Source organism: Balearica regulorum, chromosome 7, assembly GCF_011004875.1.
Source record: "Balearica regulorum gibbericeps isolate bBalReg1 chromosome 7, bBalReg1.pri, whole genome shotgun sequence".
Taxonomy (NCBI): Eukaryota; Metazoa; Chordata; class Aves; order Gruiformes; family Gruidae; genus Balearica; species Balearica regulorum.
Genome location: NC_046190.1, coordinates 27,908,683 through 28,152,475, shown reverse-complemented (window position 1 = coordinate 28,152,475; position 243,793 = coordinate 27,908,683). Strand labels below are relative to the sequence as shown.

Sequence of the window (243,793 nt, the reverse complement as noted above, 5' to 3'; positions counted from 1 at the left end):
TTCAGCCATATCCTGATGTTCCTCATCTTCACAGCTGAGTAACATTCGAATGACTAATCTCTTTAAGATGAAGTTGGGGTTCATACACACAGCAAGTGTGCCTCAGGCAAATGAAAGCTAAAACCACCTTTGCTACATGAAAAACTTTTACCGTTCCACCAATGTGGCAGTCAATGAGTTACCGCATTTATGCTGAACCATCATTTTAAAGGTTATGTGAAGTTCTTCTCCTTTCATTCACTCATCTGATAAAGCAAAAAGCTGCTTAATTTTATTCTAAGTTTATATTCCAGCGTGCACTAAAAACTGCAATTTAAATTACGTCTACGTTCAGACACAAGTAGTTAGGGCCTACCCACCACTTCTCCTTCCCTCCTTATGCAATTCTCCAGTCTTAAATACTGAGAGGTGCTGAACATTCATCAGCACAATCTAACCAATTCACAAAGAAGTTTTAATAAGTGTTTCATAGATGTGTGTAACTCAAAGTACAAAGGGTCACAGGCTTTTATGAAATTTAAAAAAGCAACACTAAGTATTTTCTTCTGGATGCAGCAGACACCTAACTAAGTATTTCCCTGTATTTTTCTTCCACTTTTTCATCTGTATTTTCTGATTCTCCAAAACAGTATGTAGCACTCCCATTAAATGGCATATTTTTAAACAAATTAAAGTTTGCAAATTCAAAAAGCACAACCTGAATTCATTCCTGTAAAGGGTCTAAGGTAAAAGTGTGCTCTCAGCTAATCTCCTTGTGACTTCCCTTAATCAAGAACACTTCCCCTTCCCTCCACAGGTTGCAAGTTCCTTGGAAAAGGTTACAATTAATGCATATAGCATACAACAGCTAAAAATAAAAAGCAACTAACCACTTCTCAATTCAGTGGAGCATGTTCCTATTTAAACAGATGTTACTATATTTACTGCTTTAACATGAAAATGCAGTGACTCCTCCAAGAAAACACAGCTGGCTTTTTACACTGGGACCACAGCTTAAAAAAGGGAAACAGTACATTATAAAAACAGCATCTGTCAAAACACAGCGGCACTGGCCCAACACCCGGCCACGTAACCTAAGCGCGGACCGTGGGCAGACAGTTGATTCTGACTCCAAAGCATAATATTTTCATTTATCTTTGCAATGCCCCAGTGGTGGGCAGCCCAAGCCACACAGCGTAGGTTTTATTCTCCCTCTCCAGGCAGAAGACACCTTGGGAAAGCCAAGAGCAGGTCTCCACTGAGCCAGCAATGGTCTGTGCACGGCCAACCCCCGTTTCTGACTCCCCCGGAGCTGTGCAGGTTGCAGCTGCGACTGACAATGACCCAAATGCACCACTCAAAACCTTACTGTTCCCCTTTTCTTCAGAAATTGCCTGTGACTCCAACCAAATGGCACTGACCCTTTGAGCTGACGGGGTTTTGCTTTTGTGCCAGCTGAGGCTGGAGGGGACCGGCAATAATGTCAGCTCAGTATCAACACAGAAGCCTTAAATAATTAAGTTACTGAACTTGTTCTGTGGATGAAGACAATGCTGGGGCTTCACTTCTCCCTCAAGTAACTCAATTCCACGCATGTTGCTAAAGTAGAGAGCAAACCCAGACCAAGGGTCCCAAGGAGAAGGCCAGGCAGCTGGCAGCTCCTGTGGCACGCACTGGCCGCCGGGAGCTTCTCACCAGCAGCGAGGACGGCGATGTTGAATTTCCAGCCTTCAGCTGCCCCGTTCTCACTGCCTGACCCTGCAGCTGGGCTCTTTGCACGGGCTGCACCCCGAGCTGCAGCACCCCGAGATGCAGCACGTGGCTGTGGATCTGCACAGTGATGGCATCTCTGCAGTTTCCCCGCCCCGAGTTACAAATTTGAGACTAGACACATAGCTAACATTTTCCAGCCATTTAGCCAGATTTATGCCTACAGCAATATGCAGAATAGATTTTATTATTCAAGTAAGAGATTCTCATATTTGAAACATGACTAATTTCCTCCCTTTCTTGGATGAGGTTGGGAAACACCTTCAAGGAAGAGTTACACGTTTTACTGGGAAAGAGCAAACAGCACCCAGCAGTAATGGAAAACAGCAACAGAGCTGTATACAAACAGATGCACTTGTATCACAGGGTGGCTATGCCAAAATGCAATCAGAAGTTCAATACACTCAGGTAAGTGAAATCACTTGTAATCTCACTTTATAATAAAGGCATATCCTACTATTTCTGTTTTAGTTCCATTACAGAGCAGAAGCAATGGTGTGCAATCAAACATTGGGCACGGGTGATGGTCTGAGGTATGCTAAAGACTTGGGCAAAACAAACCACTCCCCAGATTCACACATTTTTCTGACCAATGCTGGGCAGTGACTGAGCTGTGTTAATTGCTCAGGAGCATAATTAAAGTGTCTCTGTCATCCACAGCTGCATGGAAGAGAAGACACTTGATCTGTTAGCTCAGGGTAATGCAGCAGTGATTGATAACAACTGCAAAATTTGAGTCCTGAAATGGGCTCTACCCGTGCCTTTCCTGAAACTGTGGCAGAGGAGCAAGAAAAAGTGAACCACTTCCAGAGGACTTTTTGCCAGAAAAACTCCCTGAGAAGGATGAAAAACAAAATGGGACCAGGAAAGCAGTCACCATGTGGTGATCTTATGAGGTATGTGTATAAATCTGAGTAACTTTTGGAGCAGTAGACTGAACAGAATCATTCTCTCTACAATTCGTAAGTGTCAACAATTTCGCCATCTATTTTGGGATTACTCGGGATATATAAAGCATCTTGTCCTCTTCTGGGGAATCCCTGTTAAAATAGACAAATAGTCCATCCGTGTAATATTTATCAGTTAACTCGGTTCAGGGAGGGCCTCGCTTACAGGAAAACATTGCATCTTATTTTGAAAAAATACCTATTAATTCATTGAGGGACAATAATTATCCAAAGCAAGAATTTTAGATATCTTTTTTTAACTAAATAATCAAAGCCTGTAGCCTAGCGTGAAAGCAAATGTTAAAATACTTGAGAATTATAACAGCACCTCCCTTCCCCACTTTAAAGGCTGAAAGTTTAAGGTAGTTATTTATAATTTTTAATCTAATTATATAATAATTTAGAGACAAATGAATAGGTAACATGATAAATCATTAGGGAATAAGAACTGTACATGATTAGTAGTAACTCCCTGGAAGTGTAAATTTTAAATCACAAATAACAGCTTTTAATTAAAGTAACTGATTTAATTTCCAATAACATTGCTAATAAGCTACCCCACTACCTGTAAAGCAATATCAGAGCCAAGTATTTTCCTGTTGTAAATGTTCTACGGATTGATTGTTAGCAGTAAAATCATCTTCCCTGCAGATACATGCGGCGAGGCGTGTGTACTGAATCCAGCACCACGCAGCAGCAAAATGCATCAGAGGAGATTCCATGCATACAATTACTCTTGTCCTTGTCACTACCATTGGGCAGCGAGTACCTCGCATTAACCTAACACAGCACGCAGCCTGTGCCAGTGTCTCTGGCTTTTGTAACCAACACATATAGGTGATGGTTGCCTACGTTCCTATTGAGCTGCCCAGCTGACGTGCACTGTAGCAAGATGTTCTTACGCAGGCAGTTATTGCAGGGAGCTGAATTAAGACAAGTGAAAGACCAGGCCTGCAAGGTGCCCTAGAAAGTTCAGGAGTCCTCAAATAATCAGTCATTTAGACTGCTTGTGTCAATACCCAACCCTGACATTAACTATTTCTAGGAGTTCTGACTCCCTTTTCACTCCAATGCATTCATTTCCACATTTTGGAACGGTGAACGGAAAAAAAAGTTTTCAAAAGTGGTTCCTGTTGATTGCATTCAGCTCCAGACCTCCTCAATTGCCTTCCAGTATTGACACTGTAGACTGCTTTTGTTCGCACAGATGCGGACAGTTGACACTGTTCTCCTTCCTCGCCATTGCTGATAAGCACAACCACCCAGTGGAAAATAGCAGATCTGGCTATCAGCAGTCTGCTGTGTTTCCAAAACATGGAAACTAGGACAACCGGATCCTTCTGCGGTAGTGGTAACAGCGGAGCTGCAGCAATACTTAACCCTTCTGCACTATCTCAGTACCCATTCCAGCGCGTGCCCAGCAGCGGTGGCGTCAGCGAGAGGCATTTCTGATGCTTATTCTTGTGCAGCAGAGCCAGGACAGCAGTAGCAGCTCAAGTTTTAAGGGCTGGAGTCTCAAGAGAAGGTCCCACTTATAGCTTTACCCCAAATCATCATGCCTATGTATTTAATCTTTTCCTCACTGGTACCTTATCATTTTTATTAGGAACCACCAAGACATCTTAAAGTAAAATAAGATCAGGTATAAGTTTAAGTTGTCTGCGGAATTAACTCTGCACTTTCGTACCTGGTCAAGGTAGATATTAACTTGAGATGCAAAAATGAGCTGGCTGAACTTGCTGCAAATACTATTACTTGCATCCAGAGTGTCATCTGCCTTGTAAAATATCATTGTAAAAACTTATTTCAAAGAAACAGCTTAAAACAATTTCCAAAAATGCAGAAATTCCATTTATTATATTGAGAATATAAATTGCAAGAAGTCTCGCAATGCATTCTCTTCACTCTAAGTACAATACAGTACACTGTTCTCCACAATAAGTTACATAAAGGCAAATTTTATGTACATATAAAAAGGATCAGTGCCCAGAACTATTTGCACAGCATATCTGCTATTCAGAAATCAACCATTTAAATCTTTAGTTGCCTTCAGAATTCTTGATGCAAACTGAATTCATAAACAGATCTTAATTACCTGATTTGAGAAGGGTTTTCAACTAATTTCTAAATTCAGTGAAGACCATGCAAATGGTTTAACCACTGAATTAGCATTCTCAGCATTCATTCTATAAACAAATGTATTAAAAATGAGGCATGCCATATGGTAGCATATAAGACAACATGGAGAAAAATGACCTAGCTGCATTTAAACTGTTTATACATCCCAAAATATCCAAAAGGGAAGTAGCGAAGTAATAGTGCCACTGTACAAGGCACTAAGGAGACCACAGCATAATTCTGCTTATGCATGCTCAAAAAAACCCAAAACAACCCACCCCAAAAAACCAACCCTCCCAAAAAAAAACAAACAAAAAAAACCCAGAGGGGAAAAAAAAAAAACCACCAACCACCCTAAAACCCCCTCAAACTGAAAAAGTGAAGAATAAGACTACTGTGATAATCAGTGGAATGGAGAGCATTGTATGAAGAATGACTGTAATAGCACTTGGTTTTTTGTCACTGAAACAGCTAAGAGTATATGACTGCCTTCTGAAAAACATCAGGAAAATGCCAGAAAAAGAAAGCAAAAGGACAATATTGGCATAATAGTAAATCGGCCTCTAATAAATTTATATGGGAATGAAAAGATGGTTCCTCAACTCAAAGGATGAGATGTACAGGCAGGGCCTTTGAATAAGGAGTGGGGCCAAAAAAATCTTTAAACAAATGAGTTTAAGAGCACAGCTCAGTTCATAGAAGGGATTCCATGATGTGATGTCTACTGTGAGAAAAGGCCAGACCCAGAAATGCCCAACTGGAATGTTCCCAACTTGTCTGATCCAGAATGGAGATAAGAAGGTGGTGTCTCTTTTGCAGTGTGAAATTACGTTATATGCTCTAAAATTCCACTTCAAAAGATCTTCATTCACTCCCCCCCTTCACATGAATTATTCTACATTCAGCCATGTGAATGTCTGTTAATACGGCAAATGCGGCACCAAGCCCTGGCTGTGAAATCAGCAACCTGAACAGTTGGCATACCAGTCAGCACGCCCCGTATGCCTTTCTCAGCAAGATTCTTTTTCACACCTTTCTCTTGTTTCTACAATGGACTGTAAGTATAGTATCTTTCTAAAGTCACAGTACAGTGAGCCACACAGACTGAAGATACTCATGACAACACAAAAGATGATTTAATTTAATTCTTTAAATAATGCAAATATAAGAATTTAAATGTACCACGTGGAAAAGGGTTGAGTTGTACATTCCACTGATTTTTCCAATTGATACCAAAGACGCTTTTCTTGAACTACATATGCTTTCCAACTTATTTGAGGTGCTTGATCTTGGAAGATATGTAGATAATAGCATATCAGTCAAAGAATTACTCACAAAACAAATACAAGAACCAAAAAATCCCTAAACTCTTCTTCACTGAAAAAGAGAGGCACTGCATTTTTAAGCTGAATTAAGGCTGTAAAACGATGCTGGTTCATTGTGAATTTGAAGTCATCAAATGTCACAGGGGTGACATTTAACCCGCTGCTTCACTGTTAGTCCTGTAAGCCTGCTTACGGAGGTGAGTCTCGATCTCCTCCCTGAAGACCAGCATCCCAAGGTGCGAGTGAGAGGCCTCGTTCATGGCTTTGGACTGGATACACATGCGATACTGCTCTGGAGTGAGTTCGTCTGCGCAATGTTTCTCGTGCCAGAGGTGAAAGAGACCAGGGACCGGTGTCCTGATCACAATAAGGTCACCGTGCAAGTACTTTCTGTAAAGGTGAACATCTTCACCGCCCCAGCCTTTCACTTCCAAGTCAAAACCCCCTATAAAAAATAATAAAATCATAAAATGTTATTTTGGCACCCAGGCTAGACGTAAGGCAAAAAGAGCAACACTCCTTGTGTAACTATCACCAAATCTGGTACAACATACCAGAAATTCTGGAGCAATTAACTTTAACTTCTCCATGCCAAAGCATGCCAAATTGAGGGACAGGATCTTCAAGCCTACCACGTCCTTTGCAGTGGAAACTGCCAAGGACACAGATCATGCACTGTTGACTTCAGAAAGTCTTGCAGAATAGCGTCTCCAAATCACATTATGCATGACATCCCATGTGACAGCTGCAGAAAACTGTAGGCAAACCTCACTGGCTATGCTTTTGGGTTATTTTTAGCCATCATAATGGATTTTAGCAGCTGGAAAATGAAGCAGTCATGCACCATATGAAAAGCCCTCTCTAAAAATGCTAGCAGTAACTCCATAGGTCACAACTCACAAAGCTGGATTCAGAAAAGGAACCTGTTCCCCCATTTTAAGTTCTCTTGCCTTTCCAGAACCACAGTGACCATCAGCCCAGACTCACACACATTTCAAAACTCTAGAATTATGAAGTCTTCATTTAGAAATATGACTGCTAGTAGAAATCAGCCTGCATTCGGGCCATTATATGGCATGTCGGGCTGCATCATTGCACCTTCTGGCAGACTATCTTCAAGATGATCTTCCAAATTTAAGCACACCAAGCTGTTCTCAGTTTTTAATGGCATGCCACACGGGGGTGCCAAAGCGTATTTCTAAAGCCTTGAACGAATACATTCAACTACTTAAGGTTATTCAAAAGAAAGAATTTGAATGCTTGTCTACATTGGTGGTTTACTTGAGGGGTGTGTTTCTTAAACTTGATTAATTTGTTTCAGACAGTCACAAAAGACAAGATTTTTGGAAGTTCTAGAGTGAAATGTTGTTACTAAAATATATTGTGACTTTTAACAAACACTCATCAGATGGGACATCAAAATCTAGAAACACTATCTCACTGGTCAAACTTGTCAAGCAAGTCTGACTGCTGGGCTTGGGAAAAGAAAAAACAGAAAAAAATTACTTTCCTGTCCTTATATAAAGAATAGAGAATCAATTTTTAAACACAGAAAATATTTTTTTTAAAATATTTTTTAATCTTACCAACAGTCAGAAAGTCTGTCCGGTATTGACAAGTCATCCCAAAGCCAAAATCCCTCCAGAAACCAGAATCCTTCTTGTGTACCTGCAATTTTGAAATGCAAAATACATCAAAGGAGGTACATCACACTTGGTTTTGTAGAAAGCTAAACTCTTCCGATCATTTGCTCTGTGCAGGATACGGCATATAACGCTTTCAGTATTTCTGTGTCATACACAGATGTGGGCTTCCTAATTACCTGCTATTCACTTCACCCTGTGCCATCCAATTCCAAATACTTACTCTCATTGCAGTTTCCACATTTACCTTTCTGCCACACCACCTCTATTTTCTATATATCTGCTCGGACGAAGCAGTAAATATTTGGTAGTCTATTGCCAAATCATATGTTGCCAATACTCCGATTCCTACCCTATTTCTAAGGTCATATTTGTCTCTTCTTGTTCTGAGAGACAAGAAAAGTAAGTTTTGTGATTGAAGTCAGCAACCATAAAGGTGTGGATTCAAAAAAGTAAACGGCAGAGTTGTCAGGCAGGAGCTCGCTCCCCTCTCAGCTGTGACTACCTGAGGCCATATGCAAAAGCTTCCCTCCTACTTTCAGTAAGATCCTTGCAAACAAAGTAGGAGGTGAGAGTTATTATGGTGGGGTTTTTTTAATTTTTAGTAAGGCTGTGTTGCTCCATCCTTTCCCTCCTCCAAACCTGGCTACCTCAGAAGTCCCAGCTGCAAAACCCAATTTCATTTATAAAGTCTCTTGAAATAAAGTCAGGACATTGACTGTGGCCATTCCATCTTTAGTCAACAAAGACCCAGAAATACAGTACTTCCTTCTTTCTGCTGAGCCCAAATTATCCCTAAACCTATTCTCTTGAATGTTTGCAGGGTTTATTGGTTTATTATTTTGACTACAAGCTTCTCTAGAAGCAGTGTTTCTCATTCCAAAAGCAAGATGAAATTAGCAGTGTAACAGCCAATGGTTCTGACAGATGTTGGATGGCAAAGGTAAAGAAACAATCTGCACAGAGTACAGCTGTCCACAGCATAAAAAAATGCAAGTGACTAAGCGTCTTAGCCCACCTCGAGTTACACAGCACACTTCCTGCAACTACCATGTGGTAGTTAGCAAAGACAGTCAATACTGAGGGAAGCTTATACTGGCTTTCCAAGCCAGAATTAAGCAATAGATCAGAACTACCAACTTCATTTGATTAATAGCACCTTTTTCCCTTTTTTTTTTTTTTTTAAATCTAGGTAGAACTCCAAGTTTATTTAAGAATGAGTTTTGTACTGTTTGATAAGCTTTTCTTCCAAGTGATTTGCCCATAGAGAAAAGTGTTTAGATACACACTGCCAAAGGTCATAAGATATCCCAAACAGACTATTAAGTTACACTTAATTTTGTTTTAATACAAAGCACAACTAATTCTAGCCAGAATAAATCACACCGCTTACCAATTGTTGCTCCACAGGGGGTGGTATATCTTGGTTGGCATAGACAATAGCGGGATTATAAAGGCTGAATACCACAGGATAAAAAACCTTTTTCCCTGGAAGTCAAAAGGTAATTGTTACTCCCTGTGGGCATAATATCTGAAGGCAAGAGGAAACTATAAATATTTTCTTTATGTAAAATACTAGGTTTAGCCATCTAGTCAAAACAAATAAATATAAGGTCTAACTGCTAGGATTTCCCATTTAAGGAGCCCATAGCTTCTAATCTAAAAATTAAAAAAAAAAAAAGCATTTATATACACTCTACAGATATAAATTTATATATAGTTATACATACTTATAATATTTTATATGTATATATATCACAATATCACATTAGATGACAGTGAAAAATCCCTGCAATAATGGTATGCAGTAAAGCTAAAAAAATAACCAAGTCCAAGTAACACCTTGCATAGCTTGAGTGTTATGAGCTTGCCTCTTCTCACAAGCATTTAAAAACATGTACATCCAGGATGCCCTGCAAGGGCATTAAGCATCATGAGCATCCCAATTATGCTGTGACACCAGTTCTATTGCCTATTACAGAAGGCAGATAAATATTTTTCCAAGGATCTCTTGCATTGCCAGTGCTGCAACAGTATTGTCAACAGCCCACAAGAATACTCAGTACCCTGATTTGGGGATGAACTCTGAACGTGTGAGAAGCATTTTCAGAGCTCGCTTGAAGCAAAGGTGACAAAGTGTCAGTATGAATTGTCAAGCAGTCTCTCAAACTCCCTTCTTTATGAAAGCTCACAGGACACTCCACTCCAAAGTTTTTCCAATTGTTTGTACAACTCATTTCATGAAGTGCAGAGACAGAAATGAAAGAAAAAACAAGAGATAGAATCCAAATATCAGGTTTATAGCAGATTTTCTTGCCCATTTATTATGTGAAGAAAAAGTATCTATTCATTCCAAATTGACATTTGGAGAAAATAGTTCCTGGCTGCAACAAATCTGGAATAAGAGTAAGCATTAAAAAAAACCCCAAACAAATGTTTGACAGGAGACGGTCTTAACTAGCACGTTTGTTAACTCAAGAAAGCTTTATCCCTCTTGGCAGAAGCTGTTAAAACAAGCAAGCTTCATACAAACTTGAGAAAAAGGGTCAGAAAATTTGAGAGCTTAGGATGTAAGTGTGGAACATCAGCTCAGTCTCTAAGGAGCACATTGTGGAGCTCTACTGAAAAGCATTATATGTGATACATACAAGTGTGAGAAGACGTTAGCCACACTTGTTAGAGATTTCAGTGTAACAAAAATAATCTTCTATCACTGCATTTTGTTATACAAATTTAGATGCAGTCTAATTGTTAAAGCAATTAAACTGTCCAGCTTTCTTTTAGACAGCCAAATCTTAAGAAAATGTGAAAATTGTACTTATTGTAAAAAAAAGACAATGTGTTCTTAAAACAAGCTACGCTAAAGCAAAAGTTATTTCTCATGCTAAATACTATTGTCTTTTGTGCACGGAGTATTTTTCATTTTCCTAGGTGCATGGTATTGAGTAAGCTCCACCATTTAAGGTAGTTTTCTATATGCTCAGCACAGGTCAGTTGAAGCCAAGCAAGATGACAAGACTCTGTTAGAGCAACTGTAAAGGAACATACCAGGCTCAGCGTTTAAGCGACAACTGTTGAGGAATTCGGCTGTGAAATAAACATCAACATCACAGAAGAACATCAGGACCTCGCCCTTTTCCCAGGCTCTGGCGCCCATGTCAAGTCCCCGGCCTCGGTTAAATTCCTCATTCAGAGAGACGAGTGTGTAATTGTGGAAGTTAGTTTCTCTACAAGAAAAACAGAGCCAAACCCAGAATAAATCAGGGAGTGGGGGGCGGAAGTGACCATTTATACTTTTTCAGCATTTTACAGTAATTTCATTCCAGAAAATTTTTAAAAAACAGTTATATCATCAGCATGAGAAAAAAAAAAAATCTGTTCCACTTAGCTGACTATTTTAAGCATCAGAGTTTAGACACTGTAAAAAGATGGACCTCTGTCTTACAGTCCATAACTTCACTTTGCATTTAACGAGACAGATTAAAAAGGCCTTTTTGGCAACTGACATGAATTAAAGCGTTCTCTGAAATTACAATGCCATCTGAAATTTGTCCCCACAAACTAAGAAGTCCTGACTAATAGAGCAATATCTCTGTCTTCACTACGGCAGAGAGGAGGGCAAACAGAAAGCCAAAGTCCTGGCACCACCAAACTCATGAGGCAAAAACCCATCTACCTGGTGATGCCACCATAACCCAGTCAGTTCGCTTCTCCTCGTTACTTCACGCCAGTAGCAGACGTGCCTGCACTCATCGCAGGAGAGGGAAGGAGCAGCAAAGGGAGACTGGAAATACACCTGGGGAATATCTTCAAAGTTAAGTGTCTACTTCAGGGAGATGTCAGAGAGCAATGCTTGCAGAGAACAGAGTGAAGATACTCAACCGGAGCACCACTAAGAAGATAATAAACCAGATAAATGCCCAGTGAGTTCGCAGCACTGACTCTGACTCAATGCTGCGAAAGGAGGAGGACCTCTCATAGCAGCACAGCAGAGGCGCCTCAGAAGCAGAGGCGGCCAGCACTCACCGCGCTCGGTGCCAGGGAGGTTCTGCAGGAGGGAGGCAGAAGCACTCCTCCCTTCCTAGAAGATGTCTGCACATGCCAGGCCAACTCACCGTCACATTTTAAGCCAGCAACACAATAACCTGTGCCTAATACATCGCATCGAGCAGAGCCTTGGCCTGTGTTGTGCGATGGGGAGACTCGGGAGCCAAGCTCTTGGCTAACAAGAGTAACAGGCTCCCTGCTCAGGGACAAGCACAAGAGCTAAAGGCAGAGAAGATGCCCCTTAGCTACATGCTTACAGATGCCATTGCCTGTCCCATCCTTCTGGAAGGAAAAAAAAAAAAAAAAAAGCAACATTTGGGAATTTTACATCCATACTACTGTGTTTAAAGTTGTTTTACAGCAGAGGGTAAATATGGGCCCAGTTACCTAGTACCTAGAGGACAGAGGGCAAAGCTTAACTTCGCAGACTCAGCAGCCCACCAGCCTACTTGGACTATGCTTCTCTTCCTTCTTGTTAAATAAATTTGATTATCCAGTGAAAGAACTATCGAAACGTACATCCCAGTTCCAAAGAACTTTAATTCTGATCAATCTGTTAGCATGACTAAATATTTACTGCAAAACTCATCCCTGTTGTTGTTTTTCTGGACTGTCAGATAGAAACCTCCAAGCCACCACTGTTAGTCTTTTCTGGCCTATAACTGGGTTTTTAGTACTCTTCAGGAGACTTTTGCAACTTGCTGTAAAATGCTAACCAAAAAATAGTGTACTGTAAATAAAGCTTACTTCTCCTATTAACCTGTAATGGACTACAAAATTATTCTTTTTCTTATTTCATTCTTTTTAAAAAACATTTTAAATACCAGCCAATACGTTTGCATTGACTGGCACTGGATCAACACACTTACCTAGCTACAGATTCTAGGATGCTTTTTACTTCTGATAGCCCATCTTGTCCAAAATACACCACTGTGAGGTGAACACGCTTATCCTGATGAATACACACATCCCTATAAGTGCAAAGATAAGCTGGTATTAATAATTACTTGCAACACAAAAGAAACTTTGGGTACTTAAGGGCTATTGCATTTAAAAGTATTAGCAGATCTAAGTATTCTGGTCAGACTTCAACTAGCTTCTAAAGCAAATAAAGAAAAAAGGTTTGCCCCTCTTCTTTCCCATTTGAATCAGAAGGTTCCAATGTGTGTTTCATTCTAGGACCTTATTTTATAAACAGGAGCTCAAAAGCTAATGTAAATATAGAAATTATGTGTCCAGGTTCACAGCAGCCCTGGCATTTTGTCTAAAGGGTTTTCGTGCAGTTTGAGAATCTCTTAAATCCTTTTAGAGGGAACATTTTTCTCGATACAGTAGGTTCAGTTACAAACATCCCAAGGCAGTTGCACACAAGGTTGGAATCATTATTTCTGTTGCAAATCCACCAGAACAGAAATTCATTTCAAAAAGGAAACAAGATACTGAAAATCAGCAATATAGCTCACTATATAATCTCATGCACCTACCTAAAGTTTTGCATAAATTGTGCAAATGCCTCAGTTCTTCCAGCAAGAGGGACAATAATGTTAATGATTGATCTAGAAATATCGACCGTTTCACTCTTCACTTTCATGAGGGGTCCAAAAGGTCGGAACAAGGTGACATGCCTGTATTCCATGCCATCCATCTTCTTATAAAACAGCTCATACTGTGTCCCTTTATCTCTTTCTGTACGATAGTAACCTGAAGAATAAGTCACACAAGTAATTTGTAAAGTCAAAGATCCCAGCAATTGTATTTCAGAAACACTGTTTTTCCTGAGAACTATGAAGACGTGAAAAATAAAACTTTGGGGGGAAAGCTTCTGGGTTTTTCCTAGGAACAAACAAAAAAACCCCACAAACCACCACCACCAATCACAATCACCCTCCTACCCTCTTAGACCAGATCTGAAAAACAAATCTCAAACAAACTCCAGCTTCCCCCTGCTTCTTAGATAGGTTTTACAGTCCTACATCAACTTCCTAGGCAGAATTAAGAGTTGGGTCTTCCAAACAAAAAGGGAATTCAACTATTTGCTATGGCTGAAATCTAATATTGCCTGTTCTTAAAACCTTCAGTAAGGATCTTGCCCTGAGCTAGTCCACAGTAAAAGCTGAGATCATCTGGCCGATCAACACAGCACAAGCTGTGGGCAGAACAAATGACATAACTCACTTGACAAAGCCCGTAAAACCTGAAATGTGATATGTGGGGAAAAAAAAAAAATCCATGTGATAAATGCTGGAATGCTGATAAACTGTTTTCATAGCTGAGCACTAGCTACACTGCTTTCTATCCCATAAATAAGGCTAGTGGTGTTTTACTATAGCTATGGCCGCTAAGGAGGTAAGCACAAGTTTTCTACATAGCTGTAACACTGTGAAAACAATACCAGTTCTCTATAAATAGGATTACCTATTTAGAAACTTTTACTCCCAACAGGTAGGGAAACCCATCCGGTTCAGAACAAATGACCGTTCAGTTCATTTAAGGACCATCAAGGAAGCAAGTCAAGTCAACAGCCTCTCTAATTTTACACCACAAAGGAAAACACTAAGACTCATCTGTGGCTTTGACTGAACTGAGCTCTGTGTTGCCAGTTCCATATCTATACTAACCTGAGGGTATGGGCCAATTCTCCAACAGAACTGCCTTATGTTCATCCCATCTCAGCTCTCCTCTCTCCCCCACAAGGAAAAGGTGTATTATAGTGAAGAAACACAAGCTACACTATAAACCAAACACCAGTCAGTTGAGCTGGCCACACAGACCATTGAGAAAATTATGAACAGCTGCATAGCCCAAAGCAGGATGAACACACCTTCCTTTACACCACCCCCCCAGTGTACTTCCCTTCACTCGGTCGGCCTGAACTGCCTCTTCTCCTGCAAGCCAGCCTCCGGAGCAGTTACTGTAGCCCCGCTTCTGAAATCCTCTCCCAGCCGCCCGCCCAGAAAGAAAGTGGCAGGGATTGAGAGAGATGAACTGTTCCCAGCGACAGAGGGCTATCTTGGGCTTAGTATTGGTACTGTCCTTTTTGTTATTGTCTTTTTTGCAATGGAAATCGGGAAGACTCAAGGCACGTGAAGGGGACAACCCGCAAAGAACAGCTTGGTCCTGTTTGTCTCTCTCAGGAACCAGAAAGAAGTGATCTTACAGCTTACAAGTGTGTACACCACCTTGCTCCAACTTCTTTCCTCTATATCCAGGCTCCCTTTACAAAGAGTCCTTTCCCTAAAGCTACCTAACTCCCTCCACGTTCCTCCGCTCCACCTCCCTCCCCAACCCAAATCCAGTTTCCTTCACTGATGTCCCCTCCCTCTGCCCCGTCCTGAATCTGCCCAACAGCCTCTCTTTTGCAGCAGGCTCCCTATTCCCCTCCAATATCCAGCTCTTTCCTGTGGGCAAGCACGTGCACTGGCAGACCTGACAGCAAAGAGGGATGACCACTACATTGGGTCTCTGGGACACACAGTGTAGCAGAACGAGCTGGTGCCATCACACTGTTAGCTAATGGTAACTGAATCTCACCTTTCAGCTTAAATGCTTTTCACCCTTTGAACAAGGTTTTGCAATGCACTCCTTTAAGAGACAGAAATCCACATTTATTCCTTTTTGAACACAGAGCTGCATAAAATATGCACTACATTTTAATGCCTGGGAAAAGCATGACAGTTTCAAATTAGTATTAATTACAAGTACTGAAAAGGGTGTTTCAGTCAAACAACGAAAGTCCACAACATCGACTGTTAGAAGCAGAAAAAAGATCTTCAATCCCTCTCAGTCATTTTCTACTCCAGCCCTTTGCGCTGCGCAGTCCAGTGCTGTAGCTTCACCACAGCTTCCTGATTGTGGGAGCAGCTGATGCACCACAGTGTTTGCATACCGTGCTCTCATGTAATATGCAGCAAATACTTTGTACCAGTACTCCTACATAAATTAACATTCAGTATTGTATATTACATTCCTTTCTCTAGTATCCAATACCTGTTTACAGATGAACACACCATTTACCATACGAGTGAAGTTTTTAAAAAGCATGGCACAGTTGCCAATAGCCTGTCTTTAATCAAAGGATGACCTTAGATGTCAGTCTGCAACAGAAGGCTGTAGTACAGAATAAAAAATTCTAGATTAAAGTAACTTCAAAAAGACCGCTGCTGTAACTTCATAAAGACCTTAATATGCAAGCCTGAATTTGAGGAGTGCCTTGCCAACATTCAGTTGCTGGAACATAAGATTCCAGCCTTTTGAATGTGAACAACCTAGCAGCACCACACTTCTTTTAAATAGTAAGTATGTGTTCCTTGAGTTATTCTTGCTGTGAGCTAACCTCCATAGGTAATCTACTAATCTGAATACTTCTATGGGATTAAAGCTTCTATACACAGAAGCCAGAGTTGAGAACAGCCAGAAAATAACCCACATCTGTTTTACTACTTAGTGTATTCAGGTTGGGACTGACTCACATAATAAAAACTGCAATCTCACCTTCCAACTAACATACACTGGCTGCCACCCAAAATAGAGCTCTATAAGCAAAGAGGAAAAAAGCAGCAGAAATAATTTAACAGCTGTTATTCCTGGTCCATGAATCTTTACTCCCTTGGCAGAAGTTCTGTTTCTCACCACACAAATTAAATCTAGGAATACTGGGGATCAATTACTATCAAAGCCAAAAAGCTGTTGTTCTATTGCCATGAATACTATTATTTGCTTTACAACTACCAAGAAAGTGTTTGGTCTACGGAATTTAAGACTTATGTCCTTTTTTTTTGTGTGTATTAAAATTCTCCATTGAAGTTCCCAGGACACTGGCCAGTTTCTGGTCTTATGCAGGACATACTAAACGGGTGTTTGCATGAAAAACAGTCCACACTGTTCTATGGATGGCAAGGACTCTGGAAGAGTTTTGACTCTGAGCTTGCGGCATTGGGATAAACGATTTTTACATGTCAAGGATGGGTGGGGAGTCTTCCCTTGAGATTCAGACCTACAGATAGTTTCTGGCCTTTGCCCAGTTCCAAGTGGAAACACAGAAGCAAGAAATGGACCCACACAGCACAACTAGAATTCTGGTAGACAACAAGACATTTATTAAAGATTAGCTAATTGATAATTAACTTCTGAAAATATGCCCATGCTTCTATTTTCCAAAGGTTAATTTTAAATGTCTATCCAATGGAAGAGCTTTTATACTCTTGATAAAATAAACCCATTACACTGATAAATGTAACCCAAATAAATCAGCTACTGATAGTAAAGTACAGTTTACTGATAGTAAAGTACAGATGTCCATAAACTCTCCTCAATGAGTTCAGCATCACTATTCGAGACTTAATGTCACAGGCTTCTGAAGAAAGGGGACAGAGGTAATACTATTATGCTTTTCCCATCTTACTTATCCTCTGTTTCTCAGTATTATCAAACACTGATCTCAAATCTATTTTTATCCAGGACTATCTTAGAATGCCCATCTCAGCAATTATGTTCATCGTTTGTAGTCCTAGACCTCTTCATTTGTGAAAATATGTAATATTGCAACTTTTGTCCTCTCTAGGGATACTCTTCATCCAAGGGGATTAGCGTGCTCGTGTTTCCTCATATGCTTAGATCTAACGAAAATATTAAGAAAAAACCTTCAAAGCATTTCTCAAACAGCAACTACAGAACAAGACTTGTTTTAAGGTCAGATTTTTGTTCTGTTAATATTAGAATTCTGGAAGTTTCATTCTGGGTTGCAGCAAAGTAAAAAAGGTAACAATGCAGCAAACAGCCCTACAGAGCTGAGAAACTTGCTGGTTTTCTCTTCATCTGCAGAGCAAGCCAATTGAGCCTTGTGAAAAATACTTTGGAGCTTTCAGAAAGTATCTTTGTAGGTGCAATGCATACTTGCCAATCTTTCTGTTACTTTGTGTTATTGCTCGAAGCCATGATGTGGCTGTGGCAGCTCTGCCTAATCACAACTCCAAAACACATTTCGATCATTACTTTATCTTGCAACACTAAAAAAACCCAACATTATTTTGGATAATACTTGAACAGGTTGCTCCCTATCGTGGATACAGCTTCCTTGCACCACTGGTACTACTACTTCATGCAGAGACCACAGAGGCTGAGCATGCAGCAAAGGAGCTGCAGGAACAGTTAAATTGAGGGCACAGAGCAAAAAAAACCCAGAGCCGCAACAAGAAAGTTAGTATCCCTCAGCATGTACTTTGATTTTTTTTTTTGGCCTATGCAGGGCTGGAGTAATAAAAATCAGTAGATTCAGACAACCACGTATTATTGAGTAAAGAAGTGTATTTTTTCAGAAAAGTTTATTTAGGAAATGTCTATTTATAAAATATACCAATTAAAATAGGCAGAAGGAAGATTAATTTTAAATTCATGTCATTAGTCTTTGTTGTCACAAGTGACTCCAATACAGGTAAATCCTAAAATACAATAAGAAAAAAATTCTTGATGCTTTTACCAATCAAGACACTGATATTTCACTGACTGGGCATCAGAGGCAATGTAAATGCAGGGAAGAACTCCCGACATATTTAGTGAGGATGAAGAGATGCCATAAGGTAAAATTGTCTACAAGAAAAAAATATTCTAAACTTATCTAAACAGCCACCAAATTCTCCAAGGATTTACTAATACACCTGAAAGTACATACCACAAAAGATTACATAGCTCAAGGTTTAGTCTAGTATTTCACAAGCCTAGGAAAAACGCTGAAATAATTCCCAGAACCAAACATTTACCTACATGAAAATTTAGCCTGTTGAGGTAGGAAGCCAGAACACTTCTAGAATAAAAATGCCTGTTTCTAGTTTAGCTTGTACTTGTGGCACAGTTTTGTGGGTAAGTTTTTGTAGACAGATATGCTTTCGTTTTGAGAAAAAATTCCTGCAAGTCAGAACAAAAATAAAATCTGTTTATATAGATTAAGCATTAAATATGTTGGTTATGTATTAACTGATGTAGTGTCATGTTTTCTCTCTTTCCCCAGAACCATAAAAAAGGAATCCACACACCAAGTTTCTCAGCCTCCTGTTTCAAATTGCATAAAACTCTAATTTTAGTCCTAAATCATTTATTACAAAATAATCTATTAGCAATTGAAGAGGATACAGAATTTAAGCTATTTGTTTTAACTCAAGCTGACTTAAACTGTTTCTTTAAACAGAGACACCAGAGGTAGCGCACTAGAGCCCAGTCACAGGGCTGCAAGGCGCAGGACCTGCAGGTACCACTGCTCGCTGGTTCCATTTCTCACCTCTACGTTTTGAAACAATAGGGGGGAAAAAAGCGTTAATATTCAGAAGTAGCCTTTTTGCTGGCCCAGTGTCTAAATTAGCCAGTAGTATTTGCACAAAAACACAGAATACCCACAAAACCCACAGCTTCCATCTGAAAAAAAGACACTGATACAGATCCCTAGGGCTAGTACTAACACACCCATATGAGCTACCACATAAAAATACATTTCTATTTCTGTATTTCCTGTAGCCCAATGCTTAAAGGGACTGCCTTTACAGCAAAAGGAAATTAGTTTGATTTCCAAAAACAATTATAAATATACTGGTGCAAAGTACAGTTCTATGGTCCTAACTCTGCTTGCTTTCTTGGAGCTCTGCAGTCATTAAAGGCAGTACACTAAAAAAAATAAACAGCTATTTCAGTAATGGTAAAAAAAAATAAAAAAATCACTAGAATATAAGCAGTATTTAAAACAGCAAAAGAAAAGCAGCTGCACGCTTAATATACAAAGAAAACAACTAGAAGACTGCAAGAACAACTACCTCCAGACAAAATAATATGATTTTAGGTGAAAACTGCACTAAAAGCCTAACACTGCGCTGGCTGTGTCATACGGACACGGTTGAGTGGATTCTATGCCCTGCTCTGCCTTCTGGAATGAAGAGGAGTACTTGCATTAAACTTTAAACACAGTAGCTGTTGAAAGCAGAGACTTTTTGCACTACAGACCAATTACATCATCTTAGACTGAAAGAACTGATTATTTCAAGGCCAACGGTACCTTTCTCCAGCATGTTTGCTTAATAGTGCAGACATCAGTACTGCTGAGATCCAGAATCCCTTTTACAGTAATGCTCTTATAACATGGTCCAACTTTGGGGTTTTTTTATGGCAGCATGAACTGTTTTAAATACTGTAAATACAAAAAAGAGGTACTAGGGCAGTTTCTGATAATACTTATCTCCATCAGCATCACACTGTACCTTGAAAGCCAATTTCAATAGGAATTATCACTAATGCATCTTTTAAGGGTGTCACTAAGTATTGAAAGCGTAACAGCTATATTTGCTTTTATAATAATATGTGTTCTGTAATTAAACTTAAGAACACTGAGAGAGAACAAGAGAACAGTTCAGGGTTGGACAGCTTAGTGGATCTCATAATTAGTATACCATGAAGGGTCTATTCAGGACACCAAGTTCCTCAGCTGACACGACCAGAACACATTAGCCTACCAATGCTCTGCCTCCAATACAAGTATGCCAGCTCTAAGACAGTCAAAAGTCTGAATATTAAATACAAGTGGCATGGAGATGAGTGAAGGAAACCCCTGTCGCTTCATACTGAATTGCTTAACTACAATGAACAAGTGAGATGAATCAATTCCTCCCTCCCACTGCCACCAGTGTCACTGAAAGTCTTTCAGTTACCTAGTACCACAAGCAGTTGTATCAACTGACTTCAGCTACAATCAATTATGAATGTCTCGGTATTTTAAGTGGATACAGCTCCCCCTGTACACTTCTTGTGGCGAGCCCTTCTTCTCAAATGGATTTCTTGCTCCCTACTCAAAACACAACATAATGAAGCAGTAATATTCTCATCACTAGAAATAAAGGTTCTTACTGTGTAATTACTGTTCAAGACTATATTCAAGTAGGTAAACCCCCTAAAAATACAAACACGATTAAATGCCTGTTGTGACATTCTGTTAATGGCTGGAAAGCATGTAATAAACATACCTTCTATGAAATCATTTTCACTATACAGCTGCCTCTCTCCTACTCCATCATCTTCATCTTGTCCATCTTCTTCATCTGGATTATTGATAACTTCTAGGCCAGCCTCAATAACTTCGACCAATTCATCTCGTTTATCCTTTCTAACGGGTTTCTCTTCCGGATGCCGAGTGAGCCCCATCTCCAACTGGAATACTTTCATGGACGTAAAACTTTCAAAAGGAATGACGCCATATTCACTAGGCAGTTTGGCCCCCACGCTCACCTCAGCTTTGTCAATTTGGGAATGAAGAAACTCTAGGAGATCGTTGGATGCTTGTTCTTTGGTGCCCTGGTAGTTCACACCATTGACCTTGGGGCTCTTTTTTTCCTGCAGGGATTTCAATTTATCACTCATTTCCTGAAGTTCTTGCTTTAACTGGGCAATCTGTCGTTTCAGACTGGTAGCTCGGTTTTGATAATGCTCCTCTTGTTCCTGCAAGAGAGCTTGATAGTATTCTTTACCCATGTTTTCACCTACGACACCAGGTAGAGATCCATTACCATCTGTTTGTGGAGCACACTCGAGCAAATACATGAGCAAGACTAAACTGAATAGTAAAGCAAGGCCCACTAATAGCCAACGAGTCCTGGCTTGAATTACTAAGCCTCTTCTGGGCATTCTCATATTAATTCCCTTTCCAATCCAAAAAGATGACTTATCTGCTCATGCCTTCCAGGGAACATCACCCCAGAGTTCAAATCTTAGAAAACAAAAGTATGACCGTAATAGTTACTGCAAGTTTTAATAAAGTAGCCGATGAGCAGTTTTCAACCTTTGCCTTAATCAGGTGTCATTGCAGAGATGTAAATCTGAAATTCCCATGTCATCCATAACCATCAACTGCAAGTTTGGTTGACGCCATACACTTTGTTCAGGATTTCCTACCCCAAACAAAAAATCCTGCAGAGGGGCAGGAAGACGGAAGACACCAGCAAGGAGTCATATTTCCATTTCCTAATTCAACCTTAGTTGAAGGGTTTTAGCCTATCTGAAGTTCAGGAAAGTCTGCAAAAGTAATTTTATAAGCTTTGAATCGACAGCAATTTTTCCCTGCCTCGCTATGTGTAAGTGAGAGCAGTCTACAGTTTAGTAACAGTAATTTTCATTAGCTAGTCTGGCTTTTCCTGTGGCACTTGGGTATTTTATTCCATTTCCCCTCCTTTCCTTGGAATCTGCGGTTTGAGTCAGCAAAATGAAGACAGAACCTAAAATTAAAAGAAAGGTGCATATTAGAACTACAAAGCAGTTGGTCATTTGGAAAACTCATGAACAAAGTTGTAACACATGGATACAGAGGATTGCTGGGGGAAGGGTTGGGAAAAGGAGAAAGAGAAAACATTATTTCTTTCCATTGCATTACCATAAGTGATTCCCTTTGACAGAGTGTCGGGAAAATAGCAATATGGACAGTCTAATGAAATACATTTTTCACATAGCTAAAGTAGTAAGGGTTCTTCTACTCTCATCTAGTTTTATTTAACTCCCCCATTCCTTCCTGGGTTTTTTTGTTTTGTTTTCCTCTGTGGCAGGAAAAAAAACCACCACCAAAACTCATGCCCTTCCTACTCCTTAAACTAAAAAAAAAATTTCCAAGAACTATTTTGAAGCAGCAGCTTGCATTTCCATTTGCCTTTAGTTCAAGTAAATACCTTGTAGGGAATAATTATTCACTCATGAATAAAGTATTGCAGATTTAAATATCAAACTTCACAGAAACAGCATAGGTCAAATTCAACAGAAATTCAAATTCAAGCCTCAATTCTTGACTGATGAAAGGGAGCCTCAGACTATCCGTCCACTGAAATTTCCACCTTTTGATCTGATGAGGCTAGCATCAAGAGGCATTGACCATTTGCATGGGTCACCCTCTTACACCGCTGACCAAACCAGCTCAGAGGAAAAGACCAGGCAAAGACCACAGCTACGCAAGAGTGGGATACCAAAATCCTACTTGGCAACAATAGTCAGCAAAATGCTTTATGGGTTTCTTCAACAACAGCATAAAGACCTAAGAAGTAAGCTCAGTGTATGTTAGTCTACTTTCTAACACTAACAAAATACTTTTGTTTAAAACTTGGTTGTAGAAAGTAAGTGAAGCTCATTAAAATTCATCTGGGGATCTATTACGCCTACATCCATTTTGACTGTGTTGTGTAATTATTGTTTGGGGGAAGTTCTGGGACTTAAGTTTTAGTTTCAGTATGCTTATGAGATTAGAAAAGAAAAAAATGCCCACTCCAGTAGTCCTTATATGTGTGTTGGACAGATTGTTATCTGATGCCACCAGCAGCCACAAACCCCCTCTTCCTCGGTCCTTGCAAAAAAGTGACAGTGCGACAAAGCACTCCACATGTTCGCAACAAACACCTTGCAACATTTCTCCCGGATTACATCCTTGCAACATTTCTCCCTTCCCATTCAGCTTCCAGGATCGGGATACTGCTTTCATGAGAACTGGGTACCACATATCAGTGGTATCACGATATTCAGCATCCTCATTTGCAAGAAAGCTCGATGGACAAGGCCTGAAAGATTGAGTAATTTATTGATACCACCACCACTTGTGATAACTGATGCTAAGTTTGCATGCATGTCATGCACACTAAGTTTTACAAGAGCTGCGCGCCTTGGAGTTGTCCAGCTGAAGTCTACAGGACTGCTTGAAGCAGTTATTAGTATTTCTAGTGCTAAAGTCCCTGCCTATAACCCTGTTCACAAATAAATGAGATCCATTATGTAAAAGTTCTTAATACAGCAGCTTAAAGGCAACAGTTATCTGAAACTGAAGCTTTTTGAACTCAAATAAAGCTACTGGACACTTTAGTAGTGTCAGTACAAAGCCATTAGGCTTAATCATCTGAATTCTAGATGACATCTTTCTAAGTCCAAATAAGACAGAAGTTAGTCACTCCTCACTGCACAAACACAACACTATATAAATGCAAGTTAAATGCCTATAAAGAGTGATCAACACCAGACGTATCCTCAGACTACTGACCAGGGGCCAGATGTGGTGAAGCAAGGGACACAGAAGAAAAAACAGTCTACAGGATAAAAAGAGTTCACAGAAATGATGTAATATCATCCGAAGCTTGCCTTAGTACAAAGTTGCCTAAATAATTTTTTTTCACATTTCCTCCTGAATTCTTGTTCTGTTATACCGCAAGAGGTGAAGCCACGATTAATAACAAAGAACCATATGTTTCTTTAAACTTAGAAAAATGCTAGACTGTACTAAAGCCACTCCATACAGAAGCTGGCACATCTTAGATCAGTCAAGGCATATTGAAAAATGATCAGACTACCTGACTTGCATAGAATACTCACAAATCCCATCCGACTGCACAGCTTTATTACTGCTGTCAAGAACAATAGCATTTTTGTGTCGCTGTATACAGAGACACAGCTACCGTATCAGTACAGCAAATGGCTTTTCAAGTTAAGAAGAGATGCTTTTGGCACTGGGGACAGGGCAGGAACAAGGCTGAATTTTACAGCTCAGCAGGACATGAAGAGAGCTTCGTGTTTTTCCTTCACCTTTCTCCTCACTTTTACAGGATAATTAAAGAAAATGAAAGCATGTACTAGAAAGCAGGACCTAATATTTCTAGTTAACACTGTCTTAAGAGATTATTTGGGCTACCATGGCACAGTTTGATAACGGGCAGTGCAGGCAGCTGCAAACCGTGGCCAGATTTGGTTCATCACTGAACCTCTAACTTAAAGCAACCTAAGTCATGCAACCGCCTACCACCACGGGCTTTAAACAATCACTAACTGTTGTTAAGCGATAAATAGACACCCCTGGAGCTGGGACATTGGCCTAGTAGGCCTTTATTCAGTCCTTGCTCTACCAATGAATTGCCCTGTGTTCAACTTCGATGAGTCACTAAGTTACTTTAGGTCTCATTCATGTCTTAGAAGCAAGCGACAACAGATTTCCTGACGTGGTGTCAAGAGGACACAATGTACCGGGAGATTAAGATTCCCTCAGACAAAGCTGGGGGCAATGAAAGAACAACTCTGTTCTTAATAACTTTCTTAACTGTGGCCAAGTGTGCATCATTACGGTAAGCACGGATTAACTAAGTCAGCACACCTCCACAGGAACTCGCCGCTTGCATTGTATCACCAACGCAAGAACAAAAGATTATGAATAACTGCAGATTTCTGAGCCTTCCTACTGGCACTTTACCTATTGACACTTAGAGGGCTGTTTCATGGAGCGCTGCCTTACGGGGGGCTTAGGGAAGAGAAACAATAAGCCCTTTCTGAAGCAATGGAAACTACACGTTGTGGGCTGTGGAGAGCTCCTGGATCTTTTCCTTCTAGGCTCTAATTATTCCCTCATTAGTTGAAAACCTTTTCTAGTGAGCTAGCGACAATCTTCTTAACAAGACAGCCTTTTTGCACAGAGATAGGCCTTGCCTATTTATCTTTGACAGTTTCTGCGCGGCACCATAAAGAACAGGCATTTCTCTCGCTACAGCGTCCCTGTGGCCTTTAAAGGCAAGGAATGTTTGTGCAACCAGTTATGTTAAACAACATTAAAATCTTGAATCGCACACGGAGAGCTGAAGGGGTAAGTTAGTTTGCTAAAGCAGTGGGGACTGAGCCAATCTGGCATCTCTTCTTTTCCCAGTATTACTTCTGCTGGGAGAGTCATCGTAAGAGTCAGACACAGATTTCATCTTGCATCCTTCAAGGAGTAAGGGAAGCCAGTAAGAATCTTAATTCTCATCCCATCAGAAAAGGAGGGTTTACAAGCCCTCTCTTTCACTAGCCTCTCTTTTCAGAAAAGCACTAGTTTCACGTATTTAAAACCCAAATTTGACATGAATTAGGTCTGGCACAGCACTATTTTAGGAATTCCAGTAACTACTCCCAGGCTGTAGAAGACGGTTACAAGACGAAGCAGGCTGGGAAGCCCCAGAATTAGCAAAAACACACAGGATCCCAAGAATCACAATAGGAAAATAAATTCAGTGTCACATGGTACATTCTGAAGTTTATAAAAAAAGAACAGTAAGATTACTTGGAAATAAGTAATCACACAGAAGTCCCTGGGAGCAGCATTTAGTATTTAAAATCAAGTTCCAAATCTCTAAATTGCACATGCTGATATTTCACTTTATTTCAATTCCTCGAAACAAGTCTATGTGCAATACTCACTACAATCTACAAAGAATGAGACATCTGAGGCTGATACAATGCTTATAAAGATCTGCAAGTTTTCCAGAAGCAACTGGTTGTTATTCCTTCTGCATTTCCAGGGCCTTATGTATATTCAACTATGGAAATGTTTCTGCTCCTTACAAAAGAGCTCATTGATTCTCTAAGCACAAGGGAATAGACCAGCATGCTAATTGAAAATGCTTTAAAATCTGTTTTTATTATATTAGCATTCTGTTTTGGTTCCTTGTTGCAAAGGATGAGTACGTCTTTCTAAAAAGGGGAAACATTCACACTTATAGCAGTGACCTAATTCAGTATGCACTTGCTTCATGCCAGACTACACGGACATTCCTCATTTTAGCATGTTCTACTTTAGACATGTCCTTTTCATTCACCATGCCCTAGATGGTCATAGTTTAGCTGCTTATGGAATTCCAGCTGATTTTCATAGTTATTTTATTGTTTTTAATTTCACCCAGATGCCACAGATATTCACTGTCTCAAACCCCTTCCACACACACATACTTCTCTCCTTGACAAGTTATACAATGCAAACATAAGGTCCAATATCATCTCCTGAATATTCCATCTTATTCTGAAGAAGAGGGTCACTCAAAACAGAATTGCTTGTTAGAGAAACATTGTGCGCACAGTTATTTTCTCACTTGCTAAAACCAACACAAAAGCAAGTTGGTTGTCTTTGCTGTCACGGACAATCTTTGCATAAACCCTAGAGTGAGAAACCTCAAACCATACCTTAAGTATGCAGAAACACATCATCCTGCTTAGCCAGTCTGCTGAGGTACAGCCTCAGAAAAGACACAAAGAAATTTGTTCAGGGCTTTATTACACAGTTCTAATCAAACAAGTACCAAAGTCAGATTCTTCTGCTGTTGGGAAGGTGAATAGAAAGGGGAAAGCAAAGAGGAAAAAATATCCAAGAGAAGAGTTAGGGGCCATAGTTGTCACTTTCCATAGAAAACTAATCTTTAGTCTAGTATCTCACCCTCACTGGACTGACTGTAAATAACCTGTTTCTATCACAATTCCACCATCTGATTTGCTCTCAGCTACAGCTCTGCCTCCCAAGCACACACACACACACACTGCTGGATAGGAAAGAATTTGAAAGCTACTATCAATTTATGGAAAGCTCTACATTCAAGAAAACCAGCAGGAAAGTGAAAATAGTCACAAAATATTTTAGACCTTACCAATTCAAGAATAAAGACTGAAGAATTTGGAAGTTCTGCTTAAACACATCCCAAACATTGCCCACAGAAAATCAATCAATCACATCAGGCACAAATAGCAGCTTATTTTCAACTTTTTAAAAAGTTTAGAGCATAATACAACATTCCAATTCATCACAACATGCAAGTTTAGTTTGTAAGCACAGAACTTCAGCTTTGCTACTCACATTATCTGACTGACACTAAAGTGAATTTTTCTTCCAGCTACCTCTTATGATCTTCATCAAAATCTCCCTTTACCTTCCCAGCATTCCCATTATATGGCATACTGCCTTGGCATGCTCACCTGGACAAGCCTGTATAGGGTAAAACCTGTCAGAGCACACACCAGCACTCCTCAACAAGACAGAGCAGTTTCTTCAGAAATTTATTTTTCCAGACATCGCAGATCTAAACCAGAAGTCCAAGAGTTCAAAAACCTAAAACAATGAGACATGCACCTTGGGAGATGAAGTGACAGAATCAGCGCTCCCATCAGATCTAACTCAACCTCAAAAATCAGTGATCCTCAATTCTTCAAGCTTATCAGCTCCACTCTGTTGATAAATACAAAAAACGGTTGCATTCGGCTCGTGTCCATCAGTGACGCAGCATCAGATATGCATTTGTCTGTGTTACCACAGCCAGCCTCACCTGGCTGCTCATCAGCTAACAACCTGGGATAATGCTGAGCTATCAGCTTAGCACCACTCCTATTCACTCACGGGTTTGGCCCCTCTGCTTTCTTTGTTATAAACTCGCACTGGTAAACCCTGCCAAAGCCAGAGTCCCACGGAGGGGGCAGAGGGACAACAACTGCACAGTGATCACTGAGCATCTTATTTCATTTTTAATTAAGGACATGGAACAAAAAAACACCACCATAGTCAACACAAGAAGTACTGTATACATTATGAACAGCCTGTGATGAATTATAAAGTGCATGAGCATATCTGCAGTAGGTAACTTCAGACGTTTGTTTAGTTCCTAAGTGGGAAGGAAAAAAATTCATGCCTTTGGCACAAGGATCATAGTAGTAGTTGCAGTACACCAGGAACAAGTAGTTCAGGCACGGGAACCTGTAGGAAAAAGTTACTTCAGTGATGGGTGACATCACAGGATTTATTACTCAAAACATAATATTCCCTATGCGAATGGTTTATTTTACAAAAGCAACATTGTTGTTTTGCCAGCAGAAGTGCTGTGCTCCAAAATAAAATTAAGACTGAACCTCCCCAAGGAGCAATGTGACAATCAACTGTCACATTCGAGACTCCAGTACAGGAGGAAGACATACGGGGTTTCTTATCGCCCCTGTTTCATGCAATAGATCAACTCACTCTCAACACTAGAGAGAGACTTCATCAATATGAAATTTTGCCTTTTTCCAGGCTCTGATGTTGCTTATTAATTGCATCTTTTCAGGAGATGCAACTGAAGCAGCCCACTTTATACTAGCCTTCTTTAAGACGAAAACATAGAAAAGAGTAGGGTTTCATTTTAATAGTAGAGTTCAATTATTGTAAGATCAAGCCTACCTAGGATTAGCCTATGAAGGACAACCAAGCAGGTCTTGCTCTTTATAGCCTTCCCAAGCCCTCTCTTGAAATTTCCACCTCAGTTTCAACAAGTCCACTGGCATTTGTTTTTACAATAGCAACAAGAACCATCAGGGCTGCAAGAAGGACCTGTCCTGCCCCTGTCCCCACCCCACGAACACGACCAAAAGATAAATCAGCATGCCAAGCCAACAGAGTAGGAAATAATACAGGTTTTATTGTCTCCGTTCTCAGTGCTGCAGCTAACATAGCAGGGAAAGCAAGCAGAAGGTGATATCCAACAACCCACAAATGGGTGATATTTTTTCCACAACAGTCCCTGGAAAAAGCAGTGATGCTGTCATCCTCAAATGAAGGAAACTAACTGTACTGAAATGGTTTAAATGCAATTTGTACATAATCTACTGTGAAATAACAAGGAAAAAAACGGCCTTTCGCTGGAGCAGTTTTATCTCCCGTAAGTTAGAGAAGCAAGTTATCTTATGTCCTGGCATTGTTGTTCCCACACAAAACCAAATCCATTACATAGTTAAGTGGATAAATGAAAGAACAATGTTATTCACATTATTTACTTTATACCTAATCCAAAGTAAGCAATGAGCTTATGAATAGGAGCCCTGCTTTGGCTTCAGTGAAGCCAGAGCAAGCCCATTTGTCTGGAAACTGCTGAATTGAAAATGGAATTTGAAACCCAGCCAGCTACACCTTAACTACGCTGGTCAGTATTATCCTATTTCAGATAAGGCCAGGAAATGAAAGTCAACTCACAGTCACTTTACTGTTTTTATGAAGAGACACATCTGCTTGGCAAGAAAGAAGCTAGGCAAAGCGTCCTACGTAAGACTAGCTGAAGGAGTTTTGTTTGATTGCTTGTTCTAAAATTCTTATTAACAATAGCTATCCTGAAAGACTCACTACCTTCAGCTTCGAGAAGATAAATAACTTTACTATTTTGCACATCTTTGCCAATCATTTATACTATTTAGCTTGCGGGTTTTTGCATTGCTGTAGACACTATTCCTCTTTTCAAATTTGGCAAAACCCCAACAAACTCCAAAATCAGTGAAGCAAGTCTTCTCCCTCTTACTGTAAAAGAATTAAAGGAACAGTAGTATTATATGACTACACTTATTTTGCCTGCCCTACAGGTTGTTAAAGTTCAACCTAGAAATGGGAACAAAAGTACAAGTAGCTACCTTAGTGCTATTATCAGGCAAGTACTTTCTACTGCCATTCCTAACATTTCATAAACAATAAGCCATTTTTTTATACAAGCATTAGGCAAGAATCTGACCTACTTTTACCATGTGCTTTGCAATAACCTTATTACCAACAGCATAAATTATACAGGCAACTGTACCACGGCAGCGAGGTGGGCTCCTCGTCCAGGGCACACCACCCGAGCAACCTCACCAAGTCAATGGTAGTAGTCAGGTCTGTTCACTGAAGGCCGGCAGAACCTCCCAACAGTGCACGTAACACTGCACGGTCCATCAAGGGCAAAACGACACTTGCACTACTGTGGAGGACAGCCTAAGCAAAACTGAATCGCAGTTCTTACAGCAACGTTAGGTTATCTTCAAGGATGCATAGTAGTCTCTATCAGAGTACATGCAGCGAAATCTTTGTACTCCTTTCAGTATGATATGGCAACAGCTGCAGCAAGAAGCAGAAATAAAATATGATGCCCAGTGGTCTTTCAAAAGGCAATGCTGTAGGAGGGATTTTTTGTACAGGAAAACAGTCTGGTTTAGGACAGAAAAAACAGTTACACTTAAAGTGCACCACCTTACAGTGAACGAGGAACGGTAAAATACTCTTTAGACACCCAAAGTGTCTAAACATCTTAAAAGGCCCCAGCTAAATATTTCCCCCATACAAGACGAACATGCTCCAGCAAACGCGATAGAACAGTAAAAGGTAACTAGCGATCCTAGCTTGGGTGCACAGCACTTGCACAGCACACCTACATTTTCACTAAAAATAAAAAAAAAACCCACTGAGAATGACTGAAATTGTCCATTATGGTAGCAGGCAAAAACAAAGAGCCAAGAATCATGTAGTTTTCTTGGAATCACTTCACACAAGTGTACCATATCTAACTATGTTCTCGGAATCAAGTCTTCTTCCGTTTTCTCACATCTCTTAATTATCTATTTCTCTATGTATAGAGATCGAGACAGTGTAGTTACTGTACCATAAGCACAGTGAAAATATATATTCCAATATATGTAAGCTCTTGTGCTATTTTTAAAGGATAGTTGTTGTCCAAGTTCACACGCAAAGCCAGTGGAACATTTCCCACTGTGGGAGGTAAGGAGAGAGGCCATGAATTGAGTTTCCTTACACTTGGAAAGCAAATCTAAAATGCAGTAGAACCAACCAGATTCCCTTTGAAGCTCTCAAAGGTACCTAACAGGTGGTTAGCACATACAGATATCTTTTTTTAACCCATCAAAAGAAGAGATGGAAAAGGACAGTCCTTAGCCAGAGTGTATTTTCTAACAGTTGCAGAGCTAATTAGCCAGCATTTTAAAAAGCAGTTAGAGACTTGATCCTGTGGAAGAGTTGGATTTTTTCATTTTGTATAATTTTTCTATGGTAAGAGCTATACTCATTTCAAGAAGGTACAAATTTAGGTTATGAGCAAGCCGTAGCAGTTGAAGTGAAAACAGTGAGAAGTTAAATTCTGAAGTGCACCTGAATCTTTCTTAAAAAGACTTTCAGACTTCTATTAATATCAGTCTTAAAAGCAGAAACATATAAAGGCAGTTGATTTAAATTTCATAAAAAAGTTTCATTGCATAGCTGTGCACCAAGTAGCACCAGAGCACCGTTCTCATTAAAGTTACGATTTATTGCCAAATTTTGTGGGGGGTACCCTGGATCAAGTAATATTTGCAAAGAAATCCCTTTATTGCAAGTTTGAAGAGCAGTAATACTCCTCGAGACCACTGGAAGACATTTTTGTGCATTTTGTCCAACTGGTAGTTTGGCTTGAGAGTTTTAAGGTATCTAAAATCAGTTTAAAATACAATTTGATACAGAAATCTTGAGAAAAATGCTGCCTTGAAAGTCAGTCGCCCTGAAGTTTTTCTTAACAAACTGAATCAGTTAGCTTAAGTTGACATATGGTATTCAAAACTGGGCTCATGTTGCTATTTCTCAGTCCATGAATCAAAGATTGAAGGAGAAACACAACCTACAAATATTTTTAGAATGGCTAAAAATCAGCGTAGTAGTTTAGGTTCTGCTTTCAGCACAACAGATCAGCCATGAATATGTCATCAGAACTGAAAGCATGATGCCAAACGATTGAGAAACATCTGGTGCATTCCAGAAGCACAGCTAGATACACTTATGTCATCTGTAATTTTTCAATTTGACATTATAACTAAGCATTAATTTACTCTTAAAGGACTAGCAATACCAGGCTTCACTGACAGCAGAGAAGCTAGCAGCTTGTCAGAACTATCTATCTTGATATTTGTTTGTCTGGTTTTTTTTAAAGTTGCCTTGCATTGAAAAAGACACCAGTATGAAAAATAGAAACACCAAACACTCAACACTTCACATTACCTTGCTCCGCCCTCTCTTTGTTTTTCAAGTCCCTGAAGTTCGTCTTTGGACCACTTGGACCATCTTTCTTCCTCTTCTCTTCAGGAAGCGATGAAGGAAGTTTCTGTAAACCTCTGTTGAGTTTTTGCAGGTTCCTTACACCATTCTTCTGTTGTGCTCATATTCCACTTTTTTTGTTGTTGTTAGTTTTGCTTCAGAGCAGGGACATAGAGGTTGTTACCACAGGCACTTGTCACAAACTATTCAAAGTGCCACATTTGACACACAGTCCCACTGGCAGCAACTTCTATTACACTATTTGAACATTGGGTTAAAGTTTTGTTACTTTCTCCTCTTGTTCCTTCAGACATTTGACTTAAATCCCTATCACACTTCCTCCTCTCTAGGCAAACCTCACCTCATTAGCTACGTAAAATTCTAACAAAAGCTCAGGACCTTACGCAACTAAGGAGCAACTCTGAAGGATTAAATACAAAAAATTCAAAGTCACTGGATTATGTCTGAAAGCTGAAAAAACCCCCCAACAAACCAACTTAAAGAAACATGCTTAGTAGCACTTAATAGCAGAATCCAATACAGCATTTTGGATGTTAAAACTCAGTCCCGTTCCAAAGACTGGGAGCAGTGGGGCAGAGTTTGCCCTGTACAGACATCCTCCTGGGGCACCGCTTCCAGACCGTGCTGGGAAGAGGCAGGCACACCAGTCACGCCGCTACTCATCCTCCTACTTCGCAAATTGTACATCTCTTCTTCAGAGAGCTTCTATCCATATCAGAAGCTCCCAGATCACATGAACGATGGACTAAGCTAGTATCACTCAGCAGTCTTAATTTCCACTCTACCAGAGTGCTAGGAAGACATGCAAACCATCTGCTGCCCCCGGGGCTGTGAGTAATATCAACAGTGCTGACAAGTGTCTTATCATTTTTGACACCATTGCTTGGGGAAACCTTTAAGAGACAGCAGAAGTGCTACCACAAGTCATCGGAAAGCTATCACCCAAAACACTTTTTCAGGACAGATTTTATTTCTTAGAAATTAACGACTTAGCCCTCCAAATAATTCCAGAGACTCTAAACTGTGCTCAACACTAGCATTTTGTATTTTCAGAGTATGCCTCAAAATATAAGCTCATTTACCTCATTTCTACTGCTTTAATGCTGCAGTGTTCCCAATGAGCTTTAGTTGTTTCCTGGGCATTGCTGCTCAACACCTGCCCTTGCAGCAAGAAGACAAACTCAACCCTGAAGAATTGTTTAAGTATTATTTCTACTGTTTCTACAAAGATACACATATGCAAACATCAGACAAGGACACTGGAGTAGCAAAAAAATCTGCCTAGTTAGCCACCTTGCTACAATTAACTATCATTTGTTAAATGTCGTAAGATATAGCCACAAAGTCTACAAACGGAATTATCTGCAGCACCTCAGCCATCAGCTTTAAACTCTCACGGCTTCCTACAACTACACACCTGCAAGCTAGAAACTGGCCTTGCATGTCTTTCTCTTGCAACTGGCATCTGAAAAGTTATTAGGGCCCTTTTTCCTTACAAAATTATCTGGGACTAGTCACCCCGCTTTCCAAATCCTAATATGTTAGTACAAAACTAGCCTAGCTTTGTATACAACTTTTTTGGAGAACTCGGGTGTCCTACAACTTAGATCTTTTATCAAAGTGCTGATCTACTGTCTTGAAAAAAAGCACAAATATCAGTGCAGACACATTAACCTCCCTTTGTGGTTGATGTTCATTTGTTGAAGTTAAATATGAGAAGCAGATATCCATATAGGGATTAAAAAAAAATCTAAGCTGTCTAGCAATTTTACTTGGCAATATTAAATATGTGCAACTATTGTATTTCTAAGTCTACCTTTAACTCCTAGCTGTTCTGCATTATATTATTTTAGCTCTGAACACACGAGAACCAGTCTTGAGTTCTGTTCTGCTCAGTAAGAGGACTCTTGCCTGTGATCACCGCTAACTATGCGGCAGGACCCATCTCCAGAGGATTCATTAGCCATGAAAGAATTTTACTTCTGTTCTACAACTGAAATATCAGTTTCCTTTCACAGAATCACGGAACGGTTTGGGTTGCAAGGGATCTTAAAGACTCTCTAGTTCCAACCCCCTGCCACGGGCAGGGACACCCTCCACTAGACCAGGTTGCTCACAGTACACCAGAGAAGCGCAAATTTAGTTCCCTTAGTTTTTGGGAGAACGGGTGTCAAAAGTGTCTGCCCGCCCAACCCTATCCCAGCATCAGTCCAGCCATCTCCAGGCTGCCGAGACAACCGCGCTACTTCAGTTCTGCACATTTTTTCTTTAGTTGCCTATCAGGTACTTGCACCCAAACTCCCACGGGTAAATGTTCTTACTCCTCCATCTATTGAAGTAATGCATTCAATGACAACTTAGAGAATTTCTGGCCATAGCAGAGAAGCTGCTGGGAAGGACACGTGTGCTGGCTGTTGGATACTGATGCGGGCCTTCCAGACAGCTGCCCGAAGTGGTATGCCCACCAGAAAGCTCAGTACCATAGAGGAGAAGGAGCCTCTTCCAGAAACTGTTTCACCAGTGAAACAGCACTGCTTAGTTCAGAGGAGGAAGAAAGCGGGGGGAAAAAACCAGCGGGACAGACTTGCCCTTTATCACCCACCCATGAAAGACTTCATACGAAGGAGGAAGGTGAAAGAAAAACACAGGCAGACCTGCCCTTTCTGTCACCCATCAAGATCCTCCAACGCACCTATTGAGGAGACATGCCCATCTGGCACCGTGGGCCGGGAAGGCAGATGGGGTCCACAGCCAGAACTCCCCAGGACCACGGTGGGGGCTAAAGGAAGTGATTAGACCCAAGCAGAGCACGGTGCTGGCAGGCACCTTGTACTGCAGGCAGATGCTAATGAGTAAACAGGCCAATCACTATAGGTATTTTTGATTACAGTTGGAGATGATTAAGAGTGGCAGGAAATGGTTAGATTAAAAAAAAAAAGTACATGCAAGATTTCCTCACATGACAGCTTCCTCACCTCAGGTTATATTTGGATTCTCTGTACTTTGAACCATTGATGCTCTTTCCAACGCTCACATTTGCACTCACAGCACCGACTTGACAGTTTTATCAACTCGCTAACAGGAGTTGTACAGCATTTCGCTTGTGAATGGGAAAAGCCTCTAAAAACAAGTAAGGTAAAGCAGAGATCATTGCAAGATGTTCTTCCCACCATACTCGACTCTGAAATAATTGCGGAGCAAGTAACCCCTGCTGTCCTTACCATACACAAGAGAGAAGTGGTGTGGACAGCCTAGTGCCAGCGTAGAAAGAGTACGAGCTTCTCACACGTATTTTAGTGTGCCATATTTTCACGTGCAGCAAAATCTTCCAGGATTAGGAAAAAAAGCACATTTTTCCTTTCCCCTTGAACCTCTAATGTCGAGTTATTACATATAGTTTGCAATGATTACCTAGTTACTTTAAAAAAAAGTTTCTCAGCTAGCAGCAACTATCAGAATCACCAATTCAAATTAGACACACAACAAAGTATAAGATACCCAAGAACTATTAAGCTGTCCAACATTTTTCGGTAAAAGCAGAATACCTGCAGCCTTACTAGAAAATTTTTTTAAACAGGCTTAGAAGGAAGCAGCAGCCAGATGCACCTAAAAAAGGCCTCAGACCATATCCTGTCCCACTCCTTTTGCACCAGCAGACACCCATGACAAGGAGGGCTGCAACTTGCAGTACTGCTCCTGCCTTCAGAAATGTTTTTGTTTGTTTTTTCCAAAAGAGCTTCATCAAAAAGAAGAGTCTTAAAGTCATTGTACACTTTCAGATTTTTCTAATAAACAATAATAGTAACGGAAGAGCTGGGCTTTTCTAATCATCATTCAAAATGAAACTGTTCTGGCAGACAGTGAGAAGTGCTCTTCCATAAATTCTTCTTACAAGCTGTGGCTATAACTCAGAAGTAAAACTATATTGCCATTCTCTTAAAAAAACCATTATATTTCTCTATGAATATCTTGTGAGTTATGATCTCTTTTTCCCATTTCCAACACCACACTTGCAAGAACATTATTATTTGCCTAAAGCACAATATTTTCTCTCCTTTTTTTTACAAAAGCTATTATGCTCCTGAAATATTTTATTTCCATTGTGCCTTTTGAGAACTCTTTTTTAAAGTGGTTTGTTTTTTGTTTTTTTTTTTTTTTTTAAAGAAAGTCTTGTCCTTGAAATCCCTGTTTCTTACTTTATTTTTCCAGAAGCAAAATTATTATGGACTCTTCCCATACTTTTAGTCTGGAGGGCTGATCCTCTAAGACGGTAGAAGACAGATGAGCTAACTGAAAGCCAAGTGCATTATCAATTCCACTACCACCCAAATCCTTATCCAAAGCCTGAGTTTCATCCCACCTCCATGATTCTGCTTCAGCATTATTTAAAGAGAAAATACTGCAAGTCATGAAGCATGTTTCATAATGACAGGCTGTTTCAGAGCTAAGAAAAATATTGTGCAATTTTTTTTCAGCAATAAAAAAAACCCGGCCTCATATTTCTCATACCCTCCCTCCCCCAACTTCAGTTTTCTCTGTTTTAAAAGTTCAGGTCATTCTGGCGATCCTTTTTACAAAAGGGTCCACAAAACACTTCTGGCATGCGTGAAAGTAGCAGACTGTGGTGCAGGGGTAGAAATCGTTGTGCCAGATATGCTTGTGGGTTTTCTTGGCAACAGACCACATGACTTATCATTTAACTATGCCCTCAGATGATGCTTCCCACTGACTTGGGAAGACCCATATCCTGGGGCTGGAACTTAAGAGCAAAGAATTTAAATTCAAGAATAACTTGGTGCAACTTCTACATGATGCAGCAGCTTTAATGATAGGTTTACGGCTTTCTGGTTTGGGTTTGTTTTTTTTTTTTTTCCCTTTTCTTCCCCCTTTAAGCCTGAGGAAGACACTAAAACAGTCATGGGATCAAGAAGGGAAAGAACTGTTCACAATGAACTGATCTTAATCACACCAAAGTCTTCACGGGTTTCTGCCAGGAACAGACAAGCTAAACAATTTCTATTTGTACAGTACAGTCTTGTACTTCAAAAATCATTCTTCTTCCTTCCATTCTCAGCTTACCGATGGTTTAGGACAGTGTAGGTCTCTTGATCCTTACGATAAGGACTTACTGGCAAGAGTCTCCCATAAAAGCCTCAGGGTGTAACTGAGGCCCATAGCTAATACCCCTCTGCAAAACACATCTGCCTCCACTGACAGCTACTGGGAATATTTCCAAGCCGCTGTCTTTGACAGTGTTTGGGGACTCACTATCTAGCTAATAAAGGGAAGCCAAAAGTTTCCTTCTAATGCGCTGAGGCAGGATAGGAACTTTCAGCTAGTGCAAGCTGCAGAAGTAGTCACCATCTTATTCACAAGCCCTGGCACTTACAGTCCCCAAGACCAAAAAAAAAAAAAAAAAAATTTTACTGTATGACCTTAGCTTGAGGGATATTCAGTCTGCATTAAGACAACCTCATCTTTTTTGCAGCTCTTCCGAGTTACCCGTCAGAGCAACAGAATACACTTAGTCCTTATCCATCATCTACAAGCTTAGCAGGAGAGATCAGTGTCTCAATTTCCACCTGATAGAGGGATTTGAAGGAAAAAAAAAAAACAAACTTCAAACCCACAGAATACAGTAAATGTTAATTAAGCAAATCTGGATTATACTTCACTGAAAACATGCAGTATCAAGTTTATGTTCAGCTTTAAAAACAGTCTTGCAAATTGCAACCTTCCTGTTTCTGCTTTAGTATTCCTCCTATAAATGAGTTAGTTTCAAGATTAATAGACTGATAACAATGACACGATTTTATTTTTTATGTTCAATATGAAAATGTTCCAACTTCCACAGTTTACAAGAGCACAGAATTTACTGCGCAAGAATCCGGATGACAAAAAGCAGGAGATGTAAGCCACAGTTAAAGAAGTCTAAACATCCCACTGAAAATAATTAAGTGCCCTCTTATCATCATTTCCTCTATTTTGGGGGGTTGGGGTGGGAGTCAGTGGAAAGAATTGGGGTTTCTAGCAGTTCGAGCAAGTTAAAACCCGATCCCCACCCAGCCCATCCACTCAAACAGGGAGATGACATTCTCACCACCCAGCTTTGCCCTATCGCCAGTTACACCCGGTCACAACGAGACAGGGGAGATGAGCAACGATGCTTTCTCCAGAGACGTTAAACCTCGCTGCATTTCCAACGCTGCCTCCAGATAGGCGCATCTCCAAAAGCGCACTCTCCAGCACATTTAAGGCTAGTCAATAGAATGGAAACGTAACCGTGAGGAGCAAGAGATTAATTTTATTGTTGAGACAGCGCTAAGATAGAAGCCGAATGTGGTTTGTAAGGCCCCCGCCACGAGGACGATTAGGCGCAGCCCAGATCAGCGATCCCATCTGCTCAGCCCCAGGCACCGCTGCCCCCGCCGCAACGAGCGGACACGGCCGGCCCGCGCCCCCCTGCCCTGCCCTGCCCTCCCTCCGCGGGCCGTTAGCTCGGGCTGGCCTCCGCACCGCCCAGCGCGGCCCGACCCGCTCCCGGCCGGGAGACGGGGACGGACCCGCCGCGATGCCGCTACCCGCCGCCGGGCGGGCGGTTCCCGGGGCGCTGCCCGGCACCTTCCACCCGGCGGCAGGGAGGCGGCCGCGGGCCAGCCCTCTCGGCGGGCCGAGGCCGGCGGGCAGGTGAGGGAACGAGGAGCCGGGTGAGGAGCGCGGCGAGCCGGGGAGGGGAGCGGGGCGAGGGAGGTGCCGAGCGAGGGGAGCGGGAGGGCCGGAGGCGGCGGAGGGGCGCGGGGCGGCCGTACTCACCGCGCGGGCCCCGCTGCGGAGCCGCGGCCCCACTTCCTGTGCGCTAGGAAACGAGCGGGCGGGGCGCCTCCGCCGCAGCCCTTAAAGGGGACGGCACCGGCCGCCCCCGACCGCCTCCGGGGCGGGACCGGGCACCGGCGGCGGTCGCGCTGTGGGAGAGGCCCCCCCCCCCCCCCCCCGCTCCATCCCCACCCCCGCACGTGGCGGCGGCCCCTGGGCTGCCCGCGGGGGGGAAGCGGCGGGGCCGTTGCCCGGCGGCCGTTAGAGCGTCGGGAGCGGCGGCTGGGGCTGTCCTCGCCTCGCACCCCGTCCTCCACACGTCGTCAGGCTGAAGGCACCTTGGGCGCTGGTGCACCTCGGAAAGGCGGGAAGTACGTGTCTGAGAGCTAACGTCAGGAGTGCAATAAATACACCTATACATAGCTGGCCATAAGCAACATGCAGATCTACCGGGGAGCGCTCGCCTGGGCAGGTTTGTGCCTCGCTGCAGTGCCCGAGGCCGCACGCAACGCGCACTGACTGACCGGGGCAGATCAACTTGGACGGGGGGGAGGCAGGGCGCGTCTGGCCCCCGGCCGCGCTGCCGGCCTTGCGAGGGGCCGCTCTGCGCAGCGTGCGCCGCGTCCCAGCCACGGCAACTGCCACCGCACGTACCGCGCCGGGAAGCAGCCGCGCTGCCGCTGGCCGTGCTTGCTCTGTGCCGCTTCGGACCTGCCGCCCTCGGTCTTGTACAACCACTCAGTCCGGATACGTATTTCCTACCCTGTGGCACTGCGTGCTTGTGCTCTTCCGTGGGTACAACCACAGCGCTACGTAAGTAAGGACGGCAGACGCCACCGTGCCAGCTGTGGAGCTCAACAGCTAGCAGAAGTCTGCACAGCGATGCTGATATTTCAAATGTTAACAAAACTGTAGAATTGTGATGTAGCCTTTATGCCGGAGACACAGGGTCTACAACAAGCACAATCTACTGATAACTCTTTTCTTCTTACCCAAATATTTATTCACAGTTCTGTGTTTCCAGAAGAACATTTCATTATATTTTTTTTTTATTTTTATTTTGCTGCAGGGCTTGACTTGAAAAGAAGCCAGGCAGAGGATCTTGTGCACTTTTCAGCTGTCTGCATGAAGGGTGGCCTGTAACAGCTTAAAAAAGTAAGGCCAAGAACAGCTCAGGAAGCGGGTGAGGTAGTAATGTTCTTTCATAACTATATATCAAATGTTTCTGGCCCCACTCATCAAACCCAGTCATACGCACTCAAAAGCAAGTAAAGGCTTACTCTGTAAAGACCCCCCACTTGACATCGCTCTGGTGGTTTGCCTGTGACTGCTCACCGAACTGAGAGGTTGGCTTGGCACCCAGCGCTTTCCAGAGCGGAGCCCCCGATGGTTGCGGCAGCAGCCCCTGTCACGCTATTGCTCTGTGGAGGTCCGCACCCCATTTAGCACAGAGCAGCCCTTTGTCTTCAGGCAGACAGAAACCTGTTCGTTCATAAATAGCTACACCGCGTGGCCTGGGAGGGGGCCAGGTGTCCGAGGACCTGGTCTGTTCAGTCTAGGTTTCAAGGCGTCAGACAGCAAAGGTCTTTCCAGGGAAAACTTTAAATAAACGGCAATTTTAAATAGATAGGGTTTTCCATATGGACTGGGAACGCTCTTACTACTCTTTGCTGTCAGCCTCCACTTCCCTGCTCTGGCCCCTTAGCAGGGAAAGCACACTTGGCTGGTGTGACCAGCCGTCCACGCGGGCACTTCCCTGTCCCTTGAAGCTTGTCATGAGGTTGGATCAGCAAAGTTAGGTAGCCATCAAAAATATATTTGAAGAGGCTCATGGAGAAGAGTGTTATCAGAAGGTTTTAGATTTTCACATAGGCGCTCCTGAAACTAGGTAAACGTGGGTTCATTGGGTTTTTTTAAACAGTATGTAAATATACTACTATTTTAAACCTGACCTCATGTGAAGTTTCAGTGTTGCATGTGACTGTTGAGTACCTCTCAGCTCCTGCTTGTCTTCTGTGTTGCGATAAATGGGTAGGAGTTTACTATGCACCCGTGTTGTTTTACTGATACCGGAGACTGCAGTGTTCTGTAGGCATAATATTATTTGGAAGTACCAACAGGATAACAGAACGGGAATAACTGAAATTACTGATTTTCTTAACTAACACTAAAACGCCCATCTCAAACAAACTCTTGACAACCCTGCATCACCCACTAGTTAGTCTACAGAGAGCAACGAGACTGAATATTGTCCTTCAGGTACCGCTTTTCTGCACAAGAGCTAGTTGCCCCTATATGAGATGATCTCTGCAGTGCCTTACAGGAGATTGTACACAGAATGCTTCTTCTTTAAGTGCCAGTTTCCTCTGTTTACCAGAAGTCCTTCACTTCCAGAGAGATTATATTATTTTTTTCAGATTGAGAGAAGGAAAGAAGAATAGGTTTCTTGAACTCTAGAAGTAACAATTTGGGTATTGAAAGTCATCTCTGTATAAGAGGTCTACTACAACAGGAAAAACAATCTTTCTGTAGTGGTGATGTGTGTAACTTCCTGACTCTTCTATCAGCATGAGCTATTCCAAGATTAGACATTCCTTCATAACTCAGACCTATATTTATGCTGACAGATGCTGTAGTTCCTATTTGGTGTTAGTCTTACTGGCCTACAGAGGAATTCCCAGGTTGTTTGTGAATAAAGCAAGCGATAAAACATTTAGCAAATATCTGTGTTTTAAGACTCAATTCATTTCAGCCTTGGGATTCTCCTTAGAGAGGTATTTGCAGACCTCCTAGCACCTAAAAGCAATAGGCGTATATGGGTGACACAGCTTTGAATTTTATTAAAATATTATGACAGGATGATTATTTTAGAGACATAGACACAGACATTAAAAATGTTTTGCTAAACTTGGGTAGATGGTGTTCTTAAATTGGTACAGTTAGGGGAAAGAAAGCAGCTGGCAATAGCGGATTGACAAAAATAAGAGTTTTCTAGAACGACATTAGCTCCAGCCTCTAGTGGTTTTTGATTTTTTCTTTTCTTTTTATTTCTTGCCTTTTTTTTTTTTTTTTTCCTAAGCATATGTGTGGGCTGGAGGGGAAGAAACAATAGAAAAAAAGAGAGAGGAGCTGATCTGAGAACATGATGCTGTGAAGAAGTAATGTAAATGAGACCAAAGAAGAAAAGAAAAAAAAGCAATCCTTCAACAGTGAATATTTTTGTTCCCTTATCCTCTCGAGCTGAAATGAAATCTGTACGTGGAATAAGAAAAATGGTCTGTTATTTTGCCTGAAAATTCAGAGCTTTAATTGCCAAACAATAGTCATTAGTTTGCCTTGACACAAGGCTTTTTGTCAAATACTACAGCTCAGCCTTACTGATGGCACCATTCCAACATGATCCCATGTGAAGCCGATTTCTTTATCCTTGTTTGAATTGTTGCAAATTATTTACAACAGATATTGAAGAACGCGACTAATAGTATAAAGAAATTTTAATAGCCTGAAATAAACCATCCTGCAGCATTTTAATCATCTTGTTTTATATTTTTTTGCCTTAAAAATCTTCATTTTGAGTTTTTGTTCCAAATGATATTCCATAACCTTTTGTCACTGGTCCTATCCAAACGCATCTTGTTGCTGTGGGCTATGAAATAAGGGGTCATAGGAGAGGTGCTGCACTGCAGTACAATTAACTTACGCCTGGCTTGGGGAATGCTAACCTTGGCCTCGGGCTCTGCTGGCAACGCTGTAGCGTGAGCATCACCCAGGTCACTGAGAGGCTGACCTAGGGCTTGCTTTGTGCGTGCCTCCCAAAGTAAAAATGACACCCTTGCTGTCTTACTGTTATCATGGGGCATCTACGATGTACTAAAGGTGCTTGGAAGGTCTGGATATTTTACTTCACTGCTTTAGGGGCTGACTTCATCTCTTGATTTACAGTAGGTTTAGGAGGGACAGCACACACGTAAACTTACTTTGGACCAACACACGAGCAACCCTACCATGCATTAATCTTCCTATATTTATTGTTATCGTTCTCTTTATTTTGCATTGTTGCAATATTTTGATTTTGGCAGTGCTTCTACTTTTGGCCTCTACGTCTTTGAATGTTGAAGAACTGCATTTATTTATGTAGTGGTTTGGTATCAAATAAATACTAATTCTTTGGTATTATAATGTATTAAATTTTGGACCCAGAAACATATAATTTCATAGAATCATAGAATCATAGACTGGCTTGGGCTGGAAGGGACTTCAAAGATCATCTAGTTCCAACCCCCCTGCTGCAGGCAGGGACACCCTCCACTAGGCCACATTGCCCAAAGCCCCATCCAACCTGGTCTTAAACACTTCCAGGGATGGGGCATCCACAGCCTCTCTGGGCAACCTGTTCCAATGCCTCACCACTCTCACAGTGAAGAATTTCTTTCTAACATCTAATCTAAATCGACCCTCCTTCAGCTTAAACCCATTACCCCTTGTCCTGTCACTGCACTCCCTGATAAACAGTCCCTCCCCATCTTTCCTGTAGGCCCCTTCAGGTACTGGAAGGCCGCAATTAGATCTCCCTGGAGCCTTCTTTTCTGCAGACTGAACAACCCCAACTCTCTCAGCCTGTCCTCACAGGAGAGGTGCTCCAGCCCTCTGATCAGCTTTGTGGCCCTCCTCTGGACTCGCTCCAACAGCTCCCTGTCTCTCCTGTACTGGGGCCCCCAGAACTGGACACAGTACTCCAGGTGGGGTCTCACAAGAGCCGAGTAGAGGGGCAGGATCACCTCCCTTGACCTGCTGGTCACACTTCTTTTGATGCAGCCCAGGACACGGTTGGCTTTCTGGGCTGCAAGCGCACACTGCCGGCTCATGTTGAGCTTCTCATCAATCGATACCCCCAAGTCCTTCTCCTCAGGGCTGCTTTTCAATTTATATAATGTTTAGGAAATGAACTGCTATAGATTGGTTTTCCCTGCTGTTTTGGGATCACAGTTGCTAAATTACTTCCTTTCAGAAATTCCTGTCAGAAAACAGTCTGTACAGACTGTATCAACCGACTTTAAGATCATATAGAGTCCTCTCATGTATTAAAGCAGACTCAGTAATTTTTCTACTCATTCATGAAAATAGAAGGCATTCCTTGTCAGAAAAGATAATTGATACAATCACTGCTATAAGTTAATGAAAATAAGATTTAATGACTGTACTATGTGAAAAAGCTTTCTTCTGGTGACAAAAATGCTTATTATAGTCCACGTTTTTTTTCTTGAGTAGTGATATTTTAGTTTATCAATGGTACTGGCATCTAGAAAAGTGTACGGAAGGATATATGAGAATTGTTAGGATAGAATCTCTTAAAATAACTTTTTCTTTTTCAAATCAATATATAGTTGCTGTTAGCAACAAGTGTTTGCTGAGCTCTTTGATGGTACCAAATGGATCCCAGAAACATTACTGTGGAAATACGGGCATCACTTTGGTTTGTGCCGCAGAGGAATGGAAATGCAGGAGGGGAGTTGCAGGGAGCTGTAATGAGTGCCAGGCTCCGCTGCCTGCTCCAGCTGAGCGCAGCGGGCAATATTCTGCAGCAGTAGCTGGTCATTTTTCCTGGCCACGTGGCCTTATTTTTTCTGGCAGACACAGTCGGTCGTATGCCCAGGGCTCCACCGCTCACTTGCAGCTGCGCTAGATCACACCAAACTAACCAGTAACATGTATGGAAAGTAATCCATATACGTGGTGCTGGAATTCTATATTGGTTTATTTCTGACGATTCCAAGAAACCTTTACTATATAGCTTCTGTGTAATGACACCAAGAAGTGCTTTAGGCATTTTTCTAAAAAGAGAAGACAATTTTGTCACACCTATATTGACTATAAAGCAGCTCTGAAAAAGTACAAGCAGCCGTATTCTGTACCTAGAATGGAAAACAAATTAAGAGGACTTTGACTAGAGAACTCAATATTATGCAAAACATACCAAAAATGACACATTCCTTTTTTTTTTTTCTTTCTCCAGTACTGCAGAACAGTAACCTGTTAAAACTATAAAGTAATATATTTCAAATCAATCTTATTAAATTACTTCTTACACTGTAGATTTCACTGTCTAGGATGCAGAAAGAGAAATAAGTTAGATCATTCTATATATGAGATTTAAGGCAGACAATCTTTCATAAGCACTCCTTGTCTGAGAAGACAGCAATATAAATTATCAAGGTCTTTTGGTTGGTTATCTGGTTGGGTTCCTTTTTGTATTTGAAAACCTCATGCACCAAAGCTCAAGTTATTCAGATAAATATCTACATTAAACACAGTATCTTTATAGAAGGAAATAGTTGGGCTTCCTTAATCTGCGATACTTCATGTTTTATAGAAAATATTCAGTATATCAGTATTTAATATGCCTTACTGCACAATCTGTTGTACCCACTGGGCCTGTCCAGCAGTGAAAAACTCCACCACCACCTTCCACATAAAATAAAGACAAAGCTGTAGGGACATACAGTACACAGATCATCATCCACGCTGACAAGAGTAGTAAACAGCTAGTACAAAACTGGTGCTCATTTCTTCGTACAACAGACAGGGCCAGAGACAAAGAAACTTCTCATCTTCATTGTCTGTATTGTGCTGGCCCATTTTTGACAACATCTATCTACTCCACTCCAGTGTTTTTGGGGTTTTTTTTCTTTGCCAGTGTTAGCTACAGGCTTTTGTCTGGCACTGCCCAAAAAACGTCTCCCCTCCCCATTTAAGTCCAAACACCAGCCAATTAGTTCATAAAATAAGTTATGTTTGTTTCTCTTGTTTCTGGCACCACTCACTGTTGCGTATATATCATTAAAATGTTTTTACATTCAACATTTTCTGTATTTGTAAACTATTCTTCACATAAAATGACAGGGAAATAATAATGAAATCACATTACAACTTTGATTTTATTAGTAGTACTTTACTATCAAGGACTGAAAAATTCTTGCAGCATTGAAACGGTGTAAGGCAGGACGTACACTGTTCCCTTGTCAAAAGTACCACAGATGATCAGCAGACAACCAGAAAAAATACCACATCTCAACTGAGCAGTTGAAAGTGCTGCGTTTAGTTTTTCATGGAAATCAGCATCTCATCTTGCAGTGCATAAAAACAGCAGCTGATTTTGAGAGGCATGTTAAAGCATGCTGTTGAGACCTCACTATTATCTTTATAAAACCAACTGGGAAAGATGAATTGATTTGCAAAGTCAGGATCAAATGTCACTGCACTACCTTCCTAATGGTCTCACAAGCTCCTATTTAATTTTTGACTTGTAACAATTGTTTTATCTTATCTTTGTTAAGAAAAAGCTTTGCTAATAATCTTGCAATGGCTCACATATGTCAGTAAAGCAGAGCTCCAAATCAAATTAATTTAAAGCAAGATTTTACATTAGGCATGCAATCATAGAGCCGCTGAATAGCAAGACACCTTGAAATTCACTTGAATGTGTTCCCACTTTTCCTCAAGAGCAAGGAAAATTTGGTCCTGCTTCTCCTTTCCTGCTCCTATTTTTAGAACTAGAATGAGAAAGACCTGATCTGGCAGCCCGCGCCCCATTTAAATTAAGAAATATCAGGTTCAGACGTATTTACTAGAAGGAACTGAATGGTTATACGTATATATTCAATTTTTTTTCTCTTTAATTTGAATTTCAAGAATGTCAGTTACTGTTTCTTTGTGCTAGACAAGCAACGATTTGTACTATTTTAAAATACAAATCATATCTATGACAGGATAAGGACAGAGATTAAAATTTTCTTAAATTGAGTGTTTCTGCAACACAAGCATCTTAGAAACTGTGCAGGCCATGTTACAGTTACTGAAGCATACTCCATACATAAGGAACTTCATTACCAATGCAGACTGGTTTATAAAATTTGACCACATATAGCCGGTGAAAAAAAAATAGTTTAACCTGTGAATGTTAACAGACTGCTGATTATTTTGTGTATCTTTGTGTGGGGCAAATGTCTGCCGTTTTTCTCTCTCAGTCGCAAGCCTGCCGCTTCGTAGCCACAACTGGTGCGGGCTGGCCGTAAGGTTTGGTAAGACCTGGGCTAAACACAGGCAGCACGTCCTGAATCCTCCAGCTAACAACGAGACGCAAGGCAGAGCTGGCAATAAGGATGGCGCTCCTGTGTGCTTCTGCACATAGGCTGTTTACGTGGGGAAAACCCAAAGGGGCTGGGGTTCCGGAAAGGCAAGATTTTGGCCACCCCTCGCCTGCGGAGCAAGGTTGGGGCACAGCGAACATAGCGCTGGGGACGGGGAGCCACCGAGGGACTTTGCAGAATAAGCAAGCAGGCTGAAAGCTCTCATCTCAGCTTTTAACTTAACTCCGGTATCCAAATTAACTAGGGATTCTAACTGTGACACATAAGGAGGTGCTGCTTAATTGCTGAGAGGGATGTGATATTTTTGTGCACACTCTGCTGTAGTGTGGATTATAGGATCAATATGCAAGGCACAGTACTGTACCTTTTCCTCTCCTGAGCTACGTTCAGATCTTGTATGACAAGGTCTTTACTGTATGTTTGATGCCTTTTATAGCAAGAAAGGTAATATGTACTACTCGTATTACTGCATTTCAAGGTCTAGTACCACAAATAGTGTTCTGTGTTGCCTAATAAATATATGATTATCATTTGAAATGGTAACTATTATAAGTAATCTCTAGTTTAAGGCCTAGCATTTCAAACATACATTTCATAACATTAGTAAACCATAATGGAGACTTAGTTAAGCAAGTAAAAATTATTCAGTAAACATTATTTCTGTTTGATTAAAAGTTGTCTCTGGTATCTTTACAGTGCTCTTCCAAACTTGTCAGTCATCTTAAGAGGAGGAACCCATTACCAGCTTTCTCAAGGAACAGGAGCAGCCCTCTCGAGCAGCCTCGTCTGTCCTATCAGCCACCTCGTACTTGGGAAGGAAAATGTCAAAAGGATGGAATCCCAACAGATGTAAGGTTGTAATGAAGGTACTCCAAACCTCTTCCTTTTTTGTGAAATACTCTTGAATAAATGGGTACTATTTTTGTTATTGGTAGCAATTTGGTAAATGAGTAGGATCAGCGTCTCCTACTGTTTTATTCATTTGCATTGGGCTCTAGCTTACTTCTTCACAAAATCTGAAAGAGGAAGTGGAATTGTTTTGGTTTTTTTTCCCTAAAATAACTTTAAAATTTCCCTAAATGTAGGCAAGCAAGATTCATAACAAACCAAATGCATTTAATACAGGTTCCTTTGATTTAGTTTTATTAAAAGATTTAAAATACTTCCATCCTCAAGAATAGTAAATTCAGACAGGAAATTGCATTGGCAACTAGCTATGAAAATGGCACATGTTGCAAATGAAAATCAGTGCTCACATCAAACTCTTTCAACTATGATCATGTCAGGAGGGAAAGCCCTGAACAGCTGAAAAATTATATAAGGGCTTTAACGAGTACTTATGTGACCTGGGGCATGCAGGAAATTCAGATGGGAAATAGCGATGCTTGATTGATATCCAACTGTATGCTGAGTTTCTACAGGAATTCAAATCTGTGGCTATATCATGGCCTAAAAAATTCCAATTTGGCAGTCCAAAGTTTCTTGAGTTGTTCTAAATGAGACGTCTACCAGCACAAGGCAAAAACTTAGGGGAATGCATTTGTGCTCCAACCAAACTTGCTTCGTTTGCAACTGAACACAGACTGGATATGTTTCACATCTCCAAAGCCCATAAAGATGCAGAAAGTTTATTTTGTCATTTCTAAATGTTCCTTTTGTGGCTGGGATTTTGTTGAAATTAAAAATCCAAATTTTTTGGCAGGTGATAATTGCATGTTTAGAGAGAATCATATAAACAGATTGGTTAATGGTGAGAACCCGCATTAGAAGTGCTAAGGGGTTTTAACAGCTACAGCTTTCTGGGGGAGCAGATGTGTTAGCTACAGCCCCATGGATGTAAGGATAATTTTCTCTTTTCAGAACAACCTCACAGCTCTGGGCATATACAATCATAAACCACACTATGTTTATTAGGTACCATCTTTCTTAATATTAGAGCGTACACGTACATTAACTTCTCAGTTCAGATCAGGACTATACTTTTGAAGTGAACCTCTGTTCTTTGACTTCAGATTGTTTTTGTTACATTGCAGGGTTTATGAACGTGAGTGTTAGACCTGCACTTCCTGGTGAGCCTCCCTGCAAGCCCTCACATGATACCTTCTGCATGGCCTGTGCCTGGGATACAAGGCATTTGTCTTCTGCCAATTCTGTCTGGTCAACAGCTTGTCCCTTCAAAAGCTTCAAGAGTGAGAAGGTAAGGAACCCCATCCTGCACAATATGAATAGAAGAAGGGGTCCCCATCTCCTTACCATCTCAAGTCCTTCTGTCCCTGCAGACTTCAGCATACAGAAAAGTCTCCTGTGGGCAAATCCGTGTTCCTACCGAGGTCAGACTAAACGGGGAGTAAGGGAATAGGGGGGTGATGGCAGAGAAGAAAGGGACCACATGTATCTGCTCTTTGCAGTCATCCCTTGACTCCTTGTCCAACAGATGTAGCAATAGTCTGGTATGTAGTAACTGAACAACTACTGTTGGCACCAATGTTGTGAAAGACTAAAATCGAATGTCCCTGCAGTATTCAATAATAAATTATTTGCAAACATAATTCAAAAACTAAGGCCCTAGATGTGTTGGCTTGTATTCTCTTCTGTCCTCCACTGAGAGGAGGTTACAAAATACATAAAAACCTACTCCCACTACAATGGACCATGCTTTCTAGCAGGGGACTTCTATTTCTCTTTTGAGATATGCCAACACATTTCTGAAGTTCAGAAATAGTCATAATAGCTGGTTCTGTTAATAACAATCTCTTGCAGAGAGGGTGAGAAAATGCTGCTGATATATCAGGTATTCATCTAACTTTATGTTTTATTTGTGTGTTATCTTGTAAACACGAGGAAATTTACACAAAATGCAGGGCTAACCTAACTTCCCATGGGGACTTCTGCAGGTATAGAGCTGATTAGACCTGCCTCGTAACTACAGAGTAGGCAGGAACAGAGACTGCTTTTACCTTCATGCCCTACTCACATTTTAAAACACTATCTACACTATTCAATAATTCTGACCATGCAACTAGTTGTTCTTTCCACTAACTACATAAATATTGTGATAAGCATCTTTTTATATTGATAGTTTGGGTCAAGATTTGCTTATTAGCTATACTTTCTCGCCATCAAGATCAGCCAAGGTTTATCAGGAAGGTGACCTAGGTCAAAGCGGAGTACTTTGTGAAAACCCAATCCATTTTATATTTGAGACCCAATAAAAAAACCCAAACCAAACAGAAACACCTACTGTAAACATCACTATTTATTCAAAATATGCACATTACTTGCTATCAGTGTAATAGTTTGAACCTCTACAAACTTCTGTGCTTAGCTGATTAAATAAAAGCTTTTTCTCGTGGCATGGTAAAAATGCATTTAAACCAGTTATCTTATACGTTAATACACATCAGCAAGAATAGAATCAAACTCTTAGTCTGACACCTAATGACAACAATCATTACCTTGTCATTGACTTCAAAAGTTACTAATTTTTTTAACTACCTTGGAGATGAACACGCTTTTCTTCCATTTTCTTATCTAATAGAGAAACTTGAAAAGTTATTTCTTGACACGTAAAGTACAGCTGCAATGCTCTTAAATTGTTTATACCATTGTGGATTGGCCTGTAATCCATATGAAATGGCTTCCAGATAAGATGAAATTGGATTATTATGAAATGTACATTATTAGCCCAAAGTAAGGAGCTAATTATTTCAGATGAGCTTAAGGGGAAGTGTGCTTGTCTGTACTTAGGTAGCCAAAACCTTTATACTTCATTTCAGAACGTTATCGGCAACATGAATTTTCATAACAGCTCAAAAAAATATGCTTTTAGCAAGTAATTTGTTGTGTTGAGATACCACGCAACCTTTTATAAAACTGGGTACAACTGAAAAACACATCATTGAAAAGAGAGGAACTATTCATCTTCTCAAAATGCATTACAAATATCTGTCTGTCTCTCTCTCTCTCTCGTAACCGGAAGATGCAGGTTGCTCTCCCATGGAATTAGAAATGAGAAACAAAGCATTTCAAATTTATAAGTAATTTTTAAAATTTTTTTAAAAGTTACCATAGAAGTAGCCTTTTTAGATATATTTTGATGCTTGTACTATTCATATAAGATTGATTACAAAACATCAAGGAATAGAAATTTGCTTTTACTGTATGTCTTTAAGAATTCAAACAAGGTCCAGTTGAGCGTACCATAGAGAATTATCCACATTTTGCATGACAAACTGTAGATAAAACCACATGATCTAATTATTATGTACCCCATATTCACGGGACAGGATTTTTAAAAATTTCTTTTATATGAAACAGGCTAATGCCCGCAGATTAAAATCTGCAACTTCACAAGTAGATTTTCTGGTATCATACCTCTGGAAAAGTTCTGAAATGAATATGACAGTAACTTCCTTGTGCTTCTGTAATGACTAGAAGGACACGTGAGATTCACTCTCTCCCCCATCTGCCCCAACTCAAAGCACAGACCAGGTAAACTGTGTCATATCTGCTGATATTTAGAAAAGGCTGGCAGAAATTTTTAGAAATATTCTCTCCAGCCTGTACATTGAGGTGAGTCATTTGTTCCCTTCAAATTCACTTTCCTCAGGGCAGCCATGTGCGTAAGTATTTCTGGCACTGATGGAAACAATCATCTGCAGTATCGCTTTTTTCCCCACATGGGAAGTACATTTACTCTTTAATGGGGAACTGAAACAAGATTGTCACCATTCTGACTAATGGCAACACAGAACAAATAGGAAACACTTCAAGGGAAATATTTACAAAAATAGCGTACACAGAAGACATAAGAAGCTTTCATATCATGAGTGAATACTTGAAAGTAATAATCTATTCATGAGCAGGAAGGGAGCAAAAATTAGTTGGATTAGGAAACACTTGTTAAGGATTATCCAGTAAGCTGCACTTAATGCAGGTAATTGCGTACAGCAACTATAATTATGAACTGTGTATGTTTTTAGATGAAGAATCTATGTCCGGTAACATAGGTGATAATAACTATTATTGAAACTTTTTACAGGAATTAATGGTTGAAACAACATTGACTCACGCTGGAAGTCTAAAATACACAATACTTTCTGCATCCACCGGTTATTTCAGCATTACTTACTATCCCACTCACCTACCATACAGCAATGTTGTCACAGGGCTTTTCAGGTTAGAAACTGGGCGCTTCACATATCCCAGTTGAATACTGTTGCAGAAGATAGCTGATAAAAAGAAATTCTCAATTTAAGGAAAAATAAAAAAACCCCAACCCAAAATCTTTATGCCTTGATTGCTCATGGCAAATAAAGAATTCCCATTTACAGACAGAAAATAGAGAAAAAGGACTGGACAAAGCAAAAAGTTGCCACAAGTGCCATTTTTCTCTCCTTTTGTCATAGATCTCTTGATTAAAAAAAAAAAAAGCCCATATAATGGGCTTCATTTTCAGTGCCATTTATTTTAAAAGTATGCATTCTGACAGTTGTGTCATGCCAGTGAAGATCACCATTATATCACAACTGAACTCCTTCTGTATATAAAGCTATATCTGTTTACTGTACATAAGCATTACACAACACAGCAAATGTTTGTACCAAAAAAAAAAAAAGTCACTCTGCTTTGTGCTTGTCCAAAACCAGGACAGGATCAAGTACGATACCCAACAGTGAAGGTGTTTAAATTCCAACACAACACTTCAGATCCCGCTTTTTGTAAAAAGAAAATCTGTGTTTGGGTTTTGGCAGTCTGACTCTATTAATTGTTTCTGAAATCACAGACTTTAATGGAAACATAAAGTTGCTACACAAAACAACATCTGAAAACAGCTAAATTGGATTGTAAGTGACAGGAGCAAGCTTTGGTAGAATTGGATTATTTAGAATGACCGTCACAATGCTAACAACGAGTCACTTGGGATTTACGTCCCAACATTTGTAGCAAATAAAAAGTTATCTTTAACCATATTAGATTACAAATAAAGACAAAAGTAGTGCTGATCATTTACTCTTCCACATAGAACACACGGCCCATAGTCAGATCATTCTCCCAAATACCAAGTCAGTGTTGTAAGCACAACATTTTTATATTTCACCTTAACAAATTGCGATGACATTTTCCTTGTGCAGTTTCATTAACAGAGTTTTAGACCAATTTTGCTGTGCAAGTGTTGTTTACTCATGACTTTCAAGGTAATAGGTTTATTTGGATCTATGTCATGGCAGTGTCCTGTGCACGGCAGTGTATCCAATCTGGAGCCGAGAGGAGGACTCCAACTCACTGAATGTGACTGCAAACAAAAGCTCTTTACTTGAATTCAGTCTAAAAATCCTGTACAGTCTATCTTGAACTCATAAGAGGAATTATGATTGTACAAGATTGTACATTTTAACATTAGTAAGATGTAGGTGATGGAAAGTAAATTGTGTCAGATGAACACTCTTGATTGCCATCAGTCTATACAGCTTATCTTGTATCAAATTTATCTCTATTGTGCTAAAGGTAAGAGAAGTTAAGACTAATAAAACGAACTCTGTTCTCATTAAGACAAGACAATACATTTTACAAGACTTCAAATGTTGAATCTCAAGTCCTCTATTGAGTTACTTAATGTTTGCTTCCAAACCAAGATACAGGCTTCGTTAGTGCCAACATCATCATAACACTGCTCATTTGATAGCAAGCTCAGTAAATTTGAGAGCGTATTTCCCCCCTCCCTTCCACATATTTTTTGTGCTTCCTGCTTAGGTGAAGTGGTTGTATGCTAACAGCCACTATAAAAGTAGCAGTTCAAGTACATTTAGCCATCCAAGAAAGCTGTAACACAGGATGGTTAGTTTAAAAGACAGCAAGAATGAAGTGCAGGGCCATTTGCAGTAGGAAGTTGCCAAAGGGAACCATATGCGAAATGGCAATCTAGAAAGAAGTACTGGAACTACAACTCTTATCCAGCTTGATATGTTTTCTGAAAGGGGAAATCACTGATTATAGTCTTCAGCATGGACAACACACTTTAGAAACTATCAATAAAAGGGTTTGCCAATTTAAAAGTTAGTTGTCGATTGTACAAAGAACGAGCCAATGGACTTTCCATTCTTTGCATATTTGTTCCCCTCAGGAGTCCGTTACCTTTCACAAAGAAAATTTTAGCTATCAAACTTGTCCATAAATTTTGCCGCTGAGTGTGAAACCATCCAGTTAGCATATACACTATCATTTGCATATCTTGAAAACACAGAGTTAGTGCCATCGAATCTTGTGAGTGGAACGGGGCTCTCCTCAGGCCAGTTCGGGTATGACATGCCTAAAAATGAAAACAGATAATTTTTTCTGCACTGAAGAACCATAACTTCATGTGCAGACAGTAAGGCCCTTGGCAAAACTCCCTTCAATATTTTAAGCCAGTCCACTGGATTTTGTCCCAAATCAATTCATATAAATGATGTTTCAAAAGCCCTGAAGCACAAATTCAGATGTAGACAAAAACCCTGAAAAAATAAAGTGCTTACTTGATAAAAAATCGTGTGCATGCACACACATGTGCATAATAAAAAGCTAATAATTTTTCTTCTGATGAGCCTCCAACTTTCCATAATTTTCTTTTTTAACAATCATGTAGCAATATATTGCTTTGCAAGAGGAAGTTCTTGCTGTACAGGAAGTGCTCCAAGAATTAATAAACCCATTTGGGACAGGATCCAAAGTCCACTCCAATGACTGAGAGTATTTCCATTTACTTAAATGGGCACCTTTCCTTTGGCTTCAGTGAGGTTTTGGGGACACTCTCACACCTTCACCAGGGATCCCCTGCTTAATTTTAAGAAATCCTAGGAGCACAACTGAGTAAAGTCCAACAAAGTCCTGAGCACTCTTGTCTTGATTCAGCATTTAAACATGTGTTTCAGGCATGTAATTGTTTGCATTGAGTCCCGTAATTGCTTCTCAGTTTAGGCACAAGTGATCACCAAAATGGAGGCAGAGTGCTTAGCACCATGTTGATCCAGCTGTACAAGCAGAGAACCATACCAGGGTCAAGATTTTCAAAAGCAGAAATCTGATTTTGTTGCTTATTAAGCATTCAGCATCTGCCATCAGCCTCGGTGGCAACTATTTCTGTTACTGCATTCTTTTAACAATCTGGCCACTAAAGTGCCCCAAAGTGCACATGAGTTGGGGGAACCTATTAAAGAAAATTATAGCTAGGGTATAGATCAAAAATAGACCCAAAGCCATGTATTAATGGCAACTTTTAAGCTAAAAGATCCAACTTTTGAAAAGTCCTACTGCTTGAAGAATGAAAAAATTATCTGTGGTGTTAGTAAATATCTAAAAACATGTAGAGTATTTAATCAGGAGACAAAATGTAGGAGTTTTGGCAAGAACCATTTTTACTGTCCATCTCACCATCACAATATGAAAGCATATGTTCTTTTTAAAAACACTTGCTACATCATTCAATCAAGGTTTAGTACTGGCATTTTCATAATAAATCAAAGGACGTGAAAACAGCTGAGTATTTTCAAAATGCCCATTGTTGATTCAATTACCAAGGACTTTACATGTTGACTAGGTCTGTATATAATACTTATATACAGTATTTCTACCTTCTGTATAGAATACTCTGGTTTCATTCTATGATACATTAAATAGACATTTCAGCTTATAGATCCAGAATGCATTAACAGCAGCTGAAATTTAGAAATCCATCTTGATAAACAAAAACTGTTGCGGATGGGTCCTATCATTGAACTATGGCAAAAAACAGTATTTAAAAAAAAAAGTCTATTGCTTAAATTAGAGGTGCAGAATCTAACATACTTTAAATGTTCCTAGCCCCCCCCAACAGGATAGTTGAATTAAGTACTCATTAGCATTTTATATTTCCCCTGAGAATACTTCCCTGATCTTCTTTTTTTTTCTTTTACTGTATGATATCTAGTCATTTTAGTTATTTTCACATCCTTTTAAAAACATTTAAACACAGCTGCAAAATGACTAAAGGATGATCCTGATGCAAACTTTGACATTTACCAAAAGAAAAAACAAACAAAAAAACCCAAAAGAACCTTCCAAGCAAATTTTGATTGGCTTCATTCAGACAAGAAACACTGTAATGGGGTTACAGAGTCTGAGAACAGTGCAGAAGAAAAATCATTTTTTTTGCGTTGCTAGAATCTAGTAAATGCATGTGAAATTCTACCATAGAGTTTGTTTTCAATCCATGTGGAAGGGAGGGTTCGAGGGAGGGGAGCATTATTACAGTCCACGAGTGGTGTCTCCTCTTCTGAGAGCCCATCATCATAAAGTAAGGAATCCGAAGGTGTGGAAGCCGCAAGATCTAAGTAGTCCTGAGAAGTGAACACAGAGAAAGCTGGGTTAACGAATGTGGCAGCGTTGTGGGTGGGGTATAAAGGCTGAATGTGCATCTGGTTTCTTTAAAACAAGTAACCACAGACCTCACTGCATTTGTCTTCTGATAGTACCTCTAGCACCTGAGTAGGCTCTCCCTTTCTGCAACCACAGCATCTTTGGAAGTATCTGATTTGCCAGAACGCTAAACATGCTAGAGACGAGTTAATACTTCTAGTACTTAATTCTGCACATTAGTAAGGTAACCAAGAAGTTATAGGGCTGTGGCTGATTTGTTTGACCTTCAGTTTCTGCTACGCCTGATACATACATATAGATAAATATGCACGCTTAAAGGTGCTCAGATCTCAACATTTTTACAAAAGCTATTACATAATCATGTATAAAATTAGCAGTTGAAATATTGCCAAATAAAGCTTTTGCTGCTCTTGTTGTAAAACTAAATATTTAGGTCAACCGTAAGGGTTCATAGGTTTTCATCTATGCTGCTGAATTGCTATGATGCAAAAAACAATTATGAAGCTTTTTCAACTAGTCTAAAATACGTTTTTTCCTTTCAAAATGGCTTTTCCTTTGGAAATTTACTGAAATTAAACTTCAAAAAGGTAAAGTTAGCCAATTTTATAAGTTGAAAAAAATCTTCAGAAATTTTCATTCAGAAAAGCAAGAATAAAAATGACTAATTTGTCAAGCTCTATTTTGGATTGGCTTTGGGTTTAATGATGATGAAAAATTCAGAAAACTTGCCAGCCTCTGTATTACAAGTCTGTCACTGGACATGCAGATTGCTTACATACTGATTCTCAGAAGCTACAAATCAGTGGTTGACAAGTCAGAGTAATTTAATGTTCAGCCTAGACTTTTCACTTTGCATTTTTTAATTTAGAACTTATTTTTACTTTCAGATTCTGAACAAAATTGTTCACATTTATTTAGTCCTTTTTACACCCAATGTAAGTGTCATCACGTTCTCTAATCTGATAATGGTCGCTGTATTTCCTCTGTTTTTCATTGGTAACTGCCTCCCCTTCCCACAACTAGTAGATTAAAAAAAAAAATAAATCAAAAATTGTGTTTATGTCCAATTAGGTATGTATATATTTTATAAATATACGCAACTTGGACTTTCTTTTAGACCTCAGCATCCACTCAAAGAAAGTCTATATAGGATTATGATAGTTTTAGAGTAACTCAGAATGGTAGCATCATACAGCTTTCATATCTCTGTTGCTATCATCACATAACTAGATCAGATTCAAGGAAATACTGTGTTCTTCTAATTCTAGGCTTCCTAGGGTTATTTATTCAGGAGTGCAATTTAGGAGTAACTTTTCACAGTAATTTTTCTTTTTTTTTTCATATTTAAGGAAGCTAGACACGTTAAGGATAACTTATCTGCATTTAGAGTTGAAGTCAGCAAAGCCACTCTATGAAGTAGTACTGCTTTCAAAAAGCTGGATGCATTTGGAAGAAACTAGGTATTCAAGTTCTTCAAAATGTGATAAAAATTACTTTTAAAAAAAATCATTATTTCTACATATTCAAACTCAAAACCTTTTAAAAACTCATGCTTTCCCACACTTACCCTACTCTTCACCATCATTTTCTCTAGTTCCTTGCTGATCTCAGCAAATGTTGGTCTTTTATCGGGTTCTTGCTTCCAACAGCGCAACATCAGGTTGTACCTGTGACCCGCCACAAGGTGGAAAAAAAAATAAAATTGTTAGAAATGGGTCATGCTTCTGCTCAAATAATTCACAGCACTGAAGTTGAACTGTGGCATGAAGGCCATCCACAAGCATATCAATCTTTGTGGTGCATTTGGTTAAACATTCTCTTGAATCAACAACTGACATTCACAAGAATGGGCTTTTATTTTCATGAGTCTTTAGGAGTTTAAATGATGATACACTTAACTGTCCTTAAAGGACTGCAGTCTTAGGTTTCTTTCATTATTTTCACTTTTTCAAAGGATCACCTCATGTGAGGACCTTGATTTCTAATTGATTTTGTTTGCATATGACTTTGAAGAAGTTTGTATATCAACACTGACGTGCATCTCTCAACCTGGAAAACTCTGCTGTTATATCAGAAAGTAGAATTTTGTTCTTCATTTGTTTAAATTCTGAAAAGTTTCTTTAAACTTTTCTTAAAAGTGAAGCCTAACCTGAGATTTTTGCACAAACTAAAACTTTTTTGATTACTTCTATTATTGTTATTTTGATTATATCTATTCTTATTCTGTCTTTAACTGCCTTCTATAGCATACAGCATGGAAACAAAAGGGAGCAGAATTAAAAATTTTATACTTGAGTGACTATGAGACAGACATTGGCCAAGTTCTGGATGTGTAACTCTCCAACCTGTGCCATTCATGTTATTTTTCTAGCTCAAGGGTTTTCAGGACTAAGTGGACTAGTCACAAAAATGCTCTAATTGTGGAAATAGTTGGCTACAGAAACTACAGCAAGCTATTGAAAAGCACTGCATTTTTTGCCCTCATCCATGATGTCTCTCTTACGTGACTGCATAAAGCAGAAAATGCATTTTAAGAAAAATGATCCTTAAAGTGGGGTCTCAAAGGCTGACAGAAAAATTTCTTAGTAAAAGAGAAAAAATCTAAACCAGTCAGAAAACCATAATGTGGCTTGAACTAAAAAAAAACACAAACCAAAAAAAACACAAACTTGGACCTGGTCAGTTTGCCTAACCTAATAATTATCAATGATATAACACGTTTGAGGAATGAAGTCTTATTACCTGTTGATTGAGATGAAACAAAAAACAACAACAACAACAAAATATTAAGTATATGCTAAAGGATATTTGCCAGCGACACTTGTAAACTTCTACCCTGCCCTAAATTCAGAAACCCTTAATGTTTTTTCTCTGTATGTGGTATTAAAGAAAAATAAAATAATACTATTTATACTGTATTTTCTCAGTCCAGATGTGGCCACAGCAACCTTCATATTGAAAATCAGTCAAAAGAGTTGTCATAGGTATTAGCCTGGTAACTTTCTAAAAAAAACTGGCCACAACCAGATGTGCAGGCTGAACATAAAATCATGCCTCATCTCCAAATGCTGTAGAAGAATCAAAGAAAGAAGACATTTCAGATAGAGAGTGTTTTAATAAGTCAGCCAATAAAACATGAACTGTCTCCAAACAGAAAAGAAATTGCCATGAGCTTACCAAGTCAAGGAAAATTTGTGTCTTCTAGGCTACAGATTTCTGGGTCAAGGTATCCTTTCTCCTGTGTAATGCCAGGACAACTAATAGACAATGACTGTGGATGGAACATCTGTTTCATTTGCAGAAAAGTATCAAAACATCTTCTTGATTATTTCAGCTACCACTGTATTTTATGAAATTCTCCTCCTCACCCCACTCTCAAAAGTTTTGACTCTTGAAACTCTTCATTGTTTGGCAAGTGTGTTAGTCGATATCCTACAAATATTTTGAATGAAGCTGCAAGCATTCAGTTGGCAATTCTTTTCCTGCATTTTACTGTTCATTGATTTCATTACATTCTTTTGAGCACTCCATAGTTTGATTATATGTCTGTGATATACAGAATAATATTTACGTGGTATTTAAACTTTTTTTTTTTTTCTTTTTGGAATGTATATATTCAAGAGATGTTTATGAATCTAATCAGATCAAGAGCTACTTACATTTCTTCACTGCAGTTTTCTGGCCTCTCCATTCTGTAGCCTGTTTTTAGGAGGTTAAAGAGTCTTTCAGGAGCAATACCTGGGTAGGGATTGCCTCCTAAAGTTACAATCTCCCATAGCAGAACTCCAAATGACCATCTGAAAAAGAGAAAATGAGCTTTTATTGAGTGGTAGGTTTCAAGAGCTTAGCGTGGCTTTCACCCAACAGATCTCTTTCTAGTGTTTTGAGAACCCAACCAAATTCAAGACATTGCTGAGCCAGAGGGGCCGTACAGATGCATATAGGGCCATCCTTGTTCCCAAATACTGTTCATTAAAAAGATTAGCAACTAAGACAGTAGAGATAAGGGATACCCGTCTTTCATCCATTGACAAAAGCTAACTGTATCCTAGGAAGGATACAGTTCTCTAGACAGCAGAAAGTCCTTCCCATGGTGGCCCAGCCCAAAGGCTTGTTGCTGTTCTGTACAGTGCTCCTGGAGGTGCCTCTCTTTTCCCTTTGGCTGCAGAGGGAGTCTAACCTCCCTAATTAGCCCCTATAGTGCTATTCAGAAATAATTGTCTAAATTTACACAGGCTGACTCAACCATTTATCAAGGGACTGGTTTGCTGTCTTGACGATGAGGTTCTTTATATGCACAATGTGTTTATTTCAGTCATAAGCAACACCTTTGATTTCAGCTGGTCTGTTGGGCCTTTTCAGTGATTCAGAACTTAATTTTCTTCTTAGAGTTAATGAAAGAGGAGGAAAGAATTTATTCTGGAAATACCAAATGCCTAAAATAAAGTTTAACATAGAACAGAAGACAGAACAGCTTTCTGAAGTGAATGGAAGAAATGGTGGCTTTTTTAACCTACTTTATTGAGAAGCTCAAACAAAAAGACCTTGCTCAATGAGTTGGAAATACTTAAATAGATTAAATTAGTCCATTTTTGGAGGGCAGGCTAAGAGAAGAAAGGCAAAAATGTTTTTCTTTCCTTAGTGGAAGGTTTTTTTGAAACACAAATAAGCTACAAATTACTCTGAATCTGCTCAACTGACAGAACTGCCAAAATTTGGATGGTCAAAATGAAGGAAACCAGCCAACAGTGTTTCACTCAAAGGGGATACTCAATGGGATGCATCTGGAAGCAAAATGACATACAATTTAGGGCAAATGTTAGCTTTTGGTGCTCTCGTCATTGGGTAATTTCTGTGAAAACTCCACTTTTAAGAGTTTAGGAAGTGTTACACACCTAATGCCAAACCAAACAGCAGTGTCTAATTCCCTTTGAAAATTCCATCTCAAAAATGTTAGCCACAAACCTCACCTCCTGTCTGACTACATTCCACCTGTGCTTCTGACATTTTAAAAGAACAATGGTAACCCCAAAAGGACAGCAATAACTTTCAAAATGGGCAGAGAAGCCAAACTGAGCCTCACACAGTCTTAAGTAGTACGCTGCACTTTTTCTCCCTGATGCCATTCATTGAATTAATTTTTAATCACTCTGCACATTCTTGAAAGCTAATGAATATTTATAGCATTTTCATATGCTTTATTAATATACCTCCTCATACCCTTTTTGAAGCCAATTATGTTCTGCCATCAGGTTATAATTCTGTCTGTGATTAATTCCAATAAACTTGGTAACATGGCAGGTTTTATTTTTAAAATCCACCTCTTCGGCTTAAGAGGAATTTCACAGAATATGGAAGGAGGGATCGGATGAGTAATTTCTTCATTAAAGTTCTTTAGTAAATCAGCATATTAGAATAGAATGCTGTAGAACGCTGCAATGCTTTCAAATCATTATACAAATTAAGTAGTATGGGAGGAGAAATGGGAGATGAAAATTTTCCTATTGTGCTATGTTTATTGCTGAATAAAAATGTGATCAGAAAAAGCCAGGAAAGAAAAATATAATGTGAAGAGGAAGACAGTAGGCTAGCTTTCCACTGATGTCATCGACCTCTGAAGCAAAAAGAGATTTTGTAAATGCTGGCAAGTGATACTGCTATTAAGGGCTGCTAACCACTAACTATACAGAAAGGCTTTAGAAGGAAGACGCTGGAAAATAGAAACACGGAGTATCAGGCAAAAAGAGCATATTGGAATGGTTGTTGAGTATATTAATATATATGTTCACCTAAAATATAATTGCATCACCACAAACAAAAAAGAATATTCATTAAAAATATTTTCAGTGAGTGTAATTATCTAAAATATCAATCAGTGCTGCAAAAAAAGCATTTCATTTATCAGTTTGCTGCTGTTGTAATGGCATTTGTGGAACCTAGTGCTGGAGACGATTTGCTTTGCAACTCTCTGTGTGTGTCTCAGTACTGTTCTGTAGGGACTTGGTAACTTCAGAGCTGCGACGTAACACTCGTAGATTACTTTACGTATAAGGACACAAATAGTGAAGGTGACCTCACCAGCGAGTCAAAGGCACTGTGTAAGCTCGGCAGATACGTAGACCTTTTATGCCATCATATTGAAGCAGACCTACAAAGCACAGTGCAGTGCTCTGGTAAGAATACCTGATGCATCTCCAAGAAAGCTGGTAAATCAGCATGGCTTTACACGGAGATATTAATCCAGATCTGGGAAGCAGTAAAGCTACACCAGCTACCAGCGTGCTGCCCAGGGCTCTGAGCTAGCTTGTTTGATGCCAGCTGGGCAATCTCTGCGTGGCATTGTATCCCATGTACAAGAGATGGGCTCCTGGGATTAATAACAGCCCAGCAGGAAAGCAAACAGGGAGCAATGGTATTGGATCCAGAAGATCAATCAACAATCAAAGAGGCGGCAGTTCCATGACAACACAATCTGTTCTGGCCCCAAACCATAGTGACAAATCTGTTTTGCATAAAATAAAGAAATTAAAAATATGCTAAGAAGTTTTTTAAAGATTTTTAACAATTCTCTGGGAAAAGTCATTGTAGAGAAGCAGGTCAACACAATGGATACTCTGAGGAGGATAAAAATAGACCCAGAAAAACCTGTAAGCAGACTTAAGTAAAAGTTACATTCTCCCAAGAATTACCCCAATCTTTTTTCTTTTCTTACTCCAAGTGAAGCAAAGTAAATGAAAATATTTTTTGGAATTCGTTTTGTAAGGAATTTCCAGGGCAAGCAAAATATTTTATTTCACTAAAACTGCTCTGACCTGCAGAGAGAAGAGTAAAGTGAATGCATATAGTTTCAGAAGTACAAATCGAAGGCTTCCTATTTGCATGTACTGCTATTATCAAAGTGTTTTCCCCCAAAGTCAAATGTCATTGAGATTGGTAAGTTTTACTCCATTTGAGTTTAATGAAAACATTAATTTAGTCAGATTTTCTTTCAAGAGAAACTTGGAAGGTATCAAAATGCTACCCAAAATTATACCTAGCAGAAAATCAGGCGTAAGAACTGCTGCTTTTGCAGTCCCTTAGAGGTTTTTCTCCTAAATAAATAATACTTAATTTTACAGTGTCTGCCTGGTGACTAGTCACAAGCATCATTCATCCCAGACAGAAAGAAATGAAAGTCTGAGTTAAATATATACAAACACTCCTCTGCCTGTCTCCTTGCTTATCAGACATGAAAACAGCTTAGCTGTGGTTGCTTTGCCACTGGATCATCACAGGTGGGGAAGAAGCAGATCCATCTTCAGGATCTCTGTTTCCCTAATCATGCAGATGAACTTGCATCTTGGCACTGGAACCGGACTGTTGCCCTAAGGTCTGAGCTGGCTGTCATTAAAATTAATTGGAGTTTTGTCATTCATTTCAATAGAAGTGAGGCCAGGTGTTAAATTCTTCTTCCCACCCCATCCCTCACCTGCCAGCAAGTGTTACAGACAAGTGATGAACAGGAACTGGGAAGTTTGGGTATGAACATTATTTTTAGCAAAGATTAATAATATGTGTCTTTGTATTCAAAGGCAACCATGTCACACAAACAGATCCAACCCTTGTTGATTTCAACAGGAATTATGTACCTAAATACCTCTGATAATCTTTTCTTCAGATTTAATTCAACAGCAAATGTCTTGTGTATCGTTGCCAGCTGATGGTGCCATCCAGGCTGCGTTCTTTATGTCTCTTGTAAGAGTAACAGCTTTGGCTACTACGTACCTTCTTGTGCTTCCTCCCTCATCTGCTTAAACAAATACATAAACCATAAAGAATGCAAGAATTTACACTTACACATCACTTTGTGTTGTATAGATATGATCAAATAGGGACTCTATGGCCATCCATTTAACAGGTATCCGACCCTAGGAGGAAAAAAAGCAACAATGCAATTACTGGTCAGAAAATTTAAGTTTCCAAGTGGAAACCCGAGGTATTTGTCTTCAAAACTGTAACGGGTACTCTAGCCATACTCTAATATTTTCCAGCATAAGAAAAACAGTGAGGAGAACAATTGTAAGAGGTTTTAAAATCACTCATTCATTTCATTCCACACACTTCAGTAATCTTATTATGTACAATAAGGTGTCAAATGTGAATGTCTGTCTTCTAACAGATTCACTCCATTGCTTTTGGGAAATGTGCAAATGCAAAAATGATGGGGAACGATGATTAAAGAGGAAGAGCTCTCATTTATCATTCAGAGATGATGCATAAATGGAAGCACATAGATGTTAAGATACCTTTGGTTTCAGAACTATTCCTGGCCAGGCACGTTCAGTTACTGGTTACTAAATTGAATCTACTTTGAATTGCTACTTTCCACTAGTAGAAATTCACTGATAAAATCTGAGAAATCTGTCCCAGATATTCATGAAAATCTAGCTTTGCAAAATTGCCAAGATGTTTCATAACCTTCACAATATCACTAGCATTCAAATGCCTTACTACTGCTTCTCCTGAAATTCATATATATATGCAACAACTGTTTCAGTAGGATTTGAAACATAGCTTCTTCCTTCCTCTCAATTTTTTTCTTTTTCTCTGTTTCCCTATGCACGCAGACAGATGCTTGTTGGGCTCTGAATACTACTACGGTGACGAGTCTCTCAGAAGTGAAGAGAAAATATCCATTCAATACATCAACACCCCACCAAATAAAATGAAGCTGCCTTTGTGTAAATGCATCACTCTTAAAATACAGAGCAACTGGTGTAGATGAATGTAAACACATACACCAGAAGATACCTAAATGAATGTGGCAAAGCCCTTTTACACATCATGTCTTCCAAAAGTTTTTTTTTTTCCTCACAACTTAAGAAACATTCACACAATCTGGCCTGGAAAAACATGGAAAGCTAAATTGAAAATTCACAGTATTTATGGAAATCTTTTCATAAAATTCTGAAATTTTCACATGCAAAAAATTCTGTTGGCAGCTCTTTCATATTAAGTCATAGAACTGAACCAACACTACTCATCTCAGAAAGAATCAAGAGAAAGTAGTGTTAGTGAACGTCACAGTCTGGCCTGGGATTGACTTGTTCTGCTAATGTCAGTGACAGGTGGAAGCAAACAGGCAGAAAGCAGGATTTGACTTGCTGTATTTGGCAGTATTTTTTACAAGACTAAATAAATGACAAGCTCTAACTTATCTTCTTAGTCTCAAAGTTATTATGCTCAAGTGTTTCTTTTCAGGGAAGTAGTGATGTGACTCAATAACTCGTCTTCTATCAAATTTCCTTTGCACAGTCCTACAGGTGAAACAGTACCATATGCTGAATCCTGCCATGAGCACCGCGAGCAGACAGAACGGTATTTAGGCTCCTGACAATAATTTACTGTGGCAGGCAAAATACAATTGCTTTAAATAACCTCTGGCAGATAGCATTAGCTCCTAATCTACCCCAACTGGTGATGGACCATTTGGATTAAGATTTGGTATCTTTCATAGATTTGGAAGTATTTGTAGGAGGCCTTTGCTTCAAGTCTTCTGCATAGATGTGGTAATTCCCAAAATTAACACCTTTATAGAAACTGTCTGCATTTTTTTCAACTCCTTGGGATTTTTTAGTTTATATATTAATTCTAAATAGGAAAAGAGACAGAGAAAAATGATGGGGTTTTTTGTGTTTTCAAGCAGTGTGATGAGGAACTGGATAAATAAGAGGGCCCACCTCATTTAAAAATGGGCTACCTTCTACCTGTAAAAAGGTTAATAGTTAAAAGCTCCTGCAATGAAAAAGGTGTCATTCTTCTATATTTACATTAACAAAACACATGCTATTTTTAAGCATCCTGTGTGAACTCTCTAGCCTTAAGAAAAAGAAATAATTTATTACAGACTATTTGGTACATGCTTTTAAAAACCAGCAGATCTTATCCTACTCTTGACACATTGTCTTGCAACTTTTCACAGGATCACGGAACCTCACCCCTCTGCTCAGAGCAGGGTCAGCCACAGCAAGTTTCTTGAGGCTGTTTCCAGCCAGGTTTTGAGTATCTCCAGGGATGGAGATTCTCTGGGCAGCCTGTTCCAGTGTTTGACCACTGTTGTAGTAAAAAAAGTTTTTCTTCTTTTCCTTTAATGGAATTTCTCTATTTAAAATAGTGCCTGTTGCCTCTTACCCTTTCACTGGGCCACTTTGAGAAGAGCCTGGCTCCGTTGGCTTTATTGCCTCCCACCAGGTATTTATACACATCAATAAGATGTTCCTGAGCCCTCTTTTCTCCAAGCTAAACAAACCCAGCTATCAGCTTCTCCTTGCACGTCACATGCTCCAAGGCTTTAATCACCATAGTGACCCTTCTTATACTTTCATTAACTTCTACATATTAGAAATAAATTGGTTTTGTTGACAAGTCAACAAAAAGAGATTGAGGAGGTAACGGTGACTTAAACATGATACTTTTTTTTTTTTTTAACACACATATATATTACTGTTCCACTGATTAAGCTCATAATTTTGCTTCATCTTCATTTTTATTTCTTTAATACAGAGAATTATTCTAAGTTAATAAAAAATAACTATTATCTTTTTCTTCTGTGCTCAAGTCCTGCAGTATCAATTCATTCTCTTGATTAGGTAATAATTCCCACTACTGTTTTTAATATGCACTGTACCTTGCTCCTCTTGACATATGAATCTTCTTCATATACATCACGGGAGAGGCCAAAATCAGAAATCTTCATTTTGCGCCCTTCTGCCACCAGTACATTTCTGGCTGCTAAATCACGATGGACAAGCTGTTGGAAGAAATCAACAATACTGTTAATGCTTCTTGTGGAGGAAGCGACTGCTGACATGTCCGTCTAATCCAAGGACATGCTGATATCACTATTACATGGCCTTACCTTCATTTCTGCAAGGTACTGCATTCCTCGTGATATCTGCCATGCAAACGATATCAGATCTCCCATTGTTAAGGCTCTCTCATCAGGGTTATCCAAATAACTTGAATTTCTGTTACCATCACTACCCACATAGCTTGGTCCTACTTTTCGACTTTCCCTGAGAAAACTGCGCAAGGAGCCATATTTAGCGTATTCCACAATTAAATACAGCGGGCCTGAAATAAACACACACGCTGATAAGTAAACAATAGGTATTTTTTTCTTTTCCTTTCAGAAAAGTCTTTTCTAATCAACACATTGTTTTGAACACTCAGAGGCTCCAGACACCTCTGGCCTTTACATAAAAGGCACTGAATCAGCCATGGAATCACAGAATATTTTTAGCTTACATCCTCTGTGCAAAGTGAGTGAGTTTCAAAGCAGAATTCAGGCTCTTGCCTATATTCCCTCATCTAGATAATTTGAGACTAAAAAGAGACAACTGTCTTACCAATCAGATCTGTGAAACAGTCTAACTTAGAGAAACTTTAAAAAAAATCAGAATACTTTTCTGGAGCATGTGATACCAACCTCACAAATCATCTGCTAATTCCAGTGTTGTATTTAAGGTGCCTTTTCAGAGCACTTAGAAACATTCTGACATTTCAATCTATTATTTTCTCCTCCCCATTACCCACATGAATAATATCCACTCAGTGCTGTAATGCTAAATGCATTTGTCTGCCATATCAAAGCCCTCCCACCCCATACGCTAATGAATTAACTTGATATTTATTAAAAGCCTGTGACTCAGAAACAATTCACTTCCTTTGGGATGAAAAAATACATTGTACTGAAAAGGAAAAAAAAAAAACAACCATCCCGCCCTGCTGGTTCATTACCTTACTACGACTCAGAGATGACTCAGTCCTGAATTACATTCTCTGTCTACAAGTAGAAGCGCCACTTGCAACAGAACTGGGAGGGCAAAGGCGGCAGGCCTTCGCCCAAGGTCGCAACATGCATACTGTGATTTTAGGCTGCATAATCACAGCTGCAAAAGGAAGAGGATGTTGCCATGCAACTTCATTTAACATGAACAGGAATTGATCTGAATAATTTCTATGCACAACAATGAAAATTTTCTTCATTGGTAGTTTATAATATGTGTCTGAAAATTTCCCCCCTTGAAATATACCTTTCAATTACTGTGGCTTTTGGCAAATATTTCACAACAAGAGGGAGACAATAGTTTTGTGACAGACAAGAAGAACTGAGTATCAAACTATCCAGCTATATTTTAACAAAAGGATCTGTAGTTGTCTTTGTTATTTTGGGGGGTTTTTTGTTTGGTTGTTGGTGGGTTTTTTCAAAGGGACACCTCACTCCCTGGCTTACGCCTCAAAGCATTGTTTTAGTATGAACAACAACAACAACAATGCAAAAGCCATTAAACTTTAAATATAACCCATATTTGAAAACACTGAGCATCAACATAATATAAAATATATTGATTGGAAGAGAATTGGTAGTAGATTGGTCAAATTTAAAAAGGCTTCAGAATCAAAATGCCTATTGAAGAAAACCACAGGAAGAACGCTTAGTTACACTGAATTAGCATTTCCCCTTCCCTTCAAACATTGTTTTTCTTATACGTCCCTCATTTTTTTCAGCCAGCAGCAAATTTAAAAGATGCTCAGCAATTCTTAAGCAGTCGTCCAGACCCATCAATGAACTGCTCTTTGTTTCCTTGCTTGACATTTTCATCTTAATAATGAGCTACTAATATTTACCATCTTGACTGCAGGCTCCGTAAAGCTTGATGACATGAGGATGGTTCACCTGTTTCAAAAGGTTGAACTCTGAAAGTAGATCTCGCAGCTCGCTCTGGGAAGCATTTTCTGCAGAAAGTGTCCAAACACACACTTGTGGTTAGGAAAATATTACTAAAGAGTTCTCTATGTACCGTCTGAGATCAACCATTTCCCCTGGAATTCACAAGACATTGGAAAACTCCATACTTCTTCGCAGGAGAGAAATTTCCCCATCTCCACTGTCTTGCAGTCATTCATATCAGAACCAAGTGAACGGGACTGCAGCTGCTCTGGCTTGGTAACCTGCTCTAATCATCACTCTGCCCTGATACCAATGACTACAGAAAGAGTAGGTCAGCCAAGAAGCAGGACCACAGGCTGTAATGTCTTGAAAATGCCATGAAATTATTACAGACCTTTTCTAGTGTTCTAAAGCAACTTTTTAGGGTGAATCAGCGCAGTCATAGCTTCAGAAGCAGATGAAAGCCAAGACTTTAGGTTGATCAAACAAAAAAAGAGTCGCTTAGTTAACTCCCACAGTATAGCCCTCCTCCTCCTAAATACATTTTCTGACAGAGTAAAAATCCACTAATGTACTGGCTTACACTTGTAGCACATGTTCAGATTTAAACTTCAGAAACTAAACGTACAGTTCAGATTGATTTTACTGGGAGACATGTATGCAGATTTCGCTGATGTCAGTGGGAATCATATGACAATATATAGCCCCTAGAGGCTTTCTTAGCCTTTCAAGCATCTTGTTTTTGCAGAATTCTTGCGGCTAACAAACTTCCTCTTTGAACGTACTGGGGCTTGAAGGAGATCTTCAGTCATAATGACACCGTAGGTCAGAGATAACCCTTCTCCTACCTCATCCTTAATCTCTCTGACACACGGAACCACCCCGGATGCTTCCTACAGAGTGTTATTACTGGGTAGTTGACAAGTATGTGGTCACCTTTACTTAAGGCTATAAAAACCAAGCTCAGCTTCTGATCTTTGGTACCATACTGTGTGTTTTTCCATAAAGGCTGTAGGCACCAAAGGATTTATTTACATATCCATTTCAAATATGTGTGTTAATAGTTTGCCTCAGTCATGATAATTTTTTATTCTGTTCTATTATATGTTTGTATCGGTCCTATACGTTTGTATCTGCCATATATTATCTTATAGTCTGAACCTCCACTCAGGCTTCAGAGTCTTCTACCCCAGGGAGTGCAAGATCAGATGGTGTCTCACTACTGATAGGGACTACAAAAAACGTGCATTTATGTAAAACAAAAATGAACAACATCAACTTAATGCCTGCAAGAAAGTGCTAGTTTTCTAGCTCTGTAACTGCGTAGCACATGCAAGAACTGAACAAAGTTCCCCATGTACCATGCCTGTTTGCCTGCTGGAAAAGCTACCTTTGATAGTGCACAAATGGAGACAATTAGCTCTGAAGCTTTATGCCTCTTGTTTTTACAACTTGCGAATAGTGTCTATTTATTTATTGGCTGGTGTTTTCCCTTTTAATTTTATTGTAACGAGGGCATTCGTATAGTACAGGAGGTCAGATTTAATTTGTATGAGAAAAGTGGCAATAATGGGCTGTAAAAATTATCCCTCTGTTCCTTTAAACCTCCATCCATAGCTCCAAGACTATTTTGCCTCAGCTAATTACTTACTACTGCGTATTCCGTCCCCAGTATGTAATGCCAAGTTGACAAAGCAGGGAGAGTCCTACCTACCCTGATCTGTCCTTACCCACAGACAGTGCCTATCTACATAGCTCAGGCAGGAGATGGCTTTTATGCAATAAGCGGGAGGCTTTCTTCATTAACGTGCTGGTATACATACCATTCCCTTTTAAAGCTCAGGCAGTGTAGAGTCCCTAATGCTTGGACAAATTACCCCTTTGCAGCTGTTACAGGGAAAGAACAGGGAATGTTGGCCTCATCCGAAATAACTGTATATTTCCTGACAGCATTATAAAGACCACTGTGGACTAATGCAATGTTTCTTGTATTTGAGTTGTCATGTGTTAACAGTAAAGTTAAACCAGTGACAACAGATAAATATTTGCAGAATAACAAATGTTCTTCACAGTCAAGTCGGAAAATGGAATTTCAGGTGACTATCTGCAACATAATTTACATTACAAAGGGATTCATTAGAGCCTGAAGTATTACTGTAAATGTCAGATCAATTTGTTAAAATAAGGTGCTTAAAATAAAGTCTTACTCCTTCACATTACCAATTCTGTCAATTCTTTCCTTCGTAATAGCTAGGGAAAGCTGAATGATAAATTATCTCTAAGTAAAAGCAACATTTTTACCACTATGTCTTGGGATCTTAACTCGGTTGTATGTTGATGAAAACGTGCCAGAAAATTCAGTGGCATTAAGTACACAAATAAATACAAAATGAAATGATTACTAAGACTATTCTATTGGTAATGATATACAGGTTGTTACCTGAGTATTACAAGTAATGGTTAAATAGTCTTCGCTTCTGAAAAGACTTGGTTCCTAGGTTTCCTCCATATGACCTATTCTCCACTGAACCTCCTGCAATGGAGGCATGCACTTGTAATTCATTTATTTCTTCGGTAAAACAATGGGATATGCACCATCTTCGCTCTCAAGTGGCGGATGTGGGGTTTTTTAAAAGAAACAACCTTGTGTGTAATAGAAATGTTAATAAGTAGTATAACATTTTCCTATAACTTCATGTTTTTACTTATAAGCAGCAGTGAATGGCTGAGGTCATTCAGCTAAAGCCAGAGGCCCAGCTAAAGGAATCTCCTTGCATCCGTAAGGCTTTCTGAAGGGTGTTTCCCCTCTGCATCTCATATCTTCCTAGGTACCTGATATGTAGGGACTACATGCACATATGAATTGGTACACAAGATGGTAGAGAAGGACGCAATTTTCTTTTCATATCTATTTCATCTTTCAGGCCTCCTGAAAGAACCGGTTTAAGCATTTCCACTGACCTCCTTCACTATCATTGCATGTCTAGTGAAGTCCTTATTAGGAACCAGGCTCAGACATGAGATATGTAAAATCTATGCTCATATATGTAACTGTAAAGGTTACTGGCAGAGCTCCTAGTAATTGAAAAGCACATCAGAAAATATAGAAGTAGACGGAATTCTCAATCAGAAAAGTAACTTAATAGGTCTATTATGTCTCTTGACATGATTATAACATGTTTTATTTAAAAAGCTTTGTCAAAGAAAACTGGGTAGAGGAAAAAAAAAATCAGAAAGCTTTAACAACCCCTTGCAGTGTTTCCATCAACGCCAGACAAAATTAAATACATTTGCTATGTTAAGTCAGAGGCTCCTTGCACATCATGAATTAGAATTTGTGGAAATAACTTATTTGGATCAACATGATGCTAGCTTCTAAAGTAAGAAATCTTGCAGAATATAACAGCCTTGGAAAAAATGGAGGCTGTGACCATGGTTGGTTTTAACTGACTTTTTACTTTCATGCTAGCCCCTCTTAAAATCCAATCAAAGGTTATAAAAAATAGTTTTCAAATAATTTCAGACCCAGATGCAAATGTACCTTTTAGCATTTTCACTGCCACGGTGGTATAGCCAGCTCTCCCCTTGAGTCGGAAAGCTGTTGCCTTGACAACCTTTCCAAATTCTCCTTCTCCAAGAGTCTTGCCCAGAACCAGGTTCTTCCGAGGGAATTCCCACTTTGGATCTTCCTGCAGGAGAGAAAAGGAACCCTATAAGACTAAGCAAGAAAAGGAGTAGCTAGCTGCACCCAAAGCATTAGTGTTCAACAGGAGATTTCTCAGGGATAGGTATGCTTTGGTGTACAATGCTGGTTGCTCTCTTGTCAATATCAGTATATTCCTATGAAAGCTTCTGAATCTCTAGGTATTTTGAAAGTATTTTTCCATTACCTTGAAATCACCTACTTCAAAACAGGCTGTACATGTAGTCTATGGATAATGGGTTATATTTACAGGTCTATGGATAATGGATTATATTTACAGGTCTGGGAAATTGGATACAAATGAAACATGAAGTGATAATGGGAGTAAATGCTCCCTTTCAGAGTAACTATGAATATATGAACTTGGACTTCACAGAGAAGTAAATCAGTGTTACTCACAAAATAAGGCTTTCTCTTAAGAGTTCATCAGAGACAACAATCCTCCTCTTATGAAATTACTGTTATTAAGCCTTACAGTGGCAAAATGATGACAGATGTACAAACCAGACAAGAAATTAAAGCAAATAAAACACAAGGTCTGTGAAGACCTCAATATCTAACATCCAAACAGATTTGACATTGCCACGTGTCATGTAAAGTGGCACTGTTTTCTCTACCGTGTCGGTCCATGAAAATACACCAGCTGGCAGGCATCCTGCATAGTATGTGATTCAACACAAAAAAACCCTCTAGATTAAGGATATGATGGGGTGACTGGGCAAAAATCCTTAAAACATGGGTAAAACTCACACTCCAACTGATGCCTACAGTCTGTTTTGTTCTAAACTTACCCTTGTTGTGATACTATGGCTCATCACAGAGACTATGCACCTACTGATTATTAGTATTTAATTGGACAAAGTAAAACCACACTACTGTCAAATGTAGAGTTACGTTTAGGAAAAAACATTGGTTCAAATTAGGTCTAAGATGTTACTATATTAAACATAACAAAAATAGAAGACTATATGGTTTATCCAGTTACTCATTAAGTATCTGCAGTTCTCTGCCCATACACATGATTTCCATTTTAGTTATTTGAGTTGGATATTTCTATAAATAGATTGCATTTCTGTAACATTCTCTGCATGCACAAACAACATTCTTTAAGAACAAGAAAGAAACAGAAAAAGAGCATGCAAAATGACATCAGGCTTACTGGTATTTTAAAGGTGTCTACAGACACCTGGTTCTCCATGGAATCTAAAGAAGGCCGGCGGACATTAGTGGAAGAATAACTGATGGGGTAGGACTGGGCTGGGCGCCGGAACGTCATTTCTGCAGAGGCAATGGGTGGCTTTGGAGAATTCTTGTGGTAACGATGGATGAAATAGGAAGAAAGCAGCACAGAGATGATGAAGGACAGCAGCACGGCGCCTGCTATCACAGTCTTGCACACGTAATCACATAGTTGCTCTGTGGACCAAGAAGAGCTTCTTAGAACTTTGCTTGCTGTTTCCTACTTCCAGTTTGGTGGTGCACAGAACACACGCAGGTGTGACAGAAACAGAACTCAAAAAATATTTAAAATTCTAGAGGAAAACCTAATAGCTAATTCTCCATGAAATTCAAGAATTTGCACATATGCCCACTGCACCTATCAATTTTTTTTTATTTTGGACACCGTAGGTAATTGTTGGCCTAACTGCCCATGTACATGTAAGACCAGGTAGCTTGACCCCATATTCCTTATCTTTATAGATGTAGACTACTTCTGACACTGATCTTTAAGACCCAACCTACCATATATTGATCTTCTCATACCTCTTATCTCTCTGGAAACATGATCGAATTTTGCTTGTGGACAACAGTTTATGGCAGAGCCATTCAGCCCATCAAATAAAATCTTCTTCAAACATGAATTGAAATCATTATGTCAATTGTTACACATTAAAGACTATTTCTCCAACTTTTTAGATTATAAGGACACTTAGAATATTTCTGCTTTGTATTTATCAAAATAATTATTTCTGAAAATTATTTATTATTATAAATTATAAAAAATTATTATAATTTATTATTATTATTATTATCAAAATAATTATTGCCGAAAGCTGCAACTACTTCTAAAGTAATACGCGTTTTTTTTCCTCCCCATTTAATACTTCCCCTTTTGCAGAAGCACTTTTAGTGTCTTACTTTGGAAACAACATTTCTTTAAGCCTACGTGCCCCTGGGCAGCATTCCTAGGGAGCCGCTTCCGGAAGGAACAGAGATCCAAAATACAGTCCTTGTGCTGTTCATCAGATAATCCTCACTTCAGATAAATAGTTAACTTAGTTATATCTGCAACCTGAAACCCAGAAATAAGTGGAAACAGCACAATATCTTCCTAGGCTTAAAAAAAAAAAAAAAAAAAGCAGCAGCTTTATGCTTCCTCTTTTTCTTCTTATGCCTATAGAAAATTTACTCAAAAGAGTAAATTAAGATATATTCCAAACAAGTCAGTTTTAAAGATGCAAAGTATTTTGTGTTATATTTATTATTAGTAATAATGTTTTTTTTAAACACAGAATTTAATCCTCATCAATCTTTTCCAAACAACTGTGTAGAGCTTTTCTGTTTAAACAAAGGTCAATGAAAAAGGTAATCCACTCCTCCTAACACAATGGGTGCTGGCTATCTCTGACATTCTGAAGCCGAGGTTTTCAGAAATGATTAGGAGGCTGGAATTACTTGAAAGTAATAGAAGTTGTTATTCTAATTCTCCTAGCTGTCTTTGCAAATAGCAGGTGAGTCTCACCAAAATGCAAATGCTGCTGGAAATCAAAGGATGACCGACCTGTATGTCATATAGTAATGAATAAAAAAGAATCTTTAGCCGAGGATAGAAATAACCCCCCTCTGGAGATTTTCAGCCTCCACAGCAGAAGTCAAGGTGTCAGTTCTTAATTAATTTTATATTAGCAGTCTCTGGCCAAAGATATTGCTTATTAACATTCCCAGAAGTTTGGATCATTATATATATACAGATGGTAGATACAAACAGAGGAAAAGATGAATATGAGATCAGGAGATAATGTTTAGACTTACCCTTGATATCATCTTTCTCACAAAAACAGTTCTGTCTTGGGAAGCAGTAACAAATCCCATGTCCTGACTTAATTCCAAGATTTCCAGTGCCTTTCCCATGACCACCAATAATGTTTCCACCTAATCAAATACAGACACAAGCTAAGATTCTCACATGTACTTAAAGGAAAAACAAACAAAAAAAAAAAGGCTCAAAGTTTTCCATGGGTTTATCCTAGCATGCATCTGAAATTTGACAGGGCAGCACAGTGCAGCGATAAAGACAGGGATTCCTGCAAATTAGGAGAGAGTCTAAATTCTGACATTTCTGAGATCCTGAAATGAAAGGACCTTGGACTGCTTGAATATTAGCCTGATTAGCAGTTATTCCCATTATGGAAGACTCCGGATTAAAATTTATCTATAATAAAAATATAATAGTTCTCTTTGCATTGCATAGTTGGGATAATTTCCTAATTTCATAATTACGCCTTAAAACCTTATATGGAATCCCATTATTTAATGCCAAGCATCACCTCAAAGGATCATCTCAAGGCTGTCCTGACTCAAGTTTCCTCATAAAGCTTTACAGTTCTGTATCAGAGAGCTCATCTTACATTTTAAAATTCTCCCTAAAATATCTTCTCTAGTCTACTTATTTTAGTTTTTCTCCACCATTGTCTTAAGGTTGGGTTCTTTTTACACTTAAGATGATGTACAGTCCAGTGGTATAGACCAGCCTCAAGTCTACAGACTTGAGTTCCGTTCCTGGTTCTGATGCCAGTTTCCTCTTACCTTGGAAAAGTCAGCATACTGTTCTAGGTATTGTTTGTTCCATTGTCAAATGGAGATAACGATACTTAATCGCATCCGTAAAATGCCACGGAATAGTCTAGTGAAAGCACTAAGAGTAAGTGCCAAGCGTAAGTAATAGAAAATGAATCTTTCATTATCTAAAAAACCATTGTTTAATATTAGGAAAAAAGTGCAGCAACTCAAATAGAACTACACTTGATTTCAAGCAGGAGTTCTTCATGCAGAGTAATTGCAACTGTATTTCCAAGTAAATTACTTTTTTATACATATATTATAAAAATGACTATTAGTTGTGACATTTTTCATCTATAAACTGTCTTTAGTCACAAACAGCATTGTATAGATAGAAACCAATCAAGTTGTGCAAGTTTAGCTGCCTTTCAGAAAAATGGCCTAAACCATAAAGGGATTCCAAAGATGAACAAGGTGTTTTCAATATAGTCGTCTTTTTATTTCAACTCATTTTCCTCCATCTCATCTAAGTCGATAGTAGAGTGAATTACTGTTTCTTTTACCTTTCTTTGGATGTATAACTCAAATTGAGGAAGAGGATATTTGTTGGCAACATAAAGGCAAACATCCTTTTTTAGAAGAAGTGAAACAGAGACTTGAGTATTTAAGCAAAGTAGACAGATTTTGACCATCTTTCTAGAGAGGCCACACCTACTAAATTATATGCAGCTCAGCTGGTTAATTTTGGAAGAGACTGTGCTGAGTCACTGCTCTGAGCTGACACTTGTTTGAAGAAGCATGGGTGTTCCCAAAAATTTTTGATTATCCCTCTACCAGCTCACTTTATTGTGAAGACATGATAAAATGTTTCCATTAGCCTCAGAAAAATCATATGTATTTATCCATATCTGCCTATGTTTGAGGACCTGGTAGAAGGGGGAAGCAGGGGATGAGCAGGTCCCAGCTAAACTGTTCTTGAGCAAGGGATTTGAAGACCAAGGGTTTTTACACAGCAGGGAAAGGAGGAGTACATTTTCACTACAGGTGTCCACTGGAAACATGGAGTTTCCTATATGCATTCCAGAGACCCAAAAATATATTTTTCACCAATGCAATGCTGGTACGGAAATTCCAAGAATTATCAATGTTGTTTTGAATTGTGCGGTGTTTCACATGCTGCTGTTCTAAATCATCAGCTGTTTCCATTGTCCTGTGGTGGGAAAGAGCTTTCCCTGCTTCAAGATCATTTGGAAAAAGGAAAAAACATGGCCCTATCCCACACACCACGTAGAAACTTCAGAAATTCAGAAAGTAAAACCGCTGGCTGTTGGACAAAACCAAAGATGACGTCCAACTACCACTGAAAACAAAGACAGGTGAAGCAAGGTAGAAACCTAAGCACTTTGGGGTTTTTTTCCCATTATCAGAAAGCCAAAATTCAGAGGAATCTAACAAAGATCAATCATTTACAAATGTTTAGCCAGATTCACACACTACAACCAGCCCTGAAGCAGTTAGGTACTACAAGAGCTTCTTGCTTAGAATGCAGTTAGCTTGCCTCTATTTGATAGGCACAGCCACAGCACCAGTAGTTTCAGCTGAATGCCCTTGAAAGCAATATTCATACTGTTAGCGTGAGAAAGCAATTTTGGGACTCAAGTACATCGCCATCATAATGACAGATGAATTATAAAAGTAGAGTATTTTGTCTGTACTTAAAGAATATCCTTGATCTTAACACATCTTGGACTTTCTATTTATTGCTTGCCATTTCCAAAGAAATGTCCTCTGCCCGTAAAAGCTGATATAATGGTACTCCTGCACCTCTGAGCTCCCCAAACACACTCATTTCTTTGTCTGTAAATGTACTGCTTTTAGGCACCAACCCAGGTTCTGAATTGCATCAAATCATGTGTAAAATTATCCAATTCAGGCATTAAAAAGGCATACATAACATCTTGAGAGCTTGTCTTACTTGCCTGCTTCTGTTATCTAATACGACAGTATTTCTTTCAGGCTTCTGTTGAGCAAAACATCTGATGCTGCGTATGTTGCACATTGCATGTTTTAGCATTGCAGCCGCTGGCACAAATATTTCCACTTTTAGAATGACAACTGATTGCAATGATTACCAATAAAGAATTCTTTTTCAGATGATTAGAGAAATGACTTGCATTCACTTCAAGCTTTTCTGCCACTTTAAGGATTGTTTTTACACGCTCTAATGAAATAATTATTTTTGTGATAAAACTCATTTACAATACACAATCACATTCTTGCATGTAAGCAATACAAAGATGTCTCTTCATTCATTCATTTTATAGAAGAACATAAGTCCTAGTCTGTAAGAAAATGCCAGTTCCTCTAAGACTCCATTTTAAAATGTAAACTCGAGAGTATACAATGTCAGAGCCAGAAGCATTATTCAAGAAACATCTATGTCTTTATTCCTGAATTAGATACTGATAGATAAAAAGATCCACTTAAAAATTATCATCTCATAGAAGACTGAAATTGCTCAAGTGCAATACACTTTTTTCCTAACCTTTGTATCTTCAGAGTGATTGTGAACTTGCAGGTATATGAGTGGAACGTAGAAAATTGTGTTCAAGAAAAAACACAAATGAATTTCCATTCTTCCTTCATAAATGCTGTTCATATGAATCTCTGCCTGTATCTTCAAATAGATAAGGCATTGGATCATTTTGATGGTCAGCTGTCAAATAAGGCCAGATACATTTCCCCAAATGATCCTCTGTAAGCACATTTATTTTAAATTGAAATTTGTTTCTTCTTATTTATTTAAACTGGAGTTCAAATAGGCATGGTTTCTATCATAGCGTGCTACAGTTTGGAAATAGGGCATTAACTTGCCTGAAACCTATAAATGTTTCAGCAAATACCTCCACTGAAAAACACTACTTGCGAATTAACAGGGGGAGCAGAATGAGAATTACTGAGAAAACCTTATCTTTCCATCACTGTCAGCCAATAGGTGTTGGCTGACTGGCTTAAAAAAGAACAAGACTAGTCCCCATAACCTTAACTCTCTTGTATGATTCCGATGCGGGTATGACGATGCAGAGATGCTAGATATGTTGAGTTTGTAAAGGTACATGGGATCAAGAAAATGGAACTTGAACAGTGATCAGCGGTGACACAGAAAAGCCCATCCTAAAACATTTCCGTACTTGTGCAGTCTTGGGGGCACACAGCCAGATCTTTGCTCTCGATCACATCACAGGTGCCGTCCGGACAAGTCTTGATACTCGGGGTGCACGTGGAATAGTTTGTGGTGATGCCTGTTAATACAGAAACAGACAGCTGCACGAATACCACGAGGCTTTGAAGGAAAGCTTATTGCATCTTCTCAGTGCACACTGACACACCAAAGCATAGGTTACTTTTCTTTTTAAAATAAACATCTCTGAATATAAATACCATCTGCTAAAGTAACAGGCAAGACAACAGCTAAAAGCAACAGGAGGAAATATATTTTTCACTATGTTTTCTGCTTTTGACAGCCCTTTGGGCATGTCACTTACAGTTACTGTATTGCTTGAAAAGGAGCTAGTTGGCCATTTTGAGACCAAAGAGCAGCTTTCACAACTAAGGATGTCTGTACCCAATTTCACACATACTTGAACACGAAGGTTACAAGCAAAGAGAAGGAGCAATAGTCATGCAGTTTGAAGGGACAAAGCATTGGCACGGAAGCACTGTCAGGAGTACTGTCACCCGTCAGGTCTGCGCTACAGACCACAGCAAACAGAGACAACAGAGACACGGCTTCTGTGCTCACTGACTGTCTGCTGGGGCATACCTGCGGCTCATGGGCATGTTCCAAACTCAATTCATGGTCGCAGAGTGTATGTTGCAAGCTGTAATTCACCCATTCCAGTTACACTGCTGCAAATCCAATTCACTACCTGGTGGTTTACATATCGTGTTCAGCATGACCAGGGACAAGATCAAGAATGATCATTCCAACTTAACCTCATTTTCCTTTCTGGTGCACATTTCATTTGGGTATTATGATTAATTTTTCTAGCCTCAGCTTCCGTGTAGTTTACTATACCATGTTGTCCGGCCAGAATACATCACTTTATATCTACGGAAGTCAAATGCACAATTATGACGAAACAGAAGCTTGATTTCACACAACAGAAATGTACCTTTTCCACTCCCCTGTCTCCACTGGCACCTTCCTGCTAGCACACCCAAGCCACCACATTCTTCACATTCAGCACGGTGCTTACTCTCTGCGCAGGAGTCAGGGCAGTCCTCCTCTTTTTTTAAAACTGTTGGGAAGAGTGTTTGCTGTCAGTGTGGGACAAGGGAGATGAATACACGAGCAAGTCAGCTCAAATCAGAAGGAAAACTCTGTTGTCAGGGGTAGAAAGGAAGGAAAGATGGAGAAAGGAGAGAAAGACTGAACACTGACTGACCCAACTATCAGTAGCTAACAATTTAAGTCCAGGTGTTTCTCTTCTGTGAAATAAAAGACAAACATGATGGCATAGTTATCTTTGCTTGATAGCACACTGCCAATGCCTAGAACTGTAGAAACGCGCTAACATACTAATAATAAAAAAATGGGGACCAAAAGTACTTATAGCTTCATAAAAAACTTTTATTTAAGGGAAAACACTTAGTACATGGGCTAATGCAGTAGTAGCCCAAAGAGCAACAGCTAGGAACGTGTGGTTTCAGACAGCACAAGGCTCTTGCAGAAACAAAAGTCCACTGCAGGCTTTTGTTTCTTCTTCCTCAACCCATTCGCTCTTGGCACAGGAGTTGTGATATGATACAAGGGAATGGAGGCAATTGTCAGGTAGAATTGTAAGGTTCTGCACAAAGTGTGATATGGTTTGGAGAGAAATGATTATGTTTCCAATGTAATCTTCCTCTGCTGTGGCTGTTGTAGAATATTTCTAACATTCTGCCCTTATGAACTTTTCAGTAAAATGAAGTCATTGCAATTGCTACATGAGTGTTAAGCAAAAAAAAAAAAATTAAAAAAGGAAAAATTGGAGTGAAAAGTAAGGAGAAAGACAATTGAATAAATATACTTAGACCAGAGATTTGTAGTTTCATATATATACACACTGGGTTTTTTTTTCTTCTATAGGAATATGTGAAATACAAAATAAAGGTCGCACAGACACACAAAAAAAGATTCATCAAATCAAATGTGATCATGAACATTAGGAATTGCATATGATACACCATCTTTCTGTGCATTAGTTCTTCAAAGAAATATCTGCTACAGGCAGGTCTGATTCAGAACTCAAAGTGCAAACTTCACGATCTGTATCTTGTAACTCAGACTCATTTTCATTGTTAACGCCATCAGTTTATAGATCACCCTACCAAAGCATCACCTAATACTTATAACTCTTGTAAATTGTTCTAGTTGACTCAGGTACTTACGAGTTCCTTCCAGGACAATAGTGAGGAGGGTTTTGGTATGTTTCCTGCTCTGCTTGTCTGTAGCTTGAATAGTGTATTGTATTTCCTTGCATTCAGGTCTGCGTAGCACAGAGGAATCATTCACATAAAGGCTTCCCCATTTGTCTTCTCGGCCTTGAAGTATACTGACGGGATAGCAGCTTACGTTGGGGGACAGTAACTTGTAGGTGATGTTCACACCACGGAATTTCATACAGTTTTCGATGCAGATTTTTCCAATCTAGGCTCAAAGAAATCACAGACACAGAAACAAAACAATGCATCAAAAATATTCTCTGCTTCCTAAAAATATCTGAAAGAAAACTAAGCGTATTACACTTTGCAGAGTTCAGCATTTATCTTGGGTTTACAGATTTGGTATTTTATACCAATGCAGTACGTGACTGCTTCAAATGTGATTTATCCTCAGTAAAAATGAGATGTAAAGCATTACACCATTGTCTTCAGGCTAACAGTGGTAATACAAAAAGCTTTGACCCAAAGACTCAGTAATATTTGGTCCCTACTGCTGATGGTCAGCAGTGTTCAATGAGAACAAGATCCTGTAATTTGGGGAAGTATGAGTTCAGTCCCTGCTCTGTCCCAGGCTGTTCAGTGAGAAAAACTTTGGTTTTGCTTGAAAAAGCAAACAGATCAGTATGAACAAAGCTGAGACTCAAGTAAGACAGAAATAGAAATTGCTAATACATAATTTTCACAATATTACAGTCGAAAAGTTTCTGGCCAACGGAGCTGTCTGAAAGCCTTAAAAGGAATAAGAACTTCATTGTTTCCCATTTGCAATTTTTTAAGCATTTTTATGTAAAAATGAAAATATGTTGGTTTGCCATATTTGAACTTCTGCCTGCCAGAATATCTATGCTAGAGCACTCTTCAGTCTGAAACAATTTATCTAAGAAACCCAGGAATGTAAAGCCCCGTCTCCTATAGGAACTGATCCAAAGCTCACTTTGGTTTTTCCATTTACAAGAGTGGGATTCAGATCAGGTCCAGAGGCATTGGCTTTCCTTGCAGGAAAAACCACAATGTGAAGGGTGGGGTGTTATTCAAGTGGGGGGTGGGGTGATGGATTCTTTTCAAATGCTGCAGTTAAGATGTGTTTTCAAGTAACACCACTTCTGGTAAAAGCATATCTGTACATCTTAGGTTTAGCATTCTCGTTAAAGAATGTTAAAAAAAAACAAAATGGTTTTTTGGACTGAGACCTCTTCCTATGAACCTGGACTATTTCAAGTCAGAGAAGAAGCTTTTGCAGTCCTAGAACCATACTTTGTCATAGAATAGTCCCACTTCATCTAATTTATTCCCGTTCACATCACTGACTGGGCACTTGGCACCACTGGTTGGGTTTGTTGGTGGCAGAATAACATACTAAGACTATTGAAGCAATCAGAAGCGAGGCTATTTCTTCCACGCTGTCTCCTCTCCACAGCATGCTGGGACTGGCAGGAAGAAAAAGAAGACAAGACTTCAACTATTCATAAACTCTGTCTAGACATATGGTCTAGACAGGTCCCTTCCAGAACCACATCATCTTAGCTTTGGTGCCACGTTACAACTGGCAGTGTTTTGCAACGGCTTAGATGGTGTTACTTTGAGGTAGTAGGAGAACATAATGATGCTTCATGGCATTAACTCCCCACCTGGAGTACTGTGTCCAGCCCTGGGGGCCCCAGTACAGGAGAGACATGGAGCTGTTGGAGCGAGTCCAGAGGAGGGCCACGAAGCTGATCGGAGGGCTGGAGCACCTCTCCTGTGAGGACAGGCTGAGAGAGTTGGGGTTGTTCAGCCTGGAGAAAAGAAGGCTCCAGGGAGATCTAATTGCGGCCTTCCAGTACCTGAAGGGGCCTACAGGAAAGATGGGGAGGGACTGTTTATCAGGGAGTGCAGTGACAGGACAAGGGGTAATGGGTTTAAGCTGAAGGAGGGTGGATTTAGATTAGATGTTAGAAAGAAATTCTTCACTGTGAGGGTGATGAGGCACTGGAACAGGTTGCCCAGCGAGGCTGTGGAGGCCCCATCCCTGGAAGTGTTTAAGACCAGGTTGGATGAGGCTTTGGGCAATGTGGCCTAGTGGAGGGTGTCCCTGCCTGCAGCAGGGGGGTTGGAACTAGATGATCTTTGAGGTCCCTTCCAGCCCAAACCATTCTATGATTAACCTTTATATAGACTAGATTAAACTGTCCTTTCTGTCTACTCTGTCATAACTGATTTTTCCAGGCACCTTTTTGATCAACAGAAATTTCCTGCAAAGGGGATGGAGAAGACCCCATAAATTCAGGGTCCTCAAAGAACAGATTATCCTTAGAGTAACACATGCGCCAATTTTGCATTCTCTGTTTAATTTGAAGTGAAGCTAAAAATGCCCCCTCAAGAAGTTTCTACAAGAAAGATGGGCTTTCTCTTTTTGCCCAATTCCACTAGGTAAAGCCCAAGCTTGTAACTTTGCCCCGAACTGCAGGTTCTGGAGTCAGCACAGCTCTCCGATGCAGCAGAGCACAGCACCAGCAGAAGGAGCTGCTAGTTTCTCTTTCTCATGAGGAGGGTGAAATAGAGCCTGGCAATCAGGACATCAACATACAGGGGACGAACCTACAAAGGTGCATTTTGCAAGACACACAATAGTTAACACAGGAATACCATTATCAGAAATAGGAACGGAAAAATCAATCTTTTGAGCTCCAGCGTTTAATAAAGTCTGGATAATGATAATGTTCCTCTTCACTGAATTCCAGGGACATTTGGACGTATAAGCTCTCTAAAAATCTCAGCCGATGTTATTCATCACTTGTCTCAGTAAATGTCAATAGAGCTTTAAGCCCTTTGATAAGTTAAATGCCACTGGGCAGGCCTGTACTGTCAGGCCATGCTTCTGTTATTCAATTCATTTAGCTGCTCAAATAGACAAATGGCATCAGCCCAGCAGTTAATAATTTCTTCACGCTCTTGTGTTTTCCTTAGGGCAAGAGACAGTTCAGCCTTCATATTGATTTGGCCCAGTACTTTTCCTCACTGCTCTGGCACATCACAGCTAATTATGCAGACGACTTTAATCATGTGAAGTGCTGAGGACTAAGCTGCTTCCATTGACTTGTGCTCCAACCTGAGCACACTAAATTCAAACCCAGCCTCAGAAGTGGATGACAGTAACTGATCGAGACCATCTCCAGCACCAGGATGAGTTTTGCATTTTGCTGGTGAAGAATCAGAACAAAATCTCTTTGTGCATTTGTGTTTAGGCAGCACAAAGAGAGATCTCTTCCCACAGGCTTGGAGTTCCTTCTTGCCAGAAACAATTTGCCCTGCTACTGCTGCCACCCAGTGAAACTGCACAGTCAGTGGGAAGCACCATTGTTTCCAGAAACCCTAAAATTCCCTTTCAGATGTCTGACTGTCCGGACAACATACAAAACCAGCAGCCTTAAAAGTTAGCTGGTTTTTTTTGTTTGTTTGTTTTTGCATTCTGGAACTAGAAAACTATATACTCCCAGACTTCAAACAAATGCGTTAAGGCAATCCAGGGTACACGCTGATAAACATTGTTTAACCAAATTTAATGTGGAATTAATTCATTCATAATATTATTGTATGCATACACCTATATGTAAAATCTGTGTGCATATATATATGCACACACATAAAAATAAATTAATTCATATATATTCATACACACCTAACAGTTAAGTTTCCACACTTTTTAAATTACAGTCATATTGTGACATACACACAGTTGGGGCCATCTTCTAAGAGCTAGACTATGAGTATCTTACACACCTATGCTGTTATTTCTTTTAGGGGGAAACCCACTGATTTTACCCTACATGTCCAGGCAAGGACTATTTACACCACCGAGAATACAGCTTTCACAATCTGGCACTACAAAAACCCCAAACCTAACATCAAAAATATTGTGATCTGCACAAAAAGCACAGAATATGCTCTGAAGTTTCTAATGGACTGCGAATTTAAAAGTTGCAGCGACAAGGTATCACAAAATGTCATAAAGTAGCAACTTTTTGTAGGCAGCCTGTTGCGTGAGCACGCTTGGTATGGTTGTCTTCTTTAGGATATTCAGTGCAGACTACGGGTAAAATGTCCCTTGATTAAGCAGTAGCATTTTTATTGGTCGTGTAAAGCCTGTTCCCGTACTCTGAAGAGCTATCAGGCCATAGTGCATTTCATCAGATTAAATATAAGAACATGCAATATATCTTTCATTTTTCTTTCTTTTTACAATTAGCCAGAGGCTTAGATTAATAAAACCGAATTCTTCCTTAGAAGTCTTCTAATAAATTGGTTTTCTCTGCAATTGGGATGATCATATTTTAGTCTCAATCCTCCTCTCTGCTACAAATACAGGGGCAGTTTCATAGCTTTATTTAGTTATGAGGTATACTTTCCTGCAGCTCCCCCAAAACGGCTCATCACTTATGTTTTTAATATTGACTTCCATAATATTAATTATATTGAACTAGTTCCTTATTAATGTACATGTTCCATAGGAACTACATTGTAATTTTCAGCTGATTAATGTCAACCTGTTAGAAAGTGTTTCTGGAAGGCATTATTAATGGCAATGGTAGTGATTAAGCTAAAATGAGGGTTAAACTAGGAAACACGTTAATTTCTAACTAGCCATTATCACGAGAAAAGCCATTAACACACTGGAATATATAGAGCTGGGACTCCAATAGCTGGGACAAACTTCTTTTTTTGCCCTTCGTATTTTTCCAGTTATTTATGCCTAAATCACTCATGGTAAGTCCTTCTGTCTCTATTTCCCTCTATTAATACTTCCATGTGTAACCCTTCTTCTGTTATTATGTGATGGGAGAGCTAGTGTCCAGTCTACCTGCTATCCACTACATCTAGCAATGGTCACTATGTGCTATTGATAGCACGTTTTTCATTGAATTCTACTTAATACAGCTACAATCAACACTTTAATGCATCCTGCCCCAGTGATCTATCTACTAAGCCCCGTCTCGAACAGAGAGTGAAAGTATAATTAACACAGTTCTTACTTGTGCAAAACGTTCAGCATTTCTGTTCACTGTGAACTGGTAAGTCACGTTTGGAAACTGAATGCTGACAGGGAGGATGGAGACATTGAAATGAAGCATCACCGATCTTTCTGGGCCATGAAATTCTGTGTCATTCACCAAAACATCCAACTGGAAGGAACGATGCTCTGTGACTGAAATACTTTTATTCAGTACCAGTTCTGCAAAAGAAAAGATTAGTCTATTACCAACCTAGATTATCTGCAAATGTATATTTTGATACCGCAATCCCAACAAAATTATATCAAAAGTATATGTATCAAAGTTAATCCTAACAGGAAACACAAGATGAGTTAAATATGAAAATACGCTCCTATGGAGTTACGCTCTTTGCCATTCAACATGTTAGGAGAGGTTCTCTCACTGCCATGCTGAGAATCCTACAATCAGAATCTCTTGCTTATCAATATACACAACATGATCTCATACACTGCCTATCCCAGAGATGCACAAACTCCATGTTTTCGGTACATGTTTAAAACTCAGCATTTGCGTAACTTGAAATTGCTCAGCTTTCTTCAGCTCAATATTTACAAAATGCTTGGAAAAGTTCAAGAGCTTATTGGTGAATTACGAACAAGCAACTTCTCCTTTACTTGAAGAAAGAGATCTTACTGTACTCATGTTGAGTTCCCCTCACTTGGCTGCCATTTGGGCTGAAGTGGATTTCATCAAAGATGTGCTCTACCCGAAACGTTTCACTTATCCAGGGATCATCGGTAATGATGGTTCCTGTGTATTTCTTTCTGCTGTTTTCAAGGGGATAAATAGGTGTGGTGTCCGCATCGTACACAGTTAGCGTTGCAAGGACAGTTCCCTAGAAGGAAATAATAAATGACATTGCTGAATGATCTTGAAGCTTTTTCCCCCCCGACACATGTTAGATTGAAATACTGGTCAAATAAAGCCTTACAACTTTCACTTAAGCCCACTTTCATTCAAATTCATTTTAAGCTTCAGGTCACCACTATTTCACACCTATTTGGATCTGAGTTAGAAGCTCAAAAGAAGATGGCAGTGAAAAAGAACTTGTCATAATCATTTGAGTCTATGTTTAAATACAGTGCTAAACTTTTGAGGTAGGAACTGAGTGCACATGCACAGCTCTTGATTTATTTTTATTTTTTTCAAAACAATAACCAATGTTATTCTACAATACTACTAAAAAAACCAGGTAATATGTGCGCTTAAAAGACAAGAAAGTACATTCAGACAGGTCAAACTCATTACCTGAAATGGCAGAAGTGGCCTGGGTTGGCTGTCTTCTGCTTAGTCTACTAGATTGCTGTTCTCTACCTGGACACAAGCCATAAGGCCTTTAAAATTTTCATTAGCACTTCAGTTGTTTCAAGTTCACTTAGTTACTAGAAAAGATTGAAAGTTTCCAAATATAATGCTTTTTTTTCCACTGCAAAATACCAGTGAAATTCACTGTCATCTGAACGCTTTGTAGACATGTAATTTTGAAGAGAATATTTTACTTTACAAAGAAGTTTTATGAGGCCCTTCATTTTCTGTCATCCAGAGTTAAATCAAACTCCCAAATCTCAACATTTTCAAAAGTTAAAAGGAATTACTTTATGCCCAGGCAAATATGATGTTTATAGGTATCTTGTCAACACTTGTTCTAGTCGGGAGGTGGCAGCAAACCCCCAAAATCATTCTTTTCCCTTCCAGATACAAACATGAGCAAAATATACTTTATAGAAAAATCTGACTGAAAAAAAAAAACCTGCCGCTGTTGTGAAACAGAAGTCCTCTCATGAAAAATGCATCATTTACACCCCAAAATAAGTGCCTTCTCTATACCATTGACTTATGAAGGGTTGTTGCTCCAGTGGGAAGAGCCAAAGAGCCCACTTCCATATTTCTCTACCGAAGCAAGGGGTGTACGTGTGCAGGGGACAGACACAAAGACATCCAGGGGTTTAGACCTCTCAGAAGATCACCTTGGGGTGGTAAGGGAAAAGTGGGAGGGCACCGTTAAAACCAGATCCTTAACAGCCTGACACTGGAAACTTTAACACCTTCACAGGTGCAATGTTTGTCTACAGCAGACAATCGCTCCTCCTAACTTTCTGTTAACTGGTACAGCACCCTAGTGTTCTGAAGGGAGTTCTGATGTCTCATCTAGATTTGCACGTATGGGAAGGGTACACACATATGCCTGTTGTAACAACTCTCAGTTTTAGCCACCTGGGGGAAGCCACCCTGTAACAAATACAGAGCAGAGCTCATAGTGGGGAGATACAGCAATCCTGACCACAGTCCTAGCAATGGCCCATCCTGGCCTCAGGAACTGCTGATGCTTCTTTACACTGTTTAAATCCTGACCCAAACTCTTCTTACAGACTTTCAGGGTCTGAATAAAATGTGACTCCGGGGAGAGGAATTCTACAGACAGCATTTTACAATCGCAGCTCTGAAAAGCGCGGTCACGTGCTTGATGCTTGAGATCCATTACCCAGAGCATGGCGCTTCCCAGCCGTCATGCCTCCCACCACTGTGCTCCTACTTCAGGGACTAGATAAAAGGGGAACATTACCTCCTTCCTGTTGAACTCCACGACAGCATCTGCAGTATCAGTGCCATTGGGAAGGAAGGGAGGAGAGTCATCTTCATCTAACACGTTCACCAGGAAGGGCACCTCAACCTGCGTTTCCCTGAAGCCCTCTCTCGCGGTACATTTGGCAATCAGCTCATATCTCTCTCTCTCTTCTCGATCTAGGCGCTGTGTCACACTCACACCAGTGGTGTTCTCATTGTATCGAAAGGGCATACCTTCAGCTGAAAAACATAGCCACAGTATAAATAGGGACAATCACTTCCCATTATAGCAGTCTGATAGTTTTCTTCTTTAACACTTTTTTGCAATCCAGTAATTCCACTTGGACACCCTGACTGCACGATAAAAGGCAGACTCAGAAGTGAAACAGAAGAAAGTTGTAGGGTTTTATTAGGTTAGACAGAAAACAGGGGATAGATGGGAAGATCCTACAGTCTAGAAGAAGCACAATTTAAAGCTCAGGATATTCTCAATCTGCTCTTAGCAGGTGCAAATTTCTAAAACCAATCTTTTTTCCTTCAGGAAGGAGACAATCCTCCTTCCCATCCTCTCTGTTTATCTCAAAGGCAGAATCTTCAAGGCTCAGTTCACGTTTGCAATAGAATTTCCTTTATAGAATCAATCTAGAGGATCTACTACAAAACGTATCGTAACAGTGCAGCTGTTTACATCTGTTGCTGGTGCCTGAGTGGCTCAGTTCCTGTTTTACCTGCCAGCAGTTTGTAGGAAATGCTGAGATTCTGACACAGATGATGAACCGAGGGTAACTGGAGCTGATGAAATATGCCAGGTGGTTTATTCTCTTTGATGTGAAAGGAGAGATCCATTTCTGTGAAGCAAAGCTGCCTCGCTGTCAGGGAACTGCAAGCTGGTGCAGTAGCATTGATCAAGGAGAGGAAAACCGTGGCACGCGTAGCAGAGTCACATTCCTTCTCTTGGAAAGGGTGGGAGGAAAGGAAGACATACAGCATCACCTTTGATAATGGCATCCAGTTTCCTACAGCTTCAGAAAAAAAAAAAAAACACCAGAAGAAATACTTTATAGAAGACAAGCCAACATTTCTTTTACCTGTTTTGTGCTCTAGTCCATTATTCCACAAACAACCATGTAGTCCTATTACATAATAAACCAATTCTTGAATACATCATCTGCTGGTTGAAAGACTTTAAATCTTAATAACCCCAGTAAGCCAAAAAACCATGGGTGTTACCACCAATTTACATTGCAGAACCTCACAGAAGGATATCAATACTCTGTAAGACACTGACATAAAACAGATCACTATCAGTAATCAGCTTTTTGACAGGACTGTTTTTTGGAGGGACTAGAGCAGAGTCGGGGGGCATCAGGGAAAAAGAGTGTGCAAAATGGTAACAAATATTTAGGACAGACCCACAACAACTACTAATGGTCATTTAAGTAACAGTGTTCTGATAGTTTATACCAGTTGAGGATATGCCCAAATTGTTTATGCTTAGAGAACAAAGTGCTTTATCATTCTGAAGCATAAAGAGCTGATTAAAAGATAACATAGAAGTTAAAGTCAACCTGTGGCATCTACTAATACAGCCTCTAGGCTTAATTACTTTGATTACCTTGCTTTGACTACAGACAGAATGATAGTATCTCTGTAACAGACCTAATTCACTTGAAAAGATGATCTAGGTCACTTTGATGCATAGGAGTAAAACACGACTCTCGAGTTCTAGATAGCTATTCTTCCTTAGTTCAGTTACAAATAGCTATCTGACATTCATCAACACCGAGTACCAAAACTGCAGCAAAAATGGGTGAGATATCCAGCACTCAGAAATTGAAAAATAAAGCAGAAGGTGTCTGAAGTTGAACACTTAAACATCAAGGCACCCAAGTCAATGCGTAGTGTTGATATATGGCTCTTACAAACTCAAGACAGTTACTACAGACTCTCTCCAAAGCAGAATTTCTGCAACTGATCACAGTGGTATGCCATTAACTCCTCACCCATTTCCTCCTCCACCGTCTAATGACACCTGATTTCCTCATAGATCAAAATCACCAAAACCAATTTACTGCTACAGCATAAAAGAAGGGGAAAAAACAGAGATAATTCGTGTCTGTAGTTCAATAGTAAACTTCTCTAACAAAGCCAAATCTCAAGAGAGGGAGAGAGGTACACTTAACCATTTCTTCCAAGAGCTGTTTGGCGTTACCTGCCAATATGCTTTGTGAATCCACATTACCAGAGTTGAAGGACCGTATATATATGAGTTGGAACTAATGTAACTGCATCGGTCACTAAGCGCCCAGCATTAACACAGTGGAACTGGCTTAATTTGCATCACTGGATGAACAAACTGCAAATCTCAATGTAAAGCTGTGACTTACACAGCTGTGAAACACAGAAAAAAGAAATATTTCAAGTAACGCAACTTTCCCATCGCACTGGAGTCCACAGTGTGAGCAACCGGATCTGCCTCAGGTCAGCGTTTACTTTGGCATATGGTTCGCTCCATTTGCTGTGGGTTTTGTTGGGTCCGATTCCTCACTGTAAAAGGGCGGGTATGTTTTTTCCAAATGTGATGCTCATGTACTGATGGATAAGTCTCATGATGTGAATGTACTTTGCTTTAACCACAGATACTTCAACAAGAAAAGCTAGTCTTCTCATACTTACACAGCATGTTAAAGTCTTCTCTATCCAGGTTTTTGCTGAGGTAGAGAAGTCCTGTTTTTTCTCTGATTTGAAACCAATGATTTTCATGGGATCTTGCTCGAGAAATGATGAGATTCTGGCACAGATGAAAGTGGGCGGTTTCCCCATGTGAATCCCTCAAGGCATGGATGCGCAGGAGCGGCGTACCCGCTGGCTGATCAATGTAGACATTCTCCGAGTACTCTTTCCTGGGGAAGTAGAGACCAAAGGCGACTGCAAAGGAAGGCAGACGACAGGAGAGGTGCTTCCAGTTAAATGATTTTTGCACTGCCATTTTCTTAAGAGATGCATTTCTAAAGAACCAAAGGCTTCATTCTCTAAGGATTAAAGAAGCATTAAAAAAGATGTGGAAAAAGGCAGATCCTCATCTGGTGTAAATAAATATAGTTTTACTACACTCAAGCCAGGGACATAGCCACCAAAAATTTGGCCTATGGTTTATGTTCAAGTTACAAAATCATCTGCTTTTTGGAAGCAAAACCACTTTGCTGTAAACACGGCCCAGTTTAAGCAGAACACTTAATGAACCTCTGCTTGCCAAATGTTTCTTAAGTTCATATCTGGAGCCCTCAACTGTAATTCCATTAGCTCACAGATGCCATTCAAGAAAAGAAAAACTCTCTGATGAAATCACGTACTTTAAAAGCCTGAACACACTCTCTGCTGAGAGAAAACACAGAAATTTATCAATGGCTCGCACACTTTTCCTGGGATTACATAAAATCTCTCTTACACAGGAGTCCTTTTGTGGATCACTCCCTTTGTAAATAGGCCAGCATGATACTTTTGGTACAGAAAACGAGAGTTGTTTAAATAAAATTGATATGAAAGTCTTATAAGTATTTTAAATATGACAGATGGGAAAGCTGAGAACTGACTTGCCCGAAGTGGGGAGGGAAACATACGTTTATTTTTAATACAGTGCCTGTGACTGACCCAGTGCTCTCCAATTTTTCCCCCTCTGACATTGCAGACATGTACATTTAGTAGGTCTCAACTGCCCCTTGATGCCTGTTTCTTCAGCTGATCTCATCTTACCAGGTCACTTTGCAGCGGCCTCTCCACCCCGTTGTTCCAGTGCTTCCCTTCCAATTCTACCGCTTGCAAGTATGATCACAGAGGAGTGCTTGACAAGCAAGGAGGGTACAAAGGGATGCTCACTGCACTCATGCCACTGACACACTGGAACTGTCACTCTCGCACTTCACCTGCACTGACCGCCCGCACTTGCTCCCATACAAAAGAATACTTGCATATTACAGAATTTTGCATCATTTTATCTGATTTGATAAGGAGTAAGGAATATAAAAGGCTCATGCATCTGCTGAACAAATGAAGACAATAACCATTTCCATATGTTACTAATACAAGACTATCTGAGCTTAAATCAAGCCAGATACAACTGGAAACGACGCTAATACAGCAGTAAAATTAGGGATATAATGCCAAAACATCTTCAAAATAGCATCAGGCTATAGCACATATCTATTTTTTTATTATTATTGGATCCATACACTGTTCTACTGAATGGAGAGGACCGCAAACAAACTGTAAACAAGAAACCTCTAATTTCATTTGGAAATACCACAGAAATCACTGTACCTTGCAATGATTCATGACATCATCAGTATCCCTGGATGCAATTACATCCATGAGATTTACAGAGGCCCATTATTTTTTCTACATATACTTTGTAATATATGAATAAAGTGGTAAAGTAATACTGTAGGTGAATTTGCTCCAAAGTAATTAATTCAAAGGGAAGCCAACAAAATTTTTTTTTGAGAGTTTTAGAAAAGCATTAAATGCTGACGTCTCCTGTCTGGAAGAAAACTATTACTTCTGATTCTGGCTCTATCACCATCTTTTTTCTAAGTTAGTTTCCTGAGCATTCATAATAAATTTCAAATATTTTTTCAGTCCCTCTGTCTTTTTTTAAAGTGCAGGAAAACCTGGTGAATATGCATTGCTAGAAGTCCTAACAAACTGGTTCGTTAACAAGAGGGATAAGGTGATACCCAAATAGCAAGCCTAGCCCCAGTGCAAGCAAATAGATTTCCTTGAGGTATTTTCTATAGTTTTGATTCTAGAATTATCAAAACTTCCTCATGAGAACTTCAACACTGAAAATTCACTACTCAAAACTAAAAAATGACTTTTAATCCACTGATGCATACAAATGAGGCTTATACAACATTAGCAACAGGACAAAGGAATATTTACTTATTTTGTCATTTCCAAGACTGGGGTAAACAGTTCTAATGTGAGTGGTGATGCGTGCTCAGCATCACAAACACATCACGCAGCGCAAGAACCTGCACCGTAGCAGACACATGAAATCACCTCCAGTAAATGAACATATAGAAAGTAGAGTATATCGATAATATAGAACCATTGAATGGTTTGGGTTGGAAGGGACCTCAAAGATCATCTAGTTCCAACCCCCCTGCCATGGGCAGGGACACCCTCCACTAGACCACATTGCCCAAAGCCTCATCCAAGCTGGCCTTGAACACTTCCAGGGATGGGGCATCCACAACCTCTCTGGGCAACCTGTTCCAGTGCCTTACCACTCTCACAGTAAATAGTATGAATGTGTAAAGTGTGAAATTAGAAAAGAAAAGGAAAAAATGGGGTATTTTGAGTTGTAATTAATTATTTCCTTGTCTTAAACAAGTATGTTAATCTTTCTATGCTTTGTTCTACAAATCTGGGCCCACACGACATGCTAGCATGTGCACAGTCACGTTTAACAAAGCACATGAATAATTATGACAGACATTACAACTTAAATGTCTGAAACTCTGCATGCAACTACACCTCAGCAAAGGTCAGCATCCTGACTGCTCTGCATTTGAAAGAAAAAGGTAGTATTTATGCTGCAGACTCTCTGAAATTCTTTGGCATGAGTTCACAGGAGCAGTCTTCTCCATTCTCAGAAAAAAAGGAGAAAAAATCCTGTAATACAAACATTTGATTTCTCTGTAGATAACAGAAATACAAAACAATACTTTGTATTTTGAAAAGAGAGGAGAATTCCTTCATAAAATAGTTCAGAATTTGCATCACTAATTAACCAGAAATATTTATCACAAATATAAAAACCACTTTAAGAAATTAGGAAAAGTCTCTGTAAGAAATTTAAGTAGGAGCAACATCTTTTCTCCCCGATTCAAACGTAAAAGCTGAAGAAACTAAATTCTGTCCATCAAAAGTATTAGTTTTCAGTACAGAACATATTTCTAAATTAAGGACAACATCTAAGGATAGTTTTAAGTGACATCAAGGGATCTGACATACTTTTATGTTTTACTTAGAAAACAAGTATTTCAAGTGAAGAGACTTTACAACACTGTAGAACCTTAGATGGTAAAATAGATTTAAAAAAAAAAATTATAAATTTGATTTAGCCATGTAACAAGATTCACCCAATGCTGCTGATCTTGAAATTACTGGGATTTCATAAAACAGTTTGCGTCACACTCTAACTCCATTTCAAGCACTGAGCAAGATGAGAGGTATGCAACAGACTACCCAGGTCACAACCACACTCTGAATATAAATCTCTGGAAGCTGATTTTGAAGGAGACCTTTGAAGTAGAAACACAGCACCCACTTCTCTTAAGCTGTGTTCATTCCTTTAAGCCCTAGTAAGTTAAAACCAGATTCAATAAACTTGCCATCTGGCAAGTACGCTGCAGGAGGAAGAAGTTCTAATCCTGGCCACAGTTCCTTGTGTCCTGAAAAAAAACCCAACAACCCAACTCAATTTCCAAGGACTTGTGCAAACTTCCTATGGAAGCCAGATGGAGTTTTTATTGAATCTGCCATTTAAATAAAGAGGAATTGAGATGGTTACCCTCAGACCTGATGGTTAAAGTGCTTTTGCTTAGGAATTAAAAGCAGAGCAACATTTCACATTACAACCTTGAAACACACCACAAAAAGGTTGTGCTCTGTTACATACACGAGTAATGTAATATATGTAGAGACAGAGAGCATTACTGAAATATTTTGTAATCTCAACTTTTTTTTGAGTGTGCTTCAGCTCTCCTCTCTTCTACAATCGGCACAGAAAACATGGCAACCTCTGATGGATGAGCAATATTACATGATAATAGCCTATCAGTAACATACAGAAGAGAAAAGTGATCACGTTTAAGCGGATGTAATGCTACTGACTAATAGCTCCTACAGGAAATAGATACAGTTATGACAGCAGTTCTCCAGTTCAGGGAGAGAAAGCAGATAAAATGGGAGTGGAGAAATGAGATTAAATATATTTTGAAGCCTTGATGATTGCCTTCTGAAATAAAGCAATTTTTCATGTAGCTTTTTTCAGTCATGAATGATTAGGTAAATAATGCCTTTTTTGATACAAATTGATTTTTTTAACAAAATTTGTTGTAGAAAACTTAACATGTTTCTAGTGCTTTTTATGCTTGCCACCATAGACTTGAGTAGCATAGGTGGACTACTCTTGATGAAAATTGTTAAAACTGACTACAGCAACATTATACTCTTACCATCAACCATGATGAGGAAAAACATAATTTAACTTTTTAGTCATAAAATCATAGAATCATTTAGGTTGGAAAAGACTTTTAAGATCATCAAGTCCAACCAAAGTGGTATGAAATTTTTTATGAGTAAAGATGACAACTTCACCGTGAAAGACAGTCTCTCAAACAATGTTTGCAACCATCTTTCAAGGTAAAATTGCAGACTTCAGAGAACATTTTTTGAAGCAAGTTATCCCAGTCACAAGATTTGCTCTGGGAAAGGACACGCTTAGATGACTGGGAAACCATCTCAGCTCTACGTGGATCACTTGCAGAGTCTCAAAGCACATTGGAGATGGTGAGAAGAGAGGACAGCCAGCACACGGGGGGCCACTGCTCAGGAGCATCCTGCCAGCCTGGTCCCCAAGGCAAAGGGCCCATCTACAATATCCTCTTCTAAAGAGAAGCCGGCGCAGGCGGTAGCAGCCAACAAAGTGCTGGTCAGTGAAATGCAGCAGCTAGCTCGCTCTTGAACCTGGGATTGAGAACCTAAGAGCTAAACCCACCAAAACAGCGAAAGCAGTGCACTGTTCAAATTCAAGGCCCACCACCTAGCCAAACCATTTGCCCCAAGCTAAGCAAGTAGGTGTCCTACCTAGCTCACAGTGAAAATTCAGAGCTTAAAAGACCACTGCTTGGTTTAAGTTACACCATGTATTTGAACTAAGGACCCAGACTGATTTAAAGTCTTCAAATGACTGAAATCTAACCTCTCTCTTTAAAGTTATTTTTGGTTTCATTACTCATGTCATCTGAAAAATGTCTCTCTAGCCTAAATGTTTGCTACCATCCAGCTTCTTTGCACCAGATCATGCTTTAAGTTACCCTTTTTTCCACTAGCTGAAAGCCTTTGCAAATTTCATGGTGTCTGCTGGATAAACACGCATTTAAAAACACAAGCATTGGGTTGTGTATTTAAGAAAACATTTAAAAAAAAAAAAAATCAGCAAAATGGAAATGAAACAAGGGTTGTTTTTCATTCAGCGAGTAATAGACACCCATATAACCCACATCTTGCAAAAGTTACTCAGAGCTCCCCAGCATTTTGGAGGACAACATGGCAATTTATTAAGAACAGAACAGACTTCATACAATCAAAATCCTTAATCAAGAATTGACGCGCATCTCCAAGAAAAGGGGTATGCTTTTAATGCAATGATAGCCCTATCATTGTAAACATACAGGATTTAATGATATAACAGATGAACATGGGAGTCTGCTGTTAATAATCCCCCATTTGTTGCACAGCATCAGATTTCAACAAGCAACTATCTGGCAAGGTTAGTTTTGTGTTCCTGAAATAATTATCTTTACTTTTGATGAGTAGCCATTATGTTCCATTACTAGTACTAATATACCAATGTTTGATTCATCAGAGAACAAGAGCAGCAATGCACCTGTATATTTTAAATTAAAGGACTTGCCCACTTAATGCCCTTCTAGCCCCTACAGAATTAATAAATGAACTTGCCCTCGTAAACCAAAAAGTCAGTAATTTACAAAAAACACATTCACTTAGTGGAAAGGTAGCATGAAACAGCATAGCTGGAACCAGTGCTATGTGGATGGAACGCTCCGCAAGGTATTCGAGACAACATCCACAATTTAACACAGGCTGATCCATCCCATAGGAATAAAAATTTTTGCCAGCATTTAGAGGAACGTCTCTTCAGTCAAAGATGGTTTAACAGAGAGAACAATCTCCCCATTACGCAGGGAATCGCTCCAACCTTTCCTTTGGTTCAGCAGCAGGATTTTAAATGAAGCACTCCTCAATGCACTATCCATCATTGCACTGGGACTCATTTAAAAGGTAATCACAGAAGAAGAACTATTTCCAATAGACTAGAGATAACCACTCAGAGAACTAATGTTCACCAGGGCAAAAGATAACTGTGGTTTAAACAAAGCACCCTGAAAAGCTACTTGAACATCACTGAAAGGGACCTGTCAACCAGGAAGGGCTCTGGAGCTCAGCTTGTACCTGCAGTTCACGGCAGGGCACAAGCTGACCGTTTCCTTTTTAAAGCCAGGGCGATAAACCTGTGACTGATATTTCTCACAATGACAAATAGAAGAACTGGCATACACTCAATTAACTAGCAAGCCATTAATGCGGCTCAGCAGCATGATGTTATTTATTTTTAGGTGTGTTATTTTTAAGCTGATCATTACACAAATTGTAACAGATGTGATATGAACCAGAGAACATAAGAAACTGTACTAAAGTAAAAAATGAAATTAATTCCTTTTTTATAAAGCTGCTCCTCTGGACCCAAAGTTAGAGTGGATTGAGGAAAGATCACTGCAGAGCTTCAACCAGAACTTTCTGAAAGTATCCTCAAATCTTATGGAGCTGGATAATGGCTAAGTTTCACCTGTTGCATACATTTAAATGAAGCACAATTGTTAGAGAATGGTAGAATGAATTTCAATATTAGCAATATTAGTGGAATACATGTGTTTTACAGAATATGATACTTCCAGAGGGAGCAGGTCCTTAACAAAGTGATGGTAAGCAGAAACGATATTTAACTAGAATATATTCCAGGCCTGTTAAACTGGTCTGCTTCACGTTAATTGCCTCTCTTGTGATTTTTCTCACCAGATTCCCATACTCATGTGGAAAACAACCCTGAATTTTAGTCTGAAAACATAGAAATTAAGTAGATGCAAATATTAGATTTAAAAAAGCCCAGTCAACCACCTGTATTAACCCGCTTGTAAGGAAAATAAGAATGAATACCAGAAGACATTAATAAGATAGACCTGGTAAAGCCAAAAAGTGGATCAGACAAACAGAAAGTTTGCTTCCTGTATCAGGCATTTGGAACATAAATTTTTAAAAACTCAAGATCAAAGACAGACCCTAAATTTGTCAAAAAGAAAATATTTCAGTTGGATTTGTGAGAACTGTCAAGATTTTAGTTTTTGTCTCGGTTCAAGAATGGAAAATCTGTGCAGCACGGTATCTTCCACAGAATGGGACAACGCTTCTACTAAAGCTCTACTGCTAGTTCGCTAAAGCCCAGCTCAGACCGAGGTCAAACCTGTTCCCACTCTTCCCTTTCAGAGCCTGTACTTCCAGGTAAGTTTTACAAACTCGCTTTTGAACTTCTCTAAGTGCAAAAAAGGCTAGAAGCTTCCTTCTCTTGCTTTCTTATGGTTTGGTGGGGTTTTGGTTTTTTTTACTTTAGCAAGGCAGCAAGTTTTTGATGCTTCATTGTTCTAAATATCAAGTTACTAAAACTTAAAGCATCCCTCACAGGAATTAACATGCACGGAAAGCTTCTGTAAGAGATTGCAGGGGGTTCTGAAAATTCTTCAAATCCCGACTCTGTCACTCCTCCTTATTTGTGTGATTAAATACTCCTTCATTTTTAAAGTATGGCTTAATTGCTTGAGAATAACTGCATATCATTTTGGTCTGTATGAGTACAGAGCTGTAATGTAAGACAAGGAAACTGACTGACTACTGTATTGCAGCACAAATTACATTAATAAATGTTTAATAGAATTTATTTACATCTGGGTCAAATTTAGGGTGTTTACAAGGCAGCATAAAAAATGAAGATGACTTAATGTTTCATTTTTATACCATTCCAATTCAGCTCTGGACAGACACGATGTATCACGTTCCATACTTCCGTATTTCCAATGACCTCTCTGTATTTTGCTTTGACAACTAATCCTGAGTTTGCAAGCATCAGAGAAATGATCTTACAAAGACAGCCCGTGCTAAAAGCTTCAAACTTGAGGGTTTGTTTGGCTTGCTTATAGTAGGTGACAGGTAAAAATCTTCACTTAAAACCTGTTAAGGTAGAGAGAAAGAGAGAGTATGTGTGCACGCACACACATACTTACTTATGTATCAAGATTAAAACAAGATCTAAAAATATATATATATATAAATTGCATTATGAATTTGTGAAAATATACACGCATACACACACAGAGTTGTATTTCCAGCTGTTTCTTTTCTCTAAATAGCTCAGCCAGAACAACCATCAGGAAACAGACTGCAATGTCCGTACAGAAGAGGCTTTCCATACAGCTCAGCTCAACAGTCATCTGCAGGATCGTAAAGCCCATGGTAGTAAACAGAAAAGAAATATCAATCCACAAATCCATAATGTCAAGACATTATTTCTTTTATTATTTGATCCTGAAGTAGCATCTATATAAATGTCTAACAATTATACAAACAATAAAAGAAACAGGATTATCGATAGGTTCAAAGTGTGTCCCCATGCATAAACTATGTAGCCTTTTCCATCCTTAATATGGAAGGGTAAATGGAAATATTTTAAACAATGAGTTTTCATTTTTGCATGAGAATGCAAATCACATTTTTGTCACTAAATAATACCTTTTCCCAGTGTGAATCCATCTAAAGCAAAAGGGACATTAAGAATAAAAGAAATTTATTTTAAAAAACAGTTGTTCAATCTTTGGAGCTAGACAAAGGTTTCAGTAGTTTTAGCATCAGAAACCAAGAAGCATCTCTAAAGAGATTGCTGTAAGCACTTCCTTATCACTGGAAACATCTTGTACAATCCTATGTACCATTTTTGTTATTCTTTTACAGGTAAATGGGAATAATAATGGTTCATAAAATGTATTCTCTCAACATATTCTCCCCTCCAGCAGGAACTGGATAGGGCTAGGGGCTATCCTAGCACTGCTGAAGATATACAAATAAGAGATTCAAGTAATGACAGTTTCATTTTACATTTTAAATGGTCCTCTCTCTCCTGCATTATATAGGCTTGGAGAAAGGGGATGAGTTTATCAAAGAAGAAAGGCAAAACTGAGAGTAAGTGCTGCAATACCATCTTTGTAAAACTCCCAGCTCTGTGGTAGACAGCCTCTGCAACCACTGTGTCACCCTAATCTACCATTTCTTTTTAGTCATTTTCTTTTGCTTTCACTAATTTCAAAGAACCCAAACAACCCAACATGTTTGAGGTTCGTTCATGTTGCTCCTATTTCTGACAAGTGGAATTATTCTGCGTTATATGACAAGAGATACCAAGACAAGAAGGTGGATTCAGTCTACTGGTTTATTTCTAATTTTTAAAATAAAGACCTATTTTTCTACTCACCCTCCATGTGCACTCTCTGTGTGCCTTCTAGAATGCGTTTATGTATTACGTATATGCAGAAATTGTGATACATGAGAAGCGAGAGAAGACCAGCGACGTACGTATTGCTGTTCTGTGCTAAAACCAACACACTAGTTGTAAATCTCAAACCCATAAAATCCCTCAATTAACAATGCAGTGACATACAAGAGCTCTAAAAACTCTTCTTATACTTCAATTATACTTCAAACTTTCACCTATATTTACACCAAAAATGCTGGGCTCATAGGCAGGGTAAACCTTATAGCAGTGATTTGGAGAACAAGGTACAACTAAATATATTTAAATTTTGCACACACACACAAAAAATCACAAGAAACTCTCATCTGCAGAAGTTACTCAGCATATTTAATGAGATGAAAGGATGCTTGAAGGTAAAGACAAATAAGCTTAAATTTGTTCTCTTAGTCAAAAGGATATCAGTATCGCAATGCATTTCCTACATTAAGATACGCATTTAGATCACTGCACTGCTTCCTTAATAAAAATACAGTACTAAACTTTCACAATCCCAACTCATGAAATGAAAATGAATGGAAAAAAATTAACTGTTGATTTATGACAAAGATTTGTATATGCACAAACTCCTGCATTCCATTACTACTTCAGCTCAAGTTTCCCCATTTCCTTTCCTCCAGCTGCACTCGATTCTGCATCATCAAAATGAACACAAGCCTTCCTGTCAATTATAAGTAGACAGAGTCAGACATCAGGGATCACTTTCTGACAGCTCAGCGCGACTCTGATGCTAATAACCACAAACACCTCCATTTATTCCCTATGCCTACCCCATCTTCTAGGGCAAATACACTCAAGTGAAAGACATACCAATGTTTCTCACAAACTGCTTTTTGTCCCTCTCATCATCACAGGATCGCAACAATTAACAAAATGGTAACCCTTGACCAAACAGGAACAGTACTGGCTTTGGATAATCGCACAACGTCTAATTCTTCCTGACCAGCAACAGCAGCTCCTCTAAGCCGCGTCACGCTAAGAGGGGCCTGACTCTCAGAGAAAAGGTGAGTGCGGCACCTTCTGAATTTCTGGAGAGTGGATGACTTTACAGCATCTCGATCGATTTTTACTTTAGATTCTCCACTGTTGCAATGGAAAACCTATTTTCTATATTTAACATAAAAATTAGCCTGCTAGACCTTATGTAGCGACATGGGAAATGCCTCAGCCTGAATTGTGTTTTATCCCTGTCTAATATCTCTAGCTTTCCTCGTTTTCTCCAATTCCTGCAGTGCATGAAAGCAGGAGACAGCAGTATCATTTCTGCCTTACGGTAGGAGGCAATCAATGAAAACTTTTGCTGCTGGTGGTTGAAAATTTGCCAGAAAAATGGTAATGACATGAACACCCACCTCTCACAGGAAAGTGCTCTGTTATTAAGAGCTGCTATTCTCTTTCCAAACACTCAAGGGAGCTATGAGCCTGCAATTCAATTTTTCAATCCAGGAAGTGAAATTTCAGTGTAATTGTGAGCTTATTTATTTAAAGTTTTGTCATGAATTAATAGAGTTTTTTGGCTTACATTATTGTATTTTTAGGTGATCTATGAAACGAAGTGCAGGGGATAAGGTCTTGTCATTTTGTTATTGTTTTCATTTTTAGTTTATATTATTTCCTTCTAAGAAATATACATATATGCTTCAAATGAAAATATATGAGAAGACCTAAAATACTGTTATGACACATCTGCATTTGAACCTCCAATTCCTTATGACACCTTGGCAGAGAATACATTTTCTTAAGCGCTCTTGCAATACAGACCTGCTTTTAAAATAGCTTCATAAAAATCTCTATTACACCTGCTGTCATTTAACAAACAAACAGACAAGAATCCTGCCCCCCATGCAGCTGTGAACATCACTGTGTAATAAAACTGAAGCACTTTTCCTTTGGGGACTTTTAGTCATTACCACACAGTAGCTAGTCATTATGCTGTTGTCTTTATGCTTTAAGTGTTGTCAGCAAAAGGGCAGAAATTGTATTGACAAGGTTTGGAAACGGGCTGACCTAACGCTAAAGATATGCGTTTGACACTGATGGCTTTTTTAGACAGCCCTTACCAACCAGCTTTAAGACAGACAGGAACTACATTGTATTCCTGACAAGCTACAGGAATGAAGTAGAGAAGTCTTAAAAAAGAAAAAGTAATAAAAAAGCAGTAAAACCTGGAATAGCAGAGGCCTTTACAGGAGTTTACAAATCTTTATTTTCCTTTAAGTGATCTTCTGGGTTCTAGCCCCGTCCCTTGCTACAAGGCATGCCAAACAATCACAGACTGCCAAACAATCGCAGATACCAAACAATCCTCCTCTGATCATTAAAAACTGAATTTGCTTAACATATTTCATAGTTATTTCAACGCCTTTTTTCACTATAGATTTTTACTATGAAGTTAAATCTTCACCCTATGTTTATATCCTTCACTGCCAAAAGAAGAGAAAGCAATTCCTTTACGCCTCTCGTACAGTCACTTTTGATAAAGGTTTCACTAATCGCAAAGCAGCAGCATTTCTCTTTGGTAACTTCTGATCGCTTACAGTCTTTAATTATTAGCAATTTCTACTACATCAAGGTCTGAACCGAATTCCTGGGTTGCACTGATGCACACAGATAGTCCTTGATGTTAACATTTATTCTGAACTGTAAGACTACCAGAGTAGTCATTCCGATCACACGTTTTTGATGTATCGACAAAGTGTAAGTGACAGCCCCAGAGTCAAAGAAAGTACTGTCGCCGTTCAGTGACTAGCCGCTGGGCAACCCGACCCAACACGAATATTGAAGTACAAAGTTCATACATTTACATTTTTCTCAGCTGGTGAAAACGATGCTTTCTCTCTGATGCTTTCTGCTGTTTCCGAGCTGAAAACACCCCAGTGCCATCTCCAGCCACAAAGTAGTAATCAGGTCTTGTTCCAGCCCAATATCTCCGTGCACATTTTATCAAGGCATTTTGGTTTTTCAACTCCTCTGCAAAGACACTTGCTCCACCATTTCATCAAGAGCTCATGTTTTAAATTTAAGTGTCAGCAAACCCCCTCATTTCCTCTGCTTGCCCTCTTTCCTTATTTAGGCAGTAATATTCACAGCCTAAAAGACTAAAATGTATAATGAAAATAGAAGTTCTGATTTCAACTGAATAGCACAGAAATGTAAATTCAAAATTGCAGGTTGAGTCCCCCTGCTCAGAAACTCCTACCCGGGCCTTAACACACCCCCCCCCCCCCCAAACCACATCGGCATCAACAAACCAAGCAGGGCTTTATGCCATGGCTAAGACTTAAGTGCATTGACTTTTCCATGAATGCTTTTCATGAAACAGAGTTTCCCTGGAGCAGGAATAAATAGCTGCCTGGCTTGATACTGTTTTGTTGTAAAAACTTAACAGGGCTTAAACTTAAGGCATGCACTTACTTATTCCCATTTTATCATTAATGATAACTATTACATTTTGTGCCAAAACCAGACCACACCATACAAACCTTTATAACTTTCAGATTTCTTTCTATGCTACAGCTACCAATAAAATACTCACAATAGGGTGTACTCTTCCTTCCATAAATCTTCTCTGCTGACAGGTTCAGGGCTCAAGACTGAAGCTAAACTTTCCTACAATTTGTGAAGTCAGTGTGACAGAAAGAAAAGAAATGGAAAAAAATGCTGGATTAAACTCCTGGGATTCTCATGCTACACAGGATCAAAAAATTCTAGATTGAAAAATTTCAGATCAGAGATACAATTTGCAGTTGGAATTTAAAAAAAATGGAGAAAGGGAAGGGGAAGGAAATACAACATGATCTCTGTAACATAATGAAATGCCCATAACAATGTTATCTGTATATCTTTGTATTCAAAACTTGAGCAGAACTCCAGAGATGATTCTTCTGGAAAAAAAATGTGACTTAAAGCATTGTTTGGTAACCTTAGCCTTACTGACAATCAGAAACCCAGTTTCAGTTTTAACGTTGATCCGCATTGACTCTAAACACCACCACCATACGCGTGATGCAAAACGCATACAACAATCGACTAAGCCAGATACCTAACAACTTTCTTCAATAATATTCCCCTAGTTTGGGGCTGCAGTACAAAAGGTCCAGGGTATAAATCAATCTTCACGTCTCAGAGGGTCTCTGATGAGCACTAATGGTATTTCCCAGAGCATTTAACAACCACAGGTGCCAGTTTTTACATATATTTGGTGCACATTTCTGTTGCAGATGCACTAATATTTTTGAGTGAAGGGACAGCAAAATGTACTGGACAGCTGCTCACTTTTCTAATGAGACTTCAGTGTGAGAAAAGTGATGGCAGAGTTGCTTAAAAGTATTTTGTGGCTTTCCTGTTGCTCTGCTCTGGAATGGGCATTGACAAGTTCTGCTGGCACTTGCTGGGAGTTCCCACACACCGGCTGGCAAAGATGAAAGTGGTCAGAGGGAAAAGTAATAAGTGTCAGTCCCTTGCATATTTCTCCACTTTTAAAGCAATTACCAATTTAATAAACATTGATTTCAAGGAAAGAGATAAGATTCTGGCTTTAGGCTTGCAGGAATCAGTCCAAAGGCACTGCTATTTCCAGTAGCTATTCCCTAGTTTTTGTCTATTATGAGAAGGGGTCTGACCTGCCGTGTTTTTCCATGCACTGGAGAAGACTTTGCTCTGCTAGCTAATCCAATCAACTTGTGCATTTGGAACACAACACAGAATTAAAAAAACCACTTGGTTCCTAATATAAAGGGACTACTGGTAAAGCCTGGTACCCTCACGGCACGCTGCCCATTCCTGAGGTACTCTGTGTAGGTCTGTCTCCAAGTACCTCAGCGTATCCGTTCCATTTAATGCTGCAAATACAGTAGTCCACCGAGACACGAGACAACTGCAGGAAGCAGTTTGGATGAAGGCTATCTGATCTGCTCCAAAGGTGTCCTCCTTGCTAACATTTTTAGGGACACATACAACATTTTTATACTATATAAAAAAATAAAAATAAAACGTTAAGACCACTGCAAGCACTCAGCCTGTAACGCCATTTCCTGTGATGCAAACACAATATACCTCCCTTACTGACTGCGTGGCCTTCCACATGCACTTATATGCTTGCATATAAAACCAAGAGCTTCAGAAAGATGGAAAATAACTAATAGACATCAGATGCTTAGGTATATAGATTATAGTTAGTGCTGAATTGAGGGTGGAAATTTGGGAACAGTATTATAAGGGTAATAATCATAGGAGTAGAGTTGCTATTTGCCAAAACTTTTGACTAATTTTCAAGCCCACCATCTCACCGGTCTTGCTGGAAGAGGAGAACCTTGAAAACCACAGACTGACGATTATGTCTCATTAAAGGATTCACAGTGAGCTCAAAACTTTCCTAAAATGCTTCAAGCTTTAAGGATCAGGTGTTTTTCATCAGGAGGCCTGGCTCTAAGATTGGAAATAGTTTGAGAAGCACTGGGTGGAAGGTATCGGCTAATCAGCTGGGAGATAGCACAGCTGGCACCGCTGTGCCAAGCCTGCCCCAACTTCCCAGAGGGGAGCCTGGCCCTAGAGGCCTCCAGCTCTCCTCTCAGAGACCACGGGATAAATGCACACAGGAGTTCACGCTCCTGTGTAAGTAACACTGAGCCTGAACCAGACCATAGACTCAGCCCAACTGACAGTTCAGGCACACCTTATGAAAATATCTATTTTTAATACAATCACTGGTCTTATCCAAACTTGCTGAGGTCAAGAACCCTACAGACTTCACCAGTTTGAGACTACAGGCAACATTTTTCAAATACTTGCAGACAGGATAAGACAACAAATTTTACCGTATCCAGAATGACATAAATGTGTGAGAGTATGGGTTACACCTAAGGAGAGAAAGATGTTTGCTTGGGGACTGTTGAATAAAAATGTTTAGTCAATGAGAAAATGAAGAATGGGAAATTTTTAAGAATCTATGCTAAGAAAAATATATTTAAAAGTCTCAGCTCCTACTACCTGGGTAATGATATATGTTGTTTTAAACTTCTTTGTCCAGAATTCAAAATGCTATTTGGACTATTAGCACTATCTAAGAGTTTAATGTGTTTAATGTGTTTCTCTGTAGCTGTAATGCAGTAACATTTTGTTTTTAAGGTTGGACAATATTCCCTTTTAAACCAAAATTAATGTAGTACATCGATTGTAATTCTTCAATGATCCTCATCCATTTGGATGAATGCTACTTTACCAAAAAGCCCAGTGGAGTCAGTCAGTCTACATATCATTAAAACCACTATTTTTTATTGGATGCCATAAGGACTTTGTGAACCTACCCAACTCAGAGCTCTTTGGCTGACCCAATTTTGCTAAAATACCACTTTTTACAAAGATCACATTGCTCTGACTCTCAAAATGGGAATGCCTAGCCTCACATATTTTATTTTGTATTCTACGTTATATGTTTGATTGGCAAACCTCAGAAAGGATCTCGCATGTTGCTGCAGTGATGATCAACAATGTAATTTTAAAATTAGATTTATTCATTATGGGTTTAATTCACTTTTCTCTGAATAAAGGCAGAGTAAATCAACTTATACAGCTGCATGAGCAAAATATAACTCTCTTCTGGAGCAAGAGATAGAGAGTGGAGTTATACAGCAGACCTCCGTGGTCATAAGGTGGAGGTCCAAAATAGAATGGGCAACCTCCGTGGCCATATGGCTCGGATCTAGAGTACAGTGGCTTGCTCACCTGCAGACTATATCTCTGTTTCCTCAGCATTACCCTCGTCACGGTAGCTTGGTTCATTTTTGAGCCACATTGTCCATCTCTCAAGCATATCCAGTTATCAATATATTTTCCACTTTTAAAGGAAAATTGAGAAGACACAAACAGATGGCACTTGTTCAGAAACCGTTGTCTTGTGCTATGGACTTTTTAAAAACCAGCACATCACAGAATCACAGAATGCTTGAGGGTAGCAGGGACCTCTGGAGATCATTTGGTCCAACACTCCTACTCAGGCAAGGCCACCTAGAGCCACTTGCCGTATTGCTTAAGATAATCTCTTTTACGCTGAGCCCACAAGAACCCCAGCCAAAAGACATTTTCATCACACAGAGACATTTACAGTCCCAGTATTATTTCCTAGATTTAACCTTTGATTCAAGAAAACTAAAACAAGTTATACATAAATGAAAGACGACCTTCCTAGAAATGTTTCATTTTACAAAATGAGAACCACCTGCCAAAGATGTAGCATCATGTTAAAAGATTAAAATAGCAACTTTTTAATGTGGCTATGGATTTGATATTTATAAAAGCAAACATATATAAATAAAATCCACGCTTAATAAATATATATGCTAATACAAACAGCGCTGCATAGATCTTAATTATAATCAGAAAAAAAATTAAATTGCTTCTTTAAACTGTAATCATGTTTCTTCTGGAGCAATTTGGATTAAACCTGTCTCTTCTTAAGTATGCAGAATACCCCGTTTTCTAAAACAATTAATTTACCCTGGAAAGCTCATAAGTGAAGCTGCTAGCTAACATTCAGCATATCAGTCTTTACAGAGTCCAATGCTTAAAATACAGAAACAAAGCAAGGACAAGGTTAATACTGCTCATATTTCTATTCTGATTTAAACAGTTTACATCTCAACACTCAAATTTCATATTGGTTACCCACAGACTAAACTATGTACTAGCACACGCTCGTTCATAGGCATGAATACACATCTGGGAAAACCAAACAAAAGTAGTAACACAGACACAAACAGACTTTGAACTCTAACCTTCCGGCTACAATCAAGAACTGTTTAGCATAACTGCTCATCTGCCGTTTTCTAGACCGAGTATTCATTTAGTGTGCACAGATTTTCTATCCAAAAACATGGCTACATCCAGTGGACCTCATAAAATCATAATTAGTTTTTCCAACATTAACTTTATAGAAGTTCTGTTTTTCTTATGGTTTCACACCCCTCCTAACCTCCTGCACAGCTTTATTTCCCAGGTTTTCTTTGAGGTGTCACAAGATGGGCACCTGCAGAGCTCCAGCAGACAGAAAGCCGCCTCTTTCCATCTGAAGCGGGCTTCTAGTTATCAACAGATAAAAGTGAATGAAATTGGATTGTTTCCTAAAATAATGTACCACAAGGAAGTTTCCAGTCCTGGAAACACGGTTCACGAGGCCAAATACAAGCACGAGCGGTTCCCCTGAAGTGAAGGAAGTTACTCTCATGCTCTGTTTTGAGCTTGTGCCTTGAGGCTCTGGGGCCTCCATGTCACAGACCTTTGCCGCTACCAGCAATACCAGCAAAGGCGGTTCTTGCCCTCATTTCACCTATTCCCCTCCCGCACTGCCGCCTCAGCTGTGCCAGCGCCTCACGGACTGCGCGTGGCTGAAGGAGTGAGCTGGGTTTACATCGACGCTGCCCAGCAGACAGGCTGTATGACAGCCCGGACCGGCCGGGCCCACCCGCCTGCAAAGGCGCTCCAGTGCAAGCGGGAAGGGCGCTTACCCATCCTTGCTCTCTGGCAGAGGCTGCCAGCCAAAGCACAGAAAACCATTCTTTACAAGCTGCTGCTTACAACCCAGCCTATTACAATAAGCCAAAATGCCTTGAGTTGATCACGGTTCAAGGGGATTTTCTGGCGGTTCTTCACTCGCCCTCCAAGCGCTGCGTGTTCCCCGGGACGGGAAGGACCAGCAGCTGGGGGAAGCGGCGGAGCGCTGCCGGGCACTGCCAGCTGCGAGTTAAAGCTTTATGGTTTCACTAGAGCAAGCTCTCTGGGCCGTGGTACTTCACCGAGGCTGCAACCAAGAGACTCAGTTCATCGGCACAGCTGACAGGATTGATGAGATAGCGGCACAGAGTTATTTGTTTGGGAGATATGTGCAACTGGTCCATCTGCATGAAAAACGTATGCTAAGGTCTTTTAATGAGGACTACACGCAATGTCTGATAAGAGAACAGATTGCTGTATTACCTCTTCCACGATAATCTAGACAGATTGTTAAGCACAGAGCACGTATTTTTATTTTTTGTTTTTTGCAATTCTTCTGAAAACTGACAAAAGAAACACAGCAATACCCCAATGAAAGAGTTGATGGCTTTTGTATTTTGACATTACTTTACTCTGCCTTCGGGATGATGAACTTTCTCACACATTTGATTGATGTAACTAGCTTAACTGATTAATCACTTTGCCTCCTAGCAGTTCCTTCCTGCTTATATCCAAGGAAACAGTCAATTAGGACTATAATTAATTCTTCCTCTCATGATGGGGTAAATTTGGAAGGTTGTGACCACATGAATGCAGGCAGTGCAGCTGGTTAATCTGCAACCCTGAGCCTCATGCTCCTAATGAACAAACTACAGCTCTTGTACTTCAAACAACAGACAAAACACCCAAATCATCTACAGTCTGTTCGGATGCCTACAAAATAGCACATGGAGGAAATGCAACATTTAATCAGGCAGTTGCACTGAAAAAACTATGAATGTGCTTTTATGTCAGAGATGTATCAATGGGTAGGTCAACAGAAACCATCAGAAACTACAAGACAAAACAAAATACTGGAAACTAGTAAACCAAGATTAAGCACATCCAACAACTGGGTGCGCACAGCTAGAGAAATAGGATTAAAATTTTTGGCACAAAGATAACAACAGAAAACCTTATCTGGATATAACGCAGATTCTCCACCATGACTTTTTAAAAATCTAAACTAGTTGTTCTTCTAAAACAAACTCCGCCATGACAATAGACCTTGAAAAGCAGCAATTCGTTCAGAGAAACTGCAGCCACAGGCTGTTCAAAAGTCAGGCTATATAGCTAACCCACACCTTTCTCACCTTCGAGTACAAGTGTTCAGGAAACACCTAAGGAAGAATTCCAAGAATATTTTAGTAGGCCGACTGCACTCTTATAATTTCCAATGATTTATCTGCATTACAGTTCAATAGCATTGACTCCAGAAAATACAGAGACCTCCTCCTTCAAGGTATCCTGAGTTTGGAGATTGTTAGGTTATTTTTGTGAAGTAGTTTCTGAAAACATGTTCTAAGCATCTAAAAAGTATTCTGGTTGGTCAGATCATGTGAAATTGATACTACTTGAAATGATTTCATGTATTTTTATATTAGGTGTAATTTGCTAAGTAAATCTGGTAAAGGCAAGAGACAGAGGCAGATTAGCAAACTAGTGGGAATAAACTCCTGAAACTACAAGTGAGCTAAAAAAGATGCCTTAATTACAAATTTCTGGAATGAGCAAAGAGGTGATACCGAGTTCCATGTATACAAATTTGCTCTCAGAGTTACAGATCTGGATCAGACTTCAGACTGTGAGATTTGGTTTCCTGCCCAGATCAACTGCAGAGCAACTTCATGAAATTACCACAATTCAAGAGAAACACATGAAAAATCTTAACCCCTGTTTTCCTTCAGCCTTAAAAAAGGCTGAATTTACATAGAGTTTAATTTGGGTCTGTACTTCACTCCTCAGAACACTCCAAATGGAAATATCATTATTAACTTAATTCAAGTCAGCATTACCTCCAGTCACTCAGCTCCATCCCCCCCTCTTTTTTTTTTTTTTTAAGTCCCAGTGAAAGGAAAAATTGCTAACAAACGTGCTAAGTAATGTAGCAGTTCCTTATTGCTCATCATTATTTACATGGAAACAGCAAATGGGTACTTAAAATAATGATAATAGTAGGTTGGTAATTTGATCACAGATTCCAGATGATTTCCAATGTTTAGGGCTTTAACCACAATAAAGTTTGATTTATTATTACATTTTCTCTATTTATTCTCCCATGAATGGAATAAAACTGTCACAAAGGAGCAGCTAAGTAAGACAACAATGACATTTTATTACCCTGCATGTGTATAAACATGTGCACCCAGAAAAGCACTGGATGTACTTTTAATTAAAATCCAAAATATTTCTTTTCAATCAAATAATATTTTAAATAACCACTCTGAGAAAAAACAAGTTAACTTAATGCCAATTTTTTTTTTTTTTCCTCTCCAAATAACCAAACAGATGTCCCAATGAAATTTGCCATTATTCTTTCCAGGAGGAGAGCAGCCATGATTTTTCCAATAACTTTAACAGAATTAATTCCAATTCTGTTTTCCTGGACAACGTGCTAGGAAAAACTGGGAAATTGCTTCCTTGAACATTTCGTATGAGGAAAATACCATTAAATCAATTCTCATTGATACTACAACACCAGATCGAGCAGGCAAGCGCCTTATTCTGCATGCTATTCTACTCAATTAATTTGTTCTTTACTTAAAACTTTCAGGTGATTGCAAAGGTCACAGTTCTAGTAGGGAAATGTACATATACTGTTGTACAGTTAGGTGGCCGCAAATACAAATCATCAATTAATATTCCTAAAAAGTGTGTCTGCATCTAATCCGTATATACTTCTTCATTATAACTGTTTCCCAATTTTTCTGTCTGTATTTTCCTATACATTCTTAAAAACATGGGAAGCAGACTGCTGAACTCTTCCCCTTTTTTAGGTTTTGATCTCTGAACCAAATTTGTAATGACTACAAATTTTCCTGTTTTCCATGTAAGGACAACTCCTACAGCTGTTCACAGAACTGGAGGAAAGAAACGCCAAAACAAAACAACAAAACCAACCAACAGTGAAACTTCAGTACTAAAATAATTTGTTGCTACTGCTTAGATATTACTAATGGGACAAAAAGAGGGCCAAAGTGAATGAATTAGGATTTTTGTCAAGAAGATATGTGAGGTGCACTGGAGACATCCTAGTATCAACCAAAACACCTTAGAAAATGAAGGTGGTGTACTAACACATGGCTGACACAGATGTAGGCTGGGAGCCTAGCAATTGGGTGCTGATTTTATCGGCACTTAGAAATAAAGGAAGTCTACCTCCTGTCAGGAAGCCATGCAAACGAGAAGCCTGCCGCACTGATCACTGTTCCAAGTCACTGATCTAACAGAGAAAGCTTCAATAGCTTGGGAACCAAAGCCTGGACCGGGAGGTCTAACAACTGGTTGAAAAAACAGCCACTTACAGCGGCCTGCTGGATCATCCCACACTGTTGGATAGACCATTTCAGTTTCCTTTGGTTGTGTACACTGTCAGGTGGTTGGAAAAAAGGCAAATCTGAGCTTAAATGTTGTATCTGTGCCAAGAATTCCCCGTAAGTATTCGGTATGTTACTTCTGTTCTTAAAGAAGTAACAGTCATTGAAAGATGGCTTTAAGGTTTCTGAAAAAATGAGGTCTCTGACAAGTGTCTGATGGGGTCACTGCCACTTTGAGGACCAAAATATCCACAAAGAATCTCACTGTCCCAGGTCTCCCAGTCCACATATCCTCCTGTCCAAACCTCAAAGGCATAAAATGATCAAATACTTGTCATGCCAACTGGATGAGTACTCCTATGGTTTAATAACATATGAACAGTAAGAAAAAAAAGTAGTCATGTTTGTTTATGCATTCATATTTGGTTTATAGTGTAAACAAAGCTTTTAAATCCCCAGCATATTTCTTTCATCCCTTTTCACAGACTTTATGCTCTTTTCACAACATCTGACTTAGGACAAGAAAAACCATTTCCAACACTAGGCTGATAAATACTTACTTGCCCAGTCAGAAAAGCAGAGGACAATTTGAATGTGCAGTTCTACAACTGCATTCTAAGATGCAAAAAGTTTCTGCCTTGCAGTAGGTTTTCATAGAATAATGAGCACAAATTATGCGGTGTGTTTTCTGTGTGGATTAGTGTTCCCAAGCCCTTAAAAACATAAACGTGAAATAATATCTCCTTGTTACAGAAACACCCCCCATCACTGTAGTACTAAGTGGTCTCACCATATTTTAATGTTTTCGCACTTGCTCCTTGAGTTGTGAAGAATATTATTCCCATTTTCACCTGGAGAACTGGAGCACAGAATTGCTAAGGACCATATCTAAATGGGTTTTGCTGGCAAAACTATGTCCATCGGGTAAAATCTCTAACACGGATGTATCTCCAGTACGGACCTAATCCATCTACAATCTGTGCCTTTAAGGATATAATTTCCTTCCCAAAGAGGAGCTGAAAGTAGTAAGGGGGGTTATGATCCAAATACAAAGTTCCTCTCTAAGAGTGCTTTGCATGGACAGTCCTAATAGACTGCATACCAGCGAACCCTGGGGACTTAACCAAAACCACACACCCTGCTTTGTCACAGGCACCTCATTTAACTGAGGTCTAATAAATAATAGATTAAAGCCCTGACTGCGATATCATCTCTTCTCTTGCTGTGATTCTTGTAAAATAGTACAAAAAGGATTTTAAAAAAAATATTTTAAAAAAAGGTCTCTCTATGAAAGCAGATACAAAGATTTAAAAATAACAACAAAAATTCAAAGCATTAGAGCAGGACTTCGCTCAGATGATATCTGCTAAAGGCCAAGGCATGCTCTGCAGTGAGCACTGCAGGCATCTCCTGAGCAGCTGGAGGAGATGTGAGCACCCTGCTCCCACGCAGCACACAGCAGTAACCTGGGGTCTGCAGGGTGCTGAGGGGCCCCAGAGGCTCCTCTGCTCTACGTGACCCGAGACCAGGGCTGCAGCACGGGATACTCAAGGACAAGGACTACGGGGCGTACTGCACAGCTCCCTTCTGTGCAGGGAACATCATCCAACGCTGGCTTAAATTTCATGGATTAGGGCAAGGCAACAGTGGTGTTACTGAAATAGTTTTGACTTTGGCTCTGAGGTGTCCTTGAGTTCCAAGATTTTAACTAAACTTTTTTTTTTATGCTTATCCACCAAAGTAAGAAGGGTCTGATAGGAAATGATCATTGCAAACATCAGCAGCTGCTATGCATAGATGCTACTGATATGGAGACAGCTGGGTACACATTTCTGCGGTCACTTCCTTGATGAATAGAGAGTGCACTGTTGCACATAAAAATGGCATTGTCAAGTCTTCCTGAAAACACTATAGGTTCAATCCTGATTTGAATGACTAAGACGTGTCTTTAACAGACAGAAAGACTCCAAAATGTGTCAGTCCTTGTCCTGCTGGCATTCCACTCCTAGCAAGATGATAGCTTTCACCAGCAACTCTCAAACCTGTAAGACTCACATCAGATCCTGCAGAAGGTGACAACTGCCACGTCACTTCAGCGCACAGAGAGCAGAGGTTTTAAAAACGATACGGGTTCAGCCAGCTAGGTCCTTGCTCCGGCAGGAGCCAGAAAAACATGTCGCAAGCCCTCTGGGCAAACTGAACCGCTAAGTGCTCGGGGCAGGGAATGCAGGACAGTTGGCAACACAACGTATGAGAGGAAGAGGAAATCTCCTCAAAGGCCAACAGGGAAAGGGGCAAAACGTGGCCATGCTGAAGCCTGCTCCTAAAATGTCATTATTCAAGAGGAAGTTAATGACAATTCCCCTCATCCACAGGATGTGTTCTCCCTCCCCCACCCCGTAAGCTATCATTTAAAGAATCAACTAGTACTAACTAAGCACACTATTAGCTGTTGATATTTAATAACCCAGGAACAGAACTACGGTCCTGGCCTTGCCAGGCCTCTTGATTAAGGGCAGCACTGTAACTAACAGTGCCTTTGGCACTTTGACATTTTCAGGAGGTTAGTGCAAATTTCTGACAGGATTTGCACATCGGCGCTTTGCTGAATCACTGACCAACCAATCAATAAAATAAACGAAAATTAAAATAATTAAAATTCCTGTGGTTTCAAAACTAAATCAGCAAAATTATGACATTTTCTCACAAGGTATTTCTCCTGACCTTTAGATGTGGTAAAAAGCAGCACAGCAGCTGCAAATCTCAGACAGTTGAATTTCTCCACTGTATCAGCAACATACATATTCAGTAATTGATATACTGGTACCCCAATCAAAAATCACCCAAGGATGACCAATACCCCAGTACCCCATGGCACAAAGAGGGAAACTGTGAATAACAGAGAGCTGATGAAGGAAAACTCAGAGGCACTTCTAAATTAAAGCAATCTAGATCACTAAATAGAAAAATCTCAGAGCAAGGATATGACAATGTCTTTCTACAGAAACCACATTTACACCCCGTACCACGCTCTGGACAGTTAAATCAATTATGACCATCACAGCCCCCAGAAAACAAATCCAAACAACCAACCTCTAAACAACCCTACAAAACCACAACAATCCGAGCTATGCAAATTTTGTAAGAAGATACCACCTGCATTAACCAACTACAAGCTTTTAAAGGTTGTAAAAATATAGGAGCAGATAAACCAAGACCAAAACCTAGGAAAATCATTTTCCAAGCTTCCTTCTAGTGAGATGAACGAGACCGTGGAAGAGCCCCCATTGCTCGGGACAGGTTGAACCTAGCTGGACAGAACACTGGAAATGCACACTGCAGGGAAACTTTGAAACCAGATGCCTTCAGAGGTCCTTTCCATCTTTAGCGTTTATTACTCTATTATTTTTCTACAACTAACAGGTCTAATTTGTTACGCAATTATAGAGTTTCCACGTTTTCCCTAAAACAAGGCTGAGATATTTGTCATTGCAAAGCTGCTTCGGACAGGCGAGCCACGGTAGCTCAAAGAAACAAGATAAAACAGTCAGATGGCAGAGCTCTCCTGCTGAGTGCTTTAGTCTGAGCGCTCTGTTTAGCAACACGAAGATGTTTATGCTGGCTGCAAGAGGACTTCAAATGGCTTGTCTACAGAAATTACTTTAGAGGAATATTATACATGACATCATCCAACTACATTAAGTCAGTTCAATTACTGCTAATCAACTTAGAATATATCTGTGTAGTTATTTTTAGAGGTTTTACTAAGGTTTATTAGGAGAACATATTCTAACACTCCCTTTATTAAGATGCCATGATGTTCAGCTATTTTGAAAAATGACAATTTGATTTTTATGCCTTTTGTGTAACATTTATGTTTCTCAACAGTTTTATCCTTACTTACACTCCCCAGGGTTAGTTTCTTCTGAGGACAAATGTCCATTGATTAACAATGAAAACACACGGGTTGCACAGAATTGAGTTAGGGGATAGACTACAGATTGCCAGGTCTAACTATCCAGGAATTTGCTTCTCCCTTCTCATTTGAAGCTCGAGGAAAACACTCAAAATCCTGACAGCATTCATTGCAGTTATGTTTCTTGTTTTCAGAGTTCAGAATAGCATCCACTGTGCCGAGGACAGTCAAGTTCCCAATAAATACACTGGGATAGACAGTTTTACCTTTTGGACGCTGGATGCTACTGGGGTGGGGGACTGCTGCTTTGTTTTGCTGAAGAGAAGCTTTAAGTTTTCATCTGCGACTTACACAGGCAGAGCAGCACCCTGCTCCGGAGCAAGGCACAAAGCCCAGCCCCAGCCCCGCTACGGACGCTCAAGCTCTCTCCCCGCAGTCAGCATGCCGTACACCGGTGTCAGGAGCTCCGTGGCGCGGGGGCTCTGTGCACCCCTGCCAGCACCGCAGGGAGGGCAGCCGCACACGGAGCCTGGGCAGCACAGGCTCGGCGCTACCTGCTACTGCGCAAAAGAGGGTTAGCGGCACACCTCTATGGCAGACTCTTCCACCATACAGCCGCTACACGGGAAAACAACTCATTATTCTGGGAGTAGCAAAGGGAAAACCTTTTCCAGCCTCTTCAGTTTTCTCTCATTCTCTTTAGAGTAAGTATATTTTCAAGTCATCTTCTGCTTACCTATTCCACGTGGATCTCCTCTTACCTCTCACACCATAATAAATCAGGAGTGAATCCATAAAAATAATATTAAGCTAACATTAGTGGAGTGAGGATAAGTTAAAGGGAAGGCATGTTAAATAAAAAGTCACCCTCCCACTCCCTACTTCCACACTCTCTTTGGACTACCTTTTATTACTTGACCAACATTTTCTAAGGGTCTGGTTTGCTTTCTATACACATATAACTCCCATTACTGTCAGTGGAAATTATGTATGCACATCAGTAGCAAACCAGACTGCAGGATAGTCAGCTCTCTAAGGTATCCACATCCCTGTTACAGTCATGTTTCAGGAGAAAAGCCAACAAACATATTTGGAATTCTGCCTTTAAACAAACACCATACTACAACAGACACAAGCACTGCCTGATTCTTCCAAATGGAAGAAATACTCAAGAGAGAATCCTACTTAAACCAATGAAAGAGTGAATTAACAGCATTTATCTTTTTCCACCATTCCCACGATGTTTCAGTGTCTCACATGATGAAATCAGTAAGAAATATCTCTGTAAGAGAAACAAAGACAGACAAGTTTTTCCCCTAAGCTGTATACTGAAGCAGTTAAAAATTTAGAGCAATGCTTGAAAATAGCAAACGAGAAAATTGTAATGTTTAGTTACTAGAACTAAGAGTGCTTTTCCATTCACAGACCACAAAGAGCTTTTACAATATTGGATCTCTATCACCATAAATTAGAGGAGGAAATAAAGGATGAAATGGGAGAGATTTGGCCAGGAACTGAAATGACAAGGAAACCATTTTTCCTAACTCCTTATCTGACATTTGGTCCACTGCAGCCTGTCAAGCAGTTCTTGATGAGCCAGTGTGATGGCCCTTCAGCAGCCAGAATCCCATGAGATCAGGTAGGTTATTCTTTTCTGCATAAAGAATCCTGATACACAAAGTTCTGACAATAACCTGTTCATTCAAGTTCATATTATTTTCCAAAGTACGAACAAACCTCCCTTCAGATACCTACACTAGTTTTCTTTCTAAGGCATTTATATTCACGTGACTCTTAAGTGTTCCTCTACTTCTAAGACTAAGAGTGAAAAATGCACATTAGCAGCATCATATTCATCATTGTATGCCTGAAAATCAGAGGAAAGCACTTGATTTCCAGTAAAAGCACGTCTTTTCATTCCACCACTAATCATCTGACGCTGCAGTGTTTTCCCTAAACCACACTTAATGTTTTTATTAAGAAATTAAATCTAATCACGAACACAGGGATATGAACTTCAGCATCTTTGGGCACAGACACTTGTCCTGCCAGGTTACATACGACGGGACTATAAAAGCAATCCTGGGTTCTAAAACTCCCTATTTCCTCAATGAACTCACTGCTGTCTCTGTGCCAAATGAAATTCTGACGGGGTCTCAAAACCAACACAAAAGGTGAAATTGAACTTAATGAGAGTTTTGCAGCTGAAATCCACAAAGCTTGATCCTACCCAAAGTTATTTCACTTCTAGCACAAGGGGAAAATTCATAATAGACCTTAAGCTCCCTTTGAACACCTCTGTTTGAAAAAACAGCCCCATATTAGCAGTGTATTAGAAGTCACAAATGCTAGTCTAGACATTACAGCTACAGCCTCCCTTCTTTAATCTCCTCTGACTCATATGTATCTGTATGTACCAGGTTGTATTTGTCCACATGGTTTTCTTGGTAATTTGAATATCTCAAAGACCCAGACCTGAAAATTGCTCTATAAATTTCCAGCGCATCAGTTTTACTTATAAAAGTGATTAATTGAAGAATCTGAGCTCTTACTACCTTGAATAGGAAATAAAATGTCACTCAGCAAGCCATAAATTGTGAAAGCTGCCAATAAAACGCACCTGAACCACACTACAAGTCAAGAAGCATGCAAGCGTACTATCTGGGAAAAAACAATTACAACCCTGCAACAAAAACATACTGATTACTTGTTTTACAAAACAGCTATAAACTTTTCAGACAATAGCCAACTTTGTGCAAAATATCCTTGCCTGATTTATCCTGAAACAGATTATAAATTTGGGGATGCAATCCCTGGGATTCAGGGATTTTTTTATTTTTTTAATTTTTTAATTTTTTTTTTTTAAGGGATTGAGTCATAAGGATTGATCCAAGCCCTCTGAAGGCAGCAGAGCTTGTCATAATGTTTGGATAAAAAAACCTCTTTTTGGTGGATGGCTACCTTATTTCCTACTACTTCATTTCTTGATTACTTAATCATTTAACATACTGTCATCAAAGAACTGCTTGATTCTCAAGTAACATATTGACTTGTAAGGAAGATAATTAATTAATTTAGTAAAATTTACTTGTAATGGAAATACATCTATCATAACAAGATTAATTTTATCAAGCACACTGTCAATTAGCTTGTAAAGAAATACTGGAAAATAAAAGCAGCCTTGCTGACATATTGTATTATTTTCCATAAGGCGTTTGTTAAACAGTGCAGCTATATTGTGGTAATGGTTTTCACTGTAAATCTGTTTATTTCATTAGTGTTTTTTTCTCTCTTTTCAATAAATCTCTTTCAGATGTGGTAGCATAGCAAGAAAGACCATCTTTATCAAGGCAACTCCTACTCTGCTTTACAATGATGGTGGAGGGATGGCATGGAATATTTATTTATCTTTGACAGAGCCAACGGAGAGATATGTAGAGCATGTTAAAATGTGCATTTTAACACACACAAGCTACCATGTTTTTCACTTTTTCACAGTAGGAATGATACACAACAATCATTAATAGAGTTTTCAATGCATAGATCTAGTAGTTTTCTAATAAATCAAATCGCCTGATGAAGAAACATATCTTAAGTTGCATTGTTCTCAGGAAATTAAAAATGGTTCATAGTACATGATACATATCAAGAGTTGTGAGTAATTATAATCATAGCATAGCAAAACCAATCTACTTCATAATTTTTTATACTGTTCGTGACCATCATACCTAAAAGCTGCCTAAGTAAATTGCTTCTATACTCAAAGATTAAGAGTGGCTGTAATAGAAAAATCTGGTCTTTGCCCCCATCTTCAAACAGAGCCTCTCAGAACAGGTAGCTCTCCTTGAATTCATCTTGGACACAGCATTTTCTAAGATTTTTTAGGAGTGTTTAGAGTAGGTTGCTCCAGTCCAAAAGCAGTCTTTTCACTGTAAGTGAAAAGTTTCCCCAGGAGCAAGCAGTCCAATTCTGAATTTTCATGTGCTTCGCTCGAGGTCTTGCAAGACACCTTGCTCCAGAAGAACAGTAAATCAAAGGGTAATGCTCCTGATCTAGACCAAGTCCAAACTTAGCAGGAATGTTTTCTTGATCCCAGTCTCACCTTTGCAGTAAATAACATCATTTCTCTGAAGCAGCTAATGACAACAGCAACAATCTGGCCTTCAAACAATTGGCTTTTGCATATCAGAAGCAACCCCAGGTGATGAACAAGGGAGTATGGATGGAACTGTCATACGAAGAGAGCTAGATACAGCTTGTTTCTAAAAATACTCTCTCTCTGAAATACCCTTCTATGGCTTGTTATTGCATTAGATTTTCTTCTTCCTTTGCTACAGCTGTCTTTTAAAAGAAAACTAAAAAAAGCAAACACAGGTGTTTACTCAAGGATCATTTCACCTGCTGTTCCACTGCTCCACCTGCCCCTGTCACCTCACTACCTGGTCCAGCCGTACAGCTGGGATGACTCATCTCTGCATGAGTACATTTTTAAATGATGTATTTTCAGGGGTTTGTTTCTGCAAAAGGAGAAGGGAAGGATAAAGACCTTTCCTTAATGCCACACCACTTACCTATTTAGCATCTCCCTCACACCTTTTTCCTTTTTTTAAGCAGAAAAAGCACAGTGGTTGAATCCTTCAGGCTTCTGAATGCCAGGCTAATGTGCAATTCACCTCTTCGTAATGAAAGGCATCGTAATTCAAGGGCATCTGCATCATCCTCCCCCAGATAACAATTTACTGAAGCAGTGAAAGGGAAAGAGCTTTCAAAGTTTGTTGCAAAATTTCAGATCTGTGTTTGAACAGAGTTGATGGATTTCCAGAAGCAGAGTGGAGTGATCTGCTTTGAATTAGCCATTATCTTTTACATCCCTCCATGTTTCCTGTCATCACAAAAGAAGATGAGTTACCCTTTAACTTACTGTAGAATAATCTCTGACTACCAGCAAAGGGGTAGTTAATGCTATTGGCAAGGATGATTTAGGAGACAATTTCAAAGCTCAGTTAACTATAAAAACAGAAGTCATACTAAAGCACTCTCATCCATTCTGCATACCGAGAGTGAGGGAAGCAGGGCTTAATACCACAACTGTTGGGAGATGCGATGGTATGACGAGAAACAGTAGTTTCTCACTTTCTCACTCAACAACCGTTGCTAAAATATAATGTATGAAGTATGACATCAGTACCCAGAACTCTCCTGGACCAGATCTGACAGGCCTAAGTGTACAAAGAGGAAATCCTTACCTTACAGCTCAAGCAGATTAATCCTTACTTTACAGATTTCTTATTCAAACAAGTAACCTGACAGCTGCAGACAGATCAGACAAACTTTTAGTATTCAGAAGAAGGCTTGATTCTAAATTTATTTTTAAACATATTTTAGAGCTTCCTACGATGAAAATGCCCATTGTTTCAGAAAGTTACTTTACAGTCCTTTTTGCGTGCCTTAAGAATACCAGCAAACAAATGCCCTCAAGTCATTTGACAGTCAGAAGTTTTTGCTTGCTTTGACTTTTTTCTTTGATTGGCTTGTTCTTCTTATATCATTAAATATGTACACTTAAGTTTTTCCCCACACAAAACCAAGCCCATCCCAAAAAACAAGGGGCAGCTGTGTATTCAAAATGGTTTAACAGAAATTTTGTTATGGAACATCATCACCAACAACAGGGGTTCCCAGCATTTTGTGTCACTGTACATCCCTCAATCCTCATCCTCTCTGTTATGACAATATGCATGTTTATCATCAAGGTTTTAATTGGAAGCAGTACAGAAGTAGTTGTTTAATAGGGCTTCTCGAATCCTCACTATGGTTGACAGACGTTCAGTAGCACAAAGCCCAAGTTCAAGAAACAGTGATCAAATTTTTCCCCTGGATATTCAGTTGCCAGAGGCACAACACAGAAACACTGACGTTGAGAGAAAGACCACCAGCGTCTCTGGATCACATATTAAACTAAGCCATAATTTAGTTCCACAGACAGTAAACCCAAATAAACTTGCACAAATTTATCTAAGTACCTGACAACAAGTTGACTGTTAATTTTATAATGAGAAATCCAGACTCGTACAAATGCAAAGCACCTTAAATGCACCTGATACTCCTCCAGTATTTTCAAAATAACAGTAACATTATTTAGTGAGATAAAATCAGCAAAACAGTGCATGTGGCGTATTTAATTTCTACTATACTCATTTTATGTTAGTCTGCAACCTCCCACTTCATATATTACCGTATAACATCTTGTTATTGCAAAACAACCATAGATATATTTAAAACAGAGTCACTGCAAAATTTCTGTGTCTTACTCCACTGGTAGGATTACTACATGGTCTTTGCCAAGGGCCTGAAGACCCTGTTAAATATTCAGGTAACTCTGGCAGTGATCTTGATGCCCGTCGCTGGCCATTTGTTTCTCACAACTATCCAAATGGGTAACTTGTTTCGCTCGACAGCTCTACTGAAACAATCAGCAATGAGAGAGTTGCCAATGACCAAATTTAAATGACTTTTTAAGACTTCAGTGTTAATGTCTCATTTAGATAAATAGAGAAATCCCTCCCTTTTACAGCTTTCATTCCAAAGTAATTTGCAAACTCTGGAAGTTGCTACCAAATTTGGCTTTCACTAATTGACGTCGGGAAAAGTTACCACACCAGAAGGAATGGAAACTAGTCTCAATGTGCTCTCCAGAAACAAGTACAACATCTTCAAAAGAAAAAAACCCACACTATTAATAACAGTGGCAATTTCGTTCTTGTCTTAATTATTTTACAGTCTACCGCCTACCTGAAATCTAGGGGGAAAAAAACCCACAACAATCTTCATTAAGTGATGCTAGAAAAGACTGACCCCATTAAATGCACTGGTGAACCATTACATGAAAATCTTGCCCGTTCTGCTTTTCACAGTACTTTCTGCACTGACAGTGGTCTGTTCTCCCTGGTTAAGGGAAATGTTGATCTGACATTAGCAATAGAAAAGAAACATTCATTTTAACACCAACTTCGCTGGAATTTCCCCAAGCAAGTAAGATGGGTGCAGAAGCTGGAGAGTAGTACTGGTAGTAATTTGTTATGTTTTTTTCTTTTTCAATTTATTCATTCATTGACAACTTTTCTTTAAGCTCATTCTTTCTAAGCAGGGCTACATTTGGGAGCTTTGGTCAACCCAAACTATGTATGGGCTTCTAATGAAAAAAAGGTACACGCAGGTCTTTGCACAAACAACTTGAGTAGTGTTAACAGTTTAGGCATATACTCCATGATACATGGGTGTATCTGCATCTATTATCTAGTGATATCTAATGGTAGTCATAATTAAAGTCGCTAAAAGATGATGTCTGTTGTGAGAAGGAAAAGACAAGGTGTTCTGCAGTTTCTCCAAGTCAACTCTGTGACAATGCTCCTTCCTATCTTTTTAATTAATGAAAAAAGAATTAAGGCTCAAGGTTTTCATTCTCTTATGAGACTGATGGTACTCACAAGCTATTCAAAAGTTAGATGTGAAAAAAAAAAAAAAATCCAACATGCCTCCCAGACAAAAATCACATGTCTAAAAAATAACAGACGCTGTGACAGTGTCTGCACTCTTTATCAGGATGTTTGGAAAGGTAATCACGTAGCCCAGTGCAATTTCATTTTCAACGGCAGTTCCACACATTTGTAGGTTTCTGTCCAAATGCCAGAAAAGGTAACAGGGTAACGATTCTGCTTTAAATCAAGACTAACTAGGATTGAATTCAGTCCTTGGAAATGAGGAATAATAGTTTCTTTCTTCTTCATAGTGATTTTCTGCCTCTACCTTGCATTCAGAATGGGATACGACCTATTGTTATGCCATGCTGGCACATACAGGGTAAATGAAAATCTTTTCAGAAGAAGAAATAGGATAACATTACAGGATTGCACCATATTCACCCCTAGTTTTATTTTGTAAAACACCTTATCAGTTCCTTCCATGCGACCAGTACTGCCAACCAACAGCAGTTAAGTAGCTCATGCCCCAAACCCCATTTTAAATTAAGCACATTTAAAACATAAACACTTAATTTGAAAATGTTGTGGACTTAAAATGAATGCATTATTGCAGTGAAAGATACTAACCAATAATGAAAAAATACCAGCTGCAGTTCTTCAAAGATTAAAACCTAGCAAAGTATTGCATTGATAAAAGGGAAAACTAGAGAAGAGTTCTCAGCAACAGACGTCAAAGACAAATAAATGGTCCTGGCAATTGCAATTTAGGACTCAGGGTGGAAAATATTGACAGTAGAGTTATAACCCCAGCACTGATTTCTTTCACGGTCTTTCTGCTATCATTAAATTCCCATTTAAGAAGAACTGCCTACCAAACCATAAATCCAGTTTAACTCTTAAGAAAATGGATCCTCAAATCCTGTGTCTACTTTCACAAATATTGTCACTCCAATGCATCTCCCTTTCTGTCTGAAGAAAACAGCGCTCCCTCTATTCTTCTGGGTGACAAGGTTAGGCCATATGTATACAGATATTTTTTCAAGGCTCTAATTGGAAGCGATCAGTGCCAGCATCAGGTCCCCAACTCATTGCCTAGGATTTGAGAATGCTAAGCTACTATTAGAACTTGATTTTTAAAAAGACAAAGATCACCACGTATCAAATATATCCCTGGGGATGTTCTGGAAACCAGAAACTCATCTTGACATCAAAAGCATCTAGCTCCTGTCTATTCAGCTGTTGATGATTAACAATATAAGTCTTTTGATATCAACTCTCAAATTGCATTGACCACAGACTCAAGTTATCATGATCTCTTAAAGTGCCCTGATTGATCAAACACCAGGCATTAACTTCAGCAGACGTACAAAGGCTGCATTTGTCCTATTTCTTAGACCCTACGGACAAAAACAATAGGAAGAAGTAGTCAAAAGTTTCCAACAGAGGTCATCTAATTCACCCAAGGTAGGACCAATTATACATAAGCAATGTCAATACATTGCTGTTCCACCTGTTCTTAAAATACTCCCAGAGACAGAAATCCTATGGTGACTGCAGACAACTGATTCCTGTATAATAGTTCTGCATAAACTGAACCATTTGAACTCTGTGTTTTTTCAGTTGTCTTGTCTTTGTGAATAAATATTGCCAATCGTTCTGATTATTTTTTTTTTTTAAATGAGCATTCCCTAAACTTTTTGTTAATATCCTTTGCATTCCAAGAAGTATGAAGGTCAAATCTGGATACTACCAGTCATTGGCAGGAAACAGGCCACTGGGCCAGATGGACTCCTTGTGGTAAGTCTTACATTATCACCACTACCAAGGATTAACAAAGGACGAAAAAAAAAATCTTTTGTCAGAGGGATTTTTTTAGCAACAGAACATTTTTATAAAATCCTTGTTACCAGTCTCCTTATTACTCTGACACATGTAATACTATATACAAGCTAAACTGAGATTGAGATTAGCAACCTAAATATTTAAATAACGTGGCCTTTCCCTTATTGTCTCCTAGAAGTTGTGTTGTGGACAAACAAATTCTGAAAGGCTAGACACTTGTATAGTTTCTTCTAATTTGCTTTCTAATTGTCAGGTGCTTAGGATGTCTATGCCATGATGCCAACATTTCCTGTGCAGAGACAAAGGACAGAATTTTTTGATGTGACAAATTCCCACCTAACTGCATGATGCTAGTTGATGGAAAAATTATAAACATATAAACAAAAAATAGAGTCTGTGGCAGCCAAAAAAAAAAAAGGAGGGGGGGGCAGGTGCAAAATAGCAAGAAGTAAAACCTCGGGCTTTCTATTCTTCCTTTCTTTAGGCATTTACTGCCCTGAAATTTTTGGTCCAATTTTCATTTCAAATTTTATTAGAATAAAATCAAAGAAAAGGAATAGTTAAAGACAGACCTTTTCCCCAATAATAACAGGCTCACTTAAATGTGTCAATATTATAAGGAAGAAGTAATTTTAAAAATGTTTCCCTTTTGTACAGAGGTTTTATGACTGACCTATCACAGTCTTTTAAGATAATCCTGCTTACTGTTGAATTTACAGAAACTAAGTTTTAAATGTTTGCATTATTTTCTCTCTTTCTCTCTTTTTTTAAATACAAAAGAATCTGGAAAGCATATTGTTATAAGCCCTCTATCAAAAAAAATCCTTGGCAAAGCAATTTAGGACAACTCTTCTGATCTTCACAAAGGCAAAAGTTTATCAAAGCAATAAAACTGTTTAAAATGCTTTCTCATTCAGAGCATGTCAGCAATGCTGAATTGAAAAGTGCAATAAAATTTATATTACAGCCATATTGTTCCCCCCTCATTACTTTAAAGCTTATATGTTCAAACCCAAAATCTAAACATTCCCATCGCTTTTTTTGGTTTCATAATTGGGATTGGGATGAGCCATCACACAGAAATCATCTCCTTCAGTCCTTTTATTTCAATGACACCCACAGGCTCAACTAGAGAACCTCTGCCCTGAACTGCTCAAAAGCAGTAACAGGCAATCATAATTTCTTTATATTTGTTTCTCTATTTCTTTCCAAAGACACTGTGACTACCAAAATACAAATGGGGTACTTAGTACATAAGTCCCAGTTCAGAAGCCGTACAAGTGAGCCAAGGTAGCGGACCACCAGAAACCATTGCCAAATGTCTTCAGTTCAAGGAAAAAGGAGGCATATAGAAGGGTTTAAGGGCAGACATTACCTGGTCTAACTCAGGGAAGTTAGTTAGACTATTAAGAAGGCTACTCAGTAAAACTATCCCATTAAGCAAATAAATAAATACGTACAAACACACATAGAAAAAACTTTCTCTGTGCTGTCAGTGGAAATTATGTCAAATGTATACCTTAGTCACATTGAGAAAACAGTCAGGAGCACCGTATCTAACCCTCAGGTGACAAGGTAGGACAAAGATATCCAAATTAGCTCTAAACATACTAGCCGAGACGCTGTAAACTAAGGCAACATGGAGCTCAGTGCAAGCTAACCTCACCTACGCTCCCGAGTAATAAAACATGCTGCTTCCAAACTAGTTGGGTCTCTGTATGTGCAGGCATCAAAAGAAGTTTGAGATGTCACACATGTTACTCACATAACAGGAAAACCTGCATTTCGTAGTCACGACAACTGTTAGTCTGGGAACACATCAGGAAGAGGGAACTTTACAGCAAAGGGTAGCAAAGAGAAATCTGGCACCTGAATGTACTGCCACAGTTTTAACTTCGGGATCTTCTGTGCAATTCTTTACAGGGCTTTGATTCAGCAATCCCAGTCTAAAACGCTCCGCTGATACAGGATAAACCTAAGCATATGCTTAAGTACTTCAGGGATGTGAGAAGGCTCTGTTAAAGTTCTTCACACTGGAGGTGCTAAAGCAGCACTTTGTTGTTGTTAATAATGAGCCTTGGATACTTTCTCCAAAGGTCCTGTCAGAACTTCCCAATGATCACAGTGCAGTTTCACATGACAGTATCAAAACAGCCAATGCCCTCTACCCAAATCCACTCTCATTCCCCTACTCCCAATTTGAATGTTTAATTAATGTATTTTCCTGGAAGATAAACTTACCCTCCGTTTCCTAGTAAAATCAAAACTTTAAGCCTTTTCCTGATGAAAGTTTTCATATCCTCTCCTTTCCCATCCCTGTTATTTAGATTTCACCAACAGCACTCTTTTGTCTTACTGTCTTGCAGACCACAAAGCATTGGCAATATAATTTAGAAATATTTTCACATAATTTGCCAGTGTCTGTTTTTATTCTTTGTGAAAGGAAACCTGATTGTAGCCCTAGAGTACATACACACTTCAAACCTTCTTCTGCTTTGAGATGACCGAGTGTCATAAATGTATGTATTAATCATTCTATACCGAGTATTCCCATCCAAATGGGCATAATTAATTTAATACAAAAAAAAAAAATCAGCTGTTTAAAGTCATAGATAACTGTTACGGGCTAAATTGCAGTAAGCCATAGCTTTTCTTTGACTTTACATTCCACTTTATTTGTATTAATCTGAATTCCTTCTCCCCTCCCGTCCTTCTGTGCAAAACAGCAGGAATGGTGGTGGTCAGCGTCTTCCTCCCAAACACACAGCAGCAACACAAAGAGCTACTTTCAACTTGATAGGTAATTTCTGAGGAACACAGTGGCAGCAGGTGGAAAAAATAACCTAGAGAATCAAATCCATTCTCACCAACGCTTTGTAACCTATTCATATTTCTTACATCTTCTCTTTGCACAGAAATACTTTAGATAATGGGACATAGAAGGCCACCTTATCAACAAAGGCGAAAAAATCCAGAAGCCAATCAGTCTAGAAGTATCCTCTTAAGACAGTTGCTCTGCAACATCCTTGTGTGGGACCAGTCTGAAAGTCTCAGCTGCTGATGTAGGAATGGCATGGTAAAGAACTACCCAAAATTATGCATCTACTCTTCACAAAACCAGAGAAACTTCTCTGTGTCTTTAAGCCACTGAGAGATTTAAGTCTCGTCTCCAAGTCAGCTTTGGAATGGCAGCAACAGGACTACCGGATGCCTGCTCTAATTCAGCGGAAAAACTAGACTTTAAGGGGCTTCAGAGATATATGAAATTCTGGTCTACTGATATCAGTATGAGTTTTGCCATTTTGCACGTGAAAAGAACAGATAATGGAAGCGTCCACATCAGAAAACTTGGTGTCTCTGAATTAAGAGAAAAATCTAGATTTAATTTTATTATCTGAAAGTAAAATTTGTCTCGCTTAGAAGAAAGTCATAATGGACGCTAAAAAGAATACCCATTACAGCAACACAAGCAACTTTGTTATAACAGTTAAATACAATGTTTAATTAGTTTTCTAAATGCACACACTGAAAAGCCATTAGACAACCATTAGGAGTAATATATCCATTTTCTTTTTACAATCACCTGATTTAGTTAGGCAAATTTCTAAAGTAATTCAGTCAAACAACATTTTTGGCACTCTCATCCCAGCAAAGTTTCCAATACCCTTTTTTGACTGCGATCACTGCAATTTTCCCTTAAGCTCTAAAGCGCTGATGATCATCTTCATTTTGGCAGATTTACAGAGCATCTTTTTAGGTAAAAATGTGCCTGGTATGTTTACGGTCCCATTTCAAGATCCAGAAATCTGAAACTCTTCAGCTATTTTTATGAAGTAATCTTTAAGAAAACAGTTTTGTGTTCTGTTTATGTGGGGGGAAAAAGACAAAACGCGTGAAGAAGAAGATGGCTTTAGATACCTTTGTGGTCCTTTTAAAAACTACTGAGCTCCAAAAGGAACAAAATCCATCTGGCTATTCACACCTCAGCTGACTTACTATTTTACTAACAACAATTTGCTTAATAATATTATTAACTAGCAACATATCTACGTGAAACTTGTCAAAAGGCTCATGATGACTTCGCCAAAACATTGTGGAAGTGGCCAATATATCTCTCTGATGAAGGACAAGATCCTGTTGTAAGAATAAAGCTTCTAAACAGATTTTATTCTACAGCTACATACAACTTCTCTGATGCTGCTTTTTCTTGACGCATCATCACTCTAGAGATTCCGCAAAGTTTTCAGTGTATTTTCCTCACTTTGTGTCAGTTCCAGTATGCCCCAGTATGGGGTTAAGTGATACGCAATCAACAATGCATATGACAGCAGAGAAGAATGTTATTGATGGTGCTATTTTACAGAAAACTAAGAGAGAGTGAGAGACAATGAACAAATGTGTAGCACAGCTGTTAACTGAACTTGAATCCTGATCTAACCAAACTAATATGCAAACCTCAAATCTATCCCTCTCCTACAGTAATTGCTTTATTTATCCTTGCAATGCTTCAGTTGTTTGCTTTCCAAAAATCTAAGTGTGTTTAGGGGGGGGAAAAAAAAAAGTCATCTGGAGAATAAACAATTCCAAAGTGTCTTTTGAATAATTTGGTGAATTTTTAAACTCTGCTTCTGCCAAACCAAATGAAAGTACAAAGTTTGAATGTGCCTCACTCCTGAAAGAGCAAGCTCTTAACATACACCTTGTTCGTGTAGAGAATCAGCATCTGCATTCAAGTAAGTTTTGCAATGCTACTAATACAAACGCACGCACCCAATAAGCAGTGTTGAGCAATTTGTTACATTTCAAAACCAAGAGACAATTCCAGTCAATCACCAGCTGGCACCACTCTCAGTTCTGCCGGAAAGCTGAAGGATGCCAACGTATGACTAAAGCAAACCCTCTCCTCTCCTCACCGCAGACAGACTCTAAGCGACCTTTACAAAAAAAGGCTCTCTGCAAAACACCGAGCTCTTATAGTATGGATTTTTGCCAACCCATGGCATATTTGTGTTTGATAGTTTGCATCATGGAGGAGAGTGCAGCCCAAGAGGAGCGGGAACTATGAATTCTTGGTTACTGTTAGTATCTCTCCGTTAAATACGCAGTATGCATAAAACAGTACAGTTGCCAAATGAGGTACCGAGGAGAGAGCTACTATTTGGTTTCCCTCAAACCAGTTACCTCAGTTCAAATCCCAAAAAGACTAGAATTAGTACTCGCCTCGTTACCAGCCAGAGCAGCGGTGCCAAGAATGCAAGTACAGCAGCAAGAGAACAAATCCTTTCCCTCCAGCCAGGGGCCAAAGTGGGGCAGAGGGGAAGAAAGGGAGATTAACAAAATATGTCTTTTTCTCACCAGTGGTGTCTGTCACTTCAGTTAAAAAAAAAAAAAAAAAGAGAGAGAGAAAAATTTAAAAATTATGCTATAGCATACAGATGAAAAACTGAATGTGGGCATGCTACTGAACGCGCATCTTGTATTCAGGTGCTGAACCAATGCTGTCATACAAACTGACTGCTTATCTTAATACTACAAGAAATCTTGTCTCTTAATCAAAGCCTAATGAATGAGTTTCTTAGCATTAGAATGCTGGCTTTTTGTAATCTTCATATTAATTTCCTTTATGACAGTAACAAAACCCATGAATGAAGCCAAAGACCAAGACTCCAACAAACTGACTGGCAGAACTAATCAAGCCAATACTGCGTATTACCCTGACACGCACCCTGAGAAGACAGGCAGATAGGCAAATACAGTTATCTGAGGGACAGAAGGTACAGCAAAAACAGCAATAGGAAGTAAAGGGAATTTAATATAACACAAATACGGATCCCATTAGCATGAGTTAAAGCACCCCAACATGGTACATTACTTTTTGTGAAATGGAAAATGCTGCAGGTTATGAACTTCAGCGCAAAAGTTCGTTTGTGAAGGACCTAGAAGGTGAAGGATCTGGGAATCAGAATAAAGCGAGGAAAGACATTAAGCCTGGAGGGCCACAGAGGGCCCAGGCACCTTTCCTGGAAATTAGCAGGAGCTGGGACAAACCCTGCCATCAGTCCTGCGCGAGTGAAGCAGCAGTTTCATGGTCCATGCAGGCGGAAGCAGGTGACCAGAGGGAGGGGAAGCTCTGGCACCACCAGCCCGGGGAAGAGCCAGTGCATAAGATACTGAACCTCTGGGCAGAGAAAAATAACAAAGTAGGAAGGAACCAAACTGTCATAATTAGTACTTTTTTTCCTACCAAAAAGAGCAGCAAGGTTTGAAATTTATCATTCTTAGACTCTCTCCAAAGAGGACACCTAAGATCTAATGAAGTGCCTCTCACTCTTCTCCGCAGCTTCCCTTTGCCCTTGCCCTAGACTCAGGGTTATAAATCTAAACAAAGTAAAATCAAAATCACATATTGTCTGACCACATCGCTGCCAAAATGACAGACACACAAACAAATTTATGTCTAGCTTTAGCCTGGTCCCTGACTCAAGTCAACAGTCTGTGCTCCACCATTTGATCTGATTAGCACTGTTTTGATCTAAAGATGCTAGTGCACAGGCGATCTTTTTTTGGAAGAATCACATAGGTGTTCTCTTCCTACGGAAAACATCAGTTTCCTATCATGAAATACAAATATTACACAAAATATCTAAACTTTGGGGAGAAGAATGTCAATATTTGCACAGTTGGTTTCTAAAGTCTGTCCTTGATCTGGATGCATGAGTTGAGCCAGGACTTGTAAATTACTTGTTGTAACCAGTCAGAATAAAACATTAACAGTAACCCTAGCAGCATGAAAATGCACTGTAAAAATCAATCCCATTCAGTGCTTAAATGAATATCCAAACTAATACATTCATCAGTAGTTTCATATCACAGTCAATACAATAGAAAAAAGTGTCAATAATATGTATTCAAGAGCACATTTGTTGAAGTAGCATCTCTATTATTTCCATGTAGGAGCAGGTTTCCCTTCCAATTTTACAAAATACGCATAGTGTAATGCTTACAAACTTTATTCTATTCACTGAAAATAGATTCTCTCTTCAAAAGCATTCACTTTACTTTTCAGACAAGACAATCCTACCAAGTCTTTCCCAGAGGCACTCTTTTGTACACTTAACTCAACAAGGTCCTTCAGTTACATCACTGAGCTTTCACAAATTAATCAGAACTCCTGTGCCAAACAGCCACGCAGCATGGTGTGCAAGCAAACACCCTGAACCTCTATAACTGACAAGATGCAAAACTTTTGAAAAATACATGTGCGCACTCCATAATAAAAATCTGCATTTCTTTTAATTGATATTGATGAAAGAGACAGAAGTCTTAATTTGAGAAGAAACATTCCTTTTATTTTCTCTATTTCTAGGCTACTGCATGTTAATACCAGTACCTGCAGGAGACACGCACATTGCTTATGGTGCAAAAGCAGAAAGGCTGCAGCCTTGCTGCTTCAGAACAAACCGCCCCGTGTGCTTTTTGAAGCCTGCCAATACAAAAGAACCAGATCTAATCCTTTCAACTAACAGCACGCTCACCAGATTGATTAATCCAGCTCACTTGGTAAAATGCAATCTCGTTCCAAGTTAGAGAAAACCTTTGGGTTAGTTGTGAGCACATGTTTCAAGAACTACTGCAATTTTAAGCTTTCCAAAACCCCACTGTTAGATAAACCCAAGATGCACCAACAGGAGGTGAGCACAATAGTATCGCTGCATGTTAACTTTGGGTGGGAATCCTCTATGATGAGGTCTTGCCCAGGTGAGAGAGATTCCTTCATAACACCCAGCAAGAGCACGACCTAGGTACCACTGAAGAATCTCTGGCTTCCCCCTAGGATGGAGCCCACTAAAGCTTCACTGCGTTCCCCCCGCCTGCCAGGGGACCGCAGCATCGCACATAAGATAGCTCTGTTCCTAAGCTCAAACTCTGTGCGCGCAGGAATTTTGCTAATACCTCCAAGACAGAACGACTCATCTTACCCCTGTTGTCAACTCGGCTTTTATTACATAAATAGGAATTAGTGTCACACATCTAAACAATGTGAAACAGTGCTTCTCCAGCAACAGACACCCATATGACATTGCTAATATGCTAGACTTCTTGAAATAACTATGAATACAATTACTCTAAAGTGTGATCTTAAATGTATACAACTTTTCTTCCCTGTTGTTTTAGTAAAAATTAAGAGGAATCAGGTATGAAGTCAAATTTGAGAGCATAAACTAAATTAATATTTGCAATTATAAGTATAAGCAAGTAGTATTAAAAAAAGTCTACTTGGCAGTCTATCCCACTCAAATAAATTAACTCCTATAATATTCCTCTGAGCTACGGACAGATCCAAGAGTTAACAATTTATGGTCACATTTAATAATAAAAAGTCTTTCAAACAGATTTCCAACTGCTTAGGTCTGATACTTAAAGAGCAGGGTTTAGATATCTATCTTGAGTAGGGAGAACACACAGAGACAACTCCCTTTCCCACCCATGACTTTCAGAGTGAAATTCGTATAAAGTTATACGAGTAAAAGTAAAATCAAATGACGGCCCAACTGAAAGGGAAACAATGAAGACAAAAAACCCCCCAAAACACACAAACAACAACAAAAAATACAAGAAAGCAGTTTGGGAATTCCAAGCTCCAGAGTACATTCAGTCCGCACAATATTCTGGGGCATCACAGCATGAATAGGAATAAGTTTATCTGTCCAGCTTAAACAGAAATCACTGAAAAATCATTTTCAAGCAAATGCACGTGACTCATTTTGGTTAATGAAAACATACCACTCAAACTGAAGAAGTTAGGTAAATTACATTTCTCCTAATTCTGTCAAAAACATTAAAGAAAATGGATTTACCAAAGATAAAAGCAAAGTAGCGTGATAGATTATCCATTAGCAATACCAGTATGGCCAATTCTTCCTGACAGTGAAATGTCTTGGGATACAGCCCATTCTGTTTGGGTTTTTTAGAGTTTGTTTTGGTTTGGTTTTAAATCAGTGTTTAGATGTAGTATACCCCACATATTTTATTTCCAGACATCCTAGGTTTGAGTGCCAGTGAGTTTTTATGAAGATCAGGCCTTAAAAATAATGTACTAGGAAGAGAAAAATAAGGGCAACTTTAAGTATTTTAGCATAGTAAAGAAAAAATGAAATAAAATAGAGGCTTTACACTCTGCAAGTCACAGAGAGTAGTTTAAGATAGCGTGAACTAATACAATTCATTTGAAACAATAACAAGAAGGAACAAGTTGCACATTTTATGGAGAATCACAAGTACAGAATTAGTATTCCACTTTACTGTTGGCATAACAGGATACCGACTAGTCAACTACTGGGCTGGTTTGGGGTTGGTTTTTTGTTGGTTTTTTTTTTTCATAAACACATTTTTGGTGTGCAAGGTTGTACTGCATTTTCTAGCGAACAACAACTTTGATTTACTCATGTAAACATCAGAAATGCATTGGCAAACAAAGCCATATGGAAGAAAGAGAGATATAATGGACTTTCTGTTTGCTTTAGAAACTTGACATCTGTGGATAGCATCATCTAAGTTACAATCCAATAACTTTTCATATTTGGGTCATTTTCATTTATCAATCCAAACCCCATTTAATTTGACGATACAAAAAGCTCTGGGAGGAGGACGACTGAGAAGGAATAATGCTTTGGAAACTTAAAATAGGAATACACGTGAATATTCTTCCCCTACACATCATAAATCTAAAGAATAAGGAAACTCACATCTGTTCTAACTTAGCCTCAGAGCTTAAAAAGCAAAGAAAAAGCATTAGGGTTATTTCTATCTTGTTTATATTTTGGGAAAGATTTGCAGAACGGGACCCAGCCGCCGGTGGCATCGATCACCCTAAGCCCCGCAAAGTTCTCGGCGGTACTTACCCCCGCAGAGGAGGAGAACGCCCGCCGTCCGCCCGGCGGAGGGCATCTTCCCCCGCGCCAGGGCTCCTGCGGCTCCGCCTCGGCCGCCGGCGCTCCGGGCAGCACCGGGCAGGCTGCGGGCCGGTCCCCGCGGGCTCTCAGTCGGGCCGGCCCATGGCCCGGGGCGGCGGCAGCGGGCCGCGATGGGACGCAGCGAGCCGGGCAGGGACGGGACGGACCGCGCCGGGATGCCTCTCTGGGATGCCCCTCCGCCGGCTCCTTCCGTCGGTCCTCCCGGGTCCCGCCCCGCTGCCACCGGCCGGGAAAAAGCGCCCTTGTCCCCTCAGCGGTGCCGGCGCCTCTCGGGCTCTGCGGGGAGAAGCCGAAGTCACGGGCGAAGCCCCGCTCCGCCGCGCCTGCCGCCGAGCCCCCCACGCTGCCCGGGCGGCGGCACCGCCCGGCTCGGGCCAGCCCCCGGCCCCTCCTCCGCGCCCGGACGAGGCCGCCGGTCCGCGCAACCCGGGGCCGTTCGGGGCCGCCCCCGGCCGCCCCGCATTGCCGCCCCGCCCGGCGGGCAGCCCCCGCCCCGCCCGCGGAGCCGCCGCGGAGGGGAGCGGAGGGGGCGCGGCGGCGGCTCCGCCCCGAGCATCCCCGCGGGCGGCGGGCAAGGTGCGGGGGGCCGGGGCGGCTGGGAGCGGCAGCGCGGAACCGCCTTCCGCGGGGTGCCGGTGCGCTGGCCCGCGTCCCCCGTTGGGAGGTAGCGGGGCGCGGGCGGGAGGAGGAGGAGGCCGGGGGGGAGGAAGACACGCGAGCGGCGCAAACACACCAGGTGCGAGACAAAGCAGGGACAGGCGCTGCGGCACCAGGATGCATGCGAGTGGCCGCCTCCCCCCCCCCCCCCCCAACACATTAAACGTGTTGAATAATTAATCCTTGGGAGAGGAGACAATTTTTGCTTGATGGTAGGAGGATGCTGCAAGAGATGAGCTCTACCTGGCAGGCAACCAAAGTAACCCGGAGCGCAAGCATCCCGCTTAGCAGCAAAACACCACTTTTAAACCGCAAGCGGGGAAAAAAAATTAAAAAAAAAAATCTAACTAAGCCAAATCAAAAAAAACGCCTTAACAGCAGGTCGGGCTCGCAGAGAAAAGCAGTCCGAAAAAGCCGCCGCTAACAAACACCGCCCCGAGCATTTGGTGCGCCGCTGCCGGACCTGCCTCCGCCCGCCAAAGCCCCGCCGCACCGCCGGCGATCGCCCCTCGCCTTGCCGCGGTCCCCGGCTGCCGCAGCCGTGCCGGGACCCCCGCCGGGAAGCCCCGGGACGGGGCGGGCGCAGCCCCGCAACGCCCGCTGCCACCGCGCCCGCGCAGGCTCCGCGCTCCCCAGCGCCAGGCAGCGGCCCCCGCCCGCCCGGAGCGGCCACATCGAGCTTTCGGCTGAAGGAAAACCCTGCCTCTTTCTCTTCGCCTCTCCTCCCAGGTCACTTCGACCTGCCGGGGAAGTATTTTCTTCCCCTCCCTCCCCAAAGCCGATGTTGCCTCGACACCGCCGCGCCACTCTAGAGATCTGGACGTCAGGATTCAGACACAGGTCAGCAGCTACAGCGCTGATCTTTCCAGCCTTCACGCTTTGAAACGCCCACGCAAGAGCAAGGAGACACATGCAGTAGAATGATACTCAGTGTAATTTCACCTAGCAAGAACTGCTATAGATTACTTAAGTACAAATCCAATGGGAAATTCTCTCTCTAGCCTCGTCAGGACTCTGCTTAAAATACCCAACGCTCTAAGAGGCGAAATAAAAGGAATTACACTATGGAGCTGATAAAAGAACTAGCCTATTTTAACTTCTCCCTTAGCTCTCCATCAAGCATTCCCATGCTCTTCATCAGGCTTGGGAAAACAATAAGCAAAGTGCAAGCACCTGAAGGGATAATAACGAATCTGAGATGAACACTAGCGACCACCACAAATTAACTGCATTTGAAGCTGCCTGACAGATAGTATGAATTAAACTTCCGAATACTTACGTGCACAAGCGTGTGAGAGGCTTTCACAGATACCTGATAATAGAGGGAACTGAGAAACGTATTTGAGATGTCTCCATAAACCAAGGGAAAGGCTATAGCAAAGAAAGGAACGTATAAAACATTAACATTAAATCAATGCTTTGTGGAGAAATGTCTTATGTTAAGCTGAAATCATATTTATCTTAAATCATATTTAAAAGCTCGCACAGTATGCAAATCAATATTGGTGCCATCTAAAATACACCACTATCATCTGCACTGATAAATGCCAGTTTCCATCCAGGACAAAGTGACTTCTTGGAAGAATTTCAAGGACTTCCAATCTCTTCTGGCATCTCAGCAACTGAAGCCAAAGCTATACTCTTCTGCCAACTTCAGGCTCTGCTCCAACGCATTAAAACTGGTGCTAGATGCCATCGTGTTCGTCATACAAGGAGCAGAAGTAAGGTCACCAGAATAATTTTTTCATTTGATTTCCAGGCTTTTAAGTTAAGCAGATTTATAAGTTTTCAGAGGATCATTGCTTACGCACAGCACACACGGGAACAAGTTGCCAGCTTGGATGAGAAGGGGACTAAATACTGCGATCATCACTCTAATGTTAATGTAGTCAACCATCCTTCCTGGAGCTGTTCTCCTTCGGGGTCTCTAGTATGCTGCAAGCCTTCGACAAGGAAAAGCGATGGTATATTGAAGAAACATAATTCATACAGGAAACAGCCTACCATAAGGAAGACAAAAATAACTGCAGCATCTCATGAAACCCTGCAAAAGCCTATCAAAATGGAGGCATTTTGAATTTTCACTCAGAATTCAAACTTCAGGGGGGAAAACCGAAACACTTTCTGCCCAGCCTTGTTTCCACACCCCTGAGGAGGCCCAACACAGACTGTGAAGCATATGCCCTTGAGTTACTAGAGGAATACAAGCCTACAACCACGTCCTCCTCCCAACAGCTAACTTCTGCTCCAATATGCATAAAATACACTTTCATGTCATTCGCCATGTTTCTTTGTCTGAAGGCCTTTTGAAAACTGAATGAAAATCAGTGCTAGTAAATGGGGAATAAAAAGCTAGGTGTCCTTAATTCTCCAGACAAGCTCAAACTTTATAGTGATGTCTCCCATCACTCTCCTAGCAAAACCACTTTGGAAATAAATTGACACTTTCCTGCAGGCTGGTGCAATTGTGAAACTATGGCTCATACTCTTTTTTCTTTTTTTTTTCTTCTGCTTTGAGTCATTCACTTGGCAGAGCAGACCGAGCTATTAAATTATTGTATTTTTTTTCTTTTATAAAGGCACCCTGAGATGTCTTGATATGATAATGCTTCCTGAAACTGATGCTAATTGATAACAGTTTCTTGGTTTCATCAGAAGTCTTAGGTCAGGCTCATTTAGCATCAGGGCAGGACACTTGAGGACTGTTCCACCTTTCCGTGTTTTCCAAACATTCATGCATGAACATGGAAATATTTTCATAGATGAAACTCCTCCTGGAGCATCGTGTTTGAAATCCAATTCCTGATCAGTTCAGGACTTAAACACTTTTTTCCCCCATGCTATAAGGATGGTTGTTGCAGAGCCTCAGAGTACGAAGTGGTATTGTTGATCAAGTTACAAAAAAAAATATTTTTAAATGATAAAAATTGCTGATTAACATTTAACACTACTTAGTGATCAAACCGTCAAATCTTTCATACAGTTACAACTAGGATGGCACTGAAGAAATATTCTTCCTGAGGTAGCTCTAAAGGAAAAGGACAGATCAAATTTCAATCCTGACAATGACAAGGAATTTGTCTGCATGGCGTACTTAATTCAAGTTGTTATATACATGGTTTTCCACAATCCATGGACTTTATTTTCTTATCCTTCCATATACTCCTGTCCTCCCCACTTGTTAGATACAGCTAACGTTTAAACTGCACAATATACACCATCTGTTTAATTTCTGTCCATTTGAGATCACTAAAGAGCTAAGAGCAGCCTGTTTTCCTGGAGTACTCATCCAAAAGCACTATGACCTGCTCAGAAACACCCGTTACTATCAGAAAGCAGCAAACCTATGCTAAGGGATGTCTCCATCACAGCACCTGGAGGAACGAACAAAGAAGATAGTTTTTTCACGTCAGGAGGAAATAAATCATTCTTGTGGAGAAAGAATGCCACCAACTCTCCTGATCACAGGAAGTTTAAACAAGGGCTCAGTGTTGTCCAATACATAGATTTTCATGGCAAAACCAGGATTCCTGTGAAAAAGGTGACAAGGGACTGGTACAAGTGAAGATGCTGCATGCGGGAAAGCAGAACAGCAGATCACGAGCCTGGGCTAGACCAGGAAGAACCAAAATCCTTTGGCGACCTGACAAAGCTATCCCTCCTGCGAGCTGGCTGCCACAGAGACTGCCCTCATCAGACCCCACTGCTGCTTCCTGGCAATAAGATTGTACGTTCCTCCAACAAAGGGTAGTAGTTTGCATCACTCTAAATAAAACAGAGAGCTTTTGAAAATACATTAATCCTCAACAATGCCTGACTTCTGGCCATCGGATTGTTTCACCGAAAGCATAAACTTAAGTATCAAAACCATCATGAAATCATAAGTCATAGCCATCTGTTTTCTTGGGCAAAACAGATCTCGAACATTGATTTATCTGAAATTTTCACCTGCTTGACTTTATTGCTGCAGTTTTATGTGAAGCACAGGATAACTCTGCTAGAACATTTCCATGCAATGAGGAAACAAGTTCTCCCAATATGTGGGAACAACGAGTGTTTTCTTGTTTAATTTCCATTAAGAATCTCATGTTGTCTTGCACCTGTCAGGTTACTTTAGCCCTGAAAACTGACAGAAAACTATAGCTCAGTTTTCATATCATCGTTCTAAGGACAGTCCTGGGAGTGCCACGAATGCTACCTATGTGATCAATTAAAAGGCATATGGAGCGTGCATTCATCATGATGCACACTGACATTCAACTGGTGTATTTTCAATAGCATAAGTTTCAAAATCAGAGTCAAATCCAGATCTACATTTTGTATACTATTGTGCACCAGCAGGATTACAGGAGTGTGATTAAAATAGGATGTAAACCTGTCGCTGCAATGATGTGCGCTGCCCCATGCGAGAGAGCCCGCAACGTCGCAAGGCTGCTGTGCATGTTGCAGGGCATCCAGCAGAGCTGCGCCGGCGGCTGCCATTCCATCACCGCAGGACTATCCCCCAGCTGGTATCAGGGACAGCAACAGGGCTGATGACTCACGATTATCTCATTTGCACAGACAATCCTTTTTGCCTGGAACCATACTATAACATAATCTCAACATTTCTAACCAACAGGCACCTTGGCATTGAGGCTCAACATTTATTCCATTACTCAAGAGGCATTAATTTCCCTGGGGTATTAACAGACATTAGTATGATAAATCTCTCCACATCAGTATGAGCAGTAAAGTTCTTCCGAACTTTGAAGACCGGATTTTTCTAGCTTTTAAACAAACATTTTGAATCTGCCTGGAAACATTATGAACATGCACAAGCACATTCACACATCCTCCATCAGAACTGAATGGTAGGGGGTAGACATTTTTCCAGAAGTTACAGTACAACTAGTTGGAGAAATATATTGAAACTGGCAGCTGATAAATTAAAACCAGCTAACAAAATATAAAACATCCTTTGTTGACTCTTCTCCAGGTCCATTTCCAGTAGATAATGTACTACTATGATCATAATGATAAAAAAGGTTATATTCATCCTTGTTTCTTAGAATTCAGTGTCAACTATAATAGCCCACCTGAGAGATGTGAAGGCTCAATTCCCAACTTATTCATAAAGAACTTGCAGCCTGGGTTACAGCCAAGGCAGGCTTCCTGCTCCCTGCCTGGCTAAAGTACCCCTACAGCCACCTGGGGGAGGTGAATGTGTTAGTGATTCTGTTCCACGTACAGCCAGATCTACCTACCATGTTTTACAACTCACCAAAACCATTTCTGGACTATGTAGATGACCCTAAAAAAATACTGCATTACCAACTCTCATAAAAATAATAACAGCCAGATAAAGCTGTGATACTCTCTAAACACCCAGTAAATTTCTGTGAACCTCAGCTTTCATTTTATTTCTTCCTTAAATAGTACACTTGGCCACAGAGAACTTGAAAACATGACCACAGCATATGCTAGAGGTTTCAAACCTGGAAAGCAAATCTAAGGAGTTTCAAATATGATCATTTTAAAAATAATAATGTAGAGAAACTAATTCAAAATATACAAATGCTTGGGGTTTAATATGAAATGTAGTTAAATCAGACTGACAAAACTGTATCTTCCTTGAGCAGTATAAAATCTGATTTGCTTTAAGTTCAACAACTAAGCTCTGGAATCTTTTCAGCTTTACTTTTGCCACACTGGTCCTAGGAAGAGGCCTCCCTCTCCTTGCACAGACATCTCTGCATTGGTGAGCTAAGGGACACTTTCCGGCCACGCCATTCTTCCTGCAACCCACAGTAAGGTTCAATACATGCCACAGTGCCACTGGCAACATCACCCACAATCACAGACAGGGTTCTGCCAGAGTCAGCAGTATTCAGTCCTAACGGGATACCATGGTGGGAACCAGGTGGTTGGAAAAGCATGGTAGCTGCTGACTCACCACCTTACAGAGTTCCCATATAGATCTAACAAAATCCATGATAAAGCTTCTACCGAGCCCAGGACCAAGGTTGCTAGACGTGAACTCTCGAATTATTCTGTCTTCCACAAAAGCAGCCACCAGGAGCAGAAGTACTAAACCCTGCTACTCCCACATATGATTTAGTACCAGAAGAAAAAAATTAATTTAAAAAAAAAAAAGAAAAAGCAGCTCATATTCTATATTTTCTTTGTAACACAACAGCTTTATGTTAATAGCAGGTAAGGTCCTCGGTTGTTGTAAACTTTCATAGGTTCAGAATAGAGCTATGATAACTTATATTACTGGGGGATCTGCCCCAACACCATAAGGGGAAAAAGTGACCCGATAGTTTTCTCTCTCTTAAGGCATCAGGTCAAATTCTGCCAGGGAAGAGCTGACAGAATCATGACCATTATTCAGCACACTAAAGTTAATGAAGAGAAAATCACATTCAATGGAATAACAATTAATTTTGTCACTATAGGAATTAGTATAAAAATATCAGATTCAGGACTTACAAGGGACTTCACCTCTAAGTTAACCTGTATTGGGTTAAATGATCTACATAATCTGATTTACTTTCAGCACCATGTGTTACTAAATCGTAATCATTGAAACCAGGAAATATGATCCTAGGCTAATTCAAGATATCTGGATTCATACTAAAATGTATCTTTAAATATATGGTATCACGGTCATAAAAGAAAGCACTCGTAGTCAGGTCACACATCTTTGTTCACCCCATGGTTTATAGAAGCACGTTTGCCCCTGCATTCTATCGATCTAACAGGATGTGTTTTTCTATTACACATGCATACAGTCTCTACATTTAAAGAACATTACATTAAAAATGAAATCAAGAGCTTGCCTGTGAGGAAACGTGAGAAGGGAGATTGCCCCATACATTTTTTTATTCGCTCACTAATATGCCTTCTAAATCTCATTCAGGAACAACTAGAAGTCAGTGTCAGAACTAGTACCGGAACTTGTAAATTCCCGAGGTCCAGCCCAAAGATTTAACCTCAAAATGGTATACCTGAGACTAACAGAGGACTCTGCTTTGTTCTTCCTGTGCATTGAGTAAGGCCAGAGTCCTGCAAATGCAAGAATGCAATTCCATATACTCTAATGATTCCAAATGCAATTCCATATACTCTAACACATATTCTGCACAAAGGGGATGAACTCAGATTGAAAAGTTAAACTTTGTTATAGTATTAAGCACTCAAAATAGGAACAGTGTCCTTGAATGTAAGCTTTTCCAGTAGGTCATTTCCTAAAATCTTTTAAAAATCTCAAGATTGCATCATGCAGAGCCACACCGAGTGCTGCATAAATTACCTCAAGAGTTTAAATGGCTGAAACCAAGCATTTCAAAGGGAAAATAGCAGTCTGTTGGACCAGTTACTGTAAGTAGACATGATATATTATAAATATATTAAGATGCCAAGCATATTAGTATAACCTGGTTTTCCTTAAAAACAAAACAGATCCCCAAAAAACAACCACCATAAAACGAACAAAAAAGTGCCATGATTCACGTCTGCCCCTCAACTTTGGAATTTGATCATAATTTGACCTTAAAAAGGACTAGAAAGATCTCAAAATCATCATGACCAATAAAAGGAGAAATGGATGCTATGTCATGGCCAGCCCAGTAGAGATTCACCCCGGGACAAGAGGTCCCTGACCTTCTAACATCCTGCATGGCCCTAAGGCTCTGTAGAGAGAGAACACATTGCAGACAAATGGACCACTCTGGGATTTTAGCAGAAAGTCTTCAGAAAGTGCTGAGTGTGCAAGTTCCTTTAGTTAGAGGCTTAACAACACAGGCAGATGTGGGTTGATTTTCAAGGACATGGGAAAAACCCAGTCCTCTCTTCCCTTAGGTCCCTGTTCAAAATGCCAGATCATGACAGGTTTTCAAAGCATACACTGAAAGAGCATTTCCCATCACTTCTTTTAGAAAAGATACACTTACCTATATCAAGGTGCAAAATACTGTATAAGTTGTATTTTGGGGAGAGGAGACAGGGTCTCTGGTGCAGTTACGCATTATCTAGCACAACAAGGCTTTGACTGCAGTTTCTCTAGTACAAACAGCAGCACAAGATAACCTTAAACTAGACTCTGCCTGTAAGACACACATTATAAAAATATTATAAAATTATACATATTTTTTGTCTTGGTGATGCAAATCAAATCACTGAGGACAGTTTTGTATTTATTCTTCCTGTTTTCAGATAAAAGAAAATATTTCTGGTTTAGTGAAATTATGCCTACCTTTACACACATGCGTAGAAACAATACAAGTCCTTAGACGTTCATTCTACTAGTCCTTTGTGTCTTGACTTCCATGAACTTAAAAAGTAGAAATCAGAACCCAGGGGAGAAAGACAAGAGGAACTTTAAATGCCTAAAGCAGATAACCAAAAGTAGGTTACTGTCATATTTTTAATTTATGCGTATTATAAGACGACAGTCATATATATGTCTCCTATTATCCATAGCTAGGCAGTTTCTCTTTTAAGTAGGCACAGTCAGTTCAGCTACTTAAGGTCTATTTCTATTTGTTTGGGCTGTGGAGCATCCTGCATTTTAGCTCAGAGAAATTTGTCCTGTTTGGAATTTCTCTGAAGCAGCATATATGAAGGAAACAGTTTCTTGTTTCTACCTCACAACTAGATGGTAACTCAGAGCACTTCAACACAGCTGTTTGGGTTTTGTTAGCAGCTACAGCAACATTTAACTCAAACTAAGAGCTCAGTGAATACAAGCCAGGCCACACAGGTGGTGGTTGATGCAGGGCAGTAGTTATGGAGCAGGCACACCACCCTAAGTGGAAGACAAAATTTTGGAATATTGACTATTGTCCCTTAGACTTTGACAAACAACTTTCATGAGATCCGATCTGAAATTATCTTTTTTTCCATTACACTTACTACACTGAAACATTGCTCAGTTAACACCTGGGAGAAACTAGTTTGACTGATCCAGGTAAATAGAAATCAGGTAAATCGATGCTCTATCAGCTTGCAGACAACATTTTTACAGCTCCAATATTTCTAAGTTAAACCAGACCTCTTCAGCCCTCCTATAATACATCTCATGTAAACTAGGCACAGCTGGTCTCTCCACCAATGAATCAACTGTTGAAGGAGTAACAAAATATATACAACTAAGGCACAGACAGGACAAAAGATTGTGATTGAAAGAGAAACCGTGCAGTGAACCTAAGAAGTCAACTCAGAGAGTGTTGACACGTTACATCAACAGGTACCAAGGAAGTGCTCCTGTGGGAAAGGTGGTTTTGTCTTAATTTTATGTTGGTTCCTCAGCAAATGCTTTGCATAAGGCATCCCTGAAGGAAAGGGATGTCTGGTTTATAAAAAAGCTGCAATACCTTTACCTACTGATGATGGAGACTGTAAGAAATCAAATTCTAGAGCAGAGAGCTGTAGGGCTGTTGACATAGCAGATGTTGAGTTCTGCAGCCAGGGAATGCAGTCCCCTGTCACACTAGCAGGCTGATTCTCCTGAACCAAAGTTGTGGTGGGGCCACAGAAGCAGCCTGAACCAATAAGGACTTCCTGTATAATACAGTTTGGCTCCCTATATAATAGTAACTATTTGTATATTATTTTAGAGGGAAATTTAATCAACCCCAGCTCTAATGGGAGAATACTGTAAAGGTGTTGTACTTACTTTTTGCAAGGGGTGCTTCTATGTCTACATTGAAAAGACGCTTGATGTCAAACCAAATTGAACAAAAAATTATATATCGATGGCACACAAAAAATACCTGTCTGAAACAAAGCATACATATCTTTCCATGCCACTGGCCAGAAAACACAGAAAAGCACTGGCTAAACGCACCTGAGCCTGGCTTGATAGGGTCTTCTAAGCAGCTAGACAGGAAAGTGCCTTTGGTGAATCTCCTTTTGTTATTTTGCACACTTAACACGATAATTCTGAATGAGATTCCACAGATAAAAGGACATGAAATGAAACATTTTGCATGGAAGTACAAAGTTAGACATTAAGCTGACAGTCCTCAATACCCACCATCTAAGAGGCTAGTAGGAAACAGTGTCAGAATAATAAGACATTCACAAGAAAGGGACATAGATTAAGACTCTTTAACCTTGTTAACCACACTAGGGAAACACTGGTTGTCACCTGCTGACATTTTGTTCAGCAGAGAACTGAAAACAAGAATGCCTGCTCTGTCAGAACTAATTTCCAAGTCACCAGGAACTTGAAGAAGTCTAAATAGACAGAAAATGACAAAAGGGTCGAGCCCAAACCAACTGGAACCACATTAACAGAACATGAAGTTCGTAATATTCAGTGTGCTGAGTTTTTTGTTTAATAGCTGCTTCTAAGCTATTCAACAAAAACCCCAAATCACAACCCAGAAATCACCTTAAATGACCTACTGCCTTCAATATCTTCCATCTCGGATTTCAAGGCTTTAACATCCCCTAATAGTGTCCCACAGATCCTGAAACTGTTGGTGTTAGCTTAGGAGTCTTGCTCTAGAGTATGACTCAAACTATTTGCTGGATGTTTTCAGACAAAGTTATTTTGCTCTGTGCATTCATTGTGAATCCAATCCAGTTTTTCCAAATACATCCAAAATGCCATTGTACCTGGGCCAGCAACATGTCTATCCCTTTAAACTTCCTGTGATTACCCATGGGATAGAATGCCTGAGAATAGTTTTTCCTCCAGGAAATGCTTGAAATAAGACTGAAAAAAGAACTTTCTATTGATTATTGCCATAAGAAACCTGCAGTGACTTCATAAAGATGATTCAGAGGTTAACTTAGGCGGGGTGACTTAATGTTGCTACAAAATCCTACATGAATTGGAATTCAGAATACCTGATCCTACTAAAAATTTGTCCTCTGAACTTTTCTTTTTTGTACTTCCAGCCTCCTCCATGAACTTTGAGGTACTCTTTCTGCTTGTCTACATCTTATTGTACTTCTCTATATAATTTCTCTCTCAGCTATATGAGTCTTCTGCTAACAACCATTCCAGTCCTTCCCTGAAGACTGCATACTACAGACACAAGGCCACAAAGGCTAAAATGAGGCACAGGGAAGGGACCTGAACTGAGTACATACATCATTGCATAATGGAGCAGCAAATGCCATCCAGCAGGACACCCACAGTCCTTATCAACGTCCTGTCCAACAGCCACTTTCCTAGCACCAATGTTGAGTGAAACATCAGGATTGACTTAAGACTGCTTACCCGTACAGGGCCCACCAGGATCAGCTTCCTGATGAAGTTAGGGTCCTAGGTCCAATGCATCTCCTAGACTTTGGTACCGGGTGACTGCAGACCAGCTGCAATTCACAGAGCAGTGACAAAGTGGCTCAGAGCCTGCTGGCAGAGCCCACAAGACTGGCCTTGTTGCCCCAAGCTGCTCAGCAAGCCTGGGAAAGTGGTTTTGCTGCCACCCCTGACCCAGTACAAACTGGCAGGCAGCTCACATATGGCTCACATCGGTCTGCAATCTTTGTAGTCAGCATCTACAGCTAGCTCCAGGTGTTATAGCCTGCAGCATTTGGGACAGGAGCAATGATCAAGTTTAAAGGCAAAGGGAACAGAGTCAGGAAATTTCTTTCCCAAACAGGATATTTCACCTGTTCAAATGTTTATCCCCCAGCACAGCACAGAGACCTCGACTCCACAGCTAGCAGAAGTGCTTCATCAGCTGCACTGGGCTCCAGTGAATAAACCCAGCGAGTTTGTCGCCAGCGAGTTGAGACTCAGAGCCTGGCTGAGGCAGCTGTACTGCGTCTCCACTGTGTGAGTGGACATGCTCTGAAACGCTGGGTCTGGCAGTGATAGTTTTCCCTTTTGCACATCATCTGCTTCACTGCTCTTGCATAAGGGTGATCTAAAGCTTAGCAAATACTTGTAGCTGGAAATATTACATACACAAAGTAATTACAGTAATGCTCTTCTTTTGCAGAAACCAGATCATTCATTGGCTACTCAAAATAGCTAAATGGCTCAAGAAACTATAGCTAGCAATAGGCATTTAAACCATCAGGTAGCAAAGAAAAAAAGCTGCCGTGCCTCAGCAGGAGTGCAGTGTTTCCCATTTACATAGTTGCCGTGGCAAAAACATTACTACTACTACCTATCTAGATGACAGAAAAAGAGCTCATTGAAAGTATTAGAACAACGTATTTTGCTTTTGTTGCTACTACATGAAAAAGCTTATAACTTATCTTTCTGTAGTACAATACAATATCGTTCGTGGAAGCAACTCACATGTTCATTGCTTTTAGTGTTGCGTGAACATAAACCACATGCTCTCTGTTCTCAAAATTATATTTCTCATCTCGAAAGGGACTCAGTGAAAAACACATTTACTATGAGAGACCACAAAGGTGGGCTGTGATATAAAGTGAGTTGCCCAGAGTCAGTAGCATAGTTGGGAACAGAACTCAGACTCAGCAGGTACAGACCTGTTCCATGGACCACAGTATTTGGTGGGTAGGAGACAACAAAGGAAAGTTTCACCTGACTGCTGGAAGTTGGTGGGGAGCCCCAGGTAGGCTTGCCGCGTACATTCCTCATTCCCTGTGACTTACAGTCCTCGCAAAGCACCCACTACTTGCCATGGTTGAAAATCAGCCGCTTCATCTTGAGTCAGTCTGATGTTTTCTCCTTAAGCCTCCATCCCTTGAAAATCATAAAGAGGTAATTCATTCTGATCCTGCAGGGGTTAGTCAAATTGCTAGGCCTGTGGATGAACTGACGATAGTCTTTGGACGACTGCAATCACATTGTTGTGTTAATGTTCTGGGTCACTAGTCTAATAAAATGCATGTCTCAAGACGGAAACAAGGAAGCATGAACATTTTCTCAATCAAAAGAAACAGCCAACGTGGTCAGTGACAGACACTGGAACATAAAATAAAAAGGTAGTCAATGCTAGAATAGTATAAGCCACTAAGAAGAAAAATAAAACTGAATCCTGGTCCACATGCCAGGATAGTAGTACAACTCAATCCATTCCCCTGGAAGACTTAGTTTAACAGTTTACTTTCTAAGTATGCATTTAGATTGCTAATATTAATGGCAGCTTAACTGCATTTAGATTGCTAATATTAATGGCAGCTTAACTGCTCCATGCAAGATGGGTTGTTGCTCTTTCAGTATTTCCAGGCAGTCTGCAAACTCATTTCTGGGAGATATATATAAAAAAACCACACATATCTGCCACTCCATAGATACTACCACAAGATATAATGACATACATGGGTGGAAAATCAGGATCTTATGAGCCAAGTTGATGTCATCACTTGTTTACTGCGATGGGTCCTGCTAGCTGCAGCAAAGCCTGCCTCAGATTTATGATGGGCAAATTCACATGCACATAAGTACCCATGATAGTACAGTTTGCCTATTCAAAGCAGAGAGAATGCGCGTGTGTCTATATACATATATATAAAAACCTGTGTTTGAGTTGAGGTGCTAAGAAAACTGTACATAAGCATTGGGTTTATTATTTAGTAAATATATAGAGCATCTACGGATGATGATGCAATCAGCAGTATTACAGAGCATAGGAAAAGTGTTACAATATTAAACCCTATCTTTTTCATCATTACAGAAACGTTGATTTGTGGCAAACAGCAATAGGTTTCAAAAAAATGTGCGGACTCACAACTATTTCACAGAGCCTCCAAATAATTTTTATCAGACTAACACTGATCAGTAGTACTGATCAATATCTTTTTTCCTGACAGATGTCAAGATTCCTTCCTCTCCGCATCCTTTTATTCCTTCACTCCCTCAGAAATGATAAAAACGCTCTGCGTTTTGATAATAAAGTATTTAGTTCAAATGAAAAATCACCTCATAATAAAGCAAGTGTTAGCAAGATCAAAAAAATCAATCAGTGAGGATTTTTATTAGTCAATCATGTAACTAATTAAAGCCATTGATTGATAACAGACAACACTGCAACAAAGTTATCTTACTCCTATCCCAGCAAAATGATCTGCCTGCTGCACATATAGATAGTATAGGATGACCTGCTTACAGATGAAGTCTGCAACTGCTGACCAATCTATTTTTACTTAGTGGTAGTGTTTCCCCAGCTCAGCAGTTCTGACAGATCACAGCTTTGAGCCTGAGACATTTGTGAACCATCTCTTTGTTAGTCACAAATAGCAAAGTGCACGTCAATAAATCACACCCTTTGTCTTTTTCTTTTCCCTCCCCCACGCAGTTGCTGCCTTTTCTTGTCAAACCAACCCAGGCTGAACACTCCTGAATCATCTCTATTAACCTGTAAAAAATTCTAGACAACAGGTCCTATGTAATAGAAAATGACCTCAAATAATTAACATTTTTGAAGTGGTTTTTATCTGAATTTTGTCCAAGGTACATAAATCATCATTCATCTTTCCTCTTCCTGGCAGTGCACTTAGACATAGCAAGTCTTAAAATGATGACATCACCATCCCATGATCCTTCATTATAAGTAATTAAAGCAGTAATATGCCTCTTCTCATGCACTAGTCATCAAGCAGACTTACTCATATGAATCTCAGGCATAGTGCACCTGAGGTGAATCAAGAGAGCACAGGACTCAATGTTTTTGGTGAACTGCTGGTACCTTTGTGTGAATTTATTGCTGCTGAGAGAGTAGTGCATGTTAACATGCAGGGAGACTAAATTCTGCTATTAATCCATGAGACAGGCACTGCAGAGGTAATATTAGGTTTCCTATCCACGTACAGTATCAAGGCCTTGACAAGGAAGGAAGGAAGGATTTAGTTTAGTCTGTGCCTCTTCGGATTTTGGCCTCTCTCATAAACACACTGGCAAAGCTATCAACATTAACGTCTGGATAATACGGTCAGCGACAGGGACAGTACCCAACAGGAACTCTGTTAGACACTCAAACACCCTTCTGCAAAGACTAATGATGATGAAAAGCTTCTTATGCTGCTCAGCAAGTTTTGGTCTAAAATCAGTAAGCTGGATCAGCTACCCAAGAGTAGAATACCCATCCAACAATGTAGCCATTATGGGGTTTTAATATGTTATTGCATGAATTCCAGATTATTATTTTTACTCATTACAAAGTTACAAAATAGGCACTACTATTTTCTGCATAGCAAACAATAAAGCATTTGTCTTCTGTGGGCAATTGCAACACCATACATGACATTATATTTTAATTCACATCCCACTTGGTGAACTCATCTGTGTATTTAATAGTGACTCCAAAATATGATCTGGTTTGGAGGACTCCTTGAAAAGCCCCATTCCAGCTTCAGTTGCTTCCATATATACAACAGTTTACAGACCTACGGCCATAGCCGTATTCATACTACAGACTGTTTACTGTATCTGTTTTTTCTGTCCCATTCTGGATTCCACTGTCCTCGCATCATCAACACTATGCTTAGTTAGGTGACTGTCATGTTTAGACCAAACATTTCTTACAAGTAGATCAACCTGCATTGGCATTTGCAATAATCATGATAGATATGCAAGAGAAAAGGGCATCTAGGAAAGGAGAAGAATGCTGTCAAAGAGTTGTTCTTTATCTATTGTTTTGCTTGTGACAAACAAATTCTGGATTACAATTAAATATTTTTATTGCTCCCGCAATTTACGGGATTAAATGATGCTCAGTATCCAAGAAATCTTGGAGGACTAGCTATTCAGAACCTGATAATCTAGAATAACACCTTGATTTCTTTGGCTGTGGTGATTCAAACTACCTGCACACCTGTTCCACACCTACTTTTATTTTTCAAGCCTACCTCCTGCCAGCACCCATCCTGAATCCACACCATGGCACTACACCACACCCGCATCAAAAAATGCCCAAACACCAAAGCTTAGAGCTCAGCATAAGAAAGAGGAGAAACTTCACCAGAACTAAATGTCAATTAGAACCTACCTTGCATCGCTAAGTATAAATCTTCATTTTAACCTTCTCTCCAGCTTGGCAACACAAATAGAGGCAAATCTCAGAGGGAGGATCCAGAGGCTGGGCTCATGGCTCTGCAGGTACGATCAAACCAGCAAACTCCATGGTATGCTTTTAAGAAAACCTGTTCCAGTTCATCTGGAAACAATGAAAAGAAAGAAAAAGGAAGAAAAAAAAGAATAAAAAAGCAGAAACCATTCCATATGGTGAAAAACAATGAGGTGCATACTGACTTTCTCATCAGTCTTTTTAGATAGGTAATGCACGATTTCTTCCACACTCATTCTTCTACAAAGGTTACACAGCCTATCCCCTGTTCCAGAGAAGGACCAGACATGACTGTCATTCCTAACTAATATTTGTCTATTTATTTTAAAAATGGAAATTCCAGAGCCTGGCTAGACTTTCTGTTCCAATGCTTTATATCCTCAATATTAGAGGATAGAAAATGTTTTTCCTTATACCAAATATAAATTTTCCTTGCTGCAATTGAATCTATCTTGTTTTATCAACTGTATTCCCACCTACCTGCAGTAGACAAAAAGTATAGTTTTCCTGTCTTTGTATCTACATTCTGCTGATTAGGAGATCTGTCATTATTTTGACCTTATTTTTCAGGTAAACAAACTAGAGAAAAATTTACTCCAGTATTTTAAGTGTTATAAGAAGAGCAAGAAAGCAAACCAACTTGTCAACCAGTTTTCATATCAAAAACAAAAAAAAATCCCCCACAAAAAACAACACACACAAAACCCCCCAAAACCCTCCTAGAAATTATCATAGGAATAATACTACCCAAAGAGATAAAAGGTTATGTCTAATTTAGGTTTCAAGATACAATAATGGGATCTTTTAAGAGCAGGTATTATCAGTCACCCTTCAATTTCATCACCCAGTATTCAGAAAAATATATTTCTATAGATAGTTGTATTTCACCACTACCTGCAAGAAAAGGTTGGCTAAAAAGCATTTTATATTTCTGACCAAACAGATACATGACTGGCTTTTTGCCTTGCTACAAGAAATATCTTTTCTTTCCTCCTATCATTATCATCTCTTAATTAATCCAATACAAAGGGTTGCTTAATTAGTTAATTCTTCCATTTATTTAATCTATTTACCTAGCAACATTTTACATTAAAAAAATTTGGACTGCAGGCCTTAAAATGTGATCATGCTATAAGATTAAAGTGTAATGCATATTCAAGTACGTACTGAAGCTTATAGACAATATTTAGAAAATATATATTTCCTAATTATAATTCTAATCCATTTCTTCTCTGTGTGAAGAACATTAATAAAAAAGGGTTTATATTTCTTTGTTTGAATGAACATTCAGTTACAATTCTGGTTTATTTGTTCAGACTGCTGACATTTCCATGGTCTTTTATTAAAGACCTGATTAACCTGTAGAAAGAGCACGATGTTTGTACAAAGCTTATGTTCTCTAAGCCTACTTCACACCCACATATTGCTTTCTGCTAGGGGAAAACTGGTAATGTCAGCATCCCCTATCATATGACAACACCTTCAGAGGACTGACCCCTCTGTCAATACCGTGTGATTTATGATGCCAGGAACCAGAATACAAGTAACGTCGGAGCGTTAGCCTGAGCCTTTGGTCAGCCGCAGTGCTGCTGCAAGGCTCTGGGCATGCAGGAAACAACTGACCACGCAGCTCTGTTGACATCTTTTCTCCACATTGCTGTCCACTGCGCCCGCATCCAGTTGCCAGAATAATCAACTTTCTCACAGTAGGTTTGCTATTTCTAGACAAAAGTATTGGCTTAAAATAACTGAAGCCCTCTGCATGCGACACTCTCAGATGTGCTGAGGATAATATTCTTCCCAAGCTGATCATTCTTTCCCTGGTTTAGGAGTCTTTGAAAGTTCAAGCATTGTCTGCATGGACAATTAATACATGGTAAATTAATACAACTAAGAAAATTTACCTAGGTCCTTTTTAAAGTAAGCTGTTGGAAAGATCTTGAACCAAATAAAAAAACACCCAGTGGTGTCTAAGATGTTCAATGAAACCAAATTCTTTACAGCCTCAGTATGCATTTTCCCATTACCTGATGACTCGGGTTATGACACTTATAAACAACAGCATAATCTAACCAACAGATCAGCAATTGCTCTTTTATCTAAGCCAAGTGTTCAACAGTTAGAGATTCTAAATTCAAAGTTAATTTATTAACATTGCACAGTACCGTGAGGTCCACACTCGAGATGCAAAACTGGTAACAGGATATAAAATGCAAGATATGACCCTACCAAAGTCATTAGCAACTAATTCAAGATACGACATGGTGGCACTAAAGGGAAATAAAGTAATTTAACCATTCTATGAATCTATAATTGTGAGGGGACGTGACAGGTAGAAAGGATCCAGAGTTATGTAATTACTGAGTCAAAGACAATTGCAAACCTGAACTGATTAAGCTTTGTCTGAACAACATCTCTTCAATTTATTGATCTATTTTGCACAGGCTAAACCACCACAAATATCTCATAATTTTAAAAAATTATCACAGTCAGGAGTTTCATTTTTCTGGGCTGGCTGCGTGCTGTTCGCCTTTCACTTGCGTATGATGTTTATACTATTGCCCAACTTTGTATTTCCTAGAAAAAAGAAGCTGACTACATACTCAGCCCCAAAGAAAAATTTGCAGATGTAAAAAAATATATACCAAGGTTTATGTTCCTCTGTGCGTCTTCTCTCAGTGCTTCATTGTAATCACTCAAGATTTAATATTCAGTAACTTAGCCACGTATTCAAGGAAGGCATGGGCTTGCACAGCTTGTGCAAGTTTTTTCTGTCTTAAGAATCTCTGCTGAATGCGATATTGTTTGTAGAGAAAATCTCCATGAAAATCTCTTAGGCGATAGGAATATAAACACAAAATTCTGCTTGTATATCCATGCCTGCCCTGTAAGGTACGGTGCAAATTCAGGCTTCAGTAAATTCCAGCTCTTTTTTTTGACTCGGATAAATCAGCATTATGCCTCTACTCTTGCCAGATAGCTATGGGTTCTATTAAAGCGCCTGCCAAATCCACGCAGCAAAAGCTCCACGTGACAGAAACATGAGTCTTGGAGGGTGAGAAGAGATTTTCGTGCATTTTCTGTCTCTCTGTACATTTCCTCTTTAAACTCCTGTTATTCCCTTTTATTTCTTCTGTGTCTGTTAGCACCTCAGCTCAGCCAGCTTCCTGAGTGTTAGCACTCCCAGGAGGCAGGAGACGGCATTTTCCAACCAGCAAGGTACATATTGACAATCCAAATCTTCACAGTGTTCCGGGTGTGAAGATTATACACACTGAAAATAGCAGGGTAGAAGGAGAAAGTTTGTCTTTCAGGATCAGATGAATAGCAACCTATATTACCATGCAATCGCTCAAGGATTAATCAGTGCTGGAGTAGCTGGGGGCCAAATTTTTAAAAGTATTGCAAAAACATTCAACTTCAGTGAATATGTACATCTAAAGACCTTTCAAAAGGTGGATCCTAAATCTTTAAGAGTATACAATACTGAAAAAAGTCAGGGAAAATTACATATCTTTTTTTTTAGAGCGTGACCCTTGAAAATGCTAGATGTAAGATACATCAGATATTAAACCAGAGCTAAACTTGATCTTAGCCAAAAGGGCACTTCCCTATATTCAGTTCTGAGTAACACCTATATCAGATCGGCACTCATAGCCCATACAATGACCTTTTTAAAATTCATTTTTAACATTTGGTTTTATATAAGCGGGAGAAAACTTCAGCCCAGATGGTGCCTTTAAAGGAGTGCATTTGTACTACAGAAGGGAGGAAGATGGGAGGAAGCACCTCACAAGGCCATAGCTGTTATTCGAAAGAAAACAGAGCATCTATATTATTTAAAGGGTATAAAAATCTCATTAGGATATCAAAAGCAAGTTCTTTTCACAGAGAATTAACCTTAAAGAAAGAGCTGATGTAAGCTAGGGCAACATAGTATGTTGCATACATGTGAAATCAAGGATAAAAATGTAGGAATTTAATGGAGTTGATTCCTGAAAAGGTTTTTGGTTTTACTATGGAGAGAACATGTGGTCCTGGTCCTGACTGGCAACTGAAAAGTACAGAAATAGCTGAGCAGCTATCACTGATGTGAATAGGGCAGAATATTTTGTGGCATTTTGAAAAGGCTTTTCTTGCCCAGCTGGTTTTAAATGATACCAAATACAAAGTCCTTTGGACTTTAATCATTCCAGCAAAAGAGAAAAGGGTTGGAAGAGTTTAATACCTAACTGAATCTTAGTTGCTCTCTGTTCCAAGGATGCAGGGAAACGGCTGCTTCAATCTAATCACTTTTCCATTTCTAAATTCTGCCTCTCAAGGCAACAAAACAACAGCATTCTTCTGCTCAATCACAAAATGAGACTTTAAGAAATGCAATAGCAAGTCTTGGAGGGTGAATATTAAAGCTACCTCCTTCTCTGAACAGCCAGAGCTGCAGTCAAACATGTCTGAGTTCCACTGACAGTGCCTTCATGCTGGCTCCAAGTGACAGCAAGCGAAATAACGTAAGAAATATCTGTAGGCTTGTCATGTGCTAATATCCTTTTGATAATGCAAACTGTTAATCCTAACACAGGTAAAAGAGAAGAAAAGAAATTGGGTTCTTATCTTAAAGAGTCCACATTGGCCAGATGAACACTTCAAGGTCATCCAGTATCGCTATAAACAAAACAAACCTATCGGCTCTATTACGTTGCTAAAATCCCATCTGGCTGACAACATTTTCACCAAACACAACCAATTTATTTTTGTTTTAAGCTTTAATTAAGTATTATAGATTGAAGTAATTAATAACTTTAAAGTACACTGACCCATAGAGGGCCAATACCTCAATCAGGTGAAGCCTGGGGAAAGGAAATGCATGAAATAAAATAAACCAATTTTGTCCCCTCAGTCTCTCCTAGTAAATCAAAGAAAGGAATTTTTATATTAATTGGCAATGAGTCTATGTCTAGTCTGACTGCTGACACAGTTAGCCATAATAATAAAAAGCATTTCTGTGGCAAGTGAAAATGCAGTTTGAATGTTAATAATGCCTTCATTTTCTGTCCTGATTGATTAGTTTGAATAAAATTCAAGCAGCAATGTCCCTGCCCCAATTGCTTATCTCAGGGAAAAAAAAAATCACAGAAATCAAGTAACGTATGAGTTAGTAATACATGTAAGTGTCTAGATAGGGAGTTCCATTTCAGAGACAGTTCTTGAAAAAAACATAATGGTGATTAGGTAGGAAATCATTGCAGAACAAGCATTTTTCCATTCCACATTGCTTATGTTTATCATAGCTAGAATGTGCTTAGCAAATACAGTCTGGAAAAGGCTATTTAGTGCAATCTGAACAGTAAAATTAAAATTATTTGCCCTGTGTCCTAAAAAATTTAAAGTATTCAGACCACATTTCAAAAAAATAAACACATAGTATAATCCAGCTCTTTCTCTCAAACCTCAAAACCACAAATGAGTAAGCAGAAATTAGTTAAATCTCTCAAAAATCTGACTCAGCTTGCTGATACATGCAAAAGCCAGTATTGGTGAACCAAGTCTATGTATTAGGTTTGCATTTCATTATAAAACTCTGTGCACCACATCTTTTAAATATGTTCAACATATTTACATTTCCATTTTCCAAACAGCTGAGGAGTTATACCATTATTAAAAAGCAGTATTCTTAATCTTCTGACTCTGAAAACCCCAATTTCAATGTTTTCTTCATATGCTAAATGTGAATGACCGCTCCTCATGAAGTTCAGAGCATTAAACTTGTGCTTATACATTTGTTAAAGGCATTATAGGTCATTTGAGTTCTTATTAATATGGAATAAAAAGAGCTTAACATCATCCCTAACACTAATAATTCCTGTTACATCACCTGAGTCATTGTTTCCGCATAGCAAACATTTTCAAACACTGAAGCCTAATAGGCAGAATGAATCATTGCGTATTTGCTGTTTATCCTCCTCTATAGGAAGAAGCAGTTCTTAAAAATATGACTGCATCTGGCAGAAACGTGCCCAGTAGCTCCGGAAAGAGGAGCTGAGCATGTAAAGTTTGAAAATCTCATTTCCTAGTCAAAAGGGAATCAGATGCCCCAAAATGACAGCGTTCATACCTTAAAACTATGAAAATCAACCACTTTACTCTTCCATAGGTTTAAGGAATACTGCACACGCAAACATAACGGATGAAATATCTGAAAGAAAAAACATCTTTAGAAATTGAAACATGAAAGGATGGCATACAGCAATTTGCAGATAAAGCCCCATTTCCCATATAGGAAAAAAGGAATTAAAAAGGAAGAAATCCTTGTTGGGAAAGACATGAAAACTGATAGATTATTTACATTTCTCTCTGCTGAAATTAGTCCTGGAAATCAGATTTTCAAATGTTTTGCCCAACCCCTCTCTTGGAGCTGAGCATCAACAGTCCATTGCTGTGTACTCGGAGTGTTGAATTATGACCTACTGCAGAAACAGTACATTTGGCATCACAACTTCATAAATTACAAATTGATATCCCTGAACAAATATAAAATTAAGTAGAGTTTTTCCAAATATGTCCAGAGGAGATTTTGGATTAAGCAAAAGTGATGAATGATTTATCCCTGACTTCCCTTGGAAATATACACTCTATTTTCTAAGTGGTTTGTATTAATAAGCACTTAAAATACATCAAAGAACAGCCTTTTCACTTATTTGGATAGATATTGTGGCATATTAGATGAGCAACAGGGGTTTATTCACGCAGCAGTTATTCTTCAGTAAGCCAAAATGTTCTGGGAACAAGCTTAGGGTCCTCGCTGCTGAGCAACTCCTGCCTAATTCCTTTATTTCAGCAAAAGAGTAATGATGTAGTTCCAGCGTCCTTCCCGCGATAAATGAAAGGCTAGCCACTCTACCAGTTTTTCAAATCAACATCACATAACATTAGTCTCAGAAGGACAGAGAAGAAACAAATCACTGTAGTCACAGAGGGCAGAGATGTGACAAACCAAAAAACCCCATCAGATCAATAGCAGAGAATGCTGATAAGCCACCACCATTTACAGTGAACATTTAGATTTACTTTTCCCACCGCAGGAGAGACAAGTGTAGAAAACAATCAAAGTGCACAGTAGCGATATCTTGTTGCATTGATGTTAAAAAGATCAGAAATATCCATGGACCTAGGTCTTCAAGCAGATGTACCACAGCATTGCTGCGGTTAAGCAAAGAGAGTTGTGTTGTCTTCACACTTGCTAAGGAGGTGTCCTTGGAGCTGAATGCTTCAGCTTTAGGAAGAGAAATGCGGTTAAGCTTGAACCTGGGCCGTTCACAAAGACCAGCCAAGTTTTCTTATGTGTGAATCAAGCATAAATACAAAAATTCAGGCAGCTAGCTGGAAACAGCGGATTTGTAGCTGGAAACAGAGGATTTGTAGCTGCTTGTCACCAATGACAACAGAAGTTAGACATACTCCATGCTAACAGGGACACCATGAACAAAATATTCACACAACTTTACTAGAAGCAGAAATACTCACAATATTTTAAAATTCTCAAAAAGTGCTTAATTCAAATTTCCAAGAGAAAGGGATATAAAGTGTTCCAAGAAAGTTTCAAAAGCACCTTACCAATTTGGATGCCTATTTCAACCATATCAACTCTTTCAGATCTTGGTAAGTCCATAATTTCATAAACACTCACAAAACAACAAAAGCTTCAATGCATTAAAGTTTGGATAGACTTTTAAGTATCCAGGAAAGACAGAAGGCAACAAGAACAGTTTGATTCTTACTGGCTTTCATGCAGGATTAACATGTTTGATTCAGAAGTATCACAGAATTAGAATCATTTCCCAAAAGACATTCTGAAATTGTAGCAGGCTGCTCTGTAATACTGTCATCTTATTTTAAAGGTCTCGTGCTGAATTGTTCTGAACAATAAAAAAACCCCCAAAAACCACAAAACAAACAAAACCCCAAACCAAACCAGCCAAACATTTTGGGTTGGGCCTTGCATAATACAAGTACTCTGGACAAAGCACAACTATCAGGTGACATTTAGGAGACACCAGGGCAGAAAGACTTAAGTCTGTAGCGGTCTCTGAGGCTACAGGGCATTAAATCATCTGCAAGGATTGACAAAGGTGCTGAGGTGTATCCCCGGATCTGATCTCAGGCTTCTTACAGCAACGTAGCCTTTTGTTTTCCCGTGTATACTGAAGACTGGTTGCCAAAAGATTTTTTTCTTTTCTGGGTCAAAATCAATGTGTGCAATACTGCAATCTTTAGAAAGTTACAATTTTCTAAAAATAAGATATTAGATTGTTCTGAACATTTAAATGAGAGTAGCTAAAATTCCTTATGCCATAATGAAATGTCACTTTTCATTATGTTTTTAATTAAAACAATATTCAATTCCACTTTTGTCCACTGCTACTGCAATATTCACAGTTTTAAAATGTAGAAATAGATAAACAGTAAAAAACATTTAGCTGTTACATTTTCATAAGAATGAACACATTTACTTTTTCTGCTTATAATTGATCTAGGTAACAGTTGAGAAGGTACATTTTCCTGTTAGGCTCTGTAATATTTCAGGAATCAAACCAAGAGGTGTACTCTCCAGATCATTGCTTCCCATGCTTATACTGTTTGTTTGACAACTCTAAGTCTAATATTTTTCCTTAGATTTTCTAGCTATCCATTTTAAACTTAAATATTGTCATTACCAAAATGTCCAGGACTTCCTATGATGTAAATGAATTGTTGGTATTATAAGCAGCGGCTGTTTTCTTATCTGATTTTGACAGTGGACTTGAAGCGTAAGAAAACACTGGTGTTTACTCGTATATTATAAAGCAGCAGGAGAATTAGGGGACAAGGAGAAATCTTGTTATTCAGAGACAGTTCAGTTTCTGTATCTAAAACCTTTGTGGGCAGCTTTTACCATAAATAAATAAATACATAAATTCGCAAAAATCCTGGATGTACACATTAGAGAAGGTCAGGCCAACAACTCTGCAGTGCTATCAAGGCTAGCTCCTGGATGGGGTGGGATGCATGGTGCCAAGGTTCAAAGGCTTGGGTGGGCAGAGGCAGGGAAAGAGCAATCGCCCACCTAACAACATAGGTGCAGTCCAAGTTACAGAGAAGGGGGACAGCAGCTACAAGGACCCTTCTGACAGCAATTTCTAACAACTAGTTCAGTAATATCTTAACAGTTTTCTTAACAACTGTTTTGACTGACCCAAACCAGTCAGTCTCCAGCATTTTGTTCATCCTCAGTACACATATTAAGACAACTATCAGATGCTCCCCAAAAATAAGAAACCAGAAGTTTGGCAGGCTATTAGACCTTACAGACACAGGCATGAGGACAGATGATCCCTTGAAGTTCTTCAAAGGGTTGCCCAAGAACTTTGTAGGAGCCAGCCTTCCCAGAAAAGCTAGAATTTTCACAGAAGCATTTGTCCTTTACACCTGGAATTACTATTTCGGCCGTACTCAGTGCTTGCAAAGTCTGAAGACTGGATCTTTGTCACTACTCCATTTAAGAAAGCTGAATAAATAGCCAGGTATGCAATGAATTATTTTCTTGAGGCATAAGGAGTGGGTACTTAAAACTCTTACACCTCACCACATCCTTTCTTTAGTATAAGCAATAACTTATTCATGCCTTCACCACTCATAAGTGTAATGCAGTTATCCAGGACACATATCAATATAATCCTTATAGCTTCCACTTAAGAAGCTACGATGCACAAAATATTTCAAAACTTTTACATTGAAATATTATTTATCACATCTAAAATATTTATTTGTATACACACATTTAAATTCTACAGAATTAAAAAATTAAATAATCTATTACTCTCTTGATACATTCTGTGGAAATGAAGCCTTTCTCAACATGTTAGTTTTGTATTGGTGGAAGTTTGCATTTCACACACACAGGCCACATCAATTCCATGCCTTTTTCTCTGAAGCAGTTATTGCTAGGAATTCGTTTGCAAAGTATTTGAACACAGTAAATAACTCAAGCAGACTCTTGTCAACATGCATTAACACCTTTTACTGCTTCATTTGTAAGAGGCATTTTTCCTCTCTCCCTCCACAGCATTTGTATCAAAGTTCATTGTTCTACAAGTTGTATTGATGTTGCTGTGCAAAGTTCAGACTTAGCAAAGCTGCTTATCTGCATACTGCGATACTCTAAGTAGCTGCCTATTGATTTTTGCTTCCCCTTTAAAACCATCAAGGCTTCTTCCAATATTTTTCTTAAACACCCAATGTAAAGGACTGGAAGATAGTATGTAGACACCCAGTTTTTCAAAGAAACTCGGAAAGTCTTGAGACTAGTTAACTCTCCATTAAGAGGAATGCATTTCATGTGTTTCATGAAGAATATAAAATAAATTCAGTATCTTAAGTGAAATCCCCTTTATTCATTAAAGAAATAAAAATTCAGAAGGACATTGTGAATTAATATATCATGTTATAATCAATATCACATTAAAATAGTTGATTTTTTTTTTTTCCATGTTTAAGGAACTTCTAGAAGTACAGTAGCCTTACCAGAATTTCTGGACATAAGCATTTTAAAAGGCACATATTAGAACCATTCAATTATGAAGACAGACAGCAGTATTTTTAGCAAGACCTTTCTAGCAATCCATTTAAGATATATTACACATAGGTGCCCAGAGTCCTGTCATATATCTTGAGCATGGACGATATGTCTGCAAGAATGCTGTAGTTTCATGACAATTTCTCAAATTCTATTCATTGGTTTAATAATTTCCCCATTTTTAAAAGATATCAGCTATTTTGGCCTTCAGAGCCCTGTCATTTTATTAAAAAGTTAATTTTAAAAAATGGCAGCATGGCTCTTAGCAGACAGAAACCTTTAGAATTATGCTTTCTTTAAGGCTCATCTCAATACTGATCAAAAAGACATGAACATTCAGACAGACAACCTCCAGTCTTGATGGCTTCTGATCATTCTATAGGCGGGCATTTCTCCAACACATAACATAAAGCTACTATCTTCTTTCAGTTATTGGACAACTGCTCCTGATTTGATATTTTATGGTTCATTTATTACATTCTGGTAGAGTAGCAACTTTTTTACGTTATATGTGCTGTATTTGGTAAATTTCTGAAAGCTTTTAATTTGGCTGCTTTTTTGTGTTGGTAGACAAGATAGATTGCCAAAACTCTGATCTTGAACACCACAAGATGACTTGCTCTGTCCAAAAAAAGACCAGTGGAGAACATTACTAGCATTTTTTTCCATGATCAGTAGGCAAAATTCAGGTCCTTATTCTGATGACTGCATGATTCAGTTGTGATTTGTCTTCTTTGGCTGGTTTCTCAGTTTTATGCATGCTTTTGAAAAAGAACTGTACAAATTGTTTGTAATGAAATCCAAACCTGCTGACAGGTTTTATTATGAAACCTACATTTGGGCCCTTTAAAAACTTTCTCCATGATCCCAGGCTGAGTGACTGTGAGCAGATTTATGATTTTGAGTGGAAATGATGCTGAACTCAGAAGTTTGGTATCATTTAATGTGAAACCAGGCAAATCTTAGCAATTTTGGATGACACTTATTGTGTACTCTTCCAAAGGTTCAAACATGAAAGTCAAAGGAAGGCCAGGGAAAGTAAAGACAAAAGACTGCATGAATCTCTGGAAAGAAAGGGGTATTTTTGCCTTTCTTGAAAAACAAGTAGAAGGATTTACACAGCTGGAATACTCAAGAGTTTCCAACACTATGTAGTTTGCAGTTTTCATAACATTTACTTTTGATTTTGGTTAGAGGGGAATTTTTGCTCATGGTCTCCTGTTCATCTGCTTCAAATGACCAAAATAATCACCGCAAGCTTCTGTTATTGATGTGACGCACAGACTCCTTTTGCTTAAGTGCAGCACGCTTACAGCCTAGGCAAGCGCGCAGAAGGGTATTACTATTTCAGATGGCTACAGAGCATTAAAGCTCTAACTTTTCTCAGGGAAGATGATGGCCCCTTCACCACTGATATATAACCAGCCATGGAATTAAAAAGCATGACACAGGAGATAAAATTTTTGAGGGCAGAAAGAAAATGGAGTGATCACACAGTGCAGAGGCAAACACTCAAGAGAAAGCTCTGGAGCATAAAATGCGGGAGTAGGAAGACAACTGCAAAGAGCACATGAGGCAGGGAGATTGTAGGAGTAGAAAAAGGACTCTAACCTGGGTGGTGAGGATCATCACAAATGATGATTGTAAAGAGATAAGTACTGCCACAAAAGACAAACTAGTCGATCACCATTTGAGCCCCCAAGAACGTTGTCTTCAATGTGTACTTTAGAGGAGGCTGGCAAAAAGTTGCAGAGTATGCACATACCACATCATTTGCTTCAACTTAGATGTTACTGTGACCAAGGTCTTAATTTGCCAGCTAATTAGATGCTGGCTCTCATGAATGAGCAGTGGTTTCAATTATTTTATGATTCTCAGTAATATTCACTGCAGTGATTCTAGATATTTTTCTTAGCTATGTATATGTCTAGTCTTCTGCTGGAATAGCTACATTAGTATTCTGTTTTCAAGTGAAAGCAATTTACTATTCCTGTCCCATCAAACAGCAAGTAATGAACCCTATAATCTTTTATAGGAGTTTTTCACCATAACCTCCTCCAGTGGTTTAGTGTAAAAAAATTGGAATCTGTAAATGTGTCTAACAGAACATTTTGATTTGTTCACAAAAAGTCTCATGATCGTTTTGAATTGTGTAAGTAAAGATAAATAAATCCTTTTTCCTTTTTTTTTTTTTTTGTAGCCACTTCTCTTTTCTGCTGGCTAGGGGCAATAACATATTTCCCACCATTACTTACTTAACCAAATCACATCCAGTTTGATTAAGGTATCTTAGATGACTGCTATTACTACTAGTAAAAGCACATTAATAATAAAATAAATAATATAATGTTTGTTAAGGACTAAAGGATAGTATTGAGGCTATCTTTAAAGGTTGATTTGTTATTGATTTGTTAGACTTTTGATGGATTAGCTTGATTTCTGTGAATTACTTGATCTTACAGGTTCATACACGTTTCTCTAGTAAAAAAGTGGATATGAAAGTCAAACATTCCGAGTTTGACAAGTGGAGATAATTTTTTTATTAACTTTTTAGTAATTCTGAGAGAATCCATATGGAGATCAGACTTATAATTGAGAAGCATTTCATTTTCATTTCCTAGGTAAACCACAGTTTGGTCTGGAAGTGATATGGGTGGTGCTAGTTTTCAACTTTAACATTAGCAGGAAGAAGAAAAGAAAGAAAGAAAGAAAGAAAGAAAAAAAAAAAACAAAACCACCAACTGAAAAAAGACTAAACACAGCCCTGAAGGGACCTGCCAAACTTGATACGATCATAAAAATTAATTCCCTATTCAACACTAACAGATATAATTTCTGGCTAAACATAATATTTTCTACTATATTTCCCCATAACTATCAACTCACATGCATACTGCTTTGGATTTGAAAGCACTTACCAGAGATATTTTTTGACAAGAATGATCCTTGACTTTGCATGCACTCAGCTAGGGCAGCCAAAATAATCCTCTTAGGGAGAAGAACCAGGACCTGGGTCCATGACAAGCAATATCTAGTGTAGAAATCACAGAAAATAAAGAGCAAGAGAAGAAGCAAGGCATCAACATCCATACCAAGCTGTAAGTGTCCTTATTGATTGGATAATCAAAAGGTGAATTGCTCAATAAGAACAGCAGTTAATCTACACAACAGTGACAGGGAATCAACTCTGATTTTAAATGTGGTTCTGTTGCAACATGAGCATTAGGAAAAACTCTTTTTGGGGGGAAATTTTATTAACTTAGATAAACAAACTACACTGATATAGAAAGCAAATCTAATTTAACTGTGGCACAAATACATACATTTAGCTGTAGACATTAGGTAAAATTATTTAGAAATGTGTATTATTACAAAAATAGATTTTCTGTGTAATTTAATCTTAGCTCATGATTCTGTATTACTGAACAGTCTATGCTGTTTTTCCCTCTCATCTCTACCTTTTCATTCTGAAGTTAATAAACTTCCAAAAAGTCTAAGTGAGCCTGTATCTTAATGACATTTTCAACTTGTAATTACCCAGGTCACTTTTGAAATTAAGATACAGTTCCTACACTATTTTGACCAGGGTTTGGGGCTTTTTTTGTTGTTGTTGGTTTTTGTTTTTTCCAAACTACCACATGATGACTCCTTTTATGATTATCTAACATACTAAATTATCGGGGTTTGCTTCAATTTTATTTTTTTAATACTGCCTGGAATTCTAAGCTCACCATCATAATTCTAGCACTGTGGAAACAAGCCTAGTTTCTGTAATAACATTTTTCCCTTTGTACTGATTTTATCCAATATTGTGAAATCAGAACAGCCAACAAAACAGAACATTGAAGCTTTTCAGATGAAGCACATACATTTTTAACAGAGCTTTTATTTTACAGCTTTGCTACTAGGGGAAAAAACTTTTGCTTCTATAGTTTCATTCCATAGAAATAAGCTATGTTTTTAGTAAATATTCATTTATGGAAAATAAAACAACAAAATACAGTTCAGAGGATTGAATATTTTTCAGGACTATGAAAAACACAGCAAGCCAAATGAAAACAAAACACAGGAAATATTTCTACCATCTCTGACTTCATAAAGCCTAGTTCATTATTCAGGGGCACACAAAAGTTGCTCAGACCACTTCTGCGTACACATTGTAATAAATATTCAGTCCTTTTTGACTGCTTGCATTCTCTCTTCACAGAAAATAATTGATTTTATTTCCTCCTAAATGTGAATCACCAAATTCTTATGGCTTAGAACTGCAGCACAATCAATACTACAAAATAAGCGTTATAAACGTAGATATTTTACATCGACTTAGTTAAACTGTGCTTGGTCTTTTACTGGGACTTACTCAGCATAACCCTTGCCCCCATTTTAAGCAAGCTCTGGAGAGACATTAAGGGAACAAAATTTTGAAACTGTGACTTCCTCTGGATTCTCAGAGTTACGTCCACCCAGCCAAGAAGCATAATTAAACATCTCTCTCGCTCTCTCTCACGTGCACGCACATATATATGTATATCAGAATATATTCAATTTGGAATACTTTTGTTCTATTAACATGTCTTACCTAGTGGATAGGAAGTTTTTCAGCACAGGAATCATGACCTCTTATGTCTGCATACAGCTGCTACTAAACCCCATGCCCTAATTATCCTGTTTCTGCATTATATATTAGCATAATATAAATTTACTATTATTATTGAAACCATCATGAGGAAAGAGTCTCTTATTTTTGCGCCAGCATGACACCAAATCACAAGACAAGCATGGATTTGTATTGCAACTGGTTTTATCTATTAGCACCCATGGAATTCATTGTTCCACACAAACAAAATAAGAGGGTGGTCTAGGCTGTTTCAAGATCATATCCAAGAAGGGCCTTCAAGAAGCATATTGTTAAAATTGTTAACACCCCAAGTAACAATTTGACCACAGATGCATCCGTATTTCTGTATGAAACACTGTGCAGATTCTAGAGTCACTAAGGGTGCATCGGTGTGATAGATACTTTTTTGGTGGAGAGAACATACGGCTGTTTTAACTCTAGCATCATAACACAAGATTGAAGTTGCCAGTTCTGCTCCATGGCAGCACTGTTAGCAGCTTTAGGTCCGATCAGCTATTTCATACTCTCTCTAGGCTGCAGCTTGAAAAGAACAAGGGAGGACAGAGTGAGGCAAAGGATACTTAAAATAAATCTTGGCTGGTGCGGTGGCTGAGGAAAGAGTTACACCACTTTATCACATACCCTTTGTACAACGTTAAAGCTAAATTAATTAAATAAATCAGTTGATGAAATCACCCTATAAATGTGACAGCACATCATAATTCACTGCAGCTGCAAGAGCAGGGAGCAGATGGAAGACGCTGGATTTTTCTTTGAGCTGAAGTGCCACTTTGCTGGTCCCATTCTATTTCTTTTAAGATTACTACAAGTGCATGTGTACAAAGGGCCTGATTCTGCAGCTGCTTCTTGCACAGTACTTCACTGTCAGGAACTTTCCATGAAAACAAAGCAGCTGCAGAACTGCACCTTTCCCCTTTTGTTCACTCACACAAGGAAAATCCTGGCCTCTATTACACTGGTGGAAGTGAAGACAAAAGTTGACTTTAAGTTTAATTGTAGTCCGTTAACAAGTGAAATGATCCTTCCTGTTGTCCTCTCATTATGCACTGTACATTAAACAGAGTTCTTTTAACAAGGGCAATTGTTTCCCCTGAAGTTCAAGCTTCAGTACCAACAAGCAATCTGCATTTGGCTCATGCAAGCAGCACCTCAAACAGAATACTACATGCTGCAGGTGAGCTAGAAGTGAAATTTCTTAGTTCACCTTTACACGGTGCAAAGTGAACAAGGAGGAAGGGAAAATATTAAGTAAGAAGGATTTTTAACGGTCAATACATCCCAAATGAAAATGGATATGATTTGGAAATTGTTTCAGGAACAATTTGTAGCTGTGCTTAAGGTGGAGCTGCCAGCCAGGCTCCCAGGAGCAGGCCGAGCACCTCAGCCAGGAGCCTGCGCAAGCGGATTTACTGCACGCAGAGCTGCAGGCTGCTTGCAGAGGTTCTGGCAGCTTGCTGGAAACTGCCAGAGCTACTTTTCTCCATGCTTTATTCTTTAAGTTGTGATGCAGTGATGTGGGAGAACGGGAGGGTGACAGGCAAGTCTTGGTCTCTATTTTCATCTTAAAGTTTTTGGCAGGGGAAAAAAAAAAAAAAAAAAGGCATAATATAGAGTAATGAGCATTGTCCTCACCAGAGGAATCCAGCATGCATGCTGCTTGCTGTCCTGTGGAGGGACAGTCATACTGAAGTATCAAATAAGGTTGATTTGCAGCAACTTGTAGTCTCACCTAAAAGTGTACCACAGGCAATACAGATCCTTCCGTACACTTAACTGGATTTGAGTTTATGGGTTTTTTTCAATTCTGTTTGAAAATTGTCATCAGGCTGTAATGGCTAACAAAGGTAAACTCCAAAACATGAATCAGATAGCAAAGGAAGAGCAGGGAATCTGGAAAATGCCCATATCTGGGTACCATACTCTGACGAATGGGAATGATTCCCATAGAGTACAGGCCTCTAGCTGAGGCTGCTAGAAGGTTGGGACTCATCTCCCTTTCTCACTTAAAGCTGGCCTTAGAAATTAAGATTAATGGTGGTAACATATTAAACATTCTCATGAGTATCTAAAGACGATAAAAGACAGAGAAAAGCACCCTTATTTTACCGAGAGCACTGCCTGATGGCGGTGGTATGCGTGGACAGAGGTCAAGATGTAGGGGGAGAGATGGGCGTTGTCTTTTTCCACTGAGGTGTCTGGGCACAGTGACTACACTGTGCCTCCCAGTTTCCCAGTCTGCATCCTCACGGTTTATAGACAAACACATGCAAAGAGACGTAATGCATCTATCCTGAGGTGAACACTAATCATGATCAGAGTCAGTCTTAAAGTTTAAGAGTTCCCAGAAACCAGTCTGATAGAACAGGGTCAGTACAGAGCTGAAGAAGTTACATAATGCTACTCTACTTGCACATGTCATCATCTACCACACCTTTAAACTTGATTTTGAAAGTTTAAGGATTCTGTACACCATTTTACCTAGCACTCATTAGCTTATCACTTTCTTCCTACTCAGTTATTTGTTAGGCATATTTGAAAGCTTGGACTTATAAAACTAATCCTTAAGCACTTAAAGATCAAGAGTTAATGTTAATTGACACTAACATTACAACCTCAGAACTACAAACCACACATCCAGAACATTTGCTTTAATATTCATTTTAAGATCTCATAAATTTCCTGGATAATTACAGCCTATTTATATTGGAAGTTGAATAGTTATTTTGTTTCTCTTTAATCGTAGTAGTCAACAGCTTATTTGTCAAGATCATAGTATATGCAAGAGAAAGTGAAACTGCTTAACAAAACTATCTGTTATGTGGTCTAGACAAAAGACCTTAATGATTGCTTCTAGAAGAGAATTGTAAACTTTATCAGTTTCAGAAAAATGCAATACAAATTTTCTTTTCCTTTTTTTTTTTTTTATGGGGGGTGGAGACTAACACTAGTTTTTATTTGCATCAACAGCCTGAAACTAAGTAGGGATTGCGATTGGAATGGTTGATACTGACCTGTTGAAATGGCAGGCTTTCATGTTCTGAGAACGGTTACAATGGTTTTGAAATCAAACCTTTTGGGTGGGATACAACTGAGAGGGAAGAGGACAGATGTTCTGTAATTAGAGAATGAACAGAAACAATTGTTTCCAACAGTTCTCCATTTCAGCCACTAACCTGCAAACGAGAAGGCATGCAAGAATGGACTAAAAAGGTGACTAATTTAATGAAGTGGTAACATTAGGGTTTTTTGTTGCTGTTGGGTTGGTTTTGGTTTGCTGGGGTTTTTTGGTTTTGCATTTTTGGGTTTTTTTTTCTATTATTCTCTATTTTTAAATATCTACTAAAGTAAATTCTTTTCTTTGTTGGGAAAAAAAAATACAACAAACTTTTGAAAATGCCCTTATTCTTAGTACAAACATATAACATTCAAATAGGTTAAATGTGGTCCTCAATGCAATATGCTTTTAATGTGCAGGTCACAATTTGGTTAAAAATTAAATATTTAAATACAGAGCAGACTTCTGATCTTGGCTTCCTATACTTAAACTTGAGATCACACCAGTGGTACAGATTGCATTACACAACACGGAATAGCCTAGCTAGTACTGATATCGTTATTCAAATATCATGGCACAAAGCCTTAAGGTGCTTGAGTGAACCAAAGAAATCTTTCTGACTTGGGCGAGTACTATGTAGATATGCCAACAACACGCATGCATTCAAAACAATGCAAAGTTAATAGCTGACCTATCTATGTGCCAAGCCATCTCACCATTGATCGGCAGGGTCAGAAATAGAGATCATAAGAATAAAATCAAGAAGAACAATAAAAATAATACCACATACAATTAATAAAGTCATCATCTGTAAGAAAAAAAAGCAGCAAAATTGGATCTGCTTCCATTAGAGAAGACTCCAAGCAGCCTAATTTAGGTATGAGCTCAAGGCTAGTCCTCAAAAAGCGCCAGTGAAAGAACAAGGAGATTCAGATTTGACTGTCTGGGGTATATTAAATTACTGGTTTCTGTTAACAACTGTCACGCAGCATGTGAGAGCAAGTTTTGCATGGAAAAAGCAAGACTTCAGATTTACCACAGAAAAAAAAGAAAAATTGTTGGCCAGGTGTGACTGTGGGATCCTAGGAGCAGCTGCTCATTTTTAACTTTCTGTCCCTCTCTATTCTACACTATGGCATAATAACAGATCCATTGATGACAGCAGATTTTAGAAACGGATAAACTACCTTGAGAACTGGGGGGATAAATTCCCTTTATCATGTTTCAATGGCGATTTTATCCAAGAGTAGTAGGTGATATGAGATCTTTCCCTGTAAACCTTTCAGTTGCTTATCCTGCCGTTTTGACAGATGGCAGTCATAGAGCACTGTGTCTTTATTTTGCAAGAGTACTGAAAAAAATAACTGAAGTGATAAATCCTGTGCATGACTTTTGTTCCAGAGCTGTCCTACTCTGGTGTAGAAAAGCTTTATAGTAGGCTTCCTTCATGATCCATAATATTGATTTTAGGGTTTTTAAATACCTAATCCAACAGTTTCAAATTAAGCAAAGAACACTGCACCTGATTTGTGAACTGTCTTAATATGATGAATAGCTAGAAATATCTCTATCAGCCTATTTATATAAACTCTAAGCTTTACACAATACAGCTTGAACTCTTTCTCACCTATCATTGCTAGAAATGCTAACTACCTTATTAACATTACATACGTCTACTCATCATTATGACAGAAAAACAACATGATCATATTTACAGCAAGAGTCACAGCTGTGGGTGTCTCTTACAAAATGAAATTAGGTTTGATTTTGTGTCATGGCAATGTTCATTAATGACATGTACTCTCTAAAAGGGCAAGATCAGACAGATCCATGAATCATTGCCTCCTAGTGAGGGTCCACACGCCTCTCTCCTCTATCTGACTTCTCGTGTATATTAGATGCTCTTCATGTAAAACCGCTGGAATTTGACTCTCTCTGCCCTTCAAGGAGGAAACCCATGGAACACAAGGATGATACGATACATACATACATTAAACCATCAACAAAATCGCAACAGGCCTTGTTGACCACCTGAGTAAAAGTGCTACCTAGATAGATAATACAATAAAACCTTAAAAAAGCAACAAAAACTGCACGTGATCTTGTGCCTCCCTTTTTTTTTTAACTCATGCTAGAAATAATTCTACTATTAGAAATCAGCTAGCTCTGAGAAAGCCCTTAGCTTAATTTGCAACACAAGTTTAAAATGCTTTATTTTGGAAAAAACAATTTCAACTTTTTTTCAGAAGCTTACATCTGAAAATAAAGTTACCTAAGTCATAAGATATTTGAAGCAAGGAGCAGTTCTGCTCTGCATCTGCAAAATATCTGATAAATCCTTGGAAACAGATAAATAATTAAACTTACTATAATTTCTTAACTTCTCAAGCAAAATTTGAACATTTTAAAATCCAGGCAAATCTACTTACCTGTTTGATGCTGCAATAACAAAAATTATGTAGTTTATAAAGAGCATAAATTGCTATGTGAACCAGCAATTCTGGAAACACTGAGATAGTACTAAAACTCCTCTTTATAGGAGAATTAAAGGCTACAAGGCTAGAGATGGGCACAAAAAAGTTTCAGTTTAGTTGCATATAAAAAAAAGTTAGAACATAAAGTTTAAATAAAATAATTTTAAGGAACTCCTTTGGCATCTAGTTGATTTTCTATCAAGATTACAATTGCAGTACCTTTAGATTTGGAAGCACAACCTTTCTCCCTCCACATGTAAAGGAGTACAAGTACAGCTGGTGCACAATGTAGGGAAGGAAACATCACAACTTTACTCACCAAAGGCTCTTTCTCCTTTTCTTAATTAAATATACATTAAAATAAAGAGTTCGCTAGTTGAATGAATTAATGTATTTAAAGGATATATTTCTGACCTTTTTCTTAATTTTTTTTCATTTGAAAAAATAAATTTCATAGTTTTAATAAAACAGCAATATTTGCTTTTCAGACCAAACTTTAGACACAAACTGGATTGGCCTAATTCTTGAGAAACTGGTTTTAATATGCCCTGGATAAGCACTAAAGGGAAAATGGGACATTGGGTTATAATTTTCTAGATTTTTCTAGTTAATTACTTTGCTGCTAAGAATATACAATATTTACAGGACCAACAGTTTAAAACGCTTGCCCTCAGCGATCAAAAGTAGGGAAACTCATAAGATATGGTAGGAAAAGCCATATGTGCTTGTGATCTGATTCACTCTTTAATTCTTGCCAAAATAACTTTACAGTTCATTAGTTTCCTTTTACATCAGCCAACTCTTTAAACCACCAGGTATGTTAGAATTCTAGTTTGTTTCTCATTGTCTCAGAGACAAGTGAAAGGTCTTTAACCATACCTTATTCTCAAATCTGTGTAAAAGTTAACAGGCCCTACAGGAATGATCTGCTGTCTCTTTAGTGAGGTTCATAGACAAATGTTTCATTTTCAATACCCTGTGTAATTACCATTAGTGCCACTAAACGTGTAGTAAAGCTGTTTTATTTTCCCTGAGACAGACACCACTAAATAGTAGTTTGTGAAACATATGTACATATCTATACATATAGACACACCTATCTCTCAAATTACGTATCGCTTAAACAGAAAACTTATGGTTAAGATTCATTACTTCAAATTTATGCTGAAAAAGAACAAAAATGCTGAACTTTGTATGCTAAAATGCTTTGGTAGAAGACCGGCATGTAGTACTAAAGATTATCTCCCAAACTTGAAGAGGATTTCAAAAATAAAAACGCAGTCGGTGTCCGACCAGCCATCGCTTCCTCCTACGTAGGTAGAGACGGTAATATTACAGTTTCTGAATAGCTAATGTTCACTCAATACCTAATAAGACAAAAAGCTTCATGCAAGAGGTAATTGCTACTGCGCAGTAGGAATGGATAGACTAAACAAGAAGGTAGCTGCACTGCAAGGTTGTGCTGTCCCAGCCACTTTATTTCATGTATTCTTTTGGCAAATGAGACAGAAAAATCCATTCAGAGGTTAAGAAACTACTTGAAGCAGGCATGCTGCAGGCTCCAACAAACTTTTCAGAGCCACTAGGAAACCTCTGGTAGGAAATACAGTACTGGCACAGTAACAGCCCTTCAAAGAGAGGGAAGAATGACCCAAGAGGAGTATATGACAGACTCTGGGGCTGTTTCACATACATGCCAATCAGAAATAATTCCACTGAAGTCAACTGATATTTATAAGCATAATATGAAAGTAAATGGGAAGAGCATTAGTTTTCTCCTAAGGATGTAGTTACGCGTTCATTTATCTTGGTAACAACGCATGTTAGATAGGTCTTGGCACTCTTTCTTGTCCTGTCAAGTGTTTATTTCTACCATCCAGAATTATAACGCAAACTACTTCTTAAGTCCTGGCCTCTGAAAAGCATTCATGTACACAACTACATATGTATATGTGCTCACACATAAAACTACATGACATGAAAGAGAAACTGGCCTACTAAAATTATTTTAAAAAGAAAAACTACAATCTTTACACCAGTAGAAAATAATTAAAAACACCCCAACAAACACAAAACAGTCCCCAGCAAATATACAAAGAATGTTTTCTACTGAACAATGGTTAAGGGTACTTTTTCAGAAGATAATCTAAAAATATATGGCTAGCTTCCTCTGACAGGCTACATTTTCAATTTCACACATTGTATGAGCTTGTGGATCAATGGCTCAGAAATTTTCCTGTTCACTTTAGTCAATTGTGCCCCGCAGTCTTGTTATGCCATGGCTGGGCAGGCACCCAATTCCCAGCTTTCCACCTAACTGACGGATGTTATTTTCAGGGATGGTGATAGGTTCTAAAGAAAATGCCAAATTAAGAGCACTTGGTAGTGGCCCTCTTGCCCAAAACAAGCTGGACAGAAGGAAACAGAAACCAAAGTGATCCAGCGGTCAATCCAGAACCAAGAAAGCATGTGAGAGAAAAGAGAGATGCTTTGCCAGCAGCTGAGGCAGGCAACAAGAATCCCACAGAGCCCAGGTCCTACGAGGTGCACCGTAGGAGCAGCTCCCCAACCCTCCACGGAACTGTGGATCACTCTCCAGCCCAAGGACTACTTAAAAGGGAGAGGATGTCCAGGGAAAATTACAGCTTCCTTCTTGCTCCAAATAGATGTGCCAAAGCAGGAAGCCTTCAGCTTGGGGCCCTGAAAGCATGAGGCTTTGAAGTAAAAGGCAAGTACTTGTAATGGGTGTGACATAATCCAGGTATAGGTGGTCCCTCGTCACTGGTACTTCACGGTGCCTTATACCACCGTGCTTGTAAATCACTAATGAATAAAAGCAATACAGATAAAATAAGATGAAAACTCTGAAGAAATAAGTAACAACCAACTTGTATAAAGAACCAAACAAAACTTAATCATATACCTGTAACTTAAACTGTACTCACGGGCCAAACGGGTTTAGGATTTTTTTTCCCTGTTGTTCAATTCACCATGAATTAGACTTTGACTTTAAAGTAATCGAAGCTGTTATGGCAACTGATTGGCATTCAACTGATTTTTTTTAAATTGATACATCGATTCTTTAGGTGTTCTTTCACTAAATGACCTGAAAGACACTGTCATCACTTTCCTTCTGATGAATCATGCCAAGTTCAGGAGGAAAAGCTTTCCAGGAGTTCATCTCCTCTGTGACACCACTGAGAGAAGGAAAGGCAATTTTCCAAAAGAGGACATGGAAAAATCTCTAGCAGGGTAATGCCTGGAGGCATACAGTCATGATGGATTACGTACTGAGGAGGAGCCACACTTCGTAATTTTAAATCCAGAGTCAGAAGTCTGTAATCTGAAACACTTTCTCTCCGATACCACTGTAAGCCTTACTGCATTAAGCAAATCTATCAGACTATCCTTGGCAAGTCACTTCAAACACAACATGCCAATGCAGCAGAGAGGTCCTGAGTGGTGGCAGCAAAAGCAACACAACAGCTGGTTTTGGAGATACAACCAGAGTTACAAGGTCTTTAGAACTTCTTTCAGACTCTGCCCAGCTCTTTCTAAATGCACACCACACGTGCAAGTTGTGTCTTTTCTTCTGCTGAGATGACTGCTATGTTTGCCAGTTTGCAAAGATGCAGCAAAATTTATTTTAGTTTTATGCTTAATGGCTGTGACGCAAGTGGCACCTGCACGCTGCGGAGCAGAGCTCCCCCGGCGCTGACCTTTGGCCACGGCACTCACAGTTTTAAATGGATCTCGGCAACCTACTATTTTGTGGAATGGATTATTAGATGATTACTATGGAAATACAGGACAGTAGCTGAATATTATCATAGTAAAATATAAGCCAATAAATACAGCAGTTGCTTGTTGAAATATAATTTCCAGTCAGGCAACTATATAGCAGTACAAACAAAACAAAACATAGACAGTTTCTATCCCCTTTTAAATATTTAGTCTTTGAATCTTCTGGAAAATTACATTAGGGTTTTTGATTCGGTTTGGGGTTTTTTGGTACGGTTGGAGTTTTTTTCCTAGGATATTGCCAGTTTGCTTCTCCCCACGCACACAGGTGCATAGCTCTTATTTCTCCCTGGTAGTCTACTAGCTGAATAGCAAACAATCAGTGTTGATTAAGTTTATAAAAATGGAGTTCCTCATCTTCTAATCAATATTTTTGTTGAATTGCAACACTATAAATTTTCTTGGCCATTTACTTTATTCCCCTTCCCATACGAACTAACCCTTCCCAACTAGTAGTTAGGAATGTAACCTATTCACACATTAAAATGATCTATTACCCAAATCCCCAGTGTGCTGTTTTCTGTAATAGATGTTTAAGTACCATACTTTATATGCACACACAAATGCACATGAATAAATCACTGAAATCTTTTTCAGATTCATTCCATTGAAACTACACATATTCCTTAATCCTCCCCAAAATATTGACCTTTAATTAACCTGAGCCACAAACGAACACACAAATCTGTATTTAAATTGCTTTCTTCTGAAATAAAGATGCTCTTAAAATTGCCTCAACATCCTAAAGTCTGGAAGAAAAACTGCAGAAGCAAAGGAATGAGTATTCAATGTAGTGGGGTTTTTTTTCTGATTAATATACATTACATTCTTGTCTCTGGTATTTTTCAGTTTACAATACAGAATTAAATTTTATACAACTTCACCCACCTTGCCATAGTTGTATACAGCTATGACATGAATGGGAATGCTACAGAACTGACCATGTTGCTATTTTCCCAGAAGCATACATCGCATGAGGTACTAAAACTTTAACTGCTCTCCCTACTCCTCCCTCCACCACGTAAAAGAACTCCAGTCCATATTACACAGCACCAAGCTTTCTTACAAACCCGGGATTTCAATTGTGCACGCAGTAGCATGCCTGTACACTGTGAAGAGCATGACAGCTAGTGACATACCTAGTCTTGAATACAGCGACAAGTACATCAACAGGCCACCAGTTTTAGCACATGGTTAACTGAACAAAGATTGATTCACCAAATGTCTTTTGTCCTGTGTTAAACCTATTTTTCAAAGGTGCTTATATTGTTGTCTTCATCACCACATCTGCCCAATGCCATGACCTCTTCGTAGGTACATCAGTCAGGAAAAGTTGTATTAACTCTTCTTCTGAATGTGCTTTAAGATCCATATATTTAAAGAAATATATTTAAAAAAAAAAAATCAGGGATTTATTTGCACAGCTATACTATGATCAGATTCTCACACACAAAAAAAAAAAATATCAGTGAGTAAATACTGCCTTTTATGTTGACTCCATTTGACTCGGTCACCTGTACTATCTGGGCTAAAGAACCCCCTCACAGAGAGCAAAGAGTCAAAGGGATAAGCTGTTGCAGAAAATTCTACCAGCTACCAGTGGTAAAACACCTTTTTTTTGACCTACAAGTGACATGTTTCTGTACTGGGGTATCACTACAGAGAAGACTGTGTGTTGTTATACTTATCAGAAACCTCATTGCTTTCTTCTATCATGAAAGTCATCTCACATCCCGTCAAGAGAGTAAAAGGGAGGAAGGTGTCCAAGTGCATGCAACAACATTGAAATCAGGATTAAAAGGCTAAGGCTTGAGCACTCTGGTACCCATTACCTCTTTAATTATGTGGAATACACTCATCCAGTCCTCACAGAGTCTCTCTAGTATTTTGGGGGGGATTTTGATAACTTTTGATCAATTCTGGTGTGTATACAATAAACCAACAATTGCTCACAGAACAGTATAGGGAACACGTTGGAAATATGCAGAATAGTGTTTACACAGCTCAGAGAATCACAATGAACTTTTACAGAGAATACGTTTAACTTAGCATTCTTAATTATTCTGGTTTTAGAATACTGAGTGTTAAGATTAATACACACCCAACTAACTATAATTTTCTAAATTACAGAGCACTATCACATGAGATAGTGCCATATTTCATGTCTATGGATGAAGAAAATGCTCTAAAATACATACAGCACTAAAATTCTTATCACAGACCTCAACCCTTGACAAATGTCTGTTACACTTATGCTACCAGAGTAAATGTGGGCACTAGCAAACAGAAGTTATTATTCAGACGAATGTTTTGCACCACGCAGACAAGTATTCTTAATTGAGAACTGTAGAAAGCCTTTAAAACATTCAAAAAGGAAGCAGCGGCAGGAAGTACTGATTCAGGTACCTTCAAATATATTGTGAAAAACAGTCACATGCTTAACTATGCATACTATCCATCTGCCTGACTTCAAAGTTTGTGAAGCTTATTATATCCTCAGATGAACTCATCAAATAATTATGTCTCAGATTAAGATATCTGGGTGAAAAGACACCTGATTCTCCTTCCAGCTCCTCCATTAACTTTTCTGTCATCATTGGTCTATTATTGAGATGGGATTTGTAACAGAGCCTAAAGGAATTCCACAGGGAAATTCCACTGAAATTCTCTGACAAAAGGGCATCTCACTACTTTATACTTCACAAGTCTCAATCGTAATATTCCCGGGCATCAGTTTCACCATCTGTGGAATAATTTAGTTCTTCAACTCACAGGACTCCTGTGACAGAATTAATATTCAAAAATTACTTCAACCTTTTATCCTAAGAAAAGCATACCACAGTTGGATAAAAATGTACATGTATTTGAATACATACATGAATAAAAGTATTCTTAGCTCCAGTAGATCTATTTCAGCATATATGTAGAAATCTATTACAAAAGATTATCATCTCCCTCATGCATTTCACTGGTATCTAGAGGAGTTCATTAGGATATGAAGCTCACCTGTGCTAATGAAAACACAATGCCTCTCTTAAAGGTTTATGATACTGGCCATGGAAAAAGGTATCAGAGGTGCATAGACCAAGAAAGAGACACCAGAGAGGTGAAGCAGATCAGTTTGCTGAGCTCCATGAGTAGCAGTCTACTTCAAACTGAAGAGCTACCTGCGAAACATGCATTAGGAGTCAAGTACTCTCTCTATCCCCATACGGTTCTGTGATTAACAACAGAAAACTTACATTGTTGTGCCCTTATATACACACATAGTATGCATATTCCATGTAAATGAGAGCTCGTGACAATTAGACATACAAAAAACATGAAAAATATAAACATGCTGAGTTACGTGTCAAAAAGTTAGGAAATGCCAGAACTATTGTGACTTGTAACTCAAATTTAGACCTTTATAGAAATATATTGTGATCCAATCTCTGATTATATGGGTTTTCCATACATTTTCTTCCACAAGACATGCCTAATTCAGGCTGTGGGTATGTTAAATTGTACAGTCTCCCAGGAAGAAAGGGAATGGAGAAACTTTGTGAGAAAGAACTGAACGTGGCCTTGAAACATTTAGAGATTCTGCCTGTTTCAGTTCTAAAACGTCTTTCCCTTTTGCACTCCATACTCATATACTGACCACACATATGACAGGTACAGAAGCAAGCATAACAACATTTTGATATGGTTACTTGCACTTCAGTTCCCATTAGGGTAATGGGCACTTTGGTTTTATGCATATAAACAGCCCTTATGACAAAAATATTACTGAAAACTGCAGTTGAGTTCAGAGTATACACTAGAGGAAGTGTATGCTCTGACAAAAATAGTCAGACAAAATAGCCTATCAGAATGAAAAACACAGAAACTGCATATTTAAATGACAGCACACACAAGTGTAGTTAGGATACCAGAGTCAAGGAAGGTTTGGTTGTTCCAAGCTTATACGTCCATGGCTAAGAGGAATGTTTGGATGACCAGTTACGATACATAAGTAAATGGACTAAGGAGTAGAATTATTTTTAAGTGCAAAATATGGCCCTAGAGTCACATCAGTTAAACTGCAACAGAATTATTTGGAAAGATGGAGTACAGAGCATGCCCTTGCTGACCTCACTGTTCAAAGTGACCTCCATACACAGGCAACAGAATTAGACTTCTCCCAATAGTCTCTTCTTTCCATTGACCACCAAAGAAAGGCTTCTGATTTATACATGCAAACAGGCACATGCATAAACATGTGTGTAAACACCCACCCACATATACATGTGGAGGTAAGCCTTCTCTTTCTGTCCTAATTTAGGACAGACATAGAGATCTTGAATACTCTTGAGTTAGGAAAGTTTGAACTAGAACCCCGCTACCATCCTGGAAAGTACGTCTTATGGAAACAGCTATTGCATGATTAATTAGTATCTAAATCCTTGCAGGGAAGCAAAACAATTATTCTTAACCATAGCACAGTTACTGTATCTGTATTAATGGGAGGGAAAAAGAGAGGACTCTCTGCAGACCCTTCTAATAGGCAGCTGCAATAAAAAAATACCCCAACAATTTAAACAAGTGCATATTTGTTATTCTCTTAGAAGCTGTGAAATCTCTGCTTTGGACACTGCAAGACATGAGAGCAAGGCAGTCCAAGTATAGACTAATTGTGCTTCTGCTTTTAGCACTGCATACATAAAGCAGCAACACTGATTTCACAGGAGGAAATCAGCACGATGAGACACACACAGCTAGGTGGCTATCAGGCAGTCCCTGAAGGAGCAGAGTAGATACTTATAGGGTGAAAAGAAACTACCAAGAAATAGGAAATGGACAATTTGTGTCCGCTTCCATGAACACGTAGTTTACAAGTCGAAAAGAGCCAATGGAAACCACGGCACAGAGCACTGGTCCTCAGTCTCTCTATGTTGTGACCTGAAAATTCAGTGATGGTTTCAGAGCTTTTTAAAGCATATAGTTCATACAAATAAAAGACAAACAGCATTTCAACATAGTAGGTGGTCCATTATCAACTCTGTTGTATAACTGCTTCAAAGCTGTTTGAAACACAGCTGCATATTTACTTATTTGTAAATAAATATCTTACTAATAAAGGTAGAATGAAAAAAATTGATACAGATATGCATATAAATTTAGCCTACACTGAGCTAGGTTGCTACAATTTAAAACTGTATTTGATGTAGTCTAATTAGAAATATTGATTAAAATGAAGCCAGCTCACTGGAAGGATGATGATAATAGGCTAATAATAACAATTGATTTTGCTTTGATAAATGAACCAAAATGCGAGCTGAAGGTACTTAGATTTTGACCTATTTATGGACCACATTCCCTTTGCTTCTTTGCCTTGTTGAGTTTCTGCGATTTGTCCAGAATATAATGATAAATCTGAAAAACACGTAATTCACAGAAGGATTTGACAACAGCCACTTCTATGATGGCCCATTTTGAAATGCAGAGTTGTTGGGTTCCCCCCTCGCTCCACTCCAGCTTTACTGAATTACATGTAGTGTGTGAGCAGCAGTAATAGTAATTAAAAATAATGAGGCCTGCTAGGTCTGCTAATTCTATTATCTTTATAGCATCAGGCTTCAAGCAACTCACCAGCAAAACAGCCCAGATGAGAAATCTCTTCAGAAGGTTCAGTGGCTGTTTACAGTGCAACAGGATAATCTTTCTAGCCTGGAAATAAATAAATAAATAAAATCAGAAAACAAAATCAAAAGCAGACATTAGTACACATGGTTCAGGAAAAAGCAAAGGTTAATTGGTTGATAATTGGCATTAAAATATCCTATTTTTTTTCTCCCCACAAGAAAATCAGGGGCAACTATATAAGGTGCTGCATCATTAAATTTTCTTTTTATTATTTCTCTGCAAAAACTCTTATTTCTTCATAGAGTAAAATGAAGAGTAGAATTTTGCATACTCTGACTTTCTGTGTACCCTATTAACTCAGCATAAAAACCACAAAATTTTTCAGAAACCTTCTGCTACTTGCAGCTTCTCTTCTAACTTGCAGGGTGCTAAAAGCAGGACTGAGGTGTAAGTGTAAAACAAGACTATAACACAGTAGGTCCTTTGTCTCTCCAAAACTATTAAACACAGAATTTTATTTTATTACTGCTACACTCTGATACTGTCTCTCAGCCCCACAAGCTACAGACGATCAGTAGGAGAAGCTTTCTGCAGCTCACTAACACCTAATTCCTTACATGACAAGTGAAACAGGAGAATTTCAGTTCCTAGGTTTAATATTTGCGAAACAACTTTCAGAAGATGATTAAACATTGTGCAATCTTCCTGTTTCTGCAGGCAACCAAAACCAATAGCCTTCTGGAAAACTATGAATAGGCACCCTCTGACTCTAGAGCCTCATTCAGCAGCTCATTTGCGTTCGCTGCATCACCAGCTCTCAAGTAATGTCTTTATCCACCATGACTGGAGGCACATTTTCAGCATTAGAGGTGAAATGCGCACGTGTGTGTGCACACACGCAGAGGGCTCCGGGGCGGGGGTGCTTGCAGTAGTTACATATTTTTTGTATCCTGTATCACAAGGTTTATCAAAGGAAGACAGTGTGGCTCTAACTACAGTACTTGGCCTCACTACAAGCATCCTCAAATCCCCTCTGAATCACAAAGGTGACCGATGTCATTAAGACACTAAAAACGTAGCTATTTAAGAAGATGATCGGAGTGCATGACAGTAAACACAAGGAAATTACACATTACTATTTATAAATGTTTCCCAAAGCCTTGATCTTCTTGCAGCAGATTTTAGAAGGTAATCCAAACTGGCAGGCACTGTGGTAGCAGATATTACTTGCACATTAGGGATGAGGAATAAAATTCAAAATAAAAACATCCAAGAAATAGAACTTGCATTTTGCATGAAAAAAATTTTAGTCTAACTTTTTTTTTTTAATTTTTAAATGGAACTGAGAGTATAAATACAAAAGATGATAATTTTTCTCAAGTATATTTTCACGGTTTTTGCAAGAATATACAAAGTAATGCCATTGACACTAAATGCCATTTAATTTTGCTATTTAAATGGCAAATTTGAAATCCCAAAATATACTACAAAACAGATTTTTTTTCTTTTTTTCTTTTTTCTTTTTAATTTTGTGACGCCACCCTTGCTTATTTGGAATGTTTTAACCAGCTCCAGGTCTTTCCACAAATTACTCTAGCATATATTTTAGGATATGTTTTATTTTTAAGATACATATCATTAAGGAGTTTGTAGGTTTACTCTTTTTAATATATTTTTTTTCTTCTAAGGTTTTTTTTAAGATAATGACAGAGCATACCTAATAATTCTGAAAAAAATGCACTTACCTTAACAGACAAAAGTACAGAGAACTTCTTTTTCAGGGACATATTTGTAGTCCTGGATCAGGAAGTTATGCAGCCAGACTCAGTTGCTTAATTTAGGGATTAGTAACAATGAAATGACTGCATCTATATCCATTGTAACACAGTAAAAAAGTTAAAACAAACAAACAATAAGATAAAAATTTAAAACTTTGCAGGAGAAATAAACAAAAGAGAAACCACACAATTATTCAATATACCAAAAAATGGACATTAGCCTTGAGACAATTTTCCCCATATTTCTTTTTTTTTTACTTCCTACAGCAACAGAAATATCTGAATAATAATGCAGATGATATTTATTTCAATAAACTATATCCTTTGCATGACTTGCTTTCTCCATGATTTGCTTCTATTCTTTCAGTATGTATACCTTACACTCCTATTTCCAGTATTTCTATGAAATCATCAAATTCTATACCACATCTTTTTGGTACACAGAGTATGTATGTAGTCTGTTCAGAAAATGTGGCTGTCTGCCTGAGTTGTGTTGCCATCTGTCTGTGGATTCCTCCACATCAGTAGCCGCAAGGAGGTAACAGCAAAAGCAAAGGTCAGAGGCCAACAACAGAAATTGAGAAATATCTCATATATATTTCTATAAAGTAGATATGAAAAAAATCTTAAAATTCAGCACAAATGAAAACAAGAAAGAGTACTGCCTATCTGAGATGTAGTAACTAACCTCTGGGATCTGTGCATCACTTCCTGGAAACAGCTGGAGCTAGGGGGAACCTGCAGGAGATGCTTACCAGCACCTTTCGCAGCCAGCAAACACAGTATCATGAGACTCTTCCAGCTAACCCAGACTCTTGACCTCCTTTCCTTCAGAAGCGCACAGCCCTGTTTTCCTGGGACTCAGGCAGAAATCCACTACTCCTTCTATTTTATATCCCTACTATCAAGACAAACGTTATCTAATGTGGATGTTGTTATTTTAGCACATATTCACACAAGAATCTTCACATGGTTCTCCACACATGTCTATATGAACGTAGACTTCGTTTCCATCTGTTTGGAAAAAAACCAGGCTGGCCTTGGTTCTCACATGCAGAAAAGCAAAGATAATTCAGCACTGTGTGTTTCAAATACCTTAACAGATTGAGAGAAGTTCAAACGCAGACTTCCAAGAATAAAGATCAAAGCATTGAACATGCAAGCGTAGAAGCAGAATCCTCAATGATTTTAATGGGAGTTTTGAAGAGACTCTAAGTTCAGATCTGTTATGCATTTGATTTAGCAGTGGCTCTTTACTTTACCATCTCATTTTTTTATCCCCAATACCTTCTTCCAACTATCTCATGTATCATACTCAAAATTGCTGTGGACTGAAGAATACCATTCTGTGGATTGAGTGGAAATGCAAAGCATAGGAGGGAAGTCACAGATAATCACACTGGTTCGCATTAGTCAGAGTCCAAGGTAGTGCTGGCAGAGAAATGCAAGGAAATATGAAATTGCTTTTCAGCGTGATGCTGGAGAGCTGCCGTATGGAATCACGGGGAAGGCACTCAGGGAAAAATGTATTAAAAACCAAGCGGTACGTTCCAAAGAGAGGCAGCCCATCCCTGCTTCCTTTCAGGGATTCACAACAGAGTACTGGAACTCCTAAAGGAAAAATTCAGTAATTTCAGCTATAACCTCTGAACAAACGTATAAACAACTTCAATGGAATAAAAAAAAAAAAAAAAAAAGAGAGAGCAATAGACCCTTCTGAATATGTGGATTTAGGCAACAGAAGCAATCAATCTCACCACTGCAAGAAAAGAGCATGGGGAAAATGCACGAACTCCAGCAAAAGAGATCATATATCCACTCTCATTGGGAACTTTCACAGCAATCACCTGCATCATTGTTACTTTTAATTAAATGCACATTAACACAATGGTGATAAAAGGCTTTTGTGAGATATGAGCAAAATGATATTTTACAGTACTCAACATGGTTCATTTGTAAGGAAAGCATAAAGGTAATAATTAGAAAGTTAATTATAAAATCATCTTAATCAAACATCATTACAAGCTGCCATGTAAAGTGTGGCCTTGCCATCTGTTCCCAGTTCTTTGCTCCTACCTTGGGCTGACACTAATGACCACACTACTGTAACACGCACTGGATCAGGAACCAAAAACTTCCCCGGTAAAAGGGATTGGGTTCTCAGGCAGGATCGGGTCCCTTGTTCTAGGTTCAGGGCACGACCACACGGACACATACTCAAGTACGCAGGAGGAACAGGGTGAGCACCTGGCAGTGATAGGGAGGGAGGGAGGGAGGAACTGTCCCTTTCAACAGCACTGCACAATTATGGCAAATGGAGCTGGCTGTATAACCTCAGCCTAGGCATCTGATCTTCTCCGAGGCTACAATCAGACAAACAGCAGTGTTAAATAGGTTCTGCTGAACAGAACATGTTCCAATATACATATATCAATTGTATGTCCTACAGCACTTCTGAAACCTACAAAAAGAATGACTTCTGTGCCTATCGGCAGAAAAGGCAAAACTAGTCTTTTCAAGGTTGTGAAAGAAACACACACAGGAAATGGCTAGGCAAGAAGAGTTAACACATTTCTCATTAATGCCTTGATAAAAGTTCATTCCCCACACTTACTATCTACTTACTTTCCGTATGAAACAGATTAAATTAATTGGGTTAAGCATGTTTTCTTAATGGCACTACAGAAAGGGTACCCACAAACCTACACTGAACAGGTACAGCAGCTATGCAAGTGAACTAACTCGGCAAAAGAATACAGAAAGCCCCATTTTTATAAATACCAATTACTTATGGCTCTTTCATATACAGAACAGAGAGGGAATATTTTTCTAAATGGCAACAGCTTCTCCTGGCTTACACTATAGCCAACCTCTTTCCGCCATTATCAGCCTTACAAAGCCAGAAGTCATCACTTTGGTATGGAAAGACTCAGCTTTGCAAATAGACTGCTGTTATAATTGCTTTCTGGCTCTAATTAGTGGAAATTTTAATATGCTGAGGTTACATATGCCAGAACTGGTCATTCTTCTAAAATTAATTGTATGTGTGCTCCCCAAATCCTACAGTAATAGACAGCTCAGAAATGGGAGTCCTACCGAAGACAGTGATAGAAAGAGCTGACAGATTCAAGTTTAGTCCTCAGCATCACCAAATGGCATTTAGTGAGGATCCTTTCAAGTGGGTCATCAAGAGATATTCATACAGTAGAAAATAAGTCAAAATATCATTGACTAGTGTTTCCTATTAGCTGTAAGACGAGGAAGATGCTTTCTTTTGCTGCTAAGGACATTGGAATCGCCCTCTTTACATATGATGGGCATATCTGCATGCCTCATTTTGATATCTGTTAAGTAGAATGAAAGCTTATTTGTTTTGTTTGAATGACTCTGTTAAGTTGAAATACCTCTGCCACTGAAAAAAGCAGGTGCTGGAGCTGGCCTTCCTAAACTCAAGGCAAAGTCTGCCGTAAATATAATTATGACTTTTTTTGTCTTGTCTTTGTACCACTCTGTCCAAAATCTATACCATTTGTAAAAACAAAAGCAGTATCACAAAACACATTTGCTATACTACTTGCTAAAAATGGCTAAGTCTCAAATTGAACATTTTAATCTGTCTTCAACATAAACATGAAAATCATAAAAAGAAAAATCTGTACTCATGTCCTTCACTTTAACATGCCTTCCAAATTTACAAGAATCAAGATTTTACCGAATCAAGATTCAAAACATGGAAAAAGAACACACACTGCCATTAATGTATAGTGTGCTACCAAAGCAGGACTGAGGAGACAAGAGTGCTCACAAAAGTCACCTTCACAAGTGAAAAGAATTCAGCTGTTTGGCTTGGTGAGTACGCACCACTGAGGGCACCATTCTGGTCCTGGCTTGGCGTGATCCAAGTCCCAACTCTGTCAGTCCTCTCCTCCTCCCTCCTATTCATTCCTACTTTTCCTTTTTGTTATCATTACCACACACAGAGAGCCATGCTAAAAACTGGGTTCAGGGAACTGATTCAGCTGAAAATTAGCTGAGGAGGAGGAGAAACAGGGACAATGAGAGTCAACAGGAGCAGCCTGCTATTAGATTGGCTTAAACTGACCTTGAAACAATACCCTTAGTACCAAAAAAGGCTATTCCTCTTCGTATCTATCAAGACGTGGAGGGAGTCAGCTACCCCATTTAATTGCATAGGCACAGCTAAAAGCTATGAATGAGAGAGGAAGGAGATAGCTTTGTCTGAAACTTTATAATGCAACCTGGTGCACTGTAGACATAATAGAATTATTTGCTAAGCCAGTCCACACATTAGAAGAGCAGCTGCCTAGTGCCTAACTACAAAATTACTCTGTAAATGAAAAGCAGGAATAAAGAGTAGCCAAATGGAAAAATACTTCCTGACCCAGCCAAAGAAAATAATTTACAACAGTTTCCCAGCACAGAGAAAGAAAAAAGGGTGCATCCACAGCACTAAGATGTAAGAAACCGAACTTCAGGGTACTCAGCAAATAATTAGATATTTGAATGGGTGTTTCAAAGGCAGTTATCTAGGGAGAAAAGTGGTAGACCTTTTTTACTACATAGTTTAATGAAGGAGGATATTCAAGATCTAAAATTTGACATGTAAGAACAAGCAACTGATACTTAATACTTATATTGCAAAATCATCTGCATCTCCTTACCACCTTTAATTCAGTGATCCCCGAGTTCTTTACATATGGTGTACAACATTGAAAACCAAGGTTAATTCTCCATAAAGGGACTATTTTATAAAGTTAGTCCATCCCTAAATGGAATTTATAGCATTTTATAGGCATGGAAATAGTCACAGATTTGCCCCATAACATGGCAAACAGAGGTGTCATTCTTTTCCCAGTGAAATAAATGACGAAAATCGTATTGGCCTTCCCTTGTGCTTTTCACCACAGTAGTTAGATTCTCAGCAAGTTTAAATTATTTTAATTTCAATTAACTTAATGGATCTATAGCAATTTACTCCCAGAAATGATCTGCCTTAAGTACTCTGATGTACCCGTTCAGCTATAACTAGGGGAATTCAATTCTAATTATTACTTTCACTTCCCTCCCAAAAAAAGCTAGGTTTTTTGCCCATAACAGCTTTGGGACTATGGTAAGTAAAAATAAGTGCCTGCCTTCTTAATCTTGTCATCACATGGCTAATTTAAAACATGTCTCCATTTTGGAGGCCCAGGCCTTGGAAAAACACAAGCTTTGGCAGACTCGTCCTAGTTGCTAGTATATGTTTATTCACGTTATGCAGTTTTGGATTGATAGTGTTCTGCGCACAAGAGGAACAAGAGACATCCTGTTTTCTAGAGATACACACAGAAAGAGCTGAGAATGTAATTTGCACTGTACTGCCCACACTGTACTCTTATAACAAGAAAAATGCTGTTGATATAAAAATTCTGTACCTGGCTACCATCAGGGGTTTTTCTTTTTTTTTTTTTTTTTTTTTTGCAACTCTATCAGTTTAATGGAAACTTCACGTCTTTCAGATGAACCCTAAATATATACAGATTGAAATAAACAAATATAGGGACTACATACGGTCTGTTGACCCATGGGTTCTTTTGGATGCTGCAACTGAAATAAGCATTACTGAACATTATCCCTAAAACACCATGGGACAACCAAGAAAAAACTTTCTCAAAGTCATATTTCAAGATCACAGCAGAGGTAGGGATGGAAGCCAATTCCCCCAAACTTCTAGTCTGCACCTCAAGCTTTTGAGAGCTACATATTTTTAAAAAGAGATCTGGAGTTTCAAAGGAACAACAGATACACTGGAATTGGTGATCACTGCTTCAGATAAGGATCCAGCTCTCCCTAACTTCCACATCAGTTCCTGGATGTATCTGGCTTTTTCATTGTTTAAGTTTCATGAAGTGTGCAAAGCTGAAGTCTTGGCCCTCCATGTAAATGCTGAAAAAATTATGCCTGTGAACAAGGTGGTTTCATTGACTCAGTAGGTGATAATCTTCCCTCTGCTACATTCTATGAAGAACTTCATTCACAGAAATAAAAAGAAAAGCTTTAATTAACTTTAAATGCAATAGGGAAAAATACAAGCACACTGACATATTAAACCCATTTTATTTGTGCATATTTTGTCAGAATAAGAATGTTAGCCCTCTTATCTATGCAAATTATCATTTTACAATTTGTCTGCGACAGTTACATGCCTCCCATCATTCTGCAACATAAACCAATTCAGCAGGTAATTCAGATTTCCCATGTAACAAAAAAATCATGTCATAGTGCTATTGGTAGTGAAATAGCCGGTATTATCAAAGATTATTACTGTATATGAAGGCACATGCTTCCCAGGACTAGATAGAACAGAATACTGAGAAGCAACAAAAAAAAGGCATTTAGAAGCCAGTAATAAAAATTATTTGATATATGTTAATATAGGGAGGTGATATCTATTTCCCATGGTGTATACTGTTTCTTTCCCCTCTTCCATTTATAAGACAGGGAAAAAATTGACACAAAAAAGACCATAGCAAAAAAAAAAAAGTTCTGTCATGCACAAGAAAAAATATATTTTATATATAAATATAATAAAAATATGTATATAAAAATAACACACACACACGTATATATATCTTTTACTTGAGACATTCACCTTTTGACTGCTTGAGATGCCTTTCTGGAAACGTGAATGTTTGGTAACCACATCTACTGTGAACCAGGAAACAGACAATATCTTCTCCTACGGAGTGAAATGGAACGAAAGGGAGTTCTGTAAGCTCAGTTGTAGATCGCATAACCCAAAGCTGACTCAATTTCCTTCTACAGTTAACAAATTTAATCAGCACCCTGTCACCAACTGACTTTCTGAGAAGACTTGTGAGATTTAATGAGCTCAACTCAGAAGTGCCAATGAACCGATATGGATGTGGGAATTAGTCAAGACTTCTGCAAAACAAAGAAATTACAGAAAACATACTGTTTGGCAGAAAATGAACTCAAATTTATCTGAGAATATGGTGCTCTCTGGATAGAAAGAAATAAGAAAGCATTACATTTTCTCAGTCCTACTGAAAAATTGCCAAGTAGAGACATTAATGTAAATAATAAATTAAATATAAGTTTGGAAAGAAAAATAAAATATATAAATTTATTCCTTAATGATAATTTCTTCTGATATGCCCTAAAACTCTAGTGAACGCAAACTAACTTGCAGACAGGAATGGATGTTTCTTCCCCCAAAATCAGAGTAGAGGTGGAGGGAGCCCATAGACATCTTAGCATACTAATTTATAGTCCTCCTCTTAGGAACATCTTTTTACACATCAGCAATGTTCTACTTCACTTATTTACAAATTCAACATTTAAACTTTTCTGAAATGTTTCTGAGTACATCAGATACTTGCAGCATTGATTTACAATAATAAAGAATTCATGCTATTTTTATTCAGATATAAGATACAATATCACAAAATTTGAGAAGATTCTATTCTTAACAAATTATACAATTGAAAAATGCAACTATAGGATATTCCATCAGGAAATTTTTACTGGGATACAACTCATTATGGTCCTTCAATTGGAACAGAATTAATATTATAAATTCTAGACAAGATTTAAAGAAAAGTGTCTGTAAAAATAATTCGGAGAAAGAAAAAAACAGCACAGAGAAGATTCTTGAAATGAGGATGGTTGATACAGTTAAAGCTGAACAAAACATCCAATATACAAGGAAAAAAACCTAAGAAATAGGACTATATTTTTTTACCTGTTAAGCTTTAAGAGATACTTAAAACCTACTTGAGTTACCACAGCATGTGGGAGTCTAATCATGGAACCAGCCCTGTTATAAACTGGGCGAGCTCTAAGCAAAGGAACAGCCACCTAGCCAGAGCATTCAGTGTAAGCAGAAGGTAATGGATGCAGAAGGACCAGGATGTGGCTTAAAGGCATTACAGTACTTTCATGCCTTCTGGAAGAGATGATTACAGGAATAACTGGTTGTTTTGGTTGATACTACTGGATGAAACATTGCAGTACTTGGCTAATTTTTACTCAGCTGAGCTGCCAACTTACTGTATGGTCGTCATTCAGTATCAATTCAGTTTTGGCCCAGGGTTTTCATTCCTGCATTTCTGTTTAGATAGTCTCAGATGTGGTGAGAATGTCAGAATGCTGAGGTTTCTGTTGGAAGGCTTTTCACACATGTTTATGGGAGCTTTCACATTTGTGACTTCAAGCAGAGTGTTATTAAGTGCTACAATGAGCATAATTAAAAAGCATGATTTAAAAAGTTTAGGATTGGGTTTTTTTTTTCTTAAACAAAAATAAGAATTACCATTTACTAATGCAAAACATTAATAACAAGATTCATAGTTCTGGGAAAACCTACATTAGAGCCAGCCAGGCAAAACTACAGTGTCACTCACCTCTGTGCAGCACGCAGCGACCTGGCTCTTGTCGCTTAGTTCCTAGTGTGGTGGGAGCACACTGTGCCAGCTTGCCACTGTGTATTGGACTCCTCTGAAGGCCAAACTCAAAATCATCAATCAGTAGGAGCCTCTTGGCGCTCTGTGAAGCTGTAGCAAGAACGAAAACAGCCGTTAGTCATTGTTTAATAGGCTTTTTAATGTGAGTGTGGTGAATGATACTTTTCAGCCTGCTTCTGCCTCCCCTCCCCAGCTTTCCTCATCTCCCAGAGAAAGCAACCAGAGGAAAAAGAGAAAAACACTAAGGTACAACACATGGTAGCTGATATCCCATCGTTGACACTAAACTGGGACTTCAAAATGGTGCCTCTGGCTGTTAACTGCAAAGTCCCTACAAAACTGCCCCAGGGAGACACCGAGGCATGAAACTAATGCCAACCTAAGGGGCAACCTTTTTCCCTTCCCAGTAACTCAAAAATTTTAGGTCTTTTCTATGCAACTTTCCCATTAAGACAATCTATCCAAGAGAATATCACATTACATTTTTTCAGCATCAAAGTGCATACTTGTAGCAATAAGGTGGCTGACAAAGACGACTTCGTAATGTATTTTGACTAAGAATTTTTACCCACATCAGCTATACATATTTTTTTACCCAACAGCCAGCTATACGCATTTTAACATTGATTTGAAAAGCAAGCAAATTTTTTCATTCTTTCACTATCACCACTAAGAAACATGCAGGTTACCTGTGTATTAACCATCTCCCTGACCACCTATATCTCAAAGAGGTATTGCAGATGCAAGATTTGCATGCAGCGTCATATTTACAGTTTGTAAAATTGTTTGGGGATTTTTTTATGTTTTGGTGTTTGGGTTGTGAGGTTTTTGTTTAATTCAAAACAAGTGCTAAACCAAGCTGCACATGTAATTACTAAATCAAGTGTATGCAAACTGCATCTACATGTCAAGCAGCTTGCACTATTGCAGTCAGAGTAACTGGGCATGAAAAGCCAAGATTTTGGCAAACATAAAATCTGTTTATTCAGATATGGAATAGTCCTGCACATCCACCTTCAAGAGGAGCTTTTTGTTTAGAAGGGCTCTTGTTTAAAACAAAATTATTATCACTTTCTGAAATGTATTCTAAACTTAGGAATATTTTTTTTCCTAAGAGTTTGATTACAGATTAATTCTGCTGACCTGCTTTAAAGCACACAGTCCCAAATACTGCCAATAAACAGGCCGATAATTTGATTCAGGAGGGTAAAACCTGTGGTTTCTTTACACCAAAATTGATCCTTCCATGAAAACAAAAGGAACAGGCACCTTTGTTTTAAATAAAAGACAACTTCATCCTGCAGGCTGTTCTCTGCAGACATTAGATAACAGCTTTTCCATTTATAACTCATGATAATGTATGCATGATCAACATTGTAAATGAAAAACCACCACAAAATTAAATCCACACCAATGGGCAGCAAGAGGAGACTGTTTTTCTCCTCCCTAGATTTGTTTTTATATTGCTCTACAGTTTCTGTGCACACTCCATGCAATATTGAAAGAAATAATCAAATCTCTAATAAGGGCTTTCACTGTTTTCCATCTTCCAGGGTGAATATGTTGGTTGAGAAAGGGATTGAAAGGATTTAGAGACTTGCTCTAAACTGGAAACCTGGTGAATAGCTGGTGGCCAGAGGCAGATACAAACTCAGCAAGTTGGGCCAGAGAAGGCACAGCTCGGCAGCCTGGGAAGTAACATAAATGACAGGGATATGGCCCCTGTGCCTGGTTCTTTAGAAGACTTGTGCCTTTCCAGGGAGGTTGCTCCACAGTGCTGCAAACACAGGGCAAGTTTTTCAATTGCATTTTTTCCAATATAATGTGCACTGTAATGTAAATTACTGATTTTTCTTCTTCATATCAGTAAAAAATGAAAATGCATTATTTACACTGCAATAGAGTTACAGGACACAAAAAGAGCAGAGTGAGAACACAACACAAATGCGAACAAACGCACACTATGTGCAGACTTGAAGTTCATCATCTGAGACTTCAGATGACTAAAATCTTAACTGAAAACTTAATACCTTCCCAGAAGCCTAAGAAGGAACCTTGCAAACATATATGGTTGTATTGGGTTTACATGGCAAGGTTTTGGTAGTGGGGGAGCTACAGGGGTGGCATCTGTGAGAAGCTGTTAAGAAGCTTCCCCCATGTCTGATAGAGACAATATCAGATGGCTCCAAGACAGACCTAACTGCTGGTCAAGGCTGAGCCCATCAGTGAAGGTGGTAGTGCCTCTGGGATAACACAGTTAAGAAGGGGGGGGGGGGGGGGGGGGGCGGGCAGAAATCACCAAGAGGAGTGAGAATATGCAGAGGAACAACTCTGCAGACACCAAGGTCAATGCAGAAGGAGGGGCAGGAGGTGCTCCAGGCACCGGAGCAGAGATTCCCCTGCAGCCCCTGGAGAAGACCATGGTGAGGCAGGATGTCCCTTTGCAGCCCATGGAGATTGATGGTGGAGCAGGTATCCACCTACAGCTCATGGAGGACCCCATGCCAGAGCAGGTGGATGCACCCGAAGGAGGCTGTGACCTTGTGGGAAGCCCATGCTGGAGTAGGTTTGCTGGCAGGACTTGTGACCCCATTGGGGACATACGCTGAAGCAGTTTGTAAAGAACTGCAGCCCGTGGGAAGGACTCATGTTGGAGAAGTTCATGGAGTACTGTGTCCTGTGGGAGGAACCCCATGCTGAAGCAGAGGAAGAGTGTGAGGAGTCCTCCCTCTGAGGAGGACAGAGCGGCAAATGCGTAATGAAGTGACCGCAACCCCCATTTGCCAACCCCCTGTGCCACTGGAGGGGAGGAGGTAGAGAATTTGGGAGTAAAGTTGAGCCCAGGAAGAAAGAAGGGAGGGTGGGAGGAAGGCGTGTTAAGATTTAGTTGTTATTTCTCATTACCCTGCTCTGATTTGATTGGTAATAAATTAATTTTTCCCCAAGCCGAGTCTGTTTTGCCTGTGATGGTAACTGGTGAGTGATCTCTCCCTGTACTTACCTCGACCCACGAGCCTTTCGTTGTATTTTCTCTGCCCTGTCCAGCCGAGGGGACTGATGGACTGGCTTTGGGGGGAACCTGGTGTCCGCGCAACCCACCACAATGGTACAGATGGAAAACAGAGCCAGTCTCCATGACTTGCAGGCTAGTCAAAGAACAGTCAACAGTAAAATAAGTAGACAGTGAAGTTAGTTTAGGAGAAAGCTTAACAGATTAAGTACTCAGTCACTCAGAAGGGGCCTAAGCCACTGCCATGAGACTAAGCATTGTCCCAGGGAAATGAGACACAGGCATGAAGCGCTGCTTCACTTCAGATGGAAATCCTAACCACTCCTTTGGCTAATGCTTTGCACATATGTTAATGGCAATAACAAATTTCAAAACAAATCCTCTGTTGGGTTACAAAAATGCTGTGAAGACAATATATAATCAACTGTTCTTCGTACTGGAGCACCAAAATCAGGAACAGTAACTAAATTAATTTAGAATCACACTCAACACCATCATGCTCATATGTACAATTGGAGAATTATTTTTTTTATAAACAACTGTGGCTAAATGAAGCAATATTAAAAGACATTGGGGGAGAAAATACTTTCTTAAAAAGTGATCACCAAAATAATTTACAATTAAAGTAAAAATTTAAAAATTTAAAATTAAAATTAATTTAAAATTCAATGTTATGTAATTAAAATATTAAATAAATTGGTCAAATCATTAGCAACCAGTAAGTTAAATCAAAGCAACTGTTGCAGAAACAGCTGAGAATGACAAAGATTAATCAATAAGTTTAATATTTACTGTGAAAAGTAACACATTCAAAGAGGAAATGACTTAAGTAAACAAGATTAGGAAAAAAATGGTGCAATAAACCTTTCTTAAAAAATTGAAACACCTAAATCTGAATGAAATATTAAAAGTCCAATTTGGCAGAATACTTCAAAATGTATTTTTAGTTAAATCTGAATCTTTGCTTATTGCAAATCCGTGCTTTCTATCTTTATACTGCAAGGGAAGGAAAGCTGTTTTCCTATTCACAGGTTTTAGGAAAACTTATTTTCGTTTCTCAAAATAAAGAGACAGGGTAAAACAACAGACTTAGAAAGAATGTTTGGGAGCTAATTCACCTTTTGGGTAAAGCTGATACCGAAAGGTCAGGAACATTTTTATTAAAAATAAAGTTTGAAAAAAAAACCCCTTTTTTGATATTCAACATGTGGACAAACCCAACTGTATAACTTACAACTGCACTGCTCCAAGAAGTGTGACTGCACCAGTATAATGTTAAGTAAAAGAAATAATCAAATTTCTACGTAAGTTCTTTAAAAGTTCTGAAAAAAATATGGCAGCTCCCTGTCTGGTTCTAGTGATGCTGCAGCACAGCTTAGAGACTTGCACCAGACTATCTGTTTTTCCAAAGGGAGAAGATGCACATGAATCAATCACTTCCAGTCCAAACCAGAAGTATTCTTCCTAGCATCCTCTACTAAAATTAATTCTATACCTACTAATGAGTATGAACAGCGCTTACAAGCGCCTGCATTAGGGTGTAAAGTTAGTTGTAAATGTGTGTGCCTGGTCCCTTATCAGTGAGTTGCAGAAGGCAACTGGTAGTTAACGTCTCATCTCCAGATGAGAACTCTGGATGACCAGTATCAGAGCCACTGAAAAATGGCTTATCATTAAACCATCGTGCTCCCATCTCAGTTTACAAAATACAAGTCTCTTTGCATACAGGGATGAGAAAAACAGAAGAAACAGACCACACTGGTGGGTCCTTTACCACATATGGATGGGAGAAAACAGTCATTTAAAATAATTTTTAAAAGTTAATCCAATTGGCTGAAGAAATAACATTTTAAAAAAAGAAAAGACTTGTAGGGAAGAGAGACTGCCACCAGCAAGCTCTCTATAACTTTGCTTTAAAGCTGATTTGTCCAAATAATCTTATACTAAGCATTCCCCTTTGCTGTTAACGTTAATGTCTAAAGCCCTAGAAAGAAGCATGATGCCATAAGTAAGTGATATTTAACCAATAAGACATGACACAATTTCTGGACCATTAATGAATCTCAGGTGCATTGTAAAGCATGGGGCCAAAGGTCTAGATTGTCTTATCTTTCTCATGAAACAGGAATTATGAAAAACACGGGAAGAGGACATCGGGGAAGAGTCATACTCCTGTGCTTCCAGAGGGATGTCATGGTTAAAGTACAGTTCATAGCCAAGATGAGAGCTCTAATTTTGGTCAAAACCTAATTAATTTCATGGATATGAAAGGTGACTGTATCTTGGTTTAGGTTTAAATGTAAAGGTTTACCTTTCATCAGTCACTAAATTAATTTATAACTTCTCAAGCAGTCTGGCACAGGACTTTAAGAATTTTCCACTCTCATATTTACCAACAAACCAGAGAGCAACCTAAAATATGTGAAGAAACATCTATGCGAACTAGAAGTCAACAAGCTTTTACAAAGCGATACCAGGGACAAACAAGGAGGAGGATAATACCAATCTTCAATAGCAGAACTCTCTCAAGTCCCATGGAACATTTTGATGAAATATATAGTTATTATCTGCATTTTTTCTCAATAGTCAAGTCTGTCACTGACTTTTGTAAGCTGATCCTTTTTGTTCTTGTATTTACCACAGGGGCCTTGGTGTCCTTCCCCTTTACACGCTGTCTGCAGGGACGGACACCTTTCCTCCCCTCTCGCTTGTAGCTGGCACCACAAAGGTAGGGTGTTTGTGATGTCATTACAGCAGTTTGCAACTTCAGTGTTACAATCAAAGTCTAAAAGAGACCTTAAAAACTATCCCCCAACTTCTAAATCTTCAGGCGGAGTAATTCAACACATACGTTTATTTCAGTGGTGCAAATCAATAGTAAGTGGAGAAAAAAAAATTTGCCCTTTCACTTGGGCAACATAGTCATTTCCACATCTTAATATTCATATTACCAACAGGTAGGCAGATAATTATTAGAATTAGGATTATCGATTTGTCTCTAAAAGAAAATTTAGAGTTTATAGTAATTTTTTAAACACGGGAACTAAAAAAGTAGGAACCGTTACAGATAATTCAGCCCTCAGAGCATTCAAATTTCTGAGATGCTCTGTTATTCAGATCACTAATGTGTTCATTGTATATAGAAAGTAATTTTGTTTGACAATACCGTTTAATTTCTAGTAAGCAACTTGTTTCTCCTAACTGTGTAGCTGTAAAGAGCTGTAAGAAAAACCTGAAAGTAAAAGATATTCTTATATGTTTGCCTTTAATTTCAGCTACAACAAACTACCGAAAGGATTTTATCTGACACTTTAATCTTAATATTGATTAGGGGAGATGAAAGAATTGTTGAGCTTGTTGTTTTTTAAACTGTGATTTTCTACATCGACATTATGACTTCCTTTTGTTGGCTGTCGCAGATGCAGATCAACAAAGAAATACTTAGTTGTAAGAAACCAACCAACCTCTGCAGGCACAGGGAAAAAGCCAGAAAGAGCCCCAGTCCTCAGCCAATTCTCAAGGTAACCTGCCAACAGAGCACTTTATTAAATGGATGTGACTGAGGTTAGAGGTGAATAACCCTTGTTCCAATCTCTTTGTAGGTGGAAAGACTTATATTATTCAAATGTACCCATTCCAGAAGAGGGGGAAAAAAACAAACAAACAAACAAAAAACAAACAAAAAAAAAACACCCACAAAAACCACCACTTAGTAAAGAACTATGTTCTTTGAATTCCACATTTTCTTAAATTCCACATTGGAGCAAGAGTTTACTGCTGACCGGTAACTTAGGAGTACATAAAACAGTACAGTGATAGAGTAGCTCGGGAAAATGTTACATAGCCCATTCATCACAGGTTTTTGCATCTACTAAATAAATATTTCATGTTTCTAAACAAATTTTTGCTAGTCTTTAAAGCAACAAAATAGTTAAAAGTGCAGACCTGACACCAGGCTGGATTAAACAATTTCCCAGCAAATTACCCAGCAAAAGTCTGTGGGGATTTCTAGCGCACACATGATGTCACACAGCAGCTGTACGGGAAGGAGCTCTGCTGAAAGGCCACTGACAACACAGGAGACACACTGGGGAGAATGTTCTTTCTGACTTGCTTGCTAATCCTCCTTCTCGCAGCTGACAGCCCTGACACCTCAGACAAGGCTGAAAATTAACTGTCGTTATAAAACAAGTGAACAAGAGTCTCATAAAGTTGAATGGGCTTTGAGCTTATGAATTCTGCTGGCAACTCATCTTTGAGCAAGGGACTCATAAAAACTTTTTTTAAAATGCAACTTTTCTAAGAATTATTGTTCCTTTTTGAGAATTTTTCGACAGAGGTTACAGGTCTTTTTTTTTGTTTGTTTGTTTCACATTCTCATGAAACAAGTCATCTGCTAAAGAGGTTAGGTCTTAAAACGCCTGAAAACAGAATGAACACACATATTTTTTTCTTCTAAAAGCGTCAACTCAGTACATTTCAGGATTATTCTAATTAGGGTTGAATTTTGAGAAAGAAAAAAATATTTGTAACCAGTGTTGGTGGGACTGAAAGTAACTGCACCTTTGTCAGAGCCTTACAAAAGAAAAACAACAGAAACAGCAGAAGCCTGGGTAGACAAGTGGCCTCATAAGGAAGAGTTGCTGGGTAGTATTCTGCCACAGAACACAAGCTACCCGTGCTTTGTAAAAAATGTGGTTTTACAAATTGCCTGAAAGTTGTCCTGGAGATACCAGAGGGCAGAAGAAAGAGGGTGCTGGCTAATGAACCGTGGAACTATGAAAGGTGGAAATGAAAGAGACATATTAGGTTAATATCCAATCATGCAATAGCTCTACATGGTTCCCTAGAGTACATTTTCCTGACATTTTTCTCAGTCTCTTTTAAATGTCTGAACCTAGCGGGTTCCTATCTCTTTCTCTTGAGATTCAGTTCCACTCTCTAATAAAACCTCTTGTCAGGAAACTTTTCTTGATGTTCAGCCTGAATTTCTCCTTTCTAAATGACAATGCATTATTCCAGGTTGTAACTTCGTGTCTTTACGAGAAGAAAAATTATTCTTAATTTTTAATGTTTATCCTTCACAATTAGTTATTAACAATTATGTTCTTAACTCTCTGTCAGTTGGCCAAGCTTTAAACATATAGATCTTATAAATCAGCCGTGGTGCTAGTTTTCTCTCTGCAGTCCCTGAAATTGCATTACATTTTTTAATGCTGAGATTTCCATACAAGGGGGGAGGTAGGCAGGTGGCTCATAGACTATTTTCCCCCAAATAATCCTATTTGTTCCTTAAGCAAAAATTGACGTTTTACTGGGGGGGGAGAAATCCACAGTCACTCTGTAGGACTCTAGATTCTCAGTTTCTGCTTTAAATCCAAGAGATAAACTTCCTTCTAGTTTACAGCAATAATTTGGATTTCAAGAGCCTTTCCACGGGATGACCATGGAACAAAAGCAACTGGCTGATAATATTTCAGCCTTCAGTCATTCTGAGCTTTCCTAGTAGCGTCAGCATAACTGGAATACAAATAGCTGTAGCGTGCTGCATGACTACACATGTATTAACAGTCAAAACAACTATTAGTAGTATATTAAGTATATACACAAGTCTTGGCAGGAGACAAAAAATCCAGCGCACATAGACACGCTGAATGGAACGTCTTTCAGAACTGATCTGCCACTGCAAGTGCAGTTTAATGGGACTAGGTTTGTGGGGGTTTTTTGAAACATGATTTGTATTGTATGTTCTTTCCCAATACTCATTCAAATCCAAATATTTAATTGCCTAATTCCTGACATAATCTTGGCACACAAAATAGGGCACAGGTTGAGATACACCATTCTGAAGCAGCAAATAAAAATGTATTTAATTTTTAATTTGCAAAACAACTTTTCTTTATCAGCTTGAGAAATGTCTTTGGAACAGTCATCTACATAATAATCTATCATGGATGTTGATATTTTTAAGCAATAAAATTTAGCATCTACCAAAACTATGGTCTTTGTTAAAGGAAAAATAGACTATAGTGCACAAAGGAACTATCAAGCATACTAATTGAGTAAAGATCAAAAAATATTTATGAAAGCTATCAAGTTTTTTCAGATTTTAAATCTCTTTGTTTTCTTATTTCTTCCTAGAGATTTTAAACTATGGATACTGGTGAATTATTTATTCCTATAAATTGTAAACTATGGACACTCAAATTTTTAAAGGTTTTCTACTTCAAACTGAAGATTGAAACAAAAATTAGAAAGCTATTCTTCTATTATAGATACCCTGCTTTTATATTGTTTTCTTCTCATATATCCAGTGAGAGTCAAGACAAAGGAAGTATTGGGGGGGCAGGGGGGAAAACAGCAAAAACTGTATGCATTTATTGTTGCTCAGTAACAGCCACACAGAAGACCAGTAGACAAACATTTGGAATAAGCCTGAACCAGCTGGGAAGGGAGGGGATCTTTGCTCAACAGGCCAGGTGCATTGCAGGCTGGCTGTGGGCTTTGTCTTTTTTTTTTTTTTTTTTTTTTTTAAATGCTGCAAACAGGATAATACTTAGCCATCAATATTTTTCAATATGACCCTTTCTATGACTTTTTTCCAAATCTTTACCTTATTTCCCATTAGACTTACAGTATTAAATAGCAATTTCATATTGTATATAGGACTATGAAAGTAAAGAAAGAACAAGCGTCATTGCAATTACCTAAAAAAGGATTATAAATAGGAGTGACAATGAGAAAGCTAATGGTTTCATTTACCTGCCATGAAAACTGAGTTGACTCTACCTAAAACACCTTCAGGGTCAAAAGGCTCTGCAGTTTTAGTCAGTTCCCACAACGAAGAAGAAGAAAAGCACATTGCTTGCATTAAGGCAACACAATGATGCACTTGCAGTGGAAATCTGAAACAATGACAAAAGAAGACATTAGGAAATGTTTTGCTCAGCTACATTTACAAGAGAAATCTGTATACAAATTTACGATGAAGAGGATTAAATGGAAGCTTAAGGTCTCTTTCTGCTAATGCTATTGCCTGAACATACGCTTTCTTTATTCACTCTTTTCTTTCTCCGATACTAACTCTACTGCTTTAGTGGGACACAAACATATTTTTAATTTACATTTAGCTAACATTAATTTTCTTAGTAGTTGGAAACATTTATGCAGTAGAGAGGAAACAGAAAGTATATACGAGCATCTGAACAGTTTCCAGTTCTTCTACCTTCTGTACTTTGTGCTCCCTCTATACAAACACACACATTTAAATATCAATGTACCTTCTGTACTTCCTGCTTTCTCTTCACACACACACTTAAATATCCACTTTATACATTTAATAATCTCTGGTTTAAAAACTTCAGGTAATTACAAAGGCCAAATTGCTACAGCAGTAGCTAGAGACAATTTGGATAACTAGGCTTGGGTGAATTTAGAATAAGCTAGTTTTAACACTAGGTAAAAATGGCTCGAAGAGTCTAAAACTATAATCTTATATAGCAACTTCTAAATGTATAATGGAAAAAGGCATACAATAATACAAATATATTTTAAGCTTAATCTTTAACTGAATGTTGGGAGAAAAGGTAGCATTATCCGTATTTTTAATGGATAGGACTGTTCACCTACCAGGCTATGCGTACATGATACAAGATGAGAGCCTGAAAATCATCAGTAGAATACTGAGGTCATGTTTACTACTTTTCTGCAACAGATCTGCACAGACCCATTTCCTGCCCTATACGGGGAGAGCTCCAGCCCAGGCTGAACGCCAGCTGTCCTAGCTGCAGCCTCAGAGGCAAGGCAGGCTGGCAGTCAGCAAACGTTCGGAAACTTGCACGACAGACATGGGCCAAACTGCTCCCTCTGAGGATGAGTAAGCTCATCGCTGTTGTTGGCTATTAGTATATCAGTGACTTTTGTTTGTTTTCTCCCTTTTAAATTAGAAACACGCTGAAAGGATGATCTCAGACAAATGTCTGAAGAGCAAAGCAGGGGCCAAAAACCTAATTCTAACCATACCTAACCCTAAATCCGACAGTAATTAAGATCTAGCCCCCTGTTTTCTTCCTTCTGTTTGACACAGTTTATTGACCAATATCCATCTTCACGCATCACTGAAAGAATTCAGTAGGCTGCTGAGTAAAGCTGGAAGGCACAGACCATTCTTTGCTTCCAGTCCTGCAGCATTAAAAGTGTCATTGTAGACAGCTAAAAGCCACTAACCATTATTTTTGGCTTTGGACAACACAATACAAAGGCCTGCTCTAAACCCCGTTGCACTTTCTGGATTTGTATTCATTTGACATTACACTACTACTTTTGAATCAGGCTTTACATTCATAATTATCAGAAAGTATTGCTGAAGAAGTAATGCATGCGAAGTGGCCTGCAATCCTTGAACAAAGCAGACCTTGCTCCCCCGTCATCATTATTCACCAGGCATGGCAGAATGAAGGGCTGAAAGGATCAAAGAGCAGAGCAGCAGCAGTATCTACTAATAATTGACAGCGTAAGCAACACCACTAATCAAGACCAAAATACAGGACATGGTAAAGGACAGACATTCAGGTTCTCTGGCTTAGCTGACATCATTTAAACTGCGACCAGTCAAGTAAAATGAAGGGACGTCCTTTAAATATAAGGAAAGTTTTAAGTAAAATAAGCAAGAGCAAAGTTGCGCTGGCTAAAATGAAAAATAAACCTGAAGCAATTTCAGCTAACATGCTGTATCGATATTTTTTGATATAAATCTTCTCATTACTTAATAGATAACTGATTTCACACATAAAAATAGGTGTAGCTTGGGCAAATTAGCAGCGCCATCACATTTTACATTTTGTATTTCTTGACGTTTTCTTTAAATCCAACTTGCCAAAATAGTGCTTTTTTTTAAAAAAAGAAAAAAAAAAAGACACAAGCAAAAAAAGAAAAAAAAAAAGAAAAAAGAGGTGCCAGTAGGCAGGAAGGGGATTAAAGAAGTCCGCTGGTACTCTCCTTGACTGTCAAAGGAAACAGTTGAGAGGAAAGCATTGGCTGCTGTCCTGACCAACATTGACTTTCATAATCACTTTTTCCTGAACTTAAGCGTGCTTGTCAATTCAACCATTTCTACAGAAACAAAATATCATTTTAGATGCTAATTATTTTATATCCTAAGATAACAATGAATTTACTCTCATTGTAGTCAGTATTGTCTTTAATGTTGATAAGGAAAACTGTTGTCCAAGTGACTAGAACCCTCAGACAAAGTCTAATAAAATGTTGCCAAACTGTCTTTGAAGAACTGCATTCTCGTTCTCCAAGGAATAACTTAGTCATTCAGATTTACCAACACACTTTGAACTTGACCTGGAAAATTCAGCTCCAGCACAGAAGTCATTCAGTTTCTACAGCTCATCCAAGCACTGACCTCTCAACCTGAAGTGTCAAAAATGTTTTCCAGTAATGAGAGCTAGGATGGCCAGTTATACAGTATGATCCTTGTGCTTCTTGCCTACCAACTAATACACAGAAGTTAACAAAAAAACAGCATACAATATTTTGTCTTTACTGAACTAAAGCATCATCAACATACGGATATTTTGCAGTTAACTTTCCGAATAATACATAAATTTCCTGGAACAATAATACATAAATTTCCTGGAATAAAGCCAGCATCCCCAAAGGCATTTCTCACAACTGCTAAACACTCGCAGATACATTTAAAGCATTTTTACTAAATGAAGTACAGTGGGATAGTTTGCTATTCTGAAATGCACTTCAAAGAAATTTCAGCTGAATGGGCTAAACTAAAATATTCCATGTTCTCAGTTTCAACCATATTCTATCATCTAATTATTTTGTACAACTCCAAAGATAATTAAAGTTGCAAATATCTGAAGTCTTCACACCACTATTTCACTGCCAGGAACAGTACACAGAGAACAATTTGTCATTTTCATGCTTGCCCTGAGGCCATTGTAGGAAGCCATACTACATCCCAAACCTGGCTGAGATCAATAATTGTTTATAATTTTTCTATGCAATATTCCTGATAGTTGAAAATACTCTGATACAGAAATAAGTTCAGAAATAGATGTCAGTGAAAGTAGTTCAGCAAAAAGCAGAACTGCCTGTTCCAAATGTGCCTAGCAAAAATGCATTGGCCTGATAGCAACAGAAAGTTTAAAACATCAGGATAATACAAGTTATCAAAACACAATTAAATATTTAGAATGAAAAATGAAGTCTCATACTAAACACTTAGCATTCAGGTATAAAGTGACTAAGAAAACCACTTTTGCCCATTTGTGGTTATTCGAAGGAAGGTCAGCTTCATCTTCAACGTAAGGCAAAATTCCTTTTTGATGTAATTCATTATCCATTGACAAAGAGATTGCAGCAGGAATAAATGTGACCCATTTCCTTTAGAATCCCTCAAACTCCTTGGGGTTTTTTTCAGAATACGATAGAGTAGCCTTCCAAGCAGCCAAATGCAAACACCACTGCTACTATTTTACTGATTAAGGATCTATTCCAAATAAAAGGAGTATCATGGAAGTACATGTTTCTCCAAGTAAACATTACAGCCTTAGTAACACAAACATTTTTGTGTTTCTTGTTCTTCAACAGGAGCTGTGAAATCAAAGATGATTTCATCCCTTTTCTTATAATTCTAAGGCTCCTCAAGTCATTGATGTATAATCAGTGTTAACTGTAGAAGTTAACATTATATCCTCAAGTTACTTGGCTGAGAGGATTCCTGGTATTCTGTTTTCTCAGCCAGCCTGTAGTTGGGAATGAAATACTACTTCACTCTACATAATATCTAAAGATTTTAATGCAATTTATAGAAAACTGTATTCCACATGATAGCAGCTGTGGATCGAATGAAACAGAAGTGTACCTCCTCAATTCAGTTTTCTGGTCCTGGCACTGTTTCTTTTGCAAAATAAGCAAAACACAACAAGAAGTTAATATTTTTATATTTGATTACTGTTTTTTTCATGATAGTATGCCTGCTACATCTGGTAAGCGAGCTAAGAAGTTTTGCTATACCAACAAGGTATTTCTCTCAAAATTAGAGGCAAAACAAATCACATCTTGTAACGCTCACAGTCAGATAATCCCTTCTACAACTAAGGGATACCATCACCTCCTGAACAATCTGCAGCTTCGCTTGCACAATTGATGTATTTTCCATCATCCCCTCACATCCCAGGTAACTTCTGTGCAAATCAAACAAAATAAATCTCAGCTACCAGGTTCCAGTTATTAAGCTATTTTGTCACAACATCATACTGATATTACAGTGGGGGGAAAATTAAACAGAATAAGCAGCTTTGTTAGCCACTCATGGTTTTGACCATGTAATACATTACTATTTTGTGCAATACCCAGTCTGATGATAAAAGAACCAGAAAAAAATCCTTTGTTTTGTTGTTTGATCTTCCACTCAAACTGAATTCAAATTAAAAGTGTAATAAGCCAATAGAAAATATTTTTCTCTAATTGAGATATACCATCTGCTACAGTAATCAGTGAAACACATCTCAACTCATTTGGATGTTTGATGCACTGTTTTTGTACAACTGACAACAGGAAATACAATCATGATTAGAATACAAAGTAATTTTTGTCCTAACAGGATTTATTTTACACATGTGCTCGGCGGAGCTGTTTCTGGTAAAGCTAGCTTGTCCTGCTTTTCTCCTATCCCAAAGATGTTTTATAGGTATCGCATTCTCACAGAGCCTAACGTAGGGATTTCATCTACTAGCCGCTGAAAAAGTGAATGTAAGTGGGTTTTAGATGGGGAATTGTCTCAAAGCAGATATTTTTCACTCATAATATGCACACAGATTACCTGTGCAAATGACTCACAGAAAGCTCCATTCTAAATTACTTTTCTGTTTGAAATTCTTTCCATTATTTTTTTTTAACCCAAATGCTCTTATTAAGTAAAATATTTACAATTTGGGAGTGGATTTGCTAGTTTGAAATAGGCTTCGCTCAGTCCACATACCAAAGCAAATGCAGTTCAAAGGTGTGAATTTAAGGTCCATGCTAATTTAGCTCAAATGAGTCTGTCAATATTGATGAAGCCTTGAGACTATTTTGGCCCATGTAGAGCAAAGGACTTCTTCCAGAAAGATAGTTTGCACCCCGCAAAGTGTTTTAGTTGTAAGAGGAGAAGGTTTTCCGAACGACCCACATCTGCAATAGACTAGGCTTCTCTACTAGAGAATAATTTTTAAACTTAAGGTAAACCAGGATGAGGAGTAACATTAAAGGGACAGTTTTGAAGCTGTTGTACATAAATCAATCTTCCCTTGTAAGAGGATTAACTTGCAGTGAATCAGTGGCATTTTGTCTTAATCTCCTTGTGTACCTCTTATAAGAAAAGGATTTTGTCTTATAGGACAAGGATAAGACAGGGACATTTAAACATCATACAAATGGAATTTTCCTTTTGCTGTATGAACTGTACATGAAACAAGTCTTCCCTCCCTCTTAAACAATTAAGAATCACTGGCGATCAACACAATCAACAGGCATTTTCTGTTTTATAAGACTGTTATAAAGCTTGAGGTTCTTAAGGGCTACTTTTTTCTGGGAAATAGAAAAAGTTTAGCTCAATTGAATCATTGATTTATTTGAATTATTTTACCTGTATTTTTGTTTTATGTGACATTATTCCAGATTTACATGGCAACAGCTTTTGGTTTTGTACAGCTAGTTTTCATGTATTTGTCACAAAAGAGGGCCCAAAGGCTGGCATGGCTTCTAAGGATGGAAAATGGATGAAAAATAGTTTTTCAAGCACTGGAACAGCTACATAATGATGAAATTTATGTTTTAATTCTTCTATAGCAGAAGATAATCAAGAGAAAGGTAAAAAGTTATGCACAAATTTCCTTATTTTCTAGAATCTGTGTGAAAGAAATAGGACTTCAGAGCTCTGGTCCCTTAAGCTGTCACTTTCCTTTTCTGCAAAAACCAAGCATTCTTTTTCTATTTAAATTATCCCAATTATAAGAAGTGGGGTTTGTTTTCTTTTAATCAAGAGATACATATAGAAAAAATGAAGAAGGCTTCAAGAGGAAGATGATGTGAGGAGACTTGGGAGGTATACAAAGGCTCACCTAGTCATGTAATATCTTAGTATCTTCCAGTAATAATAGTTCTCAGGACTGTGCTTTTCTACCTCAGATCTCAAAACCTGATGGAAATGATTCTATTTTAGATGCAACATACGTACTAAAAGCAGAGCAGTTAAATAGCAGCTGGGCTCAGAAGAGAATCAAGTTGTCCCTTTCTCCCACTGAGTAGGCCCATCAAATTTTTCCAATTGATATTAATCAGATACGGTTAGTTGCTAAGATATTAAGTAGCATAAGTTAAACATTGTTCAGTTCGTCACATGATCGATTTCAGAGGTTTTGTATCTTAACTGACAACACTGCTGTAAAGTTCAGCAGTCACTGAGATAATTTCAGTTCCATTTTAGTGTTTTGTTTGCATTAACATATTTCATATTTTCAATCGTGCAGTGAGGATGTACTAAAATATCAGATTTGTGTAAATCATCTACTCAAATTTGTTACTATTATTTAGCTGTGAGCATCTAGTATTTTTTACTGATTTCTGGAGAATGATAACATTCTTCATTGAACTCAAGATCAAATTCTTAACTTCAGAAATGCCCACAAAAATTAGAGCAAATATTTCAGTATTTTTAATGTGTTTGAAAGAAAAATTGATCCCAGCTTCTCAAACTCCAAGTTCCAATGCAAAGGCATACAAATCAAACTGTATCAGAATGCAATTTTTTTTGCTTCTCAATTTTCCATTCCAATTGAAAGAAAACAAAGATGCTTCCATTTAACTAGATATTTATATGCAGATTAACAAAAGTGATTTTTTTTCAGCTGCCTATGTTTATTCTTGTGTTCTGTCCTGTGTTCTATCACACAGAAAAAAATTTATTTTTTTCTTTTTTAAATGCAGGTATAGTTACTAGAATTATAACTTCTTAGCAACTAGCCTTGCTTTGGTTTTGCTTCCACAGCTTCCTGCCAGATTGACTGAATTCCACTTGTGAAAAATTACAAAACACGTATCTGAGATTTGGACCTCTTCTGCTTCTTCCCCATCAGGAAAACTATTCATGTGTTGGCTGCGCACAAACCTTTGCACACTGTCATCATACAAAGTATTTGATTTTGCTTAAAATAAGGCTATTAATTTTCTCCCACTATTGATGTAATTCTTTCAGAGAGTATGGAACAGCTTAATCTCCTTCATAGTTATGCAGCTCAAAATGCTCATAGATTATGAACATATCTCTCTCATATTTTTTTGTTCTGCTGCTCTCAGTCTGGATTCTTTCAAATTTTTACTACGGGAAGAAAAGTCTTAAGTGAACATATTGTTAGACCTTATACATGCTCTTATATGTCATACAAGCCTCTCATATGAAGCAGCAGATTTTCTGTATCAGACTCATAGTTAATAAGGCTGGGCAAAGGAAGTGTCAGAAGAGAGCAAGAGAGATCCAGTAATGATGTCTCATGCATGAGTACTAACTCCAACTTTAAAACTCTGTGGAAGCACGGAAATCTAACCCTACAACAAACAGTATTCCGAGAAACTGAGTTCTGGACTTATATGAGTTATACGAGTTTAAATGATGAATGCTAGTTAAATTATACACAAGCATCACATCTTCCATAGTTTACTTATTAATCTTTATATAAAAGTAACTAACAAGCAGGCTACTAATCTGCTGTATTTGCAATATGTTGAGCTCTCAGCTGTCTCCCCAGACAATCTGTGGATACAAAATACGCAAAAGTCATTGTCACCCACCCGGACATGAATGCTAGCCTTGTTTTCAACATTTCTGGGTCCTAACTTGGGCCTATTAGCAAGAAGGAAGATTGTTTTGTTATTTGAAAAGCTGTGCACTGTGATTTATGGCCTTGTATTAGCCTCCTCATCTTGAGATATTAGACAATCATACTTTGTCATGGACAATATGAGGTGGGGAAAACACACAGCATTCATCTTCTCTTGCCATCTAGGACACTTCTTTTCATCTATTGTTTCTTCCTCTGGCATATAATTTCCTTGTAATCAATTTAAATTGAAAACTTTAATGAGCTTGTCTGAGCGTTACACTGCCTGTTCACCGACTCTGAGGGTTTTTCTGCAAAAAAATTAAACCCCTAAAACCTTTTAGAATTTGCACCATTTTCTCTACAAAAAGGCATGCAAGTCTCATTGGTGATTATCAAAGGATTTTAGCTAATTACCAGTTAGGCAGACCCAAAATACTTTGTGTAAATATTCCCACATTTTAAGTTACATATAAAACCTTTTTATTTGCTATAAAAAAAAGGTATAATATTTTTTAAAGGTGATAAGAATTTACTCACCCCCTCTCACTTAGAAATCATGAGCAAAGGTTTCTAAGACCATAGCTTCAGAAATTAAAAACTCTTCCTGGGACTACAAGATTCTGAAGAGCAGGCAAAGTTCTAAGGGGATTGTTGCCAACTTGAGGGGGGGAGTTTGTTCAGGTTTTTGTTTGTTTAGGTTTTTGTTTGTTTGTGGGGTTTGTTGGGTTTGTTTTTAAAAGTCAGTCATTAAAGGACCAGTATTAAAAAAATAACAATCGTACAATGTTGTTGTGATTCAGTGAACGGCACCAGGTGCCAGTAAAAAGGGTACATACAAAGATGTTCCTGCTCTACATTTTAAAACCTCCCACTACATTTTAAAACCTCCATGTTGAATCAACAATATGTTCAGTAATTCAGGTGAAAAAAAAATCAGAAATATGAACAAGATCAAAATATTCAAACAGCAAAAAACATAATTCAATCCAAGGAGCATACAGCAAAGACTGAAGGGAAAAAGAGAGCACCACAGACCTACCCCCTCTGCCTGTGTGACTGCATTCTTCTCTGGCTTAAGGGTTTAAGTGTTCTCCAGACAGACGAATTTCCATGTTAGTAATACAGTGATCAGCAGAAAAATAATTACCCCCAGCAAGAAAACAGAAAATGAATGAAAAATAATAATTTGAGGAGCCTGTTGGGGGGATGGGACAGGGGGGAACCAAAAGAAAAAAATACCAACCATCTCCCCATTGGAAATAACAGGTTATTGTTTTTAAATGTAGAGCCAACCAACAAGATTGTTGCCATCTCTGTCTATCAAAAGAAATGTCAACATTATGCTTTATTCTAAGCTAACAAACAGCTACATGCAAAATACACGCAGAATGAAAACAGATACTGACATTTGAAACCACTATGCCACCAAGCAACTGCACGCCTCAGGCAGAGTCTGCTGCAGGTCATTTAAAATGATAAACCAAAAGGTCACATGCGATATAATAACGGATCTTTACAATTGCCTTTCTGAAGGATGTACCACCTGAGGACACACACAAGATTGTTGAATGGCAGCAGTGGAGTCACAGCAATGCAAACTCAATGAAAAAGTAATGTTGGAATACAGAAGTATAAAGACATTACAGCTATTTTTATGAAACCTTGGAAATAAAAGAGTATGGCTTTGCTGTGTGGAGGGTAGATGCACATAAGTTAACATTTTCTCTCCTTGCCATTAAAGTACAAGAGGGACTTCACTTGGAACCCCAATATATTCCTTCATACTAGGAGAACAGGAGGCAAAAATCTGGTATTTATGAATTATAAAAAACCAAGCACTACTACAAAAGCAGAATCTTCTTGCCAATCCCTTTTTTCTTCTCCTCCCATCCCCAAACAACAACAAAAAAAACCACCAAAAAAAACCCAAAACAAAACAAAACACAAACACACACCCCCCAAAAAAAACCCACCACACATCAAAACACCTGTTACAGAGTCCCAAAATCAAATGCTTTATGATGAAAATATTCCCCTACAATGGTAGGATAGCTATGCAGGACTGCTTGCCTTGAGGGAGAGCATCTGATTGAACTGAGGACTCCCATTGCCACCTGAGTGTCCCAACACCAGGCCACCAAACAGGTCCAAAGTGCTCTCCCTTATTTTCATCAAAAATTTCTCTTTTGACACTTCAGAAACCTCTCCAACAGTATCTGAAGAAATGTGTCAGTTTTTCCAAGAAATTTACATGCCAAGCAATCTTAACCATACTAACTGCACAGGATCAGGATTTAGGTTTTCACACCTAAAATACATAATGAGCTGAATTCAGGGCAAAGGAGGGAAATAATACTGAGCATTTAAGCATACTAGAAGTTCAAGAGTCACTTACTCAGAAAACCTGGGCCTTTAGGACCTGAAGTCTAAGCGAAATATCAGTAGGATTTAAGTCTGAATGTACCACTGATACTTTTGAAATTATAGTTCTGTCTTCTTTGTGCTTAGTTTTGCCAATTATACCAGACTGACATGATTCATACAGCAAACATTCATCTTCAAGCTGTGTTAAGCAACACAGCTTGTATAAGTTATAAGTTGTCAAAATCCTTTCAGAGACCAAAAAAGGCTAAACCAAAAGAGCATTAAAAACTAATCAGCTGATTGATAAGGCTTCCATTTGCTTTATTATTTTGAGTTATGACAGACATGTAATAAATGCCTTGGTAAAATGATTAAACCAGAAAAAAAATTGTTAGCAATTCTATGAGTACATTATTTTTAAAAACAAGGCTACAACTCCTACTCCCTTTAGTAATTTTGAGACTGCTATTTCTCATCAGCCAAAAGGTGCCATGTAAATTGTGCCATTATAGATATACTTAGGTCACCATAAATTTTTCTGTGGGCAGAGACAGATAAAAAGATTACTTTTGAGATATGCTCTTCTGTTCACAGTAAATCATTTCCACTGAAGTCTCAGATACAGAAATAGCCTTCCTCTTGTCCTGTGTGTTAACCCTTTGAACTTCTTTAAAATATCTTTACATTGAGAAGCCTTGAGATGGCTGTCTTGCTGAAATCGCATGGTTAGAGAGCTGGGCAGTTTGAGAGGAAGAAGGGTGGATAACGCGTCCACACAAAACAGTCCTGAGCTGACAAACATGGTTGTGAATCCAAGTTAAAAATAAAATTTTAAAAAAAAAAATTTGGTCTATATTTTCAGTTGAAAAACCTTAAAAAAAAAAATTCTGTAAAACTGAAATAATACACTTCAAACATTTTGATGATTCTTTTTACTTTGGTTACCTTGAAAAATCCAATTGTTGGGTATATTTGTGGTTTAAAAAATAAAATCCTTTTGTCCTGGCTCAAATGAAATATTTTATCAAACAATAAAAGACTGAAACAAAACAAAACAAAAAAAAAGAGAGGAAAAAAACCCCTACACATTCTGGTTTTATGGTGGTGACATACCTGAAACACTCAGGTGCCAGCAGGAAGAACATCAGACAGCAACACTGCCTGGGGAGCAGCAATGGTCAGGAGGGGCAGCATCCCTCACTGGAGCCCAGTGGCTGCCAATCAGAAAAAAACACAACAAACATTATCAGGGAAACAAGTTGGAGAGGTCCATCTGGGCACTTTAGAAAGTCTTCACATACACATCAATATTTAAAATGTTGTCTTCTTTCATGCGAATCAGCAGGAAAATCTGTTTTAAGCAGACTACAGACAGTCCAAGAAAGCAGCAATTAAAATCTGTTATCCACATCCTATCACTTTCACTTCAGGGATTTCTTTTCCCCCCACTCTCCACAAAACTAACAGCAATACAAGGTTTATGCCTTTATGATTTAACATTGCAGGGAGCCAAGAGCAGCCTGTCGGTTGTCAGTATTATGGCTGCAGTTAGGTCGCCGTTACAGGTATGGACTGAGGATGAAGTGAACTAATTCCATGTTGGGACAGTTTCAAACTTGCATATACACAGGCACACAGCACAGTACTCAAAGTTGTGCAGATGGATAGAAACCTTTAGAAGCTCCATCCTCTATCACTATTCACCTTGGCTCCAGGAGGCTGCCAAAGAAATTAAGAACACATCATATTGATAATTCACTCAGCAACGGGTGTAGAAGTTCTAATGACAAAACTCAGAGGATGAAGAGCAACAAGAGAAGCCCCAGCACCGTGAGCCAGCAGCAGTGCAAACCATCACAAAGCATAAGACGACTGCTGACTATCACGGATTTAAGCTGGAATTTACAGTTGAAGCCAAAGGAGACAGCCAGTTTAAATCATGCTGTTACGTGGGTACAACACACAGGCTAAGATCCCACTGCCCCAGCCTGGAGTGCCGCTGACACAGTGCTGTACCTAAAGTAACAGTTAAATGTGTTCCTGAGAGGCCGCAGTTGCTTAAGCACAGAGCTGCTCTAGCACAAAGTGGGAATTAGTTTGTGCCTTACCAGGCAAACAGGTATGAGAGCTGAAGACAGGCCCATATAAAACATTTCCCTGCTTAATGTCCCCTGCACTCAGCAGACCTGGCTGAAATCCTCTAACAAATATTCTGAGAAAAAATACCAACTGCTGAGCTGTTTGAACCTCTCCAATTTGACAAACTTTCAGTAAATCAATAGCAAATTTCTGAAGGATTTTAGTTAACATTTGTAGTCGCCATCAAACTAATACTTTCATACTAATATAATAAGCACAGTGCCCAAGAAAAAAAAAAATATAGGTTATTGATCCAACTGCTTTGAGACATAACTGATTATTAACGGGAGCCAGTAAGAAATATTACCCTTTGGTTCAGTGCAGTGTAATTAAGGTTATTAATCAAGTCCATGTGTTTTCTTGTGCAGATTCTTGTCTTTCCTGTGAATAGTGGCTTGGGATCCAAAAGGGTAATGAATACTGTAGCTAGTATAGGAATAACTATATAGAATATGGAAAAATACAGCCCTCAGTTATCAAATGCTGGTAGGTTCAGTTATTTAGTTTTCTTTTAAAAAATTTCATTTATCTTTGAAAGACAACAAATTGTCAGCATTGTAAATGGCAATGGTAAAAAGCAAAGGATACTGGTAGCCAACAGTATTTCTACAGGTGAACACAAATTGCTAGAAACTTTTTAACAAATTGCACATCTAAACAGCAAACCAACTTCACACAGAAATCAAAGGCAAAAGGACACTCCCTATCCCAAAATATTGTCTCCTTGGAAAAATAAAAATAAACAAAAACTGAAAACCAGATGGCACTTCTAAGAGGGAAAGAAACAAAAATGAAGAAGGAGGAATAAAAAAAAAAAAAAATAATAATAAAAAAAAAGCAGCTCTCAGACTCTGGAAGAAGTTCCCCAGCAAAGCAAAAAAAGGATAAAGTCGATTTTTTGGCCCAGCTTTGTTCCCACGTTCCCAAAACTTCACAGAAAGCCTCTCTCCCCAGTGCAGTTTCTTAGCAGCTCTTCTCAAATGCCAGAAAGTTATTTCATGCCTCAGTATGTCTGGGTGCTTGTCACCTCCCTATCTGCAAATACACAATTTTTGATAAATCTTTATTGCATATGAGCTACCAGCATTTTCAAACTACCTTCCTAGACATTAAAGTGCATACCATGTTACATATGAGAAAGACAACCTAAGAATTAATCAACAGGGTTCATACCCTTAAGTGTTGGGCTTCATCCAGCCTGTATTGTCCACTTTGAATGAAAGTATTCCCATCAGTACATTACTGCCATTTATTCTTAATGTACTCTTAAGCTTTTGTTGTGCAAGCATAAAGGGGACAAAGACGGACGAGGATGATCTTTCAGAGCATTCTGCTTTCTAATTTTTCCCCATACAGAAGAATGTCTGTGCATAAAGCACAAAGTAGTCATGTTAAGGATATCTGACTAGCCAAGAAATACTACTTACAACAAATAACCCAAGGTTCCTCCATTCTTTTCTGTGTAGCTTTTTCCTCAAGTATTCATGCATTCATTTGGAAATCCCCTTCAGATTTCAACTGGAACATCAAGCATTAAATGAGGTTTCCAGGTGAAAAGACATGCTGGTATTTTGGTACAAAAGAAAATAAAACACTGCCATCATTTGCACATAATTTTGTTGTTCTTGTACAAGATACCAGATGTTTCAGACAGAACTGATAGCCTTGCAATATGTGCTGGGAGCTCTAGTTTCTCTGCATGTGAGATGAGGTCTGATCTCATCATCCCTTACCAGAACTTCTCAAGCAGTGGTCTGCAGGTCAGGGCAGTAGGTGACCCGCTCTCAGCAATGGTTGGGTTCCCCTGCATATGACCCATGCACAAATCTCTGCAGCACAGGATCAAAGGTAGATGATATGCAGCCAACTACAGTCTTAACTACATGTAGGTTTTGTCTTAATCTTGCCCACTCAAAAATAAATTGAGAAATATTCCTTTATTCGTATGACCTCAGAACAGTTGAACTTTAAATGAAACAGAACAAACAAACCCTAAGGCTTGAACACTCTTAGGGTTCTCTTCCCTGCAGATCACATTCAGATCACTACTTAACTTTCATATTCCCATCAGATGAAGAAAGGGCAGGAAACTTCTTCAAAAAATGCCTCTAGTTCAACACCGATCTTTACTAGAGCTCCACAATCTCTCCCTTATTAGCTAGCCTGATAACTTCAGATGAAACCATACAACACTATTTCCACTTGGCTAAGTTTTTACAAACTCTCTATTAGTCAAGTGATAAATAAGAGTTATTTAATGTAGTCATATGTCTGAAATTGAGATGCTGTATTACAGCAGACCACTTTCTCGTACAAACTGAATTTGGATTCTTCCATGGACTTCTTTTAACTGTAATTATGCAGAAGGACCAGTTAGACATATGGAGAGTATAGAGCTCATACATTATAGCACCTGGATTTAACACTGAAGTATTCTGAAAAGTTATAAAATGTCTTCCTGTAGGTCTGTCAGTTACCTACACTTTGAAAACAGAAATAATTTTACATATTTATTTCTTTCCCCAAAGAAACAAGTGCATCTTTCTGAATAGTAACATGAGCATTAAAAGCAACACTATCAACAAGCATGGCTCAGGGCATTGATTCTGTAATATATATAGTCTTCAAAATGAGAAAATGAGTAATTCAGATAAATCATAGCATAAGACTAACTTGCATCGCATCATGAAATTTCTGTTACAATGTGTTGGGACGTCATTACATTAGCATTAATTTTGAGAGCATGATATTTAACAGCATCCCTCTTGGCAGCACGCTTAGGGGGGAAAGGCCTAAAGTGAGACATGCTTTTTCTGGTTCATCAAGCTAATTTTTAACCAAATTCAGGAACCTGAGAAGAATACGTGCAAAAAGTCTTGTGCTGTACCATTTAATACAATATTTGGCACGCTTACATCGTTTATATACTTCCCCTTTCACTAGCAAGGTTTCACCAGCTCTTCTCAATACAATTTATTTTCAGAGACTTGACTTTCTTTTAAGTCTACATCAGAACACTTGGCTCTTTGGCACTTAACTGGTAGAATAACACTACTGTATCTAAACATACTGCCATTCACCGAGGAAGCAGCACTTTATTGTGCCAAAGTATTCTAAATGACTAAATTCACCCCGATTTTCCCCAATGGCAGCTAATGCCTATGTGGCAGCTACCAGCCAGCTGGCAGCTTACTCAGAGGAGAAAGCCTTTTCCAGGACATGCTAATAGTACAGCGGACAGTAGAAACAGAGAATTGCTGGGGAGATGGAATGCGGTCAAATCCGTAGAGCATGCAGCAATACTTACACAAGCATCATACAGCAAACTGTACAACAGAGTAACTTAGTATGCCAACTCTGCAGAGACCAAACACACTAACTGGCTATTGTACCACTGAATTCCACCCATGACAGTGCTGCATCCCTGGAAAAAGGTGTAACATCCTTAATTTCCCAAGGCAAGCCTAAGTCAGTTACTGTTCTAAATGACATTAATAGCATGCAAATATTAGAGGCTAACATTTGAACTGTGCTATATGCTACCTACCATTTGGAAACTCATAATCGTGCCAGACAACACTGTGATTTTCTTACAGCTTCTAGTTATACTATACTTCTAGTTATAGCTTTGTAAGAAACATAACTGCAATTCAACAGAATCTAAACATGGTTTTTGTGAGAGTTCTATTCCAGAAACCACTAAACCAGTTAGTCAGGTCTGATGTATGCACATTCTATGTACTTTACCTGTATATAACGCAGCAATATCCGGGACACTGATGCTTTTTCCTGAATCCAGCACTTCCTCCTCTCACCTGTAAGCACTGTAATGCACTGCAAGGAAAAAAGTAAATTGGCTGGCCTTCGGAAGTTTTTAGCATCCCTGTCTCCCACAGTCAAAACAACTGGGACATGTGAAACATGAGAAAGTCCAATCCAAAACTTTCTTATATGAGATTCCTACAAAAGCCTGGATTTTGCTGTTGAGACAGGAATCGTCAATGCAAATTAACTGAGGCATGAAATATCTGTGTGTTGCTTTGAAACTCCATTTCATACATCGTACTATTTCAAGTAGATGATTCAGAGAATCACACCACAGAGGGCAAAAGATAAGGCAAGAGGAAAGGCTTAGCGTAGGTTACTCTTCCCTTTCCCATCTCCTTGCGGAGGAAAGGTTCAGCTTGGGTTAACCTTCTCTTTCCCATCTCCCTGCAGAGCCCACACACCACAACACTTTATCTATGTTCTTTGGACACAATTAATCTAACTATTAATTAGGTCCTTTGTAACCTTACTTTGAACGAATTAGGATTTTTGGAACCTGCACATACATTTGTTACCTTATCACTAACTCAAGAGATCATAATTTCTTCCTCTGGATGTGTGCCTAACTGTTCATCCCTCATAAATGAATGCCTAAAACAAAGAATACGTGCTGCCTTCTTCCATACATATTCATAACTATCTTCATGCTAATGTGCCACAAAAGCTAGGCATAAAATTACTGCCATCATAATGAAAAGGGGGTGAAACTTCTCCATGAAATATATCTGCTGATTATCACTAAAAAGGATTCAGAACTTTGACTATTTCACAAAGCCACATGTCCACATCTACTGACAAATCCTCACTCTGGGTTTTGCTCTTGCTGTCTCTTAGATGCTGCACGGGATATAACAAACCTCTAAAACTGTAGTGAGGTGCAGCTCTCAAGTTTTATTTTAAATGAGCTTTCAGCAAAAATGTATTCAGTCATCACCTACAGATCTTCAGCACAAGTCTAAACCACATTTGTCTGCAATTAAAGTGCCCAGTGGTAAGGTTTCATAAACGACAGTAGAAGCAAAGTTATCAAGTATCAATGGAGGGAGAGTCACAACACTAATCTCAATTCTAATAGCATCTCAGAAAAACTTGTCTTCTGAAAAGAAAATCATGGTGGAGTTTTTAAAAGTTCTAACATCAGACACTTTTCCAGGTTAGTTCACCCATAAGAACTAACCCAAAGCAGTTAACCAGTCATGCTAACATGGCAGGAGAAAGCTTCACCGTGGGAAGGTTGATTCAGAAACACAGAAAAGATATATGAACTCTCTATCACTTCAGGGCTATCATGAAAGCTCACGTGTGTGGAGCCATTAATAATCCAAAGATGATATACCCTTAGAGTCTATGTCTGTGGATCCCTCTCATGTAATACTTCACACAAAATATCTTTCCCTGCACACCTTGGATTAGGTCTGTGCATGTTCTCAGCAAGGTCTCCTGAGTTCCTCCTGGTATTAGTACTTCTCCCACATCCTCGGTATAAACCTCTCTTGCCAGTCAGGGTTTGTCTGCTTCCAGTACCCAGAGACACCAACACATGAACAGCAAAGAGTCCCACGGGACCTACAAACCTCCTGAGTACCTGTGTCTTCTGTTGGCTGCCTCCTCATGTAAGCCCAGACTGCACAAGTCATTCAGTGTGCAGTAATGAAAGTGCCCTCCTCAGCTCGGCGAGATTGCTATTACAGCAGACTGGCACCGATAGCTCACGCAGTTGAGAACTTAGAGAACGCATACAGAGAGTGGCAGAAAGTCACACATCACTGTGCTCAGTCAACATCTGATATGCATTGCTCCAAGGCAACTGGGATGGGACATATCTATGCCTCAGCATCAACTCATTCTTCCTCAGAACAATCTCAAGTTGCTTTTTGAGGGACACCTGAGAAAGTTCAGTTTTTGAGACTTCCTAACAGGTTTCTTCAGATAAAATCCGACGCATTACTCCAATGCTTTAGCCATTATGTTTCCTCTCAGTAGGTACCAGGTACGACTCACAGCAAATCTTGGCCGTAAGTATGCTCTCAGCTACCACACCTTACTAACAACCTATTCATTTATGCATAGCTGCTGCAAGACCATTTGCCTCCTGTTTATGTCAGGAGCTTTGTGGTTAACATCTTACCCGAGTTACGTACTTTCATTTCCTTTCCTTAAAAGGACCTTCTTTGTCTTGGCTGAACAACAGAAACTGAGCAAAACAGCAAAGAAAGAAATGATTCAGTAGATAAGTGAACCACTAACATTAGCAATACTATATATATTGGTTTCCCAAAACAGTTTCAATGCCTCAAGGCTTTGCCATGGGGCAGCAGAAATGATACACCATAATTGTTGTTTCTGAAAGTCTCCAGATCTGATTATTGGCACTAAAAGTATCACCATATTTTACTAAACTGAATTAGCGAGCTATTCTTGCTGGAAGCAGTAAAGTGCTAATAGCTTGTTGTTACGATATTCCCTGCACTAAATGCCTGGGCTTTCACTGACAATAACTAGCTATGCTGCTGGTAAATGCTGCCCACTGGCCACTGCAGCATACAGCAATTCTCAAAGGAAAAATGTTGATTATGAATTTGCCTAAAAGAATGCTTAGCAAAATGCCAGGATTTTAGTAAAATACATATATGATGTCTGTAGTTAAACTTTTCCATTCCTTTAAAATATCAACATTGCTGGTCCTCTAGCAAGCAGCAGTATCTCAGCCACAATATAAAGAAAAACAGTTTAAAGTTACTGAGAAAACAAAAACCAAAACTGCAGTTTACTAAAATGCAAAAGGACACATTCTCTTGGTAAGCATGCCTACTAGGCCAAAATCCTACAATTTTGGGCTCCAGAATGGTAAGATTCCTGTGCCCAAAGAAAGCTCATAGTAAAATTGATTCGACATAAAGGAACAGACACAAAATTACAGTCCTGATATATAAGGAAAAAAAATTGCTAGACCTGCATGTTCAATGTATGTTTTCAGTGCAACAACAGAATAATCTCTGATTTCTCAGTAAAACTTCCCTTCCTCTCATAGTCAGCCTCAACAAAGTGCACAAAACAGTGAAATGAAAACTATTCTTTAACACAAAGTGTCACTTTTCCAGGTTCATAAGACACTGTCACCTTAAATCTTTTCTAAATACTTTTGAATGCAAAACCACATATTGATTATTTTTTAAATTATTATTTCAGGTGAATATACAGAGATAAACTTGGTATTGCTGAACCATGCCTACAGCATAAAGCACTCAAAGAACTAACTAGAGGTTGATAGGAAAGTATTTTTGTAGTAATAATCTTGAAATGTTAGTTTTACCTGATTTGCATTACATTAAAACCAAGATACTTCCAATTTTCAGAAAAGAATATGTGATCCCAACCTCCCAAGTGCTAAGGTCAAGGCAATTACACAAAATTAACTTTAAGAAATCAATAGTAATCAAAAAAACCTAGTCTGTTAAATATTCCCAGCAAACTCAATTCACATGTCCTTTGGACAGCATAAGGTTTTAAACAGGACCAGCAATATAGAAACATTAATTTCCCTCCTGCACCAGCATTCTTTTTTACCACTTCAGCTCATTTCTATTCACATTCCACTTACTGATGAGCAATTCCATTCATAAAAACAGATGAGGGAATTCAGTCATATTGAACAACACTTTCTTTTCCAAATCTTCAAGTTACCTATTTAAGTAAAACAAACATAAATCGACTGAAATAAAATAAAAATAATTTAAAAAAAATTAAAATCCTGCATAGTGCACTAGAGAAGACCATGGCTTTGTGCTCATTTGCACCTCACTCCTTCCAGCACAGATGGACACAGCCATGGACTTCTATGGCCTGAGCCACAGAAAAGGCACAACGTCCACAGCAGCCATGCCTGCCAGGAACAAAGGCTTCCCCCATCAGCGGTGACCCTACTGTCCCCCATATCTATATTGGTTCAACTTCCATCACTCCCCTTTTTGACTCTGAAAAAAGGCCAGAGCCAATGAAGTCGTTGTGATGAAAACTGACTGGTGATAAAAGATACCTGTCAGCATCAGTGAGGATGTCCCATTTGTCATTTTTCCCTTCACAGTTCAGAGATTTCAAGCTCATGACCAAATGGCCAGGTTTCAGCTGGGAAAGTGTTCATTTTCTTTCAGCTGGTATAGTGATATCTTTTGGATTTAGGATGAGAATAACGTTGATAACACTCTGATTTTTTTTTAGTTGTTGCCAAGCAGTCAGGGACTTTTCAGCTTCTCACGCTGCCCTGCCAACGAGAAGGCAGGGGGTGCACAAGAAGATGGGAGGGGGCACGGCCAGGACAGCTGACCCAAACTGGCCAAAGGGATATTCCATACCATATGACGTCATGCACAGCATATAACTGGGGTTTGCCTGGGAGGCAACACAGCTCGGGAACTAGCTGAGTGTCAGTTCTGAGAGGTGAGCAGTTGTGCTGTGCATCACTTGTTTTGTATATTCTTTTATCATTATTATTACTACTCTCTTCCTTTTCTCTCTATTAAATTGTCTTTATCTCAACCCATAACTTTTACCTTTATCTTTTCAATCCTCTCCCCCATCCCACTGGGAGAAGGGGGGAGTGAGCGAACAGCTGTGCGGTTGTTTTAGCTGCTGGCCAGGTTAAACTACAACACCAGAGCAAGTCCCATAGTATAGAAGCAATGCTATTCTGCTGTATGGTTTGTATTCACCAAGAAACTGAAGCACTAGAAAGTCTTATTAAACTTTGATACTTCGAGAGCCCTAGATGCACAGAGTACCAGTGACTAAACAATTTGCTCAGAAACCTTTTCATTTTACCATATTCTTAAACAAATATAATAAATTGTGAAGGAACTCGTTTTCAATTAACATCAAGTGTAGAGTAATTTAAATTTTGTACAATTCCACTCATCTATTTTGTGCTTCAAAGCTCGTAATTCTGGCCCTGTCCCATACCAAGCTGCTTTTCAAGAAACAAATCGCCTCTGTTGCTCTGAAGATGCACTTTCTTTTCCTTCTCTTGATCTCTCTTCTGTTTGGACAGATGGAAGCCATCAGTACCCCTATTTTGACTGTTTTATAATACTGCTGATATAGCCTTAACAGTAGCACAGCTGCATTACTATTTGCCTTTGTTAAAAATTGTCAGTAGTTCACCACTTGTTCTTATTTTAAAAGTTGAATTTTTACTGCAGTTGAAACCATACCTGTTTAATAGCTGACAACTACTGTTGCTGCTGCTTTGTGTTTGCTTTTACTAGCAGTATGGCTTTGCACTGCTGTTGTTACCTCAGCTTGCAGAAAATATTCTCATATTTAGCTATATCTGTTGGCACAAGCCATTCCATCCCTGGAGAGAGATGAAGGGACAGAGTATGAAAAGGGATGCTTACGGAAAGAGGACCTCACATGTTGCCCAGGGCTTACGGTTTGGTCTGGCACAGCCAGCCAGGCCTCCAGACAGAGTCTGCAGAAGGTGAGGGATACAGTGCTTCAGAATAAGCACTAATGGAAATACACAAAAAGATTTTATTCCTCCCTCTTATCGCTAAAAAAAAAAAAAAAAACCAAACCCAAAAAACCACCAACCAACCAACAAAACCCAAACCCAAACCAAAACACCAAAAAACCCAAACCAATCAACAAACAAAAAAAACCCCACCAGCTTGGAAACTGTATCACTGAAGCAGTGAACACACAGTAATGGATTTTGTAGGAAGGACTCTGTTGGGGCCTCCTGTGTGGAAGTGACTTTCCGATTCTTGCAGCTGCACAGTGCGGGTCACCCTGCCTCCCCTTTTTTGCTCTTGCAGATGTTATGATGAATATGGCAAGCAAATATGATTCAGCTCACAAACCTTGCATCATTCTCAAGTCTAGTCCTGATGGACATCCAATTCCTCCACAGGCAGCCAAAAAGCACATTCCACTGACACAGCAGCCGCTGAGGAGATAAGTGAGTATTTCCTGGCGAGTGGTCAGGTCACCTGTTAATGCCATTGAGAGTCAAAGCAACACAGGCAGGTAGGAATGCCAGGCAGAAATGATGGCATAAAGATTCCCCTCGAGCTCCACAGGCTCTGTGCCCATCTAAATGGGCCTGTAGCATAGCCTTGGCCAGCCTGCAAACGTTCAAATCACTGGCAGTACAAACCTCCACAGACCACCCTACGTTAAAGGCAGAGGTACGGCAGCCTGATCTGTGGCTGGAAGCACTACAGTACGGAAGCAATTGATCTTGCTAAAGAGCTGCCTCCAGTGTGGAGATAGGGACAGGAAAAACAACAGTGACATGAACATCATAGTACCAGTGCAGCAAGGGAAGCCTCCGGGTATGTTGCCCCCTATGACCTAGTGTGTGTTCGTTGCTCTGATGTAGGGGGGTTTCAGGTGCTTCCGTAGGGCTATTGTAACCCAGCCTTCATGATCCTCTCTTCAGCAGCCTGAATACAGCACACAAATACAGTACTCTCACAGTTACAGCACTGTCCACTAACACAAGTCACTCTAAAGTTCTTGGAGCTCCTACAGAAGTCGTGCAGACCACAGAGCTGGCACAAAGGTTATGAACACCAGCAAAACCTGTCAGGCTGGGACTATAGCCAGCTGCTGGATAAACATAAAGATCAAGTACTGGATGAACATAAAGATCAAGTGCAAATGACACAGGATGCTCCCAGCACTGGCACATGAACACAGCTGTCACTAGCTGTAATAGTAACTACAGGTGAGGATGCACACAGTGGCCCGAGCACAGAAGGGACGTAAGAAACAAAGAGGACCAGACGCACAAATGTTGCCTTCCAACTCACCTTACTACCCAGGAACCTCGGAGACACATATAACCACAGAGATTTCCCTCAGAAACATCTCATTGCAAGTGAGCTTGTATCTCACAATTTGTATAGAAATCACACAGGGAAATAAACATAATGCAATCCGGAATATCAGACAATATACCTAAAATATATCTAGGCATCTAGCTAGGCCAGTTGAGACAAGAAATGAATTCATCACATCATATCTTGCATTGGATAAAATCTGATCCAGCAGATGATACAGATACATGCAGATCCTGCCTAATTGCTCAGGAAAATAGAGCCAGAAGTCAGTCTTTCTCTCCTGAGTTACCATCTTCCTGTGATGCCACATGTTATAAAGGGTACTACAGAGTGAAACAGAATTTCCTCCCAACCTTGTGACATAAATCCTACAGAATTTGCTAGCTAACGTTCAGGCTATTCAGTGAGCATGAGTGGTTTTCCACACGACACGCACATCCATCCACTTGCATTAATTTATACGACTGCCGTCAGCATCTGCAATCATCTAGGAATAAAGACAGGACCTTTCAATACATATGCTACAGGGCATATGCTGATCGTGCGTTGGTGTCAAGAAAGAACATACCCTCCTTGCACACTATTATACAATTACAGGTAAACATATTACAGGGATTTATATCTTCATTTGAAGCATCTGGTATAAATCAACATTGTGGGCAGGATACAAGATTAGAAGGGTCATTGGGTCTTTCCTGATACAGCAAATAATTTGCTCTGTATCAAGTGAAGCACTTTTTTTTTTTTCCTTCCCCAATTCCAGTAACTCCATTCAACAACTTCAATTTCCCTTGAATTGCTTTCTTGCAGCCTCCTCTGTGTCAATCACAAAGCAGAAGCTAATCATCCAAAAATGTCTTTTCCACTTCCCCAAACATCTACTAAATAGGATTCAGGCAAAGAGATTAAAAAGCAAAACTCAGCAACTTGTTCTGACTCTCCCCCATCACATTCCAGTCACCAAGGGGGTAATTCTTTTTGCTTCAAATATAAAAAAACATTTATAATGGAGTTTATTTAGACCTTCTTGCTTTAAGTAAGCAAGTTTTTAATCTATCACATACATTCCTGTAATGTAGGTTTGATGTTAATGGGTTGTAAAGTGGGTAATAATTTTCTAACTGACCTCTTCAATCAGATTAGATCATATTATTGACCATGCTGTTTGTTTTATAACCACAATCATATTGTGGAAGAATATCTCTTGCAAGTAGCACATTTGTAAGTGCCCATTAAGGCAAAGGATGACAGGTCTGCGTGTTTGGCACTTTTTTTAATATTTCTTTTTACCTTGCTGGCAGTATTCCCATCAGCATGCTAACACTATCCATTTGTATGTTTCTAGGTTCCTACTGTCTGGGGGGGTTTTGTTTGTTTTGAAAAGATGCTGTGCTACGAAAGCAACAAAACGTAAAGTACGCAAACATGGTAACTTTAATTAAAAAAAGCACCCAACTCAACCAGGCATTCCTCCGTTTTTTTGAATGGTTCTTTTGGTCACCACAACATTTATTCTTAAGAATAAACCCTAGACATCTGCTTGAGCGTGACACTTAGTGGGAATTTTTCAAACTTTTCTAAGAAAATGACCATTCATATGCTCTTTTCAGCACCCACTTGTGCGTTCAATGGCTGCATTTAGCAGAGATTTCTGAGCTCCTTATATTTCCTAAATAGGAACGATAGCTCGTGGTCAGGCACTGGACCAGGACGGAGACCGATCCAGTAAGCCTCCAAGCTGTCAGGGGCAAAGTCAGCCAACAAGTGTTTCAAACCTCAAGTTGTTCAGACAGTGATTTCACTTTCTTTTATCACAGTTTGCTGTGTCTTCTGTGAGTGCTGTTGCAACTTTCTTTGAAGACAGACTGTGATCAGACAAATAATCTGAGTACAAAATACCAGTATGAAAAACAGTACTGCAGAGAAGCAGACAAACAAAACAGAATGGGAACCAGTTTTGCTGCTAGAGGAAATGGCATCAACTTTTGTCACCAAGCCCTCTAGCGTGGCTTTGGCAAAACCACCTCTCTTCTAATGTGTCAATTGTTCCTCTTTAAAATGAGGATAATATTTTCCCTCACTACCCTCACTTGTTGCTTTGCTCATCAAGTTTTAAGGTTTCTCAAGGCAAGATTTATATTCATGTGCTGTTCAACATAATAGGATCCCAATATTAACTGCGGATATTAAAAATGAAAATATATTCCCATAAAGATTTCAGTTTCACGACATGAGGATCCCAACTAAAACAGCTGCAGTATTTATGACGGGCAAGCAAGGGGAAAAAAAATAATCCTGGCTTCCATTTTCATTTTATTACACTTCACTGAGTCTCCAAATTGTGTTTCAGAGTTGCAATTGAAATGATAAGCACAGAAAAGTAAAGGCAAATGCCAGAAGGAGCAGTAGTGGTGTCAGCTACACATTATTCTTTTCTAGCTGTTATTTCTAGTAATGAACCAAGCTGTTTTCCTCAAGTTAAATGAATATAAATATCTAGATATTCTCTCCCTCCCTAACACACTCTTTTTCTGAGCAGGTTCTCTATGAAATGACTGACTGATGCTGAGTTTTTAGCTTTTTATTACAAAAGTCTTCTCTTCCATACAATATAAAGCTTTCTTCTCCTGCAATTGAAGTAACTTTTCCAGAATTGCCTACAGAAAATAAGATTCTAAGTGTTGCTAAATCTAACTGTTACTAAATCCCTGCTGAATTTTAATGCAGAGTAATTTGAGTAATCTTTACCCTGCAGTAACTTGTTCATTAGGCTAAACTTTTATGCACCTAAATTACCCAATATAATTTGGATTTGTGGAGAGTATTTCTTCACTATGTACACAGAGATTACTCAGTTCTTAGTCAGGAAAACATCAATTAAGAGTTAAACTGAAGAACTGGGATTCAGCCCAACAACTGCTCATTGTTGTCAGTTTGTCTGAATGAAGCCGCAACATATTTTTTAGGAAATGCAAACATAGTACAAAATACAGACAGAAGTAAGTTCCAAAAATGTGAATTTCTAGCACACCACAGCAGAACTACCTAAGCTGTCAGTCATATTCATAGAATCAAGGAATCATTTAGGTTGGAAAAGACCCTTTTTTTTTTTTTTTAAAACAATGAGCATGGTGAAACACTGGCAGAAGTTGCCCAGAGAGGTGGTAAATACCCCATCCTTGGAACCATTCAAGGTCAGGTTGGACTGGGCTCTGAGCAACCTGATCTAGTTGAAGATGTCCCTGCTTATTGCAAGAGGGTTGGACTAGATGACCTTTAAAAGATCCCTTCCAACCAAACTATTCTATGATCATCAAGTCCAACCATTAACCTAGCACTGCCAAGTCCAACCAGTAAGCCACGTCCCTAAGCACCACATGTGTTTTAAATCCCTCCAGGGATGGTGACTCCACCACTTCCCCTGGGCAGCCTGCTCCAATGCTTGACAACCCTTTTGGTGAAGAAATTTTCCCTAATGTCCAATCTAAACCTCCCCTGCTGCAACTTGAGACCATTTCCTCTTGTCCTATAGCTTGTTACTTGAGAGAAGAGACCAACATGCAAGTGGAGTCAGTACACTTTCTAGGAGCAGTGTATACTACTGCCAGGCTACACTTAGGTGACCCATTGCTCTAGGATGGTAATACTTATTCTGGTGTGAGCTCAGACAGGGCCTTTTATGGAGTACCCGGAGTTCACATTACAACGTGTCATCATTCACTGTTCCCTTACATACCTCTCATGTATTAGCTTAATGGTAGATTAAAAGAAACCAAAAGCAAAGAAAACTTTTCTCCCCTCACCAAAACTCCAGTAAGTTCTCCTTGAGAATACCTCATGCCCACTCAGTGCTAGACTAGAGGCAGCGAAAAAAGTGACTAATGTCTGTGCTGCAGAGTTGACTTCAAAAGGCATTATGGCTCAGTATAAAACAAAGCACAATTATATATTAACTATAAACATAGGAAACAGTAAGAAATGTCCACTTGAACTAAACATACAGTGATGGGAAGAAATGTAAATCTGTAAATTCAAGTATTACCTCAATATTGAAACCTTCCTGTGTTACATTCTGCAAAGCTACTTTGAGTTTTTTCAGACAGAAACTGAGGTTTCTATCAAAAGCTATTTGGTTTTACAAAGCAAATGTTTAAGCTAACTTTTGATTTGAATTTTCAATTTAAACAAAGAAGTTATTTTTTAAAGTTTTATTTTCAAAACTACTGATTACAAAAACATTGCTAAACATTCAGATTCCCTGTTTTTTCCCTACGCCTTCGAATGCTGTAGAGTTGTGTAATGATTAGAGCCTCTTTTCCAAACTCTTCTAATGCTGGAACAGCCAGATCAGATGTTTCAAAACTTACAAAGTAGCTGAGACTGTTCCATTTTACCAGTCCAAATCCACTTGTGAAAGTAGCAGGATTAACCTACAGATGTATGTGGTTTTCCAAGATTAAAATATATATGTAATTACAGTGTACGTTATGAAGATGGTGGTTTATAATCAGAATAAATTGATTTGCGAGTCTGAAGTACAGCAAGAAGCAATTATCGTACTTGGCATCTGACTTACCCATTTAACAGACAGCTCTATACCAGGAACCCTAGTTATATGTTGCTGAGACTTTTGGTGATGGTAACTTGATCTTAAAAGCTTCTGTTTAGCTCTCACACATCAATACATTCTTTTGAAAAGAAAAGATCAGCAAAACTAGGTGGTTACAAGCCTTGCTCAAACATAAAGACAGTCTTCATAGACAACACACCAAGACCATAAAATTAAAGAATGAACTCTAGCTAAATAAAGTAATGGTCCTCCAGTGGAAAGACAAAACACAATTAGAATTCACATACTTATTTGAAGATCAATATTCTTCTACTGATTTGCTGAGGAGGCTTTTATGAAATTTAAGCATAGTTCACTTTTAAATACTCTTACCGCCAAAGGGTACAGTAGGCTGTATTAATTCCGTTCCTTTTATAAATCAATAATTAGATTGCCGATTTACTTAAAGTGCTTTGGAAAAAAAAAAAAAAGGAAGATGGAACCTATATTTTACCATTCTACAGCACATGTTGACAGGCTCAGTAACTCATGCCATCACACTTAAAGATTGTGACACTCAGAGAGAACATGGAAAAAATCAAAACCAAATATGAAACATCTTCCTCGCAAATTTTAATAAACAAACAAACAAATAAATCAGGGTTCATCAAGACAGACAGCACCCAGACCCAAATACAATTCTTGAGCTAAGTGCATCTTCCCAGTGTAACTTGTGCACCATAAGGGTGGAGATGCAAGCCTGGAGACTGAAGCAAAAAGATATTAAGAGGATGGCAGTTTCTCGAGTGTTAAAGTGATACCACTATGATTTCTGTTAGTTAGAGATACAGAAGAAGTGAGGGGAGAAGAAGTTACCCAGGCACTATAAATATAGAAAGTTGTGTCTTTGCGTGATACTACGCAGTACCATCTAGCTCTCTTTACCATGTGGGACTCCAAAATGAAATATACTACAGGATAGGCAGGAGTGAGATTTCTTACAGAGAAGGATTGTGGTTTGAAGAAAGAGTATGAATAGTGGAAATTGTCTGTACTTGTGGATGGATAACCAGAACAGAGTCAGGCTCATATGAATAGATGCAAGTGGTGTAGACAGGATTAAAATCCTCTAGAACATTTGGATGAATCCTTTAGGATATTTCCTAGCATTAAGTTTCCTGGGGTAGGCTGACTCCTTGGGAAGCCCCTAAGGAAAATTATATTATCTGTACCATCTTTAAAACATTTCACGAGAGAAGCGAAGATACACTCCTTTCAGATCACGTCATTCCCTTCTCAAAGAGAAGAAGAGACAAAAGGGTATTGACAAAAATTTAAAAAAACCAACAACAACAAAAAACCCAAAAAAACCCAAAACAAAAAAAAAAAAACCAAAACAACCAACACTTTATTCTTTCCATCAGTTAGTCACTGAAGTAATAGAGCATCTGTGGCCAATGAGTGTCTAATTTGTCTTACAACTGTCCTTAAAGACAAAAATTAGGAAACATCACATCCAGTTCTACTTTTTTACCTTGCATTTTCATCTTATTCTATACACTAACTTCAGAAAATCATGTTTTCTTTTTTATTTTTTTTCACTGCAACCTTAAAGAATTTGTCAGAACTTTTTAATCATTCTTCTTACTTCCTAAGAAGGTGTATTCAAGGGTTAGCTTAATTATGACCTTCATTCTGACTGACTTTAATTCAAATGGGCACATCTTTACTTTCTAAAGTAAAACAGGAAAACACCATTCCTTTAACCTTGAAGAAGGCCCTGAGCAAGAAAAAAAAACCCAAACAAAACAAAACCAGTAGTCTTTTCAAAAATATGAGAAAATTTCAACATGAACCATACAGAAAATAATTCAATTTCTGGAGCATATAGTTTACTTGAAGTATTTGATTCAGGAATTGAGGGTTATTAAAAGAAAATTTTTTACTGGATTCAGGAAATCCCACAAAAAATTATTGGAGGCTGGGAGAGTATTAAGGGGAATTCTCAGAGATATTTGCCCCGATCTTCCATTCTTCCCAAGAGGTGTGGTTTTGTCCCCAGTACATACAGGATGCTGGATCAGATAGACCTTTGTGTGTGATACATTCATAGCATAGGTCTGGAAATCAAAAGTCAACTTTTGTGCAAAAAGGAACAGAACCACAAAGGAACACTTCAAGTTAGTGTGTCAAAGCTAAGGCTGCCAACCAATAGGAAAGTTCCATAGTCAACTACTTAAAGTAAGGATATTGTCCTGATAGAAAAGAAAAAAAAATGAAAAGATGAGCACTGAAGTTTTCCTGTGAAACACAAATTTTACCCTCCAAATTAATTTTGAAGAACAACAATGAAATGATAAAAGGAGTCATTGATTGAAAGATGACAGGAAGAAGGCAGAAAATGACCTGGGTTTTGTTAATAATGATTTACATCATTAGCATTTGCAATATCTGAATTCCATGTTAACTAATACCTAGTTAATACATTAAAATACTGGTGTATTAATACATAATAACTCAGCAAAACAATAGCATAAGTTCACATCTAAACAATCAAGCCAATGCTATTGTTCATCCTTTCATTAGTGTTCAAAAACATTCACTATAATTCAGCGTAAATTTAATACTCAGCGTGCCTGGTAAATCCCTATGCAACCTACTGTATATGGGGAAATATACTCATTCCTTCTGAAAGACCCTGGCACTGCAAACACTGCCTTGAGGTAGGAGTCTTTTGTCCTATGTCAGAGGGTCCCACACAAAGTCTGAATTGGATCAGGGAAGCATAAGTCAACCATTAATGGCTAGGGAAATATCTTTTACGCTACACTGCTGTGTGCTCTGGCTTCTTTCCTCTACTCCACCATTTCCAAATAAGTTTTGATGGAATAAGAAGTAGTTATGACTTACTTTCACGTATTACTCATGGAGACTAAGCCTTCTGGGAGCATGTGGGTGCCCCAAAATTGCCCTAATGGGTGGGCTGCAGCAGACTCTGATACTAGAGACTCTCTCTTTATGCAAGAATCACAAATGCTCCTCTCCTGTATGAATGGCCAGTCCTAGGTTGTGGATCCCTGCAGCTTCCTTGCATTCTAGCAGCAATAAAGCAAATAATGGCTAACTTTGCTGGCAGATAGCTGCATAAACAAAAACCCAGCTAGTAATGAGCAGCAGCTTTCTGAAAGGAGAGATAACAGTAGTTGCGGAAATTGATAATTTTGCAGGTTTTGTTTAGGAAGGAGGCACCATCCACAGCTTAGTTTTAATCTGCTTTAGGGAAAAAACTATATTGCTTTTGGCATCAGATAAATACAAAAAGGAGACTGAGGAGATTAATTAGTTTTAGTTTACTGAATGCCCTTCATTATTATTGTTGGAAAAATGCACTTAGGCAGCTAATAAGGAAAGTATTTTAACTCTAATGGACATAAACATTGTATTAGGTTTTGGCATGAGAAAATGGAAGCAGAGTTGTCTTAAGGCTGGCTGACATATTAAATACTACCTTCTATTCTTCCACATTAGAAATGTTAATTGAACAACAAAAGACATCAATATACCAGTGAAGTTCTCCTCAAGTATTAGCAACTTTCCCTGGTGACCTGAGAATACTGGATAGGTGAACGGCTGCTCAGGAGTGCAACCATTATGAATTTTATTCCACTTAATAGCAGATGCAGGAAATGGAAGGTTATATTACAGATCAATACACAGGCTAAGGGAACCTGACAACCTTTGGTTAGAATCAGAAGAATAAATGGCATTAATTAATTTGCAGAGTTGTTGAAAAAAAAATACCATTTTTTTGTAACTGAGACGGAGTAGAAATGCTCTGCTCTGAAATACTGTATTGATTAATGTGAAAAGCAGCCTCAGTTGTAAGTATCCTGCCACTGTAGAACTTGTAAACTCTATTTAAGCAGCCACTTGAAGAAATCTTAACTATTTCTTTTGATCCTCAAATATTTAGGTGACATGATAGTACCTAGCTGTACCGAATATACTTCCTCTTTTAATAATAATGACACTATAATGACAATTAATTTTTAAAACTATATTTCATAGCAATTATTTCAGTTATGCTTATATATTTACAGCCCCCTAACTCTGAAACTCTAACCTTGAATGTCAACAGCATGTGAGAAACTACAGTTACAAACTCCATTTATAGTTGGAGTTTTTGTAAATTTATCACTTAAGAAGAATGGTATAACAGAAGCATGACACACTAAAATAGCACTCAGGCAGCTTTAGCCTCTGGATGCATTCATATGATACAGAAATGTAAAAGGTTATTTCTATAACAGGGGTTAGCACACATTAACTCCAGAGTGCTACACAAAGGATGCTGAAAACAGGCTCACATTCACAATGGTTTATTAACAGAGCCCATAACTAATGGCATATATTGAGACTAAAAGTGAAAGTTACTGTTGAGGAAAAAGAAGGAGGGAGGGAAAGATTGGAGTATTTTTGATGAAGGGCAGCAGCTGCATGACCGGTTGACAGTAAACTCCATACAGGCAAATTATTGGGCCCCCCACTGCAAAACAAAAGTTGCAATCAAAGAGTAGAAAAAGGGGTACAAAGGGGTGACTTGCATACCTGTATGAGAATCTGTCATAACAGCAACATCAGAGTTTACAGCTGCAAGGCCATGGGAGCAACAGCACAAGAACTACAAGGGAAAAATACTGCCCTTTTGCCAAATTTGGGATTTCAAGGGATTAAATCAGTGCTTTTATTTGGGAAAACAAAAAGAAAAAAAAGCTGAACTGTTTAGACTATACATCTAAGATAAAATGTCATCTCACAACACTATCACCTACCTTGACATTATACACACACAAGTATACACATATACGAGTATATCTCCATTCCTCAATATGTACTTTAATACAGACTAAGCTTCTATATCTATTGAATGTTTTTAGGGTTTTTTCCTACAGCACTGCTCAATCCTTGCCCCTAGACCTTCCCAGAATACAGCAGAATCTTCTGCATATCTAGATTTTAGCTACCAGAAAGCACCTGCCAGTAGAAGTGACTCAGGAAGGCTCTTTTGCATCTCTGCACAGAATTTGATACCTGCCTATCAAGGACATACTCCAAAAATGCATGAGCTAGGGAGGACAAGAAAGTGAAAGGGCTCCCTCATCAAGCTAGTTCTTGATGAGACTTGTCCCTGAAGCTACCACTGAACTGTCTTTTCAAAGTAAGTGAGGACCAATCCTGTCTTCTGTGAACAGAAATAATACCACTTGTTCCTGGGTCTAGGTGGCCTCTCTACCTGATCAAAGCAGTCCCCAAGCTGGGGCAGTCAGCCTTAATGGATAATGAAAGACACAAACCAAGCAAAGGAAAAGCAGCGTGAGTCATTCTGACTTGATCTTTGTGAAGTGCTCAGGGAATTCTCTGTAAAGATAGATCTAAATATGAACAACACCATTAATGCCTTACTGTTCACTGGTACAGTGCCATTCTGAGAAACCATGCAGAAATTCTGCATATACGCCTTGTACTAAAGGAAGGGACATGAAATCACTGACTAATTCACATCCTTTACAATTCAGCTTACTGGCTCTTACATTCTTCCTTTCTTGCAGCAGTGACTAAAGCTAGTTGTGATGAACTGCAGACCATGTAGTCAAAAAGGGCTTCATGAATGCATGGGAAAAATCCGCATGGGAAAAATCCAAATGGGATTGTTTTCTGCACCTCACTCCATCATCATCAACAGCTAAGATTACTTGACTGCATTCTCCTGAACTCCTGACTGAAGTCACAACTTCCCAGATCAGTACTTCCACTTTCCACATCCAGACATGCTAGGGCAGGATGGGAAATGGGCAGGCCAGAGCATCCTCAATACTTTGTCCACATATTTGACGTTTGTTTTCTCTTCATATTGTTGTCCTTCTGTTCACTCATAGTAGCACCTATTCACAGTCTGAAAGGGACAATTTCATAACCTCTTTTCCTCTTGGAGGACAACTAATCACAGGGATTTACAATTTGCTAACAAAGTCTGATGCATCCTGTTTTACATCATCTTCTCACTGAGCCTATCAGTGTAGCCTGCTAGAGAGCTCTTTCCCTATTGCCATTTTCAGTTCACTTACTCTTTGTAGCCTTTCCCATACAAATATAACTGGCCCACAATCTATTTACTCTTCTCTCCACTGCATGACTCCATGGCCTCCAAGTTTCCCTTCTCCTGCATTCTCCTCCCTCCTGCTTAATATTCCTATGGTGTCATGATTTTTAGGTCTTAAAGATTACTGATACTAAAAAATCATGTATGCCTGTGCCCTTACTGTGGACTTGTTCTCTGTATGTTATTTGTGCCATATTCTTGGAGGAGGGGTGCTTCTATCTGCCACTGCCTTTAGAAATAGTGTGCATATATGAAGGAACCATCACACTCAGAATAAAGATGGAGAAGGTACCTGGTAAAGTGGCGGACTGACTCGGGAACCAGGAAGACAAGAATGCCCTTTAGATCCTCATGGTGGAGCAGAATCATTTGCAGCTGAATACCACATGGGAGCTCTGACCATCCTGAGCCTCAGAGCCCTCACACATGCTTAAAAAATAATCCAAATCTAGAAACAAAACATCAAAGTGACAGTCTAGATGCGATTCCTGGCTGACCATTATTACAACCTCCAGAAATGATTCTGTTATACTAACCTTCTCTGTACAAACATCCTACTAGAAAATTGTTCCAGCACACTCTCTTGGGGATGCACAACAGGATGACCATCCAATTAAAATTCATGGATAGTATTCCCAAAAGCCTGGCAACATTAATCTCATGTAACAGTTAAGCAGCAGATACTGCATCTGGAAGAAGTCATACAGCAGTCCTTCCATAACCATAAGTTTCCTGTAATTTTGGCCAGGTTTTTTTTTTTTTTGGTTGCCTTTGGCTTTATCAGGAGCCATCTGGTAACTGTCTTTTCAAGCTGCATTTTTAGTTAGATAAGAGAGTTTTATTGTTATTATTACTGCCTATAGCCCAAGATGACTCACAGTCACCCTAGTAAAAGAATTTTTGTAGAAGTGGCTGCGGACTTCGAGCACTTCCATATAATTTTACCAACCGCTGAAATCAGTGCCAGTCATCTTTCTGAGCTACAAATTCTACTATTTTAAGCCCATTGCTCACCTTCTGAAGTCCCTTCTGAACAACTCCTAGTAAAGATATTCTCTTCCAGCCATGTAACATAAGGGATATGGATTTGTTCTTCAAACTAGATAGTTCTAGTACAACAGCAGCAGCTACAAATTCAGAGAGGGTGCCAGGGGAAATGTGTTCATTCAAAATAATAATCAGTGGCACCTAAATATCTCTGCCCCGTCCTCAACAAGCTACAAGTTATAATTTATATCCACCTACCCCACGGTCAACTCTCCAGGAGGTCAGAAATGGCCTTCCTCAGCACAACAAACTCTCCTGACTGACGTGAGACTATGCAACTATTCCCAGGAGCTGGCAAATGAGGAGTGCACCTGGTTTGAAGGATGCACCTTCCTGCATAGTATTACAGCTTTCAGCACAGTGCTCTTTAGATCTGCAAGGTAATCTAACTTAAAATGAGCTATTTCAATACAGTAATCTCTCGGAAAGTGGTAATAGTATACAATTCAGCAAAGTCACCTTCCTCATTTTATGGCTGTGGGATCATTTTAGCTTGGGTTTTCATGAAACCTTGAATCAGTCTGCTTAAGTTGAGTTTGTGACCACATTACTAAGTATTTTCCATAATTAAAATAAGAACTATGAGTGACTGATTGAATCCCTTAAAGTGAAACCATAAAGCAAATACACAAATTAAATGCAATTCTCACAGTTTGTGTTTCTACGATGCTACATATGTCACAGTGATAAACATGTGATACGTTGAAAAACTATATCATTAACGTATTTTCCATCCTCTTTTGTCTGTCTTGCCTGCTTTCTGCTCTCTAAAGTATTTCCCACAGGGCTCTTAACTATTTTATACCCTTAAGCAACTTAAACCAGCTGCAAACTTTAAAGAATAATAATCAGCTAGTCTCAGAACTGTGTTTCTTCAATCTACTCTTAAAAGCTGTTTCCTTCCAAATACTCCCCAAGACCTCAAATGGGTGAACTTTGGTCATGCAATAGTGGCATAATAATAATAATAGTCAGCCTACAGGTGAGTAAGGCACCATATCTCAAGACGCAGAAAAGTAAGCTTTGCACTTTCTTAGAGCTAAAAGAGCCAGTTTCCCATACTCTTACTTTTATCCTGGAAAATCCCCAGAATAATGGGCTCATGACGCTTTTGGTATTTATAAACTATAATTTCTTCCTACATGGTTCCCCGCAAGCTTTGCCCAATTAGGGTAATGAACAACTGAAGAATAAACCAGTTCCAGCTAGTAATTTCTTAAAATATTTCTTCCCCCCTCCAATACATATAATACATTGCCCTGTAGCATTCTGCTGAACGTTTTAACATGTTATTGACACCTACGATTACAACTCATTTGTGCCCCGTTGTACCACAGAGCAATGCACCGTGTAGAAAATCTTTAGGACCACACTGTAACCCCCCGACATTAAAAAAAAAAAAAAAATCCTTTTCATCTATTTCAAATATTACTGCAGAGAAATTATTAAAACTATTAATAGTATAACTGTGATGATATGACCCACTCAAATATTGCTTTAATTGTTAGGAGAAAAAAATTGCGGAGAACAACAGGTCTAGGCAGTAGTCATTTGTAGTGGGAATTAATAAGAAGCCCAAGTTGTAATACTCAAAGCCTGATGAGTTTCTCATGCAAACATCTTGCAGGAGAGGAGATTAGAAAGGAGAGGAGTCTCTCTCCCTCTCTCTCTGGCTGCTGATGCACACAGAGCCAGTCTTAAATGGGTTGTTCTAGGGAATATTACATCCTTCTCCTCAAGCCTTTCTGTACATTTCTCCCTTCCAAAGGAAAAAGCGTATTATTGGCAACAAGGCATACCAATAGCACTAAACTTTCAAGTTAGACTTCAGTTTATAGGCTTCCAAATCTCTCCCAATTGCTACAATCGCTTCTGTTCCTCAACAGCTTTGGACAGAAACTCAAGTTCTTCCTTTTGGAAAATCATGACACCAAATCATGCCACTACAATTTATGTACCAGTGAACTGGATTTTTCTAAGTGCAGAATTTCTATACTCAAAGGGGAAAAAGTACCACACAGATGGCTTAATCTGCTCTTTTTTTCCGAGGTGAAGACAAGACAACTGTGGGCAAATCAAAGCTGCCAAATATTAGTATTCTGCTTTGCTTTACCAAAAATACATATGTTGCAGAGCCACTATTTATCAAGTGCACAGCACAGAAAACTTTACACAGGAATAGACACCTCCATTTTCTTCAACTCAGCGTAGTTTAACAGGAAGCAACAAGGTTTCTACAGATCAAACAGTAATACCCTTAGACAGATTTTGAAGTGGCTATCAGCTGATCAAGGTTTTACAGGCACTGATACATCCAGATGTACTATTTAAAATGTAAGATTAAAGGACATAATTGCAACTGAATGCCCCAACACCTAAATGAATTTCCTATCAGGCATTCTCACTGCATACAGTTACAGAGTGATCTTTGCACATTGAATAGGACCATTCAACAATGGCTATCACAATCTGGCTTGTACGTAAATGAGAATTATATTCCTAACCATTCAGAACTAATATGTTGCAGATCTATCGGTATCGTTTCACTATATATGGTAAATAACATTCATTGTAACAATAAAGATAAAGTATAAGCACACAACATTTTCATTTCAGTAGGTATGTTGCAATTTTCAATAGCTAAAGATTAAACTGTGTACTAAAAGTCAGAGAGTTTTATTGATTTAAACTGAAATTGTTCATTTAATCAGACTAGTAGTTCTACTAGCTGAATTCTCATTTTTTGCACTTATTCTAATTTTTCAGATTTTCTTCCCTTTCAAAATCAATTTAATCGTCATCTCCAGCACATGAATACTCTCCGTCTTTTTCAAAACCATTTAGCATTTTAATTTAGAAGCCCATTTTGCAAGAATTCTATCTTATATTATCCTTTTCTATCTAATTCACAAGGGACATGTTACATGCATGAGAAACATAAGAATAAATATTTGCACCAGTTGTTAACTTTCTACCCCAACGCTTATGTATAGAAGGGTGATTTAATAACAATTCTATTGAGATTAGGAAGTATTTTTCAAGCTTTTTTGGGCTTTTACTAACAAAAGTCCACTTGAAGGGAAAGAAAGTCTTTTTCCTTTAAAAAGTAATAAAAATCAGAAGAGCTTAACCTCAGCAGAACAGGGATTACAAATGCATATTCTGAAATAGAGGCAGGTAAAGAAGAGGGCACATACTTCCTTGGTGAAGCAAGACTGCACGTCGACAGTTGCACATGCAGGAGAAGGGGCTGAATACCCCAGCCAGTGCTGGGAGCCCAGAGTTACACTGGCTGAGCAGTCGGACTTAGCTATCCTTCTCTAGAGGTCTTCGACAAGTCTGGGCTTCAGACTTGGGGAAGACAGGTCATGCAGTTTCTCCTGCGCTTCAGTTCTGCCAGCACAACTGCCTGTAGGGCCAATGCCCTGAACTCACTGCAACTAAGAGCAAGCAAGGCCTGAGACATCGCACGCCACTATATCATGATACAGCTGCAGTGCAGCTTCCCATGGGATCTGTGGGGGAGTAAGCATGTCTGTCCTTTTCCTAGTGCTGTTTATATCCTCTGCTGACCAGCACAGCTATCTGGCCAGCATGTTTTACAACAAAAACCTATGAGATGTAAGGAATAAGATCAGCCTTCATATTCCTCCCACTTCCTGCACGTGGTTGCCTTTCACCTACGTTTGCAATTGCACATGCAATTCACATTTTCCTCTATTTCCCTTCCCACCTCTCACTGACCCATGCATGCATACATTACTAGGCATTTCAGAACCTGCTCGTCTTGAGAGACTGCTGCTCGTGACATGGGATTCCTCCTTGCATTTCCTTCTGCTTCTCCTTGCCTGCTTTCAACTTCTTTTTCCACCTTCTAGACAGGTTCTGGGGTGTGGTGGAAGATGGAGAAGTGGAAACTGCATTACAAAATTTACATTTTGAGGCACTTTATTTTATTCTCAATGTCTCTAATGTAGTTTTGTTAGTCTTGTTTGTTTTAGCTTCCTAAATGTTAACATAAATTACATAATTTTCCAGAGATATTTTACACACACGCATCTTTATA

At 39.0% G+C, this 243,793-nt stretch overlaps 2 protein-coding genes and 1 long non-coding RNA gene across 5 annotated transcripts; 1 reads left to right on the top strand and 2 right to left on the bottom strand.

The window, feature by feature from the left end:
• Positions 1-5,932: 5,932 nt before the first annotated feature.
• On the bottom strand, positions 5,933-39,390 carry CSGALNACT2 (chondroitin sulfate N-acetylgalactosaminyltransferase 2). 2 transcript variants are annotated; one of them, XM_075758667.1, is made up of 8 exons: positions 39,281-39,390; positions 20,826-22,070; positions 13,314-13,530; positions 12,699-12,800; positions 10,831-11,009; positions 9,176-9,270; positions 7,726-7,807; positions 5,933-6,584 (listed from the first exon to the last, which is right to left on the bottom strand). In XM_075758667.1, exons 2-8 carry the CDS (start codon positions 21,487-21,489, stop codon positions 6,292-6,294), a joined length of 1,632 nt encoding a protein of 543 aa, XP_075614782.1. In that variant the 5' UTR covers positions 21,490-22,070; positions 39,281-39,390; the 3' UTR covers positions 5,933-6,291. The 2 variants fall into 2 exon arrangements, with proteins under 2 accessions (XP_075614782.1, XP_075614783.1); XM_075758668.1 differs by lacking the exon at positions 39,281-39,390 and adding an exon at positions 37,895-38,049.
• Positions 38,982-50,528, top strand: LOC142602630 (uncharacterized). Its single transcript, XR_012836383.1, has 3 exons — positions 38,982-39,174; positions 48,124-48,293; positions 49,461-50,528. It is a non-coding gene; the product is annotated as an uncharacterized LOC142602630 (long non-coding RNA).
• Positions 50,529-50,668: 140 nt separating this feature from the next.
• RET (ret proto-oncogene) lies at positions 50,669-154,639 on the bottom strand. 2 transcript variants are annotated; one of them, XM_075758665.1, is made up of 22 exons: positions 154,377-154,639; positions 140,280-140,411; positions 139,748-139,839; positions 92,774-93,025; positions 90,826-91,119; positions 90,096-90,337; positions 88,166-88,367; positions 87,512-87,711; positions 82,449-82,707; positions 81,191-81,316; positions 80,207-80,317; positions 76,269-76,388; positions 74,395-74,651; positions 73,074-73,221; positions 69,490-69,597; positions 67,718-67,932; positions 67,487-67,609; positions 64,657-64,727; positions 60,480-60,617; positions 58,388-58,487; positions 56,633-56,780; positions 50,669-54,736 (listed from the first exon to the last, which is right to left on the bottom strand). In XM_075758665.1, exons 2-22 carry the CDS (start codon positions 140,363-140,365, stop codon positions 54,579-54,581), a joined length of 3,450 nt encoding a protein of 1,149 aa, XP_075614780.1. In that variant the 5' UTR covers positions 140,366-140,411; positions 154,377-154,639; the 3' UTR covers positions 50,669-54,578. The 2 variants fall into 2 exon arrangements, with proteins under 2 accessions (XP_075614780.1, XP_075614781.1); XM_075758666.1 differs by lacking the exons at positions 139,748-139,839; positions 140,280-140,411; positions 154,377-154,639 and adding exons at positions 137,740-138,087; positions 138,932-139,070.
• Positions 154,640-243,793: the final 89,154 nt, after the last annotated feature.

What these genes read in the sequence shown, in the direction of transcription:
- RET (XM_075758665.1), bottom strand. Translation starts at nt 140,365, where the DNA reads ATGGTTGACTACATTAACATTAGAGTGATGATCGCAGTATTTAGTCCC. An exon ending in TTCCTACAAACTGCTGGCAG is followed by an intron (nt 90,338 to 90,825) that starts GTAAAACAGGAA and finishes TATGTTTTTCAG; the next exon opens with CTGAAGGTATGCCCTTTCGA. An exon ending in TGAGAAAGATGATATCAAGG is followed by an intron (nt 74,652 to 76,268) that starts GTAAGTCTAAAC and finishes CTTGGTCCACAG; the next exon opens with AGCAACTATGTGATTACGTG.
- CSGALNACT2 (XM_075758667.1), bottom strand. Translation starts at nt 21,489, where the DNA reads ATGAGAATGCCCAGAAGAGGCTTAGTAATTCAAGCCAGGACTCGTTGG. An exon ending in CCCCTGTGGAGCAACAATTG is followed by an intron (nt 7,808 to 9,175) that starts GTAAGCGGTGTG and finishes TCAAAATTGCAG; the next exon opens with GTACACAAGAAGGATTCTGG. An exon ending in GACAGACTTTCTGACTGTTG is followed by an intron (nt 6,585 to 7,725) that starts GTAAGATTAAAA and finishes TATTTTTTATAG; the next exon opens with GGGGTTTTGACTTGGAAGTG.